The sequence below is a fragment of the Diorhabda carinulata genome, chromosome 6 (assembly GCF_026250575.1).
Source record: "Diorhabda carinulata isolate Delta chromosome 6, icDioCari1.1, whole genome shotgun sequence".
NCBI lineage: Eukaryota > Metazoa > Arthropoda > Insecta > Coleoptera > Chrysomelidae > Diorhabda > Diorhabda carinulata.
In genome coordinates, this window is record NC_079465.1 from 12234941 (window position 1) to 12523298 (window position 288358).

At 32.3% G+C, this 288358-nt stretch overlaps 11 protein-coding genes and 1 pseudogene across 25 annotated transcripts in view; 7 read left to right on the forward strand and 5 right to left on the reverse strand.

Moving 5' to 3' along the window:
• Nucleotides 1–327: 327 nt before the first annotated feature.
• Nucleotides 328–60865, reverse strand: LOC130894976 (alpha-tocopherol transfer protein-like). The gene is made up of 6 exons (XM_057802055.1): nucleotides 60467–60865; nucleotides 9583–9678; nucleotides 8754–8979; nucleotides 5823–6006; nucleotides 1895–2071; nucleotides 328–639 (listed from the first exon to the last, which is right to left on the reverse strand). The coding sequence occupies exons 2-6, from the start codon at nucleotides 9650–9652 to the stop codon at nucleotides 445–447; spliced, it is 852 nt and encodes a 283-aa protein (XP_057658038.1). The 5' UTR covers nucleotides 9653–9678; nucleotides 60467–60865; the 3' UTR covers nucleotides 328–444.
• On the forward strand, nucleotides 28976–31290 carry LOC130894977 (zinc finger BED domain-containing protein 5-like). The gene is made up of 3 exons (XM_057802056.1): nucleotides 28976–29128; nucleotides 30491–30654; nucleotides 30987–31290. Exons 1-3 carry the CDS (start codon nucleotides 29068–29070, stop codon nucleotides 31269–31271), a joined length of 510 nt encoding a protein of 169 aa, XP_057658039.1. The 5' UTR covers nucleotides 28976–29067; the 3' UTR covers nucleotides 31272–31290.
• On the forward strand, nucleotides 36834–38414 carry LOC130895281 (uncharacterized). The gene has a single exon (XM_057802504.1). It carries the CDS (start codon nucleotides 36834–36836, stop codon nucleotides 38412–38414), a length of 1581 nt encoding a protein of 526 aa, XP_057658487.1.
• LOC130895283 (uncharacterized) lies at nucleotides 38434–41544 on the forward strand. The gene has a single exon (XM_057802505.1). The coding sequence runs from the start codon at nucleotides 38434–38436 to the stop codon at nucleotides 41542–41544; it is 3111 nt and encodes a 1036-aa protein (XP_057658488.1).
• LOC130895284 (uncharacterized) lies at nucleotides 52935–55394 on the forward strand. The gene is made up of 3 exons (XM_057802506.1): nucleotides 52935–53024; nucleotides 53310–53805; nucleotides 53908–55394. The coding sequence occupies exons 1-3, from the start codon at nucleotides 52968–52970 to the stop codon at nucleotides 55392–55394; spliced, it is 2040 nt and encodes a 679-aa protein (XP_057658489.1). The 5' UTR covers nucleotides 52935–52967.
• Nucleotides 60866–67206: 6341 nt separating the features above from the next.
• On the reverse strand, nucleotides 67207–125223 carry LOC130894973 (alpha-tocopherol transfer protein-like). 5 transcript variants are annotated; one of them, XM_057802051.1, is made up of 6 exons: nucleotides 125099–125223; nucleotides 88105–88290; nucleotides 87475–87700; nucleotides 83887–84070; nucleotides 77074–77245; nucleotides 67207–67467 (listed from the first exon to the last, which is right to left on the reverse strand). In XM_057802051.1, exons 2-6 carry the CDS (start codon nucleotides 88202–88204, stop codon nucleotides 67370–67372), a joined length of 780 nt encoding a protein of 259 aa, XP_057658034.1. In that variant the 5' UTR covers nucleotides 88205–88290; nucleotides 125099–125223; the 3' UTR covers nucleotides 67207–67369. The 5 variants fall into 5 exon arrangements, with proteins under 5 accessions (XP_057658034.1, XP_057658030.1, XP_057658031.1 ...); XM_057802047.1 differs by having other exon boundaries at nucleotides 77069–77245; XM_057802048.1 differs by lacking the exon at nucleotides 125099–125223 and adding an exon at nucleotides 99516–99583 and having other exon boundaries at nucleotides 77069–77245.
• LOC130894974 (alpha-tocopherol transfer protein-like) lies at nucleotides 106716–123872 on the forward strand. 3 transcript variants are annotated; one of them, XM_057802053.1, is made up of 5 exons: nucleotides 106716–106819; nucleotides 109404–109704; nucleotides 112187–112370; nucleotides 113468–113644; nucleotides 123651–123872. In XM_057802053.1, the coding sequence occupies exons 2-5, from the start codon at nucleotides 109418–109420 to the stop codon at nucleotides 123852–123854; spliced, it is 852 nt and encodes a 283-aa protein (XP_057658036.1). In that variant the 5' UTR covers nucleotides 106716–106819; nucleotides 109404–109417; the 3' UTR covers nucleotides 123855–123872. The 3 variants fall into 3 exon arrangements, with proteins under 3 accessions (XP_057658036.1, XP_057658037.1, XP_057658035.1); XM_057802054.1 differs by lacking the exon at nucleotides 106716–106819 and adding an exon at nucleotides 106969–106988; XM_057802052.1 differs by lacking the exon at nucleotides 106716–106819 and adding an exon at nucleotides 107060–107545.
• Nucleotides 125224–133996: 8773 nt separating the features above from the next.
• On the reverse strand, nucleotides 133997–134639 carry LOC130894952 (uncharacterized; annotated as a pseudogene).
• A 1308-nt stretch (nucleotides 134640–135947) lies between these two features.
• Nucleotides 135948–142092, reverse strand: LOC130894951 (RPII140-upstream gene protein). Its single transcript, XM_057802016.1, has 5 exons — nucleotides 141673–142092; nucleotides 140529–140694; nucleotides 140379–140467; nucleotides 140188–140321; nucleotides 135948–136230 (listed from the first exon to the last, which is right to left on the reverse strand). Exons 1-5 carry the CDS (start codon nucleotides 141831–141833, stop codon nucleotides 135959–135961), a joined length of 822 nt encoding a protein of 273 aa, XP_057657999.1. The 5' UTR covers nucleotides 141834–142092; the 3' UTR covers nucleotides 135948–135958.
• On the forward strand, nucleotides 141959–174031 carry LOC130894950 (glucoside xylosyltransferase 1). Of its 2 annotated transcripts, XM_057802014.1 has the most exons (7): nucleotides 141959–142420; nucleotides 142473–142620; nucleotides 142670–142801; nucleotides 160025–160217; nucleotides 164654–164803; nucleotides 170001–170173; nucleotides 172507–174031. In XM_057802014.1, exons 1-7 carry the CDS (start codon nucleotides 142257–142259, stop codon nucleotides 172654–172656), a joined length of 1110 nt encoding a protein of 369 aa, XP_057657997.1. In that variant the 5' UTR covers nucleotides 141959–142256; the 3' UTR covers nucleotides 172657–174031. The 2 variants fall into 2 exon arrangements, with proteins under 2 accessions (XP_057657997.1, XP_057657998.1); XM_057802015.1 differs by lacking the exon at nucleotides 142670–142801 and having other exon boundaries at nucleotides 142115–142420.
• Nucleotides 174032–200782: 26751 nt separating this feature from the next.
• Nucleotides 200783–288358, forward strand: part of LOC130896047 (alpha-tocopherol transfer protein-like) — a 125817-nt gene continuing 38241 nt past the window's right edge. For 3 of the 4 annotated variants that reach the window (XM_057803810.1, XM_057803811.1, XM_057803812.1), the window contains exon 1: nucleotides 284890–285135. In XM_057803810.1, coding sequence (XP_057659793.1) covers nucleotides 285091–285135 — 45 coding nt within the window. In that variant the 5' untranslated portion in view covers nucleotides 284890–285090. Of the gene's footprint in view, nucleotides 201043–222564; nucleotides 222757–284889; nucleotides 285136–288358 lie in introns of those variants that run through there. The other variant, XM_057803813.1, reaches the window with a different exon arrangement.
• LOC130896046 (uncharacterized) lies at nucleotides 228848–285004 on the reverse strand. Of its 5 annotated transcripts, XM_057803804.1 has the most exons (18): nucleotides 284864–285004; nucleotides 275907–276912; nucleotides 271481–271711; nucleotides 269027–269179; nucleotides 267664–267984; nucleotides 264993–265079; nucleotides 264493–264579; nucleotides 262037–262303; nucleotides 259759–259980; nucleotides 258007–258183; nucleotides 247207–247733; nucleotides 246152–247004; nucleotides 245582–245713; nucleotides 242617–243846; nucleotides 239006–239104; nucleotides 236623–237531; nucleotides 234077–234212; nucleotides 228848–229189 (listed from the first exon to the last, which is right to left on the reverse strand). In XM_057803804.1, exons 1-18 carry the CDS (start codon nucleotides 284903–284905, stop codon nucleotides 228985–228987), a joined length of 6684 nt encoding a protein of 2227 aa, XP_057659787.1. In that variant the 5' UTR covers nucleotides 284906–285004; the 3' UTR covers nucleotides 228848–228984. The 5 variants fall into 5 exon arrangements, with proteins under 5 accessions (XP_057659787.1, XP_057659788.1, XP_057659790.1 ...); XM_057803805.1 differs by lacking the exon at nucleotides 264493–264579; XM_057803807.1 differs by lacking the exon at nucleotides 242617–243846.

A 288358-nucleotide genomic window follows, 5' to 3' on the forward strand; every position in this document is an offset into this window, starting at 1 on the left:
AGAAATAGTGCGGTGCTTTCATCCCTTGTTCCAACAGTCCATTCTCATCAGTATATAAAACGAGCTTTCCTGCAAACCCAAAAAGAAAGATTTTTGTCCAACAGTTTATTTCGACCAATAAAAATTACTTATTCTTCCAAGATAAGAATGCAGTAGTATGTTTGCAGCCTTCGGCACTTACAGCATGATCGGGATATTGGACAATTTGAACCACATATTTCTTCCTATCGTTATATTTTGGGCTTCCCTATACGCCTCTATTCTATGCCGGTTCTTCTGCGGAGCACCCTATCTATTGTAATAATAGATAAAATGATAATCTGTAAGTTTGAATAAAATTTTATTGTTAATCAAATGCTCGAGTTTATTCTATTCTCCAAACCATATCATCTATCTAATAAGTCAGTCATATTGTGATGAAGAATTTCTAAATGAATAGAGCCCTTATTCTTTATGAGCTGATTTTCGTAACTGCTCTTCGGCATTCCAAAAATACTGTTTCCTTTTAAACTGCTCTATTGTTTTTTGATGCAATTCGTATTTAGATGGGAGATCTCCACCGTATTCCTTTGGCAAGCATTTCTTTGGTATTAATTGGAACAATACTTCCTGTTCTAGGTCTGATTGATGAATGTGTATCTGAAAAAATAATTGAGTGGAAAGTTTTACCCTGTATATCATTTTCCTAGCATAATGTTCAAATAAAGGACAAATTCATGATTTTGTAGAGCACAGGTAATCAACTATTACTTACTAACCAAACATCAATCAATCCCACTTCCTAATGCGCATTAATTCCACACCGTTTCTACAATTAATTTTTCTTCTTCATCTTATGGAGTTTAGTATTAGCGTTCATAATTATCTAGCGAATTAAATAACTTACATTATTTGAATGTGTCTAAACCGGCTGTGTTAATGTATTTTGATAATTTTTCACCTTATTCTAATCTTGTCTGATTTCCCTGCCTCTTGTATTATTGTACTTGTGAACAGTATTTGTTTTTTAATAGCCTCTAGCTTGATTCAAAAGTTTTTGTTCATTGTATTTCAACCACTGCAACTCTTTGTCTACCTAGGTTGAAAATTTATTCCGAATTTTTTGTCGTCTATAAGGAGTTATGTTGATTTTTGTTCAGGTTGACTCTTTATCTTATATAACATATTTTCTTAGTTGTTAACTGACAATATTGAATCTTGTTAACTTCTTAGTCGTTATTGATCATAGTACTACTTACTTTTAATGAAATAAAGATAATTATACCTGGTGATAAATAATAAATTTTCTTGGTATTAACCATCAATTAACCATACCATTTTCATTGTACCATTCTTTTAAATGCATATTTTTTACTTCGCAAACTAACATCCATTACGTCGCATAGTGGGATATGTTCTACTACATGTTTAAAAGTGTTTCATTGAAACTCCGTTGTTTTGGTAATCAGATTTTATCGAAAATTTCTTATTAAGAAGGCTCAATTACATATTTATATCTGGCAACTTCGTAATTACGCAGAACAAGAGCAAACTTGTTTTTTTCTCAATTTTTCACAGTTTATAATTGACTTAGATGTACATGTAACTAATTAGTCTTCTTCCTTTGAAAAAACTATATATTTTGATTTCCTTATTAAGAGTTTTACGTAAATAATAATCATGGAATTAACAGTAGATTACTTAAGCGTAATTTATTTGTTTCGGGTGATGAAAGTATAATTAAATAGAGAAGAAATTATTCCAAATATTAACAGCTTGAAAGCTTTATGATTACAAGTATTATAGATTGAAATGGATTTATCCAGTTCTGTGTCTAATCATCAGGCCTTGGATATACTATCAAATAATTTTTTGAGGAGAATAAAATCTATGCTCTACTTCATAACGTACTCACCTTATTTAGAAATTCGTTCTTTACAATACTTTTAACAATTGCCATTAATTTATCAATAAAATAAGCTGAATTCAGAATATGGATACTCTTAATTTTCATGGTCATTCCTTCTTCGAGAAATTGTAGATACTTTTTCAAAACCCATACTTTGATTTTAAGAAAATGCATCAAATTAATCTAAAAATAACGGTTATATTTCAATTTTAGTCCGAAATAAATAATTTATAAATTACAATATTCAAATCGTCATTTTACAGTTTCGAGATATTTTCAACCATTTAAATCAGTAGCTGAGATAAACGGAAAAATCGCAGGAGGGCAGGGATTCGAGATTGGAAATATTTTATGATGACTAAAAATTTATTTATTAGTTTGATTGGATCTTCTATATTATATCCATTTAACTTCAAACTATATGTAGTAAGGGATTTATTGGTTTTGTTGATTTATTATAAAATGCGAGCTTAGATGTGTGATTGTACCGGTGAGCCTGAGAAATACAGGCAAAAAACGCCGTAAAATTAACACAAATATGAAGGATGTTAAGAAAGGTTCAATTTCTTATATTATATCCATAAATACGTAGATATAATAAATCTTCGTGACCCTAAAGATACCGCTAGAAGATGAACTATCCAAGTCATTTTTATTTATTCCAGTTTAGAGCGTATAATAATTTTACCTCATATCAGTACAACTTTGGGATCTTTCCTATTGTCGAGAGTTTGATTGTATTACTCTCTTAATCTAGTTTAAATATGAAGGCGGACACTGGATCTTTTTGCTTTGCTCCTAATTGAACTAGATCTGTCTTGCTATCATTTCCACTAATTTATCTGTATAACTTATGCGACATTTGAAATATCCTTTAGGTATTCAGAAAAAAACAAACAAAAAAATTTACAAACAACATAAAATTGATGTCAGTTCGTTGGTATATGTTTTATATCGTCGTTAAAATTTTTTCTGTTGTTCTCCAATCGTATTTTTATTTTGAAGATACGTTCTGCATACATTACAAACACATTATTTTTTGGATTGGCTTCCCATCCTCCAAGTCCCTTGAATTGTTCTAGAGATCTTTTTCCAAAGAAACTCTGCGTATTTTAAGTTTGCTGTCGAGATGTTGTTATATCTCAGACTTATATTTCATGACTGCTGAATTTTTCTTCTATTGTTTCTATTCTATTTGCCTCATATTATTTCTTCTAGTTTCCTTATATTTTTGCTGCGACTTTCCACTATTGTGTATTGTCTCGCTTATTTCTCTTCGTTTATTATTTGTAGATAATTTCTCTTAAACGTATTTCTTTCAAATATTCTACATCAATACATTCCTTTTCGTGATTTTGCTCAAATTACATTTTCTTTGTCACTTTTTCTATAATTGAAATACTATTTGGTATTCATTCTATTTATAAATTAGTTCTTAGCATTTATTTGTGTACCTCCTATATTTCTATATTCTTTTGGTTTTTGAAGGTTTTTATATCATTGCCTTATTTTTCTATCTTTGTTGTTTGTTTAGTTATTTTAAGCCTTAATTCATTATCATTATTTCTTTCATAATTCCTTCTCGTTATAGTTATACATTTCCTCATTTTCAACTTTGGTGTTTGCATCTTCAATTACTAATATCATATTACAGTTTGTTATTCCAACCATTCCATACTCTCAACCTTTTCTTTCCATGCAGCTTCTGAATTCTATATTTGTGTTGTTATCCTTCTTTTCTTCAGCTGTCCCTTCAACTATTGTGTGAATTTCCTGTTTTCTTTTTCTTGTTCACTCACTCTAAATCAATAAAAGTATTTTCGCAGCGATCCCTTTTGTTATTGGAGTGAAGATAATAAATAGTGGAGTGGAGAAACAAATAATAGATAAAGATAAAATCAAAGCGGTTAGCACATTACTTTTGAATAAGAAATAGTGGAAATTGTAGTTGTATTACATAATTATCCTTCCATTGAAAGCCAAAAAGATTTTTGTTGACAAGGACAAAAATAAATGTTGAAGGAATCTGAGAGTTCTTTCAATTGCCCACAATTGATGATATATATATATATATATATATATATATATATATATATATATATATATTTATATATGTATATATATATATATATATACACAAGGTGTAACTTTTTATTTCCGAGTAGATGATACCAAACTGTGGATTCTTGTAATAATAACATTTTTATTGAATCATCATATTGTAACGTTTTTCTTATTTATTGATATTATTTATATCGGTGTGGTGAATTTCTAAAAACTGTCTTTTACTCCCTTAATTTATTTAAACACTTACACTACTTATATAACTACTTTTCAAATTTATTTAAATTCACTGATTACTTTTCTATTTCGTAATGTTCATTAAGACTTTTGAAATAAATGTAGCTCTCGCTGTTAAATAACCTCGAATATATATCAGAATGGTCATTTCTAGAATTCCAAGTAGAAAAAAAAACAAATAAGTAAAAAGAGCTTCGTTCTGAGAAATAACTTAAGCCACTCGCCGCTGTTTATAAAAATCATACATTAAAGTCACTGTTCCAACAAACGATTCCGTGTAATCGCCAAATTTTAGAATTGTATTATAACCGGATTCATGGCCCATATCATGGACGAGTTGGTAATAATATCCTAGAACCTCGACAGTTAACAGTTGGATATTTTTCAATTTTCATGTATTTTTCATTACGAGGATATATTGGAAAATTCTTAGCCTACTGTAGAACCAAATAAAATTTCAATGTCAAAATATTTTATTACTCAACGTATTCTCCTCTTAATTGGATACATTTATTACAGCGAACCTGTAACGTCTCTAGACCTTTTAAAGAAAATTTTTCGATTTGCTCTGCAAACCAGACCTTTCCAGCTTTTATTACTTCCTCATTGGAACATTTACGACCTTTTAAGCTTTTTTTTGAGCGGGGAAAGAAATGATAGTCGGACGGAGCCAAATCTAGTGAATAAGGTGGGTGTTCTAGTAATTCAAACCCCAAATTACAAATTTTTTGCATGGCAACATGAGATTTGTGTGCAAGGGCATGGTCCTGCAAAAGCAAAACACCTTTGGATAGCTTTCCGCTTCTTTTCTCTTCAATTTTTTCCCATAGAGTGGTCAGTAATGTCGAATAGTAATTTCCAGTTATTGTTTTAACCTTATCCAAAAAATAAACCATGATTACTCTATGACAATCCCAAAAAACTGAAGCAAGAACTTTTTCAGCAGATTTTTGGATACGAAACTTCTTAGGTCTTGGAGAACCAGAGTGTCGCCATTCCATCGATTGTTGCTTTGTTTCTGGATCGTAGAAATATACCCAAGTCTCATCCATAGTAACAATTCGGTTTAAGAAGTCTACATCGTTTTCAAATCGAGCACAGATCGAACGCGATGCTTCTACCCTTACACGCTTTTGGTCAACATTCAAACATTTGGGGATCCATTTTGCAGAAATTTTTCTCATATCTTAGTAAATCTGCTTACCTCTTAACCCATTTAAATACAGGTACTTGATGATGGTTCGATACTCCAATTTTTCGATTATCACAATCTCAGTGGACATTTTTATTAATTTATTGCGTAACTCTGGTTTACTTTTTTGACGTTAAACTTTACACTGACACTTCTAATAAGTTATTGTTCGTTGCTATGGTAACGAAATATTTTGTTTATGCATGGAACTGGTCTACGCTAACTGGATATCACAATACATCCTCGTATTATTATCTAAACATATCAATATTTCTCCTGTAGAATGATTATTCCTCATTTCATGATTTGAATGATTTAGTAATTATTATACAGTGACATTGGGAAATGTTTCTATCGACGTTATAAAAATGTATGAATAAACATAATTAAACTATTATTTTTTGCCAGAGGGATTTTTATTTAAAAAATGACCTAACTTACCCCTTTTAGATCAAGAACTGCTATTAGACCATCTGGAGGATTTTTTTCTTGAGAAATATCGATTAACATATATGTCAACTTCAGTATAGGGATCAGTTCAAACTTTTTGTAGTTTGTATCGTGTATATGGAAATAATGAATTACAGAATTGTCATTTGTTCGTACTGGTATGCTCGACATATGTCTATAAAAATGAAATATTTTCTGAGAATTCCTACAATATGGTAATTTTAAAATGAAAAAGTAAAAAACAATTATTAATTACACAGCTTCTTGACAATTGATCTATCAGTGATCAACACGAAAAAATTTGACCGCTTTACTGTTTCGCGTTGGGAATAGTTATTTTCCTAACAAGTGCGGAAAGTGATACTTTCCCGCACGCAACTGCAGTTGTCCCGAACGACGCGGAGCGGAGTTCGGGCAAGCAGTCAAGTGCGGAAAGACACTTTACGCATTAGTTAGGAACATTATTTTTTCTACGACCGTATATACAACGACCCATTTTTCAAAAATTATTATATTCCAACAAACATAATAATATACAAAACTTTAACTAAAAACTACTAAGTATTATAAATCTTAATATTGAAAACACAATTTGTTGCATTCTGTAGACTAGTAAGAATTGCCGGTCCAATGGAGTTATTTGGTTTAATGTGGTTTAATTTAGAAGAAGATTATACTTATTCGGTCACTTCCCAGACGTTTTGAACAACTTTGACGTTTTAGTAACAATTACACTCCTGGGTTGTCATAGCAACTGCTATCAAACCCGGGTGGTTTGATAGCAGTTGCTATGACACTCCCTTGAAGAATGTACAAGGTTATATGAAAAATATCTTCTTTATTTTATATTTTCAAAAAATTAAAAATGCTACAAAAATTTTATTAAATGATTAAATTTTATTTGATGGACTATTTCGTGAATATTTATTTACCTGTAGTAACAATAGTTATAACCACCGAAGTAAAAAACTATCTAATAAGGTCAAAATATGCATAATTTTACTTTCCCGCACTAGTGCGGGAAAGTGACACTTTCAAAGCTAAAATGCGTGCGGGAAAGTGGGTTAAAACGCACGGTCGTAGAAAAATAATATTATTACTATTCAATATTTTTCTCGTGAAATATGGTATTTAATACACCTATCTATATAAATTATTAGTAATTCATTTCACCAAAGTCATTCCTTATAGTATCGTTAGGCGATATGAGGTTTATTTTTATCTTCTTTAAAAAACTTTCAAATAGTTAGATCATTTTTAAAACACACTTTTTACTTAGGACAGAAAAGTATAATTTGCACATCTTCTTTGATGTCAAGTTGTGGTAACAATATTAGAAACTACGTATTAACAACAAAAAGGCATTTTGTGTCGAATAACCTACATTTAGAAACATATATTTTGTAATTGCTTAATCAGATCATTTTGAAAATGACATCTGGTTCCCATCAATCTTGAGTTTTTACTTTATTTTTAGACGCCATTTTTATCTACTTGAATGTCAAACTCTTGAACTGCTGTACCATCTTCTTTCTTTGGTCCGTCCGAAAATCGATACAAGCATTAGCGGGATGCTGTTTTATCCAAAACTTTTCTAAAATAACTTTCCGAAGGGTACAAGGTATCTTTAAAATATGGCTTAACTGTATACTCATAGAATGAAGATAAGTTCATTTAACCCAATTGATATTTTTCGGAAACAATTAAGTAAGATAGATGATAAAATGCCAGAGAAGATAGAAAGGAGGGCAGTATTCAAAATGCAAAAATCGACATATGACAGAAATGAGTTTATGTTATTCACAAAATCATACTTAGATAGAAAGGGCGAAAAGTGGACCAGATAATATATCAGGGGTTGATTGGTTCTGTGGTTTATGAACAGAAAAAGTTGGGTAACTCGCTCAAAATATTGAACGAATAAAGGTGGCTTATCCCACAGTATCGATCGGAGAATATTTTGATAGCCTTGTCAATATCATATATCATTGGGAACATCGTTAATTATGATGAAACCCATTTGATGGACGATCTATGTAAAGTTCTTCAAAGAAGGAGACCAAAGAGCGTCAAAAATATAATGGATTTCCGTAAACGCAGTACATCAGTCATGATGTTGGGGAATACTTAGGGCTTCTACTAGCACCATTTGACAAACGCTTCGAAACATTTTCTTTGAGGAAGAATATTCACTGTTATTCAAAACGGTTGAAAAAAGATGCTCTTGTGGGTGGAAAATCGCCACTGAAATGGACATGACAATAAATGACAACAGTGAGAGCCCTGGAAATAAAGAAAACAGCAGCAGTTTTGTACATGAGCGAACAGAATTGATCGTTTATAATAAAATATTGAGAATGTAGCACATTTTCAAAGCAAGATCTGAGACACATAATATATGCATAAGTTCTTTATTAGGACAAATTACAAAAAATCATCTATAATAACTTTTGGAAGGGTTATCTGATGTTTGATATTTCCTAACGTTAAAAAATAATATTTTCAGTTTACATTTTGCGTTACCTCAGATTTCTATTAAGAAATAGCTTTAGGATAGGTTTATATGTTTCGTTTTTGATAATTTTCCAAATAAATGCAATTTAGCTGTAAATCAGAAATTTTTAAGACACATTACTTCCAAAAATGAAGGAAAACACAGTTATGAAGGCGAAAAACAATCTTTTACAAACCGATATATATATATGGGTTTATCTTTATTTAAATTCTATATCAACATCTTAGATACAAGACTGAGGTAATAAGTGAAGAATTTGTTTTTGATGGTCAAACAGCTTTTCAACAGAATAAATTTTCTGTTCCCACACCAATTTTTATACAATTTCAATGAACCAAACAGAGTGAAGTATACTCAAATATATGAAAAATCAATAGATTGTAATTTAAACCGTTTCTTTCACTTACACGATTTCCAAAGCTAATTTTATATCATTTCGTGACGGATCTCTGTTGTCATGAAGTTCAGGTGCATCTTTCTTCAAAGAATAAAAGTTTATAATTGTTTTTTTACTCAAAGCCACATCATTGTCACATGATAATAAGAAGAGTACGATTATTTCATCTTGTAATGTACGTGGTACATATTCGTCCTGTAGGCTTAGTATCCAGTTTCTTACTTCTTCTATAGCTTCTAAAAAGGGCATAAATTAGATTTGCTTGTTTACTCAGTGAATTATAAAGGTGGTTGCAAGATATCGGGAAATAACTCAATGACATTGTGATACGCGGCTAAACTCATTTTTTTAGCATCTATTTAATTTACTCACAGTTCTTTAATTCGTAATTTCTACAAACGACAAAACATCCGTATAAGTGGTACAGATACTTAAATCGGTCGAAATAAGTTGAAAGATTCAACTTTAACTGAACATCAGAATTGGAAAACTTATGAGATAGGGTCATCTTTCGGATCTAAGAAATATGGTTTTAAATAATGCAGTAAATAAATAGATAGTAGAGATATCACTCACAAGAATGTACCATAAACAAAAAATGTCTCAAGCTCTATTTAAGAACGCTGACTAGATTTCCAAATCAATCAATGATAAAACCTTAATTTTTGTTTCCTTATCGTATAAGTTTTTATCACTAAAGTGGTTATTTTTAACAATACGAGTATTGTATCATGTAATAATAGCATCAATAGCAAACAAAATTTGTATCAAAATTTAAGTAGAATATGACCCCCCTCATCATAATGAAGATTAGCTTCTTTTAGGAGTAGAAGAATTACCTTTAGTCGTTCTTCCACAAGCAATCAAATTCTCAGCTTTAAAATCATAATCCAAATTTATATCCGACATCTTCTTTCTGGAAATGTTTTCAAGATCTGTAACAAAATGAACCTTTTTAAAATTTCTTTTCAATGAAGGTATCCACATTTAGAAAAAAATCAAGAATAAATGAATATCCGTATCATGGAGACTGAATCTTTTTTAGACAAAATAAGAACAAGTTGATAAAACTCTACAAAAACTGCAAACTTGATTGGTCAATGAAGGAGTGCTAGATTCTTCTAGAAAAATGAGTTTTGAAATGTGCTTAATTACATTTTTGAATTTCAAATATCATTATTTAGTAATATTCATCTATTATAGGTGCTTTAAATGGACAGTATAAAGATGGGGAAAAATCAATTCTATTTCGCTTGATTCTTTTTTTAAATTGCAAGACAAAACATCCAATCTTCAATTAAACAAAATAGGTAACATACCGAACATTTAGGCTCACACAAATTCTTATTACGATATTTTCTAATGAATTAGTCTCTTTTAAGATCGACTCTAGTATAACAACACAAATATTTTGAAACAACTGCTGCAATAAAAGCTCTATTGTTTGTGTGATTTTTTCCTAAATCCAATCTTACGTTGATTTGTTGGATCTAAATGTTGCATATGTAACGCTTAAGGCATTTTATACTTTCATTTTCGTCGATCATAATTGTTTATTGGATTTTTCTTCTCTATTCTTGTTGATCTCAATATGTGATTGCCTTGTCAGTTGCGCTATGCTCCATCTTCTCTTATAGACCAAGAGGCGAGGAATTATAATAGACCAGGAGATGGTGACAGAAAATGGTCTCCCATGTTCTCCTGCATGCCTTTTTTATAACTAACCCTAAAATATGAAAGATAGAGAGGTTACGAGCCCTTGCGCGCTTGCACGTCATAAAGAAAATGTTTTCTCTTTGTGTAACGAATTTTAGTATTATTCCGGGACATTATATTGCATGCCTTTGTAATAAAATGTAAAAGAACAAATTTAAGCTATAATCATTGAAGGCATGCAATTCGCAACAGCCGAAGGGGCTCAAAGGGTTACGTAGAAATGAAAAAAAAAAATAGCACATTTCCGTGTTTACAAATTGCATGCCGTTGTAAAAAATTAGTTTTTTTCATCTCAAAAATACTCTATGAAAATTGGCATGCACCCCTCGTATGAGCAAGGGTGGGAAATATTAGGAAAATGTTGTGAAAATTCAATACGACTTTTCCGTGATTTCAAACTGCATGCCATACTCAATTTTTATAATTTATTGACGTTAGCAAATTTGGCATGCACAACAGGAAGTTGTAAAGTAATGGCATGCATGATGAAAATTGCAAAAAACGCTGTTGCAATTTCCCTGACTTTATTTTGCATGCCATTCGATATTTCATAAAAAAACATTATTTTAAGTTGATAGAAAAATGGAATGCGTATTACACAACCTGGCATAAAAAATTGTGCAAAAATAAAATTAAAAAAAGTTTTTTAATAAATTTAAAAATAAGGAACATTTCCCGTTTTTTTTGCATGCCTTTTTGTACATTGTCTGTAAATATTATTTTAAACTTCAATAACAAATGGCATGCATGTTTATTGATGAAAAATTACTTAAATAAACAAAAAACCGCTGCCAATACATTGATACGTGGCTTTCTTCCTAAAACTTTTTATTTGCAAAACTATACACTTGTATTAATTCACTTGTATTAAAATGGAAGATGAATCAGTGTGTAATGATACTTTCAATATCATTACACACTGATTCATCTTCCGTAGTTTCTTCAATGTCGGATTCACAATCACTGTCATCGTCATCAGTTTCATCCTCGACATCTTCAAAATTAGGTGTTCTTACTAATTCATTATCCGTATTTGTTTCTTCTGGATCTATCAAAATTAAGTAAACATTTGATTTTTAATTATCAATTTGAACAATTTTATCAATGGGGAGAAATACCTCAAGTTCCCTAGCGCGGCGCGCGAGCGCTAAATTCTATTGTTTTCAACTCACGGGATTTTTTCTACGTATATTTTCGTACCATCAGCGCGAGTTGAAAACAACATAATTTAGCGCTCCCGCGCCGCGCTAGGAGGTTTGACGTATTTTCCCCCTATTTGTTATGAAAGTATGAATAAAAAAATAAAATACCTTCAATTATTTCTTGAATATTTGAAGGTACGTCCTTGCCCTCGAACCACTGGAAGGAATACATGTCATCTTCGAGTTTCCAGCCGAATTTCAGAATATTTAGAGTTTCATTGGGCACTGGAGAAAAGGCAATTTTCCACATGTGTCCAATGTATGAAGCTCGAAGTAATTGCTGCTTGTGTTCTCGCTTACAAGGTGGTAATGTGCAAGCGTCTTTTAATTTTTGTTTGAACTCGTCCGTGGGCTCGATGTTAGTAGTATATGTCGAAAGAGAATATTTTTAATCGAGCTTCATCGAAATTCGAGCAAATTTTTACCCCATTTTTTACTGTAGCGTACATTTTGCAGACAAAATCTTCGAGCGTGTCAAAAGCATTTTCATACTTGCCGCTTCGTGGATCTTGTAAAGATGTAAATGCTTTTTGATATTGTTCATTTTCTGAGTACAGCGCCCACGGTTTTCTTTTCCCCTTTTGATAAAATGCTGGGTTGTAATCGCAGCCCGTTAATGCGTGGAACGCTGGTAAACCAGAGCATTTGACGCTTCCCAATGTATCATAAATTTTATTGATATTTATGTACCGCCGAATGTTGCCCGTACCATACAACATCCAAATCGTGAGGGGCGCTGACAATTGTTCCATGATTTCAAGAACTATGACGAGAATATCTGTGACAGAACATTTAAAAACAACTTCTTTTGGTTCTTGAAGTTGACACAAGAACACAAAATATACGATGTCACAACACTTGTACAGTAGTAACAAATGGACTGCGTTGTTGTATATTATTAGATCTCTTGTAATATATAATATATTATATAGAATATTATGAATCTTTGATACTGGCGGTTATTTGCTTTCAACTGCGTATCTACATGGACACTGAGGCCAAGAGGAAAAAAAAGTGTAGCATATACTTTAGACTAGAAGCGACCCCTTATAACATTTTGCAAAGGCGGCATTTCGAGCCCGGGAATTATAAATTATAACAATTGAAAAATTTTAATTTTCAATTTTTTTTCTGGTGAACTATAGATATATGAAATACACATGCTATTTTCGTCATAAAGTTAAAATAATATTATTTTATAAAATACAAAATTGCATCTAAATTAAAAACACGGAAATGTTTCGCATATTTTATGAAACTTTCATTATCATTAAAAATACGATGGTGTTATTTAATACGCATGCCATTTTCGATATATACTTAAAATAATATGTTTTTATGAAATACAAAACGGCATGCAAATAAAAAACACTGAAATGTTTATTAAATTTTTTGCAACTTTTGTTATTATTTATAATATAATGATCATGTGCAACATGCATGCCATTTGTATTTGAGAATTATTTGGTCATAAAATTAATATTTATCTTTATTAGAAGTAGTTTGAAATCACGAAAATGTCGTATTGAATTTTCAGAACATTTTCCTAATATTTCCCACCTTTGGTCATACGAGAGTTGCATGCCAATTTTCGTAGAGTATTTTTGAGATGAAAAAAACTAATTTCTTACAACGGCATGCAATTTGTAAACACGGAAATGTGCTATTTTTTTTTCATTTCTACGTAACCCTTTGAGCCCCGTCGGCTGTTGCGAATTGCATGCCTTCAATGATTATAGCTTAAATTTGTTCCAACTACATTTTATTACAAATGCATGCAATATAATGTCACGGAATAATACTATAATTCGTTACACAAAGAGAAGCCATTTTCATTATGACGTGCAAGCGCGCAAGGGCTCGTAACCCCTCTATCTTTCATATTTTAGGGTTAGTTATCAATTCTTAAAAAGGCATGCTCTATTATAATTCCTCGCCCCACATAGCCTTAGCTTCTTTTACTAGGTTCTCTACATTGCGTCTTTGTAAATTTCATAATCTCCATAATTTTCAGTAATGTTGAGGTATCTCTACTATAACCTTTTTTATTTTTTTTTTCAAACTTCCCGATGCTTTCATTCGCTTCTTCTACTTCTTCTGGTTCTTATTCTCCATTCACAATTTGGAATTGAAAAATGAATTCGCTTTTGAAGAATTTTATCTACTTACTATAAAAGGGAGAAAGTACTAGATTTTAGCTTGAGGTTGAGCTGCGTGAGAAAGAGAAAAAACCGAAAGTACTGTTTTTCCTGTATAATTATATAATTTTTTCTGTGACGGAAAAATTGGTGTTTCAATATTGAACAATAATATTACAATATTCAAGTCAGATAATTAACGATGTGAAATTTGAAATCAGTAGGCTGTGTTGTACTTATAGTGACCTGCGTTGTTAAGGAAACTTTTAAAGTAATCAAATAGCTGTCAATGTAATTTTGTGATTATATTTAACAATCATGAACTTAGCGGTTGTTGAGAAGTTATTTTCAATACTATAAAGTAAAAAATGTCTGATACTGGGTTTTCTTTGACTAACCGGAATTAGTAGAAGTAGCCTAAGTGGTGTCATAAAAATCATTGCCAGCTAAATAGCGGGAAATTCAAGAAATCGTGTATTCAAGATTCATGAAATATAAAAAAAGATAAAAAACATGCAGTTATTTCTCGGATACGACAAAATCCATCAAAAGTGTGTTACGAACCAATAATAATACAAAATATTTCAAATTAATTATATTTCTAAAAAAAATTCCCAAGCCCATGAAAACTGTGATTTTTACAAGTAGATAAATTAGTGATTTTTCAAATAATGTTGCAGATGGAGTTTATTTGAGGATCAAGGTTGTTGTATTTGGGATTGTCGAATTTGTGAAATCAGGTAACTTTAGATGATATTGAAAATTCGGGAACAGTATTAATTGTGAAACTTAAGGAAACGAAAAATGATGTGAACAAGAGAAAAATTTTACCGAATGCACATAGCCCTTCGTCTAGTAGCAGCAAGGATCACCGCCTGTTTTATGAATATAACAATGGAAAATGTGTCAATAGGGTTGTGAGTGAAAACCAGTTTTATAAGAGCAGTAGTTAATTTTCTTAGCTTGAAAATGCTAACTTTTTTACAGGTCATTAATTCCGAAGAAACATGACGGTTAGGAGGCATCAACATAGCCGTTGAATAGGTAGCACTCAAAACAGAAATAGATATAGTGTTTAGACATGTAGTAGTGGTGAAATAACACCAGATTTGCTAACAAGTACATCAACGGGAGTTGTGATGGTAGGAAGATATATGTCATTTCAACACAACAACAAAAAATACGAATACTGTACCGAATAGTTTAAGGAACGTGTCATACATGCAATGCACATTAAATAGTTATGCTTTTGATATAAAGTGCGTGTAACCTTAATTTTTTAATAAAATATTCTTAAATTAAATATCTACCTTTGCTGATGTCTTTACTCAAAATCAGGGAAAAAAGAACTCATTTTTTCTCGGGGAAAAATGTTATTTCAAAAATTGACATTTTGTCAACAGAGATATGACAAATTTGATTATATCACATTGTATATAGTTATTACGTGTTGAATGGTTCACAGAATGGATCGTTATGAAACACATTAAAACTAATGACAAAGAATCCAGATAGAACGGCAATACTTGAATGACGACGATAACGTCGTTTCCAAATCAAAGGTACAGATGATAACATGTCGGGGTCGCTCTTCTCCACAGAAGAGTTTTTATATTGATTGTGTCCAGTGCTGCCGTCCAAAAAAAAAAAAATTAAAAATTTTAGGGGACTTCATTGGCCATATTGCGTAAGGAGCAAATAAATATAACTTCATATTTGAAGTTTTGAATTTTAAAATCAATAAGAAATGCTTATGTTGTTTTCTAAGAGTGGAAAAGGATTATATGTGCTTTTTGGAATTTCTGCCATTTTAAAAGAATGTGGTGAAAAATGTAGACCATAAGATAGAGTTATTTCCTCAATTCTCTTTATGTTAATACCGCTTAGTCGGTTCTGCAAAAACAAATATTTCATCCAGACGTTTTGGTAGCGATACTGGAGAGGAAAGGGACAGTAAAGTACACGGAAATGGAGTTTGCTTCTTTTTTTAGCCCATTGCATATCAGCCACTGTTACCATGACTAATGGTATTCGCTATAACGCATATTTCCATAAAAATATCGAAAATCGTCCAAACAAACCGTTATAAAAGCAAAACACTTACACACCGAACTACACGTTTTTATACGCAAATTAACCAAGGTTTGCAATGTCATAAGTCACATGACATTAAACTATCAATTGGAAATTACTTGTAATTGTAAATTTAACACGGAGGAGAACAACTGAAAAGACAAATTCATAAACTCATCGAGACAATCTGGAAACAAAACAAGATCTCAGAGGAGGGAAATACTGATTTAATTATACCAATACACAAAAAAGGCGATAAAGAGGACACTGTAAAAACTATGAAGTCATATCTGGGAATACTAACCGAAAAAATAACAAGGCAATTCAATCTCTCCAATTTTGTTTGATATGATGTTAGAAAACAATGGGAAAGCAAAATTAAATAATAAAAATATTATAAGTTGTAACATACGCAGTAGATGTAATAATATTGGCTAATACAAGAGAAGAGCTAATAAAGGCAATCAATAAACTGGAAACAGAAGTAGGTGAAGTTGGTCTAGATATAACCAAGAAACAATCACGTACATGAAGATAGCAAGGTAAGACGAAAGAGGAACGAGCACATAATACGTATTTGAAACTGTAACCTCGTTCAATTAGCTAGTAGTAACAATAGGACACAAGTCTAAAAAAAAAGAGAGAGAGAATACAAAAAGGATATCGAACATTTGGAAGAAATGAAAAGTCAATCAAAAGAAAGAATATTAGTAAAAAGAATAAAATGAAAATATATAAGATCAGTGATTGCTTACTCCGTTGAAAATATAGTCAAAAATAGAAAAAAGAAGATCTGTAGATAATCGATAGAAAAATATTGAAAACTATACTCTGACCAAATATTACAGAAGATAGAAAAAGAAAACTAATATAATAAGGTATATAGAAGCACAAAGACTAAATTGGCAAGACACATCATGAGAAGGAAACCTTCAGAAATGGTTAGAAGGGAAACTGGATAGCTCAACAGCCAAGAAGCAGAGGCCAAGAAATACCTGGAGATACCAAATCGAAGAAGATACCAGAATCCTAGAAATAGTAGACCGGAAAGCAACATGCAGAACAACAGAAAAAAAAATTAAAAAGCTGCCAAACGAAGCCAAGACAAACAAAACACTATAACAAAAAGAACAAGGGGAGTTATTCACCCCAATAAAGTGATTTTTAGGCGCACAAATCTCCAGCCATTATTCAAAAGATTGAACAGCATAGTGATGATGATGGTAAAGGCTTCTTTTTGCACTTTGAAGTGTCTTGATGTTCTATGGTCTAGAAGATCTTGTAATCGTATTTCTATTATACTTTCAGCTATGGTTATGTTCGTAGATTCTAGTTAGCATAGAATGTTCGTTTCTTTTAATATTGACCTTGTGATCTTTTGCACGCAATATGATTTTTTATTATACTGTGTTTTAGAGGAATTTAATAATAAAAAGCTTTTCCAGGTTTGTTTGTTGATGTTTAGCAACCCAAGACTTCTGTATTTTGGTAGATCTTGAAAAAGTTAATTGCAATGCTCTACGCATTAAGTTTGCAGCATTATTTTGCCTCGTACAACGTATTCAATTTCTATTGCAAAAAAGTTTTTTCGGATGTATGTCTTTTTGTTTCTCCGTTTTCTTGTGTGTAGTCACTAATTTCTACAAATTCAACTGAGGGTCTTCTCCGTCCACTTATACTTCCCCTTGAAATACGGTGTTAGAAAGGTAAAGCAATTGGTAAGTCAGACTTCAATTTTATTTAAAAATGTCTTCTCACATTGTTCACTTTAACGGAAAATTACGGCAAATAATTTTCATAGAACGTCGAATTTCGTAAAGATATACTTCCAGTGAATTTTGTCCGTTTTGAAAAAGGGATATGAGAAACAACTTGAACATTTTTTGATCTCATGTCAACATTTTCTTTGATTTTATCATTCTATATATGGAATACAATATACTTAGCAAGTGTGACGAATTTGGAGACCCAATATTTCACATCATAAGTGATATAAAATAGTCTTAAAATTTTTGTTATCATTATCAAAACTAATACCTGATTTGAAACATACGACATCAAAATCAAATTTCCAACTTATCTTAACATCACAATGACACCTGTCAAACCGATTGTCACAATTGAATTTTTATAACTTACTCGTCAAATGTATAAAAGCAACTGATAGAATGATTATGAACAATTAATAAATGTTTATAAAACAAATTTCAATGGAATTTTTTTATGAATACAAAATATTGTTTGTTATATTTGAAATAAAATTTTCTTTGAAAGCGGTAAAAAGCAGCAGCTGTATTTTTTCTGTTAAAAATATATTGCAACAACAACGGTTTGTTTATCTACTGTCAACATGACGAAAACCTCCACAGTGATTTAATATAAAGATTCCAGGACATCTTGAAATTGGAAATACCAGACTGGGTTGAATACTTTTCCAATTGTCAACTAAGCAATATTACTTAAGCTGGAAGAAAAGCTGTCAAAAAACGAGGAAATAAAAATCAAATTCATCAATATCTACCCAAAAATTTCGCATTCGCCAAACTTTAGACTCTTCCGTCTTTAGTTCTAATACAAATATAAGTTCTGTTACTTGCTTATGCAATGAAAATTATTCTTTTTCAGTAAATATTAACTTTCCACGACATAAAAACTGTGCCAATGTTTTTAAGAAATGAGAAAATTATTTTTATTTATAGAAACCGCGTTTATAGACAATGAAGAAGTGAATAACTGGCAAATAATGATAATGGACAATACATTATGAGAGTTTGAGAAGAAGAAAAAACATGAAAGAGCTGAACTGGAAGAATTTTGATTTCCCCCGGAAAACAAAGGGTCACTGAAGCATTTGGAATTTTATTTATGATTAAAATTTGATAACGAATCAATAAATTAACGATTATAAATTTAACAGAATTCTTGTTAAAGAAAGTAACGTTTTTAATTTAAGATGAATGAGGACTGAGATAAAATAAGCACGCCATTGGAAACTATGTTTTATTTTTCTTTGTTAATGACGTTTTATTTACACAGACGATTTTCCAACACGAAGACTTGAATGACTGATTATTAGATATTTATTCTTTGAGTTGCTTAAAAGTCAGTATTGAGATTGTTCGTTTCTATGATGGTAATCATATTCCTTCGATTTTTATTTTAATCAAATTTTATTTGAACCGTCAAAACAAAACGTATGGATGGCAAAAAGGTATACGTTCTGGTAGAACAAGTGGCATAGGGTTTTTTATCATAAAAAAAAATAATAGCGTCTCAGATCGGGGAGCCAGTCTAAGTCTACGACTATCCAATTTATATGAGTTTACTTTCCAGTAATAACTCAATAGAAGAATTTAACAATGAAATTACTCAAGCAGTAGACGGTGACCTTCAATGCCAAGGTAAGGAAGAAACATAACCACGAACGGGGTATATATAATATCACTCAATAAGTCGTGTGACTGACAACCAGATGGCACTGTCACTGTCAAATCCATATGACGCTTATGAAGTACCAAATTTCGAAAGACTAACTAAAATTTCATGACATTTCGATAAGTTAGAAAAAAGTGATAGCCATTTAAGTGATGTTACTTTTGTTATTTTCAAAACAATGGATTCAAAACAATTTCGTTTGTTAATTTATCATTGTTTTTTGATAAAAAATACTGTAAAAGCTCAGTAATGGCCTCAAACGTGTTATCCGAACTCTTTTCCATAGAAAGGATTCATTTATCGTACAGACAGCGATGATGGTCGTCCATTTGACGGGGTTATTCCAGAAAACATCAAAAAGTTCACAAATTTGTTATATCTAATCATAAATTGAAATTGCAAGAGATATTTGAGGTCGTAAAGATATCAGAAGGCAGCTTGTTATGCATGAACATTTGACCATGAGAACCCAGTATCGTCGTATAAAAAGACTATTGTTTAAAAGATTCGGACATTAATTAATTAAGTATTCATTATCGTTCATTACGTTCTAGGGTTAAGTTGAATAATTACGTTTGTAAACTTTCAATTAGAAGGTAATAAAATTTTTTTATGATAAAACGGACCTCAAAGGCCTTATAAGTTAATAGGCGCAGTCAGTAGGATATTCGGGTGTTTACGTGAAACGATTGACCGGATATCGAACACACAAAAAGAGTGTATTGTTTGTGATAGTGTAGTGCTGGTGGCTTCTTTCACTTCAAGAAATCAACTGTCCATGGAGAAACCAATCCAGTTCGATCAATGAGGCACCGACATTTGGAACCAAAATTAGATCAATTGAAATATTACATATTACGTTGCTTAATTTTAAATCCGAAAATGAAAATATAATTTCATATAATAGCATACATCAAATCAATATGGCTATGAATTTTAAGCATTCGACGGTAACCCGAATAAATTAAATAGATTTTAGGCGTCTGTGAAAGCCTTGTTAAACTTTTTACAATAGAGATAACCCAAATAATTTTCATAACGTTTATTGCTTCAATCAATCGTCAATAAACTAACAGGAAATGCTGGAACATTTGCAAATATTCAAAATGCACAAACTTGGGATGAGCTTAAAGGATGTTTTGAGACGAAATTTTACCGATCAACGGAATGAAACGTGTTTAAATAGAGATTTAGTTGTTTTAAGACAATTTCCAAATGAAAAAAAAAATATGTTTAAAATTTGCTGGGCATTTATGTTGATATTGACGGCGAAATTTTAGTTTCAAAAACATTGAACAAAAATTTATACAATGATTTAGCACTTCCTTTGCGGAATAAAAGGACCACTAGGGACTACAATACGTTGCATGAGGCCAGGAACTTTAACTGAGGCTCTGCAATTTGTTCTAGAAGAAGAAAACACGCGATATTTTTAAAACGTAACAACTAAAAATTCCCAAAGGTCCAATAATTTTAAAAATAGGTTTAATATAAATAGTAATTTTAATCCTAACTACTCAAACAGAAATTTTAATAATAGTAACAATAACAGAAATTTTGGTAATTTCGTTACCAATCAAAATTATACTAATAATCAGATTCCTACCGGACCAATCCCGGACCTAGACAGGAAGATTTTAACAAATTCCCAAGTCTTTCGAAAACCTTCTCCGAGAAATGTATTCAAACCAAACCCCAATAGATCATTCCCAAAACCGACTCCTATGAGTATTAATTCGCGCTTCACAGGCCCTAATTATCAACAAAGCTTTAAGCATAGACATAATCACAATAATAATAATAATAATACAGTTCAAGATGGCCCATCTGGTTAAAGGCCACAGCCGAAACATACTGCACAAGAATTGTATAACGTCGAGATCGAACAAATATTATACCGTAATAACAGAGAAAGTGAGATTTCTTCAGAGCATGAATACTTTTACGATGATAAAAATGTTTTAAATTTTCCTATTTCCGCCAGTCAAGAGAAAATAACTTAGGCCCCTTGACTATTTCCCTTAATACGGTAGAATGTGGTGAACTTGCTTATATTTTATTCCCAGAAAACAACGTTAAACTATTGATGCACTCTGGTTCTACAAATCTTTTATCGACCCAATTATTGCCTAAAAATTATTTCCAAATTTAATAAAACACTACCCTTTCACAGTCTCCACCATTTTTCAAAAATCTAGCCACACACGGTGTAGAAATACCAGCTTCTAAAATTTTTAAATTAAAAGAACCACAAAACTTGGGATTTTATTTATCAAGCCGCATCATATTTTCTACGGGTTAATTGGAATTAATAACTAAAAAATTTTAAAAGCTAACCTTGATTTTGAAAAGGGATTTTTGGTACCGCCTACTACTAGAGTTAAATTAAATTTTCAAAAGATAAACAATAAAAAATACACATGTGATTAATGTTGAACCTCGCGTCAATGAAGATAAAACGTTTGCATAAAACGATGAAATAATAATCTCTTATAAAAAAACACACAACTGCGAGATTTCTGAGAGTTTAACAATTACAAGAAGTGAACGTGCTCTTATTAAGTAACTCAACCAAACCATTATCCTTAAATTTCTCGGAACCTCTGCAAGTTAAAAGATTTGATAACAATTCTTTACTTGAAGGTAATATTAATAATTTTTATGATTATCCTAAAGAAACATTGGATGATAACTGATAATTTAAATAACGAAAAGAAAAATTCAATTTTAGAAGTATATCAAAAATTTTCGGATATTTTTCATAATATTAAGCTTTATTAATAAGATTAAACACAATATAAGAGCTACCGACGAGATACCGGATAATTCAAAAATTTATTGCTATACGATTGTTCACCGGAAAGAGGTAAACGAACAAATAGGAAAGATGTCAATACAAAACATTTCGAACCAGTAACTCGGCCTGGTTTAGTCCTATTTAGATAGGACATGAAGCATCTAATAACCAAACCGGCGAAGTAAGTAGTTATACTTAATATTACATAATTGCTAGACAAACTTGGCAAATGCCAAAATTTTAATACTCTGAATTTTGTGAGCGGGTTTCAGCAAATCCGATTTTGCGAAAGTGATACAGAAAAAGGAGCCTTTAATACAGAAATTGGCCATTATGAATTCTTGCGGATGCCATTTGGGCTCAAAAATGTACCCGCTACATTTCAGCGAGTGATGGATAACTTCCTCAGAGAAATTCAAAACGAGAACTGCTTAGTGTACTTAGATAACATCATAATATTTTCAACATCATCATATTTTCAACATCCCTTCAGGAACACATGAGGAGATTAAGAGCGGTTTTTAAAAGGTTAAGAGACGCTAATTTCAAAATTCAGTTCAATAAATCAGAATTCCTTGAAAAGAAATGGCCTACCTTGATCACGTGGTCACTACCGTCGAAGTCGGCCAAATGCAGACAAAATAAGAGCCATAAAAAATGTCCGTGTTGCCTACTACTACTAAACAAATAAAGGGATCCATTGGTCTGTTTGGGTATTACGGTCCACAAATAATTTTTCTAAGATAAACAAACCTTTTACTAAATGTCTAAAGAAAGGTGCAATAATTGAAAATAACTCAAAATTTATAGAATGCTTCGAAAAGTGTAAACATATTCAAACAAACGAACCAATATTGCGATTCCCGGATTTCGAAAAACCTTTCAATTAAACAACTAGCTTACACCCAACGCTAGCAACGTAGCGTTGGGTGCAATCCTGTCTCAGGGCCCCATGGTAAAAATCTACCAGTTTCGTAAGCCTCTTGTATGCAAAACGACTCCCAAAGAAATTATAGTTCCATTGAAAAGCAATTATTATGTATAGTATGGGCGAGCAAATATTCTAGGCCGTATCTCTACGAAAGTAATTTCTTTATCGTAACAGATCATAAACCTTTCGAGTATTTGTTTTCCTTAAAGGATTACAGTTCAAAACTAGATGAATTAGACTACTCTATAATTTATAAAAGGCCCCCTAAAACCTAACCTAAACATTCCAGATATTACCGAAACTTAAAAACTGAATCAAACCTTACAAACAAATCCCAGGCCACCAATGCCTGACCTAGACCATATTTCAATTTTTGTCCATTCCTACCCTGACCAAGAACAATGACGGTCAAACAATTCAATCAAACGCAGAAGATCCTATAATAGGGATACCTATGAGTAATTCTCCCGTAAACCACGGACAAAATCAAGTAATTATCTAATGTGTCTCCAATCACCAGCCAAACCAATAATCGAAATCTTATTTGAGTGGATACAAAGAATTGCTGTCCAAATTTTGGAAAACAATTTTGAACAAGCCATAACAAATTTCGTAATAGATTACATAGCTCCTAACGTACAATACTACCTATATTTAGTAAACGCCAGTATTTTTGAACCAATTTGTGAAGTAATAATAAAATATTTTAAATGACCTTCTCTCAAATTTCAAAAATGTAATTTTCAATTAGCCGATGTAACTAAAAAGGCGGAAATTCTTGAAACATTTAAAGCTTCCCATGAAGAAAAGACTAACCATGGTGGAATAGACGAATAGAAAATCAAGTTAAAAACATCTATTACGTACTGGCCAAATTTAAAAGAATCAATACGAAGTTATATCAACGATTGCGAAATTTGCCATCCTGTCAAAGTCCAAATGAATATTACCCCCACTGCTGTAGTATCTTTTGAAATTATCTAAATCGATACTTATACTGCCGGAGCGGAGATATTTCTAACAATCATTGATACATTTGCTCAAGCCCATCGCTTAACAACATTAGATTCCTCAGATATTGCGAATATCTGAGAGAATTATTAGAGTTCCATAAAATAAAAGTACATTTTTGTATCCCTTATAATCCACAATCAAACTCTGTAGTCGAAAAGATACATTCTACCTTTAACGAACATATTAGGTTACTAAACACTCGAGGTTTCAGAAAAACACCAATACGAATGAAGATGAAATATGCCCTTTTGGCTTATAACCATAAAATCCATGAAACAAAATTAAAATCGATAGATGCAATGAATGGTCACAGGAAAACCGAAAAACCTTTTGGCTTAAAAATGGATATGCTACTAACATTTTATAGAAAACTACAAAGAAATGGTACGTGAAATGTAAGCAAATATAAATGAAAACCTGATGAAACAAAAATAAAAAGTTATCGGAAAAATGTCCCATCAGAGACAAAATACCGCTAATAAATATGATAATCCAACAGAAATATCAGCCGTAAGATGGCAAAGTGGTAGCTACCTGCCTCCCTCAGAAAACTAGATAACAACTTTGCATTACTACCCCTTAAATTAGATTTAGCAAAAATCGAAGAATATTCCTACAAAACTGTACATTTTTATGACTTGAATCCAAAAGATGACTAATCAATGGGCTCGATATTTAATAGTATTACAGGTAATTTAGATGCCTCAGACGGTGAGAGATAAGAAAATTTAACAGATAACCTTCAAAAAAATCAAGAACAATTAGAATCTAAGCTCTACTTATAAATTTCACTGTCTTGTTTTGGTCTGTTAACACAATGAAAGCTTTTAATGCGACTTATAGTGAAAGACTACTAGATTCAAAAATAAAACAAATTATTAACACAGTTGTTAATAAGGAAAACTTGCTATACATTAAAGATACGATAAATCAAACATGTATGAAGTAATCCTTTCAATTTTGAAAGATTTAAAGAATTGTTTGACTTTCCTAAAATTGAAATCATACACCCTAGTATAATGAAATCGTATGATTTCTTTTTAACTCTGAAATCAATTGAAAATACATTACCTAAATCACAACCTCCTTTCGAAATTATTTTATAAAATACACGACTATACGAGTCTATAACAAAAATAGAATGCTACATCTATAAAAATAAAATAACTTCTGTTTTTTACGTTCCCATAACTTATCCTGATATTTTTAATATTTATCATCACTACCAGTTCCTTACAAAGGTCAGCTCAAGGCAATCATTCCGCGAGTTAAATTCATGCTAAAAAGTCCGTTACATTTTATATTTAAAAATAACGTTTGTATTAAGACAATTTCACTACTGCAATAAACAAGAAATAGAAGAAATTATTAGCTACACGCCCTGCGAGCTTTTTGTGTTGGATATGAATTGAATGATTAGTGCAAGTAACTTATCATTATGAAAACTAAAATTAGAACAACTGGGAAACATCAATAATTGGATAGTTGTGATTCTACGCGAGACCATAAGAAGTGAGAAAGCTGAAAGGAACCTTCTAAATCGAAATCACTGTGTATGTCAAATCCAATCAGAAACACAGACGCTAGCAAATGAGGAAACCACGGCGAATAGCCAACCAATAATTCTCCCCGACATCCAAATCACGAACGATATACCACCACTAGCTCTGAAACCGGGGGTACCGTCAGAAGACATCAAGCTCGATCAACTCCCGGACATCCTATACCAAGCGACAGACAATTACCCCTTTCATTGGACAACCGGAATAATCCACTCACCCAACTTGTGGACCATAGAGATTTACGCCATGGTAGCAGTAGCAATCGCAGCCTTTACCTATAAGAAGTTCCACATCAGGAAAAAGACAACATCCTAAGCTCCTGTGGTTCCATCACCATCGATTCAACTCCCTTGCCTCTTGAGTTGAAACTTCAGCGGGAGGAGTTACCAGGATGTATTGAAAAATTCTTAGCCTACTATAGAACCAGAAACAGAATTTCAATGTCAAAATGTTTTATTTTTCAACATATTCTCCTCTTAATTAAAAACATTTATTATTGCGAACCTGCAAATCACCTAAATCACGAATTTTTTGAATGGCAACATGAGATTTGTGTGCAGAGTGTTGCCATTTATCATCCATAGTAACGGTTTAAGAAGTCTACATCGTTTTCAAATCGAGCAATTTTTCTTTTGTCCAAATTGACGTGAACTATATGATGAATGCGAATATTCAGTGCCTCAGATATCCGTTTTAGCCCAATTCGACGGTCTGATAAAATCATGTCATGAACTGTATCGATATTTTCGACACAAAAACATGCCTTCCCGATCGGTCATCATCTTCAATGGAAAATTTACCTCTTTTGAAGCTTGCAGTCCAATTTTTTAAGGTCGCAAACGAAGGACATTAGTCACCAAGGGTATTAAGTATATCTTCGTAAATCTGCTTACCTCTTAACCCTTTTAAATGCAGGTACGTGATGATGGCTCGATACTTCAATTTCTCGATTTTCACATTTTCGATGGAGATCTTTTTTCTTTTAATTTATTGCGTAACTCTGATTTACTTTTTTGACGTTAAACTTTACACTGACACTTCTAATAAGTTATTGTTCGTTATGGTAACGGAATATTTTGTTTATGCATGGAACTGGTCTAGGCCAACTAGATATCAATACATCCTCGTATCTCAACCTTCTTGATGACGCAGGAGAAAATAAGCGAAGACACGAGCTTTGCAGTATCGACGTAGAAAAAGACTATTGTTCGAAAGATTCTGACTTATTAATTAAGTATTCGTTATTGATCATTCCGTTCTAGAGTTTCTTAGTTAATCACACGACTTATTGAGTGATGAATATAAACTCGTGGCCATAAATAACGCACCATCCTTTATTTCAATATGAAAACCTAAAATAATAATCTTTTGGGTTTCTTTTTTTTTCTATCACAAAAAGTTGAAGTGTTTTAAATGTTAAAATATAGCGATAAAATATAGCAAAATTTCTTATCAGCAAATAACTTTTTTGCGGTTTTTTAAAATTTCAATTTTATGCATCTTTTAATGTTTCTTTCATTCTATTGTCGTACCAACTTGTGGACAGCAGTAATTTAAGTCAATCAAGGTGTGTTAAAGTCGAGACTAGTTAGAGAAAAAAATGAATAGAGTTAGGCAGTTAAGTAACGCGAAGCTGAAAGAATAGCCGAGTAAGTTAGACAGGGCCAAAGTTATCGTGAAGTGGCAAATCTGTTTGGCATACACGACACAACCATTGGCAGATTGATGCAAAGATTTAGAGAGGCCGGTTCACATTCTAGGAGGTCTGGACAAGGACGTCCTTCAGTTTTAACTCTTCGAGATGACCGTTTTTTGCAATTAAATTCTTTAAGAAATCGGTCAATGACTAGTATCGAGTCCGAAATGTAAATAACTCTGATAGATCAATAAGACGACACCTTCAGAATGCTGGTCTACACAACAGAAGAGCTCTTCAGGCACCTTTGTTAACCAGACAGCATCGTGTTGCTAGACTAAGATTTGCAAGTCAACATTTAGATTGGAATTGGAATAGATGCCCATATAGCAGTCGTCCATATATTAAATAAGGAAAGAAATAAGCGAAAAAAACGTTCTTCTATTGACGGTTTCATATGATCTGTGTTTGTGACAACGATCTGTGCTTAAATATATTTGCACGTGTTTTGTTAAAGTTATTGTCAGGCCTGTGCATTGGAATATGAGAAGTTCAGGATGATTTTCAACGCCATCTATGTTATCGGTTTACATCTAAAAGCTTACTTTTTAGTGTTTTTGAATTTTTGAATGTTTGTCAATCTGGATTCTGAAACTAAGTTGCAATCATGCATCGAGAAACAACCAAGATTATTGAATTAACAACGTTCATCTCGCAAACGTGGATAAAATCTTTGCAAAAGTGTTTGATATTGTTACTCACTTACTTATTGTCTATCAATGAAGATATGGTATGTAGCTTTCAATAAATCAAAGTTTATTTTCTCAATTAAATACAGCAGATTGAATATTTCAATAAAATGTGCTACAAGCTGCAGGTTCCCAAAGGACATAAAGCAGACTTGTGTGACAGAATTTCTAGAATTAGTGATTCTTAGAAGGAGTTGGTGGATATACAAATTGCTATTGCAAAACAAGAAATGCTCTATTTGGAAGAAAAGTAAGTCTTAGAAAGGCAGAGGGCAGAGGAAGAGCACAAAAAAATGCTCTTGTATGATAAACATATTGAACTTGGGGAGTTAGAACTGAAAATAAAAAAAAAACAATATGAACAATTGAAGGTTACGCAAATAATATTTTGTGTTTATAATTTACTTATTGTATATTTCCAAAATATTCTACAAATTGTTGTCGAATATTATGAATTTCATGATTTTCTAGGATTATCTGGTTTTCCTCTTCTCTGTCCTCTTCACCAAACGTTAAAAATACTAGCAAATATCTAAAGTACCTGCCTCAATCATACAAAGGTACCTCAGAAACAAAGGCAGTAATGAAGACATAAGAAGATACTTTCCAATAAGCCTTCTACCAGTAGTATAGAAAATAACGTAAAAATTTTGAATTGAATACAAAACACACTAGATGCTGCATAACTGGGAGAACATGCTGAATGTATGAGTGGCTTTAGTACAATAGATCAGCGTTTCCCAACCGGTGGGTCGCGGGCGGATTTTAGGTGGGTCGCGGCAAGGCTTTTGTAAAAAAATACAAAAATTTACTGATTATTCAGTATCACATTTGATCATAACGAAGTAATTTTTTATTAGTGGGTTGTAACATAACAAATATTTGGTGCAATTTTTTCTCCCACCACAGGCCTCGCTCTGTCACTCGTCTCGGTTATTTGTTCTGTTCACTCACGCAGTCTGGCAACTGCGTTTGCTCACGTAAGAACACGCGGCAGTGGCTTGATAATTTATTTGTCTAGCTTTGTTTTAGTTTAAAAGTAGTGAAGTTGTGTTATGACTCTTTACGACGATGGAGAATTGGCTGAAATCTGGGTCGTATGTTAAGAGAAAACAGGAATCTACTAACGAAGGTGAGGTTAATCGTCCTTTTACTAGTAAAGACGTTATAGTGCCTCAAACATCATCAAATGTTAAAAAAGTGAAAAAGATTATTCGAAAATATTGTTCTGAATACCTCCAATATGGATTTACGTTCATTGGTACCGATGAAGAACCTCTACCTCAATGTGTAATTTGTTTTGAAACCTTGGTTAGGTTAGGTTATGAAAGTATGAAGTCCTCAAAACTTCAAAGGCACATTTCAACAAAACATCCCGAATGCTCAAATAAACCCTTGATATATTTTCAAAAGAAGAAAACAGAACTATTTTCGATTCAGTCGAATATAGAGAGTGTCGTTGGGGCAAGGTAATAAAAAAATTACCATGGCCTCATACCAGCTGTCATTGCTAATAGCAAAAAATGGCGCTCCTCACACAGCAGGTGAAAACCTTATTTTGCCTGGGGCAATAATAATTTCCTCACTTCTGCTTGACGAAAAAGCAGGTCAACAGATAGGTGAAACATCCCTATCAAACAAAACAGTGAAACGTAGAATCAAGGAAATGTTTATCAATGTAAAGGAGAGTTTAATATCTGCTTTGAAAGAAAGTGATTTTTATTCTTTACAATTGTACGAAAGTACAGATATTGCTGATAATGCTAATTTATTATGTTTTGTAAGGTTTACTTTCAATGGAGCAATTGAAGAAGAAATCTTATTTTGCCAGTCACTAAAGACCAGTGCAACAGACCAAGACATTTTTGACTCATTGAATAGTTTTATCCACGAAAATGGAATAAATTGGTCCAAATGTATCGGGCTTACAACCGATGGAGTTCGTGCTATGTCAGGAAAATATACAGGACTAGTAGCTAAAGTCAAGGAAGTAGCTCCGTTAGTTGAATGGACCCATTATAGCATTCATAGGGAGGCTTTAGCGGTCAAGGGAATGAACCCAGACCTCAAAAGCACACTTGAAGACGCCGTAAAAATTGTGAACTTAATCAAAGCCCAATGTACAAACTCGAGGCTGTTCACTGTAATGTGTGATGAAATGGGAAGCGATCATAAACAGTTGCTTCTTTCCAGATTGTTTGAGCCTCGAGACGAAGTTAGATTGTTTTTAGTTTAGTTGGATCACGATGGCAAAGAAAAGGCCAAACATTTTCTCTGTGATTGCCTCAATGATGAAACGTGGCTGATAAAACTGGCATATCTGGCTGACATTTTTAGCTCACTGAACATCCTTAATTTGACATTACAAGGAGAAAATGTACATAGATTCTTCGTTCAAGAAAAAGTTGATACTACAATTAAAAAATTGATAGATGGCATCAAAAGGTCCAAGAAAATAAATTTGATTCATTCTCGATGATTAATGAATTTTTAGATTTCCATGAGCTAACTGTCGATCCAGCAGCATTAGAAATTATACTTGAACACTTACGAGGCTTGTCATCCGAACCCAGGCGATACTTTCCACCAATATTGACCACTAATAAGTGGATACAAAATCCATTTGACGAGGAAAATTCAAAGAATGCCAACTTAGCAGTATGTATATACTAATTTTTAAATTAACTTTTTTGTTAAAAGTTTCGAATTCTAATTTTTTTTATAATTATAATTTATAGTCAGTTATTCCAGTTTGTTACATATTTTTCTGAATTTCGTTCTCAATGCCTAGCTATTTACGTTCGTGAATATTACTTTCAGAACAGCTGACAGCTGTTTGATATACTTACTGCAGCTTTTAGGCCCAGTACACACGTAACGATTTGGCCTGAAGGTTTGGCAGTTCAAGCCAAATCGGTACGTTTGTACCGGGCCTCCGAAAAATGAAAAAAAAGTATATTCTATTATCAATCTGTTTTTTTTTTCCTCAGGAAGATGCTTTAATTGAGATATCATGTGACTCCATCATGAAAACGATGTTCAAGGAGAAAAGTTTGACCTCATTTTGGCTGAATGTTAAGCCAAGCTATCCAGGTTTATTTGAAAAAGCAATGAGATTCTTAATAGTTTTTTCAACAACATATCTTTGTGAGCATACCAAGAACAAATATAGGAACAGACTGGATGTGGAAAGTGACTTAAGACTCAAAATATCAAATTTCAACCTTGACATTCAATCACTGGTGCAGTCAAAACAATGCCAGAAGTCACACTAGTCTTATTTGCAATAATCAATATAATGAATACACTCTTATTTTTTTCATTACTAAACTGTGTACTTATTTGTTGACATTTTCCCATTACCACGCATATAATATATACACGATAAATAAATGAGTGGGGGATGGGTCGCTAAAATAAAAAACATCAAAAGGTGGGTCGCCAGACAGAAAAGGTTGGGAACCACTGCAATAGATCATATTCAAACACCGAAGCTGAACAAAGGAATACAAACTACCAGTAGTATTAGCCGTCATTGATTTCAAAAATGCATTCGACTCGCTTAACCCAACATTATAGAAGCCATTATAAATTGATGTGTCAACAAACCATATTTAGGAACTCAAGCCATTACAAGAAAGATAGATTGGAACAACATAGGTCTGTAAATAGATGGAGAATACCTAAATCACCTAGGGCTCGTTGATAATATAAAATTGATCGCCAATATACGAATAACTGAAACAAGCATCGAGAGCAATGAAGTTGGTTCCAAAATAAACTTTTCATGATACATAAATAAATAATACAACACTGGAAGTATTAGTACAACAATATAGCTGAGTCAACAAATACACAAATCAGGATCTTAATCCCAGAAGTTATTAGACGAGTCAAATTAGCATGGCGTGCAATCGGAAGAACAAATCAGTGATGCCACTGTACCCCATAAAAGAGCGTTGGACTAGTGCTTATTACTAGTCCTGATCTGAACCTCGACACTTAAAACTGCTACTATAAAAAAACTCCAGGTTACACAAAGATCTATGGTGTAAAGCTTGTTTGGAGAATAAATAGAGATCGTAAGATAATCGAGTAGATAAGACAGAACATTCAGGTTACGTTAGTTATCCACAGAATAAAAGCACTAAATAGTCTAATCAACCTAGCGAAATTCGACCAATCACCACGAAGGATGACAATAGGGAATGTGCATGTAGTTTAAATTCACGTGATAAAATTTTTCTCAGAGACAAAATAATCGCAATATTATAATAAAAGATTCTTTCCTCATTCAATTTTTTCTCTATTGTATAAAATTATCATTGAAAAGTGCAAAATAAGCGAGGAAAATTCAAATTTATAAATGTCGGCGTCGTGACGCTCTGAATTATCGAGGTCCAAACAGGGTGTTGGTTGTGTTTAAAAGAAAACTCCTGTTTATTTTTGTGTTTCCAAACTGTTTACAGATTCAGATTATTCTTCTGACATTGATAATCATCTACGACGATGACTGAAAGTGATTTTATGAAAGTATTCTCAACTTTTTCCATGACTTTTATTCTTAGATTAAGGAAGGGGGAGGATACCGCGTATGTGTATCTGGCAGTGCTCCTCTTTTGTTACCAAAACTGATCAGTCCGTCATTTTATTTGTGGCAAACAAATCAAATACTTGGTGTGAACCTTTAGTGATTTTCTAATTGAAAAATTCTATTATTCGAGTATATTCTACACTTATTATAATAGTAAACTATGCTGTAAACGTCAAAGTCAGAAAAAGGAGCCAGAAATAATATCGTATCGCAGGCAATTAATAATTGAAGTATTCATTGATTTGAAATGTGACAAGGATATATTATACCTACTGAAGATATTAAAGCTACTTTCATTTGCTATCTCAATAATTTTCATTCAAAACTTTATATTTGTCTTGAGGTATTAAAGAAGTATACCAATGGCGTAGACACAAGTCGTATCCTTGTTGCATAAAATACTAATATTATGATTCATAGATGTTGAGGAAAAAGCTCTTTCGTGAGAAAATCAGGAAATGAGAAAAATCAAGAGAAGTTACAGTACTTAAACCATCATTATAGTTTGGGAAAACTGAAAAAATATTTAACAAGAAACCATAAAAAACATCGAAGCAATCTAGCTGCTGCACCCAAGTGGGCTAGTGAGAAGATTCAAAAGGGAGAAACTTGTTGTGGTAGTGTAGTTGTGAAAAATCTGAGCACGCCTTCCAATTTACTTATGTTTGTAGTAGTTTGTAGTTAATGGTGGTTCATTATGATTTGGTATTGGACTTCTGGTATTGTTAAAAGCTTGTGCATAGGTTATACGGGTTTGTATTTGATGGTTAACTGTATTAATGGACGAATCTTATTTCTTTCTCTCAGGGTTGGATAGAGCTTCTACTGAAGTGCAACCTCGATAATTTGCTTGATGGTTGCCATTACAATTTGCACATCTTACTTTATCGTCTCGGGCTCTTCTTTCGCACTCTCTAGTCGCATGTCGACCTGCGCATTTCACTCATCTAGTAGTTTTGCGACAGTAGTTCTTCGTATGTCCGTACTCCTGACACTTCAAGTATTAGGAAATAATCATTTTGCTGTGGTGAGGTTCAAATTTAACTATACTATTCTCTAGTTTAGTTAAATTGTAATTTTTTTTATTATTTTAATTTAGTTTAAGATCTAAAAACCATAGGAGCAATTCCGTTTGGTGGCTTTGTCTTTCATTAAATATGTATTTAACTTCATGCTCTTTTTCTTTTAGAGCCTTTTTAATATGGAAGGGTGCATTCCTCGCCTCATCATTCTGAAGCTTTTCTCACTTTTAAGTCTGTAGATATGATATTGTGTGTTCTTTTCATCTAATGCTTTGATTGTGGTCGAGTATTGTTGGGGTGTCATTAACTGTATTTTTACCGTTTCATGACCAACCTAATGGTTGCATTTGGTGAGATGTTCCTTGCATATGTATGTAATGTAATTATTGGTTTGGGTAGTATAGTGTCATTTGTGTCTGTGGCCCCATTGCGAAGTAATAATGTGGATTATCCATAGTTATTTTATTTATTTTGCTCACTGTGTAAATTAGTTTATTTCATCTCTTTATTTATTTATATATAAATTTGCTTCTTTTTGCTTGATAATGATAGCCATTTCTTATCAGTAGCGACCGGTTTCAGCGCATCTTCTTCTTTCGCACATTTGACTTTCGAATATCATTGTTAGGCACGTCTTTACACTTCGAAAGCAAAATGATTACTGTCATGATTTAAAAAAAACACATTATTTTTCATGATTTTGACATAAAAATATTGCTCGAGTTATGTGAAGAAAAATCCAGAACATTCTAAAAAAGTGAAACGCATAAGATTAAATTACGTAAACAATTGTCAGCTTTTTATTAGTATAAATATGAATATTGTAAACATAAAAATAATGAATTGTAGTTAATTCGATTGTAAAATGAATTCTGTTCATTCAACTTTGTAAAAATATTATAATTTTGAGTTTAATAAATTTTTAAAAATAAATCTTTGGACATCGAAAATATAACTTTCGTTGTTCTTATATGTATTCTATAATTAATTTAAAAATGTTTAAACACAATTTTAATTGATGCATTATTTATATTTCAACTTCTTATCAATATCTATAATTAAAAAGTATTCATATAATTTTCATGACTTTCTTGAAGTGTGGGCTTAACGAGTCGAATTAGCCATTTCTACAAATTTCTAGGCGTATACCATATTCTTGAAATATTTAAGAATTAAGATGATGCAATCTTATCATTGAAATACTAAAATAATAGTATATGTTTGTCTGCTGATGAAAGGAATATGTTTGCAATAAAATGTTTATTTTCTTCACAAGACCTTAATACCGTACTTCACATCTACGAAAATAGCATATTTCGGACTCAACGCAGTTCTATTCTATGTCCCTATTGTGTAAAAAACTATATCATATCATCTCAAAACATTTTGCTTATAAACTTTATAACATTTTTATAGAAATATGATAACTGATTTAATTCAATTATTTTGTTCAATTTCAATAGCTATTAGAGAAAAACTGTGAAAAGATAATTGACTAGTAATATTGATACACCACTGCGCGCAACTCGCCTTGAGCCAAATAGGGAAAGTCAAGCTTTGAAGGTTAAACGAGTTACATGAAGAAAATTCTTGAAGGACATTTTTATAAAACGCAATTGTATTAAATACCGTAAACACTTCATCAGCATTTATTTTATTATAAATATGAGTTATTGTAAACAACTTGGCAATGTTTATAGTTAATTCGCTTGAGAGATTAATTGTAACCATTCAATAATTGTAATTTTGGTATCAAATAAATTTTTAAAAATAATTTTTGATTACCAAAAATTATATTTGGCGCAGTCAGTAGGATAGTGCGGTCGCGAGTTTTACGCAAAGTGCGATAAAAGTTCGGACTAAGTACTTCAGTACCTCAGCACTAAATCCACGAGCTCTACGAGGGACAGGACTTCAAATAATTATAAGTGCCAAGTTCCTATTTTTATCCCTTTTATTATCTATCCTTATCGATTCCGAGTAAGGAAGAGATAATTTATTAATTTTTCAATCATATGAACCATTTTGATACGTTATTAAATACATTTGGTAATTTAAACTTGATAGCTAGTTCAGATTATACAAAAATTGCAACAATTAGTCCAAAAACCCTAAATTGGGAATTATTTCAATTAAAACTAGAAAATATCAAACCGTACGATGGAAATATAAATACTTTAAACAAATTTATCAATAGATGTGAGAATTTAATAGAGACGTATTCGGTCTGTAATGATCAGGATATTAATAATCATGTCTTGGAATGTATCCAAGAAAAATTAATCGACAAAGCTGAAATGATGGTAGGAAATAGGATCGAATTAAATACGTGGTTTAAACTAAAAGAAGCTTTGATATAATGTTTCACAAATAGGCGCGATTTAGACTGCACACTGCAGGAATTAACAAGAACAAGACCGTTTAAAAACGAAAACTTAATAACATTTGGTAACAGGCTAAAATTACTAAAAAGTCAGACGATTCAAAGAATTAGTAACAATTTAAATTTAGGTGAAATTGACAAGAGATGTCAAATCAATCATTGTGAAAAAGCAGCCTTGAACACCTCTATAGCAGGATGTTCAGGTACCATACGCAATAATATGTACTAGAAAAAGCCTAGCTCGTTAGAAGACGCTATGGCTTATGTCGACAATTTGAGAATTTTGAAAAACTTTACGGCCAATTTTATGAGCCTAGAATTAGATACAACAATAATAATAATAACAATAATAATTTTAAAACTAATTCAATAAATAATAATAGAAATAATCAATATAATAATAACAACCCCTACTATCAAAAATATCAACAATATGATAATAATTATAACAGAAACCAATTTAACAATAATCAAAGATATAATAACAACAATAATTATAATAATGAAAGATATAATAATAATAATAATAATAATAATAATTGTTGTGGAATTAGTGTCTGTCATGGTTGTAGTCGGTATAGTGAAGTAAGTGGTTGTAGTTGTTGTCGCTTTAATCACGTCGTAGTAACCTCATGTCTTGTCAAAATTTGATATATAAAATTATTTTAGTTAAAAAGTCAGTCAGTGTAATCTTCAAATAGTTGCGATTAAATAGTTTCCGTTTCTTCTGTTAAGTTCGTATGTTTGCTTGTGGCTGAACCCGATTCCCCAAACATCTGGCATCCCTGGTGGGGACAGGACGATCGTCGACGTCATTTTGTTACAGCAGTTTGGAACTATGGAACGTTTGTGCGCGGAACGAGCGCAACTTAGAAGATTCTTCACGATTGCCGCGAATGGTTGTGAAGAAACCTTTGGAAAACCTGAGGCAACCGTCGAGGAGGTAACTGTTGCTTTTATTAAGCTTACCGACAAGGCTGATAGGCTTTTTCTTCTCGATGATAAAGTAAAAGAAATTATGTTCGAGTCATTGGATCAGGTCAAAGAAGAAGATTTAGGTAAGGAGTTTGAAACTGTGGAGAAGTACAGGGACACCTGGCTAACTTTGAGTGCTAGAAAGAATGAGTTACTGGAAAAAGTCAAGGTCAACACAGCGTGTCCTACCGAAGTTTCTGCTGCTGCTCCTAGTGATAACCTCACCCTCAAATTACCTAAGTTGGATCTCCCAAAATTCGACATCACGCCTAAAACATGGATCAGTTTTTGGGCATATTTCAAGAAAATCCATGAAAGAGAGGACCTGCCTTCTGAGGATAAGTTCTTGATTTTGTTGCGTATTGCCAAGGATGGTACCCAAGCAAAGGAACTGTTGAGTAGCTATCCTGCATCGGGGGCCAATTATCCGAAGGCTTTTGGCCAACTGAAAAACCGTTTTGGCCGTGATGAATTGCTGATTGAGTTGTATGTTAGGGAGCTTCTCTCATTGGTCTTGGTACAGGCATCGGGCAAAGTTTCTTTGACTCTCGCACAGCTTCATGACAAGCTAGAAACCCAGCTAATGGCCTTGGAGAGTTTGGGAGTTACATCAGAAAAATACGCGTGCATGCTCGCGCCTTTAATTGAATCCGCACTTCCTGAGTCAATTTTGCGGGAATGGGAGCGTAAGCGGAAGTCGTGCGGCATTGATGAATCATCCCTCTTTGAAGCTGCAGATCAAATGGTCAAGTTGCGAGATTTTCTGAAGAGAGAGGTTGAAAGCGAGGAGCGGTTTCTGCTAGCTAGGAGCACGTTTTCTGTCCCCAGCGCTGCACCAAAGAGCAGTGCTGGGAATGTCAAGTCCTCGACTGGAAAGTACACCACAGCTGCTGACCTAGTTGGTATTGAGTCCACTGAAGGCACTGAAGATGTCAGTTGCATTTTTTGCAAAAATTCTCACAATACCGAATTGTGTTCAGAGGCGAGGGACAAGAGCAAAGAGGAGAAAATTAAGCTCCTCAAAGCTAAAAGCCGCTGTTTTAAGTGTCTGAAAAAATTCCACGGGAAACGGCCTTGTAAGGAAAAGCTGTGTTGCTTAGTTTGTGCTGAACCTCATGTTACTGTGATGTGCCCAATTCCTCGTAACCGGAATTCAACGTCTATTGAAATTAGTGAGGCAACGAAGAAAGAAAACGATGTAGAGCACAACTATGCTAGTATCCAGAGTGCACCAGTTTTGATGCAAACGTTGAGGGTTCGTTTGAAAGGAGAAAATCCTGTCACCACCAGGTTGTTGATTGACACAGGTTCTCAAAGAAGTTATATAACTCAAGCGCTGGCTACCAGAATGCGCTATGAGCCGATCCGCACTGAGAACTTGGTTCATGCATTGTTTGGTGGGAGCAAGACTGAACCCAAGACGTTCAATGCATCAATGCTATAAGATCCGTCTGCAAAGTTTGATGAGTGCGTTTTCCTGCAACTTTGAAGTTCTTGACTCGGAACAGATTTGTCACGCCATTCCCTCCATTCCTAAAGGTCTATGGGTATCTGAACTTCGCGAGAAGAAAATCGAGTTGACTGACGACAGAGAGGGCCCAATTGGCATTCTTGTTGGAGCGGACGTCGCGGGAAAGCTACTCACCGGGAGGCGCGAGGTATTAAGCTGTGGTTTGGTTGCTATCGAAACTAGCCTAGGTTGGACCATAATGGGCCGCGTTAAGGACGCTGAAACAAGTTGTATGGTTAACATCAGTTTGCACTGCGCCCAGGAGTTCGACCCTTCTGATATGTGGAGGTTGGATGTGTTGGGCATCGAGGACCCCGCTTTGGTTAGTACCAAAGAAGAGGCAAAAACGGTTGTGCGTCGGCACTTCTTGGAAACAGTTAAGATTTTACCTGATGGACGATATGAGGTATGTCTTCCATGGCTGAAGGAACATCCCCCGCTGCCTCGAAATTTCGATCTGGCCCGTGGTAGACTTGAATCGACCCTAGCCAAGTTACGTAACGGTCATTTGGTGAAAGAATATGAAGCGGTGTTTCAAGAATGGCTGAAAGATGAAATTATTGAAGAGGTACAGCTTGATAAGTGGGATTTCGGACATTATTTGCCTCACCGAGCCGTGGTTAAGGAAGCCAGTACCACCCGAATTCGTCCTGTTTTCGACGCCTCGTCCAAAGAGAAAGGCAAACCTAGCCTGAATATGTGTCTAGAAAAAGGGGAGAGTTATGTAGAGTTAATCCCATCGATACTTCTACGATTCAGACTGAACGCAATAGGCGTTATTTCTGACATAAGAAAAGCCTTCTTACAGATTTCTGTTTCGGAAAAGGATCGGGATAGCTTGAGGTTCCTATGGAAGGACGAGGTCGGAGAGATGAAAATCTACCGTCACAGGAGGGTGGTGTTTGGGGTGACCAGTAGCCCTTATTTGCTAGGGGCCGTTATTGACCATCATCTCTCAAAGTGTGAGGAAAAAGTGGCTTCAAAAGAGGTTCCTTATGAAAGATCTGTCATCTCACAGTTGCGCAAATGCTTGTACGTTGATAACTGTGTGACTTCGGTTGATGATGAGAAGGAACTTTTGAGCTTCATGTCGCAAGCCAGGGAAATTTTTATGAAAGCCTGCTTTGATCTTCGTGGCTGGGAATGGAGCGACCCCGATTGTGCTGCTCACACCAGTTTCCCCGTTCTTGGACTTCTGTGGGATAAAAAGGAGGATATTCTCAGGTTAAACCCTCCCAAGCCTTTGGAAAGTGATGCCATCACGCGACAAACAGTGATGTCAGCAGCACACCGTATTTTCGACCCGCTCGGTGTATGTGCACCCGCCATTTTGATACCGAGATTGTTAGTTCAAGAAAGTTGGGGTGAGGCTGGGAACTGGGATACCCCTTTTAATGAGCAAAGCCAGGCAACGTTCCGTAAGTGGATGAGTCAAGCTGATGTCTTGAATCAAATCGAAGTCCCACGATGGTTGAAATTGACCGTTGGTAATGTGTCTCTACACACATTTTGTGACACAAGTCAGGTCGCTTATGCCACCGTCTCATTTTTGCGAGTTGAAACAGATAACACGGTATCTGTGATAATGATGGGAGCGAAAGTTCGTGTTGCCCCTGTTAAGAGACCTACAATTCCTCGCCTAGAGCTTCTGGCTGCAACAATTGGGGCGCGAATGGCTTCTAGTATTGTAAAAGAGATTGGCGATGTAGAGTGCCATTTTTGGTCAGATTCTTCCACGGCTCTGTGTTGGATCAAGAAAGAGGAACCGTGGGGAGTATTTGTGTTCAACAGGGTTAAGGAAATTCGTTCTCTGACTGATCCTGATACGTGGAAACATGTGCCAGGGGTGATGAACCCAGCAGATCTTCCTAGCAGGGGTTGTTTTCCTGAAGAACTTCTTGACTCCAAATGGTGGGAGGGGCCGAGATGGTTGTACGGGCCGCGTTCTGAATGGCCTAACTGCGATGTCCCTCCTGATGAAAATGAAGTTCAAATGGAAAGGAGAAAAACGCCTTTGATTTCAGCTTTATCCCAAGAACCAGGTGTGTTTTGCTGCGAAAGATTAGCCCGGTACTTTTCTTCTTATCACCGGATCGTTCGAATGGTTGCATGGATGATAAGGTTTCTGAGGAACAAATATTCAAAGAAGGAAAAGCGCTCTGGAGAGCTGTCTTTGTCGGAAATCGCAAGAGCTGAAAAGGTGGTTCTGAAATCGATACAGGATGAAGCTTTTGAAGGGCTAGGTGATAAACAGCTCAAAAATTTGAAGCCACACAAAGATAAAGTCGGACTGATGCGTTTGAGAACCCGTATTTGGGCGAGAAAAGACCCTGAAGACTTCCGTGCACCTTATATTCTTCCTTTCCAGCATGTCATTGTTGAAAGATTGATCCACGACTTGCACACGCAGAATGGACACATTGGAGGGCAAGGTCTTCTGAACCTTCTAAGAGAAAGATTCTGGATCGTTAGAGGGAGGCAAGCTGTGAGAAGAATTGTGTCTGCGTGTGTGATATGCAGGCGTTATAGGGCCAAGGCATTGGAAGTCGAGTCTCCACCGCTCCCGGAGAATCGGGTAAGGGACGCTCGTGTGTTCGAAATCAGTGGCACGGATTTTGCTGGTCCACTCTACCTTAAAAATGGAGACAAAGTTTGGGTGTGCATATTCACCTGTGCTGTTTATCGTGTCACACATTTGGAATTGGTTACTGCCATGTCAACGGAAGCCTTCATCATGGCGTTTCGACGTTTCAATGCGCGTTGGGGCAGACCTTCCTTCATGTACAGTGACAATGGTACAAACTATAAGGGGTTCAAAAATGCTCTCGATGGAATTGATTGGCAGAGAGTAGCGTCCCGCGGTTTGGTGAACCAAATTGAATGGCGCTTCAACCCACCCACAGCAACATGGTGGGGCGGGTTCTGGGAACGCTTAATAGGGATTTTGAAAGTTCATCTTCGCAAAATTCTGGGACGGGCTTCACTCACTTTTGAAGAGTTGAACACCGTGATCAGTGAGTGTACTGCTTATATCAATTCTCTATCAAAAATATCAACAATATGATAATAATTATAACAGAAACCAATTTAACAATAATCAAAGATATAATAACAACAATACTTATAATAATGAAAGATATAATAATAATAATAATAATAATAATTGTTGTGGAATTAGTGTCTGTCATGGTTGTAGTCGGTATAGTGAAGTAAGTGGTTGTAGTTGTTGTCGCTTTAATCACGTCGTAGTAACCTCATGTCTTGTCAAAATTTGATATATAAAATTATTTTAGTTAAAAAGTCAGTCAGTGTAATCTTCAAATAGTTGCGATTAAATAGTTTCCGTTTCTTCTGTTAAGTTCGTATGTTTGCTTGTGGCTGAACCCGATTCCCCAAACAATAATAATAATTATAATAATTTTCCTAGACAACCGATAAATGTGAGGCAAAACTATCCGACAAATGCACAAGTATTTGGCCGGAAAACAAACCAAATACCTATAAACCGTTTACCAAGACCCGAACCGATGTCTACGACATCGAGGAATTTTTCCGATAAACCTAGTAGACGTATAAACATTAATAATAATTATAATAATAATAATGCAAATAATACTAGATATTTCCAATCAAGAAATGAACGACCAAATTTTACATCAGAAGAGTTATATAATAATAATTGTAACAATAACGATAACGAAGAAGAAGAAGAAGAAATAATTGATTTTCAACATTTATTTGAGTCAGACGAAAATAATGATCAAACCGTAAATTTTCGGAAAGAGCCCCGGAAAAAGAATCAAAAATAGAAGAAATAAATTTTACTCCTAATGATCCATTAATATATTTTGAAAATTTCATAGAAACTAACGAACCAGAATCCAGTGAACAAATAATTGAAATAAATTTCACATCTAATAATTCATCACCAAAAATTCAAAAATTCATAAAAATGAAAGAATCGGAATTAAAGCATTGTAAAGAAATAAATGAACAACTAGATCTCAGTAAATTATTTGATGAAGAAAAAGAAGATAAATTGAATGTAACAGAAAAGAATACAGAAGAAAATATTATAATTGTTGGAGAAATGAATAATGATACAAAAGGAGAATTAGAATTATTTGATAAAGTTGAATTAAATGTAGAATTACAATATACGGAATCAGATGAATTAAAAATGGATGAAAATGATAATGAAAGTGAAGTAAAAGAAAATGTAATAGAATTAAATAGAAAAATAAATGAAATAAATAATGATGAGACAATGGAAGAAAAAGATATAAATGATGTTATAAAAATAGAAAATGATATATTAGAAAAAGAATGTTATGTTATAAAACCTGAATTAAATACAAATATATTGGATATACAAAATCAAAATAATATCATTGATAAAAGAGAAATAAATAATGAAATTGACGAAGTTGAGATTAATTATGAAACAATTAACAAAGAATTTGATAGAAATAATAATGAAATAAGTCGAAAATATTTGAATAGAAATTAAATGCGATACTAAATGAAAAGATAATAGAAAAACAATTTTGGAAAAGTAAATATTATCATTCATTAAAATGGTACGCAATTCAAGAAATTATAAAATGGATTTTTATGCAAAGACCTTTCTTTCTTTTTTATTATTATGTTATAAGAATAGATAATATTTAGAATTAATAAATAATAAATAAGTAAAATATAAAAAAAATTGTAAACTTTTAGAAATTATAATAATAAATAGTTATTATTAATTAGAATATATATAAGAAATTTAATAATATAATTCATAACTTTGTTTATTTAACTAATGGAAAAAGAAAATAATATAAATAAATTTAAATTATAATCAGTGTAACACAAATGAAACGTTTAAGACAATTTATATAATTTTGATTAAGCCTCTTAGTGTTTATCCTTTAGAAACAAACCAATATGAAATTCATAATTATAATTATTTGAAAGAGAACGAAAAAATAATTAGTGAAAAATATTATTGGCCTAAAATGTTACAAGACGTAGAAAACTTTATTAATAATTGTGAATTGTGTTAAATGAATAAATATAATATAAACCCTTCAATTAAATTTGATTTAATATATCAATGTTATTAAGATGGTAAATCTTTCATATTCAACAATAACGAGAAAATGTATCTATTTCTCGTGACATATTCAATGTCAAGTGTGAATGGAACCTCAGTTGTTGACAATATATTAAATTATGTTACTCCTCACGGTTTACCTTATAAGATTACAGCTGATTGTAGTTCAGAGTTCAAGAACAACGACCTACAAGATTTTTGCAAATTGCACAAAATTGAATTACATTATACAACATCAAAAAATAGTAACTCCAGTTCACCCGTAGAACGTTTTCAATCTAGTCTTATTGAACATTTCAGATGTATAAAGGAAAATAATAAAGATTTAACACCTGATCATTCAATATTGGCATATAATAATTCGATTCACTCTCTAACGCTATTTACACCATTTGAAATTATTAAAGGTCATATAAATAACCCCGATCCATTTGATTTAGACGATCATTTAATAATATCCAATTATATACAAAATCACAAAGAAACATCAAAATTATTATATGAAAAAATAAAAAACAGAAATGCTAATACTGAAGAAAAAATAATAAATAAGAGAAATTAAAATAGAAATGATCCACCTTCTTATGAAAGTCAAGACATAGCCTATATAAAAACAAAATTCCGAGATAAAAAATTACCTAAATTTAAAAAGGCAGAAATCGTAAAAGACTCTGGTATATTATTAGAAACAAATACAGGAACTTATCATAAAAACATAATTAGAAAACCAAAAACTAAAACAGAAAAAATTGTTACAGAATTATGAAGCTGACAATAATATTAATATTACTACTACTTTACAAGACGACTAAGACAGAAGACATAGAAATTACGAAAGTAAATAACTTGTTATTACCAATTAATTTAGGAACTAGTAATCTTATATATACTAAACATACTTTTATATATTATATAGATCTAGAATATATTCATAAACAGATTAATAATCTAAAACAATATTATTATAGTTTAAAAAATAATTTATCTCAAGTGAACGCTACAAATCCTATTTCATATCATAATTTAACTGAACAATCACTAAGCAGAACAGAAATTTTAATTAATACTTTAAACAAAAAATCAGAAAATATTTATCCACATTTAAGATTAAAAAGAGGATTAATAAATGCAGTAGGAAAAATAGATAAATGGTTTTTTGGAACTCTAGATTCAGATGATGAAGAAAGATACGATAATGCTATAAATGTTCTACAACAAAATCAAAAACACATAATTCATGAAGTAAATTTACAAATATCACTACATAAAAAATTATTTGATCATTATAATAAATGGAATATGGAATAATCAACAGAAACTTTCTGACAATTTAGAGAAATTTCACATTTCCATAGAAAATAAAATAATAACTTTGAATAATTTTGTAACATTTCACAGTACAATTTCACAGATTAATTTGGACTGTCAAAGTTTGATTACATTGATTGACAATATTGAAAACGCAATAACATTTTCTAAATTAAATACGATTCATAGTTCAGTAATATCTAGTCAAGAAATTTTAGAAATGATGAAATATTCAAGTACTATTTATAATGAAAAACAAATCCCAAAACTTATTAATATTTTAACGTATTATCTCTTTCTTGGTTCACAAGTAACCTTTTCTAAATCTAAAATAATTTTTGCTACCCATGTTCCAATCCTTAAACCTAAAACCTATGAATTTTTCCATTTATATCCTGTAATCCAAAATCATACGATATTTATCCCTCCTCAACCTTGCTTGGCCAGAAATCAAAAAGAAGTCAATTGTATTAAAAAGAATGTCCAGCATTAGAAGAAAAATATTATTGTGAAGAAACATTTAAGTTAAAAGACAATTGTACTATTGAACTGTTAAATGGACACTCTGGTGAAAATTGTGTTGTTAGTGAAATAAATCTTCAAGAAACTATATTGGAACAAATAACAAATAACGAACTTTTAGTAATTCCAAATTCAGAAACTGAAGTGATTTCTAAATGTGTTTCGGACCGTTATTTTAAAATAAGTTATCCATAAATTGTAAAAATTCCAAAGAACTGCAGTATTCAAATAGAAAGTGAAATTTTCTCAACTAATATACAAATCAAAAAAGGAAAATCGATAATATTACCAAAATTAAACTTCAAATTTTTAAATAATCAAATTTATAAATCTTCAAATTTAACCAATATAGATTTTGAAAAATTATACGAAATCAATAAATCAATCAATAACACAGTTTCTGTGCAGTCCCCGAAAATATCGATGCAGTTCATGACATGATCTTATCAGACTGTCGTATTGGGCTAAAACGGATATTTGAGGCATTGAATATTTCATACGAACGCGTTCATCATATAGTTGACGTCAATTTGATGTATATATATATGTAATAAATGTATACAATTAATTGAGTAATAAAATATTTTGACATTCAAATTTTGTTTGGTTCTATAGTAGGCTAAGAATTTTTGAATTATCCTAAAAATAACCTAAAATGTATATAAAGTAATAGTCCGGGTACCAGGTGAAGATTTGGTTAATTATTTCTTTTCCAAAGGTAATTGGTGATATACATCAGAGTTATGTAATATAGCCTAGTGAAAGTCAGCTGCGGCTCTGTGGGTGGAATCTGCAGTAGCCTCACTTACACAATAAAAAAAAGAAATACAGTCATTTCCTCCCAGCTGAAAATTTGTAAGCTGATTGTTAATATACTGCTGTGATATATGAAAAAATCAGCTAGCAGTGAGTCGAGGAAAATCTGGTCAGCTTATGCAATAAATGCTTCCTCTAAACTCCTACGTAATAACTTCCAAAGTATCAGCTGACGGTTTTCCCAATAACATTTTTATTTGAAAATATAATTTTTTTTTCATGTTTGAGGCGCCAAATGACGTATATACTCTATAGTATAGACATCAGATTTTTTTGTTTCCTCGACATATTGGGATAGTTATAGTTTCACGAATTTGTGAAGGAAATGACTAAATTTCTTTTTTTTTTTGTCATCTCATCCCACCCACCGAGCTGCAGCTGTCATTCACTACACTTTATATACCACGCTTTGATTTATTCTACTAATTATCTCTTAAGAGGAACTTGGTGGTTTATTTCTGTTGCTGGCTCCGGACTATAACTTTCGCGCTTGAAGCCCGCGATAAATACCGGCTTTCAAAACATAAAATTATTTTGACTTTTTTGACAGAGAATACATTTTCTATCAAGTTATAGCTATGTAGAAAGTTAGTTATATGTAAATATACAAAAAAATACATGTATGTTCCCTATTGCACGTTTGAGTGTATTTGGTTTCGGGTTTGCCAGTTGAATTTTTTTCATTATAGTGGTGAAAAACTGTAATATATTTCTCGCGTTTATTTCAAAATAACAAGAAATGGGAAAACAAACTCACAATAAAAATTGTTTTTTGTTAATTTCTATATGTCGTGATATATGCTTTTTCGTGAATAACATTGGAATATTTAATTATATAATAGATAATTGAGAAAACAATAATGAGAGAATGGTTTGAAAGTACACTGAAAAGTAAAAACATAAGTATAACCTAACCAAAAGTCGCTTTATGAGAGAGTATAACATAATATATACTATTTCAAACTTCTACTATTGTTATAATAAATTATCTAATCCTTTATTAACAACGTCTGATGTAGCAACTCTGTCTTGCTTAACCCCTATATGATATTCAGTTATACAAAAATAAATCAATCAATAACACAGTTTCTGTGCAGTCCCCGAAAATATCGATGCAGTTCATGACATGATCTTATCAGACTGTCGTATTGGGCTAAAACGGATATTTGAGGCATTGAATATTTCATACGAACGCGTTCATCATATAGTTGACGTCAATTTGATGTATATATATATGTAATAAATGTATACAATTAATTGAGTAATAAAATATTTTGACATTCAAATTTTGTTTGGTTCTATAGTAGGCTAAGAATTTTTGAATTATCCTAAAAATAACCTAAAATGTATATAAAGTAATAGTCCGGGTACCAGGTGAAGATTTGGTTAATTATTTCTTTTCCAAAGGTAATTGGTGATATACATCAGAGTTATGTAATATAGCCTAGTGAAAGTCAGCTGCGGCTCTGTGGGTGGAATCTGCAGTAGCCTCACTTACACAATAAAAAAAAGAAATACAGTCATTTCCTCCCAGCTGAAAATTTGTAAGCTGATTGTTAATATACTGCTGTGATATATGAAAAAATCAGCTAGCAGTGAGTCGAGGAAAATCTGGTCAGCTTATGCAATAAATGCTTCCTCTAAACTCCTACGTAATAACTTCCAAAGTATCAGCTGACGGTTTTCCCAATAACATTTTTATTTGAAAATATAATTTTTTTTTCATGTTTGAGGCGCCAAATGACGTATATACTCTATAGTATAGACATCAGATTTTTTTGTTTCCTCGACATATTGGGATAGTTATAGTTTCACGAATTTGTGAAGGAAATGACTAAATTTCTTTTTTTTTTTGTCATCTCATCCCACCCACCGAGCTGCAGCTGTCATTCACTACACTTTATATACCACGCTTTGATTTATTCTACTAATTATCTCTTAAGAGGAACTTGGTGGTTTATTTCTGTTGCTGGCTCCGGACTATAACTTTCGCGCTTGAAGCCCGCGATAAATACCGGCTTTCAAAACATAAAATTATTTTGACTTTTTTGACAGAGAATACATTTTCTATCAAGTTATAGCTATGTAGAAAGTTAGTTATATGTAAATATACAAAAAAATACATGTATGTTCCCTATTGCACGTTTGAGTGTATTTGGTTTCGGGTTTGCCAGTTGAATTTTTTTCATTATAGTGGTGAAAAACTGTAATATATTTCTCGCGTTTATTTCAAAATAACAAGAAATGGGAAAACAAACTCACAATAAAAATTGTTTTTTGTTAATTTCTATATGTCGTGATATATGCTTTTTCGTGAATAACATTGGAATATTTAATTATATAATAGATAATTGAGAAAACAATAATGAGAGAATGGTTTGAAAGTACACTGAAAAGTAAAAACATAAGTATAACCTAACCAAAAGTCGCTTTATGAGAGAGTATAACATAATATATACTATTTCAAACTTCTACTATTGTTATAATAAATTATCTAATCCTTTATTAACAACGTCTGATGTAGCAACTCTGTCTTGCTTAACCCCTATATGATATTCAGTTATACAAAAAAAAGCTAGAAATCGAAATCTTGCATAAAATTCCGTTCATGTTTGAACAAATTATGAAAAAATTCAAATCAACTATTCCAGACTGGGATATTTTTCGAGAAATACAAAAAGAAATTAAAATTATTATAAACTCTTTACCTAACGATGATGAATTCTATTAAAACCTTAAATATTATACACTGTAATTGTAATTCAATAATAAAAAATAAATCTAGCGTCTTAAACTATTTAGCTGGTTTAACTATTGAATTCGATATAATCAACCTCAATGAGACTTCACCAAATGGAGTATTTCATGTGGACGTGTGCAATGTTTTACACGTTAACGGGACTGATGGATTTGGTGGTATTGGTATTTTCATCCGAGACTACTCCTAAAATACAAACGATTACAAAAGACGGGAATCATATTTTCTCTCAGATTCAGGGTGATGTTATTATATGTGGTGATTTCAACTGTCATCGTAGTTATTGGGTATCTCCACTCAATAATACACAAGGTAACATATTATTGGACGCAATAGATGAAACCAATTAAATTATCGTATCACCTATATTACCATCAAAAAAATGGGTAGAGTACTCTGCTGATTGGGAGTGTTTCCAAGAATATATAGTAAACGACATTCAAAGTAACGATATAAAATCGTTATAGTCTGTAAAAGAAATCAAGAAAATAATAAATATAAATAAAGCAGCATCCAAATCTGTGAAATGTCGTACTGGCGGTTTTAAAAAAGTGTCATAACCCCTTTGGAAGGACAATGCTTGTACTCAGAGTATAAATAAATGGAAAAACGCTTATCAAATGTACAAAACCACTGCAAATTTAGAGAACTATCTTTTATGGAAAAACATGCTAGCTAGAAGCAAACCATTATTTAAACAAAAACAATATGAATTCTGGAAAAAATTTGTCAGAAGCTTAAACAAAATACGTCAACCGCAAACATTTGAGAGTTTGTTAAAAAAATATCAAACAAAAATTCAACTATGAAAAACAGCCAAAAACCTGGAAGCCTCATAAGCCAAATGTTTGACAACATCTCCCCAAGTTTGGTTCAAATGTAGTGAAAGAACCAACTGAGAGCCCCAGCAATCATCCCTTTTGATATCTTAGAAATGAATATTGCAATCAAATCAACATGATCTACAGCTCCCGGTAATGATAACATAACATATGATATGATAAAAAATATGCCTTTACCTGGGAAAAAGGTAAGTACCTTGAACAGCTGAAACAAGTAACAATCTAATCTTAAAACCACAAAAGGACCGAAATTTATTTACATCTTATTGACTTATATTTCTAATGTCTAATGTATAATAAAAACTTTTGAAAGGATGATCAAAACAAGGCTCGAATGGCCCTTGGAACACAATACAATTTTACCCTGCACACAATGCGGATTTAGGAGGGGCTACGGCACATTTGATGCAATAACTAACTTAGTAAATGATATACAAATAACTTTTTCTAAGAACAAATATCTTGTGTGCTTATTTTAGACATAAAGGTGCTTATGATGCGTGGATATTAATTTACTTCAAAACAAAATAGTTGAAGTTGGTTTTAGTGAAAGGACTGCTCAGAGTATAACACAACTACATTATTCGCGAGCACTTTACATAAAGGATAATAAAAATGTTTTACAGGGTTCCAGATTTGTTCATCGCAGATTGCCTCAGGGATCTTTATTGAGTCCTCTATTATTTGATATATATTCTGGCGATTTACATATTATCATTTCAAAAACAATAAGATGCATGCAGTATGCAGATCATATCTGTATATACTCCATCCAGGATATATACGCCGATTTTCTTAAGCTCTTCGAGAATATTATGCAATCTGTAGTAAAGTGGACTGAAGAAACTAGTAAGACCCTCTTAACTGAAAAATTCTTAATTATGTTTTTTACTAGACGTAGACTTCGTACATCGGAGAGCCTAACTCTGTATGGGCGAAAATTTTTGGTACTAATCGAGTATAAATACTTGATTATCCTACTAGATAGTAAATTACTATGGTCCATAGGTATATGATTAATAAATGTAAAAAAGGGTGTAGTCTTTTAAAATGTGTTACAAACCACCTATGTGGCGAATCCCCTTCTATTGCTATTATGTTTTACAGGGCTTATGTTAGATCAGTTATAGACTATGAATGTTATTTATATGGATCGAGTAGTAATTCAAATTCACAGCAAATAAATTTTATGCAATATAAATGCCTTAGAATTTGGCTCGGTGTAATGAAGTCAACACCAGTGAATGTATTATTGACAGAATGTAACGAACCTCCTTTGTTTATATGGCGGCAATTATTATTTCAAAAATATTTAATTAAATTTGAAACAATCAGGGTAGACACGATAAACAATTTATGTAGCATTTCCATAGAAAATCTCACAAATCAATATTGAATTATTAAAAACACACCTCCACTTGTAAAAGCCTTCATTCAAACCAATGAATTCAATAATATATACAAAACTAACAGAGCTTTATCGATATACAATATTCCTTATCAAGCTATATTTAAAGTTTACTAAGTCATAATCCCTAATTATACGGAATCTAGTCGCATCCTGTTGAAATCCATACTAGCAGAGTTTGCTAACCACACAATAATATACTGATGGATCTAAGACAAGGGATGGAGTTGGATATACAGTATACATTCCGAATACAAAGTAATTTTCACGAATTAAATTACCCGATATTTCTAGCATATACCAATTAAATTAGAACCATTTGGAAAACTTTTTCATTAGTAGTTTTATGAAAAAAAGTTATTCTTGATAAAAATAAGTTTTTGTGATTATTTACTAATCATCCCGTATTAATTATTCTGGCATGATAAAATTTAACGCAATCTAGGATGCCTGCCATGTCAAGTATGTGACAGTTAATGTTAGAGTGAGTTTTTGTTTATAACATTACAATAAAAATGACAAATTTACTGAATCGTGAAGAAAAAATAGAACTTGTGTTAATTGTTGTAGACAATTATAAAATACATAGAGAGATCGTAAAGATTTTTAATAATAAACATCCGCATAGAAACATTAGGCATTCAACAGTTACAAAAATCTATAATATAAAAATGAATCGCAAAATGTGTTGGTAAGCGCATAACTCAACAACGCCTGGACCAATTTGGCCAAATCTTTTTTTAAAATGTTCGTTGAAGTTCAAGGATGGTTTTTACGGCGAGAAAAATTAGAATTATTGCTGGAAAAACCCTAAAAATAGCTCTTTTCTTTTTCCCATACAAATGATTTGTAACTAAAACGTAGTCAATTTGAGCACTCACTGTTGTCTAAGCAATGTAGGTGTGTTCCTAACGTCAAAGATCATATCTATCAAAACAATGTGTGTGTGTGCGTTGGAGCACAGAATACATAGTTGGAGGAGTTTAATGTCGCGTTCCGAAACTCGCGTTTCTTTTGTATTAGTTTCGGCACGCGAGATAAAATGCAGCAGTTTCCACGTCATTACATCAGTCAAACAAAAATCGCGTTAGCAACAGTGTTTTATTATTTTTTTGACTTCGTCATATCAAATTAAAAAAAAAAAAAAGTTGTCTGTTACCTAATCTACTGAGTTTGCTTTTGTCAACTGATACACGAAACAAATTCGTATATCGTGTTTTTTGCAGAGTGTTTAGTTAGTTAGTGTTTGATTAGTTCGTGATTAGTGAAAAAATAATGTATATTTGATATGCCTCCTATAAGACGAAGCAATTTAGGTAGAAGAACCAGAAATGCTACAAACCAAGCTAATTACCGATCTAATCGTACTGCACAAGAACGTGACGACGGAAATGAACGTAAAAGAATTCGGATATCACAAACGCGTGAAGCGCGAGCGCGACATTCAACTAATAATCGCGCAAGTTTGAATCGAGCTGCTTTCAGTTACGATGTGTCAATTGACTACAGTAACTACCAATGTGTTGTTATTGGTTCTATGAACTCGGTTTGCTCACACTGTAAGGCATTAAAATACAAAAACGAAGCCAATGGATTGTGTTGCGCAAATGGTAAAGTGAAATTGATACCATTGGATCCACCACCAGAACCATTGTACTCATTGGTTTCAGGAATAGGAACAGATTCTATACACTTTTTGACACATATCCAACAATATAACAATTGCTTTCAAATGACTTCATTTGGGGCAACAAATGTAGTTCGGGAAAATTTTATGCCAACTTTCAAGGTATGTATTATAGCAGTTACTCATAATTATTTTAGCGAACAAAATTTTCTGTCACGAAAGTTAAGATGTGTCACTTATCTTCAATTTCTTAATCATTACGAAATATATCACTTAGTCATCATATTATATGGTGATTCAGTTTCAGTGACACTTTTATTATATTTTATATATTTGATAGATATTAGTTAAAACTAAATATATATTTTTAAGATCAAATATTATTTAAGTTTGGTCACTGACAATCCATTAATTTATACCACACCATAATATTTTTCTTATTTACAGATACAAGGGCAAATATATCACAGAGCAGGTTCACTGTTACCAGTGTCAGATAGCGACAACAAATTCCTGCAAATTTATTTTATGGGCAATTCACCACAAGAAATTGATCTGCGTTGTGCACATAACAATTTAGTAAAGAGGTCTATTATAGAACAATTACAAACTTTATTTCATCAACACAATCAATTGATTATATTGTTTAAAACTGCCCTGGATCTGATGCCATCCGATAATCACAAAATTGTAATCAGAGCTGATAAAACACCTGCAGGTCAACATACAAGACGTTTTAATGCACCAACTATTGATGAAGTTGCTATCGTTGTAGTTGGAGAAAACTTGGAATCCCGTGATATTGTTTTACATCGTCGGAATGATCAATTACAACGTATAAAGGAAACACACCGCTCATATGATGCACTGCAATATCCCATTATATTTTGGCAAGGTGAAGATGGCTACGATTTCTCAACAAAAATGATAAATCCCATTACAGGTAACTAAAATATTAGTTTAGCTATGGCGATAATATTTCAGTCATTATATTATGTATTTTAATTTTATATTTGAATGTTATTAAAACAAAATCTATTTACAGGTTCTGAAACCAACAAAAAAGTCAGTTCAATGAACTATTATTCATACCGCCTAATGATTCGGGAAAATGAAAATAATCACATATTGAAATGTCGGCGATTATATCACAAATATGTTGTTGACATGTATGTTAAAATTGAAACGGAGAGATTAACATTCATCAGGTTTAATCAAACCAAACTCCGATCTGAAGAGTATATTCACCTTCGAGATGCGATTAATACTGATGGAAATGCACAGAATGTCGGTCGGATGACTATTCTTCCAGCAACATACATCGGAAGCCCTCGGCATATGCACGAATATGCTCAAGATGCCATGTCGTATGTTCGTCATTATGGTACAGCAGATTTGTTCATCACATTTACATGCAATCCGCAATGGATAGAAATCAAGCAGGAGTTATTCTCTGGGCAATCACCCATTGATCGTCATGATATTACAGCCAGAGTCTTTAGACAAAAGTTGAAATCATTAATGGATTTCATCGTAAAACATAATGTGTTTGGTGAGACACGCTGCTGGATGTATTCTGTGGAGTGGCAGAAACGAGGATTGTCACATGCACACATTTTGGTTTGGTTGGTTGAAAAGATAAGGCCAAATGAAGTTGATGCAGTGATATCAGCTGAAATCCCTGATGTACAAGTAGATCCTGGATTACATGAGGTAGTTATCAAACACATGATACATGGTCCCTGTGGAACTCTTAATCAAAATTCACCGTGTATGATGGATGGTAAATGTTCAAAACGATATCCACGGACATTAATATCGGAAACAATTACTGGTAATGACGGTTATCCATTGTATCGTCGCAGATCGACAGCAGACAATGGAAAATCAACAATTGTCAAATTAAATCAACAAGATATTGAAATAGATAATCGTTGGATTGTTCCATATTCACCCATTTTATCAAAGACATTCAAAGCACACATCAACGTTGAATCTTGCCATTCAGTGAAATCAATTAAATACATTTGCAAATATGTAACCAAAGGGAGTGATATGGCTGTGATTGGAATTGGTGCAGAGAATTCCAATGATGAAGTTACCCAATATCAAATGGGCCGCTATGTCAGTAGTAATGAAGCAGTTTGGCGAATATTTTCTTTTCCTATTCATGAGAGACACCCTTCTGTTGTTCACTTAGCTGTGCATTTAGAAAATGGACAAAGAGTGTATTTTACAACACAGAACGCAGTACAAAGAGCTGCTCAGCCACCATCTACTACATTAACCAGTTTTTTTGAGACATGCCAAAACGATGATTTCGCACAAACATTGCTATATTCTGAAATGCCAAAATATTATACCTGGAATCAATCCTCAAGGAGATTTATACGACGGAAACAAGGAAAACCAGTTCCAGGATATACAGATGTATATTCCACCGATGCGATTGGCCGGATTTATTCAGTACATCCAAGCAATGATAAATGTTTTTATTTACGACTGCTATTAGTCGTAACTACCAACTGTTGATGGTGAATTGTGTGGATCCTACAGAGAAGCCTGTCAACGTTTGCAATTACTTGAAAATGACGCTCATTGGGATCAAACTCTCAATGATGCTGTAATATCATCACACGCTCATCAAATACGAACATTGTTTTCTATAATCATATCTACATGCTTCCCATCAAACCCAATTGATTTGTGGATCAAGTACAAAGATTATATGTGTGATGATATTTTGTATCAAATACGGAATAGAATGGGAAATCCAAATATACAAATCAGTGAAGAAATTTACAATGAAGCATTGATTTCAATTGAGGACATGTGCTTGATAATGTCAAACAAACTATTAATTCAATTAGGCCTGACCGCGCCCAATCGTCCAATGCATGACGCTTTTAACCAAGAGTTGCATCGAGAAAGACTGTATGATCTCAACGCTTTGAAAGAATTAATTCAAACAAATCTTCCACTGTTAAATGAACAACAGAAGTATGTATTTGAAACTCTTATGAAAGTAACAAATGATGAAACTGGAGGGATTTACTTCTTAGATGCACCTGGTGGTACAGGAAAAACTTTTTTGATTTCATTAATATTAGCAACAATTCGCTCACAAAATAAAATTGCACTTGCACTCGCTTCGTCGGGAATCGCAGCAACTTTGCTTGAAGGTGGTCGAACAGCCCATTCAGCACTAAAATTGCCATTAAATATGCAAAGCAATAAAACTCCAACCTGTAACGTTTCGAAGAACTCTGCAATGGCAAAGGTTTTGCAGCAATGTAAATTGATGAATGCACGATGGCACATAAAAAATCTTTGGAGGCTTTAGACAGAACCTTAAAAGATCTACGGAGCAATAATAACCGATTTGGTGGTGCAATGATTTTATTAGCAGGAGATTTTCGTCAAACATTGCCAGTGATTCCACGATCAACGCCAGCTGATGAACTCAATGCATGTCTAAAGTCCTCCAATTTGTGGAAACATGTCAAAGTACTTCATTTAAGCAAGAATATGCGTGTCGAGTTGCAAAATGACCAATCTGGAAACATATTCTCTAAACAACTCATTGACATTGGTAATGGCAAATTACCTATAGACATGTTGACTGGCTGCATTAACTTTCCTCAAAGTTTTTGTCAGTTAACTCAATCAAAAGATGAACTTATTCAGAAGGTGTTTCCAGATGTTTCTCAAAATTACAGAAACCATGATTGGTTGAGCGAACGAGCTATACTGGCTGCAAAAAACATAGATGTAAATGAATTAAATTTCAAAATTCAAGAACAAATTACAGGCGAATTGAGGATATATAAATCAGTTGATTCGGCTACTAATCAAGATGATGTAGTCAACTATCCACCGGAATTTTTAAACTCGCTGGATTTGCCAGGATTGCCACCTCACAATCTTCAATTAAAGGTCGGATCGGTGGTTATAATGTTGCGAAATATCAACCAACCGCGTCTTTGCAACGGTACACGGTTAGCGATAAAAAAATTACTAAACAATGTGATAGAAGCAACTATACTCAAAGGAAAGTATAAAGGAGAAGATGTTCTCATACCGCGCATCCCAATGATTCCGACTGATGTGCCATTTGAGTTTAAACGACTACAGTTTCCAGTGCGGCTTGCTTTTGCTATGACTATAAACAAGTCCCAGGGGCAATCATTAAGTGTTTGTGGTATTAATCTAGAAAACCCATGTTTCTCACATGGTCAATTGTATGTTGCCTGTTCCCGTGTTGGAAAACCATCAGATTTGTTTATCTATGCGCCAGGTAATCAAACAAAAAACATCGTATACCACAAAGCACTACAATGATAATAATAATAATTATTTATGATTCACATGATTAACAATAAAGCGATTACTTACTTTTAAATCCTTATATATGTTTTATTTAATTATTTTTTATTCACAACGCCCTATCACCAGGGTGACGGTTCTGTTCAGGAGAATTTTTTAAAATACGTAGGCACAAAAACTGCCACATTACAAATCTTTTTGACAGGACGAAGTCTGTCGGGTCAGCTAGTTTCAAATAAATTTAAGGCTAGTGGAAGTATAGAAAATAAATTTAAGAATAAACGCCGAAGACGGGTTGCGAATGAAGACACTGAATTTGAAGTGATGCTTTCTATTGTAGAAGACCCAAAAATGTCATTAAGAAAAAGGGCCACTGCAATCCAAACTACTTCAGTAAGTAAAGATAAAGTGGCAAATATTTTGAAAGGTAATAAATATCAAGCATACAAACCACAATTTGTACACACGTTACTACGAAGAGATTACGATATTCGTTTTGAATTCTGCGCTCTGATCCAATGAAAGTTTGATGAAGACCCGTTTTTCACAAGAACTTTAATATTTTCCGATAAGGCAACATTTTCTTCAAACGGAACCGTCTAATCTAACAGTAATCCAAACTTTGTAATAAAAACTCGGAACCAATATTCTTTTAAAACGAACGTATAGTGTGGTGTGTACAAAAATAAATTAATAAGACTTTTTTTCTCGACATTCCTCAAATGTGCCCAATACAGTTATTAGAAAATCAAGTAAGTGATTTTTTACACGACCTTCCGTTAGAAGAACGTATGACAATTTGGTTCCATAGAACATACGTTAGAGTACTCCTTGAAAATATGTTTAATGGGAAGGTGATTCACTGGTATTCAGATATTTTTTGTCCTTCAATGTCTGTTGATTTGACTCCCGTTGGCTTTTTTTATGGGATTACTTAAAACAACAGGTTTATCAGCTAGGACCATTTGATGATGTAGACATTTGGAGAGGATTATTTCTGAAGAATGCCAAAAAATTACTCCAAATACGATACGCAAAGTAATACAAAAGTTTGACAAAAGAACAATTAAATGTTTACAAAGAGAAGGTGGATATGTCTAAGCTGTCGGACATTGAACTAAAATTTAATTATGTTTGTTTTTGTCTAATTAATATTATTTGTATGGATTTTTCAATTTCTACAATAAATAATTATTATGCATTCATTACATATATAAATTAAAAGGTTGTTCAAAAACAGGTTATCATATTTTTAAAAGGTAAGAGAGATAAATTGTATCCATCCAGAATAATACGGAATGATTAGTAAATAATCACAAAACCTGAATTTTCATAATAAATGGCTGTAATTGCATATTTGAATATAGCTTTTAATTCAAAACAACTTTACTTTATAACATTCTTCTGATCTGTGAAAAGTAAAGATACTTTACTCGTGCACAAAATCCAAATGTTTTTACAAACCTCGTATACTGCTTTAAAAAATTGATATGTGATAGTTGCATTTTAATTTTTGGACCATCCAAAACTTTTTATCTCGAATAACTTTTTTTCATAAAACCACTAATAAAAAAGTTTTCCATATGGTTTCAACATAGTAAACACTGTATACTAAGGAGCTTTATGCTATCCTACAGGGTCTTACCTGGTTGAAGTCAAATAAAAAAGATAGAGGTGTGATTTTATCTGACTCTAGATCAGCGCTGTGTGCCATAAAAGAGACTCATCTCGAAAGAATGAAATGTCTTATTTTATGTGACATCAAAACTATTAAATTTGAGTATGACATTTATTTGGGTTGAAGCAGATCGATTCGCAAAAGATTCAGTACTAAATGGAGTTTTTTGTAATGTATATACATATATGGGATTGATTCAATAAAAGATAAAATGTACGTATCCTGGCAAAAACATTGGGATAACGCCTCACGATTCTCAAATAGCACCTTTTTTCAAATTTATCTCAATTTACCCTCACCCCCGAAATATATTTTCAAATACACCACTTCGAAATTTCACTCAGCAAGCACTTAGAATGAAGACTGGTTATGGGAGATATCCCACTCATCTTGCCATGCTGTGTATTATACAATCATCAACTTGATGATTCTTGTGCCGATCTCAATCACATTTTTGTCGGATGCAGCAATCACATTCATAAAATAAACAATTTGTTGCAGTTACTTATTAAATAAAACTACTCCCTACCTCTAAACCTCACACACCTTTTAAGCATAGATAACCGACAAAATTTAGATCTATTAGTAAATTTTATCAAGGATATTAAAATTAATTTCTTAATAGTATCACTGAAAAATTCTATGGCCGATGGACTTGCTTCCAAGCCATTTTCTTTCACATACACACACAATTTTCAATGTACTTTTAAATCTTTGTAAATGTAGTTTATAAGAAAGTTTTTTTATAATATTTTTTTACTTTTTTGTTAAAATGTACAATGGTTAAAATCTTTCAACATTAAGTCTTTCCATCTTAGCTAACGCTTCGTTGTTGCCGTTTCCTTCGAGCAATTCAGTTCTTGTATTCGTAATCCATTTAGTAATCTCGGCTTAATGCAAATTTTAATTATTCAGTTCCAATAATTAATTATAGTTACTTACATCAAAAGTGATTATTGAAAATTGTTATATTAATAGAGCCTATTCGTATATATATAAATAATAATATATATATATATATATATATATATATATATATATATATATATATATATATATATATATATATATATATATATATATATATATATATATATATAAACAAAAGAGCTAGATTCACGGGTTTGAACCGCGTTGAAATTTCGAAAATTCTCAACATTTCGGCTCCCACTTTGAAGCAATTATCAGGAGAAGGGGTAGGGATAGGGTGGTTATTCGTTCATTGCTAAGAAGTGATTTGATTCCGTGGTCACAATCTGCCTTCTCCACTCAATAAATCACACCTTTTTTCGGTTGATTCCAAGGCCTTAATCTGTCTACTCATTGGAATTCCATAATATATATATATATATATATATATATATATATATATATATATATATATATATATATATGTATTACGCTCAGTGCTATTGCTAAAATGAAGCTAAAATGAAGTTTTCCTTTCTTTTTTACTTTTTTTTTACTTTTCTTTCTCAAGGATTACATTGGAAATCTTTTTTCATAAACTTGATCATTAACTGTTGTTTTTAATAATTAGAAACAGTTCAATGGTTGAAAATGTTACTATGATTATATTCACTAATATATAAATACATACCTTTTAACGTGTGCAAATCGGTGACGAGTACTCAACTTTATATTTACGAGTTATCTTTCAGTTTCAACCAGTGTTATTTTTGGGTTTCTACTGCGACTGTTGATTTTCTATGACTAGGCAACAGATATTTCATTCGAAATGCGCGATGTCGTATTCAGATTTCCATTTGAAAAAGGTGACCCTCTAAAGGTACGGCTCTCAATTTCATTTAAACAATCATTGAGGACTAGCTGCAGAATTACTATACGGTATTTTACGGTATCTATTTTGTTATGTAACGCATGTGTCACTCAAAGTGCTTTACTATAAAGGATGTCTGAGAACTTCATATCAAACGCGAGTAGAATAAGTGAAAATAATGTTAGAAGCTCAAATATTTAAATAAATCGTAAATATACGAGCTTCGCTTCGGAGTTATCTTCGTCCTTTTATTATAGAATAAAATTTCACTTAACCACAATATCTTAACCATATTTTAGATACTCAAGAAAATAGTGATTGATTATTTATATCATTCTTCTGCATTTCATCACATCACAAATAGATATCTAGAGGCTTAACGAACCAAGATTTTAACAGAGATCTCTTGTTCAGTGGGTATATTTCAAAATTGGAATTAGTAAGAAATTAGAGTAGAGTTTTCGCTTTTGCTTCATTTTGCATCAATTACGTGTCTTATAATACCATCTATACAGTCAAATTTCTTCTAAGTGGTTCTATAACTTTTTTTAGAACTTATAGATGAGTCTTAGGGATAACGAAAATTTTTAGTTATCTTGATAATTAATCTTGATCACTGAAAATGCAACGGATTTTAGCCTCGTTCTGAATAAATACAACACTTGATGCCTACAGGAAACTAATTTCACTGAATCTCACAAATGTCAATTTAAAGGATTTGAAGGTAATAATAAAATCAACAGTAAATTTGAGAGAGCCAGTCACGGAACATCCGTGTTTGTCAGCTAATCTCAGTTTCCGAAGTTGAAATAATTATATGAATTAATAATCAGCATTTATAGTATATTTTTATTTTCCAGAGAATAACCCGAGTATTTTCGTATGAAATAACATCTGTATCAATATAATATAATCAATATATCGGGATTATATTTTCACCTAATTAACTTCCAAACGGCTCTAACTAAAAAAATGGTATTTTTTCTAAAATGTTTTTTTCCAGAATGTATGAAGAACATTAATGGTTAGGTAGATATAAGGGCTTAAACTTTGATTATTGAAAAACCTTACATTCATAAAGAATAATTTTAATATAAAAACAGTTCTTTCTCACAGAACTTACTTTTCTTTGAATATAACCAATTCTGTAAATCTTTTTTCAACCACTTGGTTATGAGCAAGTTATAACTAGGAGTGATAAATTACATTATCTATTACTATTATACAGTTCTTGAGAAGATGAGCTATCATTTGCTCTAAACATTCTTTGAAAACATCAGGATTCATGTCCTCATGGTAGTTGCCGGAACGAGTAGATTGAAAAGTCAATAAACTACCTGCCTGTGAACTGCCAATGTGTCTATAACCTTTCCTATTGGTGGATTTAATTCAATAGATAAATTATTTTATGTAGTCTTCAATTTATACCGTGACAGTTTCATCTTGACAAAGTTTATTTGGTGTATGTTCTTCATTGATCCATGTTCTATCTAAATAAAATATATTTCTTCTTTGGTTTCTCATTTCTTTTACAGTCCTAAAGTTATTTCTTCTTAATAATACAATATCATTTATTTCTATGAAAACATGAAAACAGACTTTCTGGAATGTTTTTTCCAGCGAAAACCTATTTCTTCTGACAGTTTCCTGGGCTTCGACTCAATTCAGAGTAATCCTTATCATCTCGCACCGTGACAAGAACTTCGTCTACTGTCGGAAAGTCTTTTCTAAAGAAGAACTGTTACCCATATTTCGGAATTCACGCATCCCTCTTGAATTTTCCATAATCATCTTGAGTCGACTAGAATTCACATTAGATTGCACACTGTACCTTGCAAACTGCAACCAAACTAAACTGTTAAGAGTGCACAACTCCTATGGGAGAACCCAATATAGTATTTTCGAGTTTATTGGAACGAGATTCTTGAGATTAAAATAAAACAAAATTTTTAAATTTCAATGGAAAATATGTACTTATAAATCTTACGATACGGCTACGTAATATTTAATAGACAGAACTTTTGACCAGTCCAAACCTTTTGCTATTGTTTTGTACAAGTCCGAAAAATTGTATTAGCTCCAGTACATTTATGAAAATTTTGGAAATATTTAGATTATTCTGTAATAATATTTAAAATATTTTGGCTTAGTAAGTAAGTTTTATTACTCCCTCATACAAAAAAATAGTTAACGTAGCAAAATTCATAGAAAATGTATAATAGAATTTAGACTCTTTTTTTCTTGAGTAAATATGCAAGTTCTCATTTCAACTTTCGCATGGTCAATTTGCAATGGAACTCCCTAGAATTTAGATGATCATTACGACGATAATTATTTCCATTTTCCATCACTAATAATATTGACAAGTCGTTTGAAATATTACGGAAAACTAACTGAGATGCAGAAACTTGAAATAAGCAATTATTGGGAAGAGTTATGAGAGTTCCAAATCCACCAAAGAGGAAGTAAAAAAGTCTAGATAGATATTGGAGAGCAAGCAACTACTTAACTTTGAGCGTTGAGTCTACCATAACTTCTTGAAATTTTCCTCGCCAGGTCTGGACTACAATAGATAAGTGCAAAAGAAAAGGATTATATTGAGAAATTTAGCAATAACTCTACAGAATCATATCCTCACAGACAACCTATAAATTAATATCCTAATTTCTTTCCAAGGTGAAAGTAAGCAAAGTTCGTTCTAGTACTTTAAATGTATCCAGGTATCGTATGTGACCTAATATCGATCTCGAGTTCAATCCGTTGATTAATAAATTTCCTATTACCTATATATTTTTAATTGCATAGACGTTATGAATTCAACTGGACCATAAAAACTTCTCAAAAATCGTGATAGAAATCAACTATCTTCATTCGTTTATTTTAGGTTACTATTAAGAATTCCATAAAAGGAGTTAATTTTTTTTATCAACTTAGGTGTTTATGTTAAACTGAATTCTAAAAGTGAATTAAGTAATAAATTTTTGAATAGTCAAAACCGTGAGCCAGGCGGGATTTAATTAAAGTAAAAACAAAACAATTATATCATCTAACAGAATAAGACTTTGAATATATTTACATAAACAATATTATAGACAGAGTATGTCTATATATAATAATAAACTTTGTGATCAATTAATAAAACTAGATGTTTCCTGTTTATTCAAAGTAAGGTCAAATTATAAATATAAGGATGGGTATTTTTAAATAATTTCATTGATTATTATTTTTTTTTTATTGGTGAAGGTTGATAGACTGCTATGGTTACCACCTGTTCGCTTAATTTACACTTGAACTCTGATCCAAGTTAGTAGAAAAAAACGTTGTCTCGTTTTTGACTCCATAAAAGCAAAGAGCTTGCAAAAAGGTGAAAATAAACTTGCCGTTTGCAAAACTCATAATTTTGAAGTATCATACAACATATTAAACTCATACCATTATGATGTGTGTAAAGAGTTGTTTCTTAAAAAAAGTACCAGTACCTGACAGAGTTTTCATGGGAAAAAATTGGAAACGATCGATACGTACAAGGGCTGCAACTCAAGTTTTAAGTGAACGTACTCAGAACATGTTGTCATACGAATGCTATGAGATGTTTGCAGATACTTGAAACTTTCATCATGGTCAGAAAATGGAAGTGAATCGGGAAATTTTTCGTGCAATGATTTTCTTTAACATGGATTAAACCAATAGCAGTGTGCCGACCAACCATTATTGCAAAATCGTCATGTGACATACCGTGAGATTGAAGCATACTTGGGCATTAGTTCCATTCGCATACATTTAATATTGTATGAGCATTTACTGTCAAAAAATTTGTTCGCGTTGGTTATCACATAATTTGACAATCGTGCTGATTGGTGCAAGGAAATGCAGAAAAAAATCAATCGTAGTGCTTCAAAAGACGTCTATAATATCGTAACAGGCGAAGAATAATGGATCTATGCATAATAACACTGAAAAAAAATCGACTGTATGGGTCTTTCAAGAAAAGCCAAATCGAACAAAAGTTATTCGCGCACTAAGAACTTCGAAGTAAATGGTCGCTCGTTTTTTCGGAATAACTGTCACAGTTCCATTAGACAGTAAATACTGTTCTCTGTTCAAGCACTAATCATACACTCCAAGCTAATCACTGGACGAAATAGAAGATTGAGCTAACGATATAAAGAAAACTCTAAATTCATTTGGGGGACCCAGCTATCTAAACTGTTTTAGTCAATTATTGGCTACTATTTCCTTACTGTTCTGTTTCTCAAATCCCTTTATCAGATTGAATTCGAACAAAAATTTTCTCAGGATTTTACTCTCACACATTTCCAATTTATTTGCAACATCTTTCGATAACATCCATAATTCGGAGCTGTAAACCACTGTTGGGCGATTTTTAAAAACTTTAGTTTACACTTGTCTTGATAATTTTTTGGAATTAAATACTGCTTTTATGGCTTCCTCTTCTTAAATTTCTTTATTATTTTTGTTTTATTACCCCCAGATATTCAAAATGAGTCACATCTTTAAAGCAGTATGCTTCATCATTATCCACTTGTCCGTTGCATTAGAATATTGTTGCAGTTCTTTTGCCCCTACTTCTTACTTACCTAGCATATTATGTTTCTCTATTTTTGATCTAGTTAACAGTACTATAGGTAGCGTCTGCATAAGTACTATTTTGGGGTTCCTTTGATAAATACTTCTTGTATTGTTATTAGGACTATTGAACAACGACGATGGGAGTGGGTCACTTTATCTTAAACCCCTATCTACATTAAAAGCTTCTGATATTCACCCATCTACCGTTACTTTGCTTGAAGTTTTCTCCAAAGCTATAATTACTAACTGGATTTTCTTAGTTGGTATTTCGAGGTATTTAACTACTTCATACAACATTGATCTACTAATTGTGTTCCATGCTTGCTTAAAATCTGCTCATAAATAACACTGCTATGGTACCGCTGCCTTGTCTATATTTAAACTGAGGTATTTAAACACAATCAATCATTTCTAATTGAAGTGCATACTGTCGATCATCGTATTACTTACATAAAGAAAAAGTGAAGTGTAGATAAATTTTGTTGGTTAGCCTAGAATTCATCAAATAAAATAAAAAACTATAATAAATCTTCAATGTGGGCAACTTGCACTTCTACACACTTCCTGAGTCTACGGAGGATCACTACAATTTAACGTAACTATTCATAGAATTCTCCAGAAGCAACTTCTTAAACTCTTTCACAATTATAATGTGCATACCACGGAAGTAGAGGAGTATCCAGCAAGACTGGCCTACGTTCATTGATTTTTAAATGAACAACGAGTTGATAATACATTTGCTGGAAAAGATTAGAATTTCTTCGTAATGATTTCCCTCCCATGTCATGTGATATTTCTCCAAACATTCGTAGAGACGTGTGGTTCATGCACGATGGAGCCCTTCCCCACATCCTAAATAATGTAAAAAATCATATCAAGTTCAAATAAATATCCTGTAGGCTCCGAAATAGTGTAGTGCAAGGTGCTCGCTTTGAAGATTTTTGTTTTCATTTGATAAAGTCAAATGAAATCAACAAAATTTATCTACATTTCACTTTTTCTTTATGTAAGTAATACGATATTCGACAGTATGCACTTCAATTAGAAATGATTGATTGTGTTTAAATACCTCCTCTGAGTATTTTCTATAAATAATTACAATTTATGATAAATTTCTTCAGAATGTCTCTATGACGAACGGTTTCCCTGGCATGTAAAATCTACATATCTCCTAAATCATAAATTTTGTCGAGTAAAGCAGAGTACATTTTTGGTCAAAAATCTATCGAAAAATTCATTTTTGCTATCTTTAGATCATACGGGTGAAAGTTACGGATTTTTAACCATTGGACATGAGCCGCCCCTAGCTTTCAGATGGATAATAGTGTAGAATTATTGATTCCGTCAATCATCCATTAAAAATTCATAATGTTCGAATGTATAATTTAGAAAAGAAACTCAGGAACGAGGTATCGTATGATTAATTTTTTTATGTACGTCATCCTCTCACTCCCGAATTTTTCACATCAGGTCTCGAAACACTGTAAATCGGGCAGATAACTGCTCTATGCCTTTTAATATGTGGTCTCTCTTGTTTTCATATTTATGGTATCAAATACATATTTCTCAGTAGAGACTGACCATCCATTTCCAGGAAACTCTTCCGACTTCAATTATTGCTTTAAAATCAAATGTAAATAAATATACTGTATACATAATCATCAGAAGTCTGGGTATTTAAATACTATTATAGTTTTATCTTCGTATCTATGTATCTAAATTTTGACATCGTTTTCTACAGTCTATATTTACTCGGTTGTGTTTGTGAAGTTTCTATTTCCAATTTTTCAGTGACCAAGCTGCAATTATGTTTTTTCTATCATTTTCTACATAAATGATAAAGTCTTTCAGTATGTGGTATTCTTGAAACAATTTGAAGAATTGCAATTTATAAGAACGAATAGCTATAATAAAATTATATTATACGTATAAATAAACCCCAGAATAGTGGAGTGCCTTATATGCGAAGATAAGTATGAAACATATTTATCACGTTTATTAGCAGTCAAAAGCAGAATATACGAAAAAGGTTTTATTTAATCTTTATATGCCAGCTTTCTCAATTTCTCCTCCACGTCCCAAAATGTTTGCTTAGATCTAAATTGCTCTATAGTTTTCTGGTGAAGTTCACTTTCAGATGGAAGGTCGCCCCCATATTCCATAGGTAAACAGTTTTTTGGTATTAACTTGAAAAGTTCTTCTTCTTTCAAGCCAGGTGGATGTATATGTAGCTGAAATGATAGAATGAGTGATTAGGTATCATTTTAATATTTAAAACCAAAGACAAAATCGAACAATGATGCGTCTAATCATTTCATTTCACCTTTTCAAATGTTTACTACTCCATTCTTAAATGTCAATGTCACAATACCTGAATTATTTTGAAATATGAACAAACAAGACCGAAAAATTATTCCTGTTTCAAAAGATGTCATGTACACTATGTCACAAAAGATCTATTGTGTTTCCTTTTGTTGCTGGAGATACTCAGTATTAACAGGTGATCTATTAACCTCACTCTCTTTAGAAAGTTCAGGACGTGGAATGGCTCTAGCTGACAGAAATCTTGCTCTTTAACACGTTTTCATTTTCTGTATTTTCTCACACTTCGAGAGAATGCTGATAAATGTTTTGTCATTTACGTAACAGAATCTATACGTTACACTCAGTACGTTGTTTTAAGAATAAACAATGCTGCACGTAAATTTATTGGGAAAATTCTTGTGAGGGTGTGCAAAATGAGCTATAAACTAATCTTTTTACATTAGTTGAACAAATAGAATACAAATTTCACAATTACATTGGGCAATAGCTGTTTTATAGAGCAGAGATACAATAAATTAAAAAATCTAAATTTCAATAGAATGTCACTATATAATGAACTCAAATTTTCCACTGAATTCTCATAGCACTTTATCGGATAGTAGCGCGAATGTACGTCGTACGTCAATTAAACTCATTAAACTCACTGAGTGATACTTTGAGCTTGTTTGCCTAAATTTGGAAAATAGTTCCGTATTCAAATGAATAAACTTTTATTTTCAACATGACTAATCAGATGAGGATAGTTTGCTGTTATACGAGTATGTATTGATATCTAGTTAGCGTAGACCAGTTCCATGCATAAACAAAATATTGCGTTACTATAGCAACGAACAATAACTAATTAGAAGTGTCAGTGTAAAGTTTGACATGAAACAAGTAAACCAGAGTTACGCAATAAATTAAAAGAAAAAAGATGCCCACCGAAATTGTGAAAATCGAAAAATAAGAGTATCGAGCCATCATCAAGTACCTGTATATAAAAGGGTTAAGAGGTAAGTAGATTTACGAAGATATGCTTAATACTCTTGGTGATTAATATCCTTCGTATGCAACCGTGAAAAATTAGACTGCAGGCTTCAAAAGAGATAAATTTTCCATTGAAGATGATGACCGATCGGGAAGGCCAGTTTCTGTATCAGTTCCCGAAAATATCGATGTAGTTTGCTGCAAAATGGATCCAAAATGTTTGAATGTTGACCAATAGCGTGCAAGGGTAGAAGCATCGTGTTCGATCTGTGTTCGATTTGAAAACGATGCAGACTACTTAAACCGAATTGTTACTATCGATGAGACTTGTGTACATTTCTACGATCCACAATCTAAACAAAGCAACAATCGATGGAATGGTGACACTCTTGTTCTCCAAGACCTAAGAAGTTTCGTGTCCAAAAATCTGCTGGAAAAGTTTTTCCTTTAGTTTCTTGGAATTGGCATGGGGTAATCATGATTCTACTAAAAATAGTAATTGAATTTCTAATGTGAATGAATTTCGCTGTTCTCTGAATAACTTTATGTTAGAAGTAAAAAAAATATTCGAAGTAATGTACGCAACGAAGACAAAATGAAGACTGATTTGAAAGAAGCGACGTTAAGTGGTATAGGCAAAATAAGACATGTATAGTGTGTAGTCTAAAAAAATATATCACATTAAAGTATGGCGCCAGCTATGAGGTGCAAAGGACAAAATTTTACAGTTCTCTGTAAAGAAATTCGCTTATGGCGCCATCTGTGCCAGACTTATGGAAACTACGATTAATAACAACAATCAATGTTGATCAGTTTATTATTAATTATTGAGACCATTAATTTAAATAATAACTATCCTATCATTTAATTTGGAGCAAATTACATATATCTGCCAACTCATGAATATCGGTTGACTCGTTTTTGAGTTCATACACACGGCACTGAATTTTTATATATTAAGATATTTATTATTTATGATATTTACTATACAAACAACATCAATTAATTAATGTTGAGTTCACTTTATTTGCGGATGACACCAGTGTAACCTGGAGTGGTCCAGATATACAAACTTTTCACTGGGCCAAGATCTCTATTTAGTCGTTGTCTGACACGAATGATCTCTGTTTGAACACTGAGAAAACTAATTTTATCCTATAAAGGAGCTTTACAACTTCTGAAACTCAACAATTACTTAATACGATCCTCAATTCTATCAAATTTCTTTGTCCATATATTGTCTGTTGTTTGTTTTGCCATTAAATCTGTGTCTAAATAGCTCGATTCTCATACTGCTTTTACAAATTACTATTCGTTGTTGGAATCGTATCTTCACTAAGGTTTGACTTGTTTTTATGTAGTCTTGTAGTTTGTACTTTTTCGAATCTAATCAAATTACAAAAAAGCTGTTTGTTACATTTATGGGTTAAGTAGTAGAACGCATTGCGAATTCTATTTTAAAAGATACAAAATTTTAATTCTCCCCGCTCTTTTCCTTTTAGAATCCGTTTACTTGATTGATGAACACTTTCACAACTCAGATGAGAAACTCATTCATAGCTACCCTACTATAAGAAAGTATTTGGACATTAACTTAACAATACCCACTTCAGATCTGGTAAAAAATCCATCATCTTCAGCCTAACCTAACCGAAAAATTTTTCAATCAGATACCTTCAAAATTAAAAATGGCAAATACATTTAATAAGATGCAAAGATTGACAAAGGCATTTCATCTTGAAAGAACTTATTGTTCTGTGGTAGAATTTTAAAATCAACCATAGACTCAACAGACTGGTAAAACTCAATTTCGTATCAACTAAGATATTATATGTACTATACTTATTATTACAAGTTAAATTGTTATTTTATAGTATTTAATATAATATAGTGTCGCTGTGTCCATGAAATTGAAAAATTTTTTTGTATTTTTGTAGACATCGCTAGGCCTGCAGTGTTCCCAGATTTTTTCGGACTTTAAAAGCGGTAATCAAATTCTTTATTGGATAGATTTTTTTTTTTTTTTAAATAACGACTTGTCACACTTCCTCAGCAATTTGCTGGGAAACATTCACCACCTCTGCGGAGTCCTGCTTTGCAGAGAGGCTCGGACGGTTGGAGTGTCCTTCTAGTCGTCTACGGCCCCTTTTGTCACTTATGGCATCGTTCCTGGAACATACTTCATGAGTGACGGGCTATCAGTGGTTTCCTTTTACCCTACGTCTCCCTTCCCCTCTCGGGATTAGGAGTTCGGGTTCCTTTCTCTCTGCTGTCTTTGCCTTTCATCTTTTTCCTTGTTGCTGAGAATACTCTTAGCCAAGTTCTGCACCAATTTCCAGTTCTCTGTGCTGTCAAGCATCTTCTCTACAATGTTGTCTGGAGTGAGCTCGCATTCCAGCTGTCTGTAAGTCCTGTCTCTGACCTCTCTCCACTTGTAGCATACGAAGATGGTATGTTCGGCGGTGTCTACGGCGGCACAGTATATACATCTATCCGTGGTGTCTTTTCTGAACCGTTTAGCATAGCATCGAAAGACGCCATGTCCTGTTAGGACCTGTGTCAGGTAGTAGTCTACCTGGCGGTGCTCGCACTTAACCCACGGCTTGATGTCTGGTATTAACCTTTTGGTCCATTGGGCCTTTACTGTCTCACCTTCCCATCTAGTTTGCCATGTTGTGAGGGAACTTTCTCTAGCTTCGTTGCTATTCTGTAGCGATTTGTACTTGGATGTTCTTTCCTGGGCTAAGAGGTCAATGGGCACCGTAGCCGTAATTACTTGGAGTGCTACTCCAGACACAGTTCGGAAGGCGGAGGCTACTCGCAACAGCATGTCTCTTTGTGCTCTATTGACCGTAGTAAAGTGCTTTTTTCTCATAAGCGCTTTTTGCCATATTGGGGCTCCATATAGGACAATATTTTGCATAGCACTACACAACACTGCTCTTTTGCTTTGCCTAGGACCTCCTACGTTTGGCATAATCCGAGCAAGTTTGGACACCCTTTCTGTAGCTTTCTTTGTTACTGTTTCTACATGTTTGCCAAAATTTCTACTTTCGTCAATGGTTATACCTAGGTATCTCAAGTTCTTTGCTGGCTTTATATTGACTCCGTCTACGCTGAAGCTTATTTTCTCCCTCTTTTGTTTACCCTTTAGTAGGATTGCCTCAGTTTTGTGGGGGGCAAGAGCAAGCTTGTTGTCTCTCATCCAGGTATTTATTTTTTCCAGGCACATGTTGGTGTTAGTAACCAATGTCTGTTGGCTTTCTGCTCCGACTATCAGCGCCAGATCGTCAGCAAATCCTATTGTTACAGCATTACGAGTTAGTTCTAAGCTCAGCACGCCGTCATATAGTACATTCCATAGCAGTGGGCCTAGGACGGAACCCTGGGGAACACCTGACGTAATATCCATCTCCCTATTCTTTTCTAATTGCAGCTTTCTGTTTCTTAAATAGTTAGAGACAAGGTTTATTAGATATGTCGATATATTCCTTTTTTGTAGCTCTTTGATAATCAGGCTGTGACATGCAGTGTTGAAAGCATTCTTAACGTCAATTGTGACAAGGGTGCAGAATCTACTTTTGAACTCCGTTACAGTATTCAGTGCAGCTTCTACAGCCTGGATCGTGGATTTCCCTTTTTGAAAGCCATACTGACACATGTGCAACCCTCCTCTGTCTTCAAGCTCATCTTGTAGTCTTCCCCGTATGAACGCTTCTAGTAACTTGCTCAAGGAATTTAACAGACAGAGTGGTCTGTAGGAACTAGGTAACTCAGCTGGCTTTCCTGGTTTTAGTATTAAAACCATCTTTGCAACTTTCCATTCATTTGGAAATTCCTGTTTTTGAAGTAGTTTGTTCATCATGCCTAATAACCAATCTGGGGCACAATCTGCTACTATTTTGATAGCCTTAGGGGGAATTTGGTCAATTCCAGGTGATTTTCCACATTTGATACTTTGGGCTACCTTCCTTAGCTCTTCTGCTGTGAAGGGTGGGGCTGGAGCTTCCTTTTCAGGGTATCTCCACTTATCATTTCCGGGTGGAAACAGTACTGCCACGATTTCGGATTTCTTTTCGATGTCAAGCTCATAGGGTTTTAGAGTATTAAGCTTTTTTGCTACTAGCTTATACGCATCTCCCCATATATTATTATCGAGTTCTTTGCATATGTCGTTCCAGTATTTCTTCTTTGATTCCTTAATTAGGCAGCAGAGTTCCCTTCTATTGGTCTTGTACGCCTCTTTCATTGCTTCAATATCGTCTCGATTTGGGTTGTTTCTTCTCGCCGCACGTTGTTGTACCCTTCTTAATCTGTTGCATAGTGACCGTTTTTCAGCAATGTTTTCATTCCACCAATATGATGTTTCAGTCTTTAGAATTCGATTTTGCGTGCTGTTCTTGCTTGCCATCTGTATCAGCTTGGTTACTGTTTCATGAGTCATTTCATCTGGAGTAATGGTAAGCAACTCTATGCAGGCTTTAAAGGCGGTCCAATCAATAAGGGGCCTTATTGAAGTTGTTTTGGTCTTCGCTCTATCTACTTTAATTTCGAATGCGATATATCTGTGCTCTGTCAGTGTTTCGGTATCAAGTATCTCCCAGTTGGTTACTCTTTGAGATACACGATTGGTTGCTATGGTGACATCAATAAAGGACTCGCTATCTCCTCGGATAAATGTGGGCTCATTTCCAGTATTCAGAACCACCAAATCGCGAGCGTTGATCCATTCCACCCAGTATTGACCCTTTTCATCGGTTACAGGTGATCCCCACATTGGGGACTTGGCATTTAGGTCTCCCAGAATAATGGCATCACTGTTGTTCGTTATGTGCTCCATTATACTGTCCACCTCAGTTTTGTAGTCTTCCATGCTGATGTTTGGGGATATATAGCAACATATCAGCTCAAGATCTTTGAGTTTGATAATTACGTGACCATCTCCGACTACGTGGTTTATTACGCTAAGCTTTTTATTCAGAAGTAGGACCCCCACATTATGCCTGCTGTCCTTGATCCAGTTTGCTTCTTTGGTCCTTTTTTTGTTCGGTTCCCCAGTTACCATAATATCAATACCTTGCTGAACTGCGGTGGCATACGCCATGTCTTGGGCTGTATAGGCACGTCCAACGTTGGCTTGAAGTATTTTAATATTGAACACTAAAGTTTTGACCGCGTGCAGTGCTGAGCCTGCGTCTGGTGTCACTAATTGCTTTTGATTTTTCCTTTACAAGCTTAAGGTAGTAAGGGCAAGCAGTCTGGTCAGCTCTGTGACCGTCTTTTTTGCATGTTAGGCAATAGCTTTTGTTAGTACAGTCTTTGGCCTTGTGGTTATCTTTGCCGCATTTAAGGCACATCTTCGAGTTATCGGTTCCTTTGCATTCATTGGTGCGGTGGCCAAACTCCAAACATTTGTAACACCTGGTGATTTTGACCCTTGCTCGGACCTGGCACGGTGCCCACCCTATTCTCACAGTATCCATTTTGAGTAATTCGCTGGCCACTCTTCTTTTGACCGCAAGTGTAGCAGTTTGGTTTCCCCTCTGGTTTGGTCTGCAAGAGAGCACTCGGACGTCATCTTCTTTTGCGTTTGCTACGCTTTTCCTGACATCTTGCTCTATCTGTTTTGCGTTCATATCTCCGTCTATGTCCGAGATATGAATAATGTCTTCATCTCTTTTAATTTCTACCTGGGTATCTTTATCCTTGTCCATTATAGCTTGTCTGAGGGCGGTTACTTGATTTTTTTCTCCAAGTATCTCCATAAGGACATCACCCTTAGCGGTTTTCTTAATGCCTTTTACCTTAACACCCATCTCATCTATGTTCACACTACTCTTGATCGAACGGAGTATGTCAGCATATTGCTTTCCTTCAGATTTGATTATAATCTTCTCTGTTGTCGTCGCTGGTCCTCCCTTACTTGACTTAGGTGCTAGTCGGCTTGGATCTCTAGGTATAATAACTTGCACTTTGACCTCAGATCCTCTGAAGATACCTTCTGCGCACTTTCTAAGGTAGATTTTATCAATTTTGCCGAAGGCTACTACTTGAATTTCCGTCACTCCATGGTTTTGAACCTCTGCTTGCAGTTTGCCTAGCAACTGATATAGTTGACCCATGTCGTTTTTCCCTTCTGGGTTGACCTTGTACGGCAGCATGTACATGGTTCTTGACCTTGCTCCATTTTTGCCTTTGCTGAGTATGACCTCGGTGTTCGTCCTCACATATTCAATACACCCTTCCTCAAGTTCTTCGCACATAAGGCTTGTTATTTCCGGAAAGTTGCATTTTAGGTCGCTTTCCGTAGTGGTGGTCAAGGTTACATCAGGGTCTGCTACTATTACCAGGTCTCCTCGAAGCTCTCTAAGCGATCCCAGCTCTGTAACAACGGTGCTTTGGTAGCAGCTTTCTGGCCACTCGAGATGTATTACCTCTTCTAGCCCTGTCCATCCTTTTCTTGCTGTTATTTGCGTCTCAACCCTGGTACGTATTTCATTTGTAAGATCGAGTAACTCTCGTCTTATGTCGGTTTCATCAGCTTGGACTCCTATACTTTGTCTTGCGTAGCTAGGATTATTGTCCTCTGGTTTAGCTAAATTATTAGCAGTTTTGCTCTTACCTGGCGATGATTGCTCAGTGTTGTTTCGCACCATCTGCGTGTGTCTGATGTTTAAAACATCCATTCTTCTGTTCAGGGTTGCCATTATGCTTACGAGCTCTCTCGTTATTGCCTTGATTTCAGTTTTTGTCTTTGTACTCACTTTGACTTCATTTTTTAATTCGTCGACTTTTTTATTAAGACTACCCAAGGCGGTCATAGCAGCAGTCATCTCTTGGCTAGTATCATCCGGGATATGCTTTCCATGTGAGTCTCGCTTTCGTTTCTTTTTGTCTGGACTGGTATTTTTTGCCAGTCCATCGTGACTGTTGTCGCTACTTGCTTCGTACGCCGTGTTACTGTGGCTCCCAGTCTTGTCATCTTGACGTGTGCCAGAGTTTGTCTCTAGGCTAGCAAAAACATCATCCGTGGCAGAGGCAGTTGAATCTTTGCGATTCATTGGTGGTGTTCTTGCCAATGAGGATCTCCTAACACTAGGGTCTGTAGTAAACATCCAGTGATACCCTGTTGGGGTCATATCTCCTTCATTTTGTCCTTTGTCTTCTAAAGACAATGCAGTTTTTTCGTCGTTTGAACTATAGCTATCCATTTATTTCTTGTCACCAGCGCTTCGTATGTAAGGGGGCGGGTCGAGTTGATTGAGAACGGGTGTACCCTCGGCTGTCGCCTACCCCAGTTCACTGAGGCCCAATCCTCGCTTAGCCAGTCCCGGAACACACAGACGGACCAGACTCGCCCGGGGCGATGTGAACTTCCGACTTCCACATTCAATACATACTACCTGATCAGGGCCCGTAGTGGCTGGCTTCCGATCCCGCGCCATCATCCACCTCGGCAGAGACTAGCTCACATCAGCATCAGCAGCTACTTCGGTGACGAACCGAAAGCAGGGCGATGCACTCCCAGCAGACTACAACGCAGAACCAATCCGGGATACAGGAAAAAAGGTAGGAAGCCCCCTAGCCCTCGTAAACTAATAGCGTCGGAGGAGGAAAATCTTCTAGGAATAGTGGGGTTTTTTGGGAAGAGTCCACCTTGGGAGTGGGGTGGATCTCTAGCTAGGGTACCTCGGGCTTGCCACACCCGTAGTCGCAGTGCGACCCCCTGAGGGCTTTATTGGATAGATTGAAAATTTATTATATTTAATTATAAAAATTTGTCAGAAAACGTAGCTGCAAACAATTTTTGAAAAGTCAACTAGGCCTAGAATAATTTGTTTTAGTATGATATTTAGAAATTAAGAGAATTTGATAACTTCCTAGAATCATTGTATTAAATAAAATAAGTTGAGGGTCAAATCTGGTCGCAAAAAGTGCAAAATAACGACGATTTTCAAAAGTTTTAAACGTTATTCTGAAGTATGTCAAGGTTAAAAGATTATATTTAACTTTAAATACAACATGTAAAAAAGAAGCCTATTACCATATGGATGACAAGGCTATTGCCCAAGTTTTGACCTTTGACCTTTGACTTAAAAATAGTAACATTTTTAACAGAGAATTGAGAGAAGTTATAAGTAAAATACCTCAAGTGCCAATTTCACACATAAATATGGCCTTATATCTATCATTCGAAAAATAGTTTATAATGGTGAGTACATTTTTATTTTTGAGAATCTCAACCTATAATTCATATGTGACGTGTTTGGAAATTTTTCAAAATTATGATTCTATTAACTGAAATAATCAATTCACTTCATTTGGTTTCTTTACACATTATATTGTACCATCAATCAGTTTATTACCGAATTTTTATCTTAGATGTAATGATTGATCTTATACTTGTTCTAGCGAAGGTTTTTATTCAAAATTTAATTTTCATAGAAAAGCACAAATGCAAATATAATTTAATTTACATCGTTTGCTGGATCCATGATGTTAAGTAATTCTGTATTAATATTATTGAAAAAAATATCTTACCATACTCATAAGTTCACTTTTCATAAATACTTTCAGTATTGCTAGTAGTTTGTCCATAAAATATACAGAATTTATCAAATGTATCACTTTCAATCTCATAGGAAAACCTTCTTGTAGGAAACTCAAATATTTTTTGATTGCTCCCATTTTCATTCTCGTCATGTGCATTAGACTGAGCTGAAATTCGAAATTATACGGTAACAGTCATTGAATAATGTATTAAGAAATATGAAAGAAAAAACTGAACAAACAGTAGAGAGACAAAAATAAGTATAAGCCATTGGTGTAATGTAATCTACTATCCAGTAATGTTCTGCACCTTATGCTGAAATACCGGACAGTGAAAATGTTATGAGAATAACGCCTCGATGTTGCCTATTTGTCGTACCACTTTGGCATTACTATCAATGAATATTGCATTATGAAAGAAATTGAATGGTAATTGTATATTTATAGATGGAATTACAGTATTGTAAGAGTTAACTGAGATAAAAAAATAATCGAAAACAAAACAGTCACGAAATTTTTTTTCGCAATAATTTTATTGAAAAATTGCCAGTTATGCAATAGCAGTTCCATAACATTTAATACCGCGAAGTCTCCAATCTTCTTTCTTTAACTGTATTATTATTACAATTACAACTGTATTTTTATTACAATCATGCAAAAAATCTCATGTGCATCTCACCTTTATTGTGTTTACACTTTTCTCTCAAAGAATTCGCAACTTATATCCTATTATTATGAGAACTCTAGCAATTTGTTCAATTTGGTATGAACTTCAATAAACAATGATATACAGTTAATAATGATGCTATTGAGATACTGAAAGCTTCCTGTAGTTATTAGAATAAGTTTTTATTTTAATCGTCCTGTCTTATTTCATAAATCTTCTATAGTCGCAAACATTCCATGCAATAATATATCATAAGAACATTTGAATGGAAAATTTTGTTATCTATTCAAGAGAAAATCGAGAAATATTTGAATGTTTTCACTAATTAAATCCACATCTCCAGGTTAAATCATCTTCCCATTTGTTAATTGTTGGTAATGCGCTCTATTCTGTACCAGGTCAAATCGGAGACATCATCCAATTTTATAAATGCAAAAAGTTCCGTTAATTATATTAATGGTAATGATTCTCATTTAAACTGAATAATCCTGGTAAGTGGAAACGACTAATTCTTTGGACTTTCTCATTCTTGTCGACTTATCATTAACAGTTTACTTCTTATCTTTATCACCATGAATTTGTAGATATCTACGAGTGCAACTTTCTACTAAGGCCCCTTCCTCCATAAACTTTCACATTAGATATCTTCAGTAAGATGTTCACTTCTTTCTATGCTTCACAATAGTTTCTCGTTTCATACTACCAGTGAGTATACGTAAGCAGAATTTCCACCGCCATCCATCAGAAAAGGAGTAAAAAACTGGTAGGAAAAGATAGGAAATGAGCGGAAAATTGTAGTCATGAACTGTGGGAACTGATCTACCTCAACAAGAGGGTCTAGAGAGCAAGTTTGCAGTGTAATCCCATTAGGGGTGTTAAGCCATTATTATTATTATTATGAAAAAGACTTATGCACTACTCAGCTTGAACCCGGTATCATTTACCTATCCCAATATAAAGTATCACATAATGAACTGGAGCACTGTGTGGCAAGTATTCAGCATTATGTCGTTCTGGATATCGGCGAAGGTGTTTTTTGGTAATCCCAGTTTGGCGATGCTATCGTGCAGGGTCTTAGGCACGACGCCAGTTGCTGACATAATAACTGGGACTACTTTCACATTTGCGCTGTGCCACATCTATTTAATCTCAATTGCGAGATCCGCATATTTGGCCAGTGTTTCCTAGTGTTTGTTGAGAACGTTATAAGTGTTCGGTATATCTACATCGACAAGAACGAGTGAATTGACTCCTCTATCAACCACCACGATGTCAGATCTGTTATTCGTCACCTGTCTATCGGTGCTAATGGACCTATCGTAGTAGAGTCTAAAATTGTCATTTTCGAGCACCTTCTGCGGTTGGTACCTGTAATATGGTGTAAACGTATTGAGAAGACCGAACTTGTTGGTCAGTTTCTGGTGGATGATGTTGTACTTGGTTATGCCAGTGTAGAAAGTCGGTATTAGCTAACACACTACAAGCAGATGTTATAGGTTGCATGGTTTCTGATGTATGTTGACACTTTTTGCATTTGTCAGATTGAGTGTTGGGATCCTTAATAATATTTTTGTAGATATTCGTGTTAATAACTTGATCCTGGATAGCCATCATGAAGTCTTCGGTCTCTGGAAAGATATTGCCGTTAGTAAGCCATCTGTTTGAAGCTTCTTTGTCACATGCGGTTGGTTGAGGTTATGATGATGTCTACCCGTGTAGTGCCTTTCGTAACCACTGTTCCAGCTTCTCGGTGTCAAAATACTATATTTAAGTCAGATTCTGGCGACTTGAGGTTGAGGGGTGAATAATCTTTATCTACCTTGAATATAATCCGGTGTAGAGTTGAGATTTCCGATTAAGTATCAAATAATTCCTATAGTTTCTTTAACCTCTTTTCGGGGGAATGTTGTTCTAATAGTCGGACTTCGGGTGGTGGTTGCTGTTCTTCGTCATCATTGCTCATGTCAACCTATAAATACCCTCTTAGCTCTTTTAGTCTACTTCAGGATTCCAAAAGAGTACGTACGAAACAGGTGTTGCCTAGGTGTTAATTGCCTACATTTAATTTGGATTTCATAAATTTGGTGTATTGATCCTGGATTCTAGTTCTTGCCTTCTTGTGGTCCAAAAACTTTTTGTTGTTTGTTAAAATCCTAGATATCTGTAGGTTTTTCCCTTTTCCATCGCTTGTACGATATCTCCATTGGGAAGTTGCACATTTCCGTTCATGACAATGCCTTTCTCGATATGTAGAGTCTTGCACTTAGACAGTCCAAACTCCATCTGCATATCGGAGGAGAATTGATTTTTATATCAAGAAGGTTGATTGATTTGACACTTATTTGCTGCGTACAGCTTGCTATCGTCCATATAAAGAAGATGCGAGATGGTACAGTTGGTGTTTCTGTTCGGTTTAATGTTGAATCCGTACTTTGTACCATTGAGCATGGTCGATAGGAGATTCATTGCAAGGCAGAAAACCACAACGGACTCAGGGAGTCGCCCTGGTATATTCTCCTACGAATGGGTATTTCGTCAGTACTGAGGGATTTTGGATTGATTTGAAGATGTAGGTTCGTTCGCCATCCCTTCATCGTTGCTGAAAGGAAGCTTACAATAGTTGGGTGGACTATCAAACGCTTTCTTATAATCTACGAAAGCAGTGTGTATATTCCGGTGATCTCTGTGCTTGTCGAAATATCACAGAGTTCATGATAAGTTGTTCTTCGCACTCTTGGTGATCTTTTCTGCAACCTTTGTGTTCCTCTGCTAAGATGTTTTTTTCTTCGACCTGCCTATAAATTCTGTTAGTGATACAAGCTGTAAGTATCTCATTTAAAGTAGGTAGGCACGTGATAGGTCTGTAATGAGTGGGGTCATCCGTCTGGGAGTTCTTTGGAAGTAAATGAGGGGATCCCTGCTAAAAACGTTGGAATATCTTCTGGGTTCTGTATGAGGTTCGAAAATTTCTTCACTAATTCCTGTGTGTACATTCGGGAATTTCTTATACCAGAAGTTTTGGATATTATCAACTCCCGGTGCTTTCCAGTTGTTAGTATTTTGGATAACGTCAGTGATTTCTTTCACTGTGTAATTATCAAACTGCATCGGAGCAATATTTAATCGCATCATCTGCTATCCAGTCGGCATTTCTCTTGTGGATTTTGGGAGTTGACCACAATGAGGACCAATACTTTTTCAATATCTGTTTCGATGGTATAGGTTGATTGGTTTCTTTATGGGGAGTAACTACAAGTTTACTATAAAATACTTTCTGGTTGCTATGAAAACTATTATTCTGTAGTTTCTTCTTTGTACACTCAATGTATCTTGATAAATGTTTCGACTTCGCTTTTAACTTCTGCTGAAGCAGATCAATATACTCACGCAAATAGTGTTGATGTTCTGGATGCTGTGTGTGAGTACCTATTTTCTTTAATATTTTTCTGATGTGGTTTCTCAAGCGTTTAGAGCAGGGGTCTCCAAACTTTCCAGCCTTAGGGCCATACTGATTACTCCAGTAAGTTCCGAGAGCCAAAATGTCATTGTCACAATTACTCAAAATATACAAGTAGTTTGCGGAGAGAAAAATTCGAAGCTATGAAGCGCGGATTGAAATCGCAGCAATCTTCATTTACACAACTCAAAACTGAACAAGAGGCTGCAACTCGTGCCAGCTTTTGTGTGGCTCTTTAAAAACGTGGAAAACCATTCACGGATGGAAAAATGACCAAAGAAAGCATAATTGCAGTAGCCGAAGAAATGTGCCCTGAAAAGGTAAATTTATTAAAAACTGTCAGTATGTCAGCAAACACTGTGGCTCGAAGGGTAGAAAACATCGCTGAAAATATATTCTCTCAACTGTTCGACAAAAATGAACATGTTGAGTAGTTTTCTTTGGCCTTGGATGAGTCAACGGATATGTCAGATACTGCTCAGGTGTTGATTTATATTCGAGGAGTAGATAAAATCTATGAAGTGCATGAAGAACTTCTTGATCTGTACCTGCTGGTACATATATTTTTAAAGGAGTTGAAATGGCCATTAATCAAAATAACCTTCGATGGAAAAACTTGAAATGTATTACAACTGATTGAGGCAAAAACATGAGTGGGAAAGATAAAGGAGTGGTCGCTCTTGTGTCAAAAGCTGTAGAAAATGACGGTGGTTCAAAACCATTAGTCTTACATTGTATGATTCATCTTTGTGCGGATTCAGTCTTTGTGCGGAAAATATTTGGATATGTCTGAAATTCTGAAACCAGTCATATCAAGTGTTAATTTTATCAGATCTTTTGGGCTGAATCACCGATAATTCCGACAATTTATTGAAGAGATTGGAGAAAACGACTTACCTTATACTGTCGTAAGTTGGCTTAGTTGTGGGAAAGTTCTTCAGCGCTTTTTTGAACTTCGAGCAGTGATAGAAATTTTTTTGAATGAAAAGCATCGCCCTCTTACTGAATTACAAAACAACGCATGGCTATGGAAGTTAGCATTTTATGTTCATTTGACAAAACATGTGAACGAACTGAATTTGAGATTGCAAGGAGAAAACCAGCATCTTCCTGATTTATACACTAATATCAAATAACTCCGGAAGAAATCCTTTTGATACTGACATTGAAACCCTAGCCCCGGAACTTCAAATGGAAATGATTGATCTACAGTGCAGTGATATAATTAAGAACAAATATCAAAATTCATCTTTGTTGTAATTTTATAAGAGTCTTCCACTGACACAATTTGATAACTTGCATAAATTTGCTCGTGGGCTGTTTTCTGTTTTTGGTATTACTTATTTGTATGAGAAGACCTTCTCCAAACTAGTATCAGTTAAAAATCTCAATTACATAAATCTCATTAGTATTTCATATATCATTATGCGTGTTATAAGTTGTTTTTATTTAAAATGTATAAAATGTTAGTTGGATTCATTTCAATAATTTTTTAGTTATTATATACTGAAGTTAAATTTTCTTTCTTTACTCATTATAATTCTGTGTTTCTTTATCGAACTTATCACAAAAACAAAAACAATAAGCCTACAACAATGTTATGAGTAGTTAGCCCAGGACCATATCAATGTAGATGTCATATTAATAATTCAACATAAAATTATAATACTTCTGTAAACTAAATTTAATTTGCTATGAAAAATATGTTCTCTAAAAGGAGTATCAAGTATTCTAGCTCTCCGCGGGCTGGACAAAATCTGTCCGTGGGCCGGATGTGGCCCTCGGGCCGTAGTTTGGAAACTACTGATTAGTAGGGAGTATTATTATTAATATGTTATGGTTATGTGGATCATAGAAATGAGCTGCAGGGAGATTGCGAAGAGATATCAAAAATATTTTTTAGTTTTATGATTGTCTGTACTAATGAGCCATGGAAATAACCAATATGTTTATTGAATAGTTCAATTGAAATATATAACTTTGAATATAACGTTTGGTGGAACTGCCACCAATTTCAGCATTAAATTCAGAATTATAGTTTGAAAAAAAAATTACTTCTTATTGTATAAATTTTTTTAGGGATCTTAAAACAATCAGTAACAAATATAGTGATTTAATAGATTTCAATTAGAATGTAACTTAACAGAAAATAAGGGCTTTTGTCGCACACGAATTGGGAATTGGGAAAAGAACAGAACAGAAAATTAAATTAACCATTTAATTCTTGAGAAAGTCTGTGGCTGACGCTCTATTTTTTGCAAAGAAATTTTCACTGGACGATTATTGCTCATTTTATATCACTTCTCAACAATAATTTTGATATTAGGAATTCCCATAAAATGAGTTATTCTGTTTATAAAAAAGCAATTAGCCCAAATAACTAACATTAATAATTCTCTTTTCGTGGAATACGAAATCGGATTCATTCGAATACGTATGGGTAATAAAATTAATTTTTCAAATATTAGCTCTGAAATAAAGTCTGCAATATATGTGACAAATGAACTCGTTTTGGATCTAGGTGATGATGCTTCTAATCTATAGATGAAATTGAAGAATCAAGTCAAAATTCAAAATCAATCATGTTTAATCATCTATTACTATTACTTTGTTCAACTTTTTTTTGTCCTGAAATATGCGAACTTTGAAAGATTTTCTATATTTGTGCCACCAGGAGATACTTACACCTTTCATATCGATTAATACGATCAATCCGTTAGGGGGATTCTTTTCATGAGCTACATCCATTAACATATAAGACACTTTCATTATAGGCACCAACTCAAAATTTCGATAGTTTGTATCATGTATATTAAAGTAGTGTATCACATCATTGTCATCTGTTCGTACTGGTATGCTTGACATATGTCTGAAACAATTACTCGATAATATATTAAACTTAATTTAAAGGGGCAAGCAACAATATCAGGCAGTAATAATAAAGTGCAAATAAATTCGTTAAATTACTCCATCCATGACTTTTTCAAGAGAAAAGGAATCTCAAAGAGATCCAAAACTAATATTAGTAATAAAAGGCTAACAGAAATGTGATTTTCTTCTTATTCTTCCTGGCTTATCCCCTCGGATATCAGACTTCGTGCATTCTTTGGTCCATGCTTTTCTTACCTTTAGGACCCTGGCAAATAGTTGAGATCCTTCAGAATTTTCCCTTCATTTTGTTTCCTTTTTCATTTTTTTTAAAGAAATTTCTTATCGGTCCCAATTCAAATTTCATAATGTATATTTTTTGTATCGTTTTTTTATTCTATTTTGCAGTCTTCTTGATTAATTGGCTTCATTTTTTTAGTTTTGCGTCTATTTTCGTCTTCTTTGATGATGGTTCCTAGATATTCCCTTGACAAATGTTCAAAAAGTTAGGTTCTAAAACCGAATCCACAAAAAAATTTTCTACGAGAATTTGAGCAAACGTAAATCCTAAAAAAGCCCCTAAATTTGTCCTCACGACCGAGAAAATTTTGAAGCAACTTCCACTTTATAGTCAACTCGATCAATTCTATTAAACCGTCATTTCGATTTTTTTTATACGTCCCTAGGCCAGCAAAGGTTGTGATGATACCTAAGCCAGGAAAACCTTCCTAGAAAGTTTCATCGTACCGGCCTATGTCTTTGTTACCTTTCAGAATTTTACGAATAATTGCTCCTTGAGACACTTGAACATATAATATATAAAAAGAACGTCACTACTAATCGTAATCTAAAAGTGTCGTCCACGGTTGGGCCTCAATAACAAGTTAAAAATACTTAAAGCTACTGAAAGTTTATATATCGGGCAGATATTTTAGATTAAAACGTAGCGTACTCTCAAATAACAGAAATAAGGGCAGGAGTACTCATGTATTATATTTATGCTATATTCTACAGGGTGATTGATTAATGTGATGAAAGTTCTGTGCCTATTTTGTCCTTTGAGATAAAAATTTGGAAATTTGTGAGATTATAGTCATTATTAGTCACAACATTTTAAAATTATTTATAATCTTACAGGATACTTAAGAATATCAAAGCTACATTTTTTTAAATAAAACAAATTTTATTCCATATTTGGAATCAGCATGACTTCTTCATTATTATAATAATTATAGAATTGTAATGTATACGGGGTATTTAAAAAGTTATAACCAATTTTCGAACCATTCGAATAGTGGTAAAAATTTTGGACAATTATTTACCCCGTTAATATTCATTGAATCTGATACAGGGAGATACAAAATACCAATACATTATTTTCTTGGTTTTTCAAAGAATCGCCCTGTATATTATGTGAGTATCGACCTAATACCAGTATACTTTATCATTATTTTAGGTATAGGGAATACTTAAAATAATTAGTTCTCAAGATATTATGATTTTACAATTAATTGTGAAATGGCTATGATTTATTTGACAAAAATTTATATTTGATAATGACATGATATGACAATAGGTTCATTATTGTTTTGTGTTACATTTTTTTTTTGTTTTGAGGAATTTGAACTAGAGCAAAAATGTGATGAAATGAAACCATATTATACCATGAACGCTTTTCTCGAAGGCGGCAACCTACAAACGCAAACGCAAGAGAAATTTATGGAAAGGTTCAATCGCTCGGGTTCAATTAATAGTTATGAAAAGTATGAACGATTAAAAGCTTCTGTTACGGAATAAAATGATATTTAAAATTTTTCTTGCAGTTATTTAAAGCTCACAAACAAGTGTAACTAGCATTTCCATCGAACAAGAATTGAACAAAGAATCCTTGACAGAAACAAAATGTACACTTACTATATTTACTTTTAACAGAAACTAACTGAAGTTGATAAAAAAAATACTAGCAGTTTGTAGGTGGGCTTTACGAAAAAATAATCAACAGAGAGACTTTTTCGACTATGTACTATTTGGAGATGAAGCCACGTTAAATAAAAATTTCACGACCATGTTTCATTCAATAGTATATATCATTCTCGAACACCCTGTAAGATTTTAAATAATTCCAAAATATAAATATTAACGAAGGTTATAATCCCTCATATTTTCAAATGGATATCTCGAGGGACAAAGGAGGTACTGAAGATACTAATCAATCATCCTATATTTACTGTAGACCAGCGATAAATCAAATCTTGAACAAAAATAATTGTGACCTTTGATGATGAAACTGCCTTTTTGATCGTCGAAAAACCCCGAAGAAGCTAATAAATTACAAATACCCATTGACTCGATTAACACCTGGACTAAGAGATAGTGAATCAAGTTAAAGGAAAACATGTATGCTGTGACCTTTACGAGCAAACAAAACCAAATTGCTTAAGTAACAATAAATAATGTTCAAATATCTTATACTAACAATGCTTGGTATAAAATGTAGAAAGAAATGCAGGCTGTTAGGAAGAAACTTCACATTATCTATATAGAACAAACTGCTTCTCTACAAACATATTTTGAAACATGCCTGAGCATTGGGGGTTGTGGCAGTAAACTTAACATTCAGGTGATTCAACGTTTTTAAATAAACTATGAAGGAGCATCGTGATGCACATTGATACTTCTGTAAAAGTGATCTGCATCTCCAGGAAATTCGTTTTAGGTACTGTTGACCAGACCATAGCCAAATTTGCCACTAGTCATGAACAACAGATACTACAACGGTTATTTTATTTTCTCTGCAGTACCAAGCTAGTGAGAAGACTCAATAAGGTCAAGCCGTTTGAGTAAGTGACCTAATATTTTGCGAATATCATGTAATATGTTGAATTAAAGTATTAGAAACACGGTTCACTAATGAATAGGATCTACGAATTTCCACTTTAACCAAGCTAGTCAAAAACACTTAATGATCGTGTAACTCTACCCTTTGTCTATCTCTACCTCTACCAATTGTTACATCAACTTGATTTGTCTTATATTCTTTACGGAAATATCAAATATATTTTATGAAGCTCACTACATTCCAAATAAAACAATGTGAATATTTTGATTTTCTTTGTTGTTGCCGTACACTATATCTCTTGTTCATTCTTTATAGTAAACTCTCTAATCATTCCGCATTAGTTTCTTCCAATTTTGACGATCAGATATTTCATTATACAAAGTGATAAAAACGTGAATTCGAACCAAATATGTTTATGGGTATTTGCTAAATTGTACACAGGACACAATAAAATGTAGAAAGTATAAAGACATTAGAATAATATCATTTTTTGTGAATATTCTCTCTTACTTAAAAAAACTAAATTTGAACTTGATGACTACTCAAAAAATAAAATAAGAACATACATTGTATTTAGTGCTAGTTGTATATCACTTCGATTGAGATCCCTGTCATCATAGATTTCAGGACCATGTTTCTTTAAATAATAATACGATAATATAGTTTTTTTGGTAAGTGCTACATCATTCGCACAAGATATCAAAAAAATTAAGATGATTTCATCCTGTATTCTCGTAGGAACATATTTGTCATCCAGATTTGACACAAAAGTCCTTATTTCTTCCATATTTTCTAAAAATAAGATGGTTTATGGTGAATAGTTTGTTTAAATTATTCTAATTTAAATTCATGATTGAATTTTGTGTTTGCATATAAATTTTATCCATAACGGATAAAATTTATATGCAAACTTGGGCAAGTAAAAAGTGAAGAGGAAGTAGAAAATAGGAAGCTGATCAAATATCAAATATCGAAGGAGTGAGAAATATCAATGATTGGCACATGTCAAAATAAGGAATATGAGGAGCAGATTTATCAGAATGCGTCATTTCATAGTGGGTGGTATTATAATGAAAATATTTGTAAAAAGAAATAATGATTAGGGATCGGTGAGGGTAATCGACTTATAAATCACTAGAGCTTCTGAAAAAGTGGGCGATTGGATGAAATGTATTTTTTCAGATAAAAATAGATACCTCTAGAAGTTCTGCCTTCGGCAACTAAATCTTCAGTTTTGAAATGATATTCCAAATCAGTGTCGGCTGTAATGTTATCCATATCAGTTAAACTTTTCATTGCAGCTATTAACAATGTAATCTTTGCGGTGTTTTCTTGATTTATCGTGTTATCTTCGATTGACTGTCCAATCACAGCATATAAAACTAGAAGAAGAAATATGAACACAAGAAAATAATGCACTTAATACAATGGACTGAACGTCAGTTTTAAATGCGAATCGATTTTCTGAAACTTAATGATATTTAAATTGAAGAAAGAATTTAAAAATCATTTCAAATTATGTATCAAAACCATAAAAATTTGTACAGTAATACAAACTAAAAAATATTTCTATATTATTTCACGCTGCATGCGACTAAAGATAAATATAAAACTTTGCTTCGGTGTAAAGATTAGTTATTTTTATAGAAGTTAAATCTTCTCTCTAAGGCGTATATAACAAAATGAAATCTAAAATTCCACTGCATAATTAAGAACTGTAGATGTAATGGTACTAGATTCTTCCTGAATGATTGCAATTTGACAATAATTAGGTACAATTTGTAGTGATATTGTTAAAATATTTCTGCCATATGATTTGAAATAGATTCATTAATTAATATTTTTTATGGTGAAATAACAGTCTAGGTCGTTCAAAGAAGAACTAGTGCCATTTTTATCGTAAACTGTAAATCTTAAAGGATTGAACAGTTTCTGCTGAACTTAGTATGAGTACATTAAGGATGTAGTGAAGTGATAAAAAATATAATAGAAAAGTGCGGAATAATCTAAAAAATAGATTGCGATGTGATTCTTCACAAAAATGTGAGGGTATTATAAATGAATTGGTCTTTGGAGATATTGTATGGCATATACCCTAGCCACAACATTCATTCAAAGTAAATGCCTATCATATCAAATGCTTTTTCGTTTGTAAGAATCATCTTAGATATAACTTTTAAGTAAATTTTATATCGAATTTAATGTACACAAATCGCAATGACACGTGAATAAACAAATTAGAAGGTTTATTAATTTGACACAAGACATATCTTTTTGTTTTGTTTTTTTAATGGCCCACTACTTGTCTTTATATATTTCCATTTTAACTTCCATAACGCAGTTTACCGGTGACAGCATAAGTAATATTGACATAATATTTGGAGCTATTATTAATAGAACAAGGAAAGACAATTTTGAGTAGTCAAAAAAAAAAATGTTAAAATCCGATCAGTCAAACCGGAGTAATTTATGTTTAAAGGAAAATACTTAAAATTTACACATTTCTTAAGATATCTCGTAATACTAAAAAGATATCGACATGTGGTTTTCGCAATTCTGTTACTAATTTGGCCTTTTATATTCCTTAATTAAAACTGCATGTTTGCATATATAAGTTATGTAGAACTGGACTTACAGGCGTTTTTTCATAATAAATTCCCGCTTCCCCCCTGAATTTCTTGAAGAATACGATAATCATAGTTTAAATGCATCTTAATTAGGCAAAATTTGTAAATTATTGATTTTATAATTTTTGGAATTTAATTACGCCCTCTAGCGGTGGACCTACAACTCTGTAAATAATTTCCAGGTCTTTCTCGAGGTCACTTTTGTTATAAATTTTTTTTCCCGAAGCTATACTATAAACGGTTCCCGAGATGTGTCCTAGAGCCATTCTTATTGTGACATCCCCTACATTACACCCGTATTTATTTCGTAATTTTATGATTTTCATAAATGAAATTATACTTGGCTCAAAATCTCAAAAAAAAAGAATTATTTTAAGATGAATAGACCGTGGTGGAAAAGTGAATGTCTAAAGATCAACTTTTTAACAAAATCGAAATTAAACTAACAAATGTTATCATTTGTTAGGTATCGTCAGTGTTTAATTTTGTTAAATTATGTCCAAATCTGTGAGACGTACAGGTGACAACCTTCATGTTGTATATTCAATTCAATTGAACATGTCGTATTAGTCACCATCTAGAGTAAGATCTGAGAATATTTTACTCATGTTAATTGCAATTGTAATAAAATTAGTAAGAAATACAATGGTTATTACTCGTATTTTCTTTAAAAACATCAGTTAATGATCATTCAAAAGCCCTACCAAATTATAAATGTCGCTGTTAACCCCATAGTAATTAAACTAAATAATAAAAACTTCACATTTTCTATTCAAATTTCATATGTAATATATCTATCTAATACTAAATATGATAAAAGTACGAAATAAACTTATTTTTGAAAAAATATCTGGAAACGATTATTGTCGATTTTCAGGTATCAAAATCTACGTACCATTAGGTTGAGTAGCACTTTTGCTTGAAATTATGAGCATGAGTTTAAAAAGCATTTATTTTAATTAGTAGTCACAATATTTATGGTTATGATAACATATCACATATAGGTTCAGGCAACGCAATGCTTTAAAAACTGACATAGTAATAAACAGAACGTACATGAAACTATAGGTAACTTTATTCATAAAAGTTTATCTATAGCTCCGGTAGATTTAAGAGCAATTCTATTGGATTTTGCTTCTTATCAGTTTTTGTTTGGGACAGAATGAGAGTAAATAGCTTGGTTTCCTTAAATTAATATTGATTATGGGAGAGCGTGTAAACAGAAATTCAAATTGAACAAGAGAGCAAATTTTTAGAATAATTGCTATTATTGCAGACGGGCGCATTTAGTGGTACGCTGCCAATTTACTGGAAATGAAACAGTTAACTGTGTACCAGGTAGATGCGAGATATCGAGAGACCAGGGGATATGATGGATGGCCATTGGAGGCTCGGCTATCGAAAATAGAGCTGCAGACAATAGATTTTTAAACTAGAAACTTGACAAAGAGGACATGTAATGGCAAGACAACATCAACAATAGTTAGATGTAGCTCGACATGTACTAGCAACTTAACAAACCGTGATAAATGTTTTAAGAAATGTTGGACTTGAGCCAGAGTAGCTGACATTGCTCGTTAACTGACCAGGTACAACTAGGTTGAAATTCGCACGAGAACTGCAAGAGGTTTTAATGACTACTAGTTATTCTATGTCATTGCAATTATCATAAATCATGATAATGCGATATTTTTTACGTGATTGTATTTTAAGTAAGGTTGTTCTCACAGTAATAGATATAATGAGAAACTTCTTTTTTATGGAAATAAACAATATATCTTTATATTTGTAATCAACTCAATATTATGTTATCTCCATTTTTAGAATAATTTTCTTTGTTCAGGATTTTGAAATATAAACCGATTATAATTTTAATTATACTGTAGTTTGACACTTCTTCAGTATGAAAAAATTACTTGTCATTTAGAATGCAAAATACTGCAAAATACTCATTGAAAAAACGAGACCAATAATATTTTTATTTGATAGTCTTAATCACAAGTATTCAATTTCTGTTTAGAAAACCATTCTTAAAACACATAACAATAGAATATGGTCTACTAATTCTCATTCTTATCATACTGTCATTCGTTTATTTATTCAGTAAATAGTGAATAAAATCTTAAAATTATCAGCTTCTTCATTTCATTTGTCCTTTTGCCCTCTTTAGGGCGTCGTAAATGTATATATCACCTATTTAACCATTTACTTCATCTTTTCCTGTTCTGTGTCAATATCATCATTTGATTTATTGTCTGATGCCTTTGTTTTTCTCTTGTTCATTCCATGTTTTTCTTGGTTTGCTTCTTCTTCTTCTTCCTAAGTTCTTGCTTTCTCATATACGTTTTGTTAATTTATCTTGTTCCATTTTTGTTAAATGTCTAAATTTTCTTAAACTAAAGTTTAAGATTCTCTTATTCATTTTTTCTTTGATTTCTTGTTGTGAATTGTTTCTTATAATTCCATTTCTTATTTTGTCCATCCTTGTTTTTCCTTCTATTTTTCATAGGTTCTTCATATCGATTGCGTTCAGTTTTCTATTACTTTTCTATTTATTTTATCGTGATTTATCCACATTTAATTTTCATATACCTTTGATATTTCCTTCTTTAAACACTATTTTATTTAACGCATAGTATATATGCGTTGTTTTTTATTCTGTTTGTGACCTCCGCTTATATTTTGCCATCCTCTTTTATTACTGTTCCAAGAAAATCAAAAGTTGTGCTTGTTTTATTTCTTCTTTCACTATTAGCCTGACTTTTCTCCATTTTTCTCGTTCATAGTTATTGTTTTGGAATTTTTGTATGTCAATTTCCATTCGCATTTTTCTATCTCTTTCTTCCAAATTTTTGTTGGTGCTTCCATCTTTCTGTGATTTTCTGCCACAATTAAATGTTCGTCTGCATATAGTAAGCCTTCTAAGTTTATTGGTATTAAGTTGAGGTATCCTATGTTCGTTTGTAGATATCTTGTCCGTTTTTTTCAAAATTTTCAGTCTTTGATTTATTGTAAGTATGAGCAATAGTGGGCATAGACTGCCCTCTTGTTTTATGCCTTTTTCCATCATAATCTCATCTTTGTCCATCAGTTGTACTTTTTCTTTTACTCTCTCATATACGCTTCTTTTTTTGTATTTATAATTTGTTTAATATCTGCTGCCTTAAGGTCTATGAACCTTAAGTGCAGTGTATCTCCTTTTTCATAACGTCTTTCTTTGAAATTATCTATAAAATCATTATTTTTAAATATATTCTCCCTTTATTTCCACACTTTTTAGAACGTTTGACTAAATGTCCTATAAAAATTTGATGCATATTTAGAGTCAAAATGTTCGTACACCGGCCTGTTTAATTTAATAGCCGCTATTTGATCAAATTTTCGAACAAAAAATAGTCGGAAGGAGCCAGATCAGGGCTATATGGTATGTAGATCTCTGTGAAGCCATATATGTGTACAGTTGTATTGGAAAACTAAGCAGTGTAAACTGAAACATTGCCATGAAGCAAACGATGTGGGATCATAGTTGAAGACCATTTCATTAACTGTTACAATCGATCGAATTACAATTTCTTAGTCCTCGTGGCAAACCTCTAAAAATCGCTCACAACATTGACGCAGCTGTTGAACTAATTTGTGTCATATTTCAATGATCTGCTAGAACATTTGTTTGGAAAATGCCAGTGTCTGCTGTAATTTCTTTTGTTATTAGGTGCCAGCTAATTAGAACAATTTCTTCCACTAATTGAATGTTTTCTGGAAAAATTATTTAACGATTCTCGTTCTCAGCGAAACAACTAAGATCAATTTAATTGTTGGAAATAGAGACATAGAAATAGGAAACATAAAAATAACAGGTGATAATTAATATATAAGCCCATAGCAAACCAGTATGCAGTATGTCCGGAATTAAATATTATTATTAGAATAGGAGTCGTTTACAGAGTAGAAGGTACTTTCCAGTAAATATGCCCTCCAATTATTGTGGAATGCGGGAAAAGGTCATGCTCCAGTGAATAGCTGTGCAAAAATCTTTCAATCAAATTAGTGTCTAAAATTAGAAGCTTTTTCTGTCCATTAATAAAACTGAAAAACTATCTTTTACATTACTTTTGATCTCTAAACATGTTATTTTTTGTATATCATGAGTAAGAACACTCTAAACACGCAAGTAAGTACTATTTATCGAAGAAAAATAGTAAACCAAAACATATTCATGCATAGAGCACGTGATCATGGTTGAAAACTCCAAAGCCGAGCATGTAACAAGACCGCATTCCGCACTTAAGATAGAATTTTCGGTTTCATATAGTATAAATATAATTTATAAATAATTATGCACAATTATTATTAGAAAAATACACAATGTAAACTTGAAGTTTAGAACAAATATAAAGTGAATGGCCAAAATATGGAACACATTCATTTAAAAAGAAATCAAAATTGAAACATTAAAATAGAATTTTCCTTTTCTACCTCAATAAACACATTTTCTTATTCCTCATCAGTTGACATTGAGCTTATTACACTGTCGTCAACGTCGTCGTACTAAGGGGCTCAACTTGCACACCAATTACAATGTCTATATTTCGCAATTTGGTTTCATTCTTTTCCTGGACATGTTTAATACTCTTTTTCTACTTATTATACAAGTATAATTGTTTAACAGCTTCATGAATATTTTCAACGTCAGAAAATTTGAATTTTTTATTTCGGTAGATACTCCCGAAAAATTTGCTGTTGTATTCATTTTTATAAATATTCACAATAATTTATTTTCGTTAGTGTTAAAATGAAGTTTCTTAATTCTATTCTCATCTAATGTCAACAACTTCATCATCTCTCTCCGTATCAGACATGTTTAAGAAAATTGTGTTACAGACAAATATAAACAATCTCACCAAAGTACGATAGTACGATGCCGTCCCGGTAATACACCTGATCTAATGACTTCTTCAGCGATGGGGTGCTTGCCTCCTCCCAAGCGGATTTTTATTTGTGGTATATTATGGTCCCACTGATTTGGACCAATAACGATACCGCGCCACGTTTCACACTGATCATTGTTTTGGCTTACTATTTTTCTTCGATAAATAGACTTGCCTAACATAAAAAATGCTTTATTATCAATATTAATGTCCCGAGTGCATGTCAAATTGTCGATAATTTAATTTTCTCGAGTGCGCGAATGCGCACAAGAGGAAATTATGAGACAATTTGACATGCACGAGAGGGCATTTTGGCAGACTATTTTCTGAGAAAAATTTAATTTAAAATAAACTTAATTGTTCCTTTTCTTAAAATATAAAATTAAAACCTAATGATGTTTATTAATCCTAGACGAAAATTTGGCACTAGTGCAAATTATCGATAATTTGCACTAGTGCAGTATTATCGCTGAAATTTGATCGTTGCTAGGTAAACATAAAATATTACAGCTTTTTGGTTGGCTTAAATTTTTCGAAGGAAATAGTCAATATTAATGTCCCGAGTGCATGTCAAATTGTCGATAATTTAATTTTCTCGAGTGCGCGAATGCGCACGAGAGGAAATTATGAGACAATTTGACAGGCACGAGAGGGCATTTTGGCAGACTATTTCCTGAGAAAAATTTAATTTAAAATAAACTTAATTGTTCCTTTTCTTAAAATATAAAATTAAAACCTAATGATGTTTATTAATCCTAGACGAAAATTTGGCACTAGTGCAAATTATCGATAATTTGCACTAGTGCAGTATTATCGCTGAAATTTGATCGTTGCTAGGTAAACATAAAATATTACAGCTTTTTGGTTGGCTTAAATTTTTCGAAGGAAATAGTCAATATTAATGTCCCGAGTGCATGTCAAATTGTCGATAATTTAATTTTCTCGAGTGCGCGAATGCGCACGAGAGGAAATTATGAGACAATTTGACAGGCACGAGAGGGCATTTTGGCAGACTATTTCCTGAGAAAAATTTAATTTAAAATAAACAATAATTGTTCCTTTTCTTAAAATATAAAATTAAAACCAAATGATGTTTATTAATCCTAGACGAAAATTTGGCACTAGTGCAAATTATCGATAATTTGCACTAGTGCAGTATTATCGCTGAAATTTGATCGTTGCTAGGTAAACATAAAATATTACAGCTTTTTGGTTGGCTTAAATTTTTCGAAGGAAATAGTCATGAAAACTGTCTCCTATCGGGAATAATTTTATAATCTCTAGATTGATTAAACCAATAATTATTATTGAAGCCAACTCATTTATTAAGCGTAAATTACTATATTACCACAAAATAATGGAACGTAGTCATTTATTATTATATTTACTCCCCACTTTGTCTGATAAATGTATTAAAGGAGGTATCTTCGAAATCACAAATTTTACCATTTACTAAAAATATCGACCGATAGCAATCTCATAGTAAGTACAATATTCGCAATGATAATTAGTAAACTATTCAGTTACTAAGTTACTTTTAACGGAATTTGAATTCAAATATTGTGATAATAAATCAACCATACACGCGATTCTTTGACTCTTCTTAAAAAACTAGCATCATGTCGATTGCAACGTAATCTGCTTCAGTTAAAATATTTTGTAGAGACTTAAAGAAAAAAATCAAAATCTGGTTCTAATAATATATAAATATTGATTCAATATTTCTGTCAACGTCAATTTTCCGAGCTTTTATATATATATATAATATATATATATATATATATATATATATATATATATATATATATATATATATATTTTGGGGGGGGAGGGGATTAGGAATCTGCTCTCAGACATCTAGGCTGATCAATATTGTGCCTAGATAGTGTCGGGTTGGCTATTGGCTGTTGTACTGCCGACCGACTAAACCCTTCCCCCTCATACGTGGATTCACCTGCTGAGAAGAGTGCTGGAACTACCGTTAAGTATTACTTCAGCATTCCGAGCGTTGCCTTACACTTATTTTAATCTGTGCTTACTTCTATCTTCTTCTTTTGTCTCTATTATTTTCTGGATCATAACCGATACTATGTTCCATTTTTTTTCATCCTGTAACATATGGTGTAAAATATTATCTGGAGTAAGTGTTTCTCCTACACATTGTTCAACTTCAATTCGCTGTGGATTCCATTTTGCACATACGAAAAATGTGTGTTCCGCGTCATCCATTTGGCTACAGTACGTGCATTCCGTTGTATTACTGATTTTAAACCTGTGGAAGTATGCTTCAAAACAGCCATGTCCTGTTAACATTTGACTAAGATAGTAGTTCACCTCTCCATGTTTTCTGTTTACCCACGTTCTAATATTTGGAATCAGTCTTCTAGTCCATTGTCCAGTTACTGCTTGTTATAATAGAAATCTTTTATTTTAAGTTAATGCTTTCTTATAGAGATGGCGCTTGATTTGTAGAAATAGTAGTTTAATGTTCTATGTACATAGTTTTGTTTTTGTAGTTGATTATTATTGAGAAAAGTAAGGTTAAGTTAATATATATGGTTTTTATCGGGTTTTTAGCACATGGTTGGTTATATAAGATATAAGTGATAGATGATGTATATATATGAAGATGTAAATAAAATGTATATAAAAACCTAGATTGATTTTAATCAACACTGCTGTGTAACAAATAACAACACTGCTTGTTCCCATTTGTCCTGCCACCGATTTAATGTTTCAGTACGTATCTCTATCTTCTCATTCCTTTGTTTGCCTTTTGTTTTGTATCGTTCCTCAGCCTGCAGTTCTATAGGTATTATTTCTGAAATCACTAACAGCGCGTTTGTGGAGACTGTGCGGAAAGCACTACATACTCTCAAAGCTAACTTTCTTTGCACTTTTTGGCAAATATCCCTGTATTTGGCATATTTCAGCGTTTCATACCATAGGGGAGACGCATATAACAAAATCGAGTGAGTTACTGCACATAACATTTTTCGTTTACTTGCTGTAGGCCCATTTTTTTGCGGCATTATTCTACTTAGAGACAAAGCAGATGCTTCTGCTTTCTTGCAGACGATTTCGATATGTTTTTTCATTGTAGCACCTGTGTCTAGGGTTACACCCAAATATTTAATTTGCGGTTTTGTAGTGATTTCGTTATTCAAGACTTCGATGGTGAGTCTTCTTGCTTCCTTTCGATCACCCAAAAGTACCGCCTCTGTCTTTTCAGGTGCAAGATCAAGTTTTTTCAAATGCATCCATTCATCTATTCTTTGAATAGCGATGTTAGCTTCTACTACTACCTGTGTTTTTATCTTTCCTGTTACTACTACTGCAAGATCGTCAGCGTAGGCCACCAATTTTACGCTACTTGGCATATCCAGTTGCAACAAGTTGTCATAATATAAGTTCCAAAGGAGAGGGCCAAGTACCGAGCCCTGTGGGACACCGCAGGTTACTTCCATAATGGTATTACCTACAAGTAGTGTCCGGTCCGTTAGATAACTTGTGATCATGCGCATTAGATATGGCGATATGTTTCGCTTTTTCAAGCTGTCAGCTATTCCTCTCCATGGTGCGGAGTTGAATGCATTTCTTACATCTAACGTTACAAGTAAGCATATCTTACGGTTTGCCCATGCCACATGTTTTGCTTCTTTTGCGATTTCTAGAACTCTAGCTACTGCATCCACAGTGGAAATACCTTTCTGAAACCCAAAATGAGAGTTGCTAAGACCTCCTCTTGCTTCTATTTCTGCAAGTAATCTATTTTTGACGAGGTGTTCAAGAATTTTTCCCATGCAGTCCAGGAGACATAGTGGCCTGTATGACGTTTTTAAATCGTCCGTTTTTTTGGGCTTTTCTATTAGCACTAGTTTCGCCACTTTCCATATTTTGGGAAATTCCCCCGCATACAGTTGTCTGTTCATCACATCGAGGCACTTTTCTGGCAGGTATTTCACTACACACTTAGTTATCTCTGGTGATAGCTTATCTGGTCCAGCCGCCTTCTTTGGTTTTATTTTATTTGCTGCCGTTACAAGTTCTTCCTGTGTCCATGGTATTATATCCGTCCTCACCATATCAATATGTGGCCAGGTGGTTATTTCATATTTTGGAAATAGTTCACTTGCTTCCTTAAGTATGATATCCTGTGAGATTTCTGTTTTCGGTCTTAGTAGAAATCTTTTTGTCACTATTTGGTAGCCTTTTCCCCAAACATCGTTTTGAACTTCCTCTATAACAGTTTTCCAGGAGTGTTTCTTCGCGTCTTTTATCATTTTTTTCAAGTAATTTCTTTTTTCTTTATATTCGGCTCTTGCTTTCTCTCTTTCTTCGACTGTGCTTCCGGATATTCTGTTTGCACGTGTCATGTATCTCTTTTTACAAAGGCATTCTTTTCTGGCCTCACTGATCTGTGATGACCACCAGTATACTGGTTTTCTCTTTCCACCATAGTTGTATGTGGGCTGAAATGTGCGTTGACAAGCCTTTTTAATAGCCGCCATGAGACCTTGAGGGTTTAGGGTGTCTGTTTCTTCTCGTATTTTTTGTTTTATCTCAGATATGAAGTATTGGATTTTCTTTTCTTCTATTTTCCATCCTTTAATAATTTTTTCAGGAGCATATATATATATATATATATATAAAGTATAATATATATATATATATATATATATATATATATATATATAAAGTATAATATATATATATATATATATATATATATATATATATATATAAGTAAAAAGACTCATATATTATTATATTATTAATATATTCACTTTCAACGTTCAAGAATTGGAATCATATACAGTTTAAGAATTTGAGTCTTTTTACATAATGGTTGTCCCGTTTTTATGAATGAAGATTAACTTGTGGTTTGATAACCGTATAACTAGTAATATAATTATGTAAAAATATAGTCAATTAAAAAGGTGTACACAAATTTAACGCGTAGTTTTTTGTCGAAAGTGAAGTAGCCCTCTGTACGAAGTGCCTAAAAACTAAGTCTATGATTCTATTTTTAAATATCTGAATAATATTTACCTTTGAATAAGTTCTATCAATTCACCAACTTTTTGTTCAAAGGATTTATCGAAAGTATACAAATAACTGATTGAATTTCTATGTGAATAATACATGAACGAATGCATTTACATTTTTAATTTCCAAAATCTCCATATGAGCTATTTACATTACTCAATAATATTCATCAAAAGATTTAATTTAATTCACTTATGTCACGAATGTATCATGAACTAATGACCTATACCTCATAATACTATTATTGCGCAATATGTTTTCTATTCCACATAATATGCTGATATTTTAAAATATTTAAAATAAATGGATATTTACTACTCAAATTCAATATTATTCCAAATTGTGAGTTGAGTTTATTAAGTATTAAGTGATTTTTCATTGGCCCTACCAAAATTTATGGTTCACTGTGTTTATAAACAACGGAACATGGGAAAAACCAATAATAGAATTAACAGACAAGAATTCCTTCATTATAATATTCTTATTTAACAAAAATTACTATTTTCTATGAAACTAGTTAGAAGAAAGATTGGACTGTTATCACTGATTTGAAAATTATTTCTACAAGAGACTTGATTGAAATTTCACAATAGTACAGACATTTTTTGCAAAGTTCTCTTTTCTACAATTTGATATCCAGATCAGTTTAAATGTAGATCCCGTCTATGTATAGGTAATGTCATAGGTAATTATTTAATAAGTTATATAATTTTGTTCCAGAATTAAAGGTAATTTATAAATTAATCCTTCATATATTTTTCAATACTTAATTTTACAGCCAAATATTTTGGATGTAATTATAACAAAATTTTGAAACAGGTCTCGCTAGCGAACTTGTTATTATAACTGGGCCATTGATTTTTGTTTTATAGTGCAAAGAGGATAGTCGAAATTTAATATTAAATCATTTTTTTTTTTCGATTTTCCTACATTTCAAATTCTTTGAAGTGTTTGAATATATTACCATCCGTTAACACAATCTGAAAATCATACGTAGCAACAATAGCGCGATATAGCTGTTGCTAATAATTTGAAGTTGGATTAATCTTGATATTAGATCGCGTGTGCATTTTTTGTCATTTAAACTTTTTCTTTCATTAATTACCTATACTGTTGTTTTTATATTTCTTCAATAATCATATATGCTCAATACTGTTGATGATATACGTTTAATATGTGCCGTTATATTTCATATGTTTCGAATAAAAAGAATGCTGGCAACTAGAAAGCCGCGTAAAGAAAATAAATTAACAAACTGTACTATAGCCTGTTTTTATGATTGGGAATTGAGAGGTCCAAACCTATTTTTACTGTGTACAGTTTATGGTTAAAGACCAATAAGAGCCCAAGAACCGGTACTGGCAAAGGCTGTGGCAAAAGCAGAACGTAATTTACAAGCCAGTCCTATCAAAGCGTTGGAAGTTGTGAAAAAACTGCATCTGAATTGCACATTGCTGCATTTGACAAAAATGACGGTCCTAAAGCAGAGTATCGGAAGCTAACAGATGAAACGAAACAATTGATTTGTGATATTTTGAGAAAGAAATTGTTTAGAAAAAAAGGAGTACCGGAAATCAAAGAAAAATTGTTTGAAATAAGAGTACGCATTTTTTGATTCCATAATGCTATAATTCCATCTTATATATATATAGCACGTATACATATAGTTTGTTTTTAATAATTTTTGGAAGATAGATATTTGATATTTTGATAAAGACTTAAAAATATATATATATATATATATATATATATATATATATATATATATAAGAAGAATTAAAATTTGGTTTTCTTATTTCTTTTATAAATAAAATAAATCAAGAAAACAAATTTTGGGAATGTTGTTATGGTATGAATATATCCAAAATAAATTATTAAATAATAATAAGATATAAATAAAGCAATAAGTTCAGTTCTGTTATTCGGTTACTTTAAAATAAATAACATTCTTTATATTAAGTTTTGGCCAACACTATATTCTAAATTATTATTTAATTTTGACAAATCCTGTATAATTGAAGAATTTAATCCATAAATTGACAGATAAAAACAGGAGCACCAACTTCAAAAATTTGTGTGACATACCAACATAAATTTTAAGGTTATAAATGATAAAATATAAAAATTTTGACAACTGCAATGATAAAATTAATAACATAGGAATGAAATAAATACAACAAAGAAATTATAGAATAATATTATTTGAATAAAGTCACAATAATTTAAAAATTTAGAAATGACAATTTAGTAACTAACTTTTAAAATAAATATCATTGGTTAAAAGAAAAAAAAAAAAAGAATGAAGAAGAGAATCAACAACGAGAGAAATTTTGTTTTTGCAAGAGAAAAAAGAGTAAAATAATTTTAATTGAAATTTAAAAAAATTAAAATCTTGATAAAAAAGGCATAAAATATTCAAAGGATTGATAATTAATAATTGTATAAGTGTAGTAATAAGAAATTAGTGAAAACAATTAAATAAAGTGAAATAAGTGAGAATACTCACAAAGGGACAATTTCCAAGATAAAGAAGTTGAGAAAAGGAAAAGAACAGGAGTGGAACTACAGCGGAGTATCTGTTTATTCTGCAAGGCCGTAACAATTTCCAATTTAAAAAAAAAAAAAAAAAATTAAAAATACAACATAACAAACACTTAAGGTACTGTTCTATTAAGTTTAAGTATTTCTTTTAGTATATAATATTTGAGTTCACATTTCCATATAATTTAGTTTTATGAGTGTAATTATGAGTATGAATGAATGTTTTTAAAATAAAATAATTGTAATAGCTAGTTAAGAAATTGTATATTTTGAATATTTTATTCATTATAAAGAACAGACCCGGTCTTAAAACTATTATAATCTGACCTTATAACCATAACAATTTATCGCAATAAAATTTTTTAATTTGACCTCACAATATAATACCCTGAGAATAAAAAAAATAATAACATAATAAAATAAAGAAATTCAAATAATTACTAATGGCGCCCAAATTAAAATCTGATTTTATTTAAAATAAAATTTATAAAAATAAACATTACACACTATAATACCATAACAATTTGGCGCCCAACGTGGGGCATATATAAAAATTGGGCATAAAAAAAAATTGGACATAACAAAATTTGGCATTGAAGAGTTTACAGTAATAACAAATTTAAACAATAAAAATGGAAAAAGGAATGACACTCAGAGATGGGAAACAAATAAGAGCAGAAGGAGAATCAGATGAAGAAGAAAGGAGACATGGAATGGGTGATTTCCAAGTACATTATATGGAACAAGACCATAATGAAGAAACAGAGAGAACTGAAACAGAAGAAATGATAGAAAATCAAACAGCAGAAAATTCACAGAAAAAGAAAGAGAGGATGGATATAATGAGTATGTTCCAGATTATGATAAAAAAAATGGATGAATCTAAAGAAGAAATAAAACGAGAAATGAATACAAATAGTCAAAGAATGGAAGAGAAAATAGAAGATATGAGAAAACAATTGGAAGAAGTAAGAAGCTATGCCGAAAACAAAATACAAGAGACAAAACAAGAAATTCGAGATGAAATGTTAGAAAGATTAATGGAAGTGGAAGAAATACAATCTAGAGAAATGGAAAATATTAAGAAAAATGAAAATAAATTAAAAATGGAAATAGGTGGGAATAGTAAGAAAATAGAAATAAATACTGAGAAGATAAAGAAATTAGATAGAGAAATAATGAAAACGAATAAAAATATACAAGATATGGAGGAAGAGATGAACAAAGAAATAAAAATGAATTTTAAGATAGCAGAAGAAGAGAATTATAAAACAAAAAGGGAATTTAAAATGGAAATAAAGAACATACAAGGAAAAATAGAACAAATTGAGAAAAAAGGAATGAGTATGGAATATGTTGGAGGAGTAAAAACAATTTATGGAGCAACTAGTCAAAAATTTGACGGAAATATTAAAAAACTGCATCCAAAAATATTCATAAGAATTTTGAAAAATCGAATAAGAGGAATAAATAATATTGAAGACATAAAGGAAATAATAAGAGATCATTTAGAAAATCATGCGTTAATATGGTTTTCTGCCAGGGAAAAAGATATGTCGGAATTTCAAGATTTTGAAACGGCATTTTTACAATATTTCTGGGGGGAAAATACTCAATCAACCATCAGGGAACAATTATATTTCGGAAAGTTTGATGAAAATAGAAGCCATAGTTTAAACAATTATGCAATCCAACTACATGCTATGACACAATATCTGGAACCACCAATCCCTGAGGAGGAAATCGTTATGTTCATAGCAAGGCATTTCAAGGCAGAATTGGCTGAGACCATTGCAATACAAAATATAAGAAAATTGGATCAATTATCTATGTATCTACAAAGAGTAGAGAGAAATTTGATCAGACATGAAAATTCACAACAAAATATAAGAACAAATTATAGAAACAATGTAAATAATCAGAGAAACAACAATCAAAATAACAATTGGACAAATAATAGATTTAATAATAATAGAAATTATAATAATAATGCACAAATTGATAATAACAATAATTATAATAACAATAATTACAATAACAGAAACTACAATACTAATACTAACAATAGAAACAACAATGATTCATACAGACAAAATAATTATAATGACAGGAACAATAGATAATATAGAGGACTGGAGAGTAGAAATTCTGAAGGAAATATGCAAAGAGGAAATGGAGATCAAGAGACAAGAAGAGTAAATTTTCAAAGAATCAATCAAGATAGAAGAAATAGATCAGAAAGCAGAGATGATGATGTAACAAATATAAATGAGACAAGATTACATACAGCACAAATATATAGGGAAAATACAAGACAGACAACTGAACAAATAAATGACAATGAAAATTTTTAAATACGCACACATCAAATAAACAAAATCTATATATTTGTAAATATGAAAATCCAAATGAATTTATAAAAATAAATGAAAATATAGACACAGATGGGAATAATAGTTTAATTATTATAAATGGGCTAATTAACAATTTAGAAGCTAAATTACTTATTGATACTGGATCAGAAGCATCAATGATTAATAAAAATTTTGTTGATAAATTAAATATTCCTACAAATAAAATTATTAAAATCCCAAAAATAAATTTAATAGGTGCTAATTCAAAGAAAATATGTGAAATTAATAGATTAATAAATATAAACGCTAATATTAAGGGAAAAGAATTTAATTTACAAGTATTAATTGCTCCAGATATTGAGACAGAAATAATAATAGGATATGATGAGCTAGAAAAACATAAAGCCATAATAGATATTGAAGAAAGAAGATTAAAATTGGATGGAACATGGATTAACTTTGAAATAATAGCTTTGAAGGAAGAAGGTAAAGTAGTTAATAATATGTACAAGGAAGAATTGAATAAAAATTATGATGATGAAGAAGAAGGGGAAGATGAAGTTATAATGGATTGTCCAGAGGACAGAAAAGAAGAAATAAAAATGTTAATGAATAAATATAATAATTTATTTTCAAAGGAAAATAGAATTGCGAAAGATTATGTACATAAAATAGAAGTCAATGAAGATATTAAGAATTTCAAAGCTAAAACTTATCCTATTCCATACAAGTATAAAGATCAAGTGAGAAAATGCATAAAAGAACTATTGGAAAATAAAATAATAGAAAGAAGCAACTCACAATACATTAATCCTATATTTATTGATATTTCATTAATACTAAAAAAAATTATAACTGGTAATTTATCACAAAATAATTATTGGAATAAAAGACAATAACTGAGAACAACTTATAAAGAAGAATTAAAATTTGGTTTTCTTATTTCTTTTATAAATAAAATAAATCAAGAAAACAAATTTTGGGAATGTTGTTATGGTATGAATATATCCAAAATAACTTATTAAATAATAATAAGATATAAATAAAGCAATAAGTTCAGTTCTGTTATTCGGTTACTTTAAAATAAATAACATTCTTTATATTAAATTTTGGCCAACACTATATTCTAAATTATTATTTAATTTTGACAAATCCTGTATAATTGAAGAATTTAATCCATAAATTGACAGATAAAAACAGGAGCACCAACTTCAAAAATTTGTGTGACATACCAACATAAATTTTAAGGTTATAAATGATAAAATATAAAAATTTTGACAACTGCAATGATAAAATTAATAACATAGGAATGAAATAAATACAACAAAGAAATTATAGAATAATATTATTTCAACAATCAAGAATCAACAACGAGAGAAATTTTGTTTTTGCAAGAGAAAAAAGAGTAAAATAATTTTAATTGAAATTTAAAAAAATTAAAATCTTGATAAAAAAGGCATAAAATATTCAAAGGATTGATAATTAATAATTGTATAAGTGTAGTAATAAGAAATTAGTGATAACAATTAAATAAAGTGAAATAAGTGAGAATACTCACAAAGGGACATTTTCCAAGATAAAGAAGTTGAGAAAAGGAAAAGAACAGGAGTGGAACTACAGCGGAGTATCTGTTTATTCTGCAAGGCCGTAACAATTTCCAATTAAAAAAAAAAAAAAAAAATTAAAAATACAACATAACAAACACTTAAGGTACTGTTCTATTAAGTTTAAGTATTTCTTTTAGTATATAATATTTGAGTTCACATTTCCATATAATTTAGTTTTATGAGTGTAATTATGAGTATGAATGAATGTTTTAAAATAAAATAATTGTAATAGCTAGTTAAGAAATTGTATATTTTGAATATTTTATTCATTATAAAGAACAGACCCGGTCTTAAAACTATTATAATCTGACCTTATAACCATAACAATTTATCGCAATAAAATTTTTTAATTTGACCTCACAATATAATACCCTGAGAATAAAAAAAATAATAATAACATAATAAAATAAAGAAATTCAAATAATTACTAATGGCGCCCAAATTAAAATCTGATTTTATTTAAAATAAAATTTATAAAAATAAACATTACACACTATAATACCATATATAATATATATATATATATCTACGAGTATATATTTGAAAACGTTGGAAAACTATTCTATCAGGAAATCGTGTCTAATTGCCATTATTGAAATTGAAATATTTTGCTATGCAGTTAACATATTAAACAAAGTTTATAGAAACTGAAAATGTAGTTATCCTTACTACAAAATTATTGATAAACAACTAATTTATACATACAGCAAAAATTTCATATCATTATTGTGAACTTTAGTAGAGTTGTTTCAATGAAACGTAATTTTATCGTGTGCGGGTGCAGCCACAATAAACACATTATAAGGTGAAGTATATAGTAAAACCAACTAATTATTATTTAGTAAGTCTGATTTCTTGAAGATGAAGACGTTTGACGGTCTAGAAGTATAGTAAAGTAACGATTGAGAAATATGAGGCTTATAAAAAATGTAGGTGGTCAACAGGCAATAGCTAGAATGGATTGTTTATAATTCGTATGTAAAAATAACATACTTCATCATGGTATAGTTAAAAAAAGGGTCGTGTTTGATGGCAGAAGGCGATTAAACAAATATTATAAAGGGGCCCGTTCGAATCCAAAAAGGCAGAGTAAGGTCTTGTTGGTTCATTGAACATAGTATAATCGTATAGAAATCAGTCGTCAGTAACAAAATGGGATTGATACAAAAGATATTTGCTAGTCATTATACTGAATATAGTCGTCGTTGATAGTCCAAGCAGCGACCGCCGTGAAAGGGTGGTTGACCAGAATAAGTACTAAAATATATTTTATTAAATTTTGAATATTAGATGTATAATAAACCATTGGTCTGGCGGTCTTTGACGTGTCCAAATTTTGTTATTTTAATAAAATTTCTTATTTATTTTTTCGTAAAATCGATCTACATAACTTCAGTATAATTTTTCAGTTTACGATGGCGTTTTGACTAGATAAATACAGAAATTCAAGTCTGACGTTCTTGTTCTTGACGCAACTGTGTGTCAGACAGTCCCCAACAAACTTATAACAACAACAAATTTTCTATACAAGGTATAAAAAAAATTAAACGTCAAAATTTTTATCTTTTATTCCCCTTTCAAATAGAATTGGTCTGGCACGTTAAATAAAAAGATGAAAACAAAAGATAAATTTGAAAATTCGACATTCTTAGTTTTCTTATGAATGGGTAAAGTGGGGATGAACTTCGGCTAATGGCACTAACATTGATCTTTGAAACATTCTTCTCATTCAATGCAATGCAACTATCCCACATCTGCTAGAACTTACTTTTAATTCGATATATTATCAGGTAAAAATTAGGCTTAGATGAATATACATAGACAACGCCGAATAGAAATGGGATAGTGAAAAAAAATAATATAGTGATGAAAATGAGGATATAGAATGTAAGAGATATTTACGAAAAAGAAGCGATTAAAATACTTATCAAAAAAATGAACATTCATAAGATGGATATAGTCACTCTATAGGAAACTCATTTAACAGGAAATAAAATTCAAGAAATAGATAATTATATATTTCTAAAAGCGAAAGCCAATATAGCACATATGGAATGGGTTTTTAAATAAATTAAGAGTTAAAAGATAGGCAAGGCTTTGCACCAACATCGGACAAATTATGTGGCTTTAGGGAATAATGAAAACATGTTTATCGTTAATATACATCCACCAAAGAAGACACAAATAATATACCAAATACAGGCATATTAATTGTAACTGAAGAAGCAAACGCCAAAATTGGCAAAGAGGAAAAGATTGAGTAAATTTTATATGACTTGAGCGATTTAAAGAGAGAAAATATTGAAAGAAATTATACGATAGACATTGAAGAATACTTAAGCAGCTGAGAAGAAATCCACACACTAACTGTTGAAAAAACTGGGAAAAAATGAACAAACAGTAACAACAATACGAGAAAAATCTCAGACTGACAAAATCACAAAAAAAGGGAAGGTTGGCTGTTGGCTAGATAATAAAGGTGTCAGTGGAATACAACAAAAAAAAGATACTCAAACAATAAATTTTGCAGAATAGAGATGAGAAGAGCATAAGTGAAAATAACAATCAAAGAAAAAATTAAACTATATGAAGTTCATCTCCACTTTACCCATTCATAAGAAAACTAAGAATGTCGAATTTTCAAATTTATCTTTTGTTTTTATCTTTTTATTTAACATTATTTTTCATTCACTTTAATGAGAATCATAGGTGATATACATTTGAAACGAACTTATATGGCTTGAATTAAACTTGACAATAGATTTAGAAAGAGATTTTTATTTCTCTCAATAGCATTGGGATTTGTTTGCCCGAGTCATATAAATTCTGTTATTACGTTAAGTTTTGGAATAATTCATTAATAAGAGAGCTTGTTGACGAAATGCTTGTAAGCTTCGTTTTTTGTTTTTACATGAAAATCAAAAATAATAAGTATGGTTTGAGAACTTTTTGCAATAAATTTCAGAATGCCTTTGTATATACTGGTCAATCACAGAAACGACAACTATAGTTTTATCTTTGTTAATATCATTGTGAATTGTCTAAATTTGCTTACCAATTTACTTCATGTTCGACAGCATTCAATTACAAGTCAACCAGCTTACAACTACGGTTATAATACCATTAGTATAAATGAATTAGAAGAAAGAAATGTATGCCGATTTTTGAAAAACAATTATAGTATTCAGCTGTCTAACTAAACGCTTAACTCATAATCAATCTATTCTGTTCGTTTCATTTCCAAAAATCTGAGCGATTTAAGAAAATACAATATGTAATGTATGTAAGTCTCTTTTTGTCCCTCATCTAGTGAGTGGCCTCAACAACTAGCCTCCAGTCTTCAGCCTCGTAACAAAAATATAACTTGATACTTAAATAACTATTTTTAGACAAAATATTGATCATGTCCTTGCCATACGAATTTTCTGCCAAAGAAATAATATCGCAGGGAAAAACAACAAAAGAAAACATTGAAGTTATAAAAACGTGGTTGCTAGAAAGTGGAAGTGATTTTGTTCCTACAATTTTATGCGATGAATTCATTGTGTTGTTCCTTTTGTCTTGTGAGAATAATGTTGAAAATACGAAAATTACTATAACTGGACATTATGAAATCAAGGCTGGAGCCCCTGAACTTTTTAATAACAGAAATGTTAGCGGTGCTGACATACAAACAGTTTTAGATACTTGGTAAGTATATGTTAAAGATATGAAAATATTCCTCTAGAAAATAAAGCAGGAAATAAATAAACCTGAACAAATATGAAAAACGATAAATAGATAAGTATGAATGATTTATAGAAGTTCCTTTTATTTCTAGCATTGTGTAGGGCTAGGTCGGAAAAATTTTTAGAAAATCATATTTTATAGTCAATTTTCAACATCTCCAATTTGCTCATAGACTGTACTGAAAATAAAGTAAAAATTGTTGAAAAAATCAACAAATCTAAAACTGTTACTAATTGATATTTTACACATTACACACATAAATACAAAGTATATATATATATATATATATATATATATATATATATATATATATATATATATATATATATATATATATATATATATGTTTACATGGAATGTCCGTTAATTATTATTGTATAAAGCTAGTATCGTTCACCTTAATAAATAATATTTTCTATGAAGCTTCAGCATCTACGTGTTCGCAGAAACTTCAGTTTTTCATGTCTACACTGCTCGTGTGTGAACTAGCAGGTTATTTAGAAGTTCAAGTTTTTTTGTAATATTTCATTCATTTATCAGTCACATCTTTCAAAAGAGAAAATAAAGACAATTCAAACTCTCGAAATATTCATTTCCTGAGGTTCATTGAGTATTGTAATTGTATTTTTTAAGCTGTTCTCTGGAAACAAGAATCGTTGTAGGTGGTTAGGTTATTGGACTAGGAATTGGACTCGTTTCAAATTAAATGGAAAATTGTTTGGGATGAGAGGGATTCTTGGTATAAACACCATCATTTGCCGCTCACGATCAGCGTTCAATCGGATATTTCTTTGGGTGACTGTTTCCGCTTAACGTGAAATAACATGGCGCTCTCGATCTGTGTTTTGTCGAGCTTCGACTTCGGTAAGGGTTTCCAAAGAATGACTTAATGCTTGGTGTTCTCTAACCATAGCAAGTCTCGTTTCTCCATCCTCATTGGATTTCTGAAATCGAACTAACTTTAGTCTTAGGTAGATGTCATCGATCGTTAAAGAGACTAGACTTTCAATGCTCACTGCATAAAAACGTAGTCTCCTGTTTTGTTCCTAGATAATCCTCTAGAGCTAACTTTTTTTTCAATAAAATCTATATCACCAGTAATTTAATACTTACTTTTATATTACCAGAAAGTTCATTCTATCAGTCATCAATGAAAACCTGGAAAATAATTTCGCACACCATATACAACTATGTCAATTATTAGTCTACCTTCATTTGTTACTCGAATTGTAAGGTCCCATCTGTAGAAATTTGGTCGAATCAAGATGTGACTTGCGAGATAAGGTGTTAGCGTTGGGCTGTTATAGCATAAAAATATCTTACAGCTTGAAATAGATACAGAATATGTTCGTTAGATGGCGCTTATAATATTAACACTACAATTATGGCTAAAATTATTTTTTGATTTATTAATTTTTCCATGGCAACGACTTAATATCGATTACATCCTAGGTATTTACTTGCATGTTGCCCAAATTTCGAAGCGAAGTGCCAAACAAAAGTTTGGTAATTAACTTTAGATCAACATAACTTTTTTTTCTTAAACCAATTTTAATCAAATATAGCCTAAATGTTGCTCCAGGCTAAGCTGAAGGAATTTGTGAAAGTTTTATGAAAATCCATCCAGTGGTTCAAGAGATTAGCTTGTACAAATAGACAGACATAAGGAAATTTTTTTGAAAACTTGTATTTTTGTGTTCAGCTACATTTCCTCTATCACCTACAATCATTTTTTTGAAAAACAAACCAATGGGCAGACAGACGATTTTTCAGTTTTATTATAGTATAGATAAAAGTATAGATAAAGTGAAAATGACGTTGACTTCTACTATTGCATATAAAGTTGAGGATGACAAGAGCTTATTAAGTCTTTTTACTAGGAAAAAAATGAACACATTTTCACATTTGAACAGCGAAATACTAAATAATCTTGAACTGAAAAGATTTTATTGAAGTTATGATTAAGTGAGAAATATAAAATAGATGGTACATGATGGCAGATAACTGCTAGTCTCCAAAGAGAGATTATTCTTAAAAAATCTTGTGGAGGGCATTTCATGAAAATGTAATATATTCTTAGATTTTATTCACATTTTTTGGTTATCGTAATGTATGATAGGAATAGAATTTGATATGAAACGAAAAATAAATAATTGTTTTATGAATTTTTGGTATAAATATAGCAGAAATCAATCTCATATCAACGACATCAAAACCACCACCGAGCAGAGAATGAGAAGAAAGAAATGGTGATTCAAAAGAAATTTAGAACTCTGATACATCCTCATAGTTCTCCCTCAGCAGAGCCACTTCCTGTCATGTATAGTATCTTACTATATCTTACTACACTATCACGTCGTCTGGTCAAAATCCTGTTTTATTTTATTCTACTATTTGATTAATTATTTCTCAATATAAACGTTTATAATGATTTCAATTTTAGGATAATTACAATTTTTCCTGTCAGAGGCAAAAATAATAATGCTATCCATTATTTTCAATTGGAAGACGCCGATGTTGGGAAGATGGATAATATAGCTTTTTTAAAAACGATCCTCATGCTTATAGATATCACACAAGAAAAAGATCCACCTAATGGATTCGTAAATATAGTTGATTTAAAGGCAGTAAGTAGTTTCTTGAAAATTATAGAGATGATATTGAATGTGATGCTAGGATCTCCAAGAACTTGTTATCAATATTTAAAAAACCAAATAATGTTAAAAGTTTTAATATCTTTTTGTACTGTTGTAAAGTTAACTTTTGGTGTTATAAATTTCTCAATTTTTTAAATAACCTTACCTTGTTATAACCAATGTTCAATGTTACTCACTTGTACTTCCACGGAATTAACAGTAGATATTTCTTTGTACTTTGGGATATTATTGAAATTCAGGACGGACTTCGTCGTGTTTGACCACTGACAAAAACAAAGTCACTTAATAAATCGATCTAAATGAAGAACACCTATGTTATTCTTTCATGATCAGCATTATGAAGATCTATTGTTTCCCATGATAATATGGTGTGGCTTAAGCTGCCAAATACCTTCTTTACACTTTTAGGTATAATGCCCAGAAGTTCGAGAGAATGTGAATGGAGGTTTCGCCCTCTATGTAACAAAACCTGCAAACCTAGCGTTTTCAGGTCACCATGAATTGTTCTCACTTTTCTCACTCAGATTGATACATTCAAAAGATCTTCTTTGGTCATTGGCCAGGAGTATCTTTGTCTGTATCAACCTCAGTAGATTATTACAGCAACCTATTATAGGTCCTACAAAGGATTTATCCGCACTTGCTTAAGCCTCCTCTATTTCCTTTGTTCTCCCTCCAGTGTGTTCCGGAACCCATTTGCCCAATTCATCCAACTTCTCCAGGAATTCCCAAGTCAGCCTGGATCTCATGATATTAAAGCTCAGAGCTCCAGTGGCTGCTTGGCTATCAGACAAGATGATAATATCCTATTCGCAATAATTATTTTTCAAATTGAACTGGACACATTTTTCGATTGTATATATTTCAGCGTGAATATACTTGTTATGAATATCTCCAAAAGTTCCTGAAATGCCAATTTGATTCACGAAAGTTCAAGTTCTTTGCGAAGTAGAATAACTAAAATATTATAATATTGACAATGCTATTGATCGAATTTTTGATTTTACATATACATCTTCAATAACATAAGATAACGAATATGTAGTAAAATGGAATATTTGTTTCAGTCACGTTTGAGACATGTGACAAAGTTTAAGTTGGATGCTACAAAAAAATACCTCACTTACATTCAAGAAGGATTGCCAATTAAATTGAATGCAATACACGTAATAAATACTAAAGGTTTTGTCATTAAATTATTCAACGTTCTCAAGGCTTGCATTAGAAGTGAACTGTTTGACAAGGTAACCTATTTAAATATTTTCTTTCCTAAAAATTTTAATAATTTATTTTGCATTAACGATTTAATTCAAAACTAAGCAAACATTATGTGTCAACCCTTGTATCCAATACAAAGATTTTGAAATTAAGGAATGACTCAGAATAACAAAATAATAGCAAATATATTTCTATCATTCTAGATAAGTTACATCAAATTATCAGTTACAGTTGATTTCCTTTTCCCCGGGAAATCTTATTGGTTTCGACAACAATCGTAAATCAGTTTATTCATATGAAAGAAAACAATAATAGTACATCACACATATCAACACAAAAAATATAGAGCACAAAGAGTATAAAGATACGGAAGTTATAAAAAATGAGCTACAAACAAGTGGCTATACAGAAACATAATGAATGTAAAACACAAACTAATATGTTTTTTGTAGACCTGGAACCTGCACAAAAAAAACAAAAAAGTATTCAAAATAAAAAGACAACAGATCCGAATTATCGAAATCGAGACATCACTAGCGTATTAAATTTTGATAAGAATTTATGGAAAAGGATTATTCAATCAAATTATGCAAAAGAAAAATATAGTCTTAAACATATTAACAATGCAAAAAAATCATATTCTAAAAAACCTCATATATTACAACCACCCAGACAATACAACTCATATAAGCAATCTCAATAAGAGTTAGATCAATTCCTTACGAACGAACTACTTCTGCGATATATTGCCCTCCTATGCAATCTAAAAAGATAAGAATTTCAAAATTCCATTTAAAAACTGGGTACAAAATTCATACAAGGAGGAGACTACATTAGTAAAAATATACTATGGGCATCCAGGATAACTACAACAAAACTTTATAATTTATTGTACGAAGATAACTACTCTGTCATATCTACGAGTACCCCAACGTAATGACCAAGTGATCCTTATAAACTTCCAGACCTCTGAAAACTGGGTGGTATATCAACAATCTACTCTAATATTGTCCCTAATTAGGATCCCTCCAATCGCACGTCGGTAATAGTGACCGTCACTAGTTCAGTTATAAAGCATGAGAAGCCTGCCCAACTGTACAACTTAAAGACAAAAAGGGAAATATAAAAAAAATGTGACAAACAGCCTGGAAAGTGACCGAAGTAAAAGAAGCATCAAATAAACTAACCAGTAAAGTCCATGAAGCTGCCAAACAAGCTACTCCTCCAGATGGTGCACCAAACAAAGAAAAGCAAGGAGCAAGGAGTCATGCACCAGGTGACGAAAATACATACAACAGTATATAACAAACCTCAATTAAATTAAATCAAATTGGGAAAAAGTAATGGCTATCTCTCTACTTTGCAAGGATACACAAAATCCAGTAAATACCCAAAACAAATTAAATAGAAATCAAGATACATACACAACAAACATAAGGCTGACAACTCCAAAGGAACTGAAAGTATCAATTTCTCTTCTGAACAACATGAAATAACCGGGCATTGACATGATAAGAATAAAAATGTTTAAGGAACTTTTTGAAACTTTTTTTTGGTAGCAAAACTTCATAATATAGCTACATGAAGAAAGCATCTGATATCAGTGATTAATGGATTAATTAATCACTTCCGTGATTAATTGGTATTATTGAGTTCGAGGAAGCATAAAGGGGGCATTATTCAACAGTCGTGGATAATGGTATATTATTCACGAGTGTATAATGAAGGTTATTATTCACGAAGTTTATCGCTAGCACTCGTAACATAAATTACCCAGAGAAAATAACTCACCATACATGAGTAAAATACTAAATTTTAATCACGACTATTGAATATATTTTTTTATTGAAAAATTTCATTCTAACAAATTTTTCATGCAATATATTTATTCAATCATAGTATATAGTTATCGCAAATAATCGTATAATATCTCGATGAAAATCAACACAAAAATCCATGTATTAGTTTAACATATATTCGGTATCTGATGTTTCACGAGGATTATTGTTTTTTTCTTAGCTATATATTAATTATCCCTGTTGCCCGTTGAAAATTCATATGCAAATTGTATATTCTCTCTCTCTCTCTCTCTCTCTCTATATATATATATATATATATATATATATATATATATAGATATATAGATAGATATATAGATATATATATGAATATTTCTTCAATTTCTTATTTCTGATATATTAATACTTATTAATTTTAAATCTCTTCTGATCGTTGAACGAGGTGGTCCTCCTCTACATATCCATCATCCGTGAAAGTCATTATTTAAACGTGTATTGATCAGTTGGGTATGGTGCACTGTCATGTAGGTACCACATTCGCCGCCTATCATGAGGTAATTGCTGAAGTAGATGGGGTAATTCGTTTTTCAAGAAATTTAAATTAACTTTCCCATTAACAGTTCCGTCAAAGAAATATGGGCTTATGACATGATTCCCAACTATTCCTTTACATACATTTAAAGACCACCTTGTCTGACTGATAGCCCGTATACAATGCGGTTGATCTGTTGCATAATAATGGAAATTGTGTCTATTAACAAACCCATTGTTATCAAATGTTGCTTCATCGGCAAATAATACAAAATTAAAAAAATCTCTGTTTTGCTGAATTTGTTCTTGAGCCCACTCACGCTTTTCATAATCATCATCCAATAGTTCCTAAGGATGCATTTTTTTTTAGATATAATTTTTTGGACGACAGTACCACTTATGTCGATTTGTTTTGATATTTTCTGTGTTGAGATATGAGGATCTTCCGTAACTTTTGACATTACGGTCATCTCGTTGTCCTGTGACATTGCATTTTTCAACCTCTCGCTTTTTCCATAAGCTTCACTACCAGTTCTGGTAAATCGTTGAAGCAAATTTTCCAATGTCACTTTTCTTGGCTGTCTTCTATCTGGAAATTTCTGTTGATAAATCGTTTGTGCGAGTAAACAGTTCTTATCATTGGCACCCAGTACAAAAATCATATCTGTCAATTCTTGTATCAGAAAATTCTTGATCTTAATTGCTTCCTCGTTCTTTGTAATACGTCTAGATAATAACTAATCACTTCGACTTAAACTATGAAAATGTCAAATTCACAGGTTAATTGATAAAACTATGGATATTATCATTTCATTTGTTGGTAAGGTGATGTTTCCATAATTTAGTTTCGTAGTTATCCTATTTAATTTATTACAATTTTTAAAGGTATAAAATTACTGGTTTGATTTTGTCACAAAAACTAGAAGTATTTTAAACGTCACAATTCAGTGTTTTACTTGTTAAAAAGATCGTTATTTCTAAATCATAAACTAAAGATGCATTTTTCTTTAAAACTGTCAATTTTTGAGTGTACATTATTAGACATAATTGGAAGGGATAAAATAGTTTTATAAGATTGTAGTACAATAATATACTGGATGTTCCATTTAAATAAATGAAGTTTTTGCTAATTGAAATCTCCTGAATTAATGCTTATCTAAAAAACACCCCGAACCCCTAAAGAAACTTCTACTCTGTTCATACATTTCAGCCATTCTTTACCTTTCATGGGAAAAGAAAAGACAGGGCTAGAGCCCGGGTAAGTAATGGCAAAATGTTACGCTAAATTCGATGGTAAACACATATACAGGCTGTCCTATTTAAAAAACTTTACGTCATGTTGTCACGCTTAGGCTGAACACCTCAAAATATTTTAGAAATGTGTATCTGTGCAAATATAACAACTTTTATTTAAAAATTTACGTCTTCACCTCTATGTACGTTGTCATTTTAATGGTAAATTAGACCCCTTCTCTGCAATTTATGTTACAAAAAAGGCTAACCCGTCTACAACCTCACGCTAAACCGTATCCTTTTTTGCAATTGCAAAATATCGTTTGCAGTTACTTCAAATGGACGCTTTGTATTTTTAGTTGGGTTCAAAATTCTTTCAATTTTAGTCCCACCCCAAGATTATTGTTATTCCCAGACCATGTTTCGGTTCGAAGTGCTAATCGTGAATTTTTGCCATGCTGATCACCCAACTGTCCTGATGGAAAAACACTTTTTTCTTTGTTTTAACTTTTTGAAGATAGTGGATCCACACAATTTGCAATCCAGTATTTTGACCGTTTCAGGACAGTTATAAATGGACTCAAATAATTTGGACGCATTTTATTTAAATCCCGCCAATAAGAGCTGGAAATATTCATTCCAATGCGCTTTTGTTGAGCAAACTCAGCACCCAACGCGTGGATAGCTTAGATAATTCTTCAGAGAGTATATGACAAATGCCTTCTTTTGATATGTATATAGCCTCTTCTATCACTCTAACCTTAATCCGACGGTTGTCCAGTACAATTTGGTGACCTTTTTTGAGCGCGTTAATTCCTCCATAATTCAAATAGGCGTATCGACTTCCAAAAACTAATATGTAGTGACAGCTCGATATTCAATTTTTCCCATTGTCCAAATCTTCACAATGGCTTGCCTATGCGATTGTCAAACACAAACTAAGCTTCCAAAAGAAATTTACTAAGAAACCTCTCTTTTTCCACCACTTCTGTTCAAAATATCTATATGCAACGTTTATTTTTTTAAATTCGATTCATCTTTGACAACAATGGCAACAAACAACTCGTCGACGAATAAATAAATATTTTTCAGAAAGTTCAGAAATATCTTGTGTAAGTGCAAGCTATAATATATTACTGGTGAGTAATTCCATAACATTAATATAAGGGAAAAAATAGATATAAAAACAATTAGAAAATTATCAATATCAATAATCCAAATAGTGATAAATATCAACAAAAAAAGCGATAAACAAAATAAATAAAAATAGAAACCCAAACTGATAAAAATACAGAACCGGCCTAAATCCAATTAGAATACCAAAATTAAGCCACAATAACGTAGCTAGACGAGTTTTGCCGGCCCGGGTAAGTATTGGAGACTGAACTAAGAAACTGTTCAAAACGCAGAACTCGTTAAGGTGCGTTAAGAAAAAAAAATGAAAATAGATAGGATGATATGGAAACAATAAAAGGATAAAATATAGTCTCAAGAGTATGGACGAAAAAATAGACAGAAATGCATATATTATAGATGAATTAAAACAAGAAAATTAAAGACTTGATCGAATAATAGCCGACAAGAAGCTACAATAACAAGAAGAAAGATGGGAAAATGTAGAAAGAGAACTAAGGCTCAATAATATAATAATTCAAGAAATCGAAGATAGGGAAAATGAAAGTCAACAAAAAATAAAGGAGAAGATCCCATTCATAATGGGGAAAATAGAAGTAGAAGTCGACCTGGTAGCTGATTTGGGAGCATTCAGAACAAACAAAAAGAGAACAGTTATAGTTAAAAGAAAAAAATGAAACAAAAAACTAGAAATGAAGCTAGCTAAAAAACTGAAAGGTTCCAATATATGGATTAATGGAGACTACTCAAGAAAAGTACAAATAGAAAGAAAAAAGTTGTTACTTAAGGTAAAATTAGCCAATGCAACGGTCAAATATAACAAATTAATTGTAAATAACAAAATATATGGAGTGGAGGCATATATTGAGGAAAAGTAGAGAAAAAATGACAAGAAACGTACAGCCAGTGATTTTTACCCAGAAAATGGAGGGAGGAATAAAGAAAAGAAGTCAAAAAACTAGTAATTAAAGAAAAGAACATTGATATATCGGAAATCGACAACTCAATTAAATGAATAATGGTTAAAGGTAAAAACAAAAAGAGTGTAATGAGAATGACATCATGGAATATGAGGACAATTCTGGCAATGGGAAAAATGGAAGAAATTGCAAACGTAAGGAATACAAAATAGACATATTGGCACTCCGAGAAATACGATGGAAAGGAAAACGACAAATAAATAAGAAGAAATATACTCTATTTTATGTCGAGGAAAATAAACAAGGAAGAAACGGTACAGGTTTTATGATCAGCAAAATAATGAGAATTGTCCAAGAATATGAAGTTATAAGTGGATGAATATCAAAGCTGAGAATAGAAAATAGTATAGCAAATATAACAATAGTTAATATCTACGCACCAACAGAAGAAGCAAAAGGCGAAGACAAAGATGAATTCTGACAACCTGGTTAAGTTATGCGAGGACATCACAAGACATGATACATTAATAATTAGAATATAAATGCACACACAAACACACCTTACACGTAACAACTAACGATATTGAAGGCTAAATGTGTAGTCTAGCCGAGGAACTTAACTTGTATATTAGTAGCACTAGCTTTAAACATAAAAAAGAACACAAATTTACGTGGATGATACCAGAAACTACCAACGGCAACCAAATAGAACACGTCTTAATATCAAAAAGAAGATAAAAAATGATGCAAGATCATACAGAGGAACAGGTGTTAAGAATGATCATCACTTAGTAATAATCAAAATTAAATTAAGAATGATAAATATAGTGTTCATGACCATAAAAAGCAGAAAATGGAATGTGCAGAAACTGAAAACGAGGGAGGACGAATACAGAAAATAAATAAAAGAGCAAAGAAAAAGATAGTATTGATGAGCAATGGGAGAAGATTAAGACAAGTGTTATTATTGCAATGCAGGATCAATAGTACAGAAGATATTGGAAAAAATAAAGAATGGTTTGGCCAGGAATTCGCAATAAAAATTAAAGAGAAAAAAGAAGCTAGGTTAAAACGGCGACGAACTATGAAACAAGATGATCATAATGTATATAGGAAAATAAAAAAAGAGATCACAAAGATAATAAAAAACAAAAAAAATGAAATAAGAATAATGTTAAATTATAATCAACGTATAAAGAAATTAATGAAAAAGAATGGAGTTAGTATTTCAAAAAATTATTAACGGTTGAAGACAGTGAATATGAAGAAGATGATTCAAGTGACAATGGTACAGTACTAGAAAATGAAGAAACACCGACGGAAGGAGAATGTAATGACATAATCAACAAACTGAAACACAATAAAACAGATAACCTAAGGTACAAACTATTCATGATCATAGAAAGAGTATGGGAAACAAAAGCAATTCCGAGAGAGTGGTCTACTGGATTCATTATACCAATAATGACGGAAATTCCAATATATATATAGTAATTTTAAAGGTATAAGTTTGCTTAATACCTTATACAAAATACTAACAACATTACTAAATGAAAGACTGAAAAAAGTAGTGGAACAAGAAATAGGGGAATATCAAAAAGGTTTTAGACAAGGAAAATCAACAGTAGATGCCATGCATATTATAAAACAAGTGATCGAAAAAACCTATGAGCGTAGCATTACTATGCAAATGCTTTTCATCCACTTCAAACAAGCATTCGAGAGTCTGAAAAGGAGGACGATCATAAGGACATGAAAAAACTACAAGTATTCCAAAAGTTGATACGATTGGTGAAAATGACTATGCTAAATTCTAGGGTAAGGGTAATAACCGTAGTAATATATATATAATAACGGTAATGATAAGGGAAATTAAAAGTAAGAAGGAAGTTCACAAACAAGAAACAGTAAAGATAAATGATCTCATCTTCGAAGTAGCCGACACCTTTTAAGTACTTAGAAAATATGATAAGCAACAAAAATGACACAAAGAATTCATGCCAGATATAGAGCATATAATAAGTACAAAATTATATATATATATATATATATATATATATATATATATATATATATATATATATATATATATATATAATATATATATATATATATATATATATATCATACAGAGGAACAGGTGTTAAGTTTCACGTCAAAAAAGTAAACCAGAGTTACGCAATAAATTAAAAGAAATTAAATTATAATTAAATTTTCCATTGAAGATGACCGATCGGGAAGGCCAGTTTCTGTGTCAGTCCCCGAAAATATCGATACAATTCAATGACATGATTTTATCAGACCGTCGAATTGGGCTGGAACGGATATCTAAAGCACTGAAAATTTGGTGCTTCATCATTTCTGAAACCAAAGTTTTATGATATAAATATAAATTACTGTCTTTATTATTTAATAACACCACCTAACCTAAACGTTGACGTCGTTAAATCTGTGAAATTCTTAGGGCAATTCTTCAAAATGGGAGTTCCATATTACCGCCTTACAACAATTGAGGGACTCCTGTTTGGCGTTAAGATCAGTTTCCAAAGAACTGAACTTATTCACCTCCTTAACAGTTTATTATGCCCTTATTGAATCGCATCTCTGATATTGCCGATATACCCCTCCTAAGATACGTGTGGTGCGACTCGATTTGAGCGAATCTTCAAACTACGAAATAGAGCTGTTAGACATTCACTCGTACTAAACATTAGGATTTCTATTCCAATAATATTTAATTCCGTGCATGCTGCATACTGGTTTAATTATTGCTGTGGACATGTATACTAATTACTACCTATAATTTTGTTACTCATTGTGGTTTTCTCCTGTATATTGAAACTTTATTTTATTTGTATCTTTATTTAGTTATTTTTACAATTTTTTTGACAATAAAGCTCTTTACGACGCAATACGTAAACGTAAAGAGAGAAAAAACGACCATAACGTAAGGAGTAGTAAAAACTGAAAAATCGCTCCACTCACGATACTCTTCTAAACTTCGAAATTCGAAATTTTTGGTGAAAACCGCTTGAATCATTAGATTTTTTATTGGTCACCGTCAATACTTGCTTTAAGCGTCAACGAGTTTCTAAACTATCAATCACGCTTGAAAAAATCAATTTATTCAAGCATTTGATGAAACGGTTTGATAGTGTAGGGCTTTCTTTAGTTTTAACAGATATCCAATTACTACTTACACCTATATGGAATCAGTGGTAAACTGAATCAATGTGACTGCTAATACAGAACTGTTACTAAAAATTCAGACCTCAACGAACTACTGGTTATATTAATAATGTGATTGCCACTAGTCGCAGAACTGTATTGTAAGCCAATTGCGAATGGGTTCTAATAGCCTTCGATTGTTAGACCTAAAATTCGGTTCTGTTTCTCATACGCAATACTTAAATGTATTAATGCAAGCCTGCTCATTTGCAATACAATAAATGAAAACTCAAGATTGTAGAGTGAAAAGAGGAGGATCTAACTACTTTTTGCTGATATCAAATCTAGTGAATGCTTGTAAATTCAATAACAAAAGATTTTCAGTTATATTGTCTAAAAAACGAAAGCATCCTATATCTAAAATGAGCAAAGTACTTCATAACTTAGAGTAGGTGGAATGTAAAACATGAAAATAGCAAAACAAAAAGCCGTTTAAGCCCACGGAGAAGAGAAGGACTAAATCAACTAACAATGAAATCAAATCTCTAATCTCACAAAAGAATAAATACAACCATGAATGGCTAAATACTAAGACCACTGAAAATAGGGAATAATATGAAATTGCTATTGAGGAGGAAAAACACAGCGCGTGACAATGAATACTTGGAGATAATAAATAGGGTGTCCTCAGAATTTGGAAGACTGGAAAGGAATTAGAAACACGAGAACCGATAATAAAAAAAATTCATTAGATAGTTAGACGTCAACACAGAAGAGATAGACTACAAAATGCTTGTAATAAAGCGAAGAATCAAATTCAATACCAATAATGAACGTCAAATAACAACAATTATCAGGATTAATGGACTAGATTAAGTGACCCTAGCGTTTTTAGGATTTTTAGGACGTTACGAATTGGAGAAATACATTATTTTGCATAAATAACTTCAGAACGGATAGAGATAGGTATAGGAAAACCTTATGTACTATGATAGAATCCAAAAGTCCTAATCTATTGTAAATATAAAGGGTGTTCCTTTCGAATATATACAGTAATTGATGTAAAGAGTTCAAAAATATGATCAAGTCAAAGGCGTTCCATTCCAGAAAGGATATGAGGAATTTTAGATGGTATCCGTTATTGATATTCATATTACTTTATAATTTTTTCAATAATTACAATTTGAATAACTTTATATCCTCTTGTTAGTTTTATGTAATGCATTATGTATGTCATATTTTTTCAGATACATTTTTATCCACAAAATATTCCACAGGAAATTTTGGAAACGATGGCTCCTAAAGAAGGTTTGCCTCAGGATTTTGGTGGAGATTTACCCTCTTTGAAGGAACTTCATCAACTTACTAAAAAGCAGTTTTATCAAAGACAAGAGTATTGGATAGCAGAAGAGAGAATTCGTAAAAATTGTTCACATTTTCATTCTAAGTAATATAAGATATAAATTTTATTCGCAGTTCCTTATTCTAGAGCAAAGTACATATTAAACGAAGGTTATAGGTTAATGTTTGTGAAATATGTGAAAAAGGTTTATGAAAACTTGATCACAGCACATATGAGTGATAAAAGTGGAGCCACGAACTCTTAAGCAAAATGACATTGGGAAATCTCAATAGATGTGAAAATGATTATCGAATCAGTCTATCTGAAGTTTGATGTAAAAATGTAGACCAGCGGTTCACCATATAATTGCATGAAAATTTGAAGGACTTTGAATAGTGATTGCAATTTTGGAAACTTTATATTAAAAAAATTAATTTAAAATACTGCAAAAATTGAAAAACTGCAATAACTCTGAATTATATTTACAAGATTCAAATTAAGCCGATTCAAAGAAAAGCACAACGATTATATTCGGAGAAGTTATATTTTTTCACAACCTTGGCAAATTTTATATCTTACGACAGCTTCAAGCTGTATAATTTTTGCAATAAATTATGATTATTTCGTATGATCCAAAAAGTTTGGAAATTGAGTTTTCTATAAGTTAACATTAAAAAACCGAAATAAATACACAGTTCGCTTCTCTTCCGGGAAAACTGATAGCTGTTATTAAAGCAAAGTTTCAGTGAGGATAAAAATGAATGCTTTGCGAGTATCTTAAACTGAAGAGATAGACATGGTTGAACAATATTAATTGTTGCAACAACTTACACTAAAATTTAACTTATTAGAGTTTTATCACGATAACGCATAACTGAATATTGCAAGAATCACGAATTCTTCTTTGACCTTCTTCAAATACTGATACAATAATTTTATCGTAAATATTTATTTCTAATTTGCAAATTCAGTTACTTCGAAAAATCCGTTTTAAATTAAATTCGAATGTAATCGTAATACATTTAAAGAGCATTGAGATTTTCATGACTTGAATGTTTTAGCACCTTATTTTGGTAGTAAAAGATGACCGAAAAAACTTGAGTTTTCAAAAAGTTACTGCCACGCCTAACTGGCATAACGAAGTACGTGATTAGCTAGACGTAACTGACCTTGTCGCTGAATTGGTCACAGAAAACATGGTTTGAGAGAAACTTGATCGACTTCTAATGTAACCGATGCTATAAATAATTGAAATTCTGTATTTATGTTGAAAGAAGATGTTATACGATTGTTGGATACCGTGATTCGATGAAATTGCACTGTTTGTATTTAGATAGATTTGAGAAACCGTACCTTTGTCATAATTTTGGTGTTGCTGTATTGTGGAACTTTTATTTTAATACTTTCGAAAAAAACATCTGGAAGGCCTAGTCTGTCTGATGTCCGATAAGGAAGCCAGGCATTAAAATCATTTCTTACGCAGGCATGGAGAGAAGCAAACATTTGACTTTTTAATTTAAAAAAAGTAATAATCTGAAAAAAAATAGAATTGTTATCCATCACATATGTTCACATATATAAAAAATTCAGTGTGATTGAATTGACATACTAAACACACTGTTCACACTAGAACTAATTATATATTAAAACTTCGAATTTGGATTTTTAAAAACAAAAATTACAATTACAATATATGTTTATTAAGCAACGTTAGAACGAAGAATGAATTATTAAAAGAAATACAGTTTTTATTATCTTCTGTGTTTCCGCGAAGTCATCACATTTGTTATATGCTGTCAGCTGTTACTTCATATGTAACTCCTTTCCTCTAAGATGAGAACATAACGGAGTGGTGTTCGATTTTGGACTCTTCTGGGTATTCTTCTATTGAATTTTCTTTCTTTTTCTGATTTTTGCAGTATTTTTTCAGAGTTTTCTTGATTTTCTTCTTAAAAATCCATCCCAGTATTAATAAAATTATGGCTAGTAAAGATAAGCTACCAGAAATTTTGGGATAGTGGTTGGATATTGGAATTTTTAATGGTAAAGTTGATTCGTCATTCTGTTTATTTCGTGAATATCTTCTAAATTGATTTTTTCCATTTTGGGTGTTTCGTATTCATATGCAATCATATTTTTTCGTAATTGGTTTGGGAAGAAGTAGTGGTTTTCCTCGTTGTATTTTGACGTCGTTGAAGAATTTTTTTGCGTTGATTTCTATTTGACATGACTGGTATTTTTATTAGTGTAGGTTTTTTTACTTCTAGGTATTTGTCTGTGTGGCATTTGGAAAAAACTTTTTCCGTTTTTACTGGAATAATAATTATCTCGTCTTATGTGATTTATTCAGTAAGTGATTCTTCTAATTTTGAATTTATTTTTTGGCGACTTTTAGTCGATTGGTTTTTGAGGAGCTGCAGCTTTGATAATTGGTATGGTATATTTATAGCAAAAATTAATTTATTATTAGCAAACGAAACTTGAGTGCCTAAAAATTGGTGGTAAGTTAGAATGTTTTTAAATTTTGTAATTTGGTTGTCAGGGTAAATTTTCCTTAAATATTCTAGCGTTTTTTGAAACTCTTGACTAGGGATAATAGAAGGATGAAGTGTGTTTAGTTTTGCAAAAGCTATGGAGTCTTCCAAATTATCTGAGAATGTTATAACATTTTGACAGTCTAGATTTATTTGTGAAATGATTGCTTGAAAGGTTAAATACTCGTGTGATTCGGTGATTGATTTTTCCACGCTGATTTGAAATTTTTCGAGAGAATTTGAAAATATTTCTTGATTTTTTGATAAGATGCGAATTGTTACATTGTAATTTTTTATAAGATTCTTGGAAAGTGAACTTTATAAGTTTATTTCCGTAATCATGTTTTGTTGGTTTGTTTCTAGAATTTTTATTGCGTTATCATATCTATTACCGTCATCGGTATCAAGTATACCAAACAACCATTTTTGTAGTTGACCGACCCCATCAAAGAAACTTCTTTTATTACGTATTTGAGGTTGTAAATTATCAAGTTTCGTACGTGTAATTTTGTTGAGAAATTCTGTTCTCAACAACATGTCTTGAGATAAGGCATTTTATGAGATTTCATTAGTTGCATTTCTCACTTCTAAATTATTTTTTATAATGAAAAAAAGTTTTTCAATGTTGAACAATTGCTTAATAATAGGTTCTAAATTTAAATAATGTATAAGGTATTTTTACTATATATGAGACGTGCGTCTCCTAATTGTATCGGTAATAAAGGATTATCGATAGTAGTTAGGTCTATGTCTTCCGTAGCGTTACTCTTGTGCAGTTTTTGTATTGCTAGAAGTGCTAGGAATATTATTTTCATCTGCCCCATCTTCCTGAAAAATTTGTTTTTTATTAGTTTTGGGTTTCCTTGCACTTGCTTTGTGATCTGTTATCAATTTATTTTTTTTTCTGAGCTAATATTTTCAATTTTTCGAATTTTGAAAGTTTTTTGGTTTTTGTTTTTGTACGAATATAGGCTACTTTTTCGTTTTTACATTCAGGGGCTTCGGTGCGCCATTTCGTTTCTATCCTAAATAATCTTTTCTTTTATGGTTTCATTAGTCTCTGTTATATTTTCGTAAAGTCTTGTGGTTGCTTGTTTGTGAGCTTGTACATAGTCTGAAAGTATTATGTGATCATTAAGGTCAAAAGAGTTTGTTTCATTTATGTGTCCCTTTATTACCTCAAATCACTCAAATGGTGTATATTTGGTGACATTATGAATTGAGTTGTTATACCCAAGTATGGCCCGTTTTATCAATTGATCTGATGTGAGACTTCGATTTTGTTCTCTTAAACATCGTACATGTTCAATTAGTGTGGAATGAAACTTCTCCACGGGGCTATTTGAATTGCTGTTTCTAGCAGTTGTGAAGTGAAGTTCAATTTTGTAAAGTTCGCAAAAGTTTTCAAGATCTTTATTTTTAACTTCCGTACCCGAATCTGCTGTTATTTTTATGGGCAATCCATGGTGTGTTATAAAATTAAATAAGCATTCTACTATAGATATTCCGTTTACAGCTGATAGAGGGTAGGCTTGGCCGTATCGAGAAAATGTATCTATTACGGTTAAGTAAGTGTTTCCTGAAATTTGAAAACAATCAATATGAATATGTTGAAAAGGACGTGAAGTAGTTGGTGTTAGGTTGAAATTTACTACTGGTGGGTTTCCATCGTATTTGTTTTTTTGGCAAATTTCGCAATTATTCACGTATTCTACAATGTCATCGGACGTTTTTGGCCAATAAAATCGTTAACCAAGTGCTATTTTCATTTCGTTTATACCGCGGTGGCAAGTTTTCGTTTCATGATAAAATTTGAGTTTCTCTACTTGTGATTCTTTAGTTTGTAAATCTTCTAAAACGGTGTTACTTTGTATAATTTTGAAAGCAGAATTTTTGAAGTACGATTGTGAAGATTCTAGGTAAATCGCGGTGTTTGGAATAAATAGCGTATCTTTTGTTTTGGGCGATGTGTTCTTTTACAAAATTTATTATTTGGATGGAAGAAATGTTTGAAGGTAGTGTAACATATAATCTAGGATTGTCGAAAGTTTTGGCAGTTTTATTTTTGATTTATTCTTTTTCTCTAGTTGTTATGAATATTTGGTTTTTGTATGTGTTTAATACTTTTTCAGTAATTGGAGTAGAAAAAATAGGATTCTCTGTCGACGTATGTTGAGTTTCAATGTCAGATTCCGAGTTTGAATCTTGAGGTCTGTCTGATTCTTTTTGTATGTCTTGAACTACATTTGTTTCTTGATTTACGGTGTTAGAAGGTCCTATATTATTCAGTATTTTCTCGAGGTCAGGACTAGAGAGTGGAGGAATTTCGTCAGGATTTTGTAGGAAGTTTTCTATTATTTCATCCGCATCTCCTACGTTATTTATTATTGATTCATTATCCAAAGGATTCAATTCTATGCATGGATTTCTACTTAGGGCATCTGCGGCTGAGTTCGACGATCCTTTTTTATATTTGATGACGTAATCGTACTCTTCCAATTTCAATCTCCATCTGACTAGCATAGAATTTTGGTCATTCATGGAGAAGAGCCATTGCAGTGGCTTGTGGTATGAATATATTGTGAATTTCCGGCCGAAAAGGTATTGGCGAAAGTATTTGCAGCTCCATACTATTGCTAGGAGTTTATTTCGACTGGATTGATGCATATAGGGTGGTTATATGCGTAATATGCACTTGAGGTGTAGCAACTCCAAGGTCCCGAATTTCACTTCCGGCACAATGCGAAACTGTTCACTTCCGAAACCCGTGCGTATCTTGAGTTTCCTAGAGATCCAACTATTTTAGTGCCTTTTGCCTCTTGCTTGTTCTTCACTTGTCACTCCCAGGTAATCATCCTTGCTCTAAGACAACCAGATTAAGCGATCCACGAACAAAACGTCATCAAAATGACGATAGCTTATGTGTTTTTCCATTTTATATGTAATATATACAGTTGCAAAAAAACTTATTAATAAATTGAAGGGAATATACAACGCCATAAATAGTTTTTTCCAAATGAGAACTAGCTAATATTTCTAGTGTACCCAAGTACAAAGAAGATGTATTTCATGCGTTTAGAATTTGCGAACTAAAAAAAATTATGGATGTTTAAATTTGTTTGCTATTTCTGTTACTACCAGTACCGAAAAGAACTAAATCAAGAGTGACGTGCAACGTGTATAATCAGTTGAGAAAACAAGAAAAAGCACGTTTCAGCTATTGGTATTAATTCCAAACTGAATTTGATGAAGCTTGATGTTGATTTAAAATCTACAATCAATTATAAAAAGGGTCAGGAAACAACTTTTATGACTAATAAAGTAATCTCCCGTTTGAAATCCTAATTCAGTGATTTCTGAAAAACAATGTTTAGCATTATTTACTACAAATGGAATAATGCAATGGATTATAAACAATAATTTGGTTTTGTACTATAATTGATAAATTTTTAGATAATGTCCTCATATGAGTATATTATTTTTATTTTTTCAAATTTAGATAATGCTATAAAGTTGAAATTGTTTTATTTCAGTATCAAATATATAAGATGTTAGATGTAGAAGTTAGATGTAAACTAACTCAATTATATAAGAATTGATGTGATTCGACTTCAAATGGCGAAAGTAGAATTCGAACATTTTCAATCATCACAAAGTGACTATCGACCTCAATCGGCTTCAATGGTTGTAAATCGACGATATCTTAGAAAGTTGGATGTAAACTCACTCATATTATATAAGAATTGATGTGATTCGACTTCAAATGTCGAAAGTAGACTTCGAACATTTTCAATCATCACAAAGTGAGCATCGACCTCAATCGGCTTCAATGGATGTAAATCGATGATATCTTAGAAAGTTGGATGTAAACTCACTCAAATATATAAGAATTAATGTGACTCGACTTCAAATGGCGAAAGTAGACTTCGAACATTTTCAATCATTACAAAGTGACAATCGACCTCAATCGGCTTCAATGGATGTGAATCGACAATATCTTTGAAAGTTGGATGTAAACTCACTCAAATATATAAGAATTGATGTGATTCAACTTCAAATGGCGAAAGTAGAATTCGAACATTATCAATCAACACAAAGCTAGATCTCAATCGGCTTCAATGGATGTAAATCGACGATATCTGAGAAAGTTGGATGTAAACTCACTCAAATATATAAGAATTAATGTGATTCGACTTCAAATGTCGAAAGTAGACTTCGAACATTTTCAATCATCACAAAGTGACTATCGACCTCAATCGGCTTCAATGGTTGTAAATCGACGATATCTTAGAAAGTTGGATGTAAACTCACTCAAATATATAAGAATTGATGTGATTCGCCTTCAAATGTCGAAAGTAGACTTCGAACATTTTCAATCATCACAAAGTGACCATCGACCTCAATCGGCTTCAATGGGTGTAAATCGACGATATCTTAGAAAGTTGGATGTAAACTCACTCAATTATATAAGAATTGATGTGATTCGACTTCAAATGTGGAAAGTAGACTTCGAACATTTTCAATCATCACAAAGTGAGCATCCACCTCAATCGGCTTCAATGGATGTAAATCGATGATATCTTAGAAAGTTGGATGTAAACTCACTCAAATATATAAGAATTAATGTGACTCGACTTCAAATGGCGAAAGTAGAATTCGAACATTTTCAATCATCACAAAGTGACAATCGACCTCAATCGGCTTCAATGGATGTGAATCGACGATATCTTAGAAAGTTGGATGTAAACTCACTCAAATATATAAGAATTAATGTGACTCGACTTCAAATGTCGAAAGTAGACTTCGAACATTTTCAATCATCACAAAGTGACAATCGACCTCAATCGGCTTCAATGGATGTGAATCGACGATATCTTAGAAAGTTGGATGTAAACTCACTCAAATATATAAGAATTGATGTGATTCAACTTCAAATGGCGAAAGTAGAATTCGAACATTATCAATCAACACAAAGCTAGATCTCAATCGGCTTCAATGGATGTAAATCGACGATATCTGAGAAAGTTGGATGTAAACTCACTCAAATATATAAGAATTAATGTGATTCGACTTCAAATGTCGAAAGTAGACTTCGAACATTTTCAATCATCACAAAGTGACTATCGACCTCAATCGGCTTCAATGGTTGTAAATCGACGATATCTTAGAAAGTTGGATGTAAACTCACTCAAATATATAAGAATTGATGTGATTCGCCTTCAAATGTCGAAAGTAGACTTCGAACATTTTCAATCATCACAAAGTGATCATCGACCTCAATCGGCTTCAATGGGTGTAAATCGACGATATCTTAGAAAGTTGGATGTAAACTCACTCAATTATATAAGAATTGATGTGATTCGACTTCAAATGTGGAAAGTAGACTTCGAACATTTTCAATCATCACAAAGTGAGCATCGACCTCAATCGGCTTCAATGGATGTAAATCGATGATATCTTAAAAAGTTGGATGTAAACTCACTCAAATATATAAGAATTAATGTGACTCGACTTCAAATGGCGAAAGTAGAATTCGAACATTTTCAATCATCACAAAGTGACAATCGACCTCAATCGGCTTCAATGGATGTGAATCGACGATATCTTAGAAAGTTGGATGTAAACTCACTCAAATATATAAGAATTAATGTGACTCGACTTCAAATGTCGAAAGTAGACTTCGAACATTTTCAATCATCACAAAGTGACCATCGACCTCAATCGGCTTCAATGGGTGTAAATCGACGATATCTTAGAAAGTTGGATGTAAACTCACTCAATTATATAAGAATTGATGTGATTCGACTTCAAATGTGGAAAGTAGACTTCGAACATTTTCAATCATCACAAAGTGAGCATCGACCTCAATCGGCTTCAATGGATGTAAATCGATGATATCTTAGAAAGTTGGATGTAAACTCACTCAAATATATAAGAATTAATGTGACTCGACTTCAAATGGCGAAAGTAGAATTCGAACATTTTCAATCATCACAAAGTGACAATCGACCTCAATCGGCTTCAATGGATGTGAATCGACGATATCTTAGAAAGTTGGATGTAAACTCACTCAAATATATAAGAATTGATGTGATTCAACTTCAAATGGCGAAAGTAGAATTCGAACATTATCAATCAACACAAAGCTAGATCTCAATCGGCTTCAATGGATGTAAATCGACGATATCTGAGAAAGTTGGATGTAAAATCACTCAAATATATAAGAATTAATGTGATTCGACTTCAAATGTCGAAAGTAGACTTCGAACATTTTCAATCATCACAAAGTGACTATCGACCTCAATCGGCTTCAATGGTTGTAAATCGACGATATCTTAGAAAGTTGGATGTAAACTCACTCAAATATATAAGAATTGATGTGATTCGACTTCAAATGTCGAAAGTAGACTTCGAACATTTTCAATCATCACAAAGTGACCATCGACCTCAATCGGCTTCAATGGGTGTAAATCGACGATATCTGACTAAGTTAGATGTAAACTCACTCAAATATATAAGAATTGATGTGATTTGACTTCAAATGGTGGAAGTAGACTTCGAACATTTTCAATCATCACAAATTGACAATCGGCCTCAATGAATGTAAATCGACGATATCTGACAAAGTTAGATGTAAAACGCACTCAAATATATAAGAATTGATGTGATTCGACTTCAAATGGCGAAAGTAGACTTCGAATATTATCAATCAACACAAAGTGACAATCGACCTCAATTCGCTTCAATGATTAGACGATATCTGACTAAGTTAGATGTAAACTCACTCAAATACAGGGCGATTCATTAAGAATGTCCAATCTCTGAGCTGTAGATTCTAGACCTCAAAAGATGATAATTCTGCTCAACATGCCTTATGCAAATATTGCTAGTTTCCGAGATACGGGGTGTTCAAAGTTTAAATTTAAATTTTGATTTTCACAATAATTTTTTATGTTTTCACAATTTCTCTTTGAAAATTGGCAATTTTCGTTTTTTGGCATAATTTTCACTCTAATTTAACATTGCTAATAGAGGGCACTAGTTACACTTGTTTGTGTTAATTAAATCAAAGGAAACTTTTTTTGGGCTGAACTTACAACTAAAAGAATAGAAAAATATTAAAAAGTGTTAAATTCTACAAAAAAAAATTTACTCTTCTTTGATTCATTTAACTCAATCGGTTATCGAGTTATTTGCTTCTAAAAAGTTCAATAAATTTTAATTTTTTCATAAAAAAATTTTATTATTCCTTAAATATGTAACAATAAGAAATTTGTAAACAAAAATAAAAAACTTCAAAGCAAATGCTCAAAATGAACACCATTTACTTCAATACACTTTATGATCCGCTTTCGTAAAGATCTCTTAATATCAAATAATCCTTGTCTATTATTTTTAATTACATCCGCGGCTTATTCTATTTTCCGTCGAAGTTGTGGAAGAGATGTAATTTTTTCTTTGTAAACTAATGCCTTCATTTGCAACAAAAAGAAAAATCCAAAGGATTTAAATCAGGTCCTCTTGGTGGCCAAGCAAACTCACTTCCACGACAAATCCATCGATGCGGAAACTGTTCGTTTAAGTATTGACGAACTTGAAAAGAATAATGTGGTGGTGCTCCGTAGTGCAAAAACCACATATTTTGTCTTAAAGCGAGAGGTATATCCTCTAGTAATTCGTGTAAATGTTCTTGAAGAAAATCTAAATAAAGATTGGTTGGCAGTTCAAAAGGACCTATTAAATACCCACATATTACACCACACCAAATGTTAACCTTAAACTCGTGTTGAAAACGTGTTTCCCTCATACTATGTGGATTTTCAGAATCCCACAAATGATTATTTTTATAATTAAATATTCCTCGTCTGGTAAATGTTGCCTCATCAGTAAAAAGAATTGTATCCACAAAAACGGGGTTAACATTTTGTGTATCTTGCAAAAAATGGGCAAATTGTAGACGCTTAGGTAAATCTTAAGGTAATAAATTCTGAACAGGAATGTAATGATATGGATGCAATTTTTCCATCTTCAGTGTTCTAAAAATAGATGATTGGCTTATACCTGTTTGCAGACTTAATCGGCGAGTACTGATATCTGGATTATCCGTAACACAAATTAAAATTTCATCTTCATCGGCAGTGATTTTTTTTTGTAGCATCGTGCTCAGTTTTAGAGCGTAAAGACCCCGTTTCACCTAAGCGGTTGTAAAGATTTCGGTACGGTTTGTAATTGGGTTGCCTTCGATTTGGGTATAATTGTGATTATTTTCGAGCCGCAGCTGGACCACTATAATTTGACTGAGCAAACACACAAATCATATCGTGTATCTCATTATTGGAATAATCGTTATGCCTAGGCATTATTTGATAAATAACTATTACACTTGTTAATTACTAAATTGTTAATAAATGGTATATTAATGTATTACTTATTCTTATTATTATCCAATTTTTGCTTCTACACAAACTGTCTAAAAGTGACACAAGCCTACTTAAAGAAAACGAAAAATTAAGCCACGGCTTAATTCACGAATGTGATTTTGATATTAAGAGATCTTTACGAAAGCGGATCATAAAGTGTATTGAAGTAAATGGTGGGCATTTTGAGTATTTGTATGAAGTTTTTTATTTTTGTTTACAAATATGTTATTGTTACATATTTAAGGTATAATAAAATTTTTTTATGAAAAAATTAAAATTTATTAAACTTTTTAGAAGCAAATAACTCGATAACCGATTGAGTTACACGAATCAAAGAAAAGTAACTTTTTTTGTAGAATTCAACGCTTTTTAATAGTTTTTTATTATTTTAGTTGTAAGTTTAGCCCAAAAAAAGTTTACTTTGATTTAATTAACACAAACAAGTGTAACTAGCGCCCTCTATTAGCAATGTTAAATTAGAGTGCAAATTATGATTTCTCATGCCAAAAAACGTGAAATTGCCAATTTTCAAAAAGAAATTGTGAAAACAAAAAATTATTACGAAAATCAAAAATTTAAATTTAAACTTTGAACCAGCAATATTTGCATAAGGCATGTTGAGCAGAATCATCATTTTTGAGGTCTAGAATCTACAGTTCAGAGATTGGACATTCTTAATGAATCACCCTGCATGTCAATATTTCCGCTCTCCTCCCAATTTCAAGATTGAGATAACTCGAATTCTGTTTCAGAGGCCAAAATAAATCAAAATCGACTGATCTTGTTGCCTTGGGGGAAATTTCTATGGAAAATATCTAATTTGAGTGGCCTATTTAGTAATGATATAATAAGAATTGATATTGATACCTTTCTTCAACCCTATTATATGCAGACAAGTTCATGGCTTAGTTCAGATGTGAGACATTTTTCAAGGATAGTAATTTGTTTGATGTTTCCTGTGAGACCTACAAAGGATTTTTTTTCGAGTGACTGATAGTTTTTCAGAATTATTATGCACTTGGAGAATCTGTAATTTGAATAAGTGCATCGCCTGGTAAAAGGTGTCGAGTGTAAAAGGGTTAAGCATTTAGTTCGTGTGGAGGTGATAGCGTACCGTAATATATATTGCACATAATTTTTTATAAAAAGAAAAGTAGTATTGAACCACTTCTTTGATGTAAAACTTTAATAAATATCTGTTATACATTGTTAATTCGCTAGAAACTTCTAGATGAGAGACACAACCAATTCAAAAAGAATCACTGAACATTTTTATTCGATTTTTGTACCACAGTATTTTCTTGTTTATCTAAATTATCTATATTTTTCCCGGATTCTCCAATTTGGTCATTATGCATTTTTATAACTGCAAAGTCTTCTTTTTCAAGGTAATCTGCTACACCTTTCCTAAAATATTCACTTCTATCATTGGTCCATTTGTTCTGCCAATACCTCGCTTCTTCCATTGATAAACCAGATAATTTTAAAAGCCCATATGTACATCCACCACAGATAAAACCTAAGACGCCACCTAGAATAGAAAACACATAGAATATTGGATCTTAAAGATTGTCAGTTCTTTGTTAGTGATGCTAAGTCTAAATTTCAAAATTGGTCAAAATAACTATTGATGTCTGTTTACTCACATAATTTTAATTGCTACCTTAATACACTTGCAAAATTAAGCCACCACAGACGAATTCGAAGATGGCTGTCCAATCAAACGGAAACCTGATAATTCTCGGAACCTTTGGTGGAATAACTCTATGTAGGAACACCAAAAAACTACACGCAGTAGCTTGCGTAAGGCCTAGCGTTCGAAACTCCAAGGAAAACCAAGCTCATTTTTTTTCACTAGGAGACGCAACACTGGCACGTTCCCAAATATAACGTTGAGAGGCGTGACTTACGTACTCTAGAGCCGTAAAATATCTGGGATTAACCCTGGATACAAAACTGCTCTGGCATAAACACGTGGATAACAAAATAAAAAAGGCCACTTGCGCTCTCTGTGCATGCAGAAGGGCCTTTGGTTGTACATGGGGTCTTTCACCTAAGATCCTCAACTAGATTAATACCTCAATAATCAAATCTCTTCTCACATACGAGGCCATCGTGTGAAAGCCCTGTACGGAGAAAACGAAAACAAGAGTGGCACTGGACAGAGTCCATCGCCTTGGTTGTCTCAACCTTAAGAATAAGGGTTTGGATTATGGAGTATACAGACGGCTACAAGATGGATGGCTTGCCGGAACAGGCTTTTGCGGAGGACACTCCAAAATAAGCGAATCTCTTTCGCTTGTGGAACACGCTATAACGCCCGAAAAGGTGTGCTCTAGGCTAGTGCTGGAGTGCAAGAAAGTCCTACAAAATCTGATGAGTGATGGTTGCAAGATCCAGCTCGTTTGGGTGCCCGGCTACTCGGACAACAAAAACAACGACGAGGTGGACTCACTCGCCAGACTGGTCTACTTGGAAGGAGAGCTCGTCAGAGTTGCATAGAGCAAGCCAAGGCACACATAGATGTATCTTGTAGGTCACACACCAAACAACTTTTCCAACTAAATAGGCGCAAAATCCGACTAGTTACTAGACTTTTAATTGGACATTGGACATGAGAACGATGAATCCGCAGACTACGTCTTCTGTAAGTGCCCAGCACTCACACGAGCGTGGTTTAAATACTTCGATAAGCCTCACAGCTTGCCTAATCACATCAAAGTGTTCAAGTCAAAGCGCCTCATCGGCTTCTCAAAGAACGACAGCCACGTCAAGTGGGGCATGACGGGCCTATGTGCTTAACGGCCAGAGAAGATTAATATTAGATATCAGTTTACCTACCTTAGATACTTAGCGGTATATAAGTTTGAAAATTCAATTGATTAAATAATAATAAATTTTACTCAAGTTTTGTATGTCTTGTTTATCAGTAACTGATAATTAATTTTGTTTTATAAAGATCATTTCTTTGATTGTTAATTTTTGATAATTTTTACCTTTAGTTAATATTTTGGTATTTTTTAAGTCAAATTAATGCTTTTAATTTCGTTTATGCTTATGTAATGAGGTTGATGCATTTTTAGTATATTACCATTTATCCTATTTTCTAGATATTGCAAAGTCATTCCTGTATAATTTTTTGAACAATTTAAACATGGTGTAAGTAAATAACATTCGATTTTTTTGTATTCTCAGTTTTGCTTTTCAATTTTGTATATAATGGGGATGATGTATTCCTACTATTCACCTCTTAAAATTATTTCAAAATTTAATGCAGCTATGCTCTTTGACGTAATAACGTTGAAACTAATCAGTGGTTGCAAGCCTCTCCTTGAAATTACGAGCCATTGGGGATGTTGATGTAATTCAATATTCGTCGGGGAGCCAGGAAAGTAGATGTTTTCTCCATTGCAGAACGGCAATTTATAATTTCGAAATAATTTTAAGAGGTGAATAGTAACAAACTCTCGTTTGAGTAGAGACCCGAACTAAAGAAAACGTCGAAGAGCTATTTGGTTAATTTAGTTAAACATTCCCCCGCGAACGCTATCTGGCGCCATCCTCACTTCCTTTGAAGAGCAGCAGCTTATTTTTCGAAATATTAAAATTCAAATAATTTTAGAAGGAATAGTAGGAATTATATATTTTGATATATTTGTTTTAGTTTTTCATTTCCTTGGTAAAATTCCAAGGAGTAAACAGATTGAGACCTTGGAATCAACCAAGGAAAGGGGTGATTTGTTGCATGGAGTATGCAGATTGAGACCACGGAATTTATTTAATTTCTTAGATCTGATACATTTTCTGTATTTATTTACATTCTTTCTATTCGTGGGGTCAATTAATAAATACTGTCTCTTACATTCATAATTGTGGCCTCTTAATTTGGAATAACATAAATTTCCACCCACTTTGTAAAATAATTTATTACGATGTATTTACTAGCACTTTATCCAAAGCGATCCTTCAAAAAAGACTTCTATCACTCGTAGCACAAGTTTTACATTTCTTACAACAGTCCTTCACATCGTATGAGCTGTTCATCAATAAAACCTCTCACGGACTCGATGAAGGGGTTTCTTCACTCCCAGATAACATCCCAATGGACTGTCGTGTAACTTCTTCAGTGCTTCGGCTACTCTCATTCTCGGAACGACTAAATGTCTTCTCTTTTCAGAACCATCATCATTCCCGAGGATTCTTTTTAAAAGGCCCTCATCCAGGACAAAGGTTTCCCACTGAGCCCAATATGCTTTTAGTGCCAGTGAAAAGCTTGACACTTCTTGCCTGGTAGGCCGCCGATTTTTTTCCTTTTATTGCTGAATCATTTTTAGGAGAGAATCATTCTCTTGATCTTATTTGATCCTTGTGGGTTACCATTCTTCGTTTACCACAGTGGTTTTTGAACTGTAGTACGGCGTCATTCGTTTCGGCTTTGTTGGTCCGGGCACAGTATGGCCGTCCAGACAAGGCGTTGTCTTTTTGGTGACACACAGTAGTAGGAGGCAAGCCTATGATCCTGGTTCGGTGCTGCTCACTTGCACGCGACACGTTATTGTTTTCCCTGTGACTGGACTTTGTTGTTTGTGGATGTACCGGGACGCTTAAACGATCTGCGTGCATGTCCTGGCTTACCACAATTCAGACGTTTGCTCTTTCTCAGCTTCTTGTTAAGTATACCTTGCAACAAGTTGACGATCTGGTCCAATTTATCCTTGTCACCTTCTTCTTGTATGCTTGTATTCCCGTTATATTCTGAAGCCTTCGTTGTTGCATTGTATTCAAGAGCAGCAGTCAGGCCATCTACTAAGTCTCTACACAGTCTCACAATAATCAGGTTCATAAACTAGTAGGCAAATACTTCGTTTGAGCTTATATCAAAATATGTACATTATCTACTATTCACCCCTTTTATTATTTCAAATATAATGGTGTCCCGTTGATCAAAGAAGAAAACTACTTTCCTGGCGACAAATATTGAATTACATCTCCTCTTAAAAATTTAGATGCCCATTGACCTCTTTGTCGTATTGCAAGAAGATGCTAATTAGTTTCGACGTTTTTATGTCTCATCAGAGCAGCGTAACAGTCTCTTGTTCAATCCCTAATCCGAACTGAAGAAATCTCCAGTAAGTGCTGCTATTTGGTAAGTGTGGTTGAAATTGGAATTGAACATAGCGCCAGATGTATGTTGGGGAATGTTTATGTACATTTTTTGGTATTCAATTATTTTCACGATATATACAAATACACAGAATCCCAGTAAATATGTACAGCTTGTAACCTAATCTTAATGGCCAAGAAAACATTCTGATTCCAACTTGATGTCATACACGAGGCATATCAAATGTAAGCTGACAAGGAAATGAGCTGAAAGATAGCTGAGAGATTGAAAAAAGTTGAAAAATGATGAGACAAAATAATAACATGATAAGATCATATGGGGTAACATATCTTGATGCAATTTAGAGAATTCAATTAAAATTACCTAGACCACCTCCAACTATCCAGCCTCGAGGCCCCATATTGAATTTATACATTGTTCCAGTTACTACTCCAGATACTACATATTCTGAAATTCCATAGTTTCCTCTATATGTCTGGATGATTGTTGATACTGCCCTTTAAAATAAGTCTAAAGTATATTGTAATAATTTTTCTGAAGACACCTAAACTTACACAAATGTAGTGCTGAATAATGTTATTCTCCATCCCCATTTGAACGCACCTTTCCCAAAACTAATTGTAACTGCATCTTGTAGCTTCCTCTAAAATGACAATAAACTTCTATACATATTTATATAGGTACTGGTGCATACTTGTAATTACCTTTGCATCTAAGTGATTTTCAAAAGACGTTGCTTCATTGCTTCTCATAAATTCTAAATAAGCGGATCTACTATTAATAACCCCTCCATAAATGGCTCCTATGAAGGAACTCATTGCAGCAACTTGTAAAATTGAGGTTACTTCATTTGTGAGATTGCCAAATTCACTGAAAAATATAAATATGTCTTATACTCAGTTAAAGATTTAAATGGGTTTGAACTGTTGAAGCAAGTTTTATCACTTTAAGAATTCAATTATAAAAGTATAAAATGTTGCTGGTGAAAATCATAATGCATACATGCACTTATGAAATGTATATAGGTGTATAATATATATATTTCCAATATATTTTCAATAATATATGAATGGTATTTTGGAATATTTTTCAAAGAAGTGGAAAACATCTAATTCCAAATTGAAATAAGATTTTAAATATTTAAAAATATTACAATACATTTAGTTGACAAAGAACATATAAATAATAATTAAATGATTGATATTAATTACTGTTATGAATTGTTTAATGTTAATGCCTTGAATGATACACTTAGTGTGCCCTATGTTATTCGAATTAACACTAGTTACCAGTTATGAAACTACATATTTGTTTATAAGAAACCAGTGCTTTTCCTAGAGCTACTAGGATCTCACAATTGAAGGACCAGGTCCAGTTTAATGAAATATATCACAAATTTAGCAACACTGAGATTTTGTCTGTAGTCAAATCTTCACACCATGAAAATACTCTAGAAGAATTGAATGAAAACAAAAATCTTGTTATCCTTTCAGTGGATAAAGCTCAACTGCATTAAACAATTCAATTTCAACATTTTAATGAGGTTTTACAATATCTTTATTCATCAATATTTCAATGGATAAAACATATTATTTACCTATATGGGTATTAAGAAGGGGATGTTTGATAGGCATTTATAAGCCTTGTCTCATTCCCAATTATTAACAATTTGAGAAATTTATTACATTTAAATATTTTTCACAGAAATATCAACAAATTCAAATTAAAAATATCGCCAATGTTGTATAATAATTAATATTAGAACTTACAAGCATAACTTTCTTCAATTTCAACTGAATTTAATTATACTATTAAATAATATTTAAATATGTGTATAGTTTCACTTACTCTGCTTCAAAAATTTTTTTCACTCTCTCCCATCCCGTTTCTTTCAAAGTCTTTTCAGTATTTTGTTCGGTTTTAGTAACATTTTGCACCTTATCTGCGTCAAATAAACCAATAACGGGAAGAATACTGTATTTTCCGATTTTATTTAAGATTGAAACCATTATTTTGATTCAATTCAACACAAATTTTTTAACATTTTCGAATTCTAAAGGTTAGATTTTGTATTATATCACTTACAGAAATCCTCTATTTTTTACTATTCATTTGGACCTCGACCTTATAATACGTCACCGACCGTGAGACAATAAAAATAAATGGAAACTAAAATATTAATTCAAAAATAATAGCTATCTGGAGAAAGTCATCGAAATAGAAAAACTTTGCTGTATATGGCAGAATAGTTACATAGGTCTATTTGTAAAAGTGGTTTAAACCACGATCTTACACACATGTAAGACATGTGGGTAAATGGTGGGATCTTCGAATAAAAGGAAGAAGTTCAATTGATAGGTTATGTTGCTATAATTGCTAATGTTTTTATAATCTTCAAAATGTGAATGATTATATGAAAAAATCAGTTAAAAATGAGACTGTATACTATATTGCAATTAGGAGTTTTACTTTCCATTGCATTAGTTATCTTTTATTTGTATAGTATACGATTAATTATTACAACTGATAATTTAGAAGATGACTTTGAAGAATTAGAGGAAGATGAAGTAACAACAGAAAGAATTTATTTTAAACAGTCGGTTTCAATTAAAAGTAGTAAGCAGTATTTTAAACATTTCCTTTTTTAGGACTGATATTGTTGTTGCAGTAGTTGCTTGTGGAGACAGATTGTTTGAAACATTGAACATGCTTAAATCTGCTCTAATGTTCAGTAAAGAAAAATTGAACTTTGTAATAGTTGCAGAAGAGAGATTAATTGATAGTTTCAATGAGAAAGTAAGTTTATTTTATAGAGCTTATTTTAATGAACAAGATGTTTTTTTAGTTGGGTGAGTGGAATGCATTTATGAACAATGCATTTACATTTAAGGTGTTGTCATTAACATTTCCATCAGATAATCCTTTAGAGTGGAAAAAATTATTCAAACCCTGTGCTGCACAACGTTTATTTTTACCAGTAAGTAAATGTATTGAACTGCTGTTGACAGTGTTGTTTACAGTGAGTAGATTTGATTTTAACCTATTAAAAAAGTTGAATTTATAAATGAAGGTATGCAAATTGACATTTGTTTTTAGAAATTGTCTACAACTAAAATTGGTATTATTATCCTTGACACTCACATGGAGTATATTACAGTACTCTATTTTGTTAGTTAATCAGAAGCTATTTTGTCTGTTCTTCTCAACTAAGACCTAGCAGATTTGTAGATGTTAGTCATCCAGCTCTCTCACATGCACAAATATGTTCTTAAAACTAAAGCAATTTCTTGGTCTTATCAAGATTCATGGTTTTCTTCTAGACATTGTGATTCAGTAGATAGAACCATTAATTTTTTTGTAAATTCTGAAGTTTATTAAATTTGAGGAATGTATTCAGGTGTCAAATTTGAGTTATACTATATACTCTACTATCAATATATTCTCACTGAATCTTATTGCCTTTGTAGTCTATAGCTTGTGATGTGGATGTGATCCACATGTTGCTTTGGATTTGTTCCATCCTGAACTTTAATTTTTTAGCAGTATATAAGCGAGGTTATGTTTTGGGGTTTTGTAACTGAAATCTAGATTTAGTTCAAACATTTGTCTTAGATTTATATGGATCTACAATGTTACACAAGAACTTTTTACCAACATGTCTGAAACTGTATCAGCTTATTAATTACTAATCTATTACCATTATGATGTATTTGTTTCTGACAACAAGTCTAGAAAAGAAAAGTACCTGCTGGTTTTGCTTTATTTGTAAGGAGATAAAGAACAAAAGAATTGTTAGCCTCGCAGAAACTGCAAATATATAATAATATATAACAGTTTGTGAACAGCGGGGTGAATTTATACACATGGTTTTGCTTACATAATGTATTTATACTCTTAACACTAAATACACTAAACTAGTCACTAACACTTATCTGGTCAAGTGGTCACCAATATTTAACACACTAATTTAGTTGAATACACTATTTGGATTACTTTTCGCTATCCCAATGTCTTCAATATGATATCAAATTGTTTACTGACTCGGTCAGGCTGTTAGAGACACCTTCTATATATTTTTTCACTTGCCACAATCTTCAATTTCTTGGAAATCTCTAATTTGCCGCAAGGAAATAAAAATGTCTTCTTAGAAATTGTTTCAATGAAAACCTTCACAGTATAAGGTGCACAAGTCACAATAATATAAAGAAATAACCGCCAGGTTTAAATAGGCAGATCTTCCAAAAAATACAAAGAAAGTATGCAGTGCTTTCATTAAACTTTCAGTACAAGTACAATAAAGTAGGTCCAATATACCTTCCGGATGGCGACTATACAAAGAATAAGAAGGAAATCCTGGAAGTCATGCTTCAAACATTCTTTCTGGGCTCAACTTAAATACAGATCACTTGTTGGAGCCCAGATTCATACGGATTACAACATGACCATAATGAAATAGATTTTAGTGACATGCACTGTCCTTTCCTCCCTACAACACCATGTAGAGACTACATATATCCATGTCTACTTCAACAAGCACTGGAAAAACTTGCTCCTCACTTGGTAAGGACTCTTAAATTCTGCCCTGCTTGCTTCCTAGATAATGGAGAGGTTAAAGTAGTGTTTATTCCGAAACTGGTGGAACAATTGGACTGAGCCTGAAGGAATTATGAAAAGAAGTGTGTTTTCCATTTTTGATAATGAAACAATAAATGTCTTTACTGCAGTTCTCAAAACCTTTTTTTTGCAATAAGTGGCTGTAAATCGAAGTTTGGGTAAATTTCACAACTGTTTCTTGCATTTATTTTTAGACGCAAGTGGTAAGGCTTACGCCACATGCCATAATCATCCAACAATGCCTCGATTCGAGTTGACTGGGAGTTGTGATTGGTGTTCAATTGATGAAGTCAGTGCGAGATGTTCTTGATTGAAAGGATGCTCTCATGTTTGGTTTGTCTGATTCGATTACAGCTCTTGTGTGGATACAGCGCCAAGAAAAGTGGAGTGTTTTCGTATGGCATCGGTTTGTGAAATCAGGACTTGGTTCTTGTATAATCTGGCATCATGTTCTGAGCAACTCATCCCAGCATATTCTTTCAAAAGGTTATAACATGGCTACACGAGGGTGAAACAGACTGACCCTAGTCCCATTGCACATATGTAAAAGAAATCGCGCTAAAGAGCGTCGTAAAACCGTCAATTTCTCATCTAGTTGGAAGTAGATTTCTCCAAATTCGAGCGGATTGTGCGGATGGTTGTCTCTGGGTTGCAGAGCTCTCTGCTGCTGAAAATTTTATACTGAAGTTGGCATAAGAAGGGAATTTTGATTCTCTGAGAGATAAAATTGCTGAAAGAGATATTTTTGAGTCATTCACGACTCCTCCACAACCATCGTCATTAACGTTGGATCACAGGCACTATGCACCCAAGTGCGAGAATATTTTTGGGTTGCCAAAGATGTTTCAATGAGTTGTGCGGAACTGCATCACTTGTCGCCGTCATTGCTGAAAAAGTTTGATACAGAATCTACTCCTCTGCCGCATTCTAGAGTGTCTGATGGTTCTGTTTTCGAGGTCTGTGATGTAGATTATGCCCGACCGTTGACTCTATGATGACTGGTATGGACTGCAGAAGAGGTTGCTTAAAGGTAATGTAAAGCAACATTGGTATTTGCATTTGTGACGCCGAGAATGTCTTCAACTTTATTGATAGGGATAAAATTATTACATTTTGCACAGTTGAAATTTCTTAGAAATTCAATCTCCTATGCTTCTTGGTGGTTGTTTCTTAGAGAGAATGGTGCAAACAGTGAAATTAGTGTTGAGTCACTTTGCGGGCAAAGCCTCGTTGAACATAGGAGAGCTTTACATGATATTGTGTGAGTGTGAAAGCCGAATGAATTTGAATCGATTCAAAACCACCGAAAATCTTAATTATTTCCCAGACGATGAATACAAGTATTCGAAAGCTCGGAATATATATTGAAGTTAGTCCACTTTGGTGTTTCCTTGCCACGTTCCCAATAAAAAACTACTCATAATATAGCTGGCAAAGACTTCTTTACAATTCATATATATATATATATATATATATATATATATATATATATATATATATATATATATATATATATATAAGAAAAATACTTATGTATTCATCGTCTGGGACTGAAATTATGGTCAATTACAATATATACAATATAAGAAATATGTATAAATGTATAACAATAATAAAATTTTGTTTACAATAATTAAGATTTCCAGTGATATTGATATTATTAGAGCTTGTAAAAATTTTTCTCATGGAATTCAAAATTCAATATTCAAATTGACTTTGATAGAAATATTGATTAATTGAAATATTTATTCTGGTTACTATAGGAATTTTTATTAATTTTTATAGGTTAGATAAGGATAAGTTTCAGTGAATGATGTGTAATATTGATTGGTAAATTTATGGATAACATTAAATTTCAATAGGTTAGGTCGTTATGAATGTAGTTGAATATTCATTGGCTAGAATATAAATTTTATAGGTTAGGTCGTTATAAGTGAAGTTGAAATTTATAGGTTAGGTGAGGTTAGTTGGTTGTTAATGGCGTTGAATTTTCATAGAATTTGTTTTTTCGAAATCTAAAAGATATGCATAAATTACACTAATGTTATTTAAATCAGTTTTCTTATTAATGCATTGATCATTTTGGGCAATATATGTATCAAAACTTTGTTTATTGTTATAGCGAAAGCAACCAACATTTTAATTAACCACATTCATGAATCGAAACAATCTTCTGTTTTTAGAGATTTATTATATAAAACCAAAAATTTTCTAAAAATCCAAATTTAATAGTCATTCCATCTGACAAAGGTAATGTCACAGTCATTATGGAGAAACAACAGTATTTAGATTTATCCAAAGAACTTATCTACAGTAATACATCATACAAAGAACTTAATAATGATCCAACTCTGAAAACAACTAATAATTGTAACAAATTAATAAAAAAAGTTTTTAACAAAAAACAAATTGACCAAGAAACCCAGAAGAAATTAACAAACTATAACAGTATTCCTGCTAAATTCTACTGTTTACCAAAAATTCATAAACCTACACTACCAGCTAGTCCTATTGTAGCATCAATTAACACTCCCATCGAACCCCTTACTAATTAGTTAACTGAAATTTTGACTAAATCTTATGATTATTATATAAAAGACTTGTTTAAAATAATAAAAAATTTAATAATATGATATTACCACCGAATTATGTATGTAAGGATTGGATGTAATATCCCTATTTAGTCATGTACACTTAAATATATGCCTTACAGCTCTACAACATAAATGGAACGATATACGTAGAAATTGCAAACTTAATAAAGAAACTCTATTAGAATTAATAACATTCATTTTTAACAATACATATTTCTCTTATAATAATAAAAATTACTAACAAATTTTTGGTTAGGTTAGGTGGGGTCTTCAATATCCCCTATATTAGCAGATTGTGTAATGTATTATATCTTGGACTTTGTAATATCTATTTTACCCTTCAACTTATTCTTCATTAAAACGAGGAACTCTCACGAATTTTACAAAATCTCTTATGAATATGCAATTACGACATAAGATGAAATATGGGGATTTGAAAAGAAAACTGCCCTGTCATTATTTTATAAAGGACCTAAGACATACAGATATTTGCGACAAAAAGGGTTCATTTTGCCAGCAATATCAACAGTGAAATCATGGGTTGCCAATTTCCGTTGCAAACCTGAATTCAAGAAAAAAATTTTTATGCACGTTACTTTAAAGGCGGATACGATGCTGCCTTACGAGAAGAAATGTATTCTGATGTTCGACGAAATGTCTATTAAGAGGAATCTTGAGTACAACATGAAAACAGATTTAATTGAGGGTTTCGAATATCTAGGCGAGTTTGGAAGAAAGCCTAATTACCAAGGCATTGGAAAAACTTAGTGAGACAAAACTAGACACTATAGGCATAGTATGTGATTTATCAACTACCAATCAGAAACTCATAAAGCATTTGGGGTTAACAAAAATCAACCTTATTTTTTTCATAATGAGAAAAAATATTATGCTTTTTTTGATGCTCCCAATCTGTTGAAATGCGTTAGAAACAATTTTTTGCGTTAGAAACAGTTTTTCTGACATTCGAAAAGTTTATAATCTTGATAAAAGGAGGAGCAGAACAGGAAAGGCCTTATTGAAACTGATTGATAAGCACATCAATCCGAATTCTTTCGAAAAAATGAAGGTTAAATTAGCACATTTTCGTAAATCTGCTTACCTTTTAACCCTCTTAAATACAGGTACTTAATGATGGCTCGATACTCCAATTTTTCAATTTTCACAATTTCGGTGGACATCTTTTTTCTTTTAATTTATTTATATAACTCTGGTTATATTATGGTTGAAAGTTATGGATAGGTAATCGTGATTATTAGGTTTTATATTTATATTTATAAATGAAATACACATTCATATATTAAGTCTTTATTTAAAAGACTACGTTTTCGAGAAGCGTCCTCACGCTTGAAAGAGTCGGTTTGTACTAACTAAAAAACTAATAATAAAATATTTACAATGAGGTCTAAGCCTCTCCTTAAGAATCGTAAAATTACAGATGTTTTACTAAAATATATGCATTACTCCGAAAAGTAAAAAGTCCTTTGTGTAACCCATGTGTCCGGGGTCATAAAACAGAGGTAGGACTTACTTTTCCTTTTCTAAAATATCTTTCAACTAAATGTTAAGTTTCCTGAAACATAAAATCTAAACATAATATTAAAATACTAAAATAAAAAATAATTTGTAAAATAGGATTCAATTTTGCTCAGAGAATTTCAACACGCCCCCTCAAAAATGAATCCCTTACATAAAAATAAACTTGTAAAAATACAGTCTACATAATAATATTTTACAACTAAAATCCTAAGTATTAAGTACTCCATACATTTCTTACAATATTATCTTTACTTGAATAGAAACCGTAATGACCCTTCTCTCAACGTAGTCCATCAACTTATATGACTCTACCTGGTCCAACATTTGTTGCTTAAGGGTTTAAGGGAAAACCCAACATCTTATGGGAAAACCTTACCAGACCAATTTACAATAGTGTTACAAAAAAAAATTCTTGAAAACTATTTCAAGTCCATTTTTGTTCTGAACTCCATAAATTTTGCCCCTGTCAGTGATTTAGTCAATACATCGGCTATCTGCTGATCTGTAGGCATATAAATTAATTTGATTAGTCCTTTTTCTACTTTATCACGAGAAAAGTGATATTTTATATCGATATGTTTCGATCTTTTGTGACTTGATGGATTATTTGCAATACTTATGCATCCATTGTTATCTTCATATATTATTATAGGATCTGATATAATTATTTTTATACTCTCTGCTAGTGTTCGCAACCACAGAGCTTCTCGTGCAGCCTCATACAAAGCCATATATTCAGCTTCTGGAGTAGAGCCTGCCACGGAAGTCTGCCGCTTCGTAGCCCAACAGATAGTACAATTTTCGTATAATTTAAAAAGATAACCCGTCGTACTTTTTCTATCATTAATATCACCCGCCCAATCAGCATCAGCATATCCACTTATTATATTTTTATAATGACTTCTAGTATATACTAATTTTAAATCGATTGTGCCCTTTAAATATCTTAAGATTCTTTTTAAATATTGCCATAATTTAATATTATTTTTGTTCATAAATCTACTAACAATATTGACTGAAAAACTCAGATCTGGGCGAGTACAAATCATTAAATACATCAAACAACCAATAATACTTCGACATGGCTTATTACAATTTTTATCTAATTTTAAAGCTTCATAATCTATTTTGTTTTCAAGAGGACTATTTTCTGGATCACAATCTTGCATCTTAAATTTTTCTAGAACTAATTTTACATACGCACTTTGATCTAATGTTATGACTGACTCTGTTCTGGAAACTCTTATACCTAGAAATAATCTTATTTCTTTAAGATCTACCATTTGAAATTTATGCATTAAATATTCTTTTAAACTATTCATCGTATCTTTATTCGGAGTGGCAATAACAAGATCATCAACATATAGTACGACATAAATATTTCTGGAAATATCCCCCAAATCTAAGATATAAATGCACCGATCTACTGGAGAATTTTGAAAATTCATTGATTTTAAAGTTTTGTCAAATACCTCAAACCAACACCGGGCTGCCTGCTTCAAACCATAAAGTGCTTTGTTTAATTTACAGACCTGCCCCTTTTTACATTGAACGCCCTCAGGTACTCTCATAAAAATTTCTTCTTTTAATTTGCCATTCAAAAATGCTGTTTTTACATCCATATGGTGTAGTAACAGATTATTCTGGTTGGCAAAAGCGACAATGAATCTAAAACTAGATATTCTAGCAACTGGCGCAAAAGTTTCGTCATAGTCTACCATATATTCCTGACTAAAACCTTTTGCTACTAAACGAGCTTTATATTTACAAGGACTACCAAATTCATTATTCTTAATTGTAAATACCCATTTACAGTCTACAATATTTTTATCAGTAGGTCTTGGTACTAATGTCCAAGTATTATTTGTATTAAGTGAATTAAGTTCACTTTTAATAGCTTGTTCCCATTGAACTCTATCCGGCCTATTTTTAATTTGATCAAATGACTTCGGTACAGCATTTATTATTATTTGAGCTGATAACATACATTCTTCTGGACTACCAGATTCATCATATGATATTTTAGGAAGACCTCTGATCCTTTCACTCCTCCGACGACTGGCGTCAAAATCATTATTTTCTATTTCTAACCTTGGAAATTTATTTCTGGGATCACAGAGTACTGATTTCTCATTATCAGATTCATTACCTGGTTTATCATTACCAGTTTTACATACACTATCTGATTTCTCAATATCAGATATATTATCTGATTTATCATCATCAGATTTATATACACTATCTGATTTCTCAATATCAGATTTATTGAAACTATCTGGTTCATCATTACCAGATCTATTTTCCATCACTGAAACTTCAAATGAATCAGTTTCATCTGCGGAACCCTTATTTGTTCTGTCAGATTTTATACCTGGCCGAGACACCATATAATTTGTCTCGTCCACAATAACATCCCTTACAACGGCATGTTTATGAGATTCTACATCCCATACTCTGTAACCATTTGGTTCATAACCAACCAGTACACCTTTCCAAGATTTATTATCGAATTTAGTTTTATCGAGTTTATCATGTACATATACAGTAGAACCAAATACTTTTAAATATTTAAACAAAGGCTTTTTGCTATGCCACAACTCATAAGGTGTCTTCATTATTTTTAATGCTCTACTCGGAATAATATTTATCAAGTAAGTTGCTGTTAAAACTGCATCACCCCAGAAAACTTTATCTAAACAAGATCAAGCTATCATTGACCGAGCTTTTTCTGTAATTGTTCTAACCATACGTTCAGCAGCGCCATTTAATTGAGGAGTTCGCGGAACTGTTAAATGATAAGTTATGCCTTTATTTTTACAGTAATCTTTCATATCATTTGATAAATATTCTCTACCGTTTTCTATGTATAAGTAATTTAATTTGAGATTGAAATGTGATTCACTTTTCGCGACAAAATCTTTAAATACTGAAAACACCTCTGATTTATGTTTAAGCAAATATACTACACAATAATGAGTATAATGATCAAGAAATAAGACAAAATAATTTTTATCATTTAGTGCCGTCGGAGTGATTGGACCACATACATCAGAATGTACAATAAACAATGGTCTTCTTACATGATCTCGATTTTTAACTTTGTTGAAAGGTAATCGAGTTTGCTTGCCATTAATACAAGCTTCACATATCTTATCAATCGGATTAATTTCTTTTATTTCTTCGAAATCGTCTATCATATTATGTATCTTTAATTTTACAAATTTATCCTTACTTATATGACCTAATCTCTTATGCCAAATGTCATAATTTATTTTCTTATTGTCGAGTATTTTGACGACAGAATTTATTTCGTAATTTTCAATAGTAAAGTTTATTTGCGTCAAACTATTTAGTGGCTTACCTTGCATGATAAGTGTACCTTTTTTACTTATCTTTACTCCATGCTGATCGAACAAGATGACCATGCCTGACTTTTGGAGCTTGGAAACCGACAGTAGATTGTATGGGACTTCTGAACTGTAAAGAACTTCTCCAATTGTCACCTTTACGTCTTTGTTGGTTGTCACATTAATTGAACCTCGTTTGGTTGCTGAAATGTACTGCTCGCTCTTGGCAACCAAAATTTTAATTGGTGTTTCAAGTGGCTCAAATGTTCTGGCGATGTCTTCTCTGTTTATAATATGATCGGATGCTCCGGAATCTAGCAAGAAAACAATTTTATTTTGATTTGTTTCAATTAATTTATTTCCACCAGCCATAAAAGTGATAGCTTGCGAATTCGGTTCCACTGATTGAGCAATTTGAGCAGCCTTAGTTGTTTTTCGTTCGTTGTACTCTTGGTTTTTCTTAAAGTAAATGCAATCTCTTCTTATATGTCCTATGCGGCCACACTGATAGCATTTTGTTTTATTTTTACTTTTAAAAGAGTTTTTAAAATTCTTGGATGGCTTGTGACCATTCTTAAATTTTGATTTTCCATTATAATTTAATCTCCGAAAGGGAAACTTCTTTTCACTCGATTTATCACTATTTTCGGCAACTAATATTTTTGTACTAGTATCACGATTTTGTCCTTTCACTTTAATTTCGTGATTCAATAAACGCGATTTTACAAAGTCTAAATCTAGTTGATCTTCACGTAATGTTTCGATTGCAATAGATACTGCTTCATACGATGATGGAAGTGTTTTTAATAAACTAAGTACTTTACCTGCTTCATCTATTATTGATCCAGACGCTAGCAGATCATAGACGTACGTATCAAAAATTGAAAAGTGTTCTCTTAGTGGCATATCAGGCGCTAATTTTAATTCTGAAAGTCTTTGATTCATCATCATTTGTGTTGGAAGACTTTTTCGATCATATACAGAATCTAATTTTTCAAAAATATTCTTAGCATATGTCACATCCGTAAAATGAAGCAGCGAGTCCGCCAAAAGCGAACCGACAATACTATGGGCAACGTCATTCTTTTTATTCCATTTATCATTTGGAAACACAGGAATTTCTTCGTCAATAATGCTGAGTATACGGTGCTCTTTCAACAGTAGGCGCACTCTCTTCTTCCAAATACTATAATTCTGTCCATTAAAAGGAGTTATTCCTCTTTGCGAATTTAAGTTCGAATTTGTCATTGTGTCGAATTATCTCAATTCACTCACAATAAAATAATTCACTTAATATATCTTCTATTTAAAATATTTTTATACACACACTACAATTATCACTTAATTGTGGAATGTCTAAGAAGTACTTTTACAAGTTTGATTTCGATCACAAATTATTATTTAAGTTCACTATTTTCACGATTTAATTATTCACGTTATCTGGGCCCATAACCTGTTGAAAGTTATGGATAGGTAATCGTGATTATTAGGTTTTATATTTATATTTATAAATGAAATACACATTCATATATTAAGTCTTTATTTAAAAGACTACGTTTTCGAGAAGCGTCCTCACGCTTGAAAGAGTCGGTTTGTACTGACTAAAAAACTAATAATAAAATATTTACAATGAAGTTTAAGCCTCTCCTTAAGAATCGTAAAATTACAGATGTTTTACTAAAATATATGCATTACTCCGAAAAGTAAAAAGAGTCCTTTGTGTAACCCATGTGTCCGGGGTCATAAAACAGAGGTAGGACTTACTTTTCCTTTTCTAAAATATCTTTCAACTAAATGTTAAGTTTCCTTAAACATAAAATCTAAGCATAATATTAAAATACTAAAATAAAAAATAATTTGTAAAATAGGATTCAATTTTGCTCAGAGAAATTCAACAATTATAAATAAATAATTTTTTATGTTTTCATAATTTCTCTTTGAAAATTGGCAATTTTACGTTTTTTGGCATGAGGAATCATAATTTGCACTCTAAATTAACATTGCTAATAAAGGGCGCTACTTACACTTGTTTGTGTTAATGAAATCAAAGTAAACTTTTTTTGGGCTAACTTCCAACTAAAACAATAAAAAAATATTAAAAAGCGTTAAATTCTACAAAAAAAGTTACTCTTCTTTGATTCGTGTAACTCAATCGGTTATCGAGTTATTTGCTTCTAAGAAGTTCAATATATTTAAATTTTTTCATAAAAAAATTTTATTATTCCTTAAATATATAACAATACCAAATTTGTAAACAAAAATAAAAAACTTCAAATCAAATGATCAAAATGCCCACCATTTACTTCAATACACTTTATGATCCGCTTTCGTAAAGATCTCTTAATATCAAAATCACATTCGTGAATTAAGCCGTGGTTTAATTTTTCTTTTTTCTTTTCATGTAGGCTTGTGTCGCTATTAGACAGTTTGTGTAGAAGCAAAAATTGGATAATAATAAGAATAAGTAATATATTAGTATACCATTTATTAACAATGCCTAGTGCCTAGGCATAATGATTTTTCCAATAATGAGATGCGCGATATGATTTGTGTGTTTTCTCAGTCAAATTATAGTGGTCCAGCTGCGGCTCGAAGATATCCACAATTATACCCAAATCGTCGAAGACAACCCAATTACAAACTGTACCGAAATCTTTACAACCGCTTAGGTGAAACGGGGTTTTTACGCTCTAAAACTGATCACGGTGCTACAAACAAAATCACTGCCGATGAAGAGGATGAAATTTTAATTTGTGTTACGGAGAATCCAGATATCAGTACTCGCCGATTAAGTATAGGAGAGGATATACCTCTCGCTTTAAGACAAAATATGTGGTTTTTGCACGACGGAGCACCACCACATTATTCTTTTCAAGTTCGTCAATACTTAAACGAACAGTTTCCGCATCGATGGATTTGTCGTGGAAGTCAGTGTGCTTGGCCACCAACCTTTGGATTTTTCATTTTGGTCGCAAATGAAGGCATTAGTTTACAAAGGAAAAATTACATCTCTTTCACAACTTCGACGGAAAATAAAAGAAGCCGCGGATGTAATTAAAAATCATAGACAAGGATTATTTGACATTAAGAGATCTTTACGAAAGCGGATCATAAAGTGTATTGAAGTAAATGGTGGACATTTTGATCATTTGATTTGAAGTTTTTTATTTTTGTTTACAAATTTGTTATTGTTATATATTTAAAGAATAATAAAATTTTTTTATGAAAAAATTTAAATATATTGAACTTCTTAGAAGCAAATAACTCGATAACCGATTGAGTTACACGAATCATAGAAGAGTAACTTTTTTTGTAGAATTTAACGCTTTTTAATATTTTTTTAGTTGTAAGCTTAGCACGAAAAAAGTTTACTTTGATTTAATTAACACAAACAAGTGTAACTAGCGCCCTCTATTAGCAATGTTAATTTAGAGTGCAAATTATGATTCCTCATGCCAAAAAACGTAAAATTGCCAATTTTCAAAAAGAAATTGTGAAAACAAAAAATTATTGCGAAAATCAAAAATTTAAATTTAAACTTTGAACTAGCAATATTTGCATATATATATATATATATATATATATATATATATATATTTAATTTATTAGACCTTTTTGATATGTATGTTTCTTAATCTTCTTGATTTTGGGGCTCTTCTGTTTCAAATTTATTTTTTTTAAATAATTTTTGAAAGATAAATAAAATTGACGTTTCGACTTTTCTTTAAGTCTTTATCAAAATGTTTTAAAACATAAATATATCAAAAGATCTAAGAAATAAAAAATTAAAGCTCCGTGAACCCACATAAGAATTCATCTTCTATTAAGCTCCACATAAGTGGGGTCGCGACTCCCTCTTGTGGACATCCCCTGTTTGCATTGATTGAAATGGAGTCTTACTCTACTTTCGTTTCTGCTGTTCTATTAGATGGTAGTTGTGTCATCCATCTGGAGGTTGTCTATCTACCCCTCTCGCATCTAATACTCTTTTGACAGCCTCGTTTGTAGTATTGCCAAATTCGCCTTCTATGTTTAAGAAAGCACATACTACGTTTTCTTTGTTCGTCAGAGAGCTCTGAATTCCAGTTGTCAATTGTACCAAAACAGTCTCCGTAGATTTGCCTGTTTGGTACGCAAATTGACATGGATGGAGAGGTTTCCACTTCAGAATCTCTGTTCTAAAATAATTATCGACTGCTTTTTACATCATTTTAAGTAGAAACGAGATGAGGCTGATTGGTCTGAAGGATTCGGGATGTGTGGTGTCCTTCTTCCCTACTTTTGATATAAAGGTTACTTTGGCCCTTCTCCATGGCTCTGGTATGTAACCCAGCTCTAGGCTGCTTCTACTGAGGCAGATCAAATGTGGCAAGATATCCTCCTGTCCCCTTTTGAGGAGGGCTGGGAAGATTTCGTCCTCTCCTGGCGACTTGAACGGTTGAAAGGTGTTTAAAGCTCACGTTAGTCGTTCACTGCTGCATGCCTGTTTTGCAATTGCTGCTGTTTCTCTCGTAATTTTGATATATTCGGTCTTTTTGTGTACTGAGGCTGGATTGCCGCTTTATGGGAAGTGAGTCTTCAGCAAGAGTTGAGCTCTGTCCTCACTCTCCGAGAAGCTGCCATCCGGTTTCTACAGTGCCATGATTGTATTCACTTTGCCCTTCGCCAAGGCTTTGTGAATTCTTGAAGCCACTGAAGTCAATTTCCTCGCAGAATTTTCTAGGAGTATTGACAGCTTCTTTCTCTGGCAGTACTCTACTAGTTTTTGCAGTTCTGGTGGCGGTACAGGCCCGTTTCCATCGAAGTATCAGGAGGTCATGACAATTTCTGGTATTCGAGGCGTGGTTAATCGGTATGAGATCTCTGATCAGAAATTCTGAAAGACAAAGATGACTTATGTCCTTTCTTACCAAGATACATGAACTCGGGATACTACCACTACTTGTGCCATATATTACCTTGGTGTTTTTACAGGTTTAGTCCATTGACATGTTGCCTGTAGACCCATGGTTTCTGGATTAGGACTACGCTAAGATTTTCATTAGTGAACCCCGTGAACGCAGAAGCCCCTTTTGCGTGTTGAGCGTTCACTTGGGCTATTTTGATGCCCGCCATCAAACCTTAGGTTCATTCGACTCACTAAGGGTGTGATCCCATTGATCTTCTGCTGCAGTCTCGTTGCTTGCGCAATTTGTTTCCATTGGAGCCTCAGAGGTTAATTCTCTGTGGCCCAGGTTTTCGATGTGGAGGTAATAGGAGCATCTTTGTTCTCCTACTTTTTCTTTAGGCTGTGAAATGGTATTTTCCCAAACCTGTAGTGGATGGTGTAACCATTGGCTTTGATGGTCAGATAGGATTACTTTCGTCCTTCCGATCTAGGACTTTCCATTGTGAGTTGTAAAGATCCTCATTATGCGCTTCTATTAGCTGTAGAAGCTTTTCTTTACTCTTAGGGAGAAAAAAAGTTGCGGTGTGTGCTTTCGGAATATCATCTTGCACACGTAGTTAACTCGGCCCCTGTCCAGCCCATGGGTTACAGAACCTTCAGTTGTAACCACTAAGCCGACTGTGGTGTTTTACATCCTACCAGAATTAGTCCTGGCCGAAAGTGGATGCCTCTAAGTAGGATCTTATGCTCTCATCCAGAGAACATATTATCCACTAGTGCCTCTTCCACTGAAGTTTGCTCTTCGCGCTGAGAACAGTCTCGGCAGGATGGCGACTCTCACGAGCTTGGCGGCATCCACATAAGTGCCCCTCTCAGAGTTTTAGGCGGTATCTTTGCTCGCTTCTTTTTTCTTTTTCCCAGGATTTTGGGTTGGGGTAGTCTCAACCCTTTTTCTCTTTGATGCTGAGGGTAGTGTTTTGTTTCACTATCCTTGGATCTATGCTCTAATGCTTTGGCTCTGGCTTCCTCTGGTGCAAGCCCATTGTTGAGGTAGCGCAGATACCATCGGCGATCCGCCCCGCGTTCACGTCTTAGAGGTGGAGGGTTTCTCTATTTTTCCGGTGTGTTCCCGATGTTTTTTCCTTTTTCTGTCTCCATTGTTGTTCCCACGAGTAGCTAGGGAAAGTTTGGTCCATTCCAGCAGAACTCCGCATGCCGGAGTAAGGTCTGGATACAGTGGGGGGCGACCCGGTGTACCAGGAAAATCGTTCGACTCAGCAATCACCCTGCTGCCATTCATCTGTCGCCACAACGTCTTCCAACTTGGATTCAGGGGATGTTTATCGACCTCCCGATCTAGATCAGCTAGATTTAGTTTCAACAAGGTCACATTTCTCCTTACCATATGTACAATGACTTTTTAACAACTATCGCATTATTTCAATAAATATAATATTAGTATACTCGTAAGTCATAAAGGACATAATACATTATCCAAATATTTCACTTAACTAAAATCTAAAACACCAAAAAACAAAAGAAGTAATATTATCAAGACTCAAGGTCATCAATACGATAAAAGAAATAAAACTGTATTAACAAACCACAAAATATCAAAAATACATAAATTCAATTATAAAAATTCAAAAATTGTTGGAACGGAATCTAATAAACGAAAAACGGTCAAACCCTTAGATTCTTGTCAGAATCATCTCCTCTAAAAGCGACTGCAGATTACATCCTGAAAGATGTGCTCTGGCCGAACACGTTAATTCGACCAACCATTAGATGGATTTCAATGCTGCAATCGTTTTAGAAACTGAACCACATGTTAAAAAAAAGAACCTTTCTAGAAATGTCCTACACCTACATCGCCCAATCACAAAATTGTATAAACAAAAAACATAAACATTCCTTTCTACTTTCATTAGATTCAAATGAACCCTTTGGACTGAACCCTAATAATACAACATCAATAAGTTTAACATAATATAAAATCTGTAACTCAGGTTTTATAGACCAAGTAGGACTACATTCCTGCACTGATCAACCGATCATTTGATCGACTAATGAGGGTACTAGGAGCGTTTTCCCAACCTACCCTTTCCCTCAAAACCTTTGACCTCTGAACCAGATTTAAGTTTTCTCACGGGCTATTACATATATTATTAGCTTGTTAAGAGTCGATTTTATTGATTTTATTAGGTCTAAAGTAATAAATGATGTTCTCATGATATTCTCGAGCATAATAGCAGATAATGCTATCATGCTACAGACCATTGTAGAATCCCTTAGGTTGGTTTTTATTTCCAAAAAGACTAGTGAGTTACCCCGTGTCGGCTATGAAAATAACCGATTTTGTTTAGGCGCACACGAATAATTGACTTAAAATAGTTAAAATTCACACAATAGATGGTCTATTGTCAACTAATACATTTCTGGCCGGTCATTTGCTCATCATCCCGCGCTAGAAATAGATCGGCGAATATTACACATGTATATCTTGAGTTTTAATAATTGACACCACATGGTATTTTGTGAAAATATGTGCATTTATTGATGATTACATCAATTTCAACTATACATAATTAAATATTTTTACGTTATCAAGAATTTTCAACGTAATATTAATTCCAACATGCACAATTAATGTAAAACCTTACTCATTAATCTTTTGCTATGACTTACTTTGTTAAGAAAACACCTAGGAAGGAAGTTTCTTTAATTTCTGATTTCTTAGACATAAAGACACGAAAAAGAATTAAATGGTTTAAATTCATAAGAAAGAAAAAGCTTTAAATTAATTTAATTTAAATTTAAAATTTCTTATTAGAAAAACGTTCCAGTTTGATTTTATTCTTATTTTGATATTTATGATGACGGTGATCTATTGATCACTATAAATACGCAAATTGTCAGTGTCCATATCATATTTCGATAAAGATTTAAATAAGTCGAAACGTCAATAATTTTTATCGGACTTTAAAAAATTATTAAAAAACAAACTAATATATATATATATATATATATATATATATATATATATATATATATATATATATATATATAATATGGTTTATTTAGGACAAAAAACTACCATTAAAAAGATAGATTTTTGTTCATAAAATGAATAAATAAAATAAAATGTTATGCTAATAATGTTAATTGTATATTTTTTATTTTTTTATTTTATATTTTTTTATTGCATAATATTCCAGAACTTATTGGAAAATGTAGACTCTATTTTATACATGGATACAGATACATTATTTTTAACACCAGTAGAAGCTGTTTGGGGACATTTTCATAGATTCAACTCTAGTCAAATGGCGGCACTAGCTCCTGAACATGAAGATCCAAATGTTGGTTGGTACAATAGATTTGCAAAGCATCCTTATTATGGAAAATTAGGTAAGGTAATAAGTAGTATGATTGTTCAACTATTGTAGTGTATTAATTCCACTTGTGTGAAACCATATTATTATTTCAACATTATTATTAGCTGACTGTTAAAACATGTAGTTTCTACTTAGTACTATGACCAATGAGCTTACATATTTTTGAACACACGAGCTTAATTTTTATAGTTTAGAGTTATATTATACCTTGGGGGTAACATTACACCTTAATATCTAATGTCTATTGTATGCCCTCCCCCATCATGGCTGCTTTCATCATTTCCATTTCCAGAGCTCTAATAAAATCCACTATCTGGGATGGCTTCAATGAGGAAGTATCTTCATTCCTACAAGCTCTTGTCCAAAGGCATTTACTGCATTAGCTTCTGATGGCAAAGATAATGTAACTAGGTAATATGAAGTTTCTTCCTTTTCCTAACAGAACCTGTATTTGGCAATTTCTACTAGACTCAGGCCCATTAGGTACTACTGAGGCGCTCATATCCTAAAAAAAAGTTAGAGAAAAGGTGTAGCATTGTAGTACTAAGATGTAGATATTTGCCAGATCTCACAATTTCCAAACCTTTTGGATTGATCTAGTCCTTGAAGAATTGCCAGTCATTTACATTCTTAATTCTAAATTTGATTGTATTTTCCTTAAATAGATCCTCTTTATTGTTATAATAGTAGTAAGCTCTCTTAATTTTCAGGTCACTTGTACTTTCCTTAAATATCCTGCGATATATTATCGACGGTTTACATCTGATTTATTTTGGTGTGTCAGACCCGTTCCATATATGACATAGTATTTTAGGGTCAGAGTCAGAGCCTTTATCGGTTTACTAACAGCATTTTCAAAGTATTTAATCCAGAGAAGCTTACTGCCCAGAATTATTATTGATTATTTGACTTCAAATATCGACTCTATATCTCCATTTAGAAAATGATCATTGTAAATGATCAATATTGAGCTACATATTCCATTATGCTATTGAAATATGTTGTTATTTTAATACTATCCCATGCAACTTGTTGGATAAAGTTGACTAGAATTTCAGCAACCTTGTCTAACTCTTCTTAGTTTTTGAGACTTACTGAGAGATTTATTTGTTCTTCTAATATAGCTTGGAAATTCTGCCAATCTGTTAGTCTGTTGACTAAGTATGGAGGGCTTTGTTATTAAATCATAGAGTCACTAAGCGTGAGGAGAATAGAGGAAAATGGTCTGAGTTCATATCCCACGCATGGGATGGTATCCTCAACCTGATCGCAAACGAAATATGTGAAAAGCGTAAACTGAGACGCAGGTGGCATCAAACCAGAGCTCCAGAAGACAAAACGAGACTGAATAATGCTACTCAATAACTGAAAAGGAAAATCCAAAATATCGAAAACAAGACTCACTATGGAAGGCGACCAAACGATTAAAGAGACTAATCACAAAATCCTCCAATCAAAAACCAAGATGGTAGCTGGGCCAGAAACAATCAACAAAAAGCAAATACATTTGCAGAACATTTAACACACACTTTTACAGCTACTGAAGAAGAACGACTTAAACAATTAATACAAAATCAAGACAGTTTGAAAATAACTTATACTACTCCATGAAAGTATCCACAATGATTAAAGTAAATATCTACCCGAAGAAAGCTCCTGGCTTTGAATTAATCACAGGGGAAATACTAACATTTACTAAAGAAAGCTATAATTAAATTAACGCATAATATAAACGCAACCTTTCCTCCATGAGTATGTACCTATCTTGTGGAAAGTAGCTGAAGTCATAATGATTCCCAAACCAGGAAAAGCACCAAACGTAGTATCTCATACAGACCAATATCACTATTATCAGTGATATCAAAGCTATTCGAGAAAATACTATTAGAAAGATTAAGCCCTATATTTGAAGAAAGAAAACTAATACCTTCACATCAGTTCGGTCAAACCACTCCACCGTAGACCAAGTACACAGGATAACGGATGTCATAGAAAAATCACTAGGAAAGAAAAAATCTGCTCCTCTGTTTTCTTAGATGTTGCTCAGACATTTGACAAATTTTGGCATGAAGAACTCAAATATAAACTGAGTAAACCAATCTGCAAAACTGTTAGAGTCCTATATAAAAGAACGCTCATTCAGAATCAAGCAAGAAGATGCTTACTCAGACTTAAAGGAAATCAACGTGGGTATACCACAAGGTAGTGTTCTTGAGCCGGTTCTTTACCTCTTATACACTAATGACATCCCTCAATTCGAAAACTATACTGTTGCCACGTTTGCGAACGACACAGCTATTTTGACCGTAGGAGATTCCTAAGAAGCAGTAATCAACCTACAGACATCAATTAAGCGTAAAGAACAAAAAGTCGGTACATGTAAATTTCACAAATAAGCAACATGTACGAATAGACGATGAACAGGTACTATATCTAGTTGACAGAGTATTTTAGATTGGGATTTCTGAATGATATTTATATTAGATTTGGAAGCGCAACCTCACAGCTCTATTCCATATTTTACATCAAGTTGTTTTCTTTTTTTGTGTGATGGTTCCAGTTAAGTTTTTGTCTAGGTAGATTTAGTACTATCTGCTTATGGTATTTCTGCATTGTTTAACTTGACTGGAAGTCATGTAGCGTGATTGTTACATTTATTGATTTGGAAATTTGTTGCTGTTGTTTGTGGTTCTAGATCAGTAGAGATGATGACTGTGTCACCAAAGTTTCTTTTGTATACTGTGTTTCTGATGTATACAGTATGTAAAATAGTAGGCCTAGTTTGTTACCCTGTGGCACCCCTGCTGCTATAGTAAAAATTTCGGACTTTTCCTCATAAACTTTTGTTGGGAAGGCTCTGTTGGTTAAGTAAGATTTCAAAAGTGGGTAGTAGTTTATGGGAAGTGTTCTTTTAAGTTTGTATAACAGCCCTTGATGCCACACTGTCAAAAGCCTATCCGATATGGAGGAAAACAGCAGAGCAGTATTCTTTGTTTTCCAGGGCTTTGTTTATCTTCAGCATGAGTCGGTGCACTTGTTGCACTGTCGAATGTTTTTGTTGGAATCCCAATAAATGGCAGGAGATTCATTCCTGTGGAGGTAAGTTTTCAGTTATTCTATGTAGGAGTAATTTTTCAAGGAGTTTGGATATTGTAGGTAGAAAGCTTATTGGACTGTAAGATGACACGTTGTTTCGGTCTTTGTCTGGTTTACCAATCAATATGATTGGTAAACCAGAACCTTTTTGTGGCAATTCTTTCAGAATTTTGGCGGTTATTTGGTCCGAGCCTGGTATTTTTTTCGAGCTTAATAATTTTATTTCATTACGTACTTCTTTTGGAGTCATTGCATTGCTCTACTTCTTGGTCTATTTCGTGACTTAGTGGTTGGAAGATCGTAGTCAGATGATTTGCAAATAAATCTGTTTTTTCTTTGTCGCTTCTAGCCCACTGTTTTTCGTACAGATGGGGCTGTTATCTTGAGCTTTTTTCTGTTCTTGTTAATTTAGACACATATGCATCCCTTATTTATTTAAGTTTTTTCTTCAATTTCTGACTAAATCGATTGAAGTTATTTTTGTGGCTCCCGAGTCTGTCTCTTTTCTGCTATTAGTCTCTTTATTTCGAGTGGGACATCTTTGTTTTTTTCGTGTTTGATGTAGCAGTTTGGATTATTTTATTAAAATCAAATTTGGAGTATTCTCTTTTCTAAGTACTACTCTTTGCTTGCAATGCACTTATCTCAACATTGCCTATATTACTGGAAAACTTCTCTCAGAATGGCTTTCATCTGCCATGTCTTTGCCTTCGAACTCCGTCAAGACACAAGTTTGTCCATTTTTTGCACATTTTCATGTCGTTTTGAGGTTGAAAGACGTCCGAACATTCTCTCGTCCTTCACTGACTCATTTCCAATTTTAAACCACTTTTCGAAGTTACTATTTTATTGTTTCAACATTCCGTGAGCTTCTTTTATTATTTTATTCAACACAAACAAAACTTAATGTTGCCGAGTTGTTCAAAATTTGTCTCGACAAAAACTGCTAAAGCGGCTATAGTAGCAGTCTGACCAGTTACAATGGATTCAAAATTGTCACACATTGTCTTAATACATGAGGCTAATTGCAGTTATCAATATTCATTCACCGTGCTTTTTTATTGCACCTGGTATTTCTGTAGGATATCTGTATTGTACTCATTTGGTATTAACATAATTCAAGAATCACCTGAAGATAAATGAATATGAACATTTTCTGTCAGATTGTGTCCTGTTATATGATATTTCTAAGAGGGAGGTAATTTACTGTTCACTGTACGAATATAAGTTATTTATTACAACTTTTTATAAAAATTAAAACATACTAAATTAGAGAGATGTACAAATTTAGCTTCTATAACTTCTTCTACTCTTCAGTAGATGTATAAATGAATTTAATTTTTTTATTTTTAGGAGTAAATTCTGGTGTGATGTTGATGAATCTCACTAGAATGAGAGCTTTCCAATGGAAGGAGTATGTTGTTCCTATTTACAAAAAGTACAAACATAAAATTACATGGGGAGATCAAGATATTATTAATATAATTTTTCATTATCATCCAGGTTAGTTCATCCCATTATTTTTATGATTAATATTAAATTTAATTTGAATCTGAAATTAATGAACAATAAAATAGTCAAATACACAAATGAAAAGGCAGACTTATCTCTGAATATACTTTAATGCAAATTGAATCAATTACAATAGAGTGAAACTTTTGAAACTACATGAGCAAGGGGGTACATTCGCAATTTTCATTACAGTGGATATTTCGTTCTATTAAATTAAACTTTAAGACCCCCACCGATGGAGTTGCCCGAACATTTTCAGAAAAGAATGTCAGAAACTTTCAAAAAAAATGTTTCTTCCTGCTCTGGAAACCGGACCTCCACAGCTTTTATTACCTCCTCGTTGGAACATTTACGACCTTTTAAGCTTTTTTTTTCAGTTGAGGAAAGAGATGATAGTCGGACGGAGTCAAATCAGGCGGATAAGGGGGGGTTTCTAGTAATTCAAATCCCAAATCACGAATTTTTTGCATGGCAACATAAGATTTGTGTACAAGGGCGTTGTCCTGCAAAACAAAACACCTTTGGATAGCTTTCCGCGTCTTTGCTCTTTAATTTTTTCCCGTAGAGTGGTCAGTAATGTCGAATAGTAATCTTCAGTTATTGTTCTACCTTTATCCAAAAAATCAATCATGATTACTCCATGGTAATCCCAAAAAACTGGAGCAGGAACTTTTCTAGCAGATTTTTGGACACTTCTTAGGTCTTGGAGAACCAGAGTGTCGCCATTCCATCGATTGTTGCTTTGTTTCTGGATCGTAGAAATGTACCCAAGTCTCATCCATAGTAACAATTCGGTTTAAGAAGTTTACATAGTTTTCAAATCAAGCACAGATCGAACGCGATGCTTCTACCCTTTCTCGCTATTGGTCAACATTCCAAAAACTGGGGATCCATTTTGCAGCGATTTTTCTCATGTCTAAATTGACGTGAACTATATGATGAACGCATTCGTAAGAAATATCCAGTGCTTCATATATTCGTTTTAGTCTAATTCGACGGTCTGATAAAATCATGTCATGAACTGCATCGATATTTTCGGGGACTGACACAGAAACTGACCTTCCCGATGATCGGTCATCATCTTCAATGAAAAATTTACTTCTTTTGAAGCTAGCAGTCCAATTTTTTACGGTTGCATACGAAGGACATTGATCATCAAGGGTATTAAGCATATCTTCGTAAATCTGCTTACCTCTTAACCCTTTTAAATACAGGTACTTGATGATGGCTCGATACTCCAATTTTTCGTTTTTCACAATTTCGGTGGGCATCTTTTTTCTTTTAATTTATTGCGTAACTCTGGTTTACTTTTTTGACATCAAACTTTACACTGACACTTCTAAGTTATTATTCGTTGCAATGGTAACGCAATATTTTGTTTATGCATGGTACTGGTCTAGGCTAACTCGTATAATGTAATAATGCGGAAGAAGTGATATTATACATGAGGGCCTAGTGCTATTTATAAGGAAAACATATACAAAGGTTTGAAAAGTAAAAAGATATATAGGGCAGACTTCTCTGTACTTAGTAAATAGATTAAGAAATCATCGGTGTGTTACAAAAATATAACTGCATGAGAGACTGCATATGAGACAAAACACATTAAAATATTAAAATTCAAAAATCCTTGGAACCGAGTTAAATTATTTCAATCCAGCTATAAATTAATTATATTGATAGTGTCATAATTATTTTGCGAATTCCGTTTCTCTCTCTTATTGATATTTTTAAACTTAAGATATATCAAACAGTATTAATTTCTATAATTTCTTTTGTTTTATTTTTCTTTTAAAAAATTATTAAAAAAACTAATTTTAAACCTTTAGATGAATAAAATAGTATTAATTATATCTCATAATAATTAAACAGTTAATGGTTTCTCACAGTAATTCTTTTAGAATATATTTTCAAAATTACTCAAAATATTTGAAGCCCCATACTCTATTTAGAGATGATTTTCGGCTTTCAAGGAGAACGGGTTCAAGAGAGCGCTTGGCGATAAAAAACTGATCTATCGAGAATTATCACAAAAACGACAGGCCAATTTATTTAAATCTAATCCAATTTACTAGGTATAAATTAAATAATAAACTTTATAATTATTTGAAATTCGAAAAATATATAATGAAAGTTACTGATATGTGAAAGCGAAATGCGTCAGAGCATTCACTGTAAATAGGTTTTAATTTAGAACAAGAATATACAGGGTTCATCAATTATCAAGAGATGATGAATATGAAGTTAGGAAATGAGGCAGAGAATTCGAAGATTTTTGTAGAAAGAGTAAATGAATTAAACGGTTCCTGGAAAAAGAAAATGAGTCAATATTGGTTGATATTATGATAGAACTGATGAGGAAAACAAAGAAGTGAAGAAGAAGAAAAAAACCAGAGAAGTGGAAGAAATAAATTATAGTTTAGATAATTTTGAATGTAATCAGAAGAAATTAGTTGTCAAGTGAATATTGATGCAATCCAAAGGAGACAACACACTTGAAGAAGAGCTAGAAGATTTTATAAAAGAGAACCTAAAAGTATATATGAAACTTACCAGACTAAAAACGATTGTAGAGACCATTTGCAGCATAGAGACAGAATGCATGACAGCCAAATAACCATTCAAATTTGTATATAAAAAACAACAGATATCAAGAAAGAAAGAAAGGAACACAAAAGACACATAAAAGAACAGATTTGTTGACCTAAAGAGTGAAAGAAGCAATGAAGAAGAAAAAACAAAAATAAGAGATTTTGACATAGCTACAACAACTCTAGAAGAATATAAAGAATACAAAAAATGAAGATCGGAAAACGAAAATAATCAACGAAGAAAAACAAAAATCATAGTAAGAATGATGAATGCCTATAAGGTAAATCTGAAATTATTTTTTAGGGTAATACAGAATACAAGTATAAATAAAGTAAACATATTATAGTATGTAAAACAAGGAAATGCAAAAATTATAGAGGCATTACATAACTAAGCCCAGGTGGTCAACTGTATGTGAGGGTAATTGAAAAAAGGCTGAGAATAGTAATTAGAAAACCTTCAATATGGCTTCAGACCAAATGGAGGGATAATATAACAAATATTGGACAAACCTATAAGATAATCAGGAGAGACGCAACTTTGTTACATAGAACTTGAGGAATCCTCCGATAAGATAGTTAGAAACGACATATAGATGATCCTAAAAACTAGAGGATTGGATAAACAACAACAAATGGGATCAAAGGACTAGAAACTAAGTTATACTATAAGAACAAGACACCAAATCTCCAAAATATTTAAGACAACGAGAGGTTTATCTCAGGCATACTGCTCTCCTCGGTTGTTTTGAATGAGTATAAGAGAAGTAACACACTATACAGTGGAACATTGAAATATTGGAAGGGTAAAGTATTGGAAATTATCTATAAGATGATTTGGTACTAATCACTAAAGACGAAAGAACTATGAAACAAAAGTAACGAATATATAATATATAAAGCTTTGAGAACATCAGCATGAAGATAAATGGAAAGAAAACAGAGACAATGATTATAATTAATGACCAAAATGTAGATGAAATATACCTACACGAAACAAAACTGGAACAGGTTAATTGCTTTTATACATGTTATTAAAAAAATAATTAAAGAATAGAGTATGAAACAAAGGAGATAACAGGTGCCCAGGAAGATTCTTTGGAAGTGAAAAAATATCTTCCTGACAGTGAAGGAGATACCGAAAGTAATAAAAACAGAAATTGTTAAAAGAATAGTCACTCCCACACTTACTTTTTTAGGTACAAATATGGACCACAACACAAAGCCAAAATAGATACTAAAATAGTAGAGGCACTGCTCAAATGGTATAGGCATGTCACAAAAATAGGGCTAGAGGAAATAATATTAAGACTAAACGAAGCTAGAATAGCAAGTAAGAAACAAAAAGGAAGATTAAAAAAGCTTGCAAAGCTTGAATTGAATGAAATAAGACGGAAAGCAATGGATAAAAAAGAATGGAGGATAGTTAATAGAAGTGATCATACATGGCAGCTCGACTCCACTCCCCAAGAGAAGAAAAGTTTTGGATTAAGATGTAAATAAGTAATATTTTTAACACGCTTATATTAGCTTTACCTGTATGTGGGTTTTTAAGCTTGTTTGTTTGTTTGCAACTTTCCAAGTGAGCAAGTGGTTTATTACTGTTAGTATATCCCACCACTTTAATTGCGTACCTTAGCCGAGTGATCTAAAGCGTGAATTTCCGGATTCGCCGGTCGTGGTTTCAAATCCAGTTCACGCTGTTTTTTGGCAAATTCTTTTTAGAAATTATCACTGCAAATTTTCTCTTTACATTTAAAAAGATTTTACAACTGTCTGCCCTCTGTTGGAAATTTACTTTATTACCTGCATCAGTTTTTGACAATATAAATCGAACTAAAAAGTGGAAAATAAATATAGTTTGAAAAAACCAAAAAACACGCTTTTATAGCATATGAGACTAAAAAGTGAAAAATATCGTTTAAAAAAACTGAAAAACACGTTTTTAAAGCACATCAAACTAAAAACTTGAAAATATTTTTTTTAAGTAAACTTAAAATAATAATGTATGAAAAATCTTAGTATAACTTTAAAAGCAGCGTTGGCCTTGTTCCATATTTCTCGTACATCGAGCGTCCGACGCTTTTTACACAGTAATAATAAAAAAAAATATTCCTAACTATTTAGATGGATGTACTTCAAAATAGTGTTTTTTAGTTTTCTCAAACTATATATTTTTCACTTTTCAGTTTCATATGCTATGGTTTCTGTTTTTTTTAACTATATTTATTAGAGATTATGAATTTTGGCATTTTGTTTTGAATTGTTATTTTTCTGTAACCTGCCGCTTTATTTTTGTACTCTCCATTTTTCCAATGCAACTCCCTTTAGAAAGTTAATATATCACTTTTGTGTTTAGTATTATTGATACATCAAGTAAATGAGGCACATATGGTTATTCATAATTTTTAAAAAATTGAAAGAATACTCTTCACAAAATTAATGATTTTATGTGACGGATATTTTTTTGGTTATTTTGAGATTCTTGAGTTTTGTCATTAAAAAATGTACGATTTAAGGGTAACTTATATACATAGAATTAGTTTCTGAGATAAATTCTAGTAAGAAATAACTTAGAGATGTTGAATAATTTTCAGATAAACTCTACATATATTCATGTCGTTTCAACTATCGACCTGATCACTGTATGTATACGAGTGTGTGTAAACCAGCAGAAACTGAAGGAGTAGCTGTAATTCATGGGTCCCGAGGATTTTTTCATTCAGAAAAACAACCAATTTTTCAGGCTGTTTACAAGTCCTTTGAAGAGGTAATAAAAATATTCATATAATTCGAATCATTTTAACCTTAAAGAGTATGTTTGGTTAACATTGTATATATTTACCATTGTTGTTCTTTTGCCACTGCCTTTACTCGCGGGCAACTCGATTCATATGAGTCCACTATTGCTCCACATACGAATAGTTTCAAGTTTCAGGTGATTCCTCTCATAAGTAGATTGGGGAATCACTATATGATTAAACACATAATACAACATATATTTCCAATCTATCCTTCCCCAATAAGCTAACATGATGAATATTTTACTTTTAATTTATGAAAAAAATTAAAATCTCCTTATATCGATATGTTACTAATGTTTGTTTGAGAATAAGAGGCTTAAGTAATTAAAAATTCTAGGAATTAATAACTATCTATTACTTATAAACTTATTGTAGAAAAACTCACCTTTATGTCTTACGAAAATAAATTATATCATAAGGGATTGTCTCTTACAAAAACAAAAACAAAAACATTTTTATAGCAAACTTTATTTTCTTAATTTTTTAATAACATAACTTAAAAAGACATTACAAAACATACAGTATGGGAAGACTGAATGAAACTAATTTATTATTTCTGTTAATGTAACAAAATATACAGTATGGGAAGACTGAATGAAATTGATTTATTATTTCTGTTAATTTACAATAATTATAGAAAATCTTGAAATTACTAGACAAGCTATTAATCTTTCCTTAATCTGTTCATCAATATCTATTAACACCATTTTATGTTGATAGTTCTTAAGTAGTCTAATTATGGCGGCTTATACCCTTTTAGCATGGTGCAAATTCATTTGGAAGCTTCCATATATAATGGAGGAAAGAAGATAAGAAAGGTGACTTTTGAGGTGAAGGGGCATATGCTTTGAAAACCTGAAGGTGCTATCTCATAGACCAACTTTTTTTATGAAATTTTCATTAGGTGCTGGTGCTGGTGCTGTTCCTTACATCTTTTATTGCTATCTGAATTATTCCCGCTATTGTAGTATAACTGGTGGATTTTCCTTGCTTGCCTATGTTAGAAGTTAGATATTCTCATTTCCTTACTTGTGTAACAGAGTGTTTCTTATACCTTTCCTCCTTATCTTATCCTCCTTAACCACACCTTCCAATCCATCTTCTGGGAAACACATTATTTAAGTTTTGCCTCACGGCACATGCATAGTGAGGTGGAGAACCATCTTGTTGTAACCAAATATTGTCGTTTGGGATATTGTTATTGTCTGAGAATTTCTAATAATGATGTTTTTTTAAAAATGTAATTGAAAATATTCACTTGGATTTGGAAATATCCGAGCTAACTGAGCTATAATACTATTTTCCAATAAATCTAAATACGGGACCATTTAAGTAACCCTCAATGAAAAAGGGAGCAATTATTTTATCGTCTATTATTCCAGCCCATACATTCAGTTTTTCGGGATATTGGGTGTGGGATTCATGCATCCTAAGAGGATTGTTATGTGACCAGTATCTACAATTATGCAGATTTACGTTTCCATTAATACAATCGTTTTGATTGTAACATTTTTTCATCATTAGGTCTGCAAACTCTCCACGTCTATTAAATTATTATTATAATATCAATTTCATATAAACGATCCATTGTGACTTTCAATAAGTTTCAACAATAATTTATTGAAAAGTCAAATTTGTTGTCGTAGCAGTCATAGCCACATAAATGTATTATTTTTACTTCGGCGGAGAGAACGCAAATGTAGCTATGACTCCGAAATTATGGCATTTAAGTATAGGGAACATTAGATGGAAAATAATAAGTATTTCTTAAGAACTCAGAAAAGCGAAAGGATGATCCATTTGGAATAACAAAGTTATTATTTTTCCGGAAAAACTAGTGATGTTGATACCCATAATCATGCTGTCTACCAAGTGGCCAGATAAAAACGCAAAGTGCAGATCATCATAGAAAATCTAATTCCTAAAGCCACCAACAAAGGTAGTGAATTTACTATAAAAATATATCTTGACTTTGGTCAGTCGTTTAAGATGTTATTAAATAAATATTGCATTATCTTTCATCAATTGATTTTATTTTGTAGAAAAATAACTTGAATACAGATTACCTTCAAAAAAATATTTTTAGTGGTTATTAGATGTAGAATAAGTGGATAAAAAGCTTCTTTATGATGTTTATAGATGTAATATCAACTAAGAGTTTCATACTATGCTCTGTCTTTTTGAGATAATTTTGGAATTGTCCTTAATCTTGTCAATCTAATGAAGTCTTTCCCATTCTGTATGCTTAATACAAATTTATCAAATGTAAGACTTTGTAATTACATTTTTTGTCTGTTAGTTTCAGTTGGGTGGTGACATCTACCGTGACTTCTACCAACCTTTAGAAGTGTACTTAGAAAGTGCCCAAAACAACAATTGCGGTAACATCAAAGATGTATTCCTCAAAAATATCCGTAATTATATGGATCTTGAATTTAATGCAAAATGAACGTCCAACTTAAATACAGTTGAACCTCGATGAAATAAAACCCAAAGAAGTCTACAGTTACGTTGATAAACATTTTTAAGAAATAAAAACAATCTTTCTAAACAAAAAACAGGAAAGTTTATTAAATTATTATAGTTTTAGTTATCAAGCTTTCACTGTATAAGTAAAATGTTCTATATTGAAGACAATTACCTTTTGCTATCGCCATGTATGCTTTTTGTACCTGTAAGTTTAACGTTCCATCTATATATTATTATGTATATCTAGAATCATTTTGGTTTCACTTAGCCATATTAATTCGCATCCTTTTTTATTTATAGTAACCCCATACAGGGTTAGTTTAAGTGTAACAACTCGGAAATTATTCAAAAAAATTATAGGCAATGACGTGCCCCTCATCAGTAAAATATGACTGTATATTTACTCATATTTAGATTCCACATTATCACTACTGGTTTTGAGCCAACCGTCTGAACCTTGTTAATCCTCGTAAGGGTCCTATTGGTGGATTTGTCTTTTCGGTACGTTTGGGAAGGGAAACACATCGGTAGAGTTGGTCTTTTCGGGAAATTTTGGAGGTATTATTGTTATTATTACTGGTATTGGTATATAAATATAACAGATAAGTGCTCCTTTGTCCTGACGAAAATACGTCCATTTGTTTTTGTTATGTAGAACCTGGAAGCAATCCAAATATGGGATTTAATATACTCCATTGTTATTTGAGAATTTTATCCTTGATAGATCTGATTAGATGGGAAGTTGCTATTGGAGTTTGAAGATTGTGCGAATACTACAGGGTTTGAAGATTCTGGAAATTCTGTCTATCATATCTTTGATTAAAGGAAGAGATATTTTCAATTGATTGTTTAAATCAGTGGAGGAGTTGGAGTTCAAAATTTTTGGAAACTCTTATTGATTTGGGATTTTTGTAACCATTCAATCAATCAATATCTGTTTCCGATAGTTTGTGATAGATCGAGTGGGAGACAACGTTTGGAGAAAGTCAAGAAATAATAGAATCAATTTTACTTTAATTGATTAGTTCAATGATAGCTTTCTTGTTTTTGTGTATTTGAACTATGACTAAAAATTCTCATTTTCTTATATTTGTCTCTAAGGAATTTTTGAACCTTTATAATTAAATTTGTTTTATTTTTGTACATACGGTAAGGAGGTTACTTCTTCATTTGTTTGACTTTCTCTTGAATTTGATATTTATCATGTTCGGTATAATTATTTTTTAATAAAATTTTCATTTTTTTGAAAGCTAATCATTTAAATTCAAGATCTGATAGTTGGATAGCTTAACCAAATTAATAATCACTAATACTACTTGTGACATAATTTAACATGAATAAAGTTTTGTATACAATTCTGTTTTGAAATTATTGGTAATTTTATATAATGTAACATCCCGAAAATTGATTTTATTCAATCTCGATTATGAATTGAAAGCTATATGTCAAGATTTTTATCTCTATAAAAACCAATTTCAACAAAAATGTTCAAGAAAGGTCTTCAAAGTAAGTAAGGGCCTAAGAAATAATGGAATGATACGCACCTGCCATAAAATTGAGTTTGTATACGAAAATGAAAACAAACAGTACCTGGAGAATTACGAAAATATCCCTAAAAATATGGGAAATAGAAAAAAGGATTTTTTTACTTACTACCAACATTTTTAAATTAAAAATTATCTCATATAAAATGTACAACTTTAATGCTTTTATTGAAAATTGTAGCATATACGCCATAAGAATAGGTGCAAATGAGAACTCGTTTTATTTTATGGTCGCCAATTATCAAAATATATATGGCGTTTACAGATTTTCTTTACAACCCTTAAATATGTATGGTGCAAATTTGAATGATTTTGATTCCCTGTTGAAGAAAAAAGGCTGGAACAACACAGATGACTGCTGTCAATTGGTTCTTCTAGATTCAATTCGTTCATTTGCTGATAGAATTGGCATGAACAATAAGTTGAATTCTGCTGAAAATTTTACTAAATCGATTGTAGCATATAAGGATTTATAAATGCTCTAACCATTCTATCCCAATACAAACTAAGTCGGTAGCTTAAGTCTCCTCAATACATCATAATTCAGGTATTGCCAGAAATAATATCGTATCATAAATATAACAAGAGAGGAGTACATAATTTTGATGAAAACTGGAACGTATATTCTTTATGACGAATACTTTGGACATTGGATTTTTTGTTATCCTATCATAATGTGAATAGAAAAACATTATATGTATCATTAACTTTTCCCTTCGGTGACATCGACACGATTAGAACTTTTTTTGCATTGAAAAAAAATATTAGCTAAATGTTAAAAACACCGATACATTTTTCAAACAATGAAAGAATCAGCAAGCACTGTATTAAGGTTGTTGATGTAAATAATCACTCAAATCTCAAATCAACAGGTAATGATTCAGTAGGTATGCTTTTGAAATTCTTGAAATTCTGAAAATATGCTAACTTTGCAAGGTAAGTCCATATATGTGCAGTTCGTCGGCAAGCTCCAAATACGAAAACCATTAATCTCATTTTATTTATTATGAACTGAACTAACGTCAACACGTTGCGTGTGGCAACTAGGAATTGGCAAGGCTTACAGAGCGTCATAGAAGTTATTAACCACTTATTCTAAATAACTTAGTGGCTTTAGAAACATTGTAACACAACTCGGAACCTCAATTTTCACGTTAATCCAAAACTAATACCCTCTAAAAAACAGAAATTGTGTTAGTAGTGTAAGCTCGTAGACCACCGGAAGCAAACGACCAGAACAATTCAAAATGCATTATTTCAACTGGATTATGGTAGTTGGGGTTCTAAAAGACCCCACGATTTTCATTCTGAATCTGAATATTTTAAATAAAACCTCGTGTTAGTCAGTGTTATATCCCGGATCTGTGGTTTACTGAAGTATTTTCCATTTAAAAATTCCATGATTTCTACATTAATTTCTAATGATACAATTTTTTAACAAATGGAACAAAATTTGATAATCATGAAATTATTATGTGTCACTCTAGTGCTGCCGCATTACTCTCCGGGATTGCGGTATTTAGCGATATGCTTATCTATGAATAGATCGAATTAGTTTAAAGCATAAGATAAATCTTCTACTGTTTGACAATGAACCAAATTTCTCATCATGCCCTCGAAACGGAGGACCTGAAGCTGCCAAGAATTTGACTACTATTAACACTCTTGTCAATACATTGCGCCAGTAGTTTTGCTCATCTACGATTTGAATTGAATGCTGTGGGAATACCCTTCGATCACATCATGACAATACACAAGTTTTGTGATCAGAGGAATTTTCGTGCTATCTTAAAACTGCTGCCATGTTTCCAGTCATCACAACCGTCCTTTGCAAATTTTGTCTGATAGGCAACACAATATAGTTTACCATGTCTCTCGGAACACATCATCTTTCGATCTCTTTACCGTTTATTAGCTTTGTTTTGAATAGAAACTAATAAATAATGATTTTCCCCTCCATTTGATATTTTTGACCAGGACAAGTCCAGTCCATCTGTGTTTTGGGTGATTCCGTTCGTTACCAAATATTCATAAGTAGTTATTTACCTCTCACAATGTTGGGTCTTCCACTATCTTACATTACAAAGAATTTGATATATTTTTTCCTTCATTATTAATTAAGGAAGAACGGCGATCGCCTAATTTGGAATGTTTATAGTTCCAAAACAAATTAGAAAAATTAGATGCTAAATATTTTAGTCGAAAGCTGAACATATATATTTCATGTCAAATGCAGCTCCTTCATTCAGAGATTGTGAGAATTATGAGGATAAGGACAATAAAATCTATATGATTGGTATTTCCTTACGCTGCGGCTCATCCCGATCACCTTTTGGGATAATGGAAATAATTATGTAATGATATGTTTCGATGGGATTCATTATGACAAGCTATAAATGAATGCATTTATTTACGAACAGATTATGAAAACTTGAAAAAATCATTGGAAACTTACAGATATTAAAATGAATAAAAAGAAAGTTGAATTTATCTATCGCTCAGATAGGATCTTCACAATTTCAGGATAAGGAGATATTTCTTGATTTTGAATATTAAGCCTAAGTACTAAACCTTGTCAAAGGCTTGGATAACATCTAATAAGACAGCTGTGCAGTACTGTTTTCATTGCAATCTTTATGTTGTGTACAATTCTATGAACCTGCTGGATAGTACAGTGTTCTTTTCGAAAACCGAATTGGTGGTGTGGTATTCATTCCTCTTTTTCAATGTACGAGTTAATTCTTTGGAACAGCAGTATTTCAAGTATTTTGGATGCCACTGGTAGTAGGCTTATGAGCATATATGAGTACCTTTTTTTTCGAGTTACTAACTTTTTAATTTCAACTGGGATGTTGTGAGCTTTGTTACCTGGATTTGCTACTGGCATTTTTTGCCGCTTCTGAGAGTTTACTCGTATAGTTTAAAGCTTTTAACGCTTCATCTATCTCTCTGGTGTATTTGAGATTTACTTGGAGGCTGATATCCTCTTCTATTTTGGTACGCTATTTCTCCCAATGGGTTTTCTTGTTGTGTAGTCTTAGTGCTATCATTTTGTAGACTATGAATATACTGACGGTTGCTATCATTGGTGAGTGGTTGGATGAGAGGTCATAACTTGGAGTGATAGTCATGCTAGCAGGAGATATACCTCTAGTGATAAATAGGTCTAGCAGGTCAGGTATTTTGTTTGGATCTGTTGGCCAGTATGTTGTGGTTGGTCATTATATAAAATGATATTACAAGAAAGTAAGATTTATCTACATATGTTGTTAAGTAACAATTTCTCAGAAAGTATAATGTTTCTGCTGCGCTTTTAAATTTCCTTGATAAGCGGCGTATGTAACTGGTAGGAATTATTTTTTGAAAAAACATTATATTATCTTACAGGAATTTTTCACGCTTTTTAAATAGTTAAGTTATTCATCTTACTACTAAAATATTAGTCATTCTCATAACAAGTCGGTAACACTAGAACAAGTATCTAAAAAAATTTAAATAAGAATTCGGGTTAGTTAATACGGACCGATTTTTAGACGTCGTCGACCCCCAAAAACAGTTTTCGTTTATGTCGAACCATTGGAAACCGATATTGACCCCTTGGGGAATTGGGAATCTCTGATTTAAAGTGACCATATTGCTGGCATCTCATGCATTATGTAATACCTTTTGTTGTTCTACATAACTACACAAAAGATTGAGATTATTCAAAATTTTATCATAGAAATGTTGTGGTTTTTCATTCTATTTAATACATTCTTTAACTCGTTTCAAGTAGGAACATTTTGTATATTTACGACTAATTTTGCATTTCCAGTTAATTTGGATATCAAGCAATTTAGTAAATAAATATTTTGGAAACAGTTTGGCGTGTCTATTCTATAAAATGTATCAATTATATAGGTCGTTTGGATTGCTTTCAAACAACATCAAGTTTATAAAAATGGTATCGGCAGATCCTGAATTACAGGCGTTTTTCATAACAAGGTTCCCACAGTCCATCATCTCATTCATTTTTTCTGACCAAATTAAATCTCAAAATAATATTTTAAAATATTTCATTAGTTTTTGTACAGGTTGAACTGGAAGCCTATCGCACTAACTACTTGAAATCCATAAAAATTACATTGGAGCTCTTATAATCTCTTAGTCCGCAAAAATTATGATAATAATTATAATATTACCACTACCACAAGACGTACTAGTTATAATATGACGGACGAAAAAAATCCACCTATAGTTGTAGATAAAGCATAGTACGCTATTCGCGAGTACTATATATTAATCAGTCGGATACATTACACCAAACTTAATGATGCAAAAAAGTCATACTCATGAGTGGTAATCATAAATGCTTGCTCATTGAATAACATACTATTGGCTAATCTTATAATCGTGGGATATTATGATTGTTTTCATTGTACAAAAACGTCAGATACAAATCGAGAAAACAATTTTTTAAAAGAATAAGGGGTGGTGCAAGGCAAAAAATAAGTTTGAAAAGAAGAAATGTTTTGTTTATACTTTGAATACAGATACACTGTTTTTGAAGAATGGAAACTCAATCAATTTTCCATAAAAATAATATCTAGTTCTTTTGCGTTCAATTAGTAGTCACAAAACACGATTGAAACCCAAGATGTAAGATTGCCTTCTTATTTTTTTGCCACTGCGGTATTGTTGCAATACGGGAAAAACTTTGTTGAAAATCCTCGTAGAGACAAGCATAAAAGTATGTTATAATTGTAAAAAATGATTTTTCATCAGTTTCAAATGAGGAAGAATAGGGGACCGAAATAACAGAACATAAGAATTGCATTCATCCTGTGTCCAGTTTATTTTTTAACATAATGTCTATATGAAAGGGATACAATAACTTATGTACTTTTGGAGAATGTCCTTGGAATTTAGAAGAAATGCATCAGTAGAATAACATTTAAAATTACTCAAAGAAACCGTACTTTTGGAGATTACTTTTTTGTGTTTATAAGCACGCAGAAACCTCAGACCCACAACTATCTCTACATTTAAAGGAAAACTCATAATTAGGATTATTCTCATTGTTTACTGCGGAACTCAATTAGTTCATGTCTCGTTAAGTAACGAACTCGTAATTGGGATTAATATACAAGGATGTATTGATATCTAGTTAGCCTAGACCAGTACCATGCATAAACAAAATATTGCGTTACCATAGCAACGAACAATAACTTATTAGAAGTGTCAGTGTAAAGTTTGACGTCAAAAAAGTAAACCAGAGTTACGCAATAAATTAAAAGAAAAAAGATGCCCACCGAAATTGTGAAAAACGAAAAATTGGAGTATCGAGCCATCATATACTTAGTTCCGCTCGACTGCTAAAAGAAAGAAAATAAAAGGAAAAGATTAAGTAAAATTCTACAACTAATCTTTATATTCGGTTCTTTTGTGAATTGACATGTGGGTTTGTTGTTAAAAATGAACATGCTGAATCAGGCAACCCTGAATGTATTACTTGGCAATGATTAATTATTTTACCAAAAATAACGATCTCTAACTTCTTTCAAAATAAATACTTCATTAAGTATAGTTTAGGGAATGGGGGCATAGATTATAACTCTATGAAATAGCCTAATCTTAATAATCATGCCACGTGTACCTATAACGCGTGTATTGACTAAATAACGCCTAATCTCAGTAGTTATTATGGGCGTCAAATACGTATGTATATAAAAAAATTTTATTTGGTTGGAAATTTTAATGGAATAATTTCAGGTTTTTCAAACTATTCTGTAAGTGAAAAAAGTTGAATTGAATTCTACTGTTTACCAAAATCATATGAGTAAGAGCTGATTGAAAAGATGCCTTACAAGTAGAGTACAAAGTAGGCTTGTTTCTAAGACTAAGAATAAATTGGATGGTTTTGAGTTTCTAATGATTAACCATGATAAATAAAATAAATAAATAAATAAAAAAACAATTTTTCTACAAAAATAATAAAAGGTTACTAATATTTTTGGAAAATAAAATCGACAAAATGAGGCGTTTAATCACGTGTCAATAAAAACCAATCAGAAAAGCGTGACGTCACAACTCGCGAAACGATATGTTGTAGCTGTCATTTTCGTATTAAGTAACCACGTTATTTCGAGTGTTCCGCAATTATTGTTAGATTAATAAAGTTCGTTTTCAGTTTAATCATAAAAGACAGGTATAATTTGGCATGGAATTAGAATTTAACAAAGCAAACTGCAGTATTTGCCCAAAATTGACGCAGTTATGCTTGACAAATTTTTTGCATTGAACACCTACTTTTGTTCTTTGCAAGTCCGCAGTGTTAAAACAGTCAGAGAGTCGCATTTACCCACTGTGGAATGAAAATTCTTGACTAAGGTTAGCGAATTCAAAGTTTCAATAACTTTAACTTAATTAAGTCATAACATGTTATGTTTGGTATATTATGGTAGATTTTGTACATTTATTATATATATATATATATATATATATATATATATATATATATATATATATAATTCACTGTCATAAACAAACAGCTGTTTCGCGAGGTGTGACATCATTCAAGACGCCATGACAGTCTTATCCTTTTTCGCGGTCAATTTCAAGTTCATTTCTAAAAACTGAAAATACTAACGTAAAAACCTATTTTTCTTAAAATAATATATTTTTGGAGTGAAATAGATGCTAAGCTATAATTTTAAACTAATTTCCAAATTTTGTCAACTAGCCTATTCCGGATTCATAGAACATTAAAGATCCTTAGACGGTATAAAATCAAATCAGCACCTCATTTGTACTGGAAGCAACATAAGTTGTCAAATATAATGATGACTCGAGCTATCACCTATTTTGAAATGATCAACGTACAATGTTGCATAATGAAAAGCCATACCGACATCATGATCATTGGTTTTTTGTGCCCATGTTAACGAATTATCACAAGACATACCTTCGTATTTCCACTTTTAGCATTTTAAACTTCGACTACATATCATAAGGATCGTCCAAAATCACCTTTATGTAAAACTCAAGTAATGGTATGTTCAGCTAACAATATAATCCAATAGAGCCTCTTTTATATGTAACTGCTTACAAGCTCCATTAAACCCGATTTACAATATTCACGAGCTCAGTTATTGGAAAATGGAGGCTGTTTATCAAAATGGCATCGAAGATAAGAGACTTGTTACCCAATGGAGGCTAGCAGGGTGGCAGAAAATGAGTCACGTGACTGGAAAAAAAACTTAACTATATGGTGGCTGGCCACCCGGGCCGTGGCTATTCCGCGCTGGGGATGTGCACTGTTTAACATTTGGTTATATGGGAGCCTCATATACTATAGCGGCCAGCAACTCGGTTAGTTACGCAATTCAATACGCGTGCACCTTGGTGCATCTGAGAAGCACGTGCTCGACTAAAATATCAGTGCGACTCATCAGTGTGACAAATGTTAGTGTTGCGTTAGGCATCGCAATTAGTACAGTGCGCAGGATTTTGAAGCAAGACACTGAGGCTTTAGTACCTCTGGTACCAGAAGCACCAGTCGCAGCTTTAGAACCAGTTGCAGTTGTAGGAGCTGCCCGGGAAGGGACGTCCAAGCGCCGACGCCATTTCAAATACACACCCCGCAAGAAATGGAAGATTGAGGACCTGCCACTGGGTGTATAAGCGATCCGAGATATTATTTACGATTCGTATCCTGTAGGTACGCTGATTCTGGAATAGTGGAATTGATTCAGTTTTTTACCAAATCATGCTTTCTTTTGTAAGGTCGTCATGTGAGCCTGCAGACGGAGTTGATCGCCCGGAAACATGACCCGATGTGTAGGGAGACCTTGCGAAAAGTGCTTTAAGCTTTTCCGATTTGTGAAAGAAGAAAAACTTGTTCCCAATTTGGAGGAGCCTTCCCTAATCGTTATGGACAACGCCAGTTATCACACCGTGGTAGTGAAGCAGCACCCCACAAGTGCGTGGACCAAGCCAAGCATTCAAGAATGGCTCACAGGTCATAACGTCGCCTACGAGGCCAAGATGTTTAAACCTGAACTACTTACCCTGGTATGAGCACACGCACCGGCCAAGCGGTACAAGGTGGACGAGTACTTGCGCGAACACGGGCATGATCTTTTACGTCTTCCGCCTCACCATTGCCATTTCAACGCGATCGAATTCATCTGGGCCCAGGTATGCGTCTATAAAATATGTTTAATATATCCTAAGTTTCACTACAATATTAATTTTGTTTTGTAGGCAAAGGTCTACTACAACAAACACATAGGTGAGGAGGGGTTTTGCAAATGTGGACACGTGCGTTGGCGGAATGTACGCCGGAAAACTGGCGTTCAATCGTGAGACACACGGAGACCGTCATCGACCAATGGTATACGCGATGCGGAATTAGGAACAAGTGCCGGAAATTATTATAAATGTTGATGCCGACAGCTCTGATTCAGAATTTAACAGCTACTAGAGTAGAGACTCCATAAAAGCTGTTAGTGTTACTGTAATATTGGATTTTGTTGACATTATTTAAATGAGTAACAAAACATATTACAAGTGCCAAGATAGTATATTTTTGTACTGCCAACATTATGGAAGTGAGAAATTGGGAATAGTGCACATAAATCCTTGGTCCATCTGCAACAAACTACCTTATTGTTGCTGTGTCAGAAACTTGGATTTTTTTTATGTCATTAATTATAATATATTTATTTTCCTCATGTGGTAGTTTTCTACTTTTTGTATGTAGCTATTTGTTTATTTTTGTGTTTTTTAATAATATTTTTTGCCCACTTACGTACAACAAAACGATATTTTTTTATTATTTTTATTAATATGGCAACCCCAAACAGGCAATGTTGCCACCTTAACATAACAAACAATTTATAAAACATTTGTGTAATAATTTTATATATGTATTTTTATTTTCTAATGTTTTTAATGTGCTTTTTGTAAAAATCGATAATTACCTATATTATAATTTAAAACCAAAAAATAAAAAAACAGCGCCGATTAAAAAACTCTGACGTGGGTCTTAAGGACTTATATCCCAATTTTTTAAAAAAATCATAATTTAATTACACTTGCATCATCAGCGGGTTAAACTTTATGGAAGAAATCCTTTTTCTCAATTGTCCCCAACTACATAAAATATATCTTAACGTTTTACAAGTATTTGCTCTCCCGCAATAAATATGTTAATTAATAATAATATTTAGTGTTTAAAATTTAAAAAAAACTCGGCCGACTTGAACCAAACAACATCAACGTGTTAAGTAAGCTAGGTGATCGGCGACGTAGCCAGCGATCATGTCAGTCGCAAACAACGACACTAAACACGTTGCCGGCGATGTAGCTAGTTTCATGGATTGCCAGCCTAGTGCCTAGGACCTAAGATTCAAAAATAGCTGGAGCAATATATTAAGTTTATATTAAACTTCTTATAAAGAGTGAGTTTTATATATGGAAGGCCTCAATTATTTCGAAACGGCTTGTACGATTTTTAATAATTTTTCCTTCGTCACAATTGTATTGTGATGAGGCCGGTATTATGGTGGTATTAATATTGTTGCTTTCCTTTCTCCGAAAAAATATTGAACTTTGTTATTTCAAATGGATCACCCTGATGCCATAATTTCGGAGTTATAGCTACATTTGCGTTATCTCTGTTGAAGTTGAAATAATGGTGGCTACGACTGCTACAATAACAAATTTGACGTTTCAATAAATTATTATTGTTTATTAAAAGTCACAATGGATGGTTTATCTGAAAAAAAAAATGAATGGATACATTAATGACATTAGGATATGGTGTAATATCTTTAATGATTTATATCTTAACCGAAACTTTATAACAAGATCAGTAGATCAGTAGTCAGTAAATTAGTGAAAAAATTCAGTTCAGTTTCAGTAAAAGAGTTATCCAAATCAAGGTGCAGAAAAACTGCATCAACAAAACAAAATTTGAGTTGTTTGTGTCTTGTTAGAAGACGATACACACTTTAGTACTAGACAAATATCCGCAAACATCTTTAACGAATATTTTACGTTATAATAAATTCCATACATACAAACTAACGTTGGTACAAGAGTTGTCAGTTGACGATATTCATAGACGTGAAGAGTTTGCAGACCGAATGATGGAGAAATGTTACAACCAAAACGATCCAAATTTTTTAGTAATGTTATGTTTTGCGATGGGGCCACTTTTTATGTTGACGGAAACGTAAATCGGCATATTTATATGGGCTGGAATAATAAGCGACAAAACAATTGGTTCCTTTTTCATTGAGGGTAATGATCTGGCGTATTTAAATTTATTGGAAAATAGTATTATACCTGGCTCGTATATTTCCAAATCTAAGTAAATATTTTTAATTATATTTAAAAAAACTCCATTATGAGAAATATTCAGACTAGCAATATCCCAACCGACGATATTTGGCTACAACAAGATGGTGCCTCATCTCACTATGCGTGTATGGTGAGGCAATACTTAATGTGTTTCCCAGAAGATGGATTGGAAGGCGAGGTTTTATTGAATGGTCCTCGCGATCACCCGTCATAAATCCTTTAGACTATTTCCTGTGGGTTCACTTAAAACACATCGTTTATAAAACAAAACCTGCCAATATTCTGGAATTAAAATATTACTAAAGAGATGAGAATAATTAAGCAGTCAGGGTTGTTGCAAAATGTATTACAAAGTTTTAAAAATCGCATGACTGTTGTATTGTAGTAAGTAGACATCATTTTGAGTATCTGCTAAATATGTTTTCTAAAATTCGTAATTTTGCTACTTTTCTGTAAATATTTTAATAAATTATGATAATAATAAATAAAAAAATTTAATAAATATTTTACTGCACCAGTTTCGTTGCACTTTCTACTAACTTACTGATACTAGACCTTGTTACGTACGAGATTTGTATAAGCACATTATTAAAGAATAATCAAATTAAACGAGTTTATTCAATCGTAGTCATTTAAATGTACAATACTTATTGTAACTTTGGTGGAGATACTGAAAATGTAGCTATAACTCCAAAATTATAGCATTTGGGTATAGAGAATTTTTCATGATTTCTAAAGCACAAAATATATACTATGACCCATTGGAAATAAGTTCAAAGTTCAATATTTGTCCGGGAAAAAAAGAGATCTGACAACTACGTAAATACCACCATAATACCGGTCGTATTACAAGACCCTTGTACACAAAAATTTATAAAAATCGTACTAGCCGTTTCCGAGATAATTGAGGCGTTCCATACATAAAACTCACTCTGTATTACATTTCTATTATTTTTTCAAGGCAATATTTTTCAAGACAAAAAATTGACATTATGCGTTAATTATAGTATAAATGTAATCATATTTTTACTTCATGTTGAAATAATAAAATAATTGGACTTTTTTGCATTTTGTTATTTTAAAAAATATTCAACCTTCATTTTTTTTTCTTTCTTCCATGTAGTATTCACTTTATACATTTAGTTGGAGACTATTCACATTATGTTTGCTTAAACTTGAATTATGTATCAATAGAAATAAATTTGTTATGTTCACTAAACAATGAAAAAATACATTATAGTATTATAAGGCGAAACAAAAAACACATACATTTATATTTCTTTAAAATATTTTTTTATTAACGAGTGCCAAAAAACGGCTATGTAAACAAAATAGGAGTTATTTTAAGATCAGATAAAAAGAACACCTTTAACATAAATGAATAATTTCTGCTTAAAAGTGAAAAAAGTCGGCACCAATGCGCGAATCGCTCACCCATGCACAAGTATTCACTCAGTATATGGCAGTTGCTTTCTTTTAATATACTAACAGCCTCTTCTATCTTGCTAACCTGAATCCGAAGGCCATCCAGCACTATTTGGTGAACTCTTTCGATGATATCGTAGATTATCGCAATTTTTGGTCATGTCGATAGCCACGTTTGAATTCAGTTCCCCAAAATCTCCATACACAGTCTTTAACTCCTCTGTTATATCAGTAGGAATTTTGTTTTTCAAAAAAAGATCACACAATACCCAAATTCTTCAATAGTAACAAACCCTAACAGGGACTAATTTATGGTCAAAATTTTAGTGAGACTAAATATGTTATGGAAAACCAAAAAACACCTTTAGGTCAATAATTCCGCCACGTTTATCACGCAACCTATTTAATTTTCTTACCGTATTATTTGGAGTTGACCGTAAATCGAGCAGTAAACTGGCACCAATTAGGGATGTATTCAGTATTTTTTTACAAATATGTATTAAGGCTCATTTAATTGAGTAGATCGCGTATCACTATGTTTACATAAGAAGTTAGCCAGGAAAATAGACATTAATAATTAAGCAGTTGCTGAAAGTAAAAATTGATGTAGCAATATATAACTGGTGTATCTTGTAAGGATAATTTTTTTCAGCAGTTTGTCTTTAGCAGATAAACTTGCTAGAGAAGGACTCCATGACTCCATATTATGAACCAAATCAAATGCTATCTATTTATTCAGACATATAAAATATCCCATAATTTTTCTGCTAACAAAGAAACATTAAATGATATCAGTATTTTCTAGAAAGTCTTACTTTCAACCATAACTGCTACATTCTATGAGATATAATATATCCGACAATCTCAATCTAAGGACTAAAAAGTATATTTTCCACTTCAGCTGGAGGAACTATTAGAAATACAAAAAATAGATACAGTAAATCTATATAAACTGTAGGTTTTTGCAGACTTACAAAGCAACACAAGTATCTTGAATCTTGAAAGTGAATAACTAAGTTTATCCACGATTTTTCTATAATGTACCCATTATACATTTGCTTGCTCGATATTAATAATACCCATTAATTACGGCAGTGATTAATGAATCATTAATCACTGATGTTGGATGATTTACAATTGTTTTGCTACAGAAATCGGATTTTGAAATTCTATCATGTAATCCAAATATCTCAATTCAGTTCTGTATAAATGAAAAAAAATTTAAATGTGATTTTCGGACCCGGGACATTGGAGTTGGAGGGCACTGTGCATATTTAACTGATCTGGGATTTACATATTACACATGTCTTAATATACAAGTTTTTCGCAACAATTTAAAAATCGTAGTAGCTATTGAAACATAATAAATTCCTCTCAAACCTGTTTACATTATTGTTTGTCTGTAGAGATTTCTTAGTGTTTTGATATTTTGTATTAAATTTTGATAAAAATGAATGTATGAAATGAAAATCAATTTTCTTTGATACCATCAGAAGTTAGAGAAGCTGCTGAGATTACCTCTTCAAATTTATTGCCGGAAAAGTTCACAAAAGGAAAAGAGAACCCCCTCATTCTCAAAATTGACTTTGTTAGTACACTTGACCTTACATCAAGGAATAAATTTAGAAAATTATAAAAAATTCGTTTTCAACCTAAAAAAGCAAATACTTTTTCTAGCAAAGATATCAATAACTTTTTTACTTAAGCATTTGAAGATAAATACCCAGTACCTAGTAGTATCTAACAAAGGTAAAATATTAAATAAATCTTTCGCATAGTTATTTTATCACATTCTTCAATTTAATGTTGCTTCGGTAAGATGGGTGATGGGTACATGTAGAAGTATTGAGTTGTAGGAAATCAAATATTCCATTTATAAGATCTTGGCTTTGGTTGATGTGCCGAATACCTAAACAAAAATTTGCTGAAAATTCATTGTTACGGATAACTTTTACGAAATATGCAAGATATAGTTTTCGAACAAGTCATGTAAGCAAACATTCTTTTTAAATTACCAAAATGGTAAATGTACAACTCAGAGAATTGGATTAAAAAAATTTACGAAAAAGGAGGATACCGCTGTTTTTCTGAAATTAGCAAATCCAGAACAATAGTCCGGGCATAGTTTTCGCAGTTCTGTAACAATACTGGTTGATAGAGACGGAAATATTACTGCCCTTAGAACGCATGCTGGATGGGGGTCTATCGTCGTTGCAGAACGCTACATACACGAATCCATCAAAAATAAAACCGATACGGCCAACCAAATATCATCTTCAATTCAACAAAAAGTAACAAACGAATGAATGTACATAAAATTCAAATGTTTTGGCAAGTTACTATAACGTTAGTTTTTATGTTAATTCTATTCTCGATTAAATTGACCAATTATTACCTAATAATTATAAATGAATACCACCTTCTAAGATTAGTTAGTAATAGTAATATTTTTAAGCTGAATACATAAATTTCTGTGATATATTAAATTAAATATTTGTAAGAATAATATAATAGTGTTTCTGATAATATAACAAAATTTTTCAAAAAAAATATCTAGTAGTCGTGGATAAAGTATAGTATTCTACTTGCGTATAACGAGTTATTAGTCACTCCGTGAATAATAAGCTCCATTATACATTCGTGAATAATATACTATTATAAGTTGATTTGACTTATTATATACACGTTAAAGACCGCATGCCCACCGGCGGGTCACTCTTCAACAACGTTACCGTGTTCACGGGTAGGCACACGATATGTTTTACATACTTGGGGACCGCTTGTACACATGGTGGGCATGATTTCAATAAAATTTATGTACAGCAGTCAATTCGTCGGTCAATCGAAGAGATACTGTATATAGCGGAGTTAGTTAATTTGACATAGCCTCATCTTAAAACGATTTTTTTAAATTCAAACAAAATTGATGTGTTTATAAGATTTTCAAAATAAAATAAAAATAAAAACACAATTTTTAATATATATTTTATGCAATATTTGTGATACAATTTACTAAATGTCTGTTATGCATCATTTTCATGATTTTTTGGAAAACAGTCGATACAAATTGGTATTTTTCATTTATCCCGAATTATATTAACATTTTTGGTATTCTTGCGAGCATATGCAGATCCTTTTGAAAATGAAATATGCCTGTAGCAAAGGCGGCATCGTTTTCTTGTTTGCCTTTTCTGCCCTTCAATGTCTTTCAAGATCTATACAGTAGACGTTGAAGGAGTTGGAATTGTCGGTGATGAGTCTGTAATTGTTATTGCAGGGACAAGAAGTTCTTTCAATTTGGTAAGTTGCATCTATTTACCACAAATTATTTTATACAAATAATGAGCATTCACTACAGTTGTAGCAGTAATAAGATGGAATACGAGTAGTTTACACCATTTTATAGTTTTTCGTAAATATGGTTGATACGACAAATCTATAAATGCCTTTCCTTTGTTGTAATCTATCACGATGGCTAATTTACGGATTTCATTGCCCTTAATATTTGAATATATCATAGAGACATCGTGCTTTGTACTGAACATCAGAACATCCCTTTTGTTTTTCCATTTTAATACTATAGTTTTATCTTCATTTTGTCGGGATATTATTTCTCCCTTTTTTATCTTTTTTGGATCAATTCTTTAGGAATATCTTTTCTGTTAGAACGTATGTTCCAACCAAGTGCATGTCTCTGTTTATCAGCGTCTTTGTTAATGGTACGCTAGTGTACCAATTATCTGTATAGAGATTTGTTCCTGAATCTAGTAGATCATCCATTAATTCCATCAACATTTTTTCGACAACAGAAACACCATCTACGTTTTCTTTTCCTGTATACTTTGTATACTTTTATTGTAATTTCGCATCCATTTGGTAGTCTGATTAGTGTTGGAGTATGGACTTTATTTATTTATGGCATAAATAACGTGAAACAGTTTCTCGTACAATTGAAATTATCACTTCGTTGTTGGTTACTTGTTCAGTTATGGATTATTGAATTTGGATTTCCGTGGCGTGGCAATTGGTTGGTGGCTGTCCGCTCAAGATTTGGTTAGAACCATTATTTCTTACAGTAGTATCTTGTTTACATAAGTATGTATCTTGGAGTTTCAGGCATTCATTTTCTTCTAGTGCTATATTCATTTATTCTCGCCCCAAGTAGTGGTAAATCGGAGTATATATTTTGGATAATTGGATCGATATGATAGAATTGTAATGATTTTGGCTTCAAAAGGAAAATGTATGACAAAGATTAATTTGGAGCCTGAAAGGATTACTTGTGTTCCAAGAAATGTGTAGTACCTAGTAACATTAGCAAATTTATAAATCTGATTCTCATTATAAATATTGTACAATGTGATCTCATCTATAGAATTTCATCTTTTGAGACTATGGAGCTATGAGGTGTATTAGATTTAGGAAGTGCTATGGCGTTCTCGATATTATCTTTAAATAACAAAAAATTTTAACAATGATTTGACTTATTGTTCTCTGGAAGATTATGTACAGAGTCAATCTGATTCACTGCACTATCTTGAAGTTTCTCTTACTTAAATGGTTTTTGACAAGTTTCAGTTTAAGAAAAAGTCCTATAAAAGAAAATTCCCAATACACAACTGCATTTCTAGAGCAGTGTTTTTCACAGAAACGTTTACAAAACTTTAGTGAATATTGAATATGTCGGTCGACCTTCGAAAACTATACTCCAATACATAAAGTGAAGACGTATGCACTCTCTGTTAACGAGAAAGCCATCCATGGCTTTAAATGTATATGGTGCATTAAAATATCAATACACAACAATAAGTGGATGTTTAAGTGGTCTAAAGTCTTGGTCAGAAAAGCCAAAGGTTTGCATCGATGAAGATTACAAATATGCAATCCGTAGGAAAGTTCACTCATTTTACTTTAAAAAGAAATTTCCTACCATTGAAAAAATTTTGGCGTCCTTTTTGGAAGACAGATGGCCACCAAGCCAATAAGCATTGGCAGGTTCTACATGAACTACATTTTTGTTGGGGAAAACAAAGTAAAAATTCATAAATAAAAGAGAAGTAACTATTTTTTATTTGGACGAGACTTGGTTAACGAAGGGCACACTGTAGGAAAAATATGGCAAGATAAGACAATTTTAAACAAGTTTTCTTGGAGTCACTATCAACAGGATTGAGAGCTCCATCAGGGAAAGGCAGACGATTAATAGTGACACATATTGGCAGTGACAGTGGTTTTGTTGATGGTGACCTACTGTTATTTGAATAGAAAAAACCGATGACTATCACGAGGATGTGAAAGCAGATGTGTTCGAGGAATACTTTATACAAATGCTTGATCTTATTCCAATCGGATCTGTAATTGTTCTTGACAACGCCAGTTATCACTCGAGATAAGTTGAAAGTCTACCTACGACGTCATAGAGGAAACAAGACATTATTAACTGGTTAATACAAAAAAATATTACATTCAACAATGACTTGGTGAAAAACGAACTTTTGTCAATTGTTAAAATAAATAAAAATTCCCACAAAATATAATATTGATGAAGTGACAAGAAATCGCCAAATTACTATTATTCGTCTTCCTTCCTATCACTGTGGACTAAAATCGAATCGAATTGATATGGGCCCAAGTTAAAGGCGAAGTAGCTCGCTAAAATACAACATTTAAATTAAAGGACGTTAGAAAATTACTAAACGAAGCTTTAAAAAAACTTTACTGCTGAAAACTGGCAAAAATGCGTTCAGCATATTATCAAAGAGGAAGAAAAAATGTGGGAATTAGACAACATTATTGATCAAATTGTAAAACCTCTCATGATTAATTTAAACAATTTATCCACTAGTTCTTCGGAATAAAATACATATGCTGCAAATATGTACATACTTTAAATATGTTACAGGAAATATTTGTTGCATACAATATAGTAATATAGTAATATATCTTTTCTTTTGTGCATTCTTTACGGTCTTTGACTGTTTTAATGTCTAAAGGGTGGATTTCCACTTGGAATAGTCTGGCCATAAGCTTAATAGAGCCTTCAATACAGCAGATTTGTTATTTATCTTGAAGTGTTGAAGCTTTGCTCTTCCACGATTTCTCTGATAGCAGTGACAGACAAGAAAAATTTGTTGATACTTTTATATCCATTGGACTTTTGAGCTTTCGGCAACACTTCACATGAATCCATCATAAAAACGTTAGCGGAAATTAGAAAGTAGTACTTCCAGAGTTACTACAGTGAAAGTTTGTCCTATAACCACTACTGAGGTCATTCGTAGTGGACAAAATTTTCATTAGACTTAGCAAAACTGTATTTACAGGTCTAGGCTATGCAGATAATCTAGCAGTGTTAGTAAAGGGGAACAAAGAAGAGACAATCTCTGCCCAGATCCAATGGCTCTAAACATAATTAAAAACTGGGGTGATGAAGAGCAGCACTAATCAACCTCAGTAGAACAACATTAATCTCATTTACAAGAAAAAGGAAGGCAAATATAAGCCCTTTATCCTTATTGGAACCAAATTAATACTTTCCAATGAAACAAAATAAAACAGTTACTTGGAACAATCACCTAGGTAAAGTAATCTCAAAAACGACTGCTGCTATGTGGACTATTCGCAAGTTTGTTGGCAGGTGTGGGGACTAAAGTCTAAGTGGTATACTGGGTACACCAAACATTCATCATAGCTATTATCACATCACTCACCTAAGAATTCTAGAACTGATAAAGCTAGAAAGCAGTAACATTGATAAACGAAAATGCAAGCGGTCTATACTACTAGGAACATCACTCACAATTTTTCAGGGGGAGCTGCTAGTAATAAATAATTGTTCTTAGAAGTGTTAGTATAGAAACGTCTCTAAAAAGCACATTCACATTCTTTCAGATAGTTAAGAGATCTTGAAGGTCCTGAAAGCTATTGTGTGCTCGTCCAAAGTAGCGTGGGAGTGCAAACGAACGAAAAGCACTATCTTACAAAAACAATGTGTCCACCAGGTGATGAGAAAGCAGACAGCCTTGACAAAAAAGGGGCAACGATTCCATATCACTACATTAATAACGAACCGATAGCCATAAATCAGACAGACTCACTGGAAAAGCACTCCGGGCTCGAAACAAAAGAATCATAACTGTATTAGAAGAAGCCTGAAGAAATTCTCGTGATGACAAAAAACGACATCAAACTGGTGGTTGGTCTTTTGGCGGGTTATAGCTCCACCAAACATCATCTTTAGGCGTAGACATGTCATAGAATGAAGAAGGCTTAAGTATCTTGAAGAAGTAGTATTAAAACCTTAGAAAGTAGCACACAAAAACCCCAAAGAAATAGCCTCTGTTGGAAGAATTTTAAATATTTTGGAAGCAGAGCAATGAGATTCAGAGCCTATACAAAATATCTTTAGGTATATCGAACTGGTCAAAGTTCTTTATAATTTTATGTGAAAAACATGGAATTAAAATTTAAGAACTAATTCTGTGGAGAGTGACAACAACCTGATGCACTTCACGGGATTTCTTTATATTTAGTAGTCTCGAATTTTATTGCCAGTGCTTGCTATGACATATGGAACAAAATCGTTCAAGTAAATGTTACTTACATCCCTTATAGTATAAATAACTATTAACGTTTTCTATATTTGTTGATAACTACTGCGACATATTTTGTTTAATACTACAATTATACTGTATCTCCTTTTTTTAATGCACTAGTAGTATAGATCTTCTAATATCAATTTCAGATAACAAAAGCTCTTGCCGACAATTTTGTTTGATCTATTATAGGCGTAGATACCTCATTTTATAAATTTATTATTTTCATGAATACTCTTAAAAATATGTTTATCTTTTGCGAGAAAGTATTCATTAGAAGGCAATCGAATTATTATAAATTGGACGGCATTATACGTCGTTATTTAGACAGATGCACTAAATTGTAGTCCTACTTAGAACATAGAAAAAAATCATTATTATACCTGGTTAACTTGGTAAAACTGAATATTAAATTATAAAACGTAAATAGACGAGTAAAATGTACCTGCCTGTGTAACGGCGTTTGGTTTAAACAGAGTACCAGACGTGAACTGAGCCCTTTTTGTAGCCCATTCGTTTTTTTTCTGGAAAACGAATATGAAAGCAAAAATCATGAAGGAAAATAAGTTATTTGCAAATAAAATAAAAGAAAAAAATTTCAATTCTAAAGTATCTTCATAAATAATAATGGTATTCAGAATCGTCTGAAATAGAGTCATCAATAACTTGAATTATGAACAGTTGTAAAGAGGGTGATACCACATACTCATGTTCTTCTTCTTTGATAACGTGCTCAACACACTTTTTCCAAATCTCTTGGCGGTTTATTGCTAGAACTTTCTTTGCAAGCTCTACAACCTCTTTACTCAGTTCTGAAGATTGATTACATTACAGAAATACCCCGTCTTACGCTACCCTGTTTTACGCAAATTCGGAGATACGTGGTTTTTCATTTTGAATGCCGCGCGCATCGGCTCTCTCGCTCCGCCCTCTCAGTGCTCAGTTTAAAACAGGTTTAAATGTGTTCCGCGTGGAATTGTTTTACGTACGTAGTGCGTTTTATTCATAATCTCTAATTATGTCATCTAAAAGAATGTATCATCCGTAATCGTCACGGTATTATAGCACAGATGGAAACATTGCTACAGTCATGATGTGATAATCAAGTAAGAGTAAAAAATTGTCCTGTTAATCAAAATACAGTGTGCTTTCAACCAAAGCAGATTTTTGAAAAATTAAAGAAGAAGCTGGGGAGGCGGCAAAAAATGAAGTGTTTTAAGCTAGTAACGGCTGGTTCATCCGATTTAAGAGCCGTTTTAATTGGCATAGCATCGCAGAAACAGCATGCGCTGATAACGAAGCTGTATCTCTCTATCCAGAAGAACTCAAAACAATGATAGATGAAGGTGGCTACACTAGCCAATCGATTTTTAACGTAGATGAAACCGGTCTTTTTTCATTTTTAGAAAATGTCTAAAAGAACTTTTATTGCGCGTGAAGAGAAAACTTTTCCAGATTTTAAAGCCGCCAAGATCGATTGACAGTAATGGTTGGTACGAATGCAGCTGGAGAATGTAAATTGACACCTCTCTTAGTTTATCGCTCAGAAAATACAAGAGCCTTAAAAAATAAATCCAAAGCTGATTTACCTGTTATTTGTCTAATGCGAAAGCTTGGGTTACAGCTTCTCTTTTTAAAGACTGGTTTGGCCATCATTTTATTCCTGAAGTCGAATGTTACTGCCAATTAAAAGAAATTCCATTTAAAGTGATGTTACTAATTGACGATGCACCAGGTTATCCTCCCGCAACTCTAATTGATTTCGATCCACGTGTGGAAGTTGTATTTCTACCAAACACTACCAGCTTGCTTCAACCAATGCACCAGGGAGTCATTGAAATATTTAAAGCTTATTACACACGGCGGTCATTTGCACATCTACATGAAGTTATGAGACAAAACAATGAGCTTTCTATTAAAGACTTTTGGAAGCAGTTCAATGTTTTATATGCTGTAAGAATTATTGGACAATTTTGGAATGAGGTTTCATAAAAAACTCTCCATGGTGTATGGAAATAACTAGCCATTTTTTTCCACCACTGAAACCCAAACAAATCGATAGCATAATAGAAGAAGTAGTCGATATCGCCAAACAATTAAATTTAGTGTTCGATAATGACGTTCAAGAATTGCTAGATTCACACAATTAAGAGCTAACAATTGACGAGGTTACTTTAATCATAATGTTGTTTTCTTTAAGCTCTGGTCCGGATTAAACATACTTTATATGTATTTATATGCAAAGTTGAACCCGAACTTACGCGAATTCGACTTGGAGCCACCTACCGCGTAAGTCTGGTATTACTGTAATTGTACTCTGGATAATCTGCTATGTTTTGCTTTATTACTTCTAATGTCGCAAACATGTTCCCTTTATATGAGTATAAACTATAAATTGTCCTACGTATGGAATCTTTAGTGGCTTTGTAAACTGATTTTCGTTTTTCTTTACATGTTTTTCGGTTCTGTGAATGATCCACAGCAACTTCTTTCGTGAATACTCGATAAATGGAAAATTTATTTACTTTAATTAATACAACAATTCTTATTATGATTGCATTATCTGATTGCTGAATATTTTCCTTATTTACACATTCGAATATATTTAACTTGCTGTGTTTGTATATCTAAATCTTTATTATTAAACTCATACCTGTCTTTATTATCACTACACTGTGAAATTTCATTTCCTTTATTCTTACAAGGAATATTTCGAAGAAATTGTGTACATTCGGCTTCGGCCAATAGAAATGTATTTATGTTTACGATTCGATTTCTCATTGGTAAACATTGGAGATGATGAGTCCACGTGGACTGATGGTTCGTTAGATGTTTACCGAATTTTATACGGAAAGTGAATATTGTGTTTCATTTCTTAATTTGGTATGAGTGCCGTACGTATCTGTGAAATATTGATTGTTCTCCGTATAACTCTCTTCTGCAATTGATGTTGGAATAACTATACTATAATTTTCATCCAAAGAATCGATAGAGAAGACAGAGAGAGAAAGGAGCTGTTTAAATGAATACTCTATTCTAGAATAATGACTATTAGAATTATATGTTTCTTATAATATTGCATACATTTATATTTCTGCTGGTTAATTGTCCTCATGTTTATGATAATTCCTCTTCACAGTTCAAAGCAAGTATTAATGCAAATATATTTGTTTGTACTACTTCTTAATTGGTAGACCATGTTCGAAAATTGTACGGTTCCTTTCATTTTTAACTACTCTTCTTACGTAATATAATTACTGAACAGTCATTTCTTGCGAAATGTATACATTTGCTGCAAGGAGTCATCATGTATCAAGTAAAACCAAAAGAAAATTCGTATAATGTGTAATTAAATTTGGACAAAGTATTTCTATTTTGTCATTTTGAAACTTATTATATATATATTTTTTGATTGGGAATTCATGCTATCCAAGCTTGACAGAAATCTCTTTTTTATGCAATTGTGATGAACATGTTACATGGAACTTACAGTATAAACTACCGGGGCTGTTCAGAAAGAGATGAAAGTCTTAGAATTAAAAACACGAGCTACATGGAAATAGATTATTATTTATATGTGAGAAAACAACTAAAATTGTACATTTAGACGTAGTCACCAAAGAGGGCACTTTTCATGACCATGGATAAATTCTTGAAGCTTTTCGTTAGTTCTTCATTCTTGGAAAGTGAAAAATCTCCAATTTGAATTTATTTTGAACTGCTGTCCGTATGTATCTCTGAGAAATATTGAAGCTGGCTCTGTTTGCTCACTTCATTGGTGTGATCTTTAAATTGTTTTAACACTTATCTTGAACAAAGTTTTTAGTAGCCTAACATTAGTTTGACAATTTCAAACTTGTCGAAAATTAGCCCAAAGCTCCGTTATTGTGTATCATAGGTCATGATTCTCGGACATCTAATATCCACATGATTATTCTGACGAAACCTTCATCCATGCCGATAAATTCTCACAAATTTCAAGTTTTCTTACGAACAAAAAGAACGCATGTTAATTTGAATTTGTAAATGAGGACGTGCAAGCTTTTGTTGAGGATAATCTGAGTTTTTGATCACAAATGAATAATTGCTGGTATACACATTTGACACAAATCACTTAATGCGTCTGAATATATTCGTTATTATGTGAACAGTATCTTTTAATCTTAGTGAAAGTAATCCAAGGTTTGTCTGAAAATAAATAACCGGAAATTATATTGCCGAAAAGCTAGATTTTGAACTGTCCTGAGGTGAAAAATCTGATGAGATATATTTTTTGAATCTATCGACGCTTATTTATATTGCACCTGATAAAGTTAAAACTTGGACCCATGAGCAATAAACTCATAACTTCAGAAATGCTATTTACATGCCTCTAAATAAAAAAATGAAAGTTGAAAAGTAACCTCGCCTACTTAAAATCCTCGCTGGACCAATATGCATGTTTAGATAGAATCTTCTTTACTGAACACAATAATGCTAATTTTCTGATCCCACCTTAGCCGTTATTTGTACTACTTCACTTTACAAAGAGTTTTTATCTCTTAGAAACATGCATGTTTCGCAAAACATTGAGTTGCTATTAAAATTAGGCGACGATCTTGGCCCTCTGTTTACTTATTCTATATCTCTAGCAGTTTCTTTTCGACCTTCTTAGTACTTTTCTTAATAATAGTTGACATCGCTATCCAACTACTGTTATTTTATCAGAAATTTATCGGAGCAACCATCAAGGTTCTCAAAGATCAAAAATTAAATCCCTTAAGAACTCAGTTATAGTTGAATCGCAGAATTGTGAAGAGTAACTGATATTGTAGAACAACAACAACAAATAAGCTAATCAAATTACACACTTATCCTCTACTAAAAAGCTGCTTTTGATAATTGTTGCATTTTTGAATAACGCCAAAAAGAGAAAGATTCCGTATTAGTTAATAAAAAAGTTAGTTACCTCTAACAAAAAAAAATTGATCTCTTACAAATTTCCGAAAAGCTTTTTCTGTAACTCAATCTCAAAAGAATATATTTCCAGGTAGCTTTTTATACAACCAATTTTTTTATTATCATTTACTTCCCAGGTTATTATACAGGCTTTCGTTGATGTGACTGGTTTATTTTAAAAATGTCCAAATTCTTTCCAAGCGGTAAAAGGTTCGATACAAAATGGAAGGTTGTTAGATTTTATGAAGGAAATTAAAAGTACCGACATAGCTGCAGTTGATAACAGACGTCGCAAAATGAAGCTACAACGCCATTAATCGGGTTATTTCTGTTGTTTCACACACTTGCTGCTTTATTATAGTAAACTAATCGTTATTAATACTTCTGAAAATAGAGGAAGAAAATAATTGAAAAGGAACAACTAACTGGAAAGGAGTTGTTTTTTTTTTCAATCTAGAGAAAATTTCCCACCAATACCATGACGTGTTTTTTATATACTCCGTATGGAGAACTTCAGGTATTTAAAGTGAGAAAGAAATAATTTTAATAGCAGAGTTTCTAATTGAGGATACAAAAATATATTAAACCTAGCTCCTGTCTATAGCTTACCGATAATTTTCAAAGCACCTATCTGTAAGAAACGCCTTATTATTACCCATATTGATAGTTAATTAGATTTAAAAAATCGAGTTATGAAATATATCACAACGTCATAAACATAAATATATAAAATATTTAGAAAATGGAATAGCACATTGAAGAGGCAAAATTATATTCTGATTGTCACATTACCACTATGAGTGGTACTTCACAAAAGTGAAGTAGCAAGGAACAAACATAAAAATCTGTTAAGTAGTGCAATCAACAATGTAATCTCACAGTCGTGGGTAAATATCGAGCATGTGAAAGAAGAGCAAAATAAATGCATATTTGTGCGTATAAGTAAAGGATATTTTTCATATCTTTATTTGAAATGTTATTGCCAGTGATTCTTATTCTTGAAATTCTCTAACATTACAACATGTCAGTTATGACACTGGCAGATTATTTTTCCTAAAGCCGACTATGGCATGGATTGAGAGTGTTTCACGTAAAAAATAAAGGAGACATCCTACTAAAATGACAATTACGCTAGCGACGTAGAATATACGAAGGAGAAAATCCCTCCTTGCCCTTTTCGTACTCTTTCAGTGGTGAGCGCATGTGACATCTTAACAAATTTGAAGGCAGTTTTATATGTTGATCCACATTAGTGTGCACTTAAAACATCCTATAACTCAGAATAGAGTAATATTTTATTCTAGTCTTTTGGTTTAAATCTTCATTTAGTGTAAACTTCTTTCTTGGATGACCAGAATAAATTCAAAAAAACATTTCAAAATGATTTTTATTTTTATTGTGCTTACATTTATCTGACGCAAGTCTCGATCGGTGTTACCAACCTAACCTCTCAAAATTCCCTATCTAGAGCGCGAAATTCGAATTAAAATATAAAAATACTTACATTACTAACCAGGTTTTTCGGGGTCAAATATTGACGCTCATTAATAAATCACCCATTCAGCACTGGAGGCCTAAAGAGCCTAATGGCTTGAATTACTCCCTTTCTCTATTTCTTACCTATTTCTTTAGCGAGAGAGAAAAATCCTTCTCTATCTTTTCAATGTGCTGCATTTGATATTTTCTCTTAGTATTTAGAAACATTAACGTTTTTCGTTTTTTTTCTCTACACCACACTTTACTTTTGCTTGTACCATTCTTTTACTAAACTTCTCCCAAATTTTTTCTATTTTGTTACTTTAACACACATCCTTCAATCTTCTTTCTTATTCCATTTCATACTCTCTTTCCTATTTTTCCTAAAATCTATTAAAGCCTCTGTGTATATTTCTTTTTCTCCTTGTTTTTGACTACTGGCCAGTTATTAATAAATGTGGATGGTCCTTTATAGCTTCTAATATTTTTTGTCCATTGTTTTATTGTACTATTGGTGCTAGAAAACTTGATAGTTTGTTTTTTTGACTTATGACACTATTTGAGCGGAAGTACGATATGCTAAGCATCTCTTTATAAGAATATCGTCTATATAAATTATAGTTCATCGATCTATAAACCACTGTTCTTCATTTTCATACAATTTAGTGTCAAAATTATTGATACGCATCGGTTGACGAATTCCGGACCTGTACATTCAAATATCGCTAAACTAGGCTGCCCCTCCGATGAACCAACTTTCAATTTCTGCTGACAGGTAAGTGTCTTCCAGGTATAGTATGGATAATTTCTTTAGTCGGCGCGAATACGTAAAGTAGTAATAACTAAATAAGTAGTCCGTCATAATAAACCGCTGTTTACAGTACGAAACAACTGTTTTAATCTCATTATTGAACATTAGTGTATTTCACTACCGTGACTTTTTTTCGATATGGCACCCAAAACAAATCTTCAGCCCTTTTACCATGGATTAGATGAAATACCGCAAGTAAAAATTAAGGAGATACAGAAAATTAGGAATTGGTGAGTTAATAATGAAATTCTGACAATTTTAATTCAAAAAACCTTTCATCAAAGTGGTATGCTTCACTTACTATAATTATGTGACTGAATTCACTATTTTTTCCAAAAGAACAAAATCAGTATTATATAATTTCAAATAAACTTAGATGCTAATATCATAAATGTGAAAGTTTGGATGTGTGTAATCACGTAAAAACTGCCAGTAGGAGTTGAGTGAAATTTTGTATAAAGATAATTTATTACTAACACATACAAGATACTTTTATCCCGAAAAAAATCGAAAACATGAAAAAAAATCTGCAGGAAGTATATAATAATTTATTTCATCTTTGGTGAAAGTAGAGGTCTTCATCGTTTGCGTTAACCTTAGAATTTATGAATTTTCAATTTAGGAGTTTGTTAATTTCAATCTTGCGGGAACTGGGGGATAGGATTTCAATGAAATAGATAGTTTATAACTTCCACGTCCGAATTTACTTGTATTTTTGATATATACACGGAAATGTAACGTTTTTTTTATAAATATAATTTTATGGATGCGATAATGAAGATAAGCGATTTATAACTTAGATACCAATAGGGCTTTGGTATCGCTTCTTTACGTTTGATATAAAATGGGGAATGTATGCAGAAAAAAAAATTCAAAAATTTTGCTACTATCGTCACCTTAAAAATAATTGGAAATATATTTTGTATTGCCCTTATTTATCCTTCGCTGGTTTGAAACTTTGGGCTGTCTGTCGGAATTCTCAATGTATCCTGAACAGTTGACATCACAGTCAACGACAGTGTATATTAGGAAATAGCTCTGTAAGTATCTATAATTTCACCCCAAAATACTTCATTAAATTATTACAAACTTTGTAAAAAGTATATCCACTACTCTGTTTTGATTATTATCGATCTTCAAGTCCATATATATAATATGATGCGATTCATACGTTTAGATGAAAAACAATCATTCATATTATCGCGAACTCGCACTCTACAACATTAGTGAACGTGATTTTTGTTGGACAAGTTGTTAATCTTCCGGGTTTTTGATAGTTTCCATCGAAAATAAGTACATTTTCTTGGAATAATATACTGATCAACCACAATTTTTCATCATTTAACGAGAAAAATAACAAGAGCGTCTGGGGACAATTATGCTTGTTCTCTTTGAGACATTTGGAAACAATCAGAAGTAGATCATGTTGAAAGAGAGCTAGCTGACTTAAAGTTATTTTGAAGGCGTTGACGATTATGAATATTCTCATAATTAAAGAAAAATAATAATTTCTTTTAATCAATATCAAATCTAAATCTAGCAGTTAAAACTTGGAAACGGAATCAGAAACCAGGGCCCATTTCTGCGTAGAAATATTGATGGTAATTGTAAATTGCACTAATCAACATATAAAATTGCAACACTCCAAATTTTAGCGAGAACAAAATATCAAAACATTGATTTGGAAGAAATCAAAGTGTCGGTTGGACTTTTTTATTCGACAGCTGTTGTTAAGTTCAAGGGGTAAAGCTTCATTATAGTTGAAAAATAATACAGGTGCTCAGATATTTCAACTGATTGTCATGTTTTGTGTTCTAGTCTAAGTATGATTTTATGATTATATTTCGCATGACGAACGAAATCAACTAAATAGATCCAATAAAGATAGTTTTCCATAATTTCAACAGTAACAAAAAAACTGCACAGAGTGCAATCGAAAATTTATAAGAAACTCGAATTATTCCAAGGAAATTTCAATTTACGTCAATACTTTTCAAGCATGTCGGACAGATATATGGCCTGTTTGCATTAATTGATTCCAAAACATTTAATGCCATACGCAAAATACCAATCTGTCCCAGTGTTAATTACCACATGTATAGGCTATGTCAACTAATAATAAGAACTGATATACACGTTACAATTGACAAATGGTTTACAGGCTCAAATGTCTGTGTAAATTTCTGAAAAAAAAATATTTAATTTGCCCAGCGCGTTTGAGAATGTTTAGTTTATTATTTTTACTTTCGTAATCTTTCATCAAATATATAGGAAAGTAAACAACTGTACGTAACTGTTCATTGTAGATATATACGTAATAAGGTGAAAGGTCCTATATATTTTCCGTATTTTTGGTTGGACGGGCTGAATTAACTTTCACTTAAATATATACACGTATTCCACATATTCCATTTGCTGTTCATGGCAGTATCACGAGACTACAGGAGAGAAAGATTCATTGATACGGTTTCGAAAAAATCATTGACTTGATTTGGTAAGAGATGAGTGCTGGATTGGCCATATGGTAATCGAGAAAATACTCAGTGGACAGACGTAAAAATATTACATGAACAAAGTCTATAGCAGGTGCTGGTAAAGATACAATGAAGTCATACAATTTGCAATAAATAAAAATATAATAATTCAATTAGTAACAACAAATTTACAGCAAAAATTGAAGAAGTTTTTACATGAGAGAGTCCGTAGAATAACCTACTTTCACTTTAAATTTTATTCGGCAAACATATTATATGAGGAGTGATAAAAAGCACTCTTCGATCCGACGTTTTGTTGTGGAAAATTGTATTGAACAAAATATGATTATTATGTAGGCTGTTCAAAAAGTTACTTTGCTGATATTGAATATAAGTTTTTTCCAATATACTAGCAATCTGTATAAGTCAATTAGAAGTATACAAGGTTGCACCGTTACTCCATAACTGCTTATAATTAAACAGTTTGTATATTCTTACATTTTACAAATTTTTAATTAAAAATACCGCCAAGACCACTATATACCCTGGTAAAAATGGACTCTTGAATAAATTCCCACCGAGCTGAAAATTTAAGGGCGCTTTAATAAAATCCTGAAAAGTCTCCATTGATTATGTGTGTAAGAAAAATTTTATTTAAAGTCAAATTCACAAAATTGAGTTTTTTAGAGGTTTTGGCTAATGGTTAGTTTTATGATGAAAATAGTTAAGACTGTAGATAAGGTTGAGGATTGTATACTACAATTTTATTTTTTATTTAAGATTTATCATTTATGAGAAAAAGTCGGTGAAAAGATAGCTGTATTTTCCTCAATACATACTAACTCGGGATCTGAATTTAACCGTTCATTCCTCAAAATAACTTGCTTTATAAATATATTTATGACTCCGGAGTAAGATTATCCATATCTGCAAACACGCAACTAGGTGTAGGATAATGAGAATTACAGTTTATTATGACTTGTTTACAATGATTTCTACTCCAAATTAAATTATAAACTTTATAGCCCATATATAAGGGTTTGAACCAAAATAACAAGACGTTTTAGAGACTTAGTAGGTTTTATTTGTTTTTAATTCTGACTACATTTTAATCATAATTAGGTAACAAAGAAAATTAGAAAAATGATGTAATAATTTACGAGTATAATTAAAAGAGTAAATAAATGAAACACTAATATAAAACACTTCGAAAAATTAATCTTCTTCAAACGGTAGGGTGTCATAAGAAAGATGATAGTCCGCAGTTATTACTTCCTTCCGTTGCTGTAAATGGTCATATCTATTTTTTTAATCGGCGGGAGATTTTGATAAAGAGGAACTATAGCCTTAACCTCGTGACTTTCTCAACTTAGTCTTTTTTCTAATGCCACCCAATCGTCATCAAAATTCATTGTAGAATGGTTTTCCATCAGGTCTGTACTGTACGGCACACAAATCATTATTGGTAGGATCTACTGTTTTATTTCCAGGTCGAATGAAAGTGTGGTATTTTAGCGCAAAAAAGTTTTTTAAATATCTATGATTTAGATATTCAACTTGCTACGTTCGAGGATTTAAGCGAGCCGATTTACAAGCATCAATATAGCAAGTCGGTGAAATTATTCTCTATTACGGATTTTCCGGTTAATTGTGGAATGTATACTGTAGCATTCCATAATTTGTAGTCATTTTTCCTTCAACTTTGTGCCATAAAAAGCAATATCAACCCTCGTAAAAATAAATATTTCCGTCATCTCCGAGAGATTTCTGATTTTTAATAATATAAGAAACCAAAAAAGGCTTTTTATGGCTTTATTAGAGCGATTTAAAGTTATGTTCCCTTATTATTGGTTCTCTCAATTTTTTAATGAAACCTGGATTTAACGAAAGAGCTGTTAAGTTTGCTTATAATGCTTTTCTTATTCAATGTTACTGTGTACACCATTTCTATGTTTCTATTATTTGATTCAGTTTCTAGAAATTTCGTATTGTTATATTTGAATGTATTAAAAAACAGAACAGAAGTTCAATAAATACCAATAAGAGTCATTCTGTTTTCATCTAATTGTTTATCAATTCTATATTTTATTGATAATATGTAGATATTTAGATTATGCACAATTTTTTACTCTGGTACGGTAGCGATACAATTATTAGATTATTAGATTAATTGATCAGAATATTACCTGCGGATAATTTAATATTATTGGAGGAATATATATATATATATATATATATATATATATATATATATATATATATATATATATATATATATATATATATATCAATAATTTTTGGAAAAGTCGAACCGTCAAATTTTTCTTTTTCTTTCTAAATTATTAAAAAAAAATAATTTAAAACAGAATATATATATATATATATATATATATATATATATATATATATATAGAGAGAGAGAGAGAGAGAGTGTTGTCTGTTTTTCCAAATATTTTTGGAATAATTTTATGATCTTCGTTCAATACTACAAGACTTGATATACTGGCAATTGAAATATGAAGCAATAAACGACCAGAATATCACAGAACAATTACTTTCTCCCAAAAATATAAGGTGATTCGAGATTCGATAGCTGATATCCTTCACCATTACGATAATTACGATATAATTAACAAGAAACAAGCTTAAAAAAATATAATGAATACAAGAGTTGTGTGACGGACGTTATAAAACAACAGGTTTATCAGTTGAACATAAGCAGCTTTTGTTTTAATGCTTAGAATTACATGTATAGAATAGATTAGTCTAATTTGAAATATAAAGATATGATTTGAGAAATAGTTGGAGTTCATATATCTAATTCGAGAAGTGAAAACATGAGTGGATTCTAGTAGCCGCAACCTAAAGTGCCAAATCTTTACAAGTATAAAAAAGTAACAACAAACTATTTAAATAAATGTTCAATAATACAGTACCTAAGAATATCAGCCCTAATGTTTGCTTTCTTCAGATATTTTATGTCTTTTCTTGAAAAATTGCGGATTTTCATCGCTCTATTAGAGATTATTTTGCTTGTTAACATTCGAGGAGATTTCAATGCGTTTGCATTACTCTTTCATACGATATCTTTACTTAGTACACCAGACTGCAAAATAATGTGGACGATTCTGCAGTAAAGGAGATTGAAATTTTATCCAAAAAAAAAAAAAAATCAAATGCTGATACTTGCAAGACAATGGATATTGAAATGAAATTATATAGAGTAAAACTCTGTTATCTGCAAAATATCTCAGGAATTATCAGATCAGAACAATGTAAAATTGGACAAAATACAAAAGTTCCAAGATATTGACTTTATCTATTCTTTTTTGTTATAATGTAACAATGTATGTGTTTCTATAATAATTATGTAAAGATGTCTGACCTGATGATAAACTTTTTTAGCAACACTGTATGTATTTAATATCAAATCATACAAAAAGCACTACAAGGTTGAAAATATTTCATAATAAAATTATTGATAGTGTCATGCAAATATGTTTATGTAGCAGTAATGAATAATTACGTACGTAAAATTCTTATTTCTAAGAATTCAATAAGTGTCGATAAGAAAATAATATAATTTGTGTGTTTTTTTTAATTCTCATTAAACATTTATTACTTGTGAAAAAGAAAACTTCTTATAACAAAGATGCCAGAATAAATAATTCTATTTACTTTACATTGAGAGGATTTTATTATAGTTATTACCAATCGTACAAACAAATTTAAAATTTTAAAAAAACATGATTACTTTAGTAACACATGAAAATGGCAATGGAATATTTATGCAATTACAATTATTTGAGGCAAACTATTCAGCCGGAATATTTGGAAACAAATATAAATAAGTGTCGTAATGTTTTCCTGTTGTCTTGTTGTTCATACTTTGCGTTATTTTCTTGAGTTTGAACACAGTTTTTATCTGAATGCAAATTTGATCGGACTTGATATTAGTTTTCGGTAAAAATTCTTCTACTTGTTTGCGAAAGACAAGAAGTATTTATAATATAAATTCATCGATCAAATATAACGAAAAATATCAGCTTCCTTAGTGTTAACAAGAAACCATATGATAGGATTACTAAAAACCAAAAAAACTTAGAAAACCCTAAAAATGTATGGCTAAGATCTCCCTAAATTCCGTTTAGTTACGAGGATGGTCCCAGAAGTACTGGCTTGACCTGGAATCGCGGTAGTTGCTTCGAAAATACCACTGTATTAGAAAGTACATAATCTATTCAGCATATGTTTCAAGTTTGAAGACGCCACGTTGTTTAGTATTTGTTTGGTAGCCATCAATAATGAACGTTTTCAGTGAATTTGTCCAACCTCGCAGTGGTCGACCAAATGAGGGGATGACTCCAGAAATGTTGAAGAAAATCCACAAAGTGCTACTGGATCATCGCCGACTGAAAGTGTGCGAGCTAGTAAGCATTTCAAAAAGTACGTTACATCGCATGTTAACTGATAATTTGAACATGAGAAAGCTATACGCAAGATGGTTGCCGCGCTTGCTCACAATGGAATAAAAACAGCGTCGTGAAGATGTTTCCATCGAGTGTTTGGCAATTTTTCACAGAAATGAAGGCGAATATTTGCGCCGTTTCATAATCATAAATGAAATGTAGGGCCATAACTTCAATCCCGAAACAAAAAAACAATCAAAACAATGGAATGAACAGGAGACAAAGATCTTTCCATCTGCAGCCAATGTTATGGCGTTGATTTTTGGGATGCGCGTTGGATAATTTTTATCAATTTTCTTGAAACTTTTTACTTATCATTTGGAATAATAGTTGTATATGCGATATAAAACTAAAAGCGTCAAACGGTACTTGTGGACCTATGAAATGACTTCAACGTTTTTCCTGAAGCTCTTAAAAAATAATAATAAAGCTGTTCTATGGAATTATAAACGTTTATAAAACAAAGATCGATCACCGAAAGGTATAATAAGTTAATACATACTCCAAATAACCCTTAAAATCCCCTTAAAATATTTTTCACAGAGCAGTTATATAATTTTTTTAAAACAGTTCGGTAATAAAAGATTAAGCTGTGTAATTTGGGCATTAATTGTGGCTGAAACGACTTGTGTTTTATCAATTTTCCGTTGTTAAAATTTTCTAGTATGGTTAAAATTATAGAGTTTGTTATTCCAAATACATCTCTAATTTTTATGCATTTGAAATCCTTAATAAATGCTAAATATTTTTCCTATAATGTTTCCTTTATCTAGAGTTATAACTACTAATTATGAAATCTCCCTACACGATTTGACAACAAAGGTTGAACATATACGAAGGTCATCGCTTTATGGGTAATGCGAAATAGCCAGAAAGCAAAGAATCACAACATATTTTATGCGGTGTGACTTGTATAAACCGATAAAAACATGAAAGATTAAAGAATTGGGAGGGAATGAGATTTATAGTTAAGAAAAAATAGATCATTTCATAGAGGAATCGGCAGAAGCCCCTATAAAGCTATGTTTGATACTGGGCAGATAAAAGGTTCAGGTGATGCAGACTTTTTAATGATATTGTGAACAACTAAACACAGGGGAGAAAACTTACAAAGAGTCATGAGAAACAGAAAAAATGAATATATCCAAGAAGATAACTTAGAGAGTGGAGTCAATTTGAGGGAAATGATAGAAAGAATTTATAATAGAGATGATCAAGATAACAATGGCAAAAATGCATTCGAAATTTTCGAATGAAATCAAAGAATTTTTAATGAGCCGAAAAAATCACATAAAAAGATGACAAATGAAGTAGCTAATGACATATTATACACATTGAACATGACTAAACAAATTATTTCCGAGAAATGGGCTCCTTTAAGCTGATTCACAGCTTTTTTAGTAATTACCTGATAATACCAAAAAAAATTCTCTACCAAGTGTCGCTAATACTCGTATGTCGGCAAAAGGCTCGGGTCAGGGTTTTCTTAGCTTAACTACAAGACCTTTTACACTGGCAATAAGTATGTCTGTAAACTGCAAAAAAGTGTAATATCGAAATACTATGGGTCATTAATGTGCAAAAAATAATAATAGTTTTAGTATCATTGATTTCCGAGACGGAATTAATGAGGTTTACTAAGGAACTTAAGGGAATGCGCAAGGAAGTCTATCTTTTGAGACTAAAAACTCACTCTTGGATTGGTATGAGAACTGCAAATGACGAAAAACTACCGTAGATCGTTTAAAATAACAAAAATGAATGCATATCAGTAAAATATCAGTGAATCAAAAAACAAGAGTAAATCTATTCGGAACATTGTAAACCAGGAAAGAAACACTAAACATCAAAACAGAACGTCAACCACCATGAATTGAATATATTCTTCGCAAACATATCCGAAACTATTTTGAAAAGTTTTGAATGAATATTTGAAGTTACTTCGAGTTCGTCGGTTGGACCATTAACAATCTTATATAACAAATGTATAAACGAGACAAACTGGCCTCAGGGAAAGAAAATATCTAAAATGATTCCAGTGTTTAAATGTAACGACTCAAATATCGTTAACAACTATAGGCCCATAGCTATTAAACCTGAAATTTCTAAAATATTTGAAATTCTGAAAAAAAAATTAAACTCCTATGTAGAACATAATAACTTAATATTTGAATGTCAATTTGGATGTCAAAAACACAAATTAACCATTCAGGCAATCTTGAACATTATTGAGGGCATAGTTGATGGTCTTTATGAGGGTAAAAACGCGTATGCCATTATGTGTGACCTAACTAAGGCTTTTGACTGTGTGACCTCAGGAATTTTGTTGCTTAAGATGTAACACTACGAATTCCGAGGTAGAGAAATGGAGCTATTTGAATCTTATTTGTAAAATCGAAAGTAGTGGGTGAGCTAAAAGAGCTGTAAAACCAGTCGGGTATTGGTAAACGAAGAAGTTCCTCGGGGTTCACAATTGTTTCTGCTATATATAAACCATTTACCGGCATCTCTCAAATATAAAATCAAAGCAAAAACCAAACAATCACTTTTAACTTAGCATAACGAGGTCCCAGAGGGAAATCTGTGAAATTGTTGGGAAATAAATAAGACCTGGTATTAATTGGGGGAGGATATCGACTCAAAAATTTCATCACAGCTTTTTGGAATAAGAAAATTCCCATCCTCTGGCAGTAATTACGTTATGTGTACGTTTAACTTTGCGTACGAATAAGGCGACTTGTTTAAGGTTATACCATCAGGAGTACAGATATATTCATTTTACCACTTTCTAGGCTGCATCAAACACAATATAACAAACTTAACGTTGGACTATTTTATTGCAGAATTGTTTTTATGTAGTTATGGACTACATGTGTCCCAATTTTTAGACTTACCTCTTTCATTATTACACATATGTTACGTCAGAAATCTAATTTGATGAAAATATTAGTTTCTACTTCATTATCTCATGTTATTGATAACCGCTTAGCGATTTACTTTTGAGACTACACAAATGCTGTTTTAATTTATAATAGTCAATTAATCGTATCGTATATCTCCGCCGACTAAAGAATAATGTATTAAGATAATTGTGATTAATTGAACTAGCTTAACAATTTTCAATCACTCATTCTGCCAAAAATCTCATAACAAATTCCAATAATAGTGAATAAATAGAAAAATTAAACTTATCAGCAGAAGACAAATCTTTGAATATTTGTGTCATGTGAAAAGGCCCACATTTGAGCAATAAACGAATTAGTGACTGAAAAAAACTTAAATCAAAATATTATCTGTTCAGTTCTGACGTGAGCTATGGAGCTGAACAGTAACTGGTTATTTTTTCTTATGTATGTGGTTGTGGTACATTTCAATTCTCGATAATTGATAGATTTTGTTTTATAAATAAAATTTTACTGATGTTGTAGAAAATAGTCTAATGGATATAAGTCGGGTAATTGCTGGGGCTATCTGATGAAACCACACGTTCCAATTCACCTTATGAATAGTTACAGGAATTGGAAAATAACCGAGCCAACTCCGATATAATACTATTAACCAAAGAATTTAAATACACCAAACCATTAAAATTTTTTTCCACCGAGAATGAGACAATAATTTTTTATCTGTTATTCTATTCCAAACATTAATGGTAATTAAATTTACATATCGTTATTTGAAAAATTCTTATAAAACATGGAATTAATCCATAACTGTTTTGGCAAAATCTTCACGTCTATAGAAATCATAATATGACAACTTTTGAACCAACCTTGAATTAAATTTATCAAAATGAAGAATTATCATTCCGGATGTTTGAGTGTAATTTGTTGTCACTTGGTAACATTTTGTTTCATGTACATTCTTATGAGTGGTGAATAATGGTCTAGATATAATGAGGATCTACTTTATAACATCAGACTATATCTTCAACTAATAGGGAGAAAACCCAAAATCATAATTTACTTTTATGAAAGGTAAATGCAATTTGTCTTAAAAATCAATTCGTACCGTTCGAACAAATCTAGCCAACAAGCCAAGTTACAATTTCACAAGACTATTTCTCACTAAGGATTCACTTTCGCTCAAAAGGGTAATATATTCCATAATATATACCAAAGGTGGTATTATTAATTTATCATATATACGAAATTCAGGTTTCAGTTAACGTTACAGTTAATTTAATTGATTAAATTAAAAATTTTGACCTTGTAGTTAAAAACTTATAAAATCATGGAAAATAACATTATTATAATTGGTTACATAGTTCAATAATATACTTTAATTAAAGTTATATTGATTACTGTTTATTATTTTCAAACTACAGTTCCTAAAAATTGTTACACAACTAAAAGTGGCCAGTATAACTGTATTTATATATGTCAAACTAAAATTATCAATATTTATTGTGAATTAATTATTATGTGTTCATTATATGCGTTAACAATTATTAAATAATAGTCAACCTGACAGCATTCAGTGATATTCACGGAAATTGATTATCACAATTATTAGTGCTATAATGTGTTTATGGAACATTGTGTCAGACGAACGCTGTATTGTTGTTGAACAATCACAGGAAAAAAACTCGATTCATCAATTACGTACTACCTGTTTTAACTAGGAGTACTTTTCTTAGAGTAAAATTTCATGAAACAAAAGGATAACCTGGTAGATTAAGGCGTAGAGACAATAAATAAAGCAAACTTAGTCAAATAATAAATACTTTTCTCCAACTTTTTATTTCTTATACTTTTTCATATGTTTTTCGTGATGATTTGTCTTTATTTTAGACCGCTTTTATATTAAAATCAGTTGGAAATATTGAGTGTGTAAAAATTTACGTTTCAACCTATATTCAAAAGTTCTTGAATCGTAATCAAATACACGGAAATAAAATTTTTAGATGATAATTCAGTTGAAGTTCAGTTCAGTTGAAGTAAATGTGTACTTAATGCCCCCTCAATTAACTGATATTCAGAATACTGTCTTTATTGCCAAATTGGAAGATGGTCTGAAAGGATTTATAATTATAGTATGAAGAATTTTTTTTATAAATACCTATGTGCACGATTTTACATACAGGTCTGTAACGAGGGTAGCGGGGTGGGATCATTTCACAGGCGCTAAATTACTTCATTTTGTAGTCACCAAATCGGCGACTTAATAATAAAAGTTTATGCTTCTAAATCAGATTTTAGGTCTCTCCTGTTTTAAAATTAGTTTTTTTTATAATTTTTAAAAATAAAAATTTGACGTTTCGACTACTTTCAGTCTTTATTAAAATATGATAGGACATTGAAAATTTGCGTATTGAATAGAGCTATGAATTTCACTTAAATGATACTAATATTATATTTTATTCTTGCTTGATTTGCTTAGGTTAGATTCCTCAAGATCATGTGCTATCATTGCTTTGCAAACCAGACCTACAAAGCTTTTATCACCTCCTCGTTGGAAGAAAATTCACGACCTTTTAGATTTTTTTTTCAGTTGAGGAAAGAGATGATAGTCTGACGGAGCCAAATCTGGTGAATAAGGGGGGTGTTCTAGTAATTCAAACCCTAATCACGAATTTTTTGCATGGCAACATGAGATTTGTGTGCAGAGGCGTTGCCCTGGAAAAATAAAACACCTTTGGATAGCTTTCCACGTCTTTTCTCTTTAATTTTTTCCCATAGAGGGGTCAGTAATGTCGAATAGAAATCTTCAGATATTGTTCTACCTTTATTAAAAGAATCAATCATTTGTACTCTATGGCAATCTCAAAAAAAATGAAGCAAGGAGTTTTCCAGCAGATTTTTAGACACGAAACTTCTTAGGTCTTGGTGAACCAGAGTTTCGCCATTCCATCGATTGTTGCTTATCCATATAACAATTAGGTTTAAGAAGTCTACATCGTTTTCAAATCAAGCACAGATCGAATGGGATGCTTCTATCCTTGCACGCTTTTGGTCAGCATTCAAACATTTGGGGATCCATTTTGAGGCAATCTTTCTCATGTCCAAATTGACGTAAACTATATAATGAACGCGTTCGTATGAAATATTCAGTGCTTCAAATATCTGTTTTAGCCCAATTCGACGGTCTGATAAAATCATGTAATGAACTGCATCAGGGACTGACACAGAAACGGGCCTTTCCGATCGGTCATCCTCTTCAATAGAAAATTCACCTCTTTTGAAGCTTACAGTCCAATTTTTCACGGTCGCATACGAAGGACATTGATCACCAAGGGTATTAAGCATATCTTTGTAAATCTGCTTACCTCTTAACCCTTTTAAATACAGGTACTTGATGATCTTTTCCTTTTATTTTCTTTCTTTTAGCAGTCGAGCGGAACTAAGTATATGATGGCTCCATACTCCAATTTTTCGATTTTCATAATTTCGGTGGACATCTTTTTTCTTTTAATTTATTGCGTAACTTTGATTCATTTTTTTGACGTGAAACTTTACTTTTGGATTTAGTTATATTTTGAAGTTTGATATTACTGTTTTCTTTGTTGTTCAAATTATTTTTAAAATTGTGTTTTTTTTTATTTTGAATTTCGTTATTTAGATAATTGGGGTTGCATTCAATATTACATAATAAGATATTTGTCACAAGTAATTCTTTGTGCACAATTGGAGGCTAAAGATAAAACTTCATTTACAATATCGGGTATGTCAGTATCACTAGGTTGTTGTTTCAACATAAGGTTATTAATTTTCTTAATATTTTTGTCTTTGCTATTATTCAGTTCTTTCTAGACATTTTCCTTCAATTTAAAAAAAAATATTACTACGAGTCACTTCACTTATTTTAATTATAATTTAATTAATTTAGAAATAGTTCAATTTATTATCAAAGAATTAGGGGAAGTTATAAAAACACTAGAGATGGGAAGGTGTATATTCCACATTCTAGAAAATTTCAATCTCTCGTATCTTTTCAGGATTAATGCAATTACTAATATAAATTTTTAACTGTAAGATGTATACAATTTCAACACTACAGGCAATAGGACATTTCACAGGTGATTAGGTGTTAATAAGGTATGGAAACTGTTAGTCTGAAAAATCTCGAAAAATGTATTACTTATGTTGTTATAAATATTGATAATTCCACTGCAAGCCGAGTACCTAATCGAGGAAGTATTAACTTTATTAGCAAGAATTCGTCCTGATATGAGTAAAATCCATAAGACAGAAGTGCAGCCGCAAAAGATTCAAGAAATAAATTACAGTATAACTTCTTTTCCTAGGTGTATAAGTAAAGTAGATTTAACTTACGTACAAATATTATTTCCTGGAAAAAATAATGAAAAAAGTTTTGATATGACGCAGACAGGAGCCTGATATTCCTATAGATGAAAATATAGCAGCAACTATCGAAGAAGTTAACAGTCATATTGATTCAGTAGTATGAAATATACATAAATAGCTTTGATAGACAAAATTTAGTTAGATATAATTGAATAATATAATATTTTCAAGGCTTATTGTAAGCATTTCTGTGTTGTATTCCATGCATGAAGTCATAATTTGTAAGAATCATTAAAAAATGAAAAATTCACTCTTGTGTTATATATTTATAGCACTTGTCAGTCCACTTCATCAAGATTAATGGAATAATATAATATTGTGAAAATAAATCCTTTATATTTACTATAGAAATGTTCCCAAACTTTTTGGCTTCACAGACCACTTTCAAAATTTTATTGGACCCGGTGGACCCCCACATTACTACCAATTCTCAAATTTTGAAAAAAAGGTTTAGATCTTTCTATGAAACTGTACTGAATACTGTACTGAATATGGAATATGCAAGGTTTTACAATCGCTGAGCCTCTTAAAATATTATCTGCCATATTTATAGGAGAAGTCAAGCCAACATTTCAGTTTTTCAATATCGAAACCAAATAAATACTCATGAACCTCTCCTTACGATTGTGGACCCCATTTTTGTGGCACCTAACGTAGAATACCTGGACTACTTTGCGAATCATGGATATGAACTGTAGAAATATTTAATTTAATTTCAGTTTTATGGCCCTCTTCCTCTCTTCATGTTTTAATTTTTGTTCATATTTGTCTTGATTGTGTTTCAACTCTAGATCATATTTTTCTTGCTGATGTTGTAGTTTCCGCCTTGATTCTTCCAAGATACATTGCACTCGAACCCTCACAAAATCTTTTTATGATTTTGCCCAGTTCATCAATTTTGTTCTCAAAGTATTATCTGGAAAATAATACAGTAGTTGAGATACTAATTTTTATCAATAGAATATTTGTGATAAATTTATTCACATTCATTTTCTGGAACTTGTTCCTCATTCTACTTAAAATCTTAATTTGTGAATACAATTGAAAGGCCAAGTGATTAGAATGTAGCAAATGCTCATAATATGGGTACATTACCTACTTTCTGAAATGAATGAGTCCGTCTTGAGAAAATTCAATGAAAGTATTTGAGTAATAGTTCCTGTTTTCCTTACTGCTGTAAGTTCAGAAGAGTGGGGTGTTATAAAGTGTTCAACAGAGGCCGAGTATCGCATACTTAGCCCAGAATAAACATTCAATTTATTGAAATATATCAATGCATATGAAACATTAAATTTAAAAACAATTGAAATACATAAACTTACCTTAGCAATGATGCACCCTGCCATTCTAGAAATGTTTTTCCATTTCCACAGAATATATATTTCGTCGAAATGCTCCTCACATGCAAATTAAGTTTATTTTAGCACAACAATGCGGCTCTACACATTTTGTATTGTTCGATGTTTCCGCACACGTTTTAACCATCTGGTATTTTTAAAGACACTATGCTTTATGTCAAAATTTTCATCTCAACCATACCCCACAGTCTTACATGTCCATCTTTACCATCTCTAGATAGTAGCATTGCGCCATAACTATTCCAAACGTTTAGAATCTCAACATCTAGAGAACTAACCCGTTATATAGAAATTGAGCTGGGTTTTCAGACCTGTATATGAGACCGTGCTTACCTGATAACTTAAAATTGGTTAGGTTATAAAGGGTGTCACAATTCTTCAGTGTTGACATCAACTCTATTTTATTGTGTTTTTTTGATTTAGTGCTAAAAACAAAGGTAACTTTCATGAGATCGACAAATTTGATTTCCGCACAGTTTAGGAAATATTTGACGTTATATGATTTTCATTGAAAAATCATAACATTTGGTAAATTCCGCAAAATGATAATGAGGCTTGCTGGCATTACTTGCAAAATGAATTTTTAAACACAAAACCTAGGTTTATACAATTTTTGAGATTTTTTAGTCTAGAATCATACTGGGAGTATTTTTTTACTGTATGAGTTTCGAATTTTGTATATAACAAAATATCATTTTTTTAAATGGCACACTCTGTATGTTATACTTTTGATAGAACCCGCATAAAAATAAGAATCTTTCCATACATACATGTCCTATATATAATGGTTGTGGAATTATTTGAAAATTGAAAATAACGTAACTCACTGAGTATTGCATTTTTGAATAAAACTGAATGTTCATCATAAACAAAAAGCTATAAAAATATCGTACTCTTAAACAAAGATTTTTATTCAAAATTTTATCTACATTACGAGAGATGTAGAAAGAAGTATGAAAATGCAGAAAATTAATAAAATATACTCAATTAAAATATTCCAATCATATTTAAATAACGGCATTTCACAATTTGTTTTCTATGTATCCCTCTTTTTCTGCACTGAAGGTAGTATACCTTGTCACCATGCTTCGAATTGTCTCTCGTTCTGAACAATTGATTTCCTCTCGAATTTTTTCTTTCAGTTCTGCCACTGTATACAAAATTCCTATTTTTTTATACCTTATTTCTTCAAGTGCCCCACAAAAAAAGTCTATCGGCGTTAATTCAAAATTCCTAGGAGGCCACTCATATGTCCCATTTCTACAGATAGTTATATTGTATTTTGCATTTTTAAAATATATTAGAATTAGCGAGAAAATGAGAAAAAAATATAATTCCACAACCATTATATATATGACATATATGTATGAAGAGATTCTTATTTTTATGCGCGTTCTAATGAAGGTATATTATAAAGGGTGTGTCATTTAAAAAAATGACATTTTGTTATATACAAAATTCGAAACTCATACAATGAAAAAATACTCCCAGTATGATTCAAAAATTGTATAAACCTAGGTTATGTGTTTAAAAATTCATTTTGCAAGTAATGCCAGCAAGCCTCATTATCATTTTGCGGAATTTACCAAATGTTATGATTTTTCAATGAAAATCATATAACGTCAAATATTTCTTAAGCCGTGCGGAAATCAAATAGTTCGATCGATAAAAGTTTTCAACAATTAATCAATAAACGCAATAAAATACAGGGTGTTCCATTTAAAATTCCAAAGTTGATGTCGATAATGAAGAATTGAGTTATCCTGTATAATCTGAAACAGAATAATCTAAAAATTAGTTCAAATACAAAGAACTTTTGTGAGTTTTTGATAACTTTTACAGGTTTTGAGAAAAGTGTAGGGGTCACCTTATGTTTGACACCCTGTACATAAAAACGAGAAAGAATTTAAGTAAAATTTATAGTTCTATTTTATAAATTTTAAAGTACGAATTATTTTATTGATGGCTGCTACATATTTTTGGGATGTAAAAATCTTCACGAAAACAAAATAATAATGAATTGTGGTTGGAATTTAAATACATGAAATAAAGATCTGGCTCCTATAAAGAAAGAGGAAAAATTGTATATACTTCCAATTTAAAAATTGTGTTTAACAAGGTATCGTTTATTAAAATTGTGTTCATATAATAATATAACTATCTATTATTTTGAGGTTTATTGACTGGTTCACAAAAAAAGTTGATTGAATGAGTTAATTAGGAGGATATAAGGTGTACAGTTATATGTGTTTTTTTCAAGCAATACACCCTATGTTATACACTACCGGTACAAAGTTTTTGCCCACCCTATAGATTGCGAGATACACAACAAATAAAACCATACGATCGATTTTGATATTTGAATTTGAAATCTATATATGTATATACAAGAATATAGTAATGATAAAACTGTAATGTTTGAATTTTGGCATTCTCTTCAACAATTTGACAAATAATCGTCGTTTATTTGATTGGAAAAGGAAATAGGATATTGCTTTCTGACAGTTCAATTTGGTCCAGATCCGTTCTTTCTTCGACTCGTATCTTGGAACCAAAACACTCATCACTCTATAGAGCTCCCTCCCTCTCTTCATGATTCCAATTTTTTAGTTCCACTGTAACCTCTTAATTTCATTCTGACCAGCTTCTCTCAAATTCCTTTTCACTGTAAAAATAGTCAAAGGCAGATCACTAGATTCTTTGACTACTATCTCTGGACCCGAAAGTCGTAGAATATATTTTCTAATGAATAAAATACGTAAATTATAAACACTTTTAATTAATGCACGAGTTTCAACCGATAGTCCCATGGTTTTACTCATTTTATAACTCAGAAGTCTGAATTTGTGAGAACGAAAACAATGCGTATACGGACTAACAGGAATATAGTGCTTTCAATATCAATTGCAAATTATAAAAACCGTTGGCGACAATTTTGTTTGATCTACCATAGGCGTAGATTTTAAATTTTTTTTATTTTTATAAATACTTTTATTTATAAATAAAATATGTATATCTTATACGAGAAACTATTCGTGAAAAGGCAATCGAATCATTATAAATTGGACGGCATTATACGCCTTTATTTAGATAGATGCACATAAATGCCCAAATTTGAGCTTAGTTACTACTACTATTTGATATCTTAACGAGTTGCCGCCAGTGGTAGAATGTGTTGTCTATAATAATTACTGACTGTGATGGAACGTTAGGTAAAAGCAGTTTATTAAACCACTTTTCAAATAATTCTCCTGTCATATCTTCATGATAATCAGCTGCGCAGTTTCTATATTAATAAAGCATTAGGCATGAAACCGTCTTTGCTTCCAGAGTGTACTATTATAATGCGTTTCGCTTTAGAACGTGGCCCATTCAAACAGCAATTTTTACTATTGTCAACCCAACCGAAATACAACGTGACTGTCAAACCATGTTTCATCTAGATAAATTATGTGTATATTAGAACTTCGGTAGTCTTTTATCTCACTCGAATAATCTTGTTACCATCGAACAATCCTTGACGATTCGGTTATTGGCATCCGTTTATTCAGTTTTTTGTGTTTAAAACCACATGCTGACAAAACTTTTGCTGTATTACTCGCAACCATGTTCTCCTTATAAAAACTATACATTGTCCTACGTATAAAATCTTGAGTAGCTTTATCAAGTAATTTCTTTTTTCTTCACATGTTTTTCGGTTCTATGAATTATCCACATCAACCCCATTCGTGGCTACTCGATAAATGGAAAATTTATTTACTCTAGTTAATTCAGCAATTCTTATTATGATTGCATTATCAGATTGCTGAATATTTTCCTTTTTTAACATTCGAATATATTTAAAATAAGCTGTGTTTATATATCTAAATCTTTATTATTATATTCATACCTGTCCATATTACTACTACACTGTGCAATTTCATTATCTTCAATCGCCCATGGTCTAAAGAACGCCATATTTCTATTTCTTTAAAGATATTGATGAATTAAATGAATCTCGCCAAAAGACGCCACGGCTTATTGCAGGCTGTCTGTCAGCAATATCTCGAATAAGTTGTGTACAACTTCCGACAGTTTCGGCCAATACAAATGCATTTATGTTTACGATTCGATGCTTTCATTGGTAAAAAGTGGAGATAATGAGATCACGTGGGCTGACGATTTGTTAGATGCTTACCGAATTTTCTCACAAGTTTTAACTTGTCCAAATCACCGAAAAAATATAAACATGTGGTCGTATAGAGTAAACAAATAACGGACACTATTATTTTGTTTGTTAGACACCATTTCGAGCATGGCTTGACAATATATAAGAGAAAATTTTTGAAGCGTATTACTTTGGAATTCAATGAATGGAGTGGGCAAATCTTTGTACTGGTAGTGTGTGTGTTCTTTTTAAGTTTTTAAGATACAATGGTCATATTTTCAATACACCCAAAGATATTTAACTACAATAGTCTTGCCAAGGGGACGAATTCATTCGGTACTTGCTGATGAGTTTTGCGTATAACACGTATAACTATGAAATAACTGTGAACTAATTGTGCAAACTGGTTAAACATTTCTTTCAACTGTCTGTGTAGTTTTCTCGGTTTAGACCGTAGAAATTGCGATCAAAGTACAGTAAAAGAGCTTTTGGCTCACATTAAGTAGGTTTATTCATACAATGACTTAAAAAAGTTTTCTTATGGAACGGAAATGTGGTAGAAAATATTACTATTTTCATTCATCGAGGAGAACAGACTGGGTCTTTTGGGACGAGATGAGCATAAATACCAATTAAATATTGTTATTTTTATGTTCATTTCTTCAGACTTTCTGTAAACGATAATAATGATTCGGATTAAAAAAGTTTATCTGCGATATTTGTATACTCTTTCTGGAACAACTATTTTATTAAACAGGTTCGACATTGAATAAGTATCAGAAATCATTATAATAGAAATATATCAATATGATAACTAATTTTCAAAAATTACTACATACAATGAAGTTTCAACACATGCTAAATACAATAACAAATGTTAAAATATATTTTCCTGTAAGCTATGGCAACTGCTATTTTCTGGTCTTTTTTGACAGACATTAGTAATAAGTTGAGCGAAAACTTTTTTCCGGTTCCTCCTGGTGCGTCGATAAAGAAGAGTCCATTATTGCCGGAGTCTATTCTACGTAAAACTTGATGGAAAACATAATTTTGCTCTGGAAGTAATTGAGGAACTAATTCTATCACTTGACGTTGTAGTCCTATGAAATCATAATCTAGCTCTCGAGTAATTTCATTATTATTGACAGTTTTTATTCATTGAGCCAATAACAATTAGAGGATGATTCTGATATTCCATTGTAGGGTCATATTGAAATCCATTATCATTAAATACGGACCACTCCTAACACATGAAATTTCGTGGTCGCGTGGTATTTATTTCTGCTCGAACAATTCTCCTAGCCTGTGATTGTTCTGGCGTTTTTGTCGCTCTTCTAGCTACCCGTTTCGGAGCAAATCTTTCTAAATGACGTTGGGTCTAAAAAGGCGTTTCAGCAGCTCTTCTATCACTTTGTCGCTTTCCTTGCTGTTGTCTTCTCAGCTTTGCATGAACCGAAGATTCTTGATTTCGTGTAACTTTTGCTGCACTGGCCCCGGACGAATTTTTAGATAATGAAGATTTACGCTTCCAAGGCATCTTTTAGACATACGCTTTCAGTGAACCTTGAAAATAACAATAGTACCTAACTTCAAAAATTTCAAACAGCTGAAACTATGGTCAATAGAATTGGGAGTTTGAACTTCATTACTGTTAGATGGCGCTGAAGTAGCGAAATATCGATATTTGTTGACAATTTTTTTTATTTTTGTAATAAAAAGTATACTGTTACTTCTAGTACCACCCAGAATACGTGTACAAAGTTTCATGATGATTGGTCAAATAGTTTTTGCGTGAAAGCGTAACAAACATCCAAATTTTCACATTTAAAATATTTAGTAAGGATTACGGGTTAGAATAAATTATCGAAAAAATACATAAACAATTTCGTGATTTGACAAGACTGTCAAGGATTTCGAACAGGAAAATGACCTGCTAAAATTTTTGGCGACTTGACTGCGTCTTTATGTTTACTTATTAATATTCCCTTTTTTTGCAGGCTACTAACGCAACCACACTTGCCAGAAATTTCCAATGACTATATTTACGTCTTTCTTTTTTCTTGTCACTTTTCGATTGAGAGAGCAAAAAGTGCCATCGAACATTACTTTTCCATTAGGACCAACCATCCTGAAATCTTTGGTAACAGAAATACTGAGGATCCAAGAATAAAACATGTAAGAAGCTTGGGGTAAGTACAGATTTCAAAAATTAACATATCAAATAAACAGAGCTGCTTATGATAATTCGTATATTTCTCATTGGTGTGGAATATTATTTTACTAGGTAGTAATAAACTTAGAAAACTTAATATTTATCTCTTTTTTTACTTATATATGTATATTAAGGAATTTTAGCTCATGAACATAATTGTTTTACTATGCATAGGGAGGTGAATATTGGTCTATCTCATATTTGCTCATAATTATGGACGATATTAACATGAACTTGTTTCATTAAAAATCTTTCAAAAAATATCTTTTTCACTTTCTTGCATTTTAACACCAGCACTGTTGGGACCTCAACTTCCTTAGTCTCTGCCTCCCAAGCTCTGGGAGCTTTTTTCAATTCTTTCAACAAGTACCTTTGTGACGTACTCATGGATAATAAGATTTAGAAATTTTTTGTGGATCTCTTTTTCTTCTAATTATTCGTGAGACTCAAATGCAAAGTGATTTTCGTCAATGCCTGACATTTATTTTTGCGAATCAATTTTATCTAGACAAATCTATGAAGGCTTAATTTTACAATGGAAAGTTTATATTTTTTGTTATATGAAAAATATGCAGATATTAATGTTCTCTTCCTCAATCAGTTTACAACAGAAGGGTAAATCATATAATTTTTAAATGTTATAAATACCAATTATGAATTGTTGGAAAAAATAATAAGGAAATTATTTGTTGATTATGCCACTTTTCGATATTATATAATGTAATTGAAATAAGAAATGATTATACCATCTTTCAGTTAACTCGTACCAGTGCATAGGTAACTGGTTATTAAGAAAGAGAAATTTGTTCGCTGGCCTCCTTACACACATAACTGCCATAGTGGACGGAACTAATTCAACATAGTTATCGATGAGAAGAGAAATTATATTTCTTTCATTTATGAAAATTCGTCTTCTTTTTTGTTCTAAATCGCAATCTTTGAATCGAAGAGAATAGATAACATTTAAACCTAAGCATATACCTTTTTTCAATTAATATTTATGTATTGAATTGTCAATAATACAAAACAAAAAATTGTCTGGTCATAGTACAACTTTGCTAGAACCTAAGCAAATTTCTGTCAAAAATTATATATTTAATAATTTCCACCAATATGCCTAAATTTTGTTGATTTATCTTCTAATGTTATCTATCAACAAAAGCATGCTTATGTACTTATCATATATACCAGGGATGGGGAAACTTTATTTTTCGCGTGCTAATTTTTGTTAACGAAATATATGGCGGGCCAAGTAGCATTACATTATTTACTAAAATAGAAATATTGTTTTAATTTTTCTGAAACACTAATTTATTATGCAATATTAAAAAATAATACTTTTAATTGCAATTAATTTAACTCAAGTTAGCTGCGAAGTAAAAGGTTGAGAAGCACTGCTCTTTGTAGGAACATGTGACATTTGGCTTTGCATGACTTCATCATAAGCCGGTTTCATTTGTGATGCTGAATTGTTAACAATGGAAAAAGGAGGTCATCCGAAAGCCTATTACGAAGACAATTTTTGCTTAGTTTCATTATTGAAAACGTTTGTTCGCACAAATAACAAACGAAGCCATTATTTTCTTGGCATGGGCAACTATATTTAGGTATTGTGTCCTAGGTAAAGACAGGTCCAATTTGCTGGTGTTCAAATGAGTAGCGCGTTCGACGACAGACGCACCTACTCGAGCTTCATTTTCGGTTTTCGCTCATATCCCCGTCCGCGCTCGCACATGTTTTATGTGCGACGCGCACTGCCATTACCGCCAATTGAGAAAGAAAGAAAGAAAGAGAATATTATTTCTGATAATAAGAAAGCTGTACTTGATTTTTGTTTGATGGTCGCGGGCCGGATTTCAACGCTTTGCGAGCCGGAGATGGCCCGCAGGTCGTAGTTTTACAATCCCTGATATATACCTTCAACTCTCAATAACTTTACAGTCCAATTGTCTTAAATCACTATTCATTACACGACCAAAACATTTTACTTTTTAAAAACTGATTTAATGATATTTAACTGCGTGCTATGTGACATCAGAAAAAGTAGCATTTTGAAAATGATTCAAAGAGCGATCTCGATGTGGATTAGTACACAGTTTCATGTTTATTGAATTCTGTAAAAGTATAGACACAAATCTTTAGAGAGTAAATGTACAGTATAAAGCAATATCAATTTTTGTGAGCAATTACTCCTCCACTAACATTCCAAAAATAATTTTTGAAACTGAATTTTCAAATCACTTTATACGTAGTTGCCAACGTTAGATTCTCTCCTGGACACTTCCTCTCTCTTGGAATTCCACAGTTGTGATAAAATAAGATTTTGGTGAAATATCAGCCCTGGAGCAAGTTTTTCGATTTATAGAGGACTATTTTCTTCAGTAAGGTTTCAATTTCAATAAATTAGATATATCACGTTTTGAAAGAAAACAAAGTTAATCCAAATATAACAATGGCTCTTTACTCGTTGTAAAAGTCTAATTTCGATTAATTGAAATTATTAAATTTCAATTAAATTTCACCATAATGCTGTATCGAAAGAACAAATCATTTGTATTCTGTCCCTCAGTTAGTAGTGACATATTATTTCTAATAAATCTTCCTTTTCACTGATGCTACTCCTTATGAAGAATAAAGCTTTTCAAAATACTACATGACTGCGACATACACTTCCAATGTAATCTTATACACCACCAACAAAAAATTCTTTCTCTGCCCAGATAGACGAGCATATCGATTTTGATATAATTTATACTATTTCCTGGGGGTCACTTAAAAAAACCTCGTTTATAAAACAAAACCTGCTAATATGCAGCTTTAAAAGATAGGATTACCACAGAGATAAGAAGAGCTTCGCAGTCAGGGATGTTACAAAATGCAGTTTTAAAAATCGCATCTGCTGTAATCGCCTTTACTGTATGTTTTCTAAAATTCGTAATTTTTCTATTTCACAAATGTAGATCTACTTCTAACATGACACAAACATTTAAAGATTTGTCTCAGTTGCTGTAGGTTTTTTGCACAATGATTTGAATAAATATTTTACTGTACCAGCATCGTTAGAATTTTTTCTAACTTACTGACACTAGACCTTGTTATGAGATTTGTATTAGCACATAAATTATTGAAGAATAATCAAATTAATCGAGTTTATTCAATCATAGCCATCTAAATATACAATATTTATTTTAATTTTAGTGGAGATACTGAAAATGTAATGTAAACATATTCTCCCCTTATTTGGATACATTTATTACAGCGAACCTGCAACGTCTCTAGATGTTTCAAAAAAAAAATGTTTCCTCTTGCACTGCAAACCAGACCCCCACAGCTTTTATTACCTTCACGTTGGAAGAAAATTTACGATTTTTTTTCAGTTGAGGATAGTCGGACGGAGCCAAATCTGGTGAGTAAGGGGGGTGTTCTAGTAATTCAAACCCCAATTCACGAATTTTTTACTTGGCAACATGAGATTTGCGTGCAGGGGTGTTATCCTGCAAAAACAAAACACTTTTGGATAGCTTTCCGAATCTTTTCTCTTTAATTCTTTCCCGTTGAGAGGTCAGTAATGTCGAATAGAAATCTCCAGTTATTGTTCTACCCTTATCCAAAAAATCAATCATGATTACTCCATGGCAATCCCAAAAAACTGAAGCAAGAAGTTATTCAGCAGATTTTTGGACACGCAACTTCTTAGGTCTCGGAGAACCAGAGTGTCGCCATTCCTTCGATTGTTGCTTTGTTTTTGGATCGTAGTTCCACCGTCTCATGCATAGTAACAATTCGGTTTAAGAAGTCTACATCGTTTACAAATCGAGCACAGATCGAACTCGATGCTTCTTCCCTTGCACGCTTTTGGTCAAAATTCAAACATTTGTAGCAATTTTTCTCGTGTCCAAAATTGACGTGAACTATATGATGAACGCATTCATATCAAATATTCAATGCTTCATATATCCGTTTTAGCCCAATTCGACGGTCTGATAAAATCATGTCATGAACTGCATCGATATTTTCGGGGACTGACACAGAAACTGGCCTTCCCGATGATCGGTCATCATCTTCAATGAAAAATTTACCTCTTTTGAAGCTTGCAGTCCAATTTTTCACGGTCGCATACGAAGGACATTGACATTGATAATACAGGTAATTGATGATAATGCAGTACTCCAATTTTTCGATTTTCACAATTTCGGTGGACATCTTTTTTCTGGCTAACTTTTTTTTGTTATTGTTCGTTGCTATGGTAACGCAATATTTTGTTTATGTATACTACTTGTATACTACTGTGATAATGAGAATAAAAAATAATAGCCTGATATTATCCCATTTGGTTTGATATGCGTTACTAGGGGTAAATAAATAAAATATTTTCGGAGCATATGGAACATGCAAAATGCACACTTCACGTGTGATTGTAACTTATCTACAAATAAAGTTATTGGTGCTGCGTAACATCAAGTAAAACAGCTACAACCTTTTTTATTATCGCCTGTTTGTTAAAATATGCTAAAAGTACTATTTTGCGTACATTCTCAACAGCAGAATAGGTAAATAGTAGTAATTTTTCATTATCTATTTGCAATACTTGAAAAAAATAAAAACAAATAATTCCGTTGGTAATTTTTGCTCCTGAGAGACATTAAGATTTTAGAAAAGATTCATACCACTTTCTCAAATGTAAAGAGAAATTCATTTTCAGAGAAATATTTCATTAAATTCTCATCTTGAACAATCGTTTTGGCACCCATCTTCTCTCATTATAATCATGAGTATCGTCTACTAAACATTCTCGAGACATAAAAATGTTTCATATTTGCCTGATATATTTTTATGCTACAGAAATGGGTTACGGTAATTACGATACCTATGCTAAATGAAAGACAATAAAAGACAGGTTCATATAAAACCATAATTTTATTACCAAAAGATTGGTACACTTAGGATTACTTTTCGAAATTATCACCGAAGAGATTGAGACATTTGTCATATTCAATAATTCACAGGCTATTCAATACCCTCAAAGTTTCCATGCCTAATGTTTCAATTACCATAAACAGACCTTGAAACTTCTGGAAATTCCGTGGACAATGGTGAATCTGCGGTTTTCTTCAAGCATTCTATCAATTTGTTGAACTAGGTCATCGAAACGTCCTTGGCCCCCTTCATCATGCACATCATTACGGCCATTTTTAAACTTCACTCACAGCACCATCACTCATGAAGTTTTCCACGTACACATGCTCATACTTCGATGGATTTCTGCAGCACTATTGCCTTCAACCTGTAGAATCATACTTTGCAATTCACACTTGGCGGCAGCATCAATAATGACGGACATATTTATGAGGCTGTAGCACAATGTGCTACATATAATACAGCGCATGTCCACTTCCTTCTGTTCGCGTAGCGTCTGCACGGAAAGATCGGAGGTTGAAAAAAAACGGCCCTCGTAATTAAACGATTCATTTTACTTCTGTTGATATGAGATGTTGATATTATTATTCATGCAGCATGAACAACAATATTCAAAGCGTCTGCAGTTTCAAATATTACATCGTGGCATATTACTTAACCGGTAAATGATGTTAGATGTAAATCTGTTATCCACAACGTCTTGAATGTAATTGGCTCAATATAATGTGACAATTGTCAATCATTCTTCAAATTGCAGTATCTGTTGGAATATAAAAATATAATAAAATACATGATTATTAGTTCACAACACTTTCTCAACACTCCTTTTAAGCTTATTATACGTAATTAGTTCTCATGTGATATTTCAAATTACTATTTCTGGTAACGTAAAGGGCGTTTTCTAAAAATTGTATCCTAAGAAATATAATTTTCGGGATTCTAATATTTGAAACATTCAACAACTAGTGAAGATTTTCAATAATATCTAATTAAATCCACACAATAATTTAAAATGAAAAACATGATTTTGATACATTTTATTGTTTGAAATATAAAATTTGACAGTTCGTTGTGTTTTCTTATTTTTCATTTTTTATATATATATATATATATATATTTCTTATGTCGAAACAGCTTCAACCATTTTCCAATTTCTCTTCTATTGAACAGACATCCACCAAAGCAGCACGACACTACCAACAGTAGTACGTTGAACATTATCCACTACCTAGGATTATTTCTCCAAGATGTGGAGATATACTCATCAAATATTGTATCGTTTTTATTCTCATGGGTGATATTTCAAAGTATCTATATTATCATTACGTTGTTTAAGGTGTTGTCGCTGCACAATATCTTTGTAATCAAAATAGAGCTTGCTATTTTCTTCTCCATCCACTAAATAATAATGACTCAATAATTTCCTTGTTATTGAGTAGAGACGGTAAATTCTTTGTTTTGTTTTCTCATCTTGTGTTTCAAGAGATTGGTATCTAAAACCCAAACATCATTCAATTTAGTAAACTCTAAGTATACCCCGAAGTAAAATGCCTTAAGCATCCTTATCGTTACCTTAAATTTACAAGTTTATACGTGCTTCAGAAGAAATTTGAAATGTTTGTCTAGGCACTTATTTAACTTATTCATTTAAAATACAGGGTGTTCCGGGACTTGATACAAAAAATTCGGGAGTGAGTAGATGACGTGAAAATAATGCTGTGACATATAAAAATTTTCTCATACGACCCCTCGTTTCTGAGTAATATGCCTTTAAAGTTGCGAAGTGGATGATTACGTATGAGCATATAGTGTGTTTGACGGAATATATAATTCTACATTACTATTTGACGGCTAGGGATGGCTCATGCCATGGTTAACAATCCGTAACTTTTACAGCGTCAACCTGTACAGTCTAAAGATAGCAAAAATGACTTTTGACAAACGATTTTTTAAGAAAAAGTTATTCTTTCTTTAGCTCGATAAAATGTATGGTTTAGGAGATATGTGAATTTTTAAATCGTTGTACATGTTAACGAACCCATTCGCCATATAGAGAAATTCTGAAGAAACTTATCATGAATTGTAATTGGAGAACTAATGAGTAAATGAATAAACATTTGTACTACATTCTACCGATGATCATATTACTAATGATCATTAATCATCAAAAGAATCAACTTCCATTGTGACGCTATAAGGCAGAATCTTGGAATACCCTTCCAAGTTCTAATAAATATCCTCCGTAGACTTCGAAAACATGTGTCCAGTTCTAACATTCATTTATTATAGTTTTATTTTTGTTGTTCAATTAGAAATGTTTGATCTTGTTTTAATACCCCCTGTGAGTATTTTCAATAAATAATTACAATTTCTGATAATTTTCTTCAGAATGTCTCTTTTGAGCGAACCAAAATTTTATCGGCTTAAGCAAAGACAACTTTTTTGTTAAAAAATAGAGTTACGGATTGTTAACCATTGGGCATGAGACATTCCTGGCCTTCAGATAGTACTGTAGAATTATTTATTCACTTAAACATACTACATGGATATACGTAATCATCCATTAAAAATTCATACTGTTATAATGTATAATTTAGAAAATATACTTAAGTATAGCTCTGATTTCGCAGCCTCAAATACGTATAACTCAGAAACGAGGGGTTGTATAAGAATTTTTTTTATATCACAGCATTATTTTCACGTCATCTACGCACTCCTGAATTTTCTGCATCAAATCTCGGAACACCCTGTATACTTCTAGCTTAAAAATTTTCGTGAGTACACATGGATCCATATAAATCTCAATAAATGTTGGATATTGTATTGGGCAGATCGCATATCACTAATGTGGGGTTAATGGGGTGATTTTCAAATTCTAAATCAGAAGCAATATTTACTTGATATGATTTTTTTCAAGTCAGAAATTGAAATAAAAAATAATAGAATTAACGGTAGATATCGATAGGGAAATTCAAGAGATCCACATGAGGATTTCTTGTAAATTTGAACCTATATTGCAGTGTTTACTAATGAAACAAGACTTCAAGCAACGAGTTATTCAATGACGTACTTGCCCCAGTTTCCTGTAACATTATTTTATACAATTGTAATTATCACTGAAATATTCTTAACCTAGTAGATGTAGTTTATACTCAAAATTTGAATCTTTTAATTAGATAAAGTTAAGAAATGGAAATAATTGGCAAATTCAGTAGAGAGCAGTTGGATGATTTCAGATATTAATACAGAATACATACCAAAGACAAGTGTGGCAGAACACCAAATTTTATCTCACAATGCTTGTTTATATATGTGTATTTATATATGGAGAAAATTTCCATAACTAGTTTGACGCATTTGAAATCAAAAAATATGGGCAGACGATTCGCATCAAAATTTTCTTTGTTGATTACAACCAAAATTCGTCAAAAGTGATTTGAGTTACTTAACATGAAAATTAACAAGTTAAAAATACGAAAATTACTCGTAGCTCATCTCGTTGGGATATTTTCCAAGCATTATAAATTTTTGACAGTATTACGATAAAATTGACTTCTGTTCGATTATGTGAAATTTAAGATTTGAATAAATCACTCTCCTCAAAATTCAAAAATTCGAAGGACAAAAATGTGAAATAATTTTTTTTATTCACAAAACATTGTATCGTGAAATCACATACTACTTCAGCACTCGGAATAATGAAAATAGTGATTCTCAAAATAAAAAATTATGAATCCACTATTATACAGAGTGAGTTTTATGTATGGAACGCTTCAATTATCTGGGAAATGGCTTGTACGATTTTTAAAATTTTTGTGTACAAGGGTTTTGTGATACGGCCGGTATTATGGTAGTATTTACATAGTTGTCAGATATGATATATAATAAACTTTGTAATTTCAAATAGATTACGCTGTATATTTTTCGCTTTTAGAAATCCTTGAGAAATATGAATTATTTTCATCTGATGTTCCCTATATCTAAATGCCATAATTTTGGAGTTATAACTACATTTGCGTTAGCTCCGCCGAAGTTAAAATGATACATTTACAATTACAAATTTGAAGTTTCAATAAATTATTATTGTTGAAGTTTATTGAAAGTCACAATGGATCGTTTATCTATTGATTGATTGATATTTTAATGACATAGGAGTAGAAGTCAACAAGAAACATGTAATATCTTTAATAATTTATATACTAACCAAAGTCCCAGAAACAGGATCTACTGTCAGTAAATTAGTAAAAAAGTTTAACGAAACTGGTTCGGTAAAAGATTTTTCCAAATCAGGGCGCAGAAAAACTGCATCAGCTGCAAACAATTCTTTAGATGTTTGTGTCTTGTTAGAGGACGATCCACACTTGAGAACTAGAAAAATATCCAGGAAACTTGATGTTTCATTAGTAATGAAAATTTCACGTGATAATAAATTCCATCCATACAAAGTAACTTTTTTTCAAGGTTGTCAGATGATGTTTGCGGACCTAATGATAATAATAAATAAAAACGATCCAAATTTTTTAAGTAATGTCACGTAATAATCTATGTAGGATGTGTGAATCCCACACCCAATATCCCGAATGTATGGGCTGGAATAATAGGCGATAAAATAATTGGTCCCTTTTTCATTGAGGGCAACTTAAATGGTCCGGCGTATTTCATTGGAAAATGGTATTATACCTGAGTTGGCTCGGATATTTCCAAATCCAAGAAAGTATTTTCAATTACATTTAAAAAACACTTCATATTAGAAATTTTCAGGCAATAAAAATATTCCAAATCACGTATTTAGCTGCAATAAGATTGTGCCCCGTCTCACTATGCGTTTGTGGTGAGGCAATACCTAAATAATGTGTTTCCCAGAAGATGGATTGGGAGGCGTGGTTTTATCGAATGGCCCCTGTATTCACCCGACATCAATCCTTTATACCACACATACCACAGAGATAAGAAGAATTGAACAGTCAAGGATGTTGCAAAGTGTATTGCAAAGTTTAAAAAATCGCATGGCTGGTTATATTGAAGTAAATGGACAACATTTTTAGCATATGCTGTAATCTATGTTTTCTAGAACTCGTAATTTTTTTATTTCACAAATGTGGATCTACTTCTAATATGTCACAAACATTTAAAGATTTGTCTTCAGTTGTAGGTTTTCTGCGCCATGATTTGGATAAATATTTTACTTCACCGGTTTCGTTAAACTTTTTAATCAACTTACTGACACTAGACCTTGTTCCGGGAAAAAGAAAGATCTGACCATACTACAATACCGGCTGAGAAAATTGAGGCGTTCTATACATAAAACTCACTCTGTTTATGACTACGACTATAATGGATGCAACTTCAAAGCTTAGTCTATGCAGCCAAGATTAAAAATTACCATTAAACTAAAAAATTAAATTACTAGTTGAAAGACACTGGAATGCTATTTAGTTAATGCAGAAAATTAACAGCGAAAATTAATTAAAATTAAACTAAGAGTTCGTCAAATTTCAACTTCTTAGTTCAATTCCTAAATTTTGTTAGGTTATAAGCACAAAATACCTGAGTTAAGTCTGTATTGGCGATATTGTTTTGTTCATTAGTAATGGGAATATATTCGCGTTATTGCGCCGATTTCCGTCGGGGTTTTTTATTTTTAACACTGCTATAAAAAAAAAAATAGGAAACAGTATTGTCTGAAATCCAGCAATTTCCTTTAGACGATGAAACACATATCCTTAATTTACTGCAAAAACTAAAAAATTACCACTAAGAAAATTTTGTTTAATGTTAATTATAATTTAGTTTTAATTTTGGCTGCATAAACCAAGCTTTAGAAGTTTAAGAGTAGAGTATTAAAATTAACGTGAGTAACGAGAACTAGAATCACGGGCTGATCAAAATTAGTGAATTTTGTATTTAACATATGAATCCGACAACTATCATAGTATACTTGCTCATTTCTTTTTTCTTAAATTGCAATGATAGCATTACATATAATCTAATAAATCATTGTAGACATTTCCATTAATCGTATTTCTGTTAGGACTTCTTAAGTGAGAAAGATATGGAGCTTTTTCCCGGTTCTATCAAAATTCTCTGGAAAGCTCTTCACGTGGTTGTAAAGCTAATAAAGTTATAACAATATATTGAAATCTGAAAGCATATTTTCTACTAATACTACGCAAATCGAAAATTTTGTAATACGTGCACATCCATTTTTGACCATTTTATCATTTTTCAAAAATTGCAGCTCAAGAGTCAGTTATTGTATTTCTGGTGTCATTTTTATCTATTTTGTTGGCCTTTGTTGTGATATTGTAGGAATCCAGTATTTAGAAAATTCATGAAGTGTTTTGATTAATAATGGTGAAGCTGTATGATAAAATTATTACCTTTCAAGAAGTTTTGCCATTTGTTCGTTTTCACGTTGCAGTACTTCCCTTGTTATTCGAACTGGTTTGATTTCCACATAGTTATCATGAGAACTAGAAATATCCGATTTACTTGACAAACTCCGTGATCGTACGTCTGAAATTTTTGAAAAATGAGTACCTAATTTTAAAAATAAACTATGTGCAGCTGTCGTCCTCAGAACTTAATGCTAAATTTTTGGGAGCAAGCGGAAGAGACCAAAATAATATTAGATATTCAAAGGAATTTTTATCATACAACTTATCGAAATAAAAAATAATATTTAGACATAAGATGAATTTCGATTTTAGGATAGAAATATGTGTAGACAAGTGCCCTCCATCTTTTGTTAAAAAAAGCAATTTTGAAAAATAAAAGTCATTGATTGACAGTGCTTCTTGTGAATTTTTTGAGATACTTTTAACTATAATATAGGTTATATGTATTAAAACAAAGGATTGTTAACAGCTGAAGTTAACTCTCTCATAATTTTTGTGTGTAGAGTAAATACATAGATACCATTGAATATAAGTCTTAAATGTACGTAATCAATTGATGGAACTTGATATTATTCCGATGCATAACGTACAAGTTTTTATTTACAAATCCTAAGAGAAAGAAAGTTATAAGCTCTGAACGATATTATCTCAAAAAAACTATGTTTAGTATTTTTTAGATTCGAATAGTCCATGTTGAATTTACCGTGCTAATCAATTTACAAACAGATTTTCGTTGCAAGCAAGTCTTATTAAGGAAACACTGATTACCCAAAATATTCAGTACCAACAGTTTTTCACTCGAAATTGACTGATTCGAATATCTTTTATATAGCCAATTATCGAATCAAGTGACCATGAATACAAATTATAATTGCAATGAACAGAAAGGAATAATTTATTGACCTCGATTTTTTGGGAACATCATGACCACGTTTAGAGAAGACCATGATAACGATATAAACAATTTTTCTTTGATCATGTCAACAAAAACAACAGTTTTTTCTTCTAGAAATTTGTTCGCGAAAGCTGGATAGCACGCATATTGTTAGTTATTGTGATTTTTTTAATGGAATCGTGTGTGAGTAGAAGGTAAAAGAACACGGAGAAAACTGTTAACCCGAGGCGTAACACGGAGCGTGAAGACAGTACTTGAGGCAAGTAGCCAAATGGTTTGGAGAGGAAGGTAGATCTATTATTATTTGTACACTATATGAACACTTCAGGATTTGAGTTGGTGGAACTAGCCTCAGCATTAGGAATAGGAAGGGTAAAATTTTATAATGCAAAGGCATGTTCAGCTGTACAGTACTTTTGAAGAAATAATTTTGGAGGCTATTGCATATGTCTGCCGACTACCACTTGCGTCTGTTTATTCGAGACAGTATAATAGCTGAATGTTATGTTAAGAAGATTTGTTGAAAAAACTATTCTTAATCAACAATATGATTACCTAATTGATGTATTTAAAAATCATGTGAAAGATGTGATGAAAAATTTCCAAGTAATAATAATTTGTGTTAGGTGTTGTGTTATAGCTCGTAAAGTGAAAACAATTCCGAGTAAGTCAAGATTTCACACAATAAACAAACGCTTTAATGTAAATCTGGAAGATCGTATCCAGAATTTAAAAAATTGTAAGAGAGAGGAACAGCAACTGTTTTATATATTGTGATTGGTATAAAGATAGAATAAGGCATTGTCAGATCATGAAATGCTGTTATTGTTGATGGTTAAAAAAAAGAGTTAGAAAAATGAGGGTTTGTTGGAGAATTATAAGCAAAAAATATTTTTATTCTTGTCAACATTTTATGTATAAAAGCTTAATTTCTGACTATATGACGTGATATTCAAGAAGAACAATTTCCGAATGGAGACAACTTCAGTTAGAGTTTTGGACCAACATTTCCCCAACTATTATGAGCGGCTTATAAAAAATATAGGATTAATATAAATTTAAAATTGGGGAAGTTCATCTTGGTCATTAATCTCTCACACTTACAATAACAGAACATATAAATGATCTATAGGTTCGGAAAAATAGCTCAACTTAGTTATAAGTCAAGCAAGTAAAATGAGCTAAGATCTGATCACGAGAGGACAGGATGATATAGAATTTACTATTTGTGTATTGCGCAATTATTATATGACTATTCCCGTACTATAATTTCAAAGTTCTTAGTTGCTATGACTTGGTTGACTATTATTCAAGTTAATAGTTCTGTTATCTTCTTATGACTTTTGAAAAATTCATGTTTATTTGATACAGCCGTTGCTTGATGGACTTGACAAGCAGCCTATAATATTTTGTGAAAGTTTGCATCTACAACTTCAATTAATGTAGCTGAGACTTCCTATTTTCAAATTAACACAGGCTGCAGATCATTCAGTTTCTCTTAGAGCTCAATTGTTTAAATATATCAATCGATAGCTCATTTACAATATCTTCAACAATACTACTTTTCACACGAAAATAAAACAGAAATTTGGTTATCATGTGAATATAAAAAAATTTTAAAAACACCTGTTACCTGAAGATTTACTCTTGGTTACTGATGATACGTTAGCCTTTTCCATATGTTCAGCTTTCATTCCATCTTCCAGCTCTTTACAGAGAAAAATTTCTCTTCCACTTTCATCTCTGAAAAGCTTGCATTTTAATGTTCTTGAATGTTTTTCGGAATCACTTTTAGTTAGTTTGTCAATTTTACAAATAAATACTTCACTTCCATCATCATTATCAAATACTCGTGGTTTTGATAAATCAGAATTAATTGGACTTGGGTTTCGAGAAATATTGCGACCATGACTGGTAACTACATCTGATAATCTCAGGGTATCAGTTTTACTATTATTCTCATCAATGTTTGATGATGGAATTTCGCTGGACTGCAAGATATTTGTTGATTTTTCTTTTTCTGGTAATCTAAGTAAATTTATATCACATCCACTACTCTCATTGCGCATATTTGCATTAACCTCATTGTGTATCATTGATTTTTTTCCAGGAATTATTGGTTGGCTATCGCCTTGTTCAACTGATGCCTCCTTTAAGTCGTTCGTAGTGTTAGGTGTGCTTGAAATTTCTGATTCGTTGAACAAATCCGAAGGATGTGCTTCGTGTGAATCTTCACGTCCCCATCCTTTTTCAGTGATTTGTTCAGGGTTATTAATTTTTGGAGATACTTTCATGCTTAATTTTTTTCTATTTTTTTCGATTTTTGATGTATTGGTTGTTTTACTTTTCAAATTATCACGAGCAGCAATGGTGGATGTCCCAGATTTTACTAATACTGGCTCCTTAAAATGTATTGATTTTGTTGGAATTTTGCTCATAGTTTGCTTAATGCTGTAATTAGTTTCACGAGGACGGATGATGTTCTGAGAACTGGAAGTCTCCAGGGAATTTGTAACTGCGGCATTTGATGTGTCAGTTGTATCTGAAATTTAAAAGGTTAACTATTCAATTCAATGTTTCAAAATAGTTTCATAAAGATCGAAATTAGATTCTACTGTCAGAAACACAACAACATGTGGTGCTAATAAAACTAGACAAACTATCCTTGGATTTGTTGATTATTCGGTTGGTGATTCATTCCCCTAGCAATCACTAAATAACATTGAAAACCAAGTAGTTCGACTCTTCCATTTGGCAATTGTGAATGCAACAGTATCTTTTCAGAATTTGTGTTTATTGGCACTCACCATATTTTCAAATATGGCTTTAGATATTTAGTACCTAATATGCCTGTTTAGTTAGAAAAGTTTCTTCTTATATCCAACATGCAGTGTATACTAATCTTGAAACTAACTTTGGTGTATGGGTTATGTCAAGAGATATAAAAAATTTCATCAACGAAAATAATAGACAATTTCCAAATTCATATTTTGACATAATCTCGAGCTACAAGTTTTGAAAAACTCCGTTACCAACCAAACATATATGAGAACCCCTATATGATAATATACCGAACTCGGTTTACTCATATTTTTTGAAGCTTTTGATATGAGATGTTGTTACGTTATTCAGAGTCATTTAAGATATATGGACATGTGATAATGAATATTAAAAAATAACTCTGTTTCAATAAATTTTGAGAGTAGGATTATTTAAAAAATTGAAGTTACATAATCAAAGATTCTATTTGTGCTATTGAATATAGTCTATTCCGTTTGACATAAAAGAGAAAAACTTTCGAGTTTCTATCCACCCAGTAATCAAAAGAGAAATTCCATCGAATACGGAGATATTGCATTATATTATAAAGCTCTGTTGAGTTAATGAACTTAAAAGTACAATAAGCTACAGGGCTTTTTGATTTATCATAACTCTTAAATTACTCTGCATAACGTAACAAAACATAAGGAGAGCTTCAAAAAAAATTAAGCAATACGAATTCGGTTTATTATTTAGAGGCTTGTAACGAAGTTATACATCACTCTGTATAGTTCGAGAGAATTTCAAAATATGGACTTTGAAAACATCCATCTTCTTTCTAATCAATATTTTTTGTCATCCCACTCCCACACACTGAATAGAAGTATGTTGTAAGTTTGGTATACTAAGTCTATCTCAATATGTGTTTTATTATTTAATATAAATCTTAATTATGAAGGTGTTTGTACGGATATATTGGTTCTAGAAAAAAATGAATGTTCTTAAAGAGCAATTCAACTTATATATTTATTTCATAAAACAGAATCTTGGGAAACTTATTATATGTTGAATAAAGGAAAGGCTGCTAATTTCACTCAATCAAACACCTAGGGTATAACCAAAAAATACCTGCGGTTATGCTTTTGCGATTCTACGGAATCTACGGAAGGTAGAATTTGAAAATTCTACCTTTAGTTAAATTTGAGACAAAAATCTTTGATGAGTTCTCCATATAATATAATTCAAGTGTTTCATACCTGCACTACATTCCTTCTTCTCATTCATACATTTGTTTGAATTTTTTGTTGTCGTTTTTGGAATCGCGTCACTTGAAGGACAACCGTCCCCTTTAGTGCCTACGACACAAAAATTATGAATGTCCAAACTTTGTTTTGTATTACTAGATAACAAATAGCATTTTGTGAATATTACACCATAATGAATCATTATTTCCTACAACACATCGAGAGCTTCCATGATGTAGATATTTCTCTTCAAAATTAGGTACAAGAAATAGAATTGAGATTTTAGTTCACTACTGTACTAATCCTCGTTCTATGGATAAAACAGAGTGTTCAAGTTTTGTTAAGAAAAATGTGTGAGTAGATTAATGAGATTGGAGGATGAGTAATTTATGGACGCACAGAATATGCCTTAAGAAAAAAGGCAAATAGTTGTTGTTTAACATGGCAGATTTTAGATACCAGTGCCTCAATGGTACGTGGCAGAACTATTTTCATGGTTCATTTAAATTTACAACACAGAATATCTACTGTATTCTATGTTATTCGTTTCCATCCGCGCACTATTTTATTTCAATGCAGTTTTTGATTTTTGAATAGCTAAGTATCTAAATTCAGGATCTGATAGTAGGATAGATCTATTAGCCAAGCTGGTAAGGAAAAATGTGTTTTATGTTTTGATGTTTCGTTTCTGTTTTGTTTTTAAATTGATTGTAGTATCTGTTTAACTTTTTCTTGAATGTGTTATTTATCATTTTTTCCGGATAATTATTTTCTTTCAATGCAGTTTATGCTTTTTGAATAGCTAAGTATCTAAATTCTAGATCTGATATTGGAATAGATCTATCAGCCAAACTTATTTTCACTGATCTTTTTTGTGACATAGGATGACACGAATTGAAGGTTGCCTAGGATTCAAGATCCTCCATTACTAATTATGATATTTAGACATATCTTCTCCAATGTTTTTAACCGCTGTTTGTTATTTTTCAAACTTTTTTGCAATTTTGATATTTTGGCTATTGTATTCCGATGAAATTGATATTTAAACATTTTCCTAGGTGTTAAATTGTTCCAGCTATAGTCAAATAACCCGATTTTTGTTTGTAAAAACTACTTATTTCCTTTGTAACAATGGAGTATGAAAATTCACTTGAAAACTCCAATGGCGCTTCCATAGGTAAAGTGCTAGATGTTAAGGCATGGACACTCGGACTATCAACTTAATGCTCTTCGACGATCATAACAGTGTCTACTATATCTGTATATCTGAATATTCTTGGTTTACTATACAGACATAAACTTTGACATAACTGGGACCTTCATAAATGCAAGTAGACAATGAAGGCAGATGAGGAGGAATAGATGTGAAAGTTTTATAATTCAAATGTTTTATACAGGAATTTGTAAAATCACTTTCCAGAAAAGGATTTGCACACAAGCGGTAGTTTGATATTGCATTGCATTTTATAAAATTCTTTCCATCTAGAACAAATATCAGGAAAGCATTTGTAGAATTAAAAAAATGATTGTTGATCTTGACAATTCACATTGACAGTAATTTTATTACACTAGCGCCACGATTGGTTAGTGGCAGAACTAAATTTGTGTAGTCGAAATTTAGATGCCTTATTACCTATTGGGTTTGTTTTGTAGGTAACTGATAGAGAGAAAGATATACAGAAATGCTTTATTGCCAAAAATTGTTACAAAAGGTAGTATTTAAATTCAAGTCCCAACAGGGGAAGGGCACAATAAACTGTCAAGGAGATGAATAAATTCAGTTCTTTGGAAACTGATCTCAGCGCAAAAGAATTATACAGATTCAACGACTCCAATGGTGGTGTTATTTAATAAAAAAGGCTGCAATGTATTTTTATGTGATAAAACTTTGGTTTTAAAAATGTTGAGACAGAGAAGATTAGATTCGCACCATGATTTAAGAGTATTTAAGTCACTAGATATGGTCCTATGAAGTGTCGTGAGATCAGGGTTGCTCCAAAAGAAACTAGTGTCGTCTGCGAATAGAAATATTTGATCACTGATGTTTAGATAGACGATGTCGTTTATAAACAGAAGAAACAAAATAGGTATTAGTACTGAGCCTTGGGGAACGCCACATTCTATTGACTTGCCAGAAGACATTGTTGTATCAACATCAGATAGTTTCTTTTTCCTCAAATACATTTTCCTATACCTCTGCTTTTCCACATTTTCTATTTTATAATTTATAACTGGCAAAACCATTCCAATTAGGTGTATGCTTAGTATTTTTATTATTATTCTTATTCTTCATTTTCAACATTAAATTTTCTCCGTATATATTATAGTGAAACTGTTACTTATCTCATTTTTTTGTCGATATCCTTGTATCCTACTGTGTGGTATGTGTCTTAATGTATTTTGGTGTCTTGTTATTTCTATACATAAGTGCCCGTCTGATTGAGCCATAAGAACTGGAATTTTAATTGTTTACTCTTCTTATAACCTTGTATATCGTTCAGAATCCTCATTACAATTCACAATTACATACCTAATTTCATAGATAATATTTTTATTTCATATTATTTATTCTATTTTTCGTAAAAACCACATTGTATCCATATACTGGTTCGAATTATAATACTCAGACTTTTTTTACTTTCATTTCTTTGGTGATACTGTTACTTCATATCATGTGACCAATTCTAATTCAATAACAATATAAAAATATATATCTCCAAGTAGCCGAATCCAAAATTCTTGCCGCTTTAGTATTGGGACCAACAATCCAGAATAGATATAGATATGGGTCTGGGATAGGGCCGAACAAGGTCGTGATTAAGTAATGATATTTGAAGCAACATATTAGTACCTTTGTGCTCTACGATATTCAGTAATCTCATCCAACATTTCCACTTCCCTTTTGTTTATACCATATATTATCATAAATGTTTGACGTTTATTGAAGTATGATGGATATCATGATGAAATAAATGGATACAGATTCATGCAAAGTTGGAATTTCTTAAGCCATTCGTTAGTAATATTTAAACTGACGTCCTTGATATTCATAGTCTCTACATCAGAAATCTAACCCCATACATTTATCTTAAGCAAAATGAACACGGAAAGTGAATGGGTGGGTGGTATTGTTGAAACCTCTATTATTGGCAAAGCACAAATAGTCAGCATAGCTTCCAGATCTTCATCCATGAACATATATTTTAAATTTTAGGAAAAGAACAATAATTACAGTAGAAAAAAAAATTAAATTAAAATAAGTCTTGTATGGTGTCAACGAGGACATCAAGAAATTTATTGACGGGAATATCAATTGTATGTTATTAAAATAATATTAATTAACACTTTTTCTCCACTGCCTCCACCTGATACCACTATATTTGTGATTCATTAGACTTTTAAAGATTTTGAAAACGGATACAATTTAAAATGAACCTTTTATAGAGAAATCTATTAAGAATTGTAACATTTTTCAAATACACTATATGACAAGAAAGAAAATAAATTGAAATTACGAGGGAAACATGATGGTATGAAGTAAAAGATTCCACCACCCACTATATTAACTCAATTCTTAAGAGTAGATTGTCTAATGTGATTCATTTTTATCATGTTTCACTCACCTATTTTATTTTGTTTCATAAATTCGACTCTCAATTTCCCACATTTTTCTTTATTTTCATGTTTAGCGCACTTTTTCTCAGTTTCAGATCCTTTGTTGCATTTATTATCATTTTTTCCTCCCATATTTTGGTTTTTATCACATACGTTCTCTATTTGATCTGATTTAAAAGATTGATTTTTTTCCTTTTCTGATGCTTTTTTACATTTGAATTGTTTGTCAACTTTTTTTTCTCCAGATTTACATGCATCTCCTCTTTTTATTTCTTCGTCTACACATTTTGCAAATATTTTCTGCGTAAAACAACCTTTGGTTTTTTGTTTATTATTACATATATTTTCCATTTTTTCTCTTTGCTCTTGACATGTAGTAGCTGTAGCTGTCTTGCCACAGGGTTTTGGTTTTTCAGATTGTTGTTTGTTTTTTTCAGATTTATTACATTCTTTCGATGGCTTTTCTTTGTTTTTATTTACTTTTTTATCCTCGCATTTGGAAAATTGGCTAGAAGCTACTGATTTTTGGCATTTCTTCTTTGATGCAGACTCTTCAATGGATTTTTTTTCTGGTTTTTGTGCACAAGTCTTTGATTCTTGCTTATCAGATTTTTTCCCGTCGCATATTTCGGGTTTACTTAGAGCTTTCTTAACTAATTCCCTTGCCTTTCTTTGAGGTTCGAGTGATTTGTCTTTTTTGTCACTGCAAGCAGCCTTATTTAAAGGCTTCTTCTCCAAAAGAGTAGCCTTGCTTGTACTTTCTTTTTGTCCACATTCTTTTTTTTGTTTCTGACAAGATGTCGTTTGTTTTATCAATTTCTCTTCATTGTTGAGTTGAGATTCTTTTTTATCACACATCTCTGGTTTTCTTGAAGCTTTTCTTACCAAATCAATAGCCTTTTTTTCTGGGTTAAAATCAGTAGGACATTTTTCTGTATTTGGTGTAGATGAAGAGACAACTGATTTAGAAGAAGTACAAATTTTATTCTTATCTTTGTTGCTGCTACAATCTGATGGCTTATTTGTTGGTCTTGTGACCAAATCTTTTGCCTTACTGGAGGGACTAGTAGTAGAGGACGAACTCTTATCGCACAAAATCTCATTGTCCCCTAAACATTTTCTACTTGGACATTTTTGTTCTTTCACTCTAGTGTCTGCAGTTTTTGTATTGCATGAATCATTTTTATTTTTTTCCTTACATTTCATGATTTTGGAAGTATTACTTTCATTTTTTGCTCCTAAAAAGATATTTTTTTAGTAGCTTCACTATAATTTCTAAATCTCAAAATGAACCCAGCTCCATTCAAGTTATTATGGTAAATCAGTGATTGTTTTGTACACAAAAAACGTACCAATTTTGAAAGGTTGAGTAGAAATAGAGAATAAGTTGAAGCAGAAAGCCAAATAAACGGAATAGAGGACGAAAAAAGTTTACCCAACTGTATACAACAGAGATTGGTTGTCAGGAGGAGAAGTAAGAAATTAATGATTCTAGAGTAGAGTTCACTGTGTTGGAACATTGAAGGAAATTTAATTGCGAGAAACTGATGATATGAGTCTAAATCAACTCTGGTTTATTAGCTACTACCATTATGACACAAAAGTGCATGCGAATCGCTGCCATAATAGCAGGAGAGCCGAGGGAAATGAATGAATTTGGAAGTATAGATGATAGAAATAATTGAAAGTTATAATATGATTCTTTTGCTGGGAGTTATGATGATTATAATTTAGGTGATTCAAGGTGCCATTGATTAAATTGGTCGGTGGGAAATTACAATAAAAAAATCATATCAGAACATCACATAGTGGAAAGTGATGGAGACTCATAACAAAGTTGTGAAAATATAGAGAAACTTTTCTATTCTCTACATATTCAAAACATTTTTTAAATGTTTTCCTATTGCACAAACCAAATAATCTTATTAATAATTGTGTATTAAATATTTTAAGATGGAGAAAAATGTAAAATGTAAAAAAAGTATCAATAATCGTCTCCATTCAACGAATTATCATCGCACGTATTCTTACATTTTTCTCAACAAAATGTGAAACAGGCAGACACTCGACAAAAGTTAGAATAAATAATTATGGAGTTCATCTAATTGCCGTTAATTTTCGGGTATGAGAGAGAAATGCTTTTTGTCAAATAATTGTTACAATTTGTAGACAAAAGTTTGTGAAAACTGAAAAACAAACATAAAAATAACTAAATAAAGATAAAATAAAATTTAAATATACAGAGGAAAACCACATTGAGTAACAAAGTTATAGGTAATAGTAATATAAGTCCATAACAAAATTAAATCAGTATACAGCATGCCCGGAATTAAATATTATATTAGAATAGAAGTCGTTTACAGAGTAGAAGGCACTTTCCAGTAAATGTACTATCAAATTATTGTGGAATGAGGGAAAAGATGATATCGATTTGATTACAATTGACAAGTGATTGTGCATTTTTTTGCATTGTAAAATATTGAGCCCTTAAATAATTCTGAACGTGGAATAGGTAGGTAAAGATCGTGCTTGGCGTTTCTAAGTGGATAGCCGTGCATCGACCTTTCTGAAATTGGAGGAGCGTGCTCATGTTATTGCATTGATTTCAAAAATGTATCTTAAGAATCAGAGCATAGCAGATTAAGTGACGTTGATTTATTCTTATTTGAACATGTCTTTTTCATATGTGTATCAACTGTTCCAAAGTTTTCTTTATAGAAGTAAATTATTTATCATCAATGTTGCCATATCTCAAAACTTAAGTAGCCACCTTTGTATGGATTATAATTATGTGAAGAAGGCGTAGTGAAGAAGTCTGAAGCCCACAGAATACTATTGTACTGCATTATATATTTGAAGGTCATTATTCAGATAATTCATGAGCTATTGATTACAATATAATTATTTTCACCTTAGTATTTACGTTTCTCATAACACTCCCTATAAAGATTAGTTGAAATATTCCAATCTTACCAGAAGACGACTCCAAGCAAAGTAAATTTGGGGATGATTTGTTTGCACCAACCAGACTCGACCATGATGTCTGTTTAGAACATCCATTATCTCCTTTAGAACCAATTTCCTTAGATGACTTATTATCTGCTTCTACGAAACCAAAAAACATTAAGTATACCATATTTTAACCCTGCTACGCCCTCAATTTAAATGCCTTTTTGGGAATTGACTTCAGAATATGGTAATTCATTCGGAGATTTGTTTGGTTTTTAGTGAAAAGTTCATTTACATTATAATCCTCATGTTAAGTTGTCTCTATGCAAAACCAGTCTACTATCTTCGCCTCAATCCCAATACAGCGTTTAACTATTACCAAAATTATGCAGTACTAAAGATGAACATAACCCCATGTAATTACTGATTATTTTAGAAAAATTGTAGCAGTTATGTGGACGTAAAATTTATGGAAACCAGTTCAAGTAGAATTTTTAGATAGTTATAAAGAAGTATTTCACATGTGCTTGAATTTTTTGATTTGATATACAGTCTTTTGATAAATTTTTCAATCAACTATTAAATGAAAATTACCTCTTGTTTTACAAACGGGTTCTTTAGGTCTACTTTCCTTCTTACTCTCGAATGTTGATGGACTTGATTCATTAATTGATTTCTTGGCTTTGTTACTACGATTATCTGAACAAACTGGCTGTTTTGTTTCCACACATTTTGTATCACTCTTAACTTGCTTCGGTGAATCTTTGGGTTTTGAACATAAATTACAATTGGGTTCTTTTGGTCTAGAATCTTGCCTTATCTGACAATCTGCTGAATTTGATTTAGGTTTCTTTGATTCATCATCTGGACAAACTGGCTTTTTTGTTTTAACGCATTTTGTTTCACCTTCAACTTTCTTCGGTTCATCTTTTGGTTTTGGACATAAATTACAAATGGGTTCTTTAGGTCTAGTATCTTGCTTGCTCTTACAATCTGCTGAGGTCGATTCAGCTTTTTTCGGCATATTATCTTGACAAACTGGATTTTTTGTAAACGTATCACTCTCAACTTGTTTAGGTTCATCCTTTGGCTTTGGGCATAGATTAGATTTGAGCTTTTCGGGTCCAGAATCTTCACTCTTTTTGCAATCTGCTGAATTCAATTTAGGCTTCTTTGGTTTATCATCTGGACAAACTGGCTTTTTTGTTTTTGAGCATTTTGTTTCACTTTCAACTTTCTTCGGTTCATCTTTTGGTTTTGGGCATAAATTACAAATAGGTTCTTTAGGTCTAGTATCTTGTTTGTTATCACAATCCGAGAGGGGTTGTTTGGATTTATCATCTTGATTAACTGACTTTTTGGTTTCCACACATTTGGTATTATCTGTCTCTCGCTTGAGTTTTTTCGTTGAACATGATTCTTCAGGTTTTTTATTCTTGGCAGATGACTAAAAAATAATATTTGAATGAGAGAATGTGAATAATTTAATCTTATCAAATAAAACATCTTTTGCTATCTTTGCTAAAAATCGAATTACTGTGAATTAGTAAGTGAACATGATGAATTTATGGAAGGAAGATAGAGTCCATTTTCAATTTACTTAATAATGGATTTCGTTCAATGTTATGATAAAATAATGGCAGCCTTACCTTACGAGTACAAGACAGTTTTTTATCGACAGTTTTTGTAACCTTATTTTCATTTTTCTTCATGCAATCTGTAGTTTCTTCAGTTGTCATTTTATTCCCTCTATTGAACAGTTTACATTTTGATGTTTCTGATTGCTGCTGATCATTTTGCTCACAAGGTCTTTCAACTATTTTTGCTTTTTTTTCGCATTTATTTTTTTGTGGTTCTGAATCCGCTTTCTTCTGATTTGCGTCTTTGCATTTATTCTCGTCAACTTTGTTTTGACCACACACTTTTTCTAGTTGTTCGTTTTTAGTGTCGATTTTAGAGGATTCTATTTTATTCCCACATGTTATCACATTATCACATACTTTAGGAACTTCAGGTTCAGAAGTACTGATGTTATTAGTATTACAATAACTAGTTTGAGTTAAATAACAGCAGTTAGTATTCTCTGATGCTTCAATTTCAGTGAAATTCCAAGGGTATTTGTTCTTAAAACATTTTTCTGTTATTTTTGTATTGTTATTCTGGCTTGTCGAATAGTCTGAAAGTTCAAATTGACAAATATTATGATATTTATATTCTATAATTGAGTTATTTGAGTATATTCTCTAATAATATAGTTTTACACTTATATGCACTGATTACTAGTGAAGAAGTGTACTAATTTCAAGGGTTTGATTAAGTTTGCCTGTTCTAGTAAATAGAGGGTAACTTATTAGTGTAATGAAGTTCACTGCCTACTTTATCAATTTGAGGGATAATAACCATCAATAGTCTTCACATTTTAGAATTATATAAAATACTGGGTCATATTAAAATTGAATTTTCCATTACAAGAATATGATGTGTTCTACGGGGTTTTTAAAAATCGTAACAAGTTCAATACCTTGTACAATGTAACAGAAAGTCCAAAATGATGATCTGTTGCGGTCGAAACATTCTATTAATGATAAAAATTCTGAAAAATTATTTATTTCGTTCACTTATTGAATCTGATACAGGATAAATCAAAATACTGATACATTATTTACTTGGTTTTTTCAAGCGAATCACCCTGTATTTATTGTAGGTTTCGAAAAGGACTATCAACATTTTTTTATCAAGTATTCCCTATATCTAAAATATTTCTTGAGATGTTTTGATTCTTCTGTGCGAAACAATGATTATGAACGTACATTTAAATCAATTAGTTGTGAGTTGGCTATGATTTATTTGTCAAAAACTGGTATTTGACAAAGATATGACATAGCATTTTTTGTTTTTCGATTGAGCGGTTTGGTGCATTTTGTGGAGTTTTGAGGATATGGAACTAGGGCGAAAATGAATTTCAATAGTGATGAAATGATTGATATGCTTTGGATATTCGAAGAGTGCAATAAAAATGCGTTACTTTCAGCAAGAGACTACTATGAACGTTTTCCTGAAAGGTGACAACCTTCTAAAGCAAGCTTTGGCCATTTCGAACACATATTGTGTATTATAGTTATTATTAACACGTTCACATTAACATTTATTTGTAAGAAAATTTTTTACATAGCTTTAACAACAGAACTTATTATATATCTCATTTCTTCCATTCGATCAGTAGTCGGTTGGTCGGACAGCGTTGCCAGTTTTCATGAGTTTTGAATTAATTCTGGCGTGAACATACTCCCCGCGTTGAAAGCATAAGGATGGCTTTCAAAGGTCAACTGGAAGGGGGCAGATTTTTTGAAAGCTTCTTTTGATGATTTCTCCAGAGGGAGTTCTTATAGAAGCGACCCTAGCGATACCGTCAGGGCCTCTATGGAGCTTGCTGATTCTACCTAATAACCACTGAGTGGGCATAGTGTTCTCGCCTTTCACTAAAACGAGAGAATCTTCTACTAGATGGCCTTGGTTGGACTTCCATTTGGTGCGTCTTTGGAGCTCCGCAATGTACTCAGATTTCCATCTGTTCCAGAAGTGCTGTGCTAATTGTTGTACGAGCTGAAATCTGGAAAGTCGATTCATTTTTATGTCGGTGACATCTTGATCAGGTGCTGCAATTATTGGTCTTCCAATCAAGAAGTGAGCTGGGGTAAGAGGTCCAAAATCGTTGGGATCAGAGCTCAGTGGGCATAAAGGACGCGAATTCAAAATCGCCTCGATTTGTGCGAGAACTGTGGCAAATTCTTCAAATGATAAATGAACTTGGGTCAAAACGCGCCTTAAATGATGCTTTACGCTTTTGACAGCTGCTTCCCACAAACCTCCGAAATGAGGAGAGTAGGGTGGTATAAACCTCCACTCTATATTCTGAGAGCTACATTTCTCGATTATAGTGTTGCTGCCATGTTTTAGAAAATCCTTTAGCTCTCGCTGTGCCCCGACGAAGCTTGTTCCATTGTCGGACAATATTTTTGATGGTTTGCCTCGTCTAGAGACAAAACGATATAGCGCTTGAATAAATGATTCTGAAGAAAGGCTAGAAATCAATTCCAAATGGACTGCTTTAGTTGATAAACAAATAAATACGCCAATATAACATTTACTTAAACGACAACCTCTACCTTTCTTATCGTTAATCATAAATGGCCCCGCGTAATCAACTCCCACTATTGAAAATGCACTAGAAGGATTAGTTCTATCGCGCGGTAAGTTGGCCATAATTGGCTGTATGGTTTTAGCATTGAATTTGAAGCATTTCACACAATTCTTAACAGTCTTTCGTGCAAGATTTCTACCGGATATAACCCAGTAATTTTCTCTTATAGTGCTTAAGAGCAGCTGAGGGCCGCCATGCAATAGGCGTTCATGTTCTTGTAAAAATAGTAGCTTTGAAAAATGATGCTTTGAATTGATCAAAATTGGATGCCTTTTGTCAAAAGAGTAATTTGAATGTTTTAGTCGCCCTCCTACGCGTAGCAAACCATCGGGTTCTAGAAAGGGACTAAGACTTAATAGATTACTATGGGAGCTCAAAGGCTTGTTATTTTTCAATGTTTCAATTTCGGTAGAATACGATTGAGATTGACAAATTCGAATGAGACATTTTAGAGAATCACTTAACTCCTGTACTGTAAGAGAACCGCCTCTTCTGCGATTTCTCTGAAGACAATTATCCTTAAATCGTAAAATGTATGCCATTGTTCGTTGCATTCTTGAGAAATTTGAGAAACGTTCAAAGGGAAAACTCAGAGTAGGGGGCGCAACATTGGTCAGAAGACTGGATTTAAGTTCAGGTAAATCATGAACCACCTCCAGCTTGTCATTGGGCCAAAAACTTGGGTCCTTAGCTAGCCAAGTAGGGCCGCGCCACCACAAATCAGAGTTTAAAATTTGACTAGGATATATTCCCCTTGAAGCAATATCTGCTGGATTATCGTGGGTGGGGATGTGCCTCCAATCGGCGTGTTTAGTGAGAGACTGAATTTCTGCCACTCTATGGGCCGTGAATGTTTTTAGCAGATTCGGGCTTGTGCGTACCCAAGCTAGAGTTATAGTTGAGTCCGACCAAAGTGTGAAAGATTTGAATTGAATTTTCAAAGCAGTTTTAGCTTTATCTGTTAGGCGGGCTAGAAGCAATGCTGCGCATAATTCCAACCGCGGGATTGGTATTGTTTTTATAGGTGCCACCTTTGCCTTGGCGCATAACAGGGATACATGAACCTTTTGATCGGAATCAATACTTCTCAAATAAACACAGGCTCCGTAAGCCTTTTCCGAAGCGTCAGCGAAACCATGCAGTTGTAATTCAACAGCATTCTTGCAAATAGCTTGTCTGTTTAACTCAAGATCGTTCAAAATAAGAAGCTCCTTCTCCAACCTTACCCAATTTTCAGATATAGCTTTTGGAATAGCGTCATCCCAGGCTAATTTATTTTCCCATAATTTTTGCATTATCATTTTTGCGATAATAGTACATGGGCTTAGTAAACCAAGGATGTCGAATATTTTTGATATAGTAGATAAAATTGTGCGTTTTGTGACCTTTGTACCTATAGGATTGGTATGAATTTTATATTGAAGCTTATCGTTATTGCAAACCCATATCAAGCCTAATGTTTTTGTTTTGCCATCATGCGCAAATTCTAGTATATCGGATTTTAAATCATTTGAACTTATATTTTTGAGCGCGTTGGTGTCGTTAGAGCACCATTTTCGGAGTGCGAAACATCCCGATTTAAGAGTGTCACTTATCGCTTTACATATGTATTGCGCATGCTCAAGTGTAGGTGCACCTGTTAACAGGTCATCTACATAAAAGTCGTGCTTAATGATTTCGGCTATTTCCGGGTTCATTTCTTGAATATCCTCAGCGAGTTTAGCTAAACAGCGTATTGCAAGATAACTGGCAGAGGCTTGCCCGTATGTAACGGTATTTAGCTGGTAGACTTCCAGGTTATCACTCGGATTTTCGCGCCATACAATTTTTTGCAAATGCCTTTGCTCGGGCGTTATTGAAATTTGCCGGTACATTTTAACTATGTCTGCCGAAACTACATAGTTATATTTCCTAAACCTTAAGACTATTGATAGTAAATCGTCTTGTAAAACGGGTCCAATGACTTGAATATTGTTGAAGGATAGACCGTTGCTAGAGGGCGCTGATGCATCGAAAACTACCCGTAGTTTTGTGGTCAAACTCTCTTCTCTCAAAACTCCGTGATGCGGCATGAAATATTCGAAGCTTGAATCATTGCCGTTACAAATTGTCATATGACCTAGCTCTTTATACTCGTTCATAAATTGTATATATCTGCTGTGCAGCATTGGATCTCTCCTGAATTTTCGTTCTAATGCATAGAAACGTTTTTCGGCTTGAGCTTTCGACTCACCTAAACTAGAAGGTTGTTGCTTCAAAGGTATAGTGACTGTAAAACGTCCGTTCGCGTCTCTGGTAGTAGTTTTGATGAAATTGTCCTCGCCAAATTGTTCATCTGGAGAAAGTTGTCGCGTGCTAGATATTTCCTCGATTTCCCAAAATTTGGCTATTGAATTTAATAATTCCTGGTTTATACTTAAATTACAAGAAGCCTTTTCAACGTTGTTAGTACTTATTTGCCCAGATACAACCCAACCTAGCACTGTATCAATTAATAGCGGCATATTTTTTCCTAACGAAATTTTGTTATTGCTTAAAATTGTCCAAAATAGGTCCGCGCCAATGAGCATGTCTACTGGTCCGGGAATATTGAATTGTGGATCAGCTAGCTTTAGATCACCTGGAATCGCCCAAGATTGCGTGTTGATTCGACAACACGGCATCACACTTGTAATCTCTTTTAGAATATAACAATTGCCATGCGCTTTAAAATTGGTATGTATAGATTTAAATGAAACCTTACACCTTTTACTGACCTTTGAAATATTGTTTGAAATTCCGAAAATTGAAAGATCTGTTTTATGTGTCGCAATATTCAAACGCTTTTGCAAATCCTCCGTTATGAAGGAAGTTTGAGAACCACAATCTAATAACGCTCTTGCTTTGTGAAAATTATTGAAATTGTCTGAAATGAGTAAACAGGCGGTAGATAATAGCACCTGCCCCGCCGCTGGTACCACTACGCCACTGCTTAGTGCTGCGGAACTTGAGCTCGCGTTGTCCGCTATCTCGAGTTTTTCATGCAAAATTGTATTGTGCCAAGCTTTACACACTTTGCAAGGCCCTAATTTACACTGTTTGACAGAGTGACCCGAACGCAAACAGTTATGGCAAAGATTTGATTTTTTGACAAAATCTTTTTTTTTGTGTTATTGTTAATCCGAGAAACTCTGCACAACGATATATTGAATGCTCTTTCTTGCAATAGGAGCATGTATATGTACTTGAGGTCAATGACCTTACTCTACTTTGTTTATTGAATTTATTTTCCTCATTACTAAATTTTGAATCTGATTTATTTAAACTGAGACTGTTCTTTGATTCTAACATATTAAGAAAATTGGAACGTTTTTGTAAAAATTGTAGGAATTTATCTAACTTTGGCAATTCTTCCTGATCTCTATTTTCCCTTTCCCATTCAAGGTTTGAGCTAGTATCTAATTTATTAGTAATCCAAAAAATTAGTAGAGGATCCCAATTAGTTATATTTTGCCCCAATTGTTCAATAGATCCCAAATGTTTGTGAATATCGTCAGCTAAATTTTGTAGTTTTTCAGCTGTCGGTTTTTGTATATTTTCTAATGAAAAAATAGCTCTAATATGTTCATATATTAATTTTTTAGTATTGTCAAATCTTTTTGAAATTGTGGCCCATGCCACTTCATAATTGTCGGCCGTATATTTGATTTTGGAAATGGACGCCGCTGCTGTTCCTCCTAGTGCACTTCGCAAGTAATAAAATTTTTGAATATTATCTAATTTTTTACTATCATGAATAAGGCATTTATATGTGTCCCTGAATTCTAACCAATCTTCAAAGTTTCCACTGAATTTAGGAAGTGATATATCCGGAAGCTTTATACCCTCGTTTTTACAACAAGCTTTGTCTGAAATCACGCTAAGATTTGTATCATTATCGTGATTATTGTAGCTTTGTAAAATGTTTTTAGCAACAGCGATTGCATCATAATATGAATTTTCAAATCTCTCTCGTTCGATTAATTGCTCATCTAAATTTATATCATCCTGTAACTCTATTTCTAATTGATATGATTTGAATTCGTCAAGATAATTTTCGGCATCACGTAACCTATCTTTTAATTTTGTAACTTCTGTTTGGCTTAAATTAGATATAGTTGCAAATTCATTTACCGCTTTTGTGAAAATAGTTAACTGAGCTTTAATTACACCTCTTTTCTTTATTAGTTTGCCAAGTTCTGCCATTTTATATTGTCAAATTGTTCAAGCACAAACAGAGAAGCTTTGAAATCGCAAATGGAAAGAAAAATTCGGAAATAAATAATTTGGAACAAACTCACTCTGATTTCGGTCGAACTGCCTGATTCTTGCAATTGAACTAGTCGGCCAGTTGAGTTGATGTCTGGTCGCCGTGATATTGTATCGACTACTTGTTTGGTCGATCACTTTGCACTCGTTGATAGTTGCTTGCAGCACGTGGTAAATTGTTTTTGGGTTATAGTTGTTAATAATATATTGTTTATTGCGAATTTTCACTGGTTTTGTTTATAATCCGCTCGTAAGGACCATTTTTTGTATTATAGTTATTATTAACACGTTCACATTAACATTTATTTGTAAGAAAATTTTTTACATAGCTTTAACAACAGAACTTATTATATATCTCATTTCTTCCATTCGATCAGTAGTCGGTTGGTCGGACAGCGTTGCCAGTTTTCATGAGTTTTGAATTAATTCTGGCGTGAACATATTGTGATAATCAAGAGGTGTACGTATACTGTAGTGAATAGGATAGTTTTTTTGCTTCGTTACTGTAATTCGTTTGTGATATATTCATTTTTTCTCAATATTCACAATTCAACCTTTACATTACCAAACAGCAATGCCAGTTTTTGACAAATAAATCATAGCAACACATAATTAATTGTTAAATGATTAGTTATAGATACATAATCATTGTTTTACACAGAAAAATCAAAATATCTCAAGAACTAATAATGTTAGATATAGGAATTACTTGATACTAAAAGAAGTATGTTGGTAGTACTTTTCGAAGCTCACATAAAATACAGGGTGATTCATTCACAAAAAACGAGATAATAATATATTAGTATTCTCATTTCAGATTTAATGAATACAGAATTTTCTCTATCTATCGAATGCTTTGGTTGCTAGTGATCTTTATTCTTGATTTGCTCTCATATCGTACAGTTTTTGACAAATAAATCATAGCCAACACATAATTAATTGTTAAATGATTAGATACACTAAGATGTACTTGAAGGATGACAAAAAGGAAACTGCATAGTACTGTTTTCTTTTTATATTATAGCATCATTAATAATAATTGGAGGTAACGATATTGTACGATAAAAGAACATATAGTGAGTGATACTGAGTTTGGTATAAAGCACATTTATTCCCGAAGAGTTGAAAATTTTGCTTATCAGATATTACATTTTATTTCATAAGCTGATAATTACATTAAGGTAATTTATTTTGGATTATTGCCTTGATTAAGTCCGAACAAATTCATATATAATCAAATGAATCATTGACAAATATTACAAAGGAAATTTACTCACTTTTTAGATAATGTCCAACATATTGATAATATGAATTCAGTTCCGACCTAATATTGGCATTGACATTTAGGTAACAAAATTATTCCTGGTCAATGGGCCCTGTTCCAGTGCCAATAAACATTACCAATAGTTTGTAGTCTATAAAAAAATGAACGGTCAAAAATTGTCAAACTAATTTTAGGAAGTACATACCGTTATTGTTTGGCATTATGTCTGCAAAAATATTTCTGGAGACTTTTGGAGTAATATAGAAAATATTGAAAAATCCAAGAAGAAACAGTTTGACATTTGTAACAAAAAAAATTGAATATCGTTACCGTTGTTTCATAACAAGCTCACATTGTGGGCTTGCAACATTATACTGTTTCATGGGCACCTTTTTCTTGCGATGTGGTCCATTACCTGTAGCACAAGTCGTACATTTCTCACACCAGTCCTTCATATTTCACGGACTGTCGTGTAATTTCTTCAGTATCTCGGCTTCATAGTCGAAATATCGTCCTTCATTGTGGAAATCTTGTCGTCAATATTGTACGAAATATCATTCTTCAGAGCTGAAATATCGTCCTTCATAGTTGTAATCTTGTCGTCAATATTGGGCGAAATATCATTTTTCAGAGTTGATATATCTTCCTTCATGTTCGATATATTGACAGAAATATAATTTTTCAAAGTCGAAATTGATGGGATCAAGTTGAAGGACTCGTTTTTGAATAGATATGTTTCTGGATCCAATCCGTCACTTATCAGTGCCACTTTGAGTTTTTCTATCAATTCACTCTTTTTACCGTACGTTTCCAATTCACAATGCTCTAGTTAGGCTTTCAGATCCGTCACTTTTAGCTCATTTATTCTCTTGGCCATGTTTATGTCACTATTTATTCCCAGTACCTTACACCTGACACCAATGTACGTATTTATTTACTCTCTTTATTTTCGTGAGATGAACTAATAAACTCACGTTCTTAATTTATTTACACACTATACAATACACTACAATTCAATTTTAGTGAACGATCAAATCAAATATAGAAATGTATAAGGTATTTTTTTAAACAATTTGTTTTCGAGTATTTTAAATGGAATAAATACCTACAACATAATCTTTTATGAAAGTATGAACTTAACTACATCTTCACTGTCACTTTGTATTTTCAGACAAAAATCGAATTGGGGCATAATTTTCGAGAAATAAATTAAATTGATTGAAAACTCCAACTTTATGTATGTGCTATTGTAAATGATAAAAATAACGAGCAACTTTAAAAAGTTTCAAATTGAAGATTGGCTTCGACCAGTTTTCGATCACAAAATATTCCGACATAATTTTTTTATGGGTTCTGTAGTGGTGATGGGAGAGCTGTTGTTAGAGATTATCCCAGAAGAATTAGCAGGTTCTTACTTTTTTGATCGTCCTTTAAGACGACATATCTATTTGAACTTTCTACAAAATATTTTGTTGGATTTGCTTCGCGAACGCGTACCTACCTTATTATACTAGGGATGTATTTTTAGCGCGATTGACGTGGACGTGGACGTGAAGGTACTATTTCATGGCTTTTCAGATCCCCTGATTTTGATTTTGTTAATTACCATATTTGGGCACAATTAAAGCAACTAGTTTGCGCAGAGAATATCAAGAGCCGACGACAACTAATTGATAGAATTATACTTTTTTCTAATACTATGCTGGTTTCCTTTTCTAGAATCTACATTATTCCTATTATGTTACAATGATTGTATATTTTTCAGTTCTTATGCGTCTTAACTACATTATTTTAGTTATTGTTCTAAGATTGTTGCTCGTTATTAAGTTACTGTTTTTTTGTTTTGTTTGGTATTTATCGTTATTGTGATTCAATACAGTTTATCATTGTAGTTAAAATACTTGAAATTCCTAATATTTGTTTGAATTGAATTAAATGTTTGATAAGATTTAATCGTTCACTAAAAATTGAATAAACATGTGACAACTTTGTCGCATTTGTCGTTTTCATTGGTTATTTAAGTAGTTTGGAAATCACTTATTGCATTAGAAATATATTATACATGGGGCAATATCGGTAAGGTAATGTGTGTGTGGTGTAGTGTATAAAAAAATCAAAAATCACATGAGATGTGTAAATGATACAGCCAATTTAAATTTATGGTCAATTTCACAAATCACTCTATATATTGATTAAAAAGAGGAATTGACACATTCTAGTAGCCTCACCATATCCTACCTGCGACTGATTAGTTATAATCTGGTAAATTAAAATATACACAACTTGCTGAAAGTCCGTATTCTAGATAAAACTTAAAAGTATCGATTTAAGGGTACTACAAACTGCCTTTATATAAATTAACAAATACATAATAAAACCGTTTTATGTGAGCCTTACTGTATATAAAAATAAAATACTGGTGTCCTTTCTTTTCTCTTTATCAAGTCGTAAACAAATTCTTCTATGAATTTAACGCTAATCGTTTCAAATACTAAATTTACGCAAGTGAATTAAATTCATAAGGGAGGTTTATTATTCACGAATGATTTATTCCATTCCACAATAAAACAGCCAAGTTCAAAGAGAGATTTCTACAGTTTTCTAATAACAATATAAACAAAAAAATTCACACACAAAAACAAATAAAAATTTATCACTCTTTCCTCTTATGACAATAAATAGAATAATCGGTCAGACCTTTTTTGCTAAATGAGTATATTCTGGCTTCCGTCGAATACACTCTTCTAGCTCCACTTCTAAATTTTCGTGACATTTTTTTGTTCAATCCTAGTCGGTTCCAAGGATACTTCTGTTTCAATTGTACCGTAACTACTGGTTTAATCATTTTGATACGACTTTCATCATTCTTTTGATCTGCAATTCAAGTAAAATGTTAGTTGAAAACAGCTATAAAAAGAGGAACATAAATGATGTTTCTTTATAAATAGATCTTATTGATTGACAAAACTTTGAAAATTTGTTAATAATATATTCAAATAACGTTTTCTACTATCCCTACTTCAGGAACGATATTATTCACTACGTAGTTGAAATCGAATAATTAATGGAAAATGAATCGATTGAATTATAATAAATTTAAACCACATGACGTCAACAGAACTTTTTTTCCAATATCCTCTGAACTCTGATTTGGCTGAATTTTTTAATTATTCTGTTCACCATCATTTATATAATATCTCTCAAAAATGTGAGTATATCGAATAACTAATGAAACACATACTAAAGGTAAACTAAATTTAGTTTCTGAAAACGATAAGTTCGTTATGTCACTCAGTCTCAAGAATTTTCTAATTTTTATAAATTAAAGTATGCTTTTTTTTAATATTTCATAGTTTGTTGATATTGTTCCATTTTTTATCATATTGATCAATTTCCAATCTATTTTCTAAATACTGGGGTGTTTGTCCTATGCAAACAATGTCACAATCATTACAAAATACTTAATGTATAATATGACTTCTTTTGCTGTTGGGTGTTTTAGATTCTAGTTTAGTGAAATATTTCAATAAAGCATTATGTCCTTCATGACTCATATGTTGGAGGAAAGGGTTTCAAGATTAGTTTCTCGATTTATTATAATATTTGTATATCCTTTTCTTAAATATGTTATTTATCATTTTTCAGGATAACTATTTTCTTCTAATGCAATTTTTTACGTTTTGAATAGCTGAATTTGTATGAGTTTATGTGAAGATTCAATAAACGCAAATGAAAAATTCATACATAAAACCAAAGTTTTATCATATAAAAATACATTGCAGACTTTTTTATTAAATAACACCACCATTGACATCGTTACATATTACCGCCTTATCTAAAAAAAAAATTAAGTTCCTCCTGCTTTGAGCTGAGATCAGTCTCCAAAGAACTTATCCATCTCCTTAACAGTCTATTATGCTCTTATTGAGTTACATCTCCGATATGCCCTTCCCTTCTGGGATACGTGTGGTGCAACTCAATTTGAGCGAATCTTCAAACTACAAAATAGAGCTGTTAGATATTTACTCGGACTAAACAGCAGGGTTCACAGCCATGACTTCTTTGAAAGATTATAAATTCTGACAATTTTGTGATAATAAAGCATTTCCCTCTAGTATTATAGATGCTGTTTGAATGACTTGAATTTGAAAAAAAACTTCTTTGGCTTTCAACAAAAAGCCTTTTTTACGTACTCATTGACGTGGCCATTACTATGTACAGACATTGCTATAATGTAGAAAATCTGATACACAAATGAAAAACAAATCCATATTTCAAGTAAAATACCTTTTCATAATTTAGATCATTATTATAATCCATATTCAATAATTCATACAAGTAATAAAGGCCTCAGAGGCTCATGATTGTTTACACTATTTTGTTCTAAGACTTTTTTTCTTATTAATTGATAAAAAAGAGTAAAATATATTATTACACCAAGTTACTCACAATTATCCACTATCATGAGTGCTGGAGCTGAGTGAGACTTTCTTGATAGAAATGAAGATCCAAGATTCCTTTTTGGCGGACCTTTAAATTTTCTAAGAAGAGTTTCCAATAGACCGCGACAATTATCTAAGAGGCTTAAGGGTAACCTTTTTTCGAAAGTCAAGTTTTCAACACTCTTCTTATTTACTGCTGGAGCAGTGTTTAAAGTGGGTGTAGACTGATCTTAAAAAAGAAGAATAATGATGTTAACAAAAAATGAGTGAACGTATGACTATAGTTACACTTGTCAACAAATTGTTGCAAATCGAAAAATGTATTATGGGGAAAATTTTGTCTTCCTCATCATAGTAAACTTGTAACATTTCCTCTACAAAGTCAAAATATACTAAGAGATTTATAATTTCCTATCGAATGCTGAATCTCAAATTATTCTCTCAACATATGAAACACTTTACTTTTTACTTTTCTCGCTAAGACAAAACAACTTCCTTAGAAATTTCAAATTCTAAACTTGTAGAACAAAGTTTCTGTACATAATATTGATTGTCATCTCAACTATTCCATTAACAAAAAAAACAGCAATATTTTCTCCAGTTAGTTTATAAACCCTTATAAGTCAGTAGCAAGTTCTATGTATTGTACCTGATGTATAATGAGTTTCTCTAAAGCTGTTATCATACACTTCTGGCAATGAAGACATTTATTTTATGATGGAAACAGCTTTTAAACTTGATAGTGTTTACAGCTGTTCTATTAATCCCTGTCGGATGGATGTCGGTGCCAGAAATCTTCATCTTCCATTTCATATGCTCTCAGGTATAGTGCTCCGGAGTTTCGTAATGTTGCACACTTCGAGAGAATGTGGTCGTTCTGCGTGCAACAAGAACGCACGCCGCATTATCTAGAGACTAGAGGTTTTTGTTGAGGTTACAGTGCCCCGATAGGACTCCTGTTAGTATTCGTAGATTGTTTTTACTTAGGTTCATACATTCAGCAGATCTTCTCTGGGTATAGTTTCCCAGAGAAGTTTACCTGTCTCAAACCCTGCAGGTTGTCCCAATAAATGGTTTTGCTGCTATTTACCTTTTTTTATAGTGTTTTTTCCATTGTTTTGTAGCTGATACCACAGAGATTATTAGCTATTTCATTTCCCTTCACTTTAATGGCTGCTGGGCTATCAAATTGACATATTTTTCAATGGCATCTCTATTCATTTCTTGTATATTGTTATGATTCAACTTATTTTCACAACTAAGTATTGAAGTAAATTTTTTTCTCGAAGCTAAGCTTTTTCGATGCATCATTCTGAGGCATGTCCCAGTTTTGGTCATTATTCAGGGACAGTTTCCAGTACTATGTGAAGAGGTGGGAGATTTAGAATCACTCTCTCTGCTCTTGCCAGTCATTCTTTAATCTTTCAGCAACATTTTTTTGTGTTTTTCATAAATTTTTTACTATCGAATCTGTTGCCCTCCATTTCACTTTACATTACCTGTTGCGTGATCAGTGTTGCTATAAGTGACTGCATATTTGGAGCATACTCAGTATAGCTCAGGAGTTCCTTGTTCTGCTGTTCCTTTTTTGTAGTTCTTTTTGTATTTGTTTGTTCGCGGTGTCTCCTTCTTCAGAGGTTTTTTTCTTCTCGAAGATGATCGTTTTATTGGATGTATTTTTATTGTGATGAATAAATCGGTATATCCAAACTAACCGAATATGGAAAATCAGTGCTTAGTCAATGGACAGATCCTGTCGCAAAGAGAGATCAATGTGAACATTGGAAACCGACATTATTTATGGGAAACTCTCTGCATTTCTTACTCTAACAAAATATAAGGTCGTCATTCTCATTCTTACAAGCTACAGAATTTTGACCATCAAATATTTGGGAGGTATAGAAATTTGAAGGAATTAGGAAATATTGAGGCCATATAGAAAAAATTCAATTTCAACGATTTTTCGACTGAAGCTTATAGCTTCTTTAAGTTTATTTGGGAATTAAAACAAATAATCACGATTGTTTTCACGAAGAACGATTGAAATTGAAAATAACCCTGTGTGCACATAAATCGGCCTACTTGAAACTTTTGACTTTAACTAAATTTTTTTTTTCAAATTATTCGGATTATGGATTGGCCAGCGTACAGTCTTGTTAATGTGCTAATAATATAAAAGTCAAAGGTTTACAGTGGGTCGACTTTTATCCACGTAAGTAAATACAGTCAAATAATAACATTTGAATACGAAAAATAACTTAAATTAGTGAAGATTATAATCTTACTCTTGCTTATATGCTTTGGAATTATTTTATTATTGACAATCGACTTAGGCTTAACACTATCCTTTGTTTTAGCTGTTTTCAATGGAAACTGAGTTGGTATATTATTGGAATGCGAAAACTGCTTTCCTATGAGTTCATTTGGCTTTAGTATCTCAATATTTTTTTGAGAACTGTCGTCCTGAAATGGTAACCGTACTTCGGCTTCTTTCAATTGTTCAAGCTTCTCTAATCTTTTGAGATTTTCCATACCAGCTTTGCTAATAGGTGCTGAAACGAAAATATTTTTCAAAAACTGTGGAAATATAAAAAAATTCAATGAAATATAATTACAAAAAATGAAAGGGTACCAAAGTAAGATTAGAAAGGATAGTGATATTGTATTGTCGAATAAATGGGACTGAAGTCTAGCAAAATAACTATAGCTTCCAATCTTTTTCTGATTGTAGAATCTAAAAGCCATTAGTCTGAGTTTAATAATGAGTGTTCTATCTTGTATTGATCCAGTGTTCTCTTCCATGGCCCTAATAACAACTTCCAATCGCTTTTTCATGGATCGAATAAGCTTCTATACTCGATCTTGTTCGATACTATCTTATTCGTTCGTGGGCGCCGTTTTGAGTTCATCCTATAAGTGCTCGATTGCATTTAAGTTTGGGCTACTTGTTGGCCAATCCATAGCCGCAATTTCGTCATTCTGTTAATACTGCCGTACTGAACCTGCAGTGTGTGCACGGGCATTCTCCTTCATTAGAATCAAGTTTTCACTGATCAAACTGGTGAAGAGAACGATATGATCGCCATCAGTCCCCTCACTCCACCACCGTTTTCAATAAAACTGGATTTTTGCCTCCATTGAATTCTCGCCAAAACCCTCCAAGAGCTTTCTCTAAAAGCCACGTTTTCTTTTATGCAACACGCGCTAATCTTTCTCTTCTGTATACTCGTTGACTTATATTGCTACCATGCAGACACACTCTGGTTTTCTCTGAGAAGTGAACGGAGCCCCATTGTTCATCAGTTCAATTAACGTGCTTCTCTGACAAATCGAGACAGGCAGCATGGTGGGCCAGAGTTACTTTGAGGCCAGTAGCTGGACTTTTTGACTCAATATTAGCTGTCTTAAGTCTTCATCTGACTCTCCACCTACTCACAGTCTCTCTTCGCGTTTCACTGAGCTCGTGTTGAGCTTGAACTCCAGTAATGGCCCCATATCGATATCTCGACGAGTTACCAGTCTCTTGGTATCGACGGTTAAGTCTGGTAACGAAGACTGACTCATGTTCAGCGCACTGGTCACTTCTCGCTAACTCTGGCCTTGTCCCAAAATAATAACCGCTTGAGCAGTTTTATCACTTGTGTCCATTTTCAGGTAAAATTCTTGTTTGTTGACGAACGGACATGTGTATCAGTTGACAATAGATGGCTAACTAATAGTGGTGGGTCAGGTAGGTAACCTTTTATATGAGTCAGTTATCCCTAATTAACATTATTGTAAACAAGCATTAAAAGAGTAGTTACCTATCATAACAGATTGTTGAACTGTGATAGCAAAAAACGTTATATTTTATATCATTTTGAAGCCGATGCTATTAGTTTCAAGATTTTACACAGAAAAATACAATTTCGTGTTGAGTTGTTTGCCAGTGATTTGCAATTGAAGAGGTATAGACTGAGTCGAGTTTTTTTTTTATAGTTTACTTATATTACTTCGAATCGCTTGATTGAAGTATTTGAAGTTTTGGCGTAATAGTAGTAAGCAATAGGTTTAGTATTCTCTAGTTCTATCAAATCTCACATTTTCTCTATTTGTTTTAATATAATATTTTGCACAGCTTCCTGTTATGTGAAATAATAGATATAATCCAGATTGTACTACGATTTATCATTTAGTAATTTATAAAGTGTTTTTGTAATTCTTTTTGCTCCTACGTTGGTAGAACTGCCTTCTGCATTCATATTAATCCTGTTTTCTCTTTTCTCTTTAGTTGGTTGTGGTCCATTTTGTCAATTCACCTATTCTACTTTATTTTAATAATGAAACACAATACCGTCTTCGACTTTTCCTATTAAATAAAAGAGGCCAATAATATTGTATGATATAATATGTGAAGTATAGTTTATCCAAAAATGGTTGAGAAGAAATAGAATTTCATCACCCTGGACATGAATAAACGGTTTTAGTCAACTCAACATCGCTTATATGGTCTCAAATAATTTGCCAGAATTTCTGTTTCAAGAAGTCGTAATTCTTCATATACGTATAAGATTACGGATTATCTCACAAGAGATTCAAACTCAGCCAATACAAAGATATTAGTACCTATAGAACATAAACGAATATTCAATTCATTGCTTGGTGATTTATATAAAAATGTTCCAAGTAATGAGCAGTTTTTTATGTTTGTAATTAAAAATGGGTTTTATTATGAGTTGTAATAACATTGTTTTTTCATTACCTAGCGATGTTGGTTTGATTTGCTCAGCTTGTTTTCTTTGTACTGATGTATATGAGCTATGAGATGAAGGCATATCTCTACGACTTTCTGGAATAAAATTATATAATCACACTTACAATGTCGAACTGTGTAACAATGTCGAAAAAATTTCATAGCAAATAATTGACTCTGATTATGTAAAGTAAAATGTGAGAAGTATAATTTATCTGAAAAATTTTGAATCCTCCCACGCGATAACTTCCACTGACTATTAGTAGATTATTTGTTCTAATGAGTGATTTATTTGTGTCTTTTCTCGAAAAGAGTGTAGTTTGTGGGTGAATTTGGGGTAAATAATACATAATCTTCAGTTCAAGAATATAACAAAAATCGGTAAACTTTTCTTGATTTTTAGCTAAACTGTTCAGCAAAGTTATAATTTGAATTATGGAACGTTATCACGAGAAAGCTACTTTTTTGTAATTGACGAAATAAGTAATCTACAAAGTTTTTAATATTACCTTGCAATGTTGGCTTGAGCTGCCCAATCTTGTTTTTGGGGTCTGATTTATAAGAGCTGTGTGAAGAAGGCATAACGGTACTAGTATCTGGAATAAAATTTTCATTTTCAAATAATTCTCAAGATTCTTATATTGCTATTTTTGAGAAAGTACAGTTACTTTAAATACGCTGCATCTGACCTAACGCTTCAATCTAGTTAGATCCATCAATTTTACTTTTTAACGTTGCTAACTTATGAAAATACAGAGTGTTCCGAGAAAAATTTAGTGAGTATATGACGTAAAAACAATGCTATGTGATAAGAAAAATTTTCTTATACGACCCCTCTTTTCTAAGTTATACGCCTTTGAAGTTGCGAAATCAGAGCTTATAAAATTTTAATAAATAAGAAATAAAAAATTCTACGCTACTATCTGAAAGCCAAGAGCAGCTTATGTATACAATCTAAAGAATTTTTATTTTATTTAACTAGATAAAATTTATGGTTTAGCAGATATGCATATTTTTAGATCGTTGTGCAATCAAAGAAACTGTCGTCATAAAAATGTACTTGGTTATAACAAAAAAAAACTATAAAGAAAGTTCTAAGTGGGCACCACACTTCTGGAGGTTATTTCTTTGATCTTGGAAGATAATTCCAAGATTTTGCCTTATAGCGTCACAATGGAAGTTTATTTTATCGATCATTTCGTTCCTTGTATTTACTAGTGTAATTAAATCCATTCAGGGGAACGTACCATGCAAATGGACCTCCCCGACGAATCCACCTAGTAGGAAAAATGTTATTAAAATGATTTTTTACATCATCTAGAAAGTGAGGAGAAGCTCCATCGTGCATGAACCACATGTCTTTGCGAATATTTAGAGCAACATCACATAATATGGGTGGAAAATCATTTTGGAGAAATTCTAAGTATCGCTGACCATTCAGGTTATTATCAAAAAAATATGGACCTACCAAATTATTACCCACTATTTCTGCCCTCACATATTATATTATAGCGTTACTTCCATTGTGACGCTATAATGCAGAATTTTGGAATGTTATCCGTACGTAACCCAACATTTTCAAAGCTCTATTACCTTCCCAAAATTCACAAACCTGGAAAAACCTATTGTTTCAGCAAATTGTACACCTAGTAATAAGGTGGTTAACGAAAGAGTTTGGAACCTACCCATCAAACCTGACAGTTTTTTAATGAAGAATTCGTTTGAGTTCATCTACAAAGTAAGGACTATAGAAATTGAAGATGGGGAAATTTTATCCTCCTTTGATATAAGCTCAGTATGAAACAAAACTATTTCCATTACAACAACGAATTCTACAAGCAAAACGAAGGAATAACAATACGACGGGTAACTGCTTAACCTAACAGTTTATGGCTGCCCCTGGCCTTCAGATAGTATTTTAGAATTATTTATTCCGTTAATCACTCTACATGGACATATGTAATCATCCCTTAAAAATTCATAATGTTTGATGTATAATTTAGAAAAATATACTTAGATATAAGTTCTGTTTTGCAATTTTAAATGCCTACATCTCAGAAATTGGGAGTTGTACTAGAATTCAGATTAATTTGTAGTATAACAATACCTATTTGGAATCGTTCATAATCAAATCTGAATAAGATAGATCCATCAAAAGACTTTTGACTCACTGAACCTCAAGTTTTATGTCTGCCGTTCAACGCTGTTGTTGTTGACTGCAACGAAAACGAAAGAACAAAATGGAGCAACGGATTCAGGATTTATAAGGCGAAAGAAAGTCATTGGCAGATTGTTTATAGCATTTTCAAAATGCTATTTATGATACCTATATAGCATAACCTATGTCTAATAGGACACAATATTTTTTTATTTATTCGATTTATGTTTGATAAAAGTGAATAATACTCCACAGAATATATTTAACATTATTTCATATTCCTTATCCAGTATTCAGGTTTTGATAACAACTTTGCTATCAAGTTATAACATTCTAAGGAAGAGCACCTATTGTCACTGCCTCCCTGTTACAAAAATTTAGTTGGAGGATTGAGCAATTATGGAAATTACAATTCAACAAGAGAATTGTATATTATTTAGACTTTCCCTGTTATCCAAATTTACTAGGAAATAGATCGCAGTATACAGTTTAATTTCTAAGAAATATTTCCAATTCAATGGTTCTGAAGAATGATGAAATGATCCGTTATAATATACCTAACAATATCATTGCAGTAAAAGCTCGAACGCTATACAAAATGTCAAAATCTATTCTATTAACGGATTAAGTCTGAAGAGAAAATTTCTTCTTCGTAGAGATCATGTTTATTTTTCGTCAGTTATTCTTTCATCCTATTATTTATTCAGTATACAATGAATTGATGTGATAATAAATGTTTGCAAATCTTCATCGAGAAGAAATTCAGCTACACTCACAATACATAGATTGAGAATTATTCTTATTTATAAATTTCTAATAATGAAGTCGTGAAATGTCTCCGAAATTCAGAAAATTGTTTAACACCAAAATAAAAATAGTAATAATAGATTATATATAGATATATCAGGAGAGTAGATACTTTCTATATTTTGACAACATTAACACTTTGCTTTCATTTTATTCAAGATCGAGCTCTTCTTTTGCGGTGAACACAATAGGAATTTAGGAAAAAGTAAACTTACCATAAATTGCAAAACCAGCTGTTGCGGATTTAACTGAAAGATCATCTTTACTTGCAGTTTGTCTAGTTAATATAGGATGATGAGATTTCATTCGAACAGCATTTGCTTCTCTAAATTCAGATGGTATTGCAAATTGTTCTTTTTGCTTCTGCGTTATTTCGCGGGGAATAGATTTACTTTGAAAGTATTGAAAACAGCCTGCATCACTTTCTTGATCTATACTTGAATTCAATGAACTTTCCATTCCTAAATCACTTTCATATTTTGTGCTTTTAGAATCGCTCGCAAAAGTTCTTGTTGCAATATATTTATTTTCTTTTTCTGAAAAACACACTAAAATTGTATAGTGTGCATTTAAATGATAGTTTAGCCGTATTTTTGTCTCATACGTTGTTATTTATGATATTTCTTGTATAAAAATGGTATTTAAGATAAAAATTTACTTTATTGTTTTTAAAAATATTTACAATTGAGATTGATATAATTTCTCAACTGTTTAAATGAAACTTCAATTATTTATATAAAAAAGATGTCATTGGGTGCTAAGTGAAATCTGTAAGGTGAATGTCTGAATTTGACTTTCTAGCTAATTAAAAATCAATTTTGAAAAATAGTATTCGCGGGTCAATCCAACTTTTTACAGATCTCAATCAACTGCAAATAATACTAATCGCATTCAAATGACAAAATATTGGATATTACCACTGCCAAAAATACTCATACTCAAATTTGAAAAAGCAAAATTTCAGTTATATCATGAAATATATTATAAAACAGCTGATTAGTGTTTGAAATATGCTAAATTGAATGAATTCAATCTAAACATGTATAAACTGAACAATCAATAGACAAAACAAAGGAGGGAAAGATGAGTTCTTATAACAATCAGGTACTTATTTTCGTATATTGAAAAGCGTAATTGAATTTGTTAAGTACTATAAACAAATACTTACAAGATGAATACAGATTGGTCAAACAGTTGACGACAGAAAAAAACAAACGACAAAGTTCAACAGTTTTCGACAATCATTCCACAGTAACTATGGATATAATGAACCATAGTCCACAGATTACTACACACACAGTAATGAATAAGAACAAAAACAAGAAGATATATTGTCAATAAGAATATAATAAATTACAATTGCGAAGAGATTTATAGAATGATTCTGAAGTTTCCTAATAGAAAAGAAAACATGTGACAAAGTGAGTGGGGAAAATGAACAATCAAAGTAAATTATACCCCGTATTGATGAATGACGAATTATACGACACTTCAAAAGTACTGATTAGCTACTCTTGAGGATAGGCGAAGTAATTTAACTATATATTTAATTCACCATTATCTTTTAATTTTTGTTACCTTTTAGGGAATTCTTTGTAGAGTTTCCTATGCCTAGATAGGAATGAGCATTTTGGTGTTCCGGTGGCTGTTTTCGATCTTTAACCAAAATCGCCATAGGAAATTCATCTAGTTGACTATTTTCATTTCCACGTTGGTTATTGGATGTATTATCTAAAATATTTGTTGTTATAATATACGTTCAATTAGTAATTAACAATACAAAAATTTTCTCAACTTTTGCTCAAACAATTAGAAACGTTCTTTCATTATCAATCTTTCCACATTGGAAAATAAGGGGCATTTCTCCACTGAATAAAGAGAACAGAAACCGTTCTATAAATTACTGATTAAGAAATATTTTGGTTTGATTTTTCCTGCACCGTAGAATCAGTATGTTTAACACTCAGTATTTGCACAGTGACGAAATGTATAAAAAGTTGCCATACGTCAGTGCTAACTATTATATCAATTTATTCTCTGTTATGTTTCAACTTTTATCTAAAGCAAGTATAGTTAATAAATTTATTTGTTCTTAGCTCTCAGTTCTCAAATTGTTATAATTCAGAAAGAGTTCTTCTGTTACTACATTGCTAGACAAAAAAAATAGTCGTTGTATCATAAAGCTGTATAGCACATTTATTGCAGAACTTTATCCAAAAACGAAAAAACTGCAATACATGAGGCTTTCCTGTTACATCAAAAAAACTACATACAAACAAGATGAGTTTGATATGACTTCATAAGTATTCAACGTTGTGTACCAACTATCATAATTTTATATATTATTTATAACACATTTTATTAATAACTTCTTTTCAAAAACCATCATGGCTTGATGCATTGTCCTTGGTAACGAATTTCCATTGTTCTGATTTCTTACTAAAAAATTTCACCCTGTTACTTGCTGACCACTCCCAAATTCTCTGGAAAAAATGATGAACGGTATCGAAGAAAGTGAATTTTTACCGACATTCAGCATCCAAGCCTTTTATAGGAATCTAAAAGCTCAATAACTACCTTGTAGTTTGCCCAAAAATCTTCTCACTATACTTATGAATGAGCTAGCTCTAAGAGTTGTGTGTTGAGCTTCTCTATGAAATTAATCCAGAAACTTTGTAATTCATAACCCAATAAAAATATCCTCCTCCAACTTGGCGTTACTTAACTGAGGAAATAATTGTATTATAGGTATCAATGAAGATTGTAAATTCTTCACACTCTTTATAACATTTTCGACTAAATTTGCTTCAAATGGCAATATTTCGGTGTAACCCACCGTGAAGTCTAAAATTGTGATAAATTTTAAATCACCCCATATCTGCCAGTTGTAGCTATCGTAGTTCTTGTTTTATCTGAAAGGAGGCGCTTATTTTCGAAGATTTTTGTCACTGAATAGGTAACTGGTATAGAAGGTTCTGAATTTTCAACAAGACATACACACAACTCATGAATTATTATTCGATGAGCTTACGAACAAGCTAATCACATGGAAAATATGCCTATGGAATTCTCGCATTAAACCACCGATATCAGTACAGGCAGTTGATGAAATTTATATATGGTAACATGTGGAAAGTGCGACTTTTCTTTTTCTAGAAGATATAATTTTTTGTTTATTTGGCAAATAAATCCTATTCCTTAGAACGAGAACTGGAAATAAGTCTAACAGTTGCTTTGATAAGCTCAAATCATGTTTTAAATCATCTATTTTTTTATAAGCTCGAATAACGTATTAAATCATTTATTTTTTTGAATCCAATGTGATTCGCCAGCACTCGACCCAGGCATGAATGTGAGGTCGGTATATACAATTTTCTGAAACAATATCCTCCAATCCAAATGCTCTGTCGATATGGCGGATTGAAAAATTGAATATTCGATTGCTTTTATTTTTTGGAATCACTTTCAGTCTTCTCTTTCATCCATTGAACCAATGACAACATCAAAATATATAAAACAGCCCTTTTTTCATATTTCACGAAAATGGTCTGGCATGTAACTCCACTATCAATTCGCCACAAAAATAACTTTCGAAACTGCGACGTGTATGACATGCCATTTTAATGAATAAAAATATTTTGCTCGCCACCAAACACCAAATTATTCATTTTGTAACATAAATATGAACTAAATAAGAGAATAAATAATCCACTTCATAGAATAAATCTGCTTATAATTACAAAAATAGGATCTTTAGTGGCATTGAAAAGTGGAACGTATGAATATGAATATTTTTCAAATAATTTGGTATTTGAAAATAATTGTGTAACCTTGGGTTTTTTTTTGAACTCAGGTTTTAAAGTGTGTTTAGCGATAACACATTGAAGCACGTTTAACAGAATACAAAGACGTTCGTAGAATGATCATAATATAATAATTCATCTATAAAGGGTTACATTAAAGTTATTTTGGATCAATAACTTTTGAAATTGTTAAAAAATGTAATATTTCCCCTATATATTCGTTACAAACCTGAATAGCTTCCATATACACAACATTTGTCTTCATTAGAATAACTATCAATAGTTTTAGACTTCCTAAGAAATTCTTTCACCAATAATGAGGCTGTCTCTAATTCTTTCTGACGTCTTTTAGTTTGATTCATGTCAGCTATGATTTTGAAAACCTCATTTTCTGATCGAACTCCCAACTTCTCAACTTGCATAAAATATAACTCCAATTCTTTTTTAAGTTGGACGAAAGCTAAAATACAACAGTTTAATCAGTTCATAATATTATAATTTAAATGGTTTTGAAGTATTCAATCAAATATGATTTGTTGTTATAATTTTGAGACTAAAGGATGAAATAGTTAATAAAATTTTTATATTCTGATTTGCTTGCGTCATTCCTTTTAACTGAATATAGGAAAAATATTCACCAAAAGTAATTTTGATCACATGTTATTTTCTTACACAATAACATTTGAGAATTTGTGAAGAAGCCTATGGTTCAGTTCGAGCAAAAGCTGAAAATCACATGCGCTAGATCGAGAATATATATTAGGTACTCCAAAAATGTCCCACTGAAGGTGATGAATGAGCAGTTAGGTTATGAGATACTGTAAGGACTGGCATTGACTTAGATCACAACAATTCCAGAAGGCAGCATGCCACTTCGTTTCTTACTATAGTATAGAGTCTTTCAAATAACAATTGTTATAACCTTACCATTGTTGAAGGTTTTTTTAAGTTCTTTGTAGAATATATATGCACTCAATGATGTGATTGTCGTTTCGTTTTGGGTTTGTCATATTCAGCCTATGTCTCTTTACCTATTATAATAAATTTCAAAAAACGTTTGCACCCGTATTATAACGATAACGAAGCTCCAACTCTGTAGCAATTCGGCTAGTTTTGTGATGAACTTTCCTGTGTGTTGATTTTTTTATTTCTTGATGATAATGTTATACCGTATGTTAATAAACTATTCTCAAAATCTACACAGGAGTATTGATTTAAATTGAAAACTATTATTTAATTCATCATTTTATAATTATCACAAAAGACTCTATGTAAATAATTCCTACTAAGCAATTCTTTTTCAAGTGATGTCTTAGTGATTTTTCTTATAAAGTAGAAGGTGAATAGAACAATATTTATACATTTTTTTAAATAGAATAAGTTTATTCGTTTTCGAAAAAAAAACCATACCTACATACATACCTACATACAGACATGCAGACACCATCGCGGGAAACTTCCTAGGACCTTAAAACGTCGAGATCTGATGAAAACTCGAACTTCGAAAAACGAAGTAAAAAAGTTTTTTATTTTTGAGAATTTTCTCAGCGGGAAGTTAAAATGATATACAACATTCTTAGTTTTTTTTTTCTTGCGCGTATTTAAATAGTTTTGTTGGTATTCCGACAGGCGACATATAACCGCTAGCCTTTCAACTCGTTGTAATACGTTTTCCGTTGTAAAGAACACCCCTTGACCATTTTCTGGATGTGTTTTGGAGAGTAACAAAGAAAACGGAACAACCCAACGATTATTAACTTCAATTTCCAGCTGATTCACTTTGACCATTGTTGACCATCCATTGTCATCAGTGTATTGCCGGCGATAAAGTTGATAATGATGGTTGATAACCATCATTTTCACTAATAGTTTCTACTAATAATTGTTTTGGAAAGCGTTTTAAACATTTTCCATCAACCATACACGGAGAATCTGGATGTAATACTTCACAGGGACCATGATCATATTTTTTGTAAGAATTTCATGTAACAATATTGTGAATTTCATTGGGCTGTATCTTTTCTTCCAACCAAATGAGAATGATCGCATGTGGAAATCGGCGTTTTTGCTACTCAACTGAATACATCAAGTCCATCAGTGATTTTAACTTTCTATTAAACACCCTTTCGGTAATGTCATGGCGATCAATGGATGATTGGCCAAGAAATAATTCTTGTCTAATTTCTATTCACTGTGCATTGCATGTAAACGTTGTTATAAACAAATATGGTGTGCCACAATGACGTACATACGACATACTATCCTGAGCGTATACATACATTTGTCACGGACTTCCGACATTCCGACATATGTTGCTGGGAGAATTGCATTGATGGCATCCCCTATGACATCGCTCAGTTTCAACTTTTACGTAGATATCCACAGCATATTAGTGGAAGAGATGCAGACATTTTAAGAAATTATTGTCCATATGTTTCCGAAACATCAGTCTGTATGAATAAGAATTTATTGAACTAACTTTTTTGTTAGTTTCGATACCTGTAATTAGATTTATCAACTTCATTGAAAACTAATATCCAAAAATTTCTTGGTTTTCTAAATTCTCACCCATGACGACAATAGCAACTTCGTCAATTGTTGGGGTATTAAAACGTCTCGCTGATTCTTCTGCTTGCGTCTTATCAGCTTGGATGACAATTTTGTGATTATCAGACGGAATACGCAGTCTTGAATGATGCAACCAATTCGTTATGTATATGAAAAAACTTTTAGAGTTGTTTCACAGTTAGTTTTTACACAGAATTATTGTGTGCACAACGCTAATCGACTTGACTTACTGAATCTCCCATAAAATAAATTTGCAAAAAGTTCTAGTTACTATTCGGCGTTGGCAATAAGGAACCTGTTAAATGAAATATTTGACCCTAAATCTTGAAAGTTGGCATAAAATTTTCTTGAATAACTTTTGTTGCACCAAATGACGTCATTTAAAAACAATTATTGTATTGCTGAATATGAGTCAAAAAATATTTAGAATCTGGCCCATTTGCGGAAACCAATGAATGTAATGGTCCTGGTGACGATACCAATAACGTCAATTTGACTTAACCGCTCACACAACACAATCCATGAGCTTCATTTAAAAACTTAAATGTTTTGCAATATTGGCATACAACCTTCAATAGTCCAATAGAAAAGATTTGCTGTGAACTGTACTCGATTTCTACAATTGAATGCAGCTCGATAGGGGTTAAACGCAACATTTCATGTTGTTGATTTCGATTCTGTCGATTCTGTTCAACTTCATTCCGCGCTTCGCGTTGCTCCGCAGTTTGACTTGTATATCTTTGACTCACTTGTTACGTTAGTAACGTTCATGTTAGTCTATCCAAAATTACCAATACTCCATATTAAGTTGAACTTTTAATATTAAGCTTAATTGCTCTGTACTAACCGTGATGTACACTAAAAAATTCAGTTTTCTCACATCCTTTTTATGGGAAATAAATTAATTATTTCACTTGTATTTTTTATCAATAAAATAACTCCGACCGAAGCATTTGTTTTTAACCCCATTCAGTTTTTTTACATCCTCTTTGATGATATTAGCAGCACGCATTCTGCCAATTCTATGTCCAACGTCAAAATGTTACGAGTACAATAAAAAAGTTTATATTTTCCAAAGCGCTTAGGTTGGATTACAAGCTAGAGCTCTTAAATTTTCTAGTTTTCCACGCCATTTTTTAAATTTTTTATTTCATAATAACCTTCTTCTGACAATAATCAACACAACAATAAAAAATATTGAAATTGGTCCAGCCGTTTACGCGTGATTGAGTGACCAAGAGAAATAGGGACTCATTTTATATATAAATAGATAAACATGCTTTGCGAACAATTAATTATTGTCACAATAATTTTTGGTAATGTTTTCGGGATATGGTTTTTGTGTACATACTGCAGCCAGTTGACATTGAATATTTATTATGGCATTAAACTTAAGCTATATGTTCTTCCTATAAATTTTATTGGAGATTGTTATTAACTCTATCATGGATATCTCACTAAATGGTATGAGAAAAATATGGTTTATCCAGAAAAAAGTCTGCCTTCATTATTTTCTACTAATTGGAAATCACTATGGCATCATTCGAGGACGGATTGACACTTATTTTAATTACTTTTAAGTAGTTTTGAGTAGCATCTTCTCAATTTCATGTTTAGAGAGAAGTGACGTCCTTACTTTATTATTATTAATCGTTTTTTGCCATGTAGAATATTTAATCGTTTTTCTTTGTTTTCAATGTTATTTTGTTGTATTGGAATAAGAGCATTACATTATAACGTTTTCATTATTTGTTAGTTGAAATCCATTTCTGAAGATCTGTTTCTCATTTGGTATACAATCCTTGGCGATTTTGACAAAAATTGATGGATATTCAGTGACATTAACCGACCGAAAAAAGTTAAAGCCTGTTATCTCATTCGACAATATATACAATAATTATATTATGAATATTATATCACATAGTAATATTATTTCAAATAGCAAGACATCAAAATATGTTTCTTATGGTCATTATCTAACGTAAAGGAGCTTCATTTTAGCTATTAATAATTTAAAATAAGAAGGAAAAGGAAATCTGATTTCTGGAGATGTACAAAGAATTTTAGATAAAATTGAAAATGGTTACCTTTTCGCATTTCTTCGTACTGCATACTTTCCTTTTCTATTAATGGAATCAGAATTTCTGTTAACATCTGCAATATGTGACTCTTTTTGAAATTATCAAAACTCATTGTGTATTCAGATATTTTTCCAGTTATATTTGGTATTTGAGCACATGGTTTATTATTACAAATGCTCTTCAAAGCTTGAGATTTATCAATATTGTTTGAATCACAATTTAAATGGGGGTTTGACGATTGTTTTCTATTTCCGAATGAGGCTTCTCCCGTACCAATGTAATATCTGAGTTGTTTATTAAGTTCTTGAACTACTGGTGGACTGGAATGAATTTTATCTTTTATAATATGAAAGAGCGGGACTTTCAGAACCTTATCTTTCCAGTACATACTACTAGATGCATCTCTTATCTTGTATGATAAAGCTCCACCACTTTGAGGTTTATATGACAGGCATTTGCGAATTTTATTAACTGGATATTTAGGTAATTGCATCCTTCCTTTCGAACTGATTGAAATAAATCTCCTTTGTCCAAATTTATACATTTGATTTTTGTTCCTACTGGTACAGCATCTACATTTTATTGGCTTGAGAGAGAAAGTATTTATTTTGTTTATACCTTGTGCTTTCATCAAATTAGTTTTCCTGTTAAAATTATGAATCAACTCGTTCAAATTAATGGTAAACTTGATTGTTTTTTCTGAACCCTTTTTATCTCTTTTATCACTCTTTTGGCTCATACATTGTTCCTCTGAAACTTCATCTTTTTTCTTATCATTGTCATCGCTAGCGGCAGTTCTTCCATAACCAGTGTGTTTAGCTTTTTGAGCAAAACTACGTCGTAGATTACACGAAAGATTTGAATGAGTTCCTGAAGTAGGTAAACTATTTACCACAACCTCATTATATGATGCGATATAAGATCTTGATCTGTAGAAATTCAAACTGGGTTTCGGACAAATAACTAGTTTTTCTGTTTCGCATGATTTGTGAGGACGCTCTACAACTTTCAACTGAAAAGAAAGAATATAAAGAATAACATGTCATTGCTTTCCATTGGTTCGACAAAAGGTAAAAAATTGTGGCTAGGAATATATATATATATATATATATATATATATATATATATATATATATATACAGTGCTTTTCAGATAAAAGTATCCACCTTTAATAACTTTTGTAATACTGGTATTTAGAAAAAATCCAAAAACACGTCAATTTATGTTAGAAGGGGCAAGCATTATGGCTTATTTAAACTTACTGGAAAAGCCACCCCCTCACCCCTAGCAGCATCCCCTTTATTTTTTTAAATTACTTTTCATATTTTTTATGTAAAATTTGGATACTCCTCTTTGAGCTGATTTCAAAAATGTAAAATACTTGTAGGTTAAAGTGGTTAGTTTATGAGATAAACAATTTTTCTTTTAAGAGCACAAATTTTACTTATTATTTACTTTCACCTTATTTGCCTGTACTAAAATGGGTTGTACAACAGTTCAAACTCTTTAATCTTTTTAACTGTGCTATTTATTATGATGTTACAATAAGTGTTCAAAATGAGTACCATTCACTTCCATACAATGGTATAATCTATTTTGAAATGCCTCTCTGACATTGCTTAATACGGCTGGATTTAATTGTCGACATTCATTTTCTATCCTCTCTCGTAAATCATCCAGAGATTCTGGTTGGGTAGCATAAACTATAACTTGTTTTTAAATACCCCCATAAAAAGAAGTCTAGGGGTGTTAAATCCGGTGACCTAGGTGGCCACTCCATCATCTGCCCCCTTCTACCTATCCAACGAGCGGGGAATGTTTCGTTTAAAAATTGTCGGACAGGCATAGCATAGTGTGGGGGAGCTCCGTCTTGTTGAAATACCAGTAAATCTTCGGAAAGGTTATCATCATTTTCTATTATTGTTGTAATACGTGGGTCAACCCCTTCCCTGAGTAACTCAAGATATGATTCACCATTTAAATCTCCGTTGATGAAGAAAGGTCCGACAATGTGGTCACCTAGGATACCACACCAAACGTTTAACTTTTGGGGATGTTGTGTATGGAATTCACGCATAATATGTGGATCACTTTCAGCCCAATATCTACAATTATGCCTACTTACTAAGCCATTTAATGACCATGAGCATTCATCAGAAAAGCAAATATTGTTTAACAATTGTGGATTGTTATTGATAATTTGCGTCATTGATTCGCAAAACTCTAGACGACGATCAAATCATCTTCATTCAACTCGTGCACCAACTTAACTTTGTATGGGTGGTACTTGAATTTATGTAGAACTCGGAAAACTGTAGAAGATGAAACACCGATCGCTCTACTTATTGTTGACAACGATTGGGGTTGTTGAGCCTCTAAGCTGACTTGCCCTAAAATTGCCACTTGGATTGCTTCGTTATTTACGAGTCCCTCTCGCTTATGCACTTTATTGCAAACAGACCCTGTTGTGGTAAATTTCTCCATCAGTTGAATTACTTACTTATGAGTTGCCTGTCTTCCGTCATGTAATTCGTTAAATATTCTAGCAGCAGCTCTTGCACAATTATTATTTTGGTAGTATAAACCTACAATTTCAATTCTTTCTTGCAAAGAGTAAACCATTTCAGAGAAACAAAATAAATAATGTATCAAATTACACTATCAATAGTGACTACAAATTCTAGTTGATAATGTCAAACTTTAATAAAAAGTAGAGTTTTTTGTTGTTTGGATTTTTTAAGTAGAATAAATAGCACAGTTAAAAAGATTGAAGAGTTTGACTGTTGTACAACCCATTTTAGTACAGGCAAATAAGGTGAAAGTAAATAATAAGTAAAATTTGTGCTCTTAATAGAAAAATTGTTTATCTCATAAACTAACCACTTTAACCTACAAGTATTATACATTTTTGAAATCAGCTCAAAGAGGAGTATCCAAATTTTACATAAAAAATATGAAAAGTAATTTAAAAAAATAAAGGGGATGCTGCTAGGGGTGAGGGGGTGGCTTTTCCAGTAAGTTTAAATAAGCCATAATGCTTGCCCCTTCCAACATAAATTGACGTGTTTTTGGATTTTTTCTAAATACCAGTATTACAAAAGTTATTAAAGGTGGATACTTTTATCTGAAAAGCACTGTATATATATATATATATATATATATATATATATATATATATATATGTCATGTCAATCTAATAATATATTAAAAAACGAGAAATAAAATTCAATTTACTGTGTATTAAGCGGATGGATGATAAAAATTTCTATTTTATCATAAAGTAATCGACTTTTTTATGAAACCATATTAGAATATACTCATTTTGTCTATTACACGGAAATTATTAGTGAATAAGTATCAATTCGGAGAAGTAACAGTATTGTTAGCTCAGATTATTCAAAACTCTTGACTTCATAAAACAGTATCAGTGTTAGAAAGCTCAAATCATTTTCTAATTAGCATTCATTCACTCAATATTTCAAATATATTTGAAAAATAAATGCATGTTCTTTCTGTATACCTCTCCAGGTTCAGATCGTGAAGTTAAATTCCAACAATAATAAATTCTCCGCTTTTTGTTATAATTGAAATGTGATACCACAAATTGTTGAAGCAGCGTTTTTATCATAGAATTTAGTAAATATACTTTGAAATCATTTACGTATCCAGAAATCAATAGGCCAATCACTGAGACACCGTTTGGTTTTTCTCGAGCTGAGATTTATTTATATATTTCATCCGTTTCTCTTATTTTTTTCAACTATTTTGGGAACCAGCAATATGTCTAGCCTTCCCTCACAACCAAAAACCAATCCAAACATTAACTCTCCACCCTCTATGCCCTCCTTCTATGCCCTCACGAAATCAGGCCATCATTATGCCTTCTTTCCCCAACACTGTACTATTTGACTACATTAAATCAATAGGTAGCATCATCTCTCCTAAAAATGTCATTTTCGTATCCAGAATATCACACGGACGCATATGCATTTATTTATCATCGACGACTCAAGTCGATGAACTTCTAAAAACCAACCAAAGTATCCTAGTTAATTCCAATTTAATCCGTATACGTCAGCTTATATCTCCAACCAAAAGAATACTAGTTTCCAATGTTTGTCCATCCATTCCCCATTCCGTCATCGAGAAAGCACTGCAAGACCTAGGGTTATCACTCACCTCTCCTATATCATACGTCAAATGTGGCTCACCTGATGACGAATACGCACATGTGCTCAGCTTCCGCCGAGTAACTTACGTATTACCAACCAATAATGATTTTTCTCTTCAAACTTCGACTGTCATTAGCCATGAAATTACAACACACAGAATATTCATTTCTATCGACAAACTTGAATGCTTTCTCTGCAAACAGGCTGGGCACACTGCTGATTCATGCCCCAACACTTCCACCCCTCAAGATCCCTCTCCCAAATCAAATGATTCGGTCAATCTCATCCCCACCTCCCGTGCTGACCCTACTGCCACTACTAATACTTCGGTTATTCCCGTAGTATCCTCGGAGGACACCCTTTCTCATTTTCCCTCTCTAATTTCCTTATCAAAAACTAGCGGAAAACGTCCCCGTTCGAATGTCAGCAGCCTCGACTCACCACAGTCTATATCTCCTACTGAACTTCATCCAGATCAAATGCCTCCCCCCGAATTTTCAACATCCAACTCCAAAAACCCTGCGAAAAAGAAGACCAAAAAATCTAAACTGACTAAAAACGATTGTCACTTCATAAGCCCTGAATCACGCTACGTTATACATAAACAATTCAACGATTCTCCTGACAGGCATCCAATTTATTGCGTTTCTTGAAAACACGTATGGCATCAATGACCCCCTCCCCGAAGCCAACCAATTTATTTTTTTCGACACAACCCTTCTTCTGAAGGATTTGTCCCTAATTTATCCTAATATAAAAGATCTTTAAAAAAACGTATTACACGTCTAATCAATAGAATTAACTTTAAACTTCACCCCGAGCAAAAAACTCCTCCCGAAATATCTATTACTGATGATGGGAATACCACTGACTCCTAGACATTATGTCAGTAAATACCCTCTCCCTTCTTCCTAAACAAGTACATTTTCCCTGATACATTGGAACTGCGATGGATTTTATCCTCGACTAGAAAGAATGCAGAAAATAATTTCCTCCCATAAACCTGACTTCCTTTGTCTCCAAGAAACCAACTTCAAAATTGACCATAAACGCAATTTGAGAAACTTTGAAGGATATCATTACATCCGTATCAACTGCATAAGAGCCAGTGGCGGTACTTCAATATTTGTATCCAGCGACATATATTCATCCCACCTCCTATTATCAACAAACCTTGAAGTAGTAGCTATAACTACTTGGTGCCCTGATAAACTTACCAATTGCAGTATATACATTCCACCGGACCACCCCCTTGATGAAAAAGAGTTAACAGACCTAATTCGTCAGCTTCCCCAACGATACATTCTTGTTGGAGACATTAATGCACATCAAACTATGTGGGGCGCCACCCAAACTCGCACTAGAGGCAACACAATAGAAAAAGTCATAAATTCAACTGGTATCTGTCTGTTAAATACTGGATCCAAAACTCAATTTAACATCTTCTCAAGTTCCTTTTCTGCTATTGACCTCAGCTTCTGTGACCCTAAAACTGCACTTTCTCTTTCTTGGCAAGTTTCCGATGACCTACATGATAGCAACCACTTTCCTGTTATTATATCCAATAAGCCTATAATAAAGAAACTGTTGCCAAAAGCTTCTGGTAAATAAAAAACTGGCCTGAGTTTACCTCTCTCCGAAGCATACTTATCATCTTTGATCATTTCTACGAATATAAACAATACGCTAGATATGTTCACTAAGAGCATACTTGTGGCAACCTTGTTCTCTTGCAAGCAAATATCTCCTCTGCATTAAATAACCATCAGGACGTCATTGCAACTATTCTCGACATTGAAGGCGCTTTTGACTTTATATCCAGAAGGGCAATACTGAATAAACTTACTCAATACAATCTACATGGTAACATATTATCATTCATCCATAATTTCCTAACTGATAGAATTTTCAGGATTTCCGCAAACGGTAAGCTCTCCCTTCCTCATCCACAAAATACTGGCATCCCTCAAGGTTCAGTAATAATGTACTTTATTTATCCTCACAATAAATGAGCTATGTGACAACTTCCCATCTCCCGTAAAATATGTCCAATACGCTGATGACCTAATCATTTATTGCCATGGCAAATACATCCCCTCTACATTCCAACTGCTCCAAAACGCAATAAATCTACTACAAGAGAAATCCCCGTACCTAGGATTATCATTGCTGATAAAATTCTCTCGAAGACCATCTATTCACTCACCTCAAATTTTCTTTGACTATTTCCTTCGAAAAATTTAAGCCAACCAAAAAGCTGTAATATTTTATGTTTACCTAGCAACGATCAAATTTCAGCGATAATACTGCACTAGTGCAAATTATCGATAATTTGCACTAGTGCCAAATTTTCGTCTAGGATTAATAAACATCATTTGGTTTTAATTTTATATTTTAAGAAAAGGAACAATTATTGTTTATGTTAAATTAAATTTTTCTCAGGAAATAGTCTGCCAAAATGCCCTCTCGTGCATGTCAAATTGTCTCATAATTTCCTCTCGTGCGCATTCGCGCACTCGAGAAAATTAAATTATCGACAATTTGACATGCACTCGGGACATTAATATTGATAACTCCCCTCTACCTATTGTGAATCAGTGCAAAATCCTTGGTATGACTTTTCATTCTCGACTCAACTGGAATCACCATATTCATGATGTAAAAGGCATTTGCCTAAAGAGGCTGGACATAATTAAAACCCTCAGCCACCTTCAATGGGGCTCCAATGAAACTATACTGCTAAGAGTTTACAGAGCTCTCATACGCTCAAAGCTTGACTATGGTTGTTTTATCTATATGTCCGCTTCCAAGTCTAAAACTGACTCATTGAACTCTATATACAACACCGCTCTTCGTCTTTGCCTTGGTGCCTTTCGCTCAAGCTCCGCCGCTAGTGTCAATGTTGAAACTAATGAGTCACCACTATCCTTAAGACGACAATCTCTTCTCCTGTCATATGCTGCTAAAGTATCTTCCAATCCTTCTAATCCTGTCCATTTTCTACTTACCACCACTTCCGTACATATCAACTCACGAACAGCTGTAAATTCAATCCCTCAATTGCTCGCACCTCCACTCCAAAATACCAACCTCTCGTTGACCTTTCCACTTTCTTTGCCTTCTTCTCCCACTTGGATAAAAAATATTCCCATAGTGGATACCTCACTAACCATCTACAATAAACCCGAATCCCCTAGCGTTCTTGTAGAGAAAGCATTCTTGGAAATTCTGCATAAAAAATCCTTCGACCTAATTCTCTATACGGATGCCTCCATAGCTGAATCCGGTGTCGGTTGCGCAGTCACTGCAAACCACGAACTCATAAGTTCTTTCCGCTTACCCTCGACGTGTAGTGTTTACACTGGTGAACTATACAGTATCCTTATTCAAGCTTTCAAATATATTTCTTCCCCCCATAAACATATCGCCATATGTACTGATTCTCTTTCATCCATACAGTCAATCACAACCAAATTCACCGACCATCCAATAGTCCAAAACATTCATGACACCTACCATACTCTCATTGCTCTTAATATAACAGTCTCTCTCATCTAGCTTCCATCGCACACTGGAATTGCTGGAAACGAATGTGCCGATCGCCATGCCAAAGAAGCCGCAAAGAATCAAATCCCAGTTCAGTTGGTCAATGATCTGAAGATTAACTTCAAACACTTCATTAAAAAATCTTGGCAAGAGTACTACAGCACTATATCAAATCCACCCATCTACTTCTCACATTTCCCTAAACTTTTTGAATAGGAGAGAAGCTGTGACAATAAGAAGACTTCGGATCAAGCACGCGAAAATTACTCACGACTATTTGATGTCGTCCTGTCTGCCGAACTTGTCAAGTTCCTGTGACTGTTAAACACATCCTCACCAACTGCAGAGAATATTCTACCGCATATCAACAAATTGATATGAAAACCAACCTCAAGGAGACACTTAACTGCCCGACGGAAATAAGGAAAATCGTGCAGTTTCTTAAAGCCACCAAGCTGTTTAAGAAAATATAATTTAATTTAAGCATTGTAATAGATTTTGTAACAGTCCTGTATTTAACTTATGATTGTTTTTGTGTGCCAATGACCAAAGCTGTCGAGGCACATTAAACTGAAATAAAAAAAAATAAAAAAATAAATAATACGATTATATAAAAAGTGAATATATCATGAATCATCATTCCCACACAATTAAATCGTCAATACTCATTTACAACTGCTATATTTTTCACGTCTAGTAAGATAAATAGTACAAATTTCTGAAATACTGAAAAAATTTAGGTTACTTTTCATAACAGCTAGATTTGTAGCCAAAGTGAAGCATGAATAAGAAAAAGAAAACATATTTAAACGAATATGATTCAAAAGCGCTAACTCGACAAAGTGGAGGTATCGATACGATATGTTTCTGACACGTGAGGGCACAGCTTACTGGACTGTTATAGCAAAATTATATGTAAAATGGTTCTATTATGGGAATACCAGAAGGGCTTAGCAATAAATGGCGCATATTTGAATGGTATACTAACTTTGAAAGCGATTAATATTAATCTTTCATTATATTTCTTATAATCTTGGCAAAGTGTACATTTCAAAAATATATATAGAATACCCCAACATATTCAAATATAATGATGTATCTGTCAGAATATAATTATAAATCATTATAAAAACACGGAATGTATAAATTTATTTAAAATTATGTGACATTGTCGCTTCTCTGTATCAATTTATTTGTGGGGATACATTTAGAAATGAATTTTATATATATTTCAAATAAACTTACTGGTACTTTGAGTTTACACACATTCTTCAACACTGAATTCATTACAAAAATATTGTGCAATATGAAACAGATATAAGGGACCGACGACAGATAATTTTGATATGATGACTGACATTAAAAAATGTCTTGATTGTAAACATCAAATTATTGGAAACAAAAATTTTGGTTCTGTCATTCCGTAAGTCAGCGTGAAAATTGTGTTTTAGAGTAATCAAAATTTTTGTGAAATGTTTAAACTGTTGAACCTGTTTATTCCTATACCAATCATATCGGTAAGTTTTAATCAGATATTATTCAAAATTTTTTTTATAAAATCAAATTGTTACATTGTTCATATAAATTTTAATGCTTCCGAATAATTATGATACCAAACTAATTACCCATGGTAAAAGAGAACATAAATATGACAGGAAAAAATGATTTTCTCAATATTTTTTATTCTTGATTGAGAAATGTTATGTTGTATTTTATATTAATAAGTTTATCGACTATAGAAAAATGGACTAAACCGTCCATCCAAAGTATCCATATATACCTATCTTAAAGGTTTTTACAGACTCAATGCTACTCATTAGGATATCCAAAACACCTTCAGTATATTGATCACTTTATTCCTGAAATATCACGTTGACAGCAATGTCAATCAATTCGTGACGAATAGTCATAATTTCACTCATAATATTCAAAGGAAATCAACATCTGATTATACTTTCGCGTGATAAAAAGTATTTTACGAAACATCACGTTGAGATCTATGATGTACGGTAACTACGCGAACAAAATTCATGCATTTCATTCGTTTATTTAAATGATGGTAAATCGTAACATTCCCAAACCTCTTTGTAACAGTTCTTTTTGAATCTAGAAGCTTAAAGTTTTATTATCAAGGAAATGTATTGTACTAAGAAATGACTCTGAATATTGATCAAGAAATGGAAAACTGTTATTCAATAGCTATTCAATGAACGAGTGTATTCATAATGACGGTTAACAATCTAGATAATTTAATGTCGATACTCGAGATTGTTGATCTCCCTATTAATTCATAAGTTCACAAAAAAAATTCTCGTCTACCAATCGTGAAATCTCTATAACTCGAATGTCAAGGGAAACGCAAAAAAATTCGAGTTCACGAGTTTTCGACTTAAAGAAAACTTCGAGATACATATGATTTAACTGCTGAAATTTTGACTTACGATTTCTAAGTACAGTTTTCGATTTGTGAAGGCAAGTTTTCTTTTGATTTAAACAATTTGCATATTTTTTATCAATTATTTTTCGAGCTCAAACAATGAATTGAATCATGATCTTCGATATCATCACAGCTTTCAACAAAAGTTCGTAGTGTGTTGGTTGTAGCTCTGGCTTCTCTATTTGTTATTGGTGATTCAAAACTTGCCGGATCAGTATGATCAACGTCATTTCATTAACGTCATCGTCATCCATTATTCAGCAACAGTTAGTGTTTCAGTAGTAGCTGGATCTTCATCACCTTTTACATAATCTTCAAATTGCACTTCTATATTTTGAAGTTTATACCAGTCGACCTCTTTCCTCATGTCTGGTTCAAGAGGTTCTTCCGAAGCTTCTTCTTGTGACATCAATTCACATCTGTTGAAGCAATTTGATATTGTGGTTTCAGATTCACTTCTCCAAGCCTTGTCTACCAACCTTATTGCATGTAATACATTAATAGATAAAGATGACTGTTATTCCATATTGTTATCAGTTTCCTAAAAACTTCCTTTCTGTAAGCGGATTTAAAGTTTTTTATTATTTATTATATTATAATAATAAATATTATAATAATAGATATTGTATTGGGTGGAAAAAAATTAACTTTCATTGCTTTCAATGGCGGAATTATATTGTAAGCTGTACAGTTGTCAATGAAAAGTTATATTTTTCGTTTCTCCTTAATCATTTCCTTGTTGACTTTAATGAGCCATCCTTTGACAATTGTTATCCAGGCTTTCTTGTTATCGTAGTCTAGTGGTAGAGATTTACAACCAGAAAAACAACGAAGGCTTTCAAGCCTTCTCTATAACTAATGGTTTGACTTTTTCACAGCCTGTCATGTTTGTTGTCGGTAATATTGTTAATCGCTCTTTAATGTGCTGCCATGACATTTTTCATTTTTAAAAATAAGTGTTTTATCAGGTAATCGCTTGAAAAAAAAGGCCAGTCTCGTCAGCATTAAAGACATCTTTTGGCTCATAATCCTTCAATAAACTTTCCAACTCAATTATCCATTCATCACATATCTCGTTATTGATACTTGTACTTTTACCGCAAACTTTCCTAAACACAATTTCGTGACGCTTCTTAAAATTTACCAACCAACCATGGCACGAAAAGAACTGTGTCCCAGTGATTAATTCTTCTGCCTTTTCGTAAGATAGGCCCAGGTACACATATATTTTTGTCCTGACACTGTTTGAACCAGGTGAGTAAGTATTCTTCTAAATCAGGAAACTCAGCTAGATGCCGTCTTTTGCTAGACAAATTGCTACTTGATTCGTATCTTTGCAATATTTCGGCTTCATTCTTAATTATTGTAGACAAGAGATTCTTAATCGGTTACTTTATCCATAACGAATGCATAGTGAAAGATGAAGAAACCCAAATATTTCCGTAGGACATAAGTCGGTTGCCATTATCACGAGGTCACTGCCAATATAACGATTGTGTGAAAAGTTTCTAAAGAAACAAGACATTTGTTCCATAATGATCTCCATTCTCCAGCATAGTCTTTTTTTAGGTCTATATATACACTTAGTCTAGCGATGCTCTAATCTTTTTAACCTTTCCAAATAATAGTTGCCTATAACATCGTCGTCTGATGAAAATCTCTCTGCTGCATGTGAAATTTCCAAGCTGGGAAACAGGAAAAGTCACTGAGTGCCAGATTTGGAGAATACGGTGGGTGGTCAGCCAATTTGGGAATTTTTGCAAAGGCGAAATGTGATAAGTTACGTTGTCCTGATTGAAAAGTAATTTTTTTTCTTCAAAAGTGGTCTCTTTCTTGCAATTTCTCTTTGCTGTAATAGTGCGTAATAATCTTCTATTATTACTAACCATCTTGAAAATAGTCTGTAAATACAATCTCATAACCATTTGCATTTTTCGGTGTGGGTCTACCATTTACAATTCACTGTCTTGACAGCTTTTTATCATGTCAGGAGTTTAAGGATGGATCTAAGTTTCAGCTACAGTTATGAATGAAGTAGAAGGTTGCTTTTCTGAAAGTATACTATGATAAGGCACATTATCCATTTCTATTAACGACGGTTCTTCTAAATTAGGAATTAAGTGTAAATATTTCGCTGTTCATTTCACCATGGTAATTCGACGACGATGATTTATAGGAAACCCTAAACTGGCATTTTCTACGATACGTTCCGACGAACCAGCGTGAACAATAATAACACGTTTACCATCGCAAACTCCTGGTTTACGTACAATTTTAATATTATTGTCATGCCAAGAACTTGA

Coding starts and splice junctions, on each gene's coding strand:
- LOC130895284 (XM_057802506.1), top strand. CDS start 52,968: ATGACTTCATTTGGGGCAACAAATGTAGTTCGGGAAAATTTTATGCCA. Junction 53,025..53,309: donor ATTTTATGCCAACTTTCAAG/GTATGTATTATA, acceptor TCTTATTTACAG/ATACAAGGGCAAATATATCA. Junction 53,806..53,907: donor AATGATAAATCCCATTACAG/GTAACTAAAATA, acceptor ATCTATTTACAG/GTTCTGAAACCAACAAAAAA.
- LOC130895281 (XM_057802504.1), top strand. CDS start 36,834: ATGGAACGTTTGTGCGCGGAACGAGCGCAACTTAGAAGATTCTTCACG.
- LOC130894950 (XM_057802014.1), top strand. CDS start 142,257: ATGAGACTGTATACTATATTGCAATTAGGAGTTTTACTTTCCATTGCA. Junction 142,802..160,024: donor CACAACGTTTATTTTTACCA/GTAAGTAAATGT, acceptor ATAATATTCCAG/AACTTATTGGAAAATGTAGA. Junction 160,218..164,653: donor TCCTTATTATGGAAAATTAG/GTAAGGTAATAA, acceptor TTTTATTTTTAG/GAGTAAATTCTGGTGTGATG.
- LOC130894951 (XM_057802016.1), bottom strand. CDS start 141,833: ATGGTTTCAATCTTAAATAAAATCGGAAAATACAGTATTCTTCCCGTT. Junction 140,695..141,672: donor AAAAAAATTTTTGAAGCAGA/GTAAGTGAAACT, acceptor TATATTTTTCAG/TGAATTTGGCAATCTCACAA. Junction 140,468..140,528: donor AAAATCACTTAGATGCAAAG/GTAATTACAAGT, acceptor TTGTCATTTTAG/AGGAAGCTACAAGATGCAGT.
- LOC130894973 (XM_057802047.1), bottom strand. CDS start 88,204: ATGAAAAGTTTAACTGATATGGATAACATTACAGCCGACACTGATTTG. Junction 84,071..87,474: donor CAACTAGCACTAAATACAAT/GTATGTTCTTAT, acceptor TAATTGTTTCAG/ACATATGTCAAGCATACCAG. Junction 67,468..77,068: donor AAAGTGAACTTATGAGTATG/GTAAGATATTTT, acceptor CTATCATTTCAG/CTACATATACATCCACCTGG.
- LOC130896046 (XM_057803804.1), bottom strand. CDS start 284,905: ATGAATTCAGTGTTGAAGAATGTGTGTAAACTCAAAGTACCA. Junction 262,304..264,492: donor AATCAAACCAACATCGCTAG/GTAATGAAAAAA, acceptor TTTTCGTTTCAG/CACCTATTAGCAAAGCTGGT. Junction 259,981..262,036: donor TCCAAAGCATATAAGCAAGA/GTAAGATTATAA, acceptor TTCTTTTTTAAG/ATCAGTCTACACCCACTTTA.
- LOC130894977 (XM_057802056.1), top strand. CDS start 29,068: ATGGAGAATTGGCTGAAATCTGGGTCGTATGTTAAGAGAAAACAGGAA. Junction 29,129..30,490: donor ACAGGAATCTACTAACGAAG/GTGAGGTTAATC, acceptor ATGAATTTTTAG/ATTTCCATGAGCTAACTGTC. Junction 30,655..30,986: donor CAAAGAATGCCAACTTAGCA/GTATGTATATAC, acceptor TTTTTTCCTCAG/GAAGATGCTTTAATTGAGAT.
- LOC130895283 (XM_057802505.1), top strand. CDS start 38,434: ATGAGTGCGTTTTCCTGCAACTTTGAAGTTCTTGACTCGGAACAGATT.
- LOC130894974 (XM_057802053.1), top strand. CDS start 109,418: ATGTCCTTGCCATACGAATTTTCTGCCAAAGAAATAATATCGCAGGGA. Junction 112,371..113,467: donor ATATAGTTGATTTAAAGGCA/GTAAGTAGTTTC, acceptor TATTTGTTTCAG/TCACGTTTGAGACATGTGAC. Junction 113,645..123,650: donor GAAGTGAACTGTTTGACAAG/GTAACCTATTTA, acceptor ATATTTTTTCAG/ATACATTTTTATCCACAAAA.
- LOC130894976 (XM_057802055.1), bottom strand. CDS start 9,652: ATGTCGGATATAAATTTGGATTATGATTTTAAAGCTGAGAATTTGATT. Junction 6,007..8,753: donor AAATTAGCTTTGGAAATCGT/GTAAGTGAAAGA, acceptor TCATTTTTATAG/ACATATGTCGAGCATACCAG. Junction 640..1,894: donor AGAACGAATTTCTAAATAAG/GTGAGTACGTTA, acceptor TTATTTTTTCAG/ATACACATTCATCAATCAGA.